Source organism: Solea solea, chromosome 2 (genome assembly GCF_958295425.1).
Source record: "Solea solea chromosome 2, fSolSol10.1, whole genome shotgun sequence".
NCBI classification, from domain to species: domain Eukaryota; kingdom Metazoa; phylum Chordata; class Actinopteri; order Pleuronectiformes; family Soleidae; genus Solea; species Solea solea.
This window is the reverse complement of record NC_081135.1, coordinates 9,781,255-10,069,612: the sequence shown is the minus strand read 5'-3', so window position 1 is coordinate 10,069,612 and position 288,358 is coordinate 9,781,255. Positions and strand designations below refer to the sequence as shown.

The following is a 288,358-nucleotide window of genomic DNA, read 5'->3' as shown; positions in this document are numbered from 1 at the left end:
AAGCTCCAATTAACGCTGCGTTTGTGTGTGTGTATCTGCGTCATTACCTCGTTTATGAAACCCTAAAGTTTCAGAACAACAGTTCAGCCACTGCTGAGAAAATACTGTTGTATTGTTTTCCTGGGCTCTGCGAAGCGGATCGGCACTTCCTTAATTTGATGTCGTCATCAGAAATCCTCACCATTCCTCTCACCACCGTAGCGCCTCCCGGTGCGGGCACTAGTCCGGGCACATCCGGTTGCGTACATTCAACCGCAGAAGAAGAAGAACTACTCTGGTTGTAGCTGCTGAGATGCAGAGCATCCACCATGCCAGAGGGGGAGCTGTGTATCTGAGAGCTGGCCTACCAATTACGTCACTTCCAGGTACCTGGCCAATCACAGGACAGTGGGAAAGCTCTCGTTGGCTGGCCAATCACAACACAGTCCACATTCTGGGGGTGTGGTTTTGGTCTGAAACAGCGCAGCTGACGAGAGCGTCAGTGAGGAGATATTTTGATCGGCTCGTTTGCAGCGATTAGGAGGTTTTTAACCGTGAAAACGAGTTAATATATGTAAGTAGACCTCCATAACTAACATATATGTGTGATACAAGCATTCTATGTCACCTTTAATACTAATAATACTAATTATAATGATTTTAATAAACAACTTGACAATGGACTGAACAAAAATGCAGAAAATTAACAATTTAAACTGAACATAAATGAATAAATAAGTGGATACTCGGTAACATAAATAATATATTGAACATATGTAAATAAAGAAAAGAATGAACACCCTCCCGTGACTATCACACCTCCGTCTCATCCGTGTATGATATGATCTTTACATATTTTATAAGTGTTTTTATGTTTCGACCCATACTATTCCATAGCTTTACACCACAGATTGCAATGCAGAATCTTTAATGTTTGTGTGTATTTTATTCATTCTAAATTATTCTCCCCTCTTAATTGTAACCCCCCCCCCCCCCCCCTCCCTATCCCTGAACATGTTCTGAATATTTTGTGGTAATTGGTTATTATTGGCTTTGAACATGATTTGTGCTGTTTGGAATTGTACTGTGTGTGAATTTTAATAAGTCTGGCTACAAGGGAAGTGAGTGAGCATGATCCAAGTAATCGTCATTATTACATTATGAATTATCCTTATTATAAGATGAGTAATTCATTGATTGTTGTCTTGTAGTCATTGGCCCTGATCTCTATACAGTCATTGAAATATGGTAAAACAAAGGATTGTTATCCAGAACCCGTTTGATAAAGAAATGCTTCTTGATATTTTGGTTTGCCAACAACCATGCCATATTTAAACATATTCAAATCACCTGTCTTCCTCAGGTCGTCTTCACCGTGTCTACATGACTAAATGGAGTTGCTTGTCTGATTTGATATTTGCATTAAGGGGCAGTTGAACAGGTCTACCTAATAAAGTGGCTGGTGGGTAATTGATTTCAATCGTACGTCTTACAAATGCTGGAAATAGTCTGCGGGTGAGCCCTTTTCCTGTATTTAAATGTCATCAATGGGTCTCTGTTGTGCAATCGGCAGCTAATTTGTGATGTCTCCTCATTTATGTCTCCGTTCCTCCATTAACGGATGCATTTTCTGAGCCGTTAATGGCGCACAAAGCCCTTGTTTGCTATAAACTGCAATGATCAGTGTCATCCTGTTGCAGGGGACATACATTTTAGGTAATGGGGAGTATTAAAGATGTTAATGGGTTTAAATCATCATCTTAACCCGGAACCAATTGTCTTTTTCTACATTTTTTTTGATGGGGATATGAAATTGAAGCTTGGGAAGCAACATATGTGGGGCATTATTCATCCCAATTTCCATAGTTCAGTTCCAGCATGAGATTAAAGAGGTGATCTGAGAGGGAAGTGGACTTCTGTGATGAGAGACTTTGTCCAATCACAGGGAACAACAACTGCTTTCCCTGCACTTCAGATTTGGAGGAACTGCCCCGTGTTATATGCCACGTATGAAGTGCGCGAGTCCGCCCGCAATCAACTACTTTTCTTCTCACTCCTTCCGACTCCAGCTTGTTGTTTTATATTCCTGCCGAATGAGCAGCACAATAAGTGCGATAAGAGTTCGACCTCTGCAGCGAGCCCGCAGTATCTGATGTAATATTGCTCCTTCACCACCGCCATTAGGCTGCAGATTTAGCAAGTGATTTCAGTGGCTCCGGCTTTTACAGACAACAGGAGCCCAAAGCTGGTCTCCTTGGCAAGTAAATCAAAGGGCTGTTATCAGGTTTCATATGCAGCTTGAGGATCAGTGGTATGTAATGTAATAAAACAGGTGCTCAGTGGGAGAACGCTGATGGTATTACTGCTGCCGGTGCGCTGGGTCAGGCGCGAGCCTCGCGGGCTCAGATGCATAACTTACTCAGGTATATGCATAAAAAAATAAGAGATTCAGATGTATAAAAAGAGACGGATGCATAGAACACACTGTATATGATGTATTTGTAGCAGTATATGTTACTGCTACAAATGAGTAATTATACATTTAAATGTGAGTTATATAAAATATGTACAACATTTCAGGCAGTGTCAAACATCCCAATTCAGAACATTGCAGAGAAAGTTACTGCACTGCACCCGACTTTACATTGTGTTCATGCACAAACACACACATACAGCAGCAGCAGAATGATCACAATGTGACAATAATGGACTGTAAAAATGTATATATGTTAAATATCCACCAAGAATTTCTATAAGACAGAGGTAGAGAGGAACTATATATTAATGCATCTCCACTATATGCTTGTTTTTTCTCCGTTGGTTGAGATGTTTTTGAGAGCAGTAGTGAGGCTGTTTAGTTTTGGTCACATTCAGCATTTCAAAAGTCAGCTTTATCAAGTACAGGAAGGCGTATTTTAAGTACACCACAGAAGTTATTTGCTTGTGATGAATACAGCTTTCTTTATTGTCTCTAGTTTTGGGCCTGTTTTTCCTTGTTTTAAGGCATATCACAGTCTGACAGTAGATTTACAAGCTAGTTCAAATCCTAGACAAGCAATATTTAATATATAAAGCAAAATTTAAAAACTTGTTTTAAGCAGGGCTGTATCTGCAGTGTGCTCTTATCTTGCTAAAGCATTTTATTTATTTTTTGCTCCGTTCTTACTCTCCTGAGCGACGTGACAAGTCCCCGTGGCTGGAAATCCAATCCCACCTCTGTGTGACCAGGGAGGATCCGTGACGGATAGCTTGTAAGCATCCCACTATGTTTCATCGGACCTCACTCTCTCTTTTGTCAGAGCCGGAGACTGAAGACATCCACGCCGCGTCTCACCTTAGGGACGCCGGGGTGTTCAATAATTCTGAGGTTGCTGCTTCAGTCCGGTGGAGAGCACTCATCAGTGACCTATGAACATCCCGAGGTGGTTCTGGGCCTTTTTTTTGTGTGTGTGACAGTAATCTACCTATATGCGTTCACTTGCAGGAGTGCATTGGCTCATTCTACACATGTTTTCTTGGTACCAAGCTTCTGTCTGACTGTGTTGTCCATTCGACAAACATACACATGGGTCGTATATTCAGTTTCGGGCCACTAAGCCCTCCTAAATGTTGCATACTGGACCTTGTAAATGTCGCACGTCCTTTTTGTTTCGACAGTGGAAAAGTTTAACATCGTTCCGCTTTGACAATTTGCAGCGCTGGCGTGACAACAAAGACGCAAAGTTCATCAGCAAGTTATTGTTTCTGTTTCTGGGACGAATTATGATTGTGAAAGAGGAGGATTTGGTGTTTGTCTGAAGGCATCAAAGACAGCTGGCAAACAGCTCAGAGGACGAGGGGGGTGGGGGGGGCGACTGCAGCACATAGCAGCACGACCAATTAGTCACAACTGGTGAGGTTTGATTCCTCCCGGGGTTTAGGGGTATTTCAAAGAGAGTTGTAGGTTAATGTACGTCTGTGGAGAGCACAACAGATAAAACCTCCACTGCTGGGCACATCCTGAAAATCAATGCCGTTCCCTGCGCTTGATTTTCTTCTCCGATGCTGCCCCACGTCTGGTGAGATGGGCAAACAAATGCTGCCAGAAACATTTCCTACACATTACACATCACCCATCTGAGCAGCGATATTGGATGTGCACTTAGTATGGCATGCTGGCCTCTTTGAGTTTTTTGGTATATGTATATATATATATATATATATATATATATATATATATATATATATATATCTTTGAAATACCCCTATATATCTATACATATACATATATAAGTCTATTGGGTTGTTTTCTGTCCCTTAAGTCCTCAAAATGGCCACAGTGGAAATGAGTTTGCCGCACACAATTTGTGGCCTCGGCAATAAGAAGTTTTTCCCATTCTCCCACTGTCCTGCAGGGAATTCGGACAGCAATATCTTCTGCCACTGCCACATTTATTTGCCATCCCTTTAACAAGGCCAGCGGCCAGGGACACGAGCAGCGAGGGGAAGCTGCCGGGAGTCCTCTGTGACATGCCGCCCGCTCGGCTTCAGGCATCGTTAGCAAAAGTCCAGGTGGAGAGCGAAGGGATGGGAAATGGTAAATAAGGGGGGAGAAATAATGGCGCAAAGGGAGAAGGTGGACGACGTCTACAATGTAATAATATTCCACCTAATAAGCAGTGAATCATTGCTGGGGAGATTCCAATTGCAGCTCGGCGCACGAAAATGTCAACCTCGCCGAGAAAGAGGTGGAGGAGAAATAATTATGCAAAGTGTTGGATATTTTAATGCCTTAGTACTTCATTTAGCTTATTTGGGAAACTGAGATTTAAAAATAACTTGATATAATTGTACAATACATCATATCATGGACTGGACCACAAACACTTTTGGAGACTGGCTGTTTAATTTCTTGTAGAGCCCCTATATAAATGTTGTTCATGTGAAAACGGGCTCTGTCAAGCAATACTATCAGAGGTAGCTCTTGAGTGTATTAGCAAAAGCATTTATCCTGAATGTCCGGTTGTTTTGAGCAGCAGAATATACTTGAAAATCACGTGAAACAAACGGTATTTGACACATTCTGTTCACCTGACATATAAAGATGCACCGTTTCCTTCTTGACAACAGCTCTAACATATAGCATTACACTGGGGGTCAGAAACAAGCTTCACACTGACCCGTGTCAAACAGTGTCAGAAGCCCGCTGTACTGCGTATGATAACCATTCTCTCTGCTTTGTTCTTTCTCAGCTGCCAATCTCTGCAGATCTATAGGAGACAAGCATACACAAGCACACACACACACACACACACGCACACACAGAGAGGCAAGGGAGCTCTTTTCCTCCTCGTCCAGCAGCGTCCTCTCGTCGGAGAGAGCAGAGGAAACAGCATGATCTAAATAGCTCATTAACTTTTGATGACTGGCTCCTTTGGCTGTAGATCTTGAAAGCAAACGGGAGCCAGACTCCTTATGGCTATTGATTCAGCAACAACTCCACCCCCAACAGGAGGGACTCCCAAATTATTCATAGCAGCCGCTGTGCATATATACGTCAATGACTGCCTGGGACAGAGCATAATACATTATTGCTATGGTCAAATTGAGACTAAGATAACCAATTAATGCAAAGTACAACTAGTAAAGGGGTATTTCAGATGTCGTAAATCATTACATTATAAACACTCATTCTGCCAATTAGTTTGCATCTAATTCATTGAAGCGATGACTTTGGAAGACTGCATAGAGTCTTAGTAGTATAGAAGGGTTTTTCTACTAGTTTATCATGGTTTTCTTGTTTCCATTGTTCCAATTTGTCGTTGTTGTTCCTGGTAGGCAATGGAGGGCTTGTACGTTGCATTTATTTGCACAAAAATGTATTTTTAAAACTAAATGCTAGGTGGCACTATGCTATGCTTGTTATAATTGGGTGTTTTCCCAGACCGAAACAACATTAGCTGGGTGGCGAGTTGTTAGCATGTCAAGTGAACATTTGGTGTCTTTCCACCATGCGGTTACACATAAATATTTAATTTTTTTGAGCTGACAGAGCACAAATTCAGTCTCCTTATGGATTTCTCCATGTCGCTCCTCACCGTTTATTTGTTAAATATGATTTTCCATGCAGGATAAAGCTCCAGGCTAGGGACCGTAGTGTCTTGGCCAGTTTGGGTCAAGTACAGTAGCAATTCAACTCCCAACCACATTATTTGGGCACGTTAGTCCAACTCTGAGAAATTCATTTTGGCACTATGTCAGTTAGCCTCACAGGTTTACATGTATTATAATAGTCCAGTTTTAGTCAGACTATGAATACACTTGCTCATTTTTATTTTTATTTTATGAATAATAAAATGTATATTGTATTATGATGAATACAATTCAATTGTATTGATTGTTTTAAACTAACATTTAATATTTTCTTCCTTGGGCCAGGAAGGACATCATCACCAGTCCAGTTTTGGCCATAAAAGGTTTATGTGGTCGATGAAAAAGAAATGTCCTTATTCAAATAAGTAGGGTTGTTTATTGATTGATTTTTTTTAAAATTCCAGACACTTTGCTGCTTTAAGTGGGATTTACTCTTCACGCTAAGGGGGTTGATGGCTGTGTTTTTTTTTTTGTTTGTTTGTTTTTTTTAAAAAACCTTTAATAGAAAGTAGAGCGAGAGAATGTGGGAAGTTCAGGAAACTCTCTTTGCAATATTACCTTCAAATGTCTTTGATATTGTCTTCACTATCAATACTGCCTGCGTTATTCCTGAAGAACCTGTGGTCGTCATCTTTGGAACAACCTTCCTGAAGAATCAAGAATCGTATTATTTTGTACTTTTTACCTGGAATTTTTTGTTATTTTACCCATCATTATGTATCATCCACCTTTTTCATAATTGAAATTTATCAACTCACTACTCATTTTTGTAAATGCCTGTAATTAGGGTAAACTATTTAATGCATTTCAATTATTTATGTATTTTTCTCTTTTATTCGTGCTGGGTTATTACTATTATTGTTATTATTATTGGATTTTTACTCTCTGGAGTTTCCTCATCACTGATTGTGGAGATCTGTGCTGGTGTTTCCTGATGTGAGGCACTCTGAATTGCATTACTTTGTGTGAAAATTGCTTTTTTAAATGAAGTTTGACTGATTAATGACATGTGTAGGGGCTTCCCTGTAGTATTTATTTAGTCTACTGTCTTGAGCCACTGCTGCCGTTTTTATTTCCTGCATCTGTGTTTGACGTTTAGCAGATCCGAGTCCATGAGTCTGAGCGAGTACATAAAAGCCCCACCGTGCAGTCGCAGTTTTGGACAATAACGCTAATGTTGGGGTTATTTGCTCCGGAGAGGGAGGAGAGCTAATGCCTTTGTTGGAATACCAAGCAGAAGTGGTGTATGTAAATTTGGATTACTCCGATAAGCCCCCCTTCAGCTTCAATAAGTATTGTTGCCTTTATGTGTGTGAGTGTGTTTGTGTGCGTGTAAGCCCGTGGCTTTAGGCTGGGGAAAAAAAATGCATATAAATTAGCTCTTTACCTGCAACTATCACTTCAATTAAAAGGCTTTACTTATACAAACTCATAACTGTGTGTGTATGTGCACTTGTGTGCGTGTGTGTGTGTTTTCTGTGAACACATGTCCGTCTATGTTCGCCTGAGGGACGCTGCGGTCCATGATCTGAAATCACCGCTTCATGACTGCGAAGGCCAGTGGGCTCTGTGTCTGAAGCTGATAGTGCCGCTCTGTGATTCAACCTATATGCTGGCATCACGTCCTGTACAGCACCAGCGGGGGGCGGACTGACGGACTGGGGGAAGCGCTGATAAGGAGTGGAGCTATAGCCGTGTAGAGGGTCAGGTCAGGGTGACGCGGAGATAAGGAGCAGCTACACATGGCGAAGAGGAAGCCAAGCATGACAACTTTCTTACACCTTCACTCCTCCGTCTCTCTGCCCCTTTGGTCATCCTCAATATGGTCTCGTTATCTCCGCCAGCGCTGACGACTGCCATGTGTGTCTGTCAGCATGTCTATATGATATTGCTGTGTTAGTGGCCTCACACACCCAGATACTGCATAAGTATGTTCAGTATGTAAATACAGATACCGCCTCTAATGAAACGTCAGATGATTGTGTGTCATCTTGAGCACCGATCTTAAGAATTGGAGGTATGTTCTGTCAGCTTAAAGAACTTAATGGATGGTAGAAAGACACACGATGCCACTTGGCATAATACTAAGAAGCCATATCACCACAGAGTAAAGTGGAGTGGGACACATAAAGTCATTTTTTTCCTAGTGTTTATATATGGCTTTAAACCTCATGTAAAACATGGACGGTTAATGGCCTCGATCGGCTCAGTTTGGGCTCTCCTTCAGTAGGCTAAAGCACGATGTCGAGTTTGTAGCTGATGTTTTCTGTCTTGAGGAAAGCGGACGATAAAGCACGGCGCGTATGGACGGACGCGGCTCCGTCTGTGAATCTCCATTTGCGAAACACAAACACGGCGTGAAACTCGAAGTCACTTGAACAGGACAGTAGTCCAATTAAATGCCGACACAGCGAGAGCTACAAACTTAACTGTGCGTGCAAATGTACTGCGTGTGGCACTCGCTTGCGTCTGCTTGCTCTTATTTGTGTATGAGTGCACGCTCGCCAGCCTGCTGTTTTGTCACCCCGCGTGTTTACTTCCCCTTAAAATCATTTTCGGCTGCTGCTAAGGTCTGCAACAACGAGCTGAGAGCTGTCTTTTCAGCATGGACAAAAAGTAAGGATGAGACGAGGTAAAGCCCCTGCATCGATTTTACACCCACTCCTCGGCTGCAGCTGTCCTTGAATATAAATGACGCTGTTTCAACCCACTCCTCTCTCTGTGAGGCTCCCAGAATTCTTTATGGCTATCATTGCAAGGATCTCCCTCATTTTCGGAGCTTATCCAAACTTGCTCCTCTCATATCCCCACGGCAACCAGAGGATAGAACCCAGCATCTGCCTCATCACTGAAACTCATTTTGACACCCAAGAGGGAGGCAAACTAAGAGAGAATTTGATCTGTGCAAGTCTCTCGCAGTGAGTCTTTAATCTTTCCCTGACCAATTCAGCGGGGCAGGGACACTTACTGTACAACTCGCTCATCTCCAGTCGCGGCTTTGATTCTCTCGCTCGCTCTCAGATGATTTTGCATAATCAGGCAGTAATGAGGTCGGCCACTATGCGCCGGTGTAGCCCCGGTGCACAGCTAGCTGGCGCGCGCATGTTCCGCAGCAGCAAAGGAGGTTTCAGTGAAGGAGAGGAAGTGGGGAAAGGTCTGGAACTCACTCCTTTGCGAACACATTTGTTAGAAATACAATTACACAGGCGCACAGAAGCATACCGGGCCCCACAATGATTTCTCCATTCTCCAGCCGGTGGAGCGGCTAATTTCCTTAGCAGCTAAGTACTTATAGATTGCTGTGAAGCAGAGGCTCTCAACGATGGCGCCCGAGCTCAGCGGACGAGGTCCAAACGCGGAGAAAAAATAGTTTCTGCCTCATATCTGCCACGTTTTAATGCTCGTTCTCTTACAGGCTCTACATCTACACGGAACACACTTAGTGGAACAACGCTCAAGTGGGAGAATCTGATTTTCCCTCTCCATAAACAAAAGCAATGAGAAAACTGGCTTGATTGAAAAAGTCTACAAAGTACATACTTGACACTTTGTAGTTTCTCTTCAGTATCTTAATTAACTGGTTACTAATTACTAGCAGATTACGAATCTACACAATTAAATTACTATAAATACGATGCAGGGGCCTTTTCCGCAACAGCCATTTTGATGTATGTATGTATAAGCAAGAAAAGCACAGGTGTGTCCAATTAACTAACTAATTAACTAAGCGCTGTTCAGTCCGTCAGCAGTGGTGTGCATAGATATTTCAGGGGTGGGACTCAAGTGAAATATGGGCACCCCCCATAATAAGTGATTAAAAAACATAAAGTTACAGTGCCAAATTTTACTTTACTGTTGCTATGGGGTCAGGACAACATTACAATGACCCAGTGTGCATCCAGTAGGTGAGGAAGCAGATTTGCCTTTGACCAAAAAAAAATAAAAAAGTCAATATTTTATCATTTGTATAATGGAAATAACATTTCCATTATACAAATGATAAAATATGATTCAGAATTAAAGTTTAACACTCTAACTAGTGCTTTTTGTTGTAAACATTGTTGAATAATACATACGATGATAAATTTGTACTTTAACATTCAGGAATACACAAATGTTAAATATTAATAGAACATAAATACAATAAATACAACATGAGAATATGCACAGTGTAAATATGAGCCTAGTATTTGTCCTTTCGCTATTGAAGTCTATTTTTTTTTTCTGTTGACTCCATTTATACTGTCAAGTCCATGACCTTTGAACCCCAGGGGCCATTCAATCCTGCTAAAGATGTAGCTCTCCCTCTCTCTCTCTCTCAAAATGGCTCGTAAAAATACACTCAAACATTGTGGCGGCGCAGTTTTTACAACAAGAATAAAAATATAGATTAACCAGCCTGTCTTTTTGGGATTATCAAAAAGGAAGCACATTCATTCATCAAGGGCTAAATTCCATAAAATGTATATCCGCATTTTAAAAACCACAAGTCTGTGTTTTACAGTGTCGTTTCATTACAGTAAGTCACTCTAGGTTTTTCATCCCAGCCTCCATTCACTCAGAGTCCAATTTTCCAGGTGGCGTGGCTCATATTTCATCAATTTAGCTTCAGATCAGTGGGACACGCAGTGCAAGAGTCCGTGTGTGTGTGGGTTTTTGTGTGCGTCAACCATAACATCACGAGTGCCAGACATCACAGTGAGGGAGGGACGCGAGGTGACGGGCCGCTGCGAGCTACTGTCAAACTCAGCAGCGGGTGGTCAGGGGGGGAGGGTCGGCTGCCGTTTACCCATCATGCAGTGCTGTGGAAAGCGAGGCATCACCAGTCGAGTCATTAACCCTTTACGTGCAGAATGTCGAGCTATCGTCTCATTTTGGCCTGTATATAGAAACAGCTGCAACAGCTGCAAACAGCTCAATGATGTTTACAAAGAAACATGATGTGTACTTACGGGTGTTTTAACTTTAACTTAGCTTTCATTAAATCTTTAATTAAGTGATGTCCGGTGTATTAATATTAGATGCTTAATATAGTCCTTAAAAGACAAACTCAGTTTACAATGAAGAATGGCTACGTTACAATGTGTTGTGATCAGCTCCCATCAGATTATAGGGTTTTTTTTAAAAACTTACAAGCGTGAACACATTATTTCAGATAAAAGTCCCTCCCTCTCCGTATCAATATCATTTCTGTAAATAATCTAAACGACAGCCTCCAACATTTCCCTCCAAGGCGTTTAAATCAATCACCATGGCTTGTATTTCACACCATTTGCATCTGAATCGCACAATTCACGTCACCTGACAAAATATCATCATTGTGATTTGCCTCAAAAACACATGCCCGCTGACGCACACGCACACACACACACACACACACACACACACACAGTCTCATCGTGACTTGACAGTTATTTGAAATGAATTAGCCCAGATTCATTCTCTTCATCGCCAGTTCTGCTGTCACAGGACACCGAGGGACTCAGAGCGCCATTGCCTTCTCGTACATGAACCTCGACCATGACTGGCGACTTCCGGTGAAAATGCCTACCTTACCCCACTGACCCGCATTCTCAACACAGCAGCTGCATGGGATGTTTCCCCCCCTACCCTCTTTCTTCATGTTCCATCAGCACACACACACACACACACACACACATTCACAAGTATGTATAAATATATATATATATATATATATATATAAATATATATATATGAACGCACAGATGGGGGTGTGAAGTGTGGAGAGGTCTTGTGGGTGCTCATCACACACACTTGACAGAAGCAGCCCTCTTGGCAAGGAGGAGCTACATGATATATGAAGATGGCCACTTTAAGCCCACCATCACACACACACACACACACAGAGTGCTCATCAGCCCCCTGCCCTCCAACCAGCCCTTGAGATGCTGATGGTGACATATATGGAACACATGGAGACTGAAGCCTTTTAAATATTCATATCTTGTCGTCTGTGTGCCTGTATATTGGTGTGCGCATCACAGACAGCTAGTGTGTGTGTGTGCGTGCATGCGTGTGTGTTCCACAGCAGACGGATGTCAGTCCCCGGCTCGCGTACATGATTGTTCACTGATCGCGCAGCGGTGAATATCCGCCGTCGCCACGTTTGACCCGTCAGCTGTAAATCCACGCTCTGTACCTCAGGAGGGAGGGAATCACATCAGATTGTGCAAACGCACGCAGGCCACAGGTCACCGCACTGGAGTCAAAGGATGCTCCAGTCTAAAGAATACAACAACAGAGCTGGTGTTGTATTTTAGGGGGGGGGGGTATCTGTTGGCCTGCACATATTTCACAATAAAAGCCTTGTTGAACAAAAGAATGTATCCAAGGAGCAGAGACGCTATAGATTGCTTTTAGTTTGAAATAGATAGGGGATATGGACGTCTCACAGAATCTCCAAAGTTTTATTCAAATTTGTATACCAACATTTACACAGCTCCTGAAGATTCAAGCTTGGGATTTTACGTTTTTAATGAAAAGATACACATTTAAATGAAGGGTAAAGCCCCCACAAATGGGTATAGTACTACTGTATATATATTCAGTTCATTTCTTCCCACTGGTCATTGCTGTTGTCCAAGCCGCTATCACTATTCTGAGTCAAAGGTCCAGTGTGTGTGAAATTGAGGTGGCAGGTAGGAAGCAAAGACAAAACAATCCATCCATCCATCTTCTGCCGCTTTATCCTCCACACGAGGGTTGCACACTGTACCTTTAAACACAACGCTGTGACTCTACAGAGGCTGCAGGTGTCAGGATATGAGTATACGCTACAATACAAGTTGAACTTGTCTCGAAAACGACCTCTGGGTAAATCCGGATCTTTACAAGGCGGGCATTTTAATGAAAGCCCTCCCCTCGAGCGCTGTCTTGATGCTGTAATGTATAGTCGAGTATCTGGGCCTATTTGCTGTTATAACACTTGAATCTAATCAGAGGATAGGCCACTTTTTAGAGTGTTTGGAGAAACCACTTGTGCCCACAGGCAATCAACACCTCATCAGAGGCCCCTCTCTCATGTGACGGGAAGGAGGGGATTGAAGTGAAGAGCACCGTTTTACCTCCTTGTCTTTTATCCCCTCTCTGTCCTTTTTACTGTGCCCTTTGTTGTGTTGCTTCTCTCTGCTTCTGCTTTTTGCCCCTCAATCCTGGTCAGAATTCTTTATCTCTAACTGCATGGGAAGAGCTTCGAATAAGAGAAAGCTGCCCAACAATTAGTGCCTCTTCTTTGCAGCAGCATCTTTATTCCCCCTCCATTTCCATGTGTTTTTATCATATGTAGGTAAACTGTTCTCTCCAGATTAGTGGAGTTTTGAGTCTTGAGTTTAAGGTGCAGCTTTCACGCCACATGTCGTCTTCATGCAAAGTGTCCAATTAGGAAAAAAACAGCTGAATTATTGCCGCTATATCGTGGCACAAACACAAGGGATAGACGTCTCCAAATCATTGTTCAATTTATATCACGCGGCCCCAATTAGGGACGTACGGTTGGCATAAAAGCGGAGTCTCAGTTCAGAATCAGCTGCCTTCGTTGGCTGCATTTGGAAGTCGGATCTTGTCGAAAAGCGTCCTAATATGCCGACATTTCCGAATGTAATGGACAGATGTTGTGGCCGTCCTAAGCACTGCAGCCCAAGATATCTCAAAATGCATTGTACAGTTATTATATTTTTTTTTTTCTCCAAATAAATGACTGGGAGAGATTGAGAGATTTTTTACATGAAAGTGAAAGTGGGGACAGTTTGTGACGCAATTTCCATAGACTCCACAGACCTGGCCCCTCCCATTACAACAAGGCCGCCTCCCCATAGGTGGCGTAGGCTGCAGATTTTTCGATTTGACAGACATCCGCAGCCGCACTGAGATGCCTGACCAGCGTCAGACTGACACTGCTTCCCATGAAGAATGCTTTCATATGGGGAAAAAACACAAGTGTACCACCTGAGTGAGACTCAGACTTTTCCTCTACTGAGGGAATCATCAATGCTTCCCTCCCACTGTCACCCAGTGGCAGCGCACATCTCCACCCAGGCACACTGATCTGCCGCTGAGACACATCCTGTGATGTTCGACGTGGAAAAACTCTTCCACCTGTTTCTACGCGGTTTCCATCAAGAGAGAGGCAAACAGAGAGGGAAGAGCGGGAGAGGTTGGGGGGTGGTGGGGGGGGGGTAGTGTAAGAAAGATAAAAAAAATAAATAAAAGAGACATAATACACACAGACAGAGACGCGCTAATGATGTTGTCAGACAGCCTCCCATAGTCTTTGAACACACTCCCGGTCGCGTTTGAGTGTGCGCGCACATGCGCGGACTAACACATTATTCTATTAGACAGGCACTCCATCACTGTCAAGTGGCAAATTTGGAGGAAGAGGCAGCTTCCTGCGGTTGCAACAAATCTCAAAAAGCTCCTTTGAGTCTGTCAGTCTGTCAGTCCGGGAGTCTTTCATTTTGACGGCAGCGAGAACCAACAACATCACACTTAATGGCACGCGTTTCATCTCGGCGAGGATAAAGGAAGACAAACAAAAAAGCTGTTCTCTACGCCCTCTGAGTTGCATGGATCAGATAGTATTATTATCATTATTATTATTTTTCTTTTATGTAAAGATGCAATATTAGGTTTTATCTGGATTACGTGGGATTATCTGGTTTGGAGTTTAGTTATTTATTCATAGTCAAAACTGAAAGATTAGGACTTTAACCTTTAATATTGTGGGGAAAAAACAGGTTTCATAGGAACATTAATAACCACCACTACATGCTGTGGTGTTATTAATGGTCTTAATGGTTTTATAGTTGGAAGTGGGGACACCATGTCCGTTATAGTGATCTCTCTCTCTCACACACACACACACACACAGATATATAAACCTTCTGTGTCCTTTGTATTAGCCCTTAATAAAATACAGTTTTTCACACCAAAAAGTCATTACAGGTGACAAACAGTGGCCATGACCTTTGTGTCTGAAAGGTCATCTCTGCCTCACAATGACTTGATTCCATCAACAAGAGTTATATTTGATATGGGACACACCCCGCCCATTCCCCTTTTTACTGGGCTGAAATGTTTATTATAGGGTCCAAATTAATCGTTTCTTCCTCAAAATCACTTCATTCCATCAACAAAAATCATATTCAATAGATCACGCGCCCCCGTTTACCGTGCTTCACTGGCCAATAACCGAACAAAGCTGCCAAAATGTGAATATAGCCACTTTATTTCATGGCTGAAAGGTGCTTTGCCTCAAAATGAACTAATTTCAGTCACAAGGGTTAAATTTCACAGATTAAATGCCCGATCATGCTTCTTTGCTTGTTGGAATGCCCCCATTACAAACAGTTAAATATCTATCTAATACAGTTTAATCTTTTAGCCCCAAACTTTTAGGCAAAACATTTTCTCCCGAAATCCATTTAATTCCAATTCAATCATGAAAGTGCAGTTTTTCACCTGCCAGAAACTGAAGGCAGCTGCCAGATAGTGACATGTGTGGCTGAAATGAGTCATATTTGACCAGTTATAGCCCAATCTGCAGTTTTTGCTTGTTTAAATTTAGATTATATACGACAGATTATAGCCTAACCCTTCTTATCATGTTGAAGAAAAAAAAGACAAGTGCAGTTTTTTACTTAAATGGAACTCAAAGCACCTGCCAAAAAGTGCTTTCTCCCTCAAGATTGTGCTCATTTCAGATTTCAGCCTAAAAAAAGGATTCATGGTGAGATTTTACAGATTTATAGCACCTTGAAATACCACTAACGAGCCATTGCAACAAGTAAAATGCACTTTTCTCACTTGCCAAAGTGGTTTTAGCTGCTTTATGGCTGTTTTACTTACACTTAGAGGATGCGATGCGTCTTTGCTCACTGACTCATGAGCACACCTCCTACTACCGCGCACTAATTTAAGCAGTGCTGCTGCTGCTGCTGCTGCTGCTGTTACCTCAGCGACTGTGATAATGATAACTGCGGGGGGTACGACTGTAAATAAACCTGGCAGGAGGTAACACGTTATGTAAAAAGTTTACTTTAACAAGCGATTCGGTCGGCGATTGTTAAATTAACGTGGCGCTGTTAGCTAACCAAATGTGAGCAAAGGCAGCAAAATGCAGAGACTGTGATACAAATATGTTGTGTCTTCATGTATAACACACACACACACACACACACACACACACACACACACACACACACACACACACACACTTTTCTCATCTTCCTCATACACCTTGAGAGACTATTCCTCTGTTCCTTAATGATGTCTGTGTGGGAGGGGCCTTTTAAAAAAAGCCAGCATCAAAGACAAGACACTCAAAGGCGAGTCGAGAAAATGACTTAATCATTGCACCAGTGCACAATCACTGTCTCTCAGCCTCTCACTCGCTTTTTTTTTTGTTTCAATTTACTGTCGTACGCACGCACACACGCACACACGCACACACACACTTACACACTCTCCTCTCCTTGTGTGTAACTTTGCTGAAGGCGGCGTCTCAGCACCTTCTCTCGTTCTTAAAAAACGTTCTCGGACTAATCAGTGGAACAGCATCATCACCACACACACACACACACACACACTCACACACACACACACACACAGGGTGACGTGAAGAAGGTGCCATAGCGTCAGCCATGTTTTCTATCCATCACCCCCCACACTAAGAATAGAGAGGGACATTTCAGCCCACCCCCTCTCCTTGTGTCCCTGGGTAAGTCTTTCTGGAGACAGCACCCTCTTTTTGATGTTTGACAACTGAGAGAGAGAGAGGAAGGAAGGGGGGGTTGTGTGGTGGTGGTGATGATGGTGTGTGTGTGTGTGTGTAGGGGGGTGGGGGGTTTGGCGCACCTTTCATCCAGTGGATGTTATCCTAAAGGGAAAAAAGGGATGTGTGTGAGCCTGTGTGGATATTTTGTGCTTGTATCACTGTGGGACGACTTTGATAAAAAAAAAAGATTACCTACTTGTAATCAGCATACATTTCAGTCCTCAGGGTTCAATCCTGATGCCAACCAGGAATAAAGAATATACTGAATAGCCACAAGGGGGGAAAATAACTAAGTTTGAGTAGAAGTCTGTGAGAAAATAAGACCTTCTTTGTACATCTGTATTTGCATTATGTCAAACTCATATTGTATGAGAGACACCTGCCAGAATTACGGTCTCAACTTTGTGGCAGAAAAGTGGTTACAAATTATAGCTCAATGAAGCCTCTTTGCCTACTATTTTTGAACAAAATGTGATTGCAGCCCCTAATTCTGATAGGCAAAGACGTTCTTTCTGCCTCAAAATGACTTACAAAAATGATAGTGAATAATGTTAAATGCAGTGTTTTTACTTGCCAATAACTACACTCAGCTGCGGTGAAAGTAGCCACTTTACTTTTCTGCCTCAAAATGACAAGCTTTTATATTTAACAGATTAAAGCCCTAACTCTTTTTGTTCAAAAATACAGTTGTTTTTCAAACAAAAGATGACTTTTAAGTGAAACATTTCCCCTCTAATTGACATGAAATCATGTCATTTGAAGTAGAAGTTTTAAGTTTTTCTATCCATTCTAATTTCCATTGGTATTAACCTGTATCCTATGTATGCTCTTTATGCTGCACAGTTTGATCTCACTATGACAATAAGGTTTTAATGCATGATGCAGCTTTAGTTACCTAAACGCTATAGACAGTAGAGGACTGCAGAGTGTGTGTGTGTGTGTGTGTGTGTGTCAGAATTGGCGATAATGAGTCCATGTTCTGCTGCGTCTGCTGCACAGCAGGAGTTAAGACACGCAGGCCGTGTCCCTTTACCCACAGAACAGGAGAGAGTTACATGTGTCCTTGTCCCGGCGTGCAGGCTCCTGTCATTGTGCTGCAGTAGGCCTATGATCTCCCTCACTCTCGCACTCTCTCACTAACACAAAGCCCCTCAGGCTCCTCTCTCACCCACCTAAGGTTTCAAGGTTGTCACAGCCCGACTATTCGTTTGTCTTTTCTTTCTTCCTTTCTTTGCTCTGCCGTGAATATTGTGATTTCACCTCCCACTCACTGACTTCACAGTAAGTTTATCATTATAACCACATCAGCCTTTGCTAATGGAGTCTTGAAGTCAATTTATATGAGCAGTGCTTTCTTTTATTGCATGGTTCCCCCAGTTCACATTAGACTATGCCTTCTTTTTTTTTCTTTATTGCTGTGAAAACCATGTGTCATTCTATTTATACTCTTTAATTCATGCATTCCTCCCTCCTTCTGTTTTATACTACATGCCACTGGTCCAAAAATCTTAAATGAAATGGGTTTAAATACATTTTTGCCTGGTGGGAATGTGTATCTCAGGTCATACGACTGTAATGCATGCCATCACACAAATAATGCCACTCTGATGACATATATTATTATTATTCAATAGCACCACTAAATGGCAGTGTTCAAAATCTCACAATATCAGAATACTCAAGATCGAAACAACAAAAACAACAACAACAACGTGACAACAATAAAAACACAATGGACGACTCATGGCGTGAACGGTGCACACCCAATATGCAAAGCCACCACGGCCAAACAACCAGTTACGCATTACAGAAATTCCACTATAATTCAAACAATATGTAAACGACATTATCAATTCCACTTGGAATGAAAATAAATTAGACTCACCGCTCACTTCTTGAAGAGGAATGACGCTCCACGGTCCTCCCGTGTGCGCAAACTTCTCCTCGCTGTTAAAATCCAGCAGTCCATGGATGAGTTCACATTAGCCTAGCTAGCGACTTAGACCTGTGCAGTGCCCGCCCCTTGCTTCAAATCAGCCAATGAGAAGTGCTCCGGGGCCCTGAACTTCAGGCCCCACTGTCGAAAACTGGTGTGCGCTGTATATGCTACTCAACATGGGCGGAGTCATAACCGCACGGCTGCATGAAACTGCTGTGACTTCGTTACACACGCGACACACACAAACGAGTGGCCTGTGACTTGTACGGCAGTTGTTTTCAGTGTAACTGAATCATTAGAATCAGTTCATTCAAACTATTTGTTCAGTAATTCCTCCACGACCGGAGCACAGACTCTGTCTGAAGCTCTGAGCGTAGCATGCTACTAGCACAGGAGGAGCTAGTAGCAGCAAAAGAACAAACAAGTTGCTAACTAAGCACTAGAGAACTGGATATCTTCAAGAGCGCTGTGACACTACCATACAAAGGTCTGTAACACTCTGCCTGGAGAACCAGGAAAAAAGTAGAGGCTTGATGATTAGATTGGGAGCAGGTGTGCTCCCGCCACAGGTGAACTGATTACATGCCAAGGTGAATGCAGGAAGGAGGAGACAAGACAAGACGCTTTACCTCACCTTTATCTCAGTCAACAACACTAGAAAATCACTACATTCATACACACACACACACACACGTATGTATACATATATAATAATATATATAATATATATATATATATATATATATATGTATATATATATATTTCAGTAAACCTTCACTCAGGTTGTGTCATCAGCACTGTGAATAGATGATGATGCAGTGATTTATGAGTGATTAAAAACCCTATTTGTGTCCCCACAACATAATTTGTCAAAATGTCACAAATTTAGCCTTTAGCCCCAAATTTAGCCATTAAAGAGTCGGGGCATTTTCCGTTTTACAACCGGGGTCGAGCGCTTCCACAGTGGGAAATAAAGGAAAATTGGACACATCAAACAATGAGGCTGCAGCATTTAATCACAAACTAACTCCTGTGTGCCTTGAAGATCACAGATTGGTGATTTACTGCGGCGTGAGAGCGTCTGAGGGCATATCTGTCTTTTAAGACGCTGTTAAAATGTCCGTGTATTGCTCCTCACTTAATAAACCCACCGGAAATGGCAAGTGTCACAGCGCTGAATGAATTCAAAAACAGTTTTTAGGAGTTTCACAAGGTCGGCAGCGGAGTTGAGACACTTGTAGTCTTTGCACACACACACACACACACATGCTGTGCACACACGGCCACATCCATAAATCCACGCATGTCGGCCTTGGTGTAGTAAAACCAGCAGTCTCTCCTTCTGTCTCTTTATCATTCCTTACAGAGTCGTCACACACCTCAACACATTCGTCCCCCGTCCTTCTTCCACCTCCGTCTCCGTCTCTCTCTCTCTCTCTCTCTCTCTCGCTCTCTCTCTCTCTCTGTGTCACTGCCCACTCCGTACCCCCCTGCGTCATCCAGCCCCGCTCAGACCTTGAAAAAGCCGTAATTGAAAGCAGTCAGAGCGGCTGAAACAAAGAGAGCGGGCCTCCGAGTGTCTCACAAAACAAGCAGGTGCACTTTCACAAAATTGTGCACAAACATTTTTATGCACCTGTGTTTTTTAGGAGATTTTGGACAAACTTTCCTGCACCTTTTTTTTTAGTTTTCAGGGGGATGATTAAAGCTACCGTGTGTAACTTCTTTTTGGTTGTTGTTGATGTCATTGTTGTACCTCTGTTTGGTTAATTAAAATGAATGTTGGTTTTTGGGTTAGAGTTAGGGTTTATTTATTTATTTATTTATCCTCATTGGTACACACAATCTATCAATTTACATGTTCAAAAAGGAGTGGGAGGAAGTATAATCTTATCTAATCCCACCCCATTTTCCACAACTCAACATAATTTACATAATTTTATTTTTTTTTAGCTTCCTGCTTACCAATCCATTCATTCATTTCTTTATATACTATATCCATGTATGTCCTTTTTTTAAATTAAATTTTATAATCTGTGATTATGGGCTTCCTTCTTCCTCTTTGTACTTTATGAAAACTGTTTGAACTGAATCAAGCTTGTACATTGCCTCAACACTACACTCATATTGTTCCACAGTCTGTGGTATGTGTACCACTGGTGGTACACAAGCTTCCTGTGCTGGTACTTGGAGGAAAATCAGAAATACTGTCCTACTGCCCTACAGTATCTGGGTATGTATAGCTGTTGTTGTTTTTCTTATTTCTGTATAAATAGAAATTAAAATGTCAAAATCAAAGTAACAGCAGCTGTATTTATTTTATCTCTGTTTCCTCTCTATCCTCTCTTGTCCTGTTCCCTTCTTCTCTTCATCTCACCCCATCCCTTTTGCCCACACTTGTATGTTTACAGCCTTATTTTTACAAGGACATATACAGCCAGGATGACTTACCGCCAGCGATCGCCTTTTGACTTGTATCACAGTATTTCCCAACTGCCATTTACCTGTCAGATAAATATGGATTTATGTCGCCATTTGATCATTGGAAACTGTGAAGGTTTTTTATTTTATTTTTTTTTTCCAGTATCAGGTATTGAACTTGAAAAGAAAACACCTTCATGTCCAAAGAGGAAAAAGGACGAGGTGCAAAGGAAAAAGAAGACATGAAAGAAAGAAAAAAGGCTTGAGGAGGAGTTCATCTATGTGTAGAACATGATATTTCCTTCACTTAAAGAGTCTTGAGCTGTACTGCTGTCAACATGACAGATAATGTTTTAGGGCGAGGTCTCCCGGGAGTGATCTGTTGTCTGTATACCATCAAGTGTGGAGCGCTGAGAGGGAATGAGAAAGAGAGGATGAGAGAAACTGACAGAGGGCAGCAGACAGGGAGAGAGAGAGGGAGCAGAACCAGTCCTCATTACAGACAAATCCTGCTGGGGGTTGACCAAACTGGGGCGATTTGAAGTTGAAAGTTGAAAGTATTTCTCTGTCTCTTTCAAGCACTATTTCTCTGTACTTTAATAACAAGAGTAGACACACACACACACACACACACACACACACGTGTGCACCTACAGTCAACACACACACACATGCATCTCTGGCCTATGGGAACTCATTATCTTCCCAGACGAGTGGCGCCACGAGTTGCAGGGTTGGTCTCCTGCCACCGTGTCACTGTGTTACGTTGGCTTTAAATATACAGGTGGTAAAGCCACTTGGGTGAAAAAACAGAGAGTGGCGACGCAGCGACAACAGTCGATGCACTGGGCCAGTATTTAGTTTCTTTACCGCGTCACATGTTGCGTCTGTGGAGGTTTTGATGCTTCACATGCTGGGTCACGTACAGTCAAACGTTGGAAAACAACAATAGTTCAGTCCAGAGGGTGCAGTCACTGGGGGCAGTTTAAAGGTCAAGTGTGTAACATTTAGCAGCGTTAAACATACTACCAATACATATGTCTGTAAAAGTGTATAATTGCTTTAAAGATAGAATATGTAACATTTCTAGAGTAAAATATCTAACAAAACAACCAGTTTTAACTAACTAAGTCCATAGAAATCCACATTTGTGTCATTTGACGAATTGTAACTAAAACCAGGTCCATTTATTTGGCAACTGTGTTTGTTCTGGAGCGTCGATGACAGATATAGACCTTCTATCTCAGGTGCAGCGTCGGGCGTTAATGTGGTGACCCTGGATGGAGGTCAGCAGGTCATCATCCACTCACTGCCACACCGATGATCTACACTCTTGCGCGCAGAAATAGGTCGATGGCATAAACTAAATCCAATAGGAATATTGCTTTTCATTGATTTTTTTTTATCCACCTTGGGATAATACGCGTATTTCAGCGAATGGATGGGCCTGCATTTGTGTGTGTGCGCACATGCATAAACACATGATGGATATAACTGCTGATGATTGGTTGTTACAGTAGGTGTTGACTAATGCTTTCATCATGAGCGCGAATGGGAGCGTAACTCTCATCGGACATATAGGAGACATAGCACAATATAAGACTATAACTTAAAGCCTGTGTGTTATTACTAGTATGCCGGGGCTCACTCGCCCAGCCACTGCTGAGAGAGGGAGAGAGAGAGAGAGAGAGAGAGAGAGAGAGAGAGAGAGAGAGAGAGAGAGAGAGAGAGAGAGAGAGAGGGAACATGAGATGGAGGAGAGTTATTTGTTAAATGCCACCACGACTACCAGGGTCCTAATTGGATTTCTCTCTATCGCTCAACACGTCCACTTTACTTTTTATGGGGAATGACCAGTGAATGTTGGCTGGCAATAATTTGATTGTCTATAATAATGAAATAATTATTATTTATTCATTTAAGTATTTGGGAAGTTCATTCATAATTGACTCAGCCAAATCAGGGCACCACCATGAAAAACCCTGTAACCCAAAAAGGGCGGCGGAACTTGGTACTGGGTACAGCTCAGGAGTCGGCTGGAGGGTAGAAGGTGGTTTGGCTGAGCACAGAAAAGACAAGCCTCTAACTCGACCAGCTAACTTTCACTTTCGATATCTGGCAGTTATTCAGCCGTTTAGGAATTACGGTAACGGAGAAGCTGACGTGCCGGTGATTGGATGGTCGTTCTGCGGGAGAGCTGAGAGCTACCGTAATGACACGTGTATGGACGCAAAGCTCTATTTCTCTGCTTTCTGATATCCATCCATCCATCTTCTACCTCTTTTTCACATGGGGGTCGCGGGGGGTCGCTGTGCCAATCTCAGCTGACATAGGGCGAAAAGGTGGGCACAGATCACCAGTCCATTTTCCATTTTCTGGTGAGCACTTGATGACTATTTGACAGCCTGGCGCACATTAATCAAGTGAGTGAGTACATTAACACTAGTTTATATGATACATTATTTCTTCTTACTAATATTTTCAAGTTTAAGGTTATTGATAAGTGAAGGATGCAGGGTCTTCCCCACAGACTGAAGCACCCAACACTCACTAATATTAAACATTGAAAATGTGTCAAAACAAATACCAATTTCTCAGTATTAAAAATGCTGCATTCAATGAGCTCTGCAAAAATGTTAACTACTATTTTTCATCCAAAAACACCCAAAATTTTGGGTCCTTTAACTTAATTATAACCCTAAAATCAGTGCCACGTGCCTGAATGGACAGTAACGCATAACCCAGCAATTTATAACCTAGTAATGAGTAGTGTATACTAAGCGAGGTGATGCTAAGTCATTGCGTTACTCGTGTGTTTTGTGTCCTTGAAAGACATCTTATGATGATGTGTTCGCACTGCGGGTTGTAAAGGGTCAGAGAAGAAGTAATATTGTGCAGAAAACAATAAACATTGTGTTTTCAAAAGTTATATAGTAATGTAGAGTGGAACTAATTCATTTTGAAGTAACAAGTAATATTATCGCCTTTTTAAAGGAGTATTAAGCAAGGCCCTTGTCTAAAGTACATAAAAATTCTTATTTTAAGGCTATGAGCACCACAACAATTATACACATACTTATGGGTTGCATAGTCAATTAATGACCATCCTTAATGTTACACAGTGGACCTTTAAAGAGTGCGAAGCAGACGTCTGAGCGCTGTTTGATGCTCCATACACGTGGCACTAAAATCCAAGATAGCATCATCACAGGATGAAAATCCACCAATAATCCAGAGTCCAGGATAGAACGATAAAATGAAACTGGTGTTATAGGAAGAAAAAAAATAGATTCAGATGTTAAAAAATACTTAATATTTAGCCTACGTTGCTGTTTAACTGTTTGCTTTCGCAGCAAACGAAGTACGAAAATGAAAATACTATAGGTGAGCATTTAAAGCCTCACATACCACTGTTGCTTTCTGTATAATGCTGCTTAAAGCAGCCTAATGGCAACCCACAGACGCAGAGGCAGAGCCGCCTGTCACAAAAGTTGTGTAAATGGTGCAGCAACAACAGCCTCCCAAGAGCATCACTATTAAACCAGCACATAATGTGATGCATAAGACATTTCCTTCATATTCATATTTCCATTTGGCGGAAGTGTGCAGCCATTAAATTTGAATTTCCGTCGATGCGAACAGCATTTACAAAGTAGTGATAAAAAAAAAGTCCACATGAAACTGTCAGACAGTATGGAATAAGGTGATTATGAGAACCTTAAAGCTGGTTTATATGTGAATAACTATGATTGCTGCAGAAGGGTCGGAACTGTGTGCACAATACTGCATGTGCTTACAAGCTGAAAAGAAAACATTTTATTTGATGGTTTTATTTTAATGGCGTGTTACAATATACAAAAGCTGTTACAGAATTATAGGAATGGGCCTTGGCTGCAGCACGGTGCTGAAGTTCCTGCAGGGCAAAAGTACACTGGATGCATCTTTCTCAGTCACTATGGTAAGTTAAGTTAGAATAAGTCAGACTAAAAACAGACTTTACAGTACAGTTGAACATGTAAATATGCCGTTTTATTTCATTTCCGTGCAGATGACGGTCAAATTTGCATCACGTTTAATGCAAAACTATTCATACACTATCCAATCACTGTTAAACTGTCAAAATGACACTAAGGCATGGATTATATTGTTCTGTCCACCTACTGATACTGGCTCCTTCTGTGACATCCAGCATATTTTAACATTGTGGCTTCCTTTGAAAAATAGAGAATAGATTTTAAAACCCTTTTGTTTGTGTACAAATGTCTTAATTGTCTTGGAAAAAGGCTTTTGAAGTTAATGGAATGGTAGTAAGACAAGAAAATACCTAATATTGACGAGCTGAATGTGACCACATCGCCACCTAGTGTAGCGGAGTCAGACACACTGCATTTAATAGCGTGCGTATACTTGGACAGAGACAATAGTCCAATTAAAGTTGAAGAGAAACATTTCTTTATTCCTTCCTTACTTATAAACCCACAATTTACAGGGATAAAAACTAAACTGCATAAATACAATAATTCTTCTCTAAAGACTGTAACTGTTTACTTATCCCCCCCTTTTTTCTTTTTTTTTTTACTACATCTCATCATTCTGGAAACAAACCTGTCCGCCTGTTTGCAGATGGCAGAGCTCAGAATAATCCTCATCCGCACCCACACACACGTACCTTTTTCATCTTCTTCTTCTTCCCTCTCGCACATTTTCTACTCCCACTTTAATAACTGCTCCCGTATAGAAGAATCCAAGCGCCCACACACACGAACATATAGGTTTTTAATATGCGATATAGACGGTGGAGAATGTGGTGCTGGTGCGGGCAGGATTCCTGGTGCAGATTCTGTATGCACCAAATACAAAGAAAGAAAAAAAACCCACAGGTGTGAAATTGGTTCGTTTTCTAAATTAGAGCTAATTAATGCTAACGAGCCTATCAATGAGGAATCATGTCTGTCGGCAGTGTTTAATTACCGCATGAATAAATAAAGTGAAGCGTTAACACCAAGTCAGCATATTGTTTTCTGTTTGTATTTGGCCAACACGGATCCGGCAAAATGTGTTCATTTACATACATGATAAGAAAATTGCCCTGCACGGGTATTAGCATGTAAATGGCCTCATTCAATGTCCCGTCTGTTGAAGCAACAATCAAGCCTCTCAGAAAGGGGGTGGGGGTGGGGGTGGGGGTGGGGGGCTCAGTAAGTGCAGTAAAAGCATGGTTTCATCATGTGCTATAATTTACAGGTACAGTGTGTCAACTATAGCGACATGTAAATGTCTATGTAGCCTTCAATTAGCATCAAGACTAAAAAGATATAGTTTGTTCATTGTGGGCTATTGTAAAAACATGGTGGTCAAAAATGGGTTCTGAATTTAAAAAGCTTATTCTGGGGTTATGAAATTTTTTATGTAAGTTTAGTTAAAAAAAAATAAAAAAAATAAAAATAAAATGAATGATTTTAGCTAAATACTATACACTGAGCCTTGGCGTTAAACGCTCCGTTTCTGTGTGTTTTGAGCCTCAGATTATGATTTCCCTTTTCTTCTCTCCTCTTGGTGAACGTGAAAGGCGGAATGTCACGTTTAATATGCACAACAAGCTTCTCCCCCAGAGTCCTCTGGCGCCAGATGACGAGCATGCTGTCAGGGGTCACCCGGCAACCCGGTCGCTCTCTAAACACCCATCGGTCCGCCGCGGAAGTGACCTAATAGCTGTGCCAAGGCCCTCGCAGCTCGCCGCTGTCACTGTCGCCTGCTCGGCAGCCATGGATCGCGATCTCGCCTCCGCTACCGCTGACGATTACAACCCCCGCCTCTTCCCTTCGCCTTCTCCCGCCTCAAGGAATCTCTATCCTCAGATTCACTCAACAGTTTTACAAGTTGGGGTTTTATGACCTTCATCTACTTTTTTTGTCCCCGTCTTCCTCTTTTCTTCTTTTTTTTTTCCTTTCCCGTGTAACAGACAATCCTTCAGAAAGCTTTCTCAGCTCATTTCCATCAGATGCCCTACGGGGAGTCGGCAAGCATAAAGTTGTGTCTATCCCCAGCCACCGCTCAACTTCTGCACCCATAAAGCAAAATAAAAATGTGCTTTAGTGATTTGTCAACTTCTGTCCTCGGGGAGATATAATGTGGAGATGGTCTATCCTTGAAATCTATATTGTTTGGACACGCCGCATGAGCCATCTTTCAAAGTGTTCGCGTAACACTGTCGTGTTTGTGTAATGTGCCGGCATGTGTGTGTGTGTGTGTGTCTGCTACATGTCTGTGTGCTTATTTTTCGTGGAGGACAAGAGGCATTTATCCTGTCAAACCGCTGAATGACTGGGATTTCAGAGCAGCAAAATTCACTTTTGAAAATCTCCGCGGGCACTTGCATGAGCTTGATCGCTTTCTGACCACTGTAATCATCACATAAGCTGGGTTCGAGTGACATAGTGAGCCAAACTCACATAAAAGTAGTAAAATCATCTATTCTAACCGTTATTTAAGAGCAAATAATTCAGTTCAAGACATTTACATAACGTAGACAAACAAAAACATGTTTTCCTGTATTGATATAGATTTAAAAGATACACATTGGAGTTTTAAGAAAGTCAGGAGGAGGGGGAAAAGCACAGATCTTTGTGCTTAAATGTACAAAAAGTACAATACAGGGCCACAAAAATATGATTTCCCAAAGTTCCAACACTTCAGTGAAGTTAAACATACAATTCAGCCCAACTAAACCACTTTCTTATGCAGAACAAATCATCATACACTCAAACCTGAGCTTAAATCACCTTGTGTTAATGGAGAGCACGTTAAAAATACCAGAAAAAAGTGGCTCTTACAATTTCCTTATTTCTCGACTCTGGCAGCCGTGTTAGTCCCGCGATGACTATCTCCTGCCCTTTCTTCACGTTCTAAACTCAGGCCCCCACACCCTCAGCTCGCCACTTCATATCTTTTGTCATTTAAACACAACTCAACCCCTGTCCCGCATTGTTCCTCCCCGACTGAATGACAGCTCGTGAACCCCCCCGGTTATCTTCCATCCATCCCTGTTGTCCTGCCCGCCTCACTCGCTCTCTCCTCATTCACACCCACAGCACATTTACCGTCAGACAGAGGGCCACGTGCCGCTCTCGTCCCCTCACCACTCTGACGGCTGACAACAATAGAGACACGAGAGCCAAAATGGCAGCCGCCTGCCCCTGTCTGGCCCGTCCCCTGGGGGGCCCCCCGTCACATATCAGCGCAGCCAATCTTAATGCACGTCTTCCGCAACAAATTGGCCAGTTTACTTAAGAGTCTGCTGTGGCCCATGAATATTTGATGTGGTCAGGGCTGTGGAGTGGCGGGATACAATGACAAGGTCTTATCTTATTTAGCCAGACAGAAGGGGGTCGCTTCCCAGACCCGACCCAGAACACTCCACCGCCCTCCTGAGACGTGGAGGAGCCAAATCTAGAAGAAGTAGATTCTATGAAAACATATTTTTTCCATCCATCTACATCTGGGAAGTGAGGAAAAAAACCCCAGCTCCTGAAATGGCACCAATAACTACAGTTGGATAAAAACCAAATTGAGAACAGAATGCCTGCTTTTTTTTCTTCTTCTGTGATTGACATTTGGGAAATCATAATGGGGTTTTAACAGGTTTAATGGACCCGGGAGTGATATAACACACCCCGGCAGGCTGTGTCCATTCAATAAATACCAATGTAAACTCCAATCCAGATAACAAAGAGAGCACGTGAGGGTAATACCGAGGGACTCAACTTTGCTAAGAGGTGCACTCATGTTACATCTTCTGTATCGCCCAGAATACGTGACGATTTTGATCCCTGCAAAACACGGCGACAAGATGTGAGGAGAAAATGTGCAACGAGGAACGGATGGCAGGGTGAGGATACAAAATAAGGTTAGTTTTGGCAATTATACTCCTCCTCTTTATCTCTCTCTCTCCCTCTCTCTCTCTCTCTCTCTCTCTGGATGTTTCTCTTTCTGTGCCTTCTCTTTGTCCCTCTGGGCTCGGGATAGCTATGTGATTTAAAAAAAAAAGGGCCTCTCATATTGCCCTGTAGCCTCCAAATCAATGGAGCCTGTCCTAGATTTCGCTGCCGTCTCAACTCTCTCTCTATAAAGGGATCTGGAGGCCACTCTATATTTTTATTACCTGCAGAGAGGAATGGAGAGGCCGGGACCTGGATCTCATTTCACACACACACACACACACACACAGATGCACACACGTATGCACACTGTTTGCAGGCAACAAAACCACCATGAGAACATGCACAAACAAATGCAATCATTATTTAAACCTGCGCCTAACATGTACGTCATTTTCACTAATAAAAGAAAATGTTTAAACCTGGGGTTCAAACCATAGACTGTCAATAAAAAATGGTTGTGGTGACATAGGGCGATAGGCGGGGTACACCCTGGGCACATCACCAGTCCATCGCAGGGCCACATAAAGACCAACAACCATTCAGTTTACCTAATCCCCATATTGCATGTTTTTAGACTGGGAGGAAGTCAAATAATAGCGTAATACGCTATTAACAACAAAATGTTTCCCTTTATTTTACATTAAATAAAAGTATCTTTTTACCAAACATATTATGAACAACCTGAGAAAAATAAGATTGGACTCACTGGCGTGGGCCAGTTCTGGCCCGCGGGCCGTACGTTTGACACCCCTGATGTAGAGCATCAGGGGTGGGATTTTGACCAATGGGAATGCATCACTCCTAGCAATGCTAGGGGGTTTTAATCTGCATAAGTGGGAATGTAGACACACATTCAAGAAGGTTTTTAGTAACCCTCAATTTTTACCACTTGGGACTCTGGTCAGTATTTTTCATTTCAAGGACTTAAAGTAAGAGATACATGATAGTAGCCACTGTTTTGTTTTCAGCATGTTTGGGACATAGTGATGCAGTGCAATGGAAATGATGTTAATCACCTTTTTTTCTTTTTGGCCAGGGTCACCCAGGTAAATAAAAAGGTATACTTTTACACACAAACTGTCCAGCTACCTAAAAACCCTAGTGGCTTAAAACAAAAAGTGTGTGGGACCCCAGCAGAGACTGTCTCTCTTCATTAGGAGTTGGAGCACTCCTGCACACACACACACACACACACACACACACAGAAGGGCACGATGCAAATGCCACAGTGGGTTGCGCTGACGACTCTGCTGACTTTGCACATTGAGAGGCTGCAGCAGGAAAAGGTTGCATCCATTTTCTCGAGTGCGGGGAGGAGGATGAGCCAAGAGGAGGCTCGAAAGCAGAAGTGAGATGTGCTGAATGTTGTAGCCGCACAGAAAGTTTCGCAGCGCGCAGCGAGTTGTTTTAAATCTCCCTCACTCATTAAAACACACGTCAACAAGGCTGTTGGCCTGAAGCCTGCCTCTTAAACGCCTGCTGCTTCCCTTTCTGTGGTTTAAGGATCCACATCTATGAGCAATCCAATAAACCACCTCTGCAGCATAATCTACATATCCTAGAAGTGTTTAAGAGTGAATTAAGTTAAAATGCCCTTATTTTACAGTGTTAAAGAAGGTGAAAAGAAACGTATCCATCCCCTTAATCGGATAAATCCTAACTTTCCTGGTATCTAGCGTTCAAGTGCGTACATGGAGACGTTTCATGTGTAGACAGTGTGAAGTGAGGCAAAGGAAACATTTCTGCACCTCCTCACTCCGAAATGCTTCCACACAGAAGAGAAAATGTGAAGCGCTGTCACAGAAACAGGCGAATTCTGCGTCTGTGTGTTTCTGCAAAATGCACTTACTCTCTGGCGGGTTGTTACAGTTTATCACGTCTTTATTATCACGGGGATAGTCAGGCTCGCAGTCATTAATTCAAAGAGTAAATTAAGATTTTTTTGTTGTTGTTGAACTGTTCTTTGTAAAAGCAGTTTCGCTACCATGCCGACGCCTGAAATGGCTTCATTTCACACACTGTTGCAAAATCGGCACCACCTCGACAGCTCCTCGCCTCCTCGACATCAGCAGGTTAAAGGCGAACGCCGCTCTCCCCCCCGCGAGGCCTCTGTGCCCCCATCCACCCGCCCCGACTGCCAGCAAGCCTTACAGCCAACCTTCGTCAGCAGCTAATTAAATCTACCGCTATTCATTTGGCTCTAATGTGCTTTTAATTGGATTACAGGGCCGGGGCGTGGGGAGGGTTCAGGATGGGGTGAGGAGGATGACAAGGGAGCGAGAGTGAGGTGAGGAAGAGACAGGCTGTTTGACACGAGTGCGAGCGAGATAACCTTATTATTCCGTCCAAGCAGAGGGGCAGAAAGAGGGAAGGAAAGAGACGGTGGGAAGTGAAAAGCTTTCATAATGATGTGACGACTGTTTCTTTTTGCAGTCAGCAGGATCCGTGTTTTCAGAGAAAGTTTGCACATCTGTAACCAGCGGGGGGGGGGGGCGACAGCACAGAGACGAGACGGGCGCTTTGATGTGGCGATAAGAAAGTTACCGTATATGCAGGTGTGTTCTGGCATCCGTGAGTAAAATAAGAGCAGCGAAAGAACGACGGCACCCAGTGATAGCCAGAGAGGAAAGAAAAGATCAGAAGAGCAGGAGGAGTGACACGAATATGAATGTTGGGGAGAGGAAGTGAAGTTGTGCCGCCGCAGAGAGAATTGTTTACTGTCAGAAGTAGAAGTCCTAAGGGTTTGGGGGAGACGCCGCGGTTGTGAAGTGCAGAGCGTAATAGTCTCGCGTTTGAATTCTGAAGCGAGGGGGAGGAAGAATGTGGGGAAAAAAAAGCTGCTGTTTCAACGCAACGACTTGTTTGAACTTTCTTTTAGGGAATGAAAAGGCCCCACATTTGACCGCTGGCTTTTGTATTCCAGTCACTATACGTCCAGCAAGATTAAAGGAGGGGATTTTTGAAGAACGAGGTCAATGTTTAATTTTTGGTCGAATTGATACATAAATTACAGGCGGATCGATGGAGGTTTAATCTGCGCCAGGTCTTGACAGGCAGCCAAGTCCTGCTCGCCCTCCCGCCCACTGTGTGGAGCCAGAGCTGGCTGCCTGATTATGAATGAAGCTGGTGTCCAGCAGTCTGACCCTTTATCCCTGCTGCCCGGCCCACTTGATTCTAGATTCTATACTTTTTTTTTTAAGCTGCTATAATAAAGGTTTAAATGAAAATTGGCCATGGGAGGATAATGTTTTCTGTGATGTGGGGTTTTTCTGTAGTGATACAGCCTTAAAAAATATAACAAATGTAATAACAACCGCTTACAAAGGGCTTTCGCAGACCAGATGAATAAAAAAAGAGTCGCCAAGACACAAACAAACGTTACAACAAGGAATTTACAAGTGTGAAATAATAACTGTCAATATAAAGTGGTCAAGGGCAGATAGATTAATGTAGAGATGAATGAATAAATAAATGAATAAATCAAATAAAAAGACAAGGTCACAAGAATGCCAGTGTAACCAGGTAGATATTACAGATTGAGGGGAATTTTATGGATTGGATTTATGTATAGCGAGTAAGCTGCTTCTGGACGTGTCTTGGCGAGGTTTTTGAGATTCCCTGGATTTAGAAAATTCTAATTCTGCTTGGCGAAGGAGAGGGCGAGCCACCTTTGAACCCCTATCACCTCCTTACCTCGAGGAAGTGGATGAAGGGGTAGGACTGTTAAAGAGATATGGAGGTGTCCTTACAAACATGAAGTTATTTTTATGGTCAAAAACCTCCTAGTCGCTGCAAACGAGCCGATGTAAATGTCTGTACGAGAGTAGTTCTTCTTCTACCGTTACAAGTACGTCCCCGGATGTGCCCGGACTCAAGTGGCCGGACTAGGAGACGCTGCTGTTTACAGGAGTGGTGAGATTCGCCAGTGACGTAATTAGTCAACGGAAGTGCCTTGCCGCTTTGTAGAGCTCAGGAAAACAATAAAAACCCTGCGCTCTCAGCAGTGGCTGAACTGATTGTTATGGGTTTACAGAGAATGGTCCAAAAAGAACATCTTGGTGTCCTTCGTACCTAATAAAGTGGCCCGTGAGTTTAAGTGAATGCAAAATGTAATCTCCCGTGTAAATTAGATTGTTTTTATTTGTGTAATGAAACAATGCGGTGGGAAAAGTGGACACTGACTGAATGAGTGCATTATTTAATGTGTTTTGTGTTGTACAGCGGAGCAGCAGAATGTGGCCCAGTGACCCATTACACAAATGCAATGCAGAGGCTGTTAATTGGTCTTATTTGTTTGGCGTAATTAAACGAATGTGTCAATAAATCAATGCAATAATGATTTATTGATTAAGTCACACTGTAATTTGTTTTTTTTCATGCCTACAGTGTACAGTGTCTAATTCCACCAGCAGTTCTGCTTGTCTGGCTCTACTGTGTTTTCCTCTGCAGGTTTGTTTTTTCAGCCACCCATTGTTTTCAAAAAAAAATCCATTAATGGGCACTGTTTTCTTTTCTTTTTCTATTATGGTGCACTGCTTCATACTTCTTCTGGCTGCAATAAAGTGTCAAAACAAACAAAAAAACAACATAAGGCAGAGTGGCAGGCAAATTTAGGTGCAGACTGCGCATTGATTTCCTCACTTGCTAGTTCTGGTAGAATGCAGCCACTTTCAATACAAACGGAATGATTGCGACATTACGGATCTGCATCGCTGTGCTCGGTAAAATTAAAAGGGTCATCATCCATCCAAGTGATGAATCATGTGTGCCAGTGCGGCAGCGACTGCTTTAATTCACTTTTGAAAACAATGGGAGACTGTGACCTCCTCGGTGGGAGGCAAACCTGCAGCAGTGAAAAGCAAAACTTGTTCTAACACACTTTGTATGTAACTTTTGGGTGGCTTTGGTAGGATTGTCTCAGTGTAAAATCGCCTTACAATTATATGTATTTTGGGCAAGGGGCTCGTTCTAGCGAGGCCATCATCTTGTGCCATCGTATTTCTTTTTGTCCTCCTGCCGTCTGATAGTATTGCATGACAAAGCCGGTTATTCACATGAAGGCCACACAGGGAAAATAACATTGAAAAGAAAAAGAAAAGTGACACACTGCAGCTTTGAATAAGAAACTTTCTCATCTTTGACCCAGTGTTAAGCTCGGAGAAGCACAGCTGGCAACTTGATGGCCCTGGAAGCCTGCTGACACAAACAAGGTGACATTTTGGTCACCTTGGTTTAAGACCAAGCCTCTAAGGCGCATCCCGAGCAGATGATGTCAAAATCAATAAGGCAATGGCATCAGTGTTTGCTCCAATGGCTGAGGCCCCTCAACCTGCTCTGAAGTCATACACATGCACACAAACACACCCACAACGCTCCTCCCTCCCGCCCCCACCCCCATTCCTTCATCATATCATCAAGCCCATCGCGAGGCTTAATGGGGAAGAGATCAATACATCGCAGGGGTCGAGGTGAGTGAGGCGAGCGCACTGGCGGCTCGTGACACTCGTACTAATGGCTCCGCGAGGCCGAAACCTTCTCCACCCGTCACTGTCAGAGTAACTGTCCCGCGTAAGCCGCCCATTGTCTTTATCATCACTGTCCCCACCCTTGCTTAAGCCACTCACTGTCTCTCCGTGCCAGCGGCGTGTTGGATGATAACAGGCCGAAGGTCAATCCCTGTTGATACTGCTTGGTCTTTAGTTAAGTGCGGAGAACGACGCCACTCCTGACATCCAAATGAGAGCTTGCGGGATTATAGTCAGGGGTTTTCTGAGACCTCTTTTATTCTAAAGTTAGTGATTGTTTTCAACCCAGGTGATATAACCTAAAAAAAAAAAAAGGGGGGGGGGCGATTAACTCCATTCCAGTTAAAAATAATACAAGTTGGAGGAAGAGGAAAACATCAACACAAGATCACTTATTTGTCACCGGAAATGATTGCATTTTGAGCCACTGGATCAAGCGACGGTCTTTGAAACAGGGGAACAGGCCGATATATGCATACAGAAATAAAAAAAACAATTGAAAACTGAAATGCTATGATAGTGTTGTTGTTTACAGTGTAAAACAAAAACAACACACAACAACCAGCTATTTGTCTTCACATTTCACTCGCAAAATCCACACAGGACTGAGGCAGAAAAGTCTCCAACGTTGTCAATCAAAAACTGGTTCCGCCTTTCAGACTATAAGCGACTGTATCATCTTTTTTAAATACATCTCTTCATATGTTTCCATTATCAGTAAATCTGTGATGGACCTTTACGGTCTACTTTAAACTTCAGGACTTCTCATCCTGGTTTGGCGTTCGTGCAACGGACTAAGCCGGGACGAACTTAGTAACACAGGATAAGGCCATCTTTTTGTCAGATATCCTGGATATCTTAATTCTACCTTCGTGCAACAGGCCCTAGGCATACTGACGGGGGAGTAAACAAACAGAAAGACAAATAACGAGAAGGAGAAAGGGACGGGAAAGACACAGAGACAGGCAGAAGTGCAGGAGCTGACAAGGATCGCAGTGACAGTCAATATGTTTTTCTCATTCTCAAAAGATTGGGAAAAAGAAAATGTGAACGAATATTTGCGTCTTGTATCCAGCATTTCTGCAGGAGGGATGTTTCAGTCACGCAATTTTCTAAACGTCCTCCTTTAATTTAATTTAATTTACTGATTCGCGATACTTATTTTCTGTCATGCGACAGTTGTTACTAATTTGTACCTTTTACTTTTAATTCCTCGTTCAAACACAACCTTGAGTAAATGATTTGAAGCCACTGACAAATGAAGGGGAATGTTCTAAATAAAATAAAATAAATAAATGTCTTTGAGAATTTGCATCAATTTGATTTGATTTTTGCTGCCAAAAATTAAGCAGTTGAAGAGGAAGTGAGTTCACCTGGGCCTTTCACACATTCTCACTAAAGCTGGAGCCAAAACCGATAAAAACCTGTGTGCATTGCAGAGTCATCTGACCCACAGGAGTGAATGCTGATTAAACGCATCCCCACTGGTGAAAAAACCTGTTTAAACCCAGGATTAAACAGGTTTTTGACCAACGGGGAATGGGTTATGAGATTCTTTGGGCCCAGTGTGCTCATTTCGTGGAGTGCAGGTTTATGTTGAGTCTGTCGCCTCACCCTAACCCCTCATTACCGCCAGTTTATCATGCCAGGAAGAGAGTGGCAAAAAACAAATTAGTCCACAGAAGGGGAAAATAGCCGGGGATATCGATTTCGCCTTTTCATGCCAGAGTGGAGCACAGAAAATATTGGGCTATAAAAGGGAAACAAGGATATAAAGCCATTACGGTGCGCACTTAATTGATCCCACTTCCCATAACAAATTAATTGAGCGGAAAATGGCAGATGGCTTTGATGAATGTCATAAAAAAGGCTTGTCAGCAGGCCCATTGTGTGCGACCCTTTCCTGCTCACTCGCTGTATCACACGGAGGAGCCGCACAGGAGCGGAGGACGGCGTGCGGCGCGCGTTTCTTCCAGTAGTTACATCCCAGTGATCCTGATCTTAACCACGTTGACATATTGACATCATTGCTAATTGCATCCTGCTACTTGGTGGTGGATTTTTTTTTTGCTTTTTTCCCTCCTTCTCCCCCCCTTATTGTCTTGTTTCTGTGTGTGTGTGTTCCGTCGCTGCAGTGTGGTGCACAGGTGCAGCTGTGTGTGTGTGTGTGTGTGTGTCAGTGCATGTTTATACTGACAGGCTGCTGCCCCCAGTAGCAGAACAAATGCTAATTTAATCAATTGGCTATAAATCCTACTGGCCGCTGACTCATGCGTCTTCTGCCCAGGGGAGTCCAACAAAAACCCTGCCAGTGCAGTTTGTTCAGCATACACACACACACACACACACACACTCGTGCCCACACACACACACACACACACAGACACACTGGTACACGTACAGTAGAGGCATCCATCTTCCATACTCATTTTGTTTCCTTTCTTGTTTTCAGGGCAACATCAGAATTACAGTTTGAAAGGGCCAGTGAGTACAAACACACATGCAGATGTTGACACACTCTGTGTCCAGCTGTAAACATCCAATTGTGATTTTTCTTGAAGATATTGCAACTGGTATTTGATTTGAAATGATCTTTTCTTTTTTTAAAGTCAAGTTTCATGAGAGAATTTACACGTAAGAAACCACCAAAATGTTAACTTTAATAATAGATGACAAACATGTGGATTTCTACCACAATGTATATTATATATTACCCCTTTAACTGGCATGAAATTAACAACAACACAAAATAGAACCCTTAAATTGCAGCCAATGCAATTTGCTAATTGCCTTATTTCACATTGACATCAATCAAACAAAATGTTCTAATTTGGCGATGTACCTGACAATCTACCGGACATTAGAGTAGAGACTGAAAAGGGGAGTTCACCATTCATCCATTACCAGGACTATAAATACAGATTTCTATCCATCTATTCTAATACCTAGCACTTGTTCTGTCATTTGTAGCTATTCTAATGTATAAAAGCTGTATAGTATACCTTTAAAATGACTCATCTCTGAGGCCTGTTCTGCAGACGCTGCAGGTGATCCAGGTTAGAGCTCATGAACACACACACACATCCATCTCACGTTGACTTTCCTCCTCGCCATCTTCGCCAGAAAATTATTTATTTAGTGCATATACTCCTCCCCACTTTTGCCTTCTCCAACACTCTTGTCCTGTCACACACACACACACACACTCACACACACCTGCAGTGTTGTGACATCCAAGTCTGCAAAAGCTGCTGAGACAGCGCATTGGGAGAGAGAGGCAGGAGGAGAGGGGGTTGTGTGACTGGTTTCGTGGGGCAGCAGAGCACAGGCGGGCATCAGAGTGACAGAGACAGAAAAACAGATATGCAGAAAGCATCAGAGTGACAGAGAAAAGAGGGGGGGAAGAAGCCAAGGCGAGCAATAGAGCGATAAAGAAAAGTTGGACAAAAAAAAAAAAAACCATAGCGAGAGGAGCTGCCGTGTGCCAGAGCAGCATGGCTGGGTGGGAGCCACAGGCACTCTGTTCAGAATTCTGCAGGGCCTCTGTGGCCCCCATATTCCCCATCAATCTCCGCCTGCAGTGGCAGCCGCTAGTGGCTGCATCTTAATCTGCTGGGGCTGGACGTGAGGACAGACAGGTCGCCTGGGCCATGCAGTAAATAACCCCTCTCCTCACTGTCCCCTCCGATTCCCCGATGAATACACAGGCATGGAAACACACACTTGTACACATGCACATACATTTATCCTGACTGCTTGCACACTACACAAATGTTTCCACAACTTCTGATGGCCAAAAAAAAAACAAAAACATTTATCTGTGTCATGTTATAGAAGATTTACCATCATGTGCATGCATATCGACCACATATATGAAAAAACATGTCTTGGAAGCCTCGAAATGTGCAATTTGACAATCGCTGAGTCAGTTAGATGTTCACAGACGTCACCTACAACCAGGCAAATACTAGGTGATACCATGTTTTATCATCAATTTCACATCATTTATAAAATGTACATCATGTTTCTTTGAAGACGAAATAAAAAAATTTTTTTTTAATTTTACATACAGTTCTATATGCAACCAGCATAGTTGCCCCCTGGTCCTGCTTTAATATTCACTGTGTGATTGTTTTCAAAACGTCATTAAGCTCTACCACAAAACACCATTAGAATATGAGCTATAACTACTTTTAAACTTGGCTGCATTCTAATGCGGGAATGGCAATTTAAAAATTTGAAGTATATTTACTATGTGTTATCGATATATATTAAATTATTTCAATTGTCACAAACTGCAGCCAATCACATGGTTTCAAACTGCGATTTTCATACGATAAAAGTAGAGTGTGCAAGAATTAGTGATCGATCTGTGCAGATTGTAACAAACGGAGGACTCCTCCATGCAGAAAGCTACAAAAACCAGTCAGTTTTTATTTCTAAAGCAATTATACACTTATACAAATCTACTTATATTAATTTTCTACCATTAAACCATCCTCAGTGTTACGTTCTGTAAGGAAAAGTAACTACTGTGTGTCTTTTTCCAAGGAATGGTATGAAAACACTGTGCAAAAGCAACTAGTAAATGGTTAAAGGGGTTAAAAGTCAGGGTTTGCTCCTAATCAAACTCGTAATTCATGTAAAAATAAGCAATTTTAGGACTAAGGATGGTTAAAACGAAGAAAGAAAAAAGAATAAAAGCTGACATTTGTATGCTTCTCGTTTAGAATGAATATTTCACATTAATTGTGCGATTTTCCATGTATATCACACACACACACACACACACACACACGCACGCACACAAGTACAGAGCCGGCATCATCCTGACAAGCGGCAGCGGTGACAGCTGCAAAGATCTGACACAATAGATGCACTATCTGAGGAACACGGAGGAGGCAAGGTGAGAGAGCCTCGGCGGATTAAAGGGCGGCTATCTCGCTCGGCCAGGGCCCCTCTGAAATCCAGGAGGCAGCTGGCACGAGTCTCCGGGCTCAGAAGTGACGAGGCCACTCTCCGCCCACGACACTGCGCCTCCTCTCAGCGAGGATCAGTTGAATTTACAACCCCTGCTCCACTGACACCTCCCACCCCCTCCCTCCGCTGCTACTGCCCTCCAATGGTGTAAGACCTTGACGTGTCAAAGGTCAACGTATTCTCCCTCCCTACCCCGCCAAGCACGCTTACTCCGATGGCTCCGGGGCAAGAGCGCATTGTGTTCCCACTGGGACGGCGGTAGCCATGGCAACCTTTGAACTCGGCAGCAAGAGGAGGCGAGGGATGAGAGGCGGGTTGTGAGGTATCAGTGTTGGGCCTGTGTGAGTGACAGCTTCCCGGGCTCTTGCTATATGGTGTGTTACATCCAGAGCTTGTGCATAAGTCACCGCTAACTTTGTTGTTTTATTTATTTTCCACTCTCTTTATTAAGATAGAGGCAGAAAATGCATGAAATATGTATCCATCACTATGTTAAAACATACAGTATATAGAGGCTATAAGAATGTGCAATATAGAGTGTCTTATATCCTTTTTTTCAGCACAACCGAGGCAATCTGATGAAAAAAATACAAGTTTTCACCCACTATATTAGCACACCTGAGCAAAAAGTACTTTAAAATGGGATTGAATTTGTGAAATACGTCACAGCTCAAATTTCACTCGGCTCGTTATTATGAACAAAAAGAAAAGGACAACGGCCTATTTTTGTCACTCCTGCACAATTATTGCTACTAAGACGAAAAAAATGCTTATTTTAAAGCCTGAACATGTGACCTATAAACACACACGCCCCCAGGATGTCCATAAAAGGAGTTGTGTATTATTCCCACAGCAATTTACTCAGGGTTAATAATACTATAATAAATAATCTTCAGAGCAAAATCATCCAATTAGTTGAAGTGTACAACATCTGCATTCAGGCCATTTTCAACACAGGTGTCATCAATGACATTAAGTAAGGACACACTCCGTGGCTGACTGAAAGTATAATCTAATAAAGAGGAAGAAAATGAATTATATAAATCATAGTGCAGCCCAGACAGAGAGTGTATGCGTGGAAAAAAAACACACATTTTCATTCTGTACAGACACACACGACGCACTCGGCTCCCCTGTTTGACGGATGACCTTACGCTCCGTGTCACTGAGCCGCAGCGTCTGCCTCTGTTGGGAGTAATAGTGTCCAGAATGACATGTTATGACGGGAAGGAGCACTGCGGTACATCCGCACAGACACACAACTCCACACACAAGTGTGTGTGTGTGTTTTACCAGAGTCGAGACATTTAAGTGAATCACTGAGAGGGGAAAAAAAAACCGGGAAGATGCCCATATGAATGCATGTCCAGACACCAGTTTGATGTGACTTTGGGTATTTTAACCTGAACTTCCTGAGTGTGCATCAAAGTTGCGCAGAGGTGGGACCACGTGTTTCACCTACAAACGCAAGCACCTGAACAAGCAGTTACTGTATCTCTCAGCGCTGCAGAACCCTAATTAAAGCACAATTAAAGAGCTCTTGCATCCGTCTGCACTTCTACTACATTCACAAATGACCCTCTACAAACACAGGCAAAGAGTCTGTACACTACGGAGACAAAGCTTCAAAGTTGTGACGATCAAAGACGCAGTTGTACAAAAGAAAATGAACCGAGAGTAAGAAGCTGGTGCTAAATTTAAAAAAAAAGAAAAAGACATTGTGTTTGCAGGATTGGTGAGAGCTATTTCCATTTGATTTATTTGATATTGGCTGAGAATGAAGCACAAAGGAATGGGAACAATAAGATTTAGAAATGAGGACATTTTTGTTGCGGGATCTTGATTTCACAGCTTCAGTCGTAAAAAGAATCCGTCAGCTATAGCTACTGTGAACACTGGGATCAACGCTTTTCAAAATAAAAGACAGTTCTGTATTTTTGACACGTGGTTGGATGAGATGGCGATACATTATCAATCCTGGAAATCAGTTCCTCATGCGCCAAAGTCCATAGAGAAAATCAGGGATTTTACATCACAGCACACAGGAGTTCTTAATTCACTGTTTCAAATATGATATATAATATGAATATTTTCTTAATTGGAAACCATGTTGTCTGTGAGAGTGAGTGTCCGGTGCACAGGAAGTCAGTGTTAATAATGTCTCAATAAATCTCTTTTGCGATTTAACAAGCAGCTGGCTCCAGTGCTTCCTCTACTCATTTAGATTGTGTCCATCTACTGAGATTAAACTACTAATTAAAGCAAGTATAAAACAGGTTTTTAGTGTGCGATCAGTTTTTTAGCAGATTGTTTGAAACCGTCACTACTATAACTTTGGCGCACAGCAAACACGAGTTGTCAGTTCCATGCGGTGAGATATACAGATATTTTATTCACAAGAAAGAGAGGAGAAGTGAATGTCAGAGGTTTCTGAATCAGAGTGCAGGGGCTGGGGGAAACACACACACACACACACACACACACACACACACAAGTGGATTGGTGCATTCATAAATTTGACTTGGCACCACAGTGTAAAGAACACCGGTGGAGCCGCTGGTGTTGTTTTAACACACAGTTTTCCATCTGAATGGCCTGTAAAGCAGACTGCTCGCTCTGGCTTAGCTTTATGTAAAAGGAAACTGCAGAATTTATGACTCATCTCTGAAACCAGGAGAGTCACTGACCTGTTGTGTTGAGGTTAATCCTGCGTTTGAATGTGCACGACCTATAGGCGAGGGACTACTTGTGCGTTGACGCTGGAAGTCGGGGAGACCTCACATCAGGTTTCTAACCGTGCTATGTAAAGTACCTTGAGAGAACATATGCTGTGATTTGGTGCCGTACAAATAAAGTTTGATTTGACATACCTCGTAATAGGATTTCAAGATGGCCGCCGTTTGCGTCAACAGTTCAAACACTCCGCTACTTCCGGCGCCTTGTTTGTTTCACGTTGAACTTTTATCAGTGGTACGTGAACTTCCTCCTGAGTCACCTTATCTCCCGCTCCATCTTGATCTAAGAAACAAGAGAAGAAGTTTTAAGGAGCTTTATTGACTCCTTTAACCAGCAAACAAAAGGGGAGCTGGAACAGCTAAAAAAAAACAGCTAACCGCTAAGCTAAACTTGACCTGAACTAACTGAGAAACAAACAAAAACATAAGCTAGACTAACACAACAAAATAGCTCTTTTTTTTGGTTCAGAACCTGAAGTGGCACAGACGCTGACAACACACGTAAGACGCTCTGGCAACAGGAAATGGGAGAAGGGAGTATATATAGGGAGTGAGGGTGAGGGAGCACCAGGTGAAAACAATCAGGTAATCAGGCGAGACAGGAAGTAGAGAAAACCCCCTTACCAAAATAAAACAGGAAGTGACACTGGACTAAAACTAACTAACACAACTGACGGAGCATGACAGAGTCTGGTGTATTTAGCGTCAGCACTGCTGATCGCGAACGAGACCGCACTCCGACCCCGGAGGACGTACTGAGCAAATATTTCTAATGAACTGATTCTAACGATTCAGTTACACTGAAAACAACTGCTTTACAAGTCACTCGTCACGGCAGTTTCATGCAGCCGCGCAGTGATGACTCCGCCCATGTTGAGTATGTGCTATTTTGTCGTGGAAAAACCAGCATAAACAGCGCCACGCCACGCTGTGCCGAGGCGAGCTGGGACCATAGGTGGAAAAGGGGCTTATCAACGTCTTATTTCAGTTTTCTCCCGACTATTTAGACAGACTTACAAAAACCTGTGTCCAAACCTGTGTCCAACTTGTCCAAGAAAGTAAGACAAGTGATTGTTCAGATTAAAGAAGCAGGGGGAGGGGAGTGAGAGGGGGAGAGGAGGGGGAAAAAACGCTTGCAGGAGGAGAGGATACAGAGGGAGGGAGGTGCTGACACCTTGACGGATTGATTGAGATCGCCAATACACGATGTTGCCTGCAGCCTAGATTAGCGAGAGGTCTGGGTCAGCACAATCTCGGTTTGTTAGATAACGCTCCTACCTCGCAGCTGTGGCTTGATACTGCACCTCGGCAGCAAAATATTTCACTGGGTATCTCTGAAACTCACATCTTCAGATTTGAGAAACCTGTGCATGTATGATAGAACAGGAGAGAGAGAGGGAGGGAGAAAGAGAGACTGCAGGGCCTAGTATCCATGGCAACCCCAGCCAGGTGCAATGGTTCATATGCAATTCAGGTAATTCAACCTACAATGAAAAGTATGCATATAAGGTCAGTGGTATTCAAATGCAGCACACATTCTCCCCTGTCTGTATTCATATTTAGCCACCGCTATCTCCCACAATGCCTCGCCTGACTGACAGGTATGATATTTCCATGCGGTTTGATTGAGGACTGCGTTTTAAAATTCAACGACAGCGTTGACAGAATATATCAGGCACGTTATTAATACACTCAATATTGCGACAACATGCGGCTAAGACATGCCCGACACCGTGGTGCGCCGAGTACATGCGCCGCCTCAGGCTGTGATTTAGGTAAGGGTCGTGATTTTTCATGTGACCGTGTGAATTAAAACACACACACACACACACACACACACACACACACACACAGAGAGAGAGACAAGGACAGCTGGACAAATGAAGTTAAACAGAGGGAAAAAAAAGAGGAAGAAAAAGGGTAAAAAAAATTGGGTGGGGGGGAAAGTGTAACAAGGTTTGCTGTCGATAGGGTTTTTGGAGGCTTGTGTTAAGCCAGGAGCTTTGACAGCTGGGTTTAGGAAGAGAGAGGAGAGTGCTATGGATTGGAGTCAGGTCTTTGCTTTCATATTCTGAAGATTAAACTCCTATCCTCCTCCTCCCACACTGCTGTGGACGTCTATGGCATCCTTTTCACTCGGCTGTTTGTGGGTGTTTTTCAGCAGCAATTTACACACACACAGGGGTCGCTGCTGTGGTTGGGGCTTGCTGCAGAGCAGCGCTTGAGAGTAAAAAAGAAAAAAAGAAAAAGTAATCAGACATTCTGCACCAGAAGCTACCAGCATTGGCAGTGAGAAAATTTGCTTTAATCAGTGGGCACACCAAGCCATGTGTTCCAATGCTGTCAGGAAAATGTGATGTGAATGTGATGGAGAGAAGAATAATGAGAGGATATAAGGGGCTGTGTGACTCCATGTGTTTTCAACTATTTAAAATAGTGCTTGTGTGTCCCTAATAGTGCTTGCCTATGCATTGTCTAATAGTAAATTGAGTATCTTTAAGTAGAGATTGACCAATGGGGGTTTTTCTATCTCATCTAGTAAAATTAAAACGGTTTTATAGTAACAAATTATACAAAGAGTTGTTTGAATAAACAATGGTCCGTCTCCCCGATCTGCATTTGTGTCTGCACTACAGTGCGCATTGTAATAATAATAATAATAATATGCATTATTTCAATTAAAAAACAATGTACAGAGTAGATTAAACACATGAAACGGACCATTTAGAAAGTGTGCTTTGTCAAATAAACTTCTACAAGTTGAGCAACGTTTATCAAGTGTTTAAGAAGGAATTTCAACTAAGAATGCCTGTAATTATAAAATCGAAGAAATATTGGCTCAATAAATTGATCTACCTCTATCTTTCCGCTGTGGGCTTTGAGTTGCTAAACTAACTTGTGGGATATTGTATGTTTTAGTAAGTATTTACTAATAATATTCCAATTTTTGTTAGAAAATGGCACAAGCCTGTCTAACTTTGTTTTCCTTTTTCCAGCACATCTGAAGCTTACACTCTCAAAGATTAATCGAGTGATATATACTGTATCATGGAACAATAGCAAATGTCACAATTAAATTGCCACTTTTTCTGTTTGCAAATTGCAATTACAAGTGGTCTCCTCTTGTGTAGGGAAGCAAACGCTAGACAGCGGTTAATATAGAGAGAGATCAATCACTGGTGTAGGCTCAGGAGCAGATGCCTCTCTGAGACTAATATTTATTTTATTTGCTATGTGTCTTTTAACGGATGAAGTAGGTACAGTTCATTATCAGTCTTTTTCTCTGGTGGAGAATGTAAAGGCTTTGTTGCAGAAAGCTATTTGGCGGGTTGTGCTAGTAAAGGCCACTAGATTGGTTGGAGCAGGATAGTGAATATGTTTGCAGCAATAGGAGCAGTCAATCACTCGATAGGTGAAGATGGGTATGTTTGACATCTGCGTGTGTATCGAGAGGGCCTCTGAAATGACCTCGCACATCGAGATGATGGCCATAAATTGGCCTGAAGTCTCATTTTCCCCGCAGGACTCTGACCAGCTGCCACAGCTTGAACCCATTTCACTCGCGCCGCTCCAGTCCTCACACACCGAGTCAAGTGACAGAGTTAATGAGCACATTTTATGGCCGGAGACGATGAGCAAGGAGAAGAAAATGTGAATCACGAGGACTGTAAATAGTGCACAATAATAATAAGTAACACACAGCCAGAGCCCCTCTGGTTTTCTCATTAAACGCAACAATGTGGCTTGGTGGTTCAAAGACAGTACCACGATTACAACTAATCTAATCTAAGTCATCATATCAGACTGGGATAAAAGAAACGTGTCCCTCTTCATGACATAACGGGACACAGTCAGTGCCTGTGCCTGTGGTGGGAAGACATAAAGAAGGATTTTGCTGCCACCAAGCGGAGAGATTGTGAATTTTAAAGACCATCTCAACAATATGACTAATTACTGAAAGAAACTATTTATTTCATTAAAAAAATTATAGGATACCAGTGTTACATTTAAAATGGTGTCCATACAAATACTACTTTTACCAGTTTGTGTGTTTTAGCTTCAGTTTTCTTAAGGTGCACACATTTATTTATTCATTTAATTTTAATGGTACAAAAATCTTGAATATCATTAATATTCTTGTATAAATTTATACAATAAAGACCTTTTAGCCGTCCATTTTGTCAGTGAGCATCCACTGTTGCTTTTTGTCTTTCATCACCCCCACTTATTTTTGGTTTTAGTGTGTCAGTCCTCATTGTTGTTTTACAGTTTCATAGAATAGAGCTTGAATTGTAAAATGAAAATCAGTTGATGACCATTTGAAAAACTGTGTGTGATAATCTTAATAATGAACCATTATTATTTATTAAATGGCCCTTTGTTTACAACAGTAATCCCCACAATATCCTAAATATTACCACTATTTTTAACGTTCTTTTAACATTCTACTATTTTACCGAGTTTATTAACCTTGAAATATTTCCATCGATGATAGATACATAAATATGTTTTTTATTTAACGGATTCGTTAGTTTGCACAGCGCATGCGCAGATAAACGAGGGCCGCAAGTCATCGGCTGTGTCCGTGGTTTTACCTCGTTTCCTCGGCGGACATTCGTGGCTTTCCGGCAGCCTCCGTATCCACTCGGGTCCCGTCGACGGAGCTGATTTTCGCTGTCGTCGTCTGCCTCGTCCTCCTCTCATTGTTGTTGTTCTCGGTGACGCGACGGAGGTGTAGCCTGACGCGGTCTCTTACGTGTCGGTCTGAATAAAAGTGGAGCTCCGTAGACTCGGGAGTGACGAAGCGAGCCTGTGTTGGTAAGAGGATACGCATCCGATGTTTGCTAGAGAGATAGATGGCTGCCCAGAGAAGTTGTTTTCGCCTGCTATCCGCACAAAGCCAACAAAGAGATCATGGCGGCGGTGTTGCAGAGGCTCACAAAATGAGTCAGTCTCTGCAAGCCCCGTTGGCTTCCAACATAGGTATTATTAAGGGAGTGGGCTTGAATTATTTATCCGTATTATTAAACTATTTAGAAATAAGTTACAAAAGCAGCTAATCATGTGCATCTGGCTCACGGCAGCATCGTGTTCTGGTGGTTTGAGTCAATAAAAACTCTCAAGTGAAAGTGGACTGTCTCAGTTAGAAACAAAACTGGCATACAATGCATGCAGACATTTCCCTCCATGTAGGCTCTCAGCTAGCAGCCCAGGGCTAGCACTGTTAGCTAACGCAGAGCCACTAACAACTGTGTTTGAATATCACTATGAAGCGGCAAATTGCAACACGACATGCTAAATGTTAACATGACTAATAACTTTTTTTTCATTTTGAATCGCTGCCCGCTGCCGCTTAAATGCTGTGCAGTCCCAATAGCTTGTTAGCATGCTACATGCTAACTTAAACTTGGTCACCTACAGAGAGACAGGAGGAGCTGCATTTAGCCTTGGGCGTTTATGTGAAATAGAAGCGTGTAGCTGCAAGTCTTAATATTTATTTTGTCTAATATTGAGCATTGCAACTTATACATGTATTTAAATCCATCTGTTTCTACAAGGGAACAGTGTGAACGAATCGTGTACTAGCATGCTAAGCTAAGCCACACCCTCCTTTTAAGGCATCAGCAACCACTGAAGTTGACACTGAACCTACAACACCACCGTATCCAATGCTGCTTTTAAATTTAATAGCCACTTAGCCAGTCTGGAACCTTTTTTCACTGATGTCCGCAAATTTAACTGTCAAAATTTATGTTTCACATATCCATAATGCCATTACAGATATTATTGATTCCACAGTGTGAGCAGATGTCTGTAAATAAATCACTACCACCCATAAATGTAGTATATTATATTCATTCATCCATTTTTTTACCACTTTATCCTCCACACAGTTATGATTCAGTCGTAATTCCAGCTCAATATTCATTCATATGTTATTGTTAATTGTGAATATAAAACAGTTTAAAGTCTAAACAACATTATAGGTAGTCTTAACCGTGTAGCCTTGTAATTGTTACTTGTCAATGTAATGTTATAGATGCGTCTTCCTGTTTATTTCCTGATTTTCAAATTATTATTATTATTTTGATACTGTTAAATAAACATAGAAACATTTTGTACATCTGACACCAAACATCCAAAGCATTTGCATGTGTTCTGTCTCATTGTGTTTTCATTATGTATAAACATTATTTTGATATTGAAGAAAATTATTTTTCAATGAATATTGTATATTAAGACTAGCCAAATTTTAGGTAGCTTTTATTTATGTGTCTGTCATGTATTTCAGATTCTAAATGACCATGGAGGCTGGTGCAGACACACAGCAAAGTGGTGAAACGGGTGTCTCAGAGTCTGAGGTCCAGCAGATTACTCTGACACAGGTAAACCTCATCTTTCCAAATGAGTAACCAGCACATAAATATCACAGATATTAAGTTTGTAGCACTGCATGTCGATAATGAAGGAATGAGGCTTGTCGTCATTGCAGGCGTCCATAGCTGCAGGCCAGGTGACCACCAGTAGTCCCACAGTCACCCTCGTGCAGTTACCCAACGGTCAGACGGTCCAAGTGCACGGGGTTATCCAAGCTGCACAGCCCTCTGTCATCCAGTCCCCACAAGTCCAGACTGTACAGGTGAGAAGAGATAAAAACAACCTTTGTTTTATCATAGCGCAGCACATCAGAAGGTTTTGATATCCTGCATAAACATTGTAATACTACCTGCAAGCTTGTTATTCCTTTTTTTTAGTCCACTATTGAGCTAAAGGTGTTGTGATTTTTTTTTCTCACATGCAGATCTCAACTGTTGCTGAGAGTGAAGACTCGCAGGAGTCTGTCGACAGCGTGATAGACTCTCAGAAAAGGAGAGAGATCCTATCCAGACGACCGTCTTACAGGTCTGCACAACGTCTTGTACACAAAGTTAGGAATGAGTTTTGTCGATTTTATGTATATATAATGTATTCTGTTTTTTACTGCTTTGATCTACCTAGTAAAGTTTGGGAGAAAGATAAATACTTCTCCTCTCTCAGTGAAATTGTTGGCTGTTGGTTTTATATGCAATAGCTGAGAGCTCTCTTTGACTGTTCTCCTCTATAGGAAAATTCTCAACGACTTATCATCAGACGTGCCAGCAGTGCCTAAAATCGAGGAAGAGAAGTCAGAGGACGACACGGCTCCAGCCATCACCACAGTCACAATGCCCACTCCCATCTATCAGACCAGCAGCGGCCAGTACAGTGAGTACTATAAGACTGTGATGGTCCCCCCCCCCCCCGCAACAAACCTATCATATGTGTGTGTTTGGTCTGATGGGCAGTTGTTGAAACATTGACGGAAATGTTAAGATTCCTCCTTTTTTTTGGAGTCAGTGTGTAGCTTCCTACTAATAATTCCAGACATCTGGCCTCATGTCAGTGGGTCTTTGGGGGTAAAGAGATCGCTGTCAAATGAGCAAGAGCAAGTTTCAATGCTGTGCTGTTGGTTTTTTATCCGGTTGCCAAGCAACGAAATTTCGTTGCCAGTTTTCACTGCTGTGTTTTCTGTGCAATGACAATAAAAGGAAGTCTAAGTGTTTAGAAAATAGAAGGACAAAGATGAACAGAAAGAAAGATTACTGGATTTATTAGTAGGATTATGTGTCTACGGAAAACCTGAATTTATATACCGTTGGTCTGCAAAGTCTTGATCATCAGATGTCATATAACACCGTGACACTGATGATTATAAGTTTTGGCCTAGATTACTGTCTTTTTTTTCTTGGACACGTATTAAAGCTCCTGATCATCAATAGACACATTGTTTGATGTTGTCGCACACATATGCTGTTACTGAACACATTACAATGATTTTCTGCTTTGACAGCATAGTGTCTGTGTGCTATGTGCTGTATTTGCAAGGCATTAGTTGACTATTTGTTTTTAACATGTGACAATGTCTTGTGTTTATTTAAGTTGCCATAACCCAGGGCGGGGCCATCCAGCTGGCCAACAACGGCACAGATGCAGTTCAGGGTCTGCAGGCGCTGACCATGGCGAACACTGCGGGCCAGCCTGGCACCACCATCCTGCAGTACGCGCAGACCAGCGACGGGCAGCAAATCCTGGTGCCTAGCAACCAAGTGGTTGTACAAGGTGGGAAATTAATTCTAATTTATGTGAGAGCCAATTTCAGATGTGACTCTTACCGTAAAATAACTCTTTTGTCCGTCAGCCGCCTCTGGTGATGTCCAGGCCTATCAGATCCGCACAGCGCCTACCAGCGCCATGACCCAAGGGGTTGTCATGGCGACGTCACCTGCTATGGGAACAGGAGGAGGAACGGAGGAGGTGACGCGTAAAAGGGAGGTTCGACTTATGAAAAACAGGTATGTGACTTGGGGGCTGGGCAATACATCAATATTGTGACATTATAGGGTCTTTGATTTTGGATGTCGTCAGTTCGTGATAACGTGATCTGTGGTGACTTTTTAAAGGCTGTTGCGCTGATGATAATCATATTATTATTATTATTATTATTATTATTATTATTATTAATATAATTATTATCATTAATCAATTATATATATTGAATAAATGAGTGAAATGCAGTACTTTTTAAAAAGTCTGTAACACTAAATTTCAAGCCTAATTACATGTGTTATAGCAGATATTGGTATCATTGTTTCAAACCTATCGTAATATCCTTCAACAGGTATTATCTGTAATTAATTAACAGTAGTATTTTCGAGTGTATTTGCAGTGTATTGTCACTCTCTTTTGAGAAGTAGAAAACTTTTCATGATCCTAGAGAAACAATCTGTGCAGCTTTTTATCTTGATATATCTTGTATCGCATAGGAGAAGTCAGACGCATGCACTCATTCATTCATTCATTCATTCATTCATTCAGTGAGGCTGCATCAACTTCAGTCATTGCAGCAGCTTTCAGCACCTTAAAAATGCCTCTGGCTGTAAACAGTTGTGTTGTAGCTTTTTAATTTTCTGTTGTAATGCACTGGTAATGATGCAACAACGCCTTGTTTGCCTTTTTGCATCACGCATAATCTGGTGTTTAAGTAGTTAAGAGGATTTGGGGTCAAGGCCTGGGTGAAGCAGTTGCTTCCCAAATCTTGCTTTAATATGTGCTTTAACTGCTGACACACAATCAAGCCCCGCTCTTCATGTCACACAGAGAGGCAGCTCGCGAATGTCGTAGGAAGAAGAAGGAGTACGTCAAGTGTCTGGAGAACCGCGTGGCCGTGCTGGAGAACCAGAACAAAACCCTCATCGAGGAACTCAAAGCCCTCAAAGACTTGTACTGCCACAAATCTGACTAGAACTGTTACCAAATGCCTGCCGGGGGCTCGACAGGTGAACAGAGACTTAGCACAGAGCTGTGCACCTGGATGCTCCTTCCCCCTTTTCTACTCCTTTGCTTTCTTTTTAAAAAAACTGCTGAAAATCTATAAAGTGACTCACCAGGAATACACACAATTCCTCAACTTCACTGGTTTTAAATTTCCCCGCTCCTATCGGTCTCACTTGAACAAGCGAGGCAACGAGAAATGAGGATGCGGAGGAGTTTGTAAACTATACAGGGTCCTTGTGGTGACGTATGATTTTTTTTTTTTTGGCACCACTAAATGGAACCATTCCACTCACTGGTGTGAAGACATACTGGGCAACATCACCAGCAACAGGACGACATCACCGCTAACAACGGACCTTTTTACACTTTCAACTCCCAGAGACGCTCAGATCATCTCGAGGTTATCTTTGCGTTTGTTATCGTACCGAGCTCTTGCATTAACCTCTGTTACTTACTAATGCTTTGACCTGTAGATGGCGCCTGTGTCATGGATATTTTATCTTTTGAGCTGTGTTTTGGTTTATGTATAAGATTATCTGCTCTGTTAATGCCATGTATATTTTTTTTTAGTTAAATTTTATTTACCATCCCGTGATACATGAACAAAAAAGCAGACCATGTAGTCAGGTTGTAAAATTGTGTTAATGTTAATTGCAGCTTCTTTTTTTTTTTTTTTTTTTTTTAAAGGTTAAAAATACTGGAGAATATGGACAAAATATGAAGACACCATGTCTTTTTAGCTATTATTTGTCCCCATTTATGATTTATGGTCTTCAAATGTCAATAATTGGGGGGAAAATAATGAAAACAAACAGGGTTAAAGTTTTTTTTAACTGATTTTGTTTTCATTCATGTTTATGTTTTGTTTTTAACCTGGTTTTTAAAATGTCTGTAAAAAATAATTCCAGAATTATGGACAAAAAAATGAAGCCACATGTGTCACGGTACGGGACACATACTTGTGTAATTATGAACAAATTTGACACCTGTTATATCTGTATTTTCAAAAAAAGATTTAACTCAATGCTGTCTGAATTAATTGTATAACCTAAGAGAAAAGAATCCTGCAGGTAGTTGTTGGTAAAAAAGTGGGAAAGAATTCAAGTCACCGGGACGCCTCTGCGTTGTTGACCCCGCCCCCAGAGGCTGCGTCCACGTTGTTTACACAATTACCGAGTGGCATTCGCACTTTTCTTGCCTTGCATATACAATCCTACTACATTTCACAACAGTAATCTTGCCACTGCAGGGTAAGACGCCCCCTTTAAGATTGTACTTTAAGTAACACAGTACGTGATATAGCGTCAAAGTGTCTACTACTAATAATAATTTCCAGCAGGTGTAAAGCTTCCCTCCACAGTTTGAAGTTTTTAAATCACGTTTCGGTTATTTATCAAGATGTTATCATGTTTTGATCTTAATCGGACATCTTAAATTGCACAAAACCATCAAACGCCCAGGTGAGAGGATGGCAGAGTGCGACAAATACTTCAGTGAGCAAATGAGGATAATTTTAAATAATCATGGACTGTTGTTCAGTATTCTCTTAGGTATTATGTATAGTCATGAAAGTATGCTTTTTTTTATGTTGCTTTTCACTGATTTTATTTTCACAAACTTGTGTTATACAGTGCATTGTCAGAGCAACTCAAATATTACATTTTTTGGCAGCTGGTAATAAATGTGTTTCTGGTAATATTTGAATGAATTTATTAAAAAGAAGGAAAAATCTTCCGAGTAAGGTAAGTGGATTAAAGTAAAACCTTTATGCTCCTTACTCTCTTCTCATTTACCATATTTAACTGTACTTACAGCTCTAAAACAAAATATTTAAACTTTCCAAAACGTATCTATCGCACTTAAATATTTTTAAAAAACTGCCAAATTTATTTATACGAATGTAGTTGTCACCCATAGGGATCAGAACTCCCAATTTTTCAATTGTGTGCTGTGTATTACTCATAAGCATGGACACTCCTCCTTCAATGGTTTTTCTTTATTTTATTACATTGTAGATTAATACTGAAGACATCCAAACTATGAAGGAACACAGACTTGAGTAGTAAACAAAAAAGTGTTAAACCGCCACTCAACTAAGTAAAGAGAAATGACAGTCCATCAGTGCTTGATCGTATCCTCAAGTTACAGTTGCAAAGACCATCAAACGCTGTAATGGAAGTGGCTCTCATGAGGTTCGCCCCAGGTAAGGAAGACCAAGAGTTACCTCTGCTGCAGAGGACAAGTTCATCAGAGTTACCAGCCTCAGAAACTGCAAATTAACAGAACCTCAGATTTGAGCCCCCGTGAATGCTTCAGAGTTCAAGTAGCAGGCACATCTCAACATCAACTGGGATGCAAAGAAGCCACTTCTGAGGAAGAACAACAACAAGAAAACTACCCCATTATCATTACTAATCATCACTTGCACATCTTTGATTTTAAAATGTATTTAATTCCATCTACAACTCTGGGAAATTATTACAAAGTAGTTAGGACACGCAACTCAGTGGTCACAAATCCCTCCTGTGTGGCAGTTTCAGTGCTTTGTAAATATGGATGTCCCTTTCTCTCTCATAGTAGACCTCATCGACCGTGAACCGTTGTCTGAGCATGCTCAAAAAGTCCGTATCCCGCTCATAGCGGATCTTGCAGGCCAGCAGTACCACAGTGGTGTCCGAGCACAGGTGCTCCAGGGTCTGCAGCAGCGCCACAAACGTGTCCTCCAGGTAAACTATGTCCGCTCCCAACACGAGGTCAAATCCTCCTGCTGGGTAAAGGTCAAGCTTCTCGCCCCAGGTCAGCTCAGACACTGTCACTGATTCCTGGGAGTCTGCAGGCAGGTTGGCCTTCACATTGGCAGAGAGGAAGTCCAGTGCAGCCTCTCTATCAGTGATAGTCACTTTGGCACCTGGAAGGGTTTGAAATCAGTTTTAATTTTCCAATTTGTGATTTGTCATGAAAGCAATTGTTGTTAAAGATATTCTCACCCAGTAGAGCTGCAACAATCCCCACTAGTCCAGTTCCAGCTCCCAGTTCGATCACCGCCTTGCCCTTCAGCTCCACCTTCCCCAGCTCCAGGTACATGCACATGACAACTGCCTGGAAAACAAGAATGAATTGGAATTCAAATACGTTTTATTATTTCCTATTTATTTAAATAAAACCAAAAATCAAACATTTAGCTGTTTATTTATGTATCTATTTCACATGTTCTTAGTGTTGCATTTAATATTTTCTTATTGTTTAAGTTGCAATATCTTGTTGACTTTTTAGTTATTTTTTCATCCGCGTTTCACAACCGGAAGTGTTTTACTCATTTGTAAAATGAGCTTGTTTTGTTTGTTGGTAGTACGTATAAATCAAGTCTTTTTATTTTAAATCATTCAAAACTGAAGTACAGAAATGTCTAACTATATAATTATGTTCTCGTTATGGCTAATGTTAATACCGGAAAGACGCATTTATTTAAACACTTGGCATACATCGTATGTTGTTATTGTATACTGAGTAAAATATAGCGAACAGCATTAGACGGCAGGTAAAACTGGATCATATCTCACCGCATCCCACACAACTGCTGCTACTCCAAACTTTTTCCAGTCCTGAGAGAGACGCAGCTGGTGACTGGCGAAATTAAACTGAGCTGAAGAATTGTGGAGCTTCGAAAGCGCAGGTAGCGAATTCTCAACATAAGGAACGAGAGCCATTGTTGAGAAACAACAGTAAGCAGAGTACCCCCCCTTCGTCTGTTACTTCTTTGTGATTAGTTTGGCGGTCGGCAAACACATTGTAGGTGCATTACCGCCACCTACCGGACGAGTGTGGAACATAAGATTGGCGTGATAAAAAAAAAAAACATATTCATTTTTAGGCGTCCACAGGGCTCACTTATTGTATTCAGTGTGTGATTGAGTGCCGTATAAACGATCCTGAGTCGTGTAATGGTTGTTTTAGGGCTATCAGCAACGGTTGTTTTGTGCAAGACTAGTCTCCGACTGGGTGGGCTTGATGAGAGTGTACTCCCCACCGCAGAGAATTCAGAGGCAGGAAGTGTACATTAACACATACAACAGTATATTTTCTTTACTGGAAAAAGTCATAATTTACTGTTTAATGATTTAGTAATACCCCAAGACATGCTTCGTGTGGATAATGGAGTGTATGCACTTATTTTTCCCACTTCACGCATAGTGGTAGGAACCTTGTGTGGGATGTACTGTACAGTACAACATCCCACACAAGGTTCCTACCATGGATGTATTATAAGAACTGGAACTGGACACTTTTAACTACTAAAGTAATTTTACCTCATAATGTTATTTTATTTGTAATTTTTTTAACCTTTGCAAATTAGACCCTCGAAATCGTTCGGTCTAAAATCAATTGTACGTTTGTGACGGTGGGAGCTTTTAATTTGAAACGCTGCGTAACAGGAAGTTTCCTTTAAACTTCTCGGCTTCGGTAGTTTTGACATCCCCGAAGTGTATGCGAAGCTATCGTCGGCGCTGAATTAATCCGGCTCAGGCTGCGTTTCTACTTCTTAGTTTTCTCCGGGGGCGTTCGACACTCAATGAATGTGCGTTTTTGTCTTTTAGGAGGGGGTTTGAGGGGCTACAGAGACAAAAAATGGATTGGTCTATGCTGTTGAAGAAGCAAGCAAGAACAGATTGAGGTGCGGTAGCTAGTGTTAGCCGGCTAGCCATGGAGGCGGGTAGAGGAGCTAGTTGTGAATTTGAAATGTTGGCCTCTGTGCCGTATAATGAGTTTAATAGAAGTTACTCCGCGCTCAGAACCGACCAGTCCACGCATGTAATGGTTATTAAAGTGCGCAAGTGCTGTGTTGCGCACACGCCATGAATGTGACAACTGCAGAAACCTACTGGGCTGTCAGTGCTTAGAGCCCATCCTCCTCAGAAGCTGCTTGTTTTCATTCTACAGCCAAACACACAGGTCTGGCTACTTCCTTATACACTGAATCAAAATATATGAGATCATTCTAAACCCGTGTCCACCACACTAAAGTGAAATTTAACTAGTGCTAGAATTACATTGATCTTGAAGTTTCACTGTGCAAATCAGTGCTATCCCAGTCTGAGTGGTAGTTGTATGGGAAACAGTAGTGGCTGTAGTAGGACTGTTGTAGATCAACAATGGGAGGTTCAGTGTCTTGCTGTATCTCCACTGGAGAGAGTCCCAAGATCTACAGGAGAGAGGTGGAGCTGGAGGAGTGTCCCATCACCACAGCCGAAGACGTGAGTGAAGACACTGGGACCTACCTGCAGCACATCAGTGACAGGGAGCTTCCAGACGGTGGGTTTTTATTGCTCTACTGCTGATCCAAGTTGATCACCTTCGTTAACATACATTTGTAATTTAATATATACTTTTTATTTTACAGAACTGGCCCAAGAAGCCAACCCTTCGGACCACCCCAGAGCCAGCACGCTGTTCCTCAATAAGTCACAGACTGATGGTATCTGAATTACTCTGTTTAAGATGCTTGTGTGTGTGTCTTAGTTTCCCACTCCTCTAGGTCTTCCAATCTAACAATACTTTTTTTTCTCCACTTTTCAGTGCGTGAGAAAAGGAAAAGTAACTACTTGAATCACGTAAGTGACATATAGGGTTCAGGCTTTCTGTGGTGGCTGGAAAACAACAGAAAACAACACCTGGAAATGTTATTTAAAGGTCCAGTGTCTAACATGTAAGGGGCAGAAATATAGCAGTACAGAATATTGTACTGAATATGTGTATAATTCCCTTAAAATAACAATCGTTTGATATTTTTAGCTTTGAATAAGCTTTTTCATGTACTTTAGGTAAAGGGTCATGTTTCGAGGCTGCCATCTTGAGTTTCTAGAGGAGTCCATAAACACAAGTAAAGTTTTTGCAATCAGAAACTAAGTGCTCTAAAACTTTTTTTTTTAAATCCATATCTTGATTTGGCATAGTGTAGGTTTTTAATTCATTGTATTACTCACAGTCGACCTCTAGATGCCACTAATTTATACACACTGGACCTTTTAAGCATTTATCACTGGTCTATTACTTGTATTCAATCAGACTCTCCGATTTGTGCTTCTCCAATGTTTATTTCTGTAAACATCATTATCGTTTCTGTAACAGATGTCCCCAGGTATCCTGACAAAAAAGTACAGCTCCTGCTCAACGATATTTATCGACGATAGCACAGTCAGCCAGCCCAACCTCAAGAGCACGATCAGATGGTAAGAGACTTCACCGCCTTTCCTCGTTTTGCACAGGTGTAGTGCAAAGCAAGCTGAGATACTGTTACAAACGTTCAAAACACTATCTTTTATCCAAACTTGTTCGGAGATGCACTGGAGCGCCTGTTTGCAAAAGAACACAATCACAACTAGTAGTTAATCATCTGTGTTGATTTCTTTCTTTTCCAGTGTCGCACTGGCTATATACTATCATATAAAGAACAGGTAGGAAGAATTTAACATTTTGTCATATAAACATATATATCTTTCCTATACTTGTTATTATTCCCTGCTGAGCTGTTTATTTAGGAACTATGGTAATACTGTCAATGAATTCAGTTATATTCTCTTTGACTTAGGTATACATAAGTGTGTATATATATTTCAGTATTCAACTTCAGGAGTGTAAATTAACACTCAACTAAGCCTGAATTACAGTCGTAAGATCAGAATTTAAAATTGTTAATGGAAGCAACCCAAACCTTTAAAATAAATAAGAATAATAATGTTATACGCATGTTTGACATTTAACAGTGAGTTTGTTCATGTTCTCCTGCAGAGATTCAAACCGCTCTCTGGATATTTTTGATGAAAAGAAGCATCCCCTGTCGGTGAGTCCAGGTGTTATGATTACATGAAGCAGCGTGAGAAAGTGTCCGCAAACTGGTTAGGTCGATGACTCTTATTTATTATTATTTAATTTTCCGACAGCGGGAGAAGGTCCCGGACGACTACTCCGTGATCGACCCAGAGCACAAACTCATCTACCGCTTCATCAGAACGCTCTTCAGCTCGGCACAGCTCACCGCCGAGTGCGCCATCGTCACTCTGGTGAGTTTGCAGTAGTGGATTTGTGTCAAGAGTCTAGAAAATGGAAAGAAATCGGGGGGGGGGAGAAAAAGCTATGTCAGGTTAATTCTGGTGTGTGTGTGTCTGTTTACTAAATAACGCCGTGCCAAAAAATAACAACACAACAGACTAAACACCGTGCTCAGATGTGTCTGAATCAAAATGGCAGCAAATGCTCTGATGGAATGCTGGCTGGAGTAAAGCCAATGGGTGGCGGCTTAGTTCAGTTGATGTGACAAAAACACATGAACAAAGTAGCCATGTATTCTGTGTAGGAAATAGCCGAAGGCTGACAGATTTTTGCTATTGTAATTTTATTTGTAAAAAGCTTTGAGTCAAGGTTCAGTTAAATATTCATTATGTAATAGATTGAGAACATTGCATAAACAAACATTGACTTATGAAGCACTTTGTTTTTACCTCAGATTTGTGAAAACATTGTCTTTCTTGTTATTTGTTATTTCTGGCCATATACAACTTGAAAACCACAATTTACAATAACTAATCATGATAATCATGAATATCATCTGATTTGAAAATAATGATGGCGATAACCGTATCATCCAACTCTCACCTGTCATATGATGAGGTTGTGGTATTAACTCTGTGAATGGATGGTCATGTGCTGCGTTAGGTTTACCTGGAGAGGCTGCTGACTTACGCCGAGATGGACATTTGTCCTTGTAACTGGAAGCGCATCGTCCTCGGTGCCATCCTTCTGGCCTCCAAGGTCTGGGACGACCAGGCCGTGTGGAACGTCGACTACTGCCAGATCCTCAAAGACATCACCGTGGAAGACATGTGAGAGTTGTGCTCCGTCAAATACAGAAACCTACTTTTTTTTATTGTGATAACTAAAATCTACCCCGCTCTGCTCTGTGTAACACAGGAATGAAATGGAGCGCCACTTCCTGGAGCTGCTGCAGTTCAACATCAACGTCCCAGCCAGCGTCTACGCCAAGTATTACTTTGACCTGCGCTCACTGGCTGATGACAATAATCTTAGTTTCCCGCTGGAGCCGCTGAGCAACAAGCGAGCGCAGAAACTGGAAGTAAGTAGATCCGTTCCTGCAGCTGATTGTGTCCAAATTCAGATTCAGTTTTTTGGCACTTTTTTGTGGGTAAATAAAGAGATTTGTGCATATTTGGTTGTCCCCAGGCCATCTCCAGGCTGTGCGAGGATAAGTACAAGGACATGAGTAAATCCAACATGAGGAGATCCGTCAGTGCCGACAACCTGGTTGGTGTCAAGAACTCGCACGCCGTGCTCTCTTAAGCCCCGCAAACAGCTGATTGTAAGCATGCGGAGGAAGTGGAAGAGCGCGATGCTTCACTCAAAAAGTTCATCAAGAGAAATCACCAAAGCCAAAAAGTCACTATATGTCGACTTTGGACTGGAACAATAAAAAGAAAAAAGAAAAAAACAATTTTACCGTTAAGTATCTCTAAAATATTATTAATTCAGCCTCTATATGTCCACTACAGAGACCTTGAGGCGTTAAACTTGTATAGCATGGTAATTTGGTGAAATCCTTTTTATTTCAAATCATGGATGTACCAACTTTGGAAGGACTTGGCACGGAAACACTTCCCCCGGTGCCACAAATTCAGGACCTCGCCATCTTCTTTTTTTTTTTTTTTGCATCATGCAGTCATTTGGGCAGTTTTTTCTCTCTCTCGGGCTTCATGCCTCTCTTCTCTCTCTCTCTCTCTCGCTCTCTCTCCTTCATTCAGATGATGGCAAAATCTTTCTTGAACTACCCTGTGGTGTAGTTAAGCACATGGACAAAGAGTAGACTTTGTTTTGCTTACTATGTAGGCCTCTATAGCTGTGAAATGTACTTCATTTAATTCAAAAAATAAATCTGCGTCGTTGGTTAAAGTGGATGCTGCTCAGGTGGACTTTATTTTTTCAGGAGTAACTTTCAATATCTGGCAGTTATTTACAATTGACTGCATGGTAAAAATAGTGTATTAACAATTTAAAATGAAGAAACCCAAAAAGTTTTATCGGAAAGAAAAAAAAAACACTGTCGTACAGGAACACCAGATTGTGCATGTTTGATCAGTATAAAACAAATTTAAAATGACATTTGTTTGACTTTTTGTCTCGGGTGTTATTCCAACTTTCTCCTCTCTGGCCACAGATGCTGATTCGCCGGCTTCCCGCAACAGTGCAAATTAAATATAAAAAATGTTTTCTTGCGTTGGAATACAGGATCTCCTGGTTTACTGCTGCCTCATCTGTAAGGTCACATGACACTGTAGATTCAATGTGTGCATCATTATTTGCAGGGTAGGGTACATTAGGATACATTTAAGCATTTATAGCAGACTCTTTTATCCAAAGTGACTTACAAAAGAGGAATAAGCTCCATAGAAGTAGTAGAAAGAACTCCACTAGATAGGAACAGTGGCCTGATAGTGGAGAGTGAGACTACTCTTCATACTACACTATACTGGATGCTTAATCTGTGCACCCATGGTAATTTGCCGTGGGAATAATACCCAACTCCTTATATGGACATCCCGGCAGTGTGTGTTCATAGGTCATATATTCAGTCTTTACAAATGTTTTTTTTTTTCGTCTTCTTATGTGTTGTTGAGCCAAAGTTATGTTTAATCTTATATCGCATTTTTAGTAGCAATACTTGTGCAGAAGTCACAAAATAGAGCGTTTTCCTTTTCTTTTCTTTTTGAAAACGAGCCCACTGAACTTTGAACTGAAGTATTTCACATGGCAAATACCACAAATTCAATCCGATTTTAAACATTCTTTTCATCTGATTGCCTAGGTTGTGCTGTAACAAAGGATATAAGAAACTCTATACTGCACATTCTTATAGCCTCTTATAGTGTTCTAAAGGTTAACAGTGATACCGTTCACCCTGTTGCAAGTTGTACCATCAAAATCCTTATGGAGACATTTATGAACGTCCAAATCCTACATGTTGCTTTGCGTGATACTAATCTAAATTATGAGCTCATTGCTGCTTGATTTGTTCTCATTTTGCTTCATTTTGGTTTGTCATTGGAGAAGCTGGGGGCATGCCTATATTTATGTTTTTTATTAAAATAAAGAAAACATTTACTAAATAATAAAAAAGAATAATATTAACATTCAAATGATTTGCTATCAAATCTTGTTTTGATCTAATTCTGTAGCCACAGTACATTCTGATAAAGAACATTGCAGCCTGCGGTTTCGGGGCTAACTAGTTGGAGCGCTTTCATCATCCCGCGCTGGATGACCTTGATGACCTTGGCTCTCATGGCTGTGGAACGCTCCATATTCATCTGTCACAGCATCCACTAGCACAGGATGATCAACAGCGTCTGTGCTCGCATGAGTTTGGGAGTTATTTGGCTGACTAGTGGAGTTTTGAGCATTCAGGGGGGGTTGGTGTTGAACAGGATGAAGAGTGGCCAACACTTTTCCTACTACGAGAACCTGAGCATATTTGGGGGCCCATCTGTCATTGCAATTGTCTGCATATTGTCTGCTATTCTGTTACTGCTACGGCTGCATGTATAAAGCTCTTAAACTCAGTAACCTGCGAGCCAACTGCACCATGGGACTCTACCTGTTGATGTTCTTGCTCCAGATGGTGCCATGCTAATTTTTCATCATCCTCACGTTTGTGAGGATGTCAGCAGTGGTGTGATCGCACCACAGCTGACACCAGTGCTGATAATGATACCTTCAGCCATTCAGGCCATTTTCTTTCTCATCCGCAACCGGCAGATTAGAGCGCTGCTTGGAAAATGTGTAAAATTAGGTAAGCGATGATGACGTGCCGTATACAAAAAATGTAATCCCTTAAAGCTCCAGTGTTGAGCTGTGTCATTTTTGGGTTAATTACCCAGATGTTACCATCAAACAGTTTAGTTTGGTACAGTAAGGTTTGGTTTGCAAAGCCTGGGTCAGGCAACAGCAGACAACAACACAAGTGACATCAATGGAGGACATCCAGCAGCTCTTTTTATTTTCCCAGCTCAGTTTGTGACTAGAATAGACTGCCAGTGTTGAAGAAACACCGGTCGCCAAGTACTGACTTTTATTGTCACCCAATCAGCTGACTCTCGTGGGTGGAGCTAGACCTGTTTAGTGTTTCTGAGAGTGTTGTTCTAATGATAATGCAAACATGTCAATGTTAATATCAAATATCAAATTTGCATATATGTGTATATATATATATATATATATATATATATACTGTATATATGTATAAATATGCGTGTGTGTGTGTGTGTTAAACATTGTCTGAATGCATTTCAAATGTGGAACTTGAAGGGTAAAATGCTTAAAAAATATATACTTTTTTACATGATCAGGTTTAATGCTGCTATAAAACATGAATAAAGTACTTAATAGCAGTTTGAGTATGATACTTTTTTGTGTTAATTGTAAATAACTTGTATGAGATTACACATTTACCTGTTTTCAATGCCAAAATGATCTAATCTGTGCCAAATAAGTCCAATGCACAATAGTGATTGTGTTCAGTGTTGATGATTAATTGTATTTATAGCATTTATTGCATGTTTCTAATGTACTATGTGTAATTGCAATATTATTTAGAGGACAATAATTATGTAACTATGAATTATGAAACAACAGTGAACAAATGTAAATTTTCAAATCCTGGGGCAACATTCAGAGTTTAAAGAAACTGCTTTATATCATATTCTTAATTCTGACCTTTTGTGTTTGAAGTACAAAAATAAGAAAAGAGATAGATAGTAATAAATTATAATTACAAACTATTCAAAGAAAAAGAATGATGCCCACATTTCGCAGGTATACACGGAACACAAATAACTATAAGTACTACATATAAGAATAAAATATTGAAATCAAAAAGTAAGAAACATTCCACAGCTGTGCAAAGAATATAAAGAATAAGTAATAAAATATAAGACTAAAATATTACAAAATATGTATAAGCTAACAATTATACAACAAGTTTTTAATATTAGAATATGACATTTAAGTAAGAAAAATACAGTTTAGAATGTACATGATATTATTAACATGATAAATATATGCATTACATTGAGCAATATGCAATGTCATGAAGGCGTCATGATATAATTTTGTCATTATTATATCAGGGATCACGTATGGGTATAAAACAATAAAAGCCTGAATACTTTTTAATCACAATTATGGTTAAATGTATATATTATTTTTTTTTAAAAAAAGACAGAAATAATAATGGTAAAATCGTATTTTACTTTACTTCAGGACTCCCCTCTAGTCTGGGAAGTGGTACATGCCCTGAGTTTGCAGAGCTGTAGTACACATTCGAAGCCACACGGGGGCAGTGTTGTATTTTTAAAGCGCACAACAGTGACTGCAGGTGTGCGACGATTAGTCCTCGTGTTAATGCGACATTCAGCCGAACTGTGGTGCAGCCTGCTCGTGTCATCGTCAGACGGTGCGGGTGCACGAGACAAACCGACCACTTTAATCCACGGGAGGAAGGTTTGCACATTTGTTATTGATGATGCGTTGTTGTAACTGCCATGTTAGCCTGTAGTACGCCACTGACAGTATCAGTGGCGGAGTGAAAGATTTCACTTGATGCTGACTTCAGTGTGAATGTCCCTGCCTTAGTGTAGTACATACCTGCTCCCTGTAAAAGGAATAGTTCTGGGTTTTTAAAAGTGTGGTAGTATGAGGTTGTCACGACCCCCGGCGCTTTTTTGTTCGACTTTTTATTAATCTGTTTTCTTTATATTGTGCTTTTAGTTCTGTCTGGTTTTCAGTTCTTTCCTGTTTCCTGTTTTATTTTGAAGTTTTTCCCTGTGTGCACCTGTCTTGCTTCCTGTCCTGTCTTCCCTGTTGATTGTCTTCCCTGCCCTAATGTGTTTCACCTGTGTCTCGTTTGTCTCACCTGTGATTGATTGGTTGTATGTGTTCCTCGTTTGCTCCCCGTGTTTCTGCTCAATGTTGTTTTATGTTTTACTTTTTGCCTTTTTGATAGTTTTAGTTAACTGAAGACTCTTTCTGTTCGTTTTTGGCAAACTTCATTTGGGTCCTCCGCATTTTACATCCTTGTTACAGAGGTATGTGTGTATATGTTTACATGAGGTGATGGCACGATATCACAACTTCAGGTCATTAGCTACAGTCATTTTAGACATAATAATGCCATAATTATCCGACTGTGTAGCATATTCTGCTCCTATAAAGATTAAATAAATACCCCTGAACTTGGCTAAAATGCTGGTTTTTATTCAGACTTTTACAGTCTCCATAGAGAAGTATCCAATACAAGCAAAATGGAGCTTGACATGCTAACAAATAGCTGGCAGCTAGCTTAATAGCTTAAGTTGTTTTGCTATCAACAAGCTGAATTGGGGGCACCTAGTGCAGAGGAGACGGGCCGACTTCATTCAATTAAAAGTTTTTTTATAGGACACTTAAGTATAGCACTTAACTGTGCGAGGAAACGTTCTGAATGAAAACATGGCTGCCAGGACAGACGGAATAAAACAAATCAGATTTTAGCCACTTGGCAGAAGGCCCACTTGATAAAATATACACCTGCTTAAGTCTATGACATCCTAATAACGCTGCTCGTTTATCTTGGCGTTTAGATTTCCAACTGGAAAGAAACGTTTTTAAACTGACTGCACTCCTACACCAAAGTCCATGTATAAAATTGGTGTTTTTATTTTGCAGGGGATACAGGAGCTGCTGGTCTACTGCTGTCTCATTTGGTAAGTTTGTGTCACTCAGGTAAATCTAAAAGGATTTTCAAATCTTAAAGTCATGATTTAATACATTTGAACTTGGGGACGGAAGCAACAGTCGGTCATCAACTTATATCTTCTGTGATCTTAAATTGCTAATTTTCCCTATGAGTTTGGTGCTGGAGAGTGAGCAGACTACAAACTTAGTTTCCCTCTTTGTCCCTAGCTGCTGGGAGCCAGGTTATAAGTGAGAGCAAGTGTTCAGGGTCCCAGGCTGCTTGACAAAGTCGGTATTGATGATGTGTCAATACCTCATACTGCCACAGTTCAATAAACCTGAACTATCTCTTTTAAGCTCACATCAGTGCAGGCACATGGTAACTGATCTGAAATGAATGGTGTGTGTATGTGTGTCCTGTAAGGGATCACAGTGCCAGTGCAGCTTCATTAATCTCTCAGCATCCTGGGAGATGTCCGAACTCTAAAAGAGGGCCACAGAGAACAAGCTGCCCCCCCGGGAGTCACTCCGTTTACCCTCCACACACTCGGGTCACCCCTCATATCACACAGTCGTCAACTATACAATGTCAAATCCTCCTGCCGGGCCTGAAAAAACTCATACGCCGCTGCACATCTTCACAGAATGTGTGCAGTGTGCCTGTACTGTGTATTTCGGTTTGTCTGTGCATGACGAGTGATCCAAGGTGAGATTAGACCGTGAGACATTTGTGTGGGTCTTTTCCAGTGTGATGTATGATTTTTCTTTTTTTTCCAAGTAGAAAAGGCTGTGTTACAACTGTATCATTAATATTCATCCTGCCCTTCAATATTGTATAGGACAACATATAATACATAGCAACATTTAACATTTAAACAGTACTAGGTATACAACTGATTTTCTGTGAAACGCACAAGTGCTATTAACGGTGAAATTAGCAGTGTTTATGTGGTGGTGTTGAGGTTGGTTAGGTTGTTTTGAGTATCGGAGTTGGAGAAATTCTGACTTCTGACCGCAAACGGAATGCACCAAGGTGGCGTCTTGGGTTGCCATGTTTCTACTGTACTGAAAGCACAGACCAGGCAGAGATTGCATTTCGTGTTATGAAGCAGAAGGCACACTGAATTTGATATCAGAAAAATAAAATCCAAGACAAACTATGAACCCTTAATCGGTTTCACAGAGACGTTTTTGATACCACGTTCATGTGACAAGGACGAAAGTGAGATGCGTTGCATTTGAGGCATCGTGTTTTTGACGTGGCTGGTTATTGCTAGGTTGTACGTGCATTAACGCAGGTGTCTAATTAACAGTTGTTGTTGGACTGATATTAGTGTCAGTAGAAGTAGAACTCAAATTCCAGTTTGCGATATTGGTATGATATTGGACCAAAAAGTGGTATAGAACCTACTTTCTAGTATATAGTAATCCATTTGTTAGTTTGGTGCCTAAAAAAGCTAACGTTATCTTTCACGCCTCTGAACAAGAGTTGAAATTCAAAGTCTGTTATCATTCATAAGCCCATAATCAAATCCCCTGTTTTCTTCTTAAGATGATCCAACACTCCCACAGATCTGAACAGTCCCCAGTGAATTCACCACATGAAGATTCTGCTTGTGGAGATGGTAGTTTTCCCCGTGTGGAAGATGAATGAGAAAATAAATGGCACTTTTAATTAAATTAGCCTGGAAGGATGTAACACATTTGGCTTCCATGCTGCTCTGATCCACAGGCGAGTCCCTGACACAGCGACTCAGCGGTTTCCTCCTGGTGTGTCATGGTGTGTACATTACGGGTGCTTCTTTCCCAAACAGCAAGATGTCACAGCCTCATGTGGGTGGCATGTAAAATTGTGCTAGTTGTTTTACCTGCTTTATAGAATCGTATCAAAGTGATCAGTTCAGTTTCCCATGGGGAAAATTGTCTTGGCTTTGTGTGGAGATTTATTTTGTATTATTGTGTATCGTATCTAGTTTACTTTCTAGTTTCATTATCTCCCCCTCTCTGTTTCCCTTTTTATGCATTGCCAATTTCTTTCATTTGTTCAATGCATACCATTTGCATAGGAAGTCAGAAACATGGACGCAAGGCCAGGCTAACCACTGCGATTAGCAATACCAGTATAGTATGAGTTATTGTTTTAAACTATTGACGAGTAAGGCAGCCTTTCTTGGAATACTTTTGTCAAGGTTTGTGACGTTGCTCTGACTTTCCAAGTTGGAAATCCGACTTGAGGGTGCATTCCTTCACTGTGACTATTTCACAACCTTGTTTACATTTGTTTCTCACTCTCGAATTGGCTCCCCCTGAGGTTGGTTCTTTGTTTTTGTAAATGATGAAATCATACAGGGGTTGAGGAGGTTTTTCCTACTTGTCTTTATCATATTACCTTCATGTTTTCAGTGGGTTTTCTTCCTTGTGTGAGCTTGGAAATGGTCAAATGCGCATACGTGGTGGAGCAAAATATGCTGGTTGTCCAATCACGGATCTCTAATCCAACCGCTGACCTTGTCATGGATGGGATTTGCCACCCCACTGTTGCTGCTACTGTGCTGGCACACATATGTCTGTCGACTGCTGGTTTGTCTTTCCTCTAATGAGCTTGGCGTACCATTTCAAACTTGTCCTGCACCCCTGGCCTCTGGCATTGGAGAAAACCATTTGTCGGGATAACCAGTTTGTCAGTGTTAAACCAGACATTAGGCAGATGCCAACAGCCAGTTTGGTCCAAAGAATGTCCAAAGGCGCAGAAACCTTATTCCTCACCGCAGGCTTCAACATTAGAATGGTAGACGGAGGACGCCGTGTGAATTATAGTACATGTAGTGGTGACGATACATGCGCTGTGTGATTGCAAATGTCATACATGACTGAGCCGCTGTGTTGTGCTGGCTGGTGGGAGTCGATTTGTCCCTTTACACAACAGCTTTCATCACAAACACAAAAGTGCTTATCCATATGCTGTACATGTTTTCATTTTCACAGCAAATGAGAAAATGTTGGCTGTGCTCTACCAAAATGTGTATTTGCATGATCATATACACTTATGTTTTTGAAAAGAAGAAGGGGTTTTATTTTGGATTCCTATATAAAACGGCGATTGCGAACATTAAAATGTAGGGATTGTCACTGTCAAATTTGACTTTAAAGGTTCACTGTGTAAGAATGAGTGACCTCTAATGATGAGAAGATTGCAAAAAATTACCAAACTGATAAATTGTATTACATTAACCAGTTTGCACAAACAATCGCTCCATTCATCTCTGATCTTGATGTTGCATCAAAAATGCCATCAGGACTCTTTCTTATTCCGCTCCTGAAAATTCTGTTTTGACTGAACGTGTGAAGAGGGAATTACAGAGGAAAGAGTTTTGGGAGGATTGACATACGGCCAAGGCCCCTTGGTCACCTGGCAACTGACGCAGCCTGTGTTTTAATGTTCCTCCATGTGCTGTGATCAGCAGATGCATTAGAATGATGATGACGCGCTGAGTAGAACAAAACTGTGTTTAATGGGAAAGAGGCCTGGCTGCTGTGCAGTGTTGGCACAGTGTAGAGCGGAGAGTGATGGATCAAGCTTGGTTTCCTGCACATGGATGGTACTCATCAGCCTATGGAAATGATTGTAGTCTTTTCTGTTCTCTTATGATGGGAAGTTTAGGATATAGTTATAGTTGACAACCAGGCAACTGTAGTTTAGTTGTTTTCAACAGACATTGAAGACATTTTTGACAGATCACATATTGGAACAGATGTAAGCAATCAAATTAATTGCACTGTATGGACGGTTGAATGGCAGCACTTCAATGTGACGCAGCTCTGATTTGGTGTCAAGAATAGAAAAGTAATATATGTATACACCATTTAGTTGTAGTTTTAGACATGGGTCAAAATGACAGCAGGCTGGTGATGTTCGGTGATAAGTCCATTGATGGTGTTCTTGCACTTTTAGCTCCCTTTGTTGACCTCAGACAGGAGTCACCACTTTAAGTCCATTTATATTTGCACCACTATATCTCACCCTCTAGTAAAAATACGAGTAAATACACTCAATTACCAGGTTTTTTGGGCATATTCTAAGGTGACAATGTAAGGATTCATTGGGCTCTAAATGTGAAAGACTGGTTCAGGGAACATGAGTCACTGTTTTCACATGCGTATTGGCACATATGTATAACCGTATTGAACATTGAAATAAATGTATAGCGTAAGATAATCAGAGCAATGTTGTAGTCAAAGCTCGCTTGACATTTTTGGTCAGGCAGTGTGTCGAGTTCATAATGTCTTCAGAAAAGATTCCCACCCAACTATTTTTTTCCCCCCCCGTCTATATTCCTAATGCTACCCACAAGCTAGCTTGCGTTGCCTAGCAACAGTGTTGTCAAATTTGAATGCAAAGCATGTCGCGCTCAAAATGTCCTTTTGTCTTGAATACAGATTGACAAGTCCCATTTGTAGCTATACCAAAAGCCACAATGACACTATTGTTGGACTTCAAGAGATCAAGTGATCAAGTCACCTCAGCCAAGAAGCTGTAATAAAACCGATGGGGCAAAAGACAATAGAGAAAGTGGGGGAGGAGACAAGGAACCAGGAGACATCCACGCATATATAGGCTCTTCCATGAACTGTATGTACGTGACGTGTCATCATCAATGTCTGCTTTGGCTCAAGCTCTTCTCTTTCATGTCTGTATAATCCTCTTTCGTGTGACTCGTTCATACTGTGTGCTCCTTGATCAGAATAATTAGGCTCAGACTTCTCCCATGTCACTCCTTTCTTGTAGAAGATGGTGGACATAGTGTTCACGTACTGAATAATGCTGCCATTAATAAAAGGATAATCATCAAAAAAAATTATCTAAAGGTTATAATTCACGACAGCAGTGAAGGTTGAAGATAAGGCAGCTAAGGTTGGGGTTTATGGTCCGTGATGCTTTGGATTGTCCCGGACAAAATCCATTTCAGTGACAGGGCCATATACACTTTAGAGATGTGAGGATACAAGGCTGAATCGCAGGATCCTTCTCCGCTTTGTGTGTCTTTTGCCTTCACTTATTGTCTCTCCAGCTGTGCTGACACAAAAGATCTTTGGTCACATGTGATCACGTTTGTGCAGGCATAGAAATTTTTTTTCCTGGTAGAAGGTACGGGATTAGCATCGGCAAGTTTTCATTCATTTTTAAAAATGACCTTGACCTAAAGCTGCAGTGGGTATCTTTTCACAATTTTTGTTTTTATTCTGCCTCCGTTTGCTCTTCATGGACCGAAACGATGCAAGATTGTGTTTGCTGCATCCTTAATGTGAAACAGGCTCTGTCAATCAAAACTATCGGCCCTGAATGAGGGAGCATTTATGTGAATACAGTGGCAGAGCAAAGAAGCATTTGTCCCGTTAAACTGCAGCACAACTGGGTGTTTTTGAGCAGTAGAATTCACCTTTTAATTCAGGTTATAAATAAAATGCTCTTTTGGTCAGAATTGTGAGATTGATGGTTTAAGATGAATTTAAAAATAAAAAAAGCTTTATAACTGCAAATCCTGTATACAAAAAATTTATTAATTAATTTCTATGTGTATGCCCCTTTTAACGAGTCTTCCCCAGGCAAAAGTGGACAATTTTCACTTGTTTCAGATAAAAAAAAGTCAGTATTCCATAAAAGGGCATACAGTAGCAGATAGACATTTTTTGCAATACAGCATTGCCAAGCACTTATGCTGCTCAGCAGCTGCAGTAACCATTAACAGGATTAGACATGGCTTACATAAACATCTCCCATGGCAACAGTGCACCAGAGCCAGGCGAAGGCAGGGAGAGGAAAGCATCGTCGTCGCTCTGGTCAGTCGTTGGCGTTTGCAGCCACGTGTTTCCTGTGCATATAAAACATGTCCATCTCAGCTTATCCTTTTAATCAGTCACCTATATATCTATCAATCATGCCATCAAATTATCACAGCTACCGCCATCAATTTTTAGCCACTAAAAATCAATTTGGTAATTGATGTGTATTTTAATCCATTTCATCATAAATATGTTTTGTGTAGCTCTAACAGTTTCTTGTAGGGTCTGTGTGACAGTGTATCGTGGCCTGCCAGTGTTGTGACACTTTGGCAGCGACGCCTGAAGTTGTGTCCCTTTTGGATATGCAAGGCCTTTAGAGCGGTTCATTTCCCATAATTCCCTCAGGAGAGGGAGAGACGTTGCTCACTGCCTCTCGTGACTTTGGATATGAAGGGGAGTGGAGCTCTCTGTTTCTCTCGCTTTTTCCCCTCTGAAATGTTTGCCATGAGGCATTTTTATTTTCAGACAAAGTTGAAGATTCAACTGTAGTGTTAGTTTGGTGTTTTACCCCTGTAACCACACAATTGTAATAACATACACATAGTTTTATTGGTTTTTAACGTGTTATGAGGTATATTGACACATTTTCATCAAAAGGATAATAAACTCTACACCTGCTTATATGTCCACCGCTATATCTCACCATTCGACACCCTTTTCCTGCTAGAAGCTCAAATTTGTAAATCGCTCACTCTCCCATACCAAATCCCAAAGAGAAAAATCTGCATTTTTAGCACACAGGAATACATGAGATGCGGGTCTATTGCAGCCTTGTTTGATAAGTTTGTCACTTCATTAACTCCAAACAAAGTATTTCAAACTTCAGTGATAAAAACAAAAACACATTTGAACTTACTGATGGAGGCAGAAGTGGATCAACGACTCCCTTTTGCCCTGATGAAAATTTGCTGATTTTCTCTATGGACTTTGGTGCAGGGAGTGAGCGATTTACAAGCTTGAGTTTCTAGATGGTCTAATGTCATAAAACATAGTCTTTAGATGAGAGAGCCTTAAGTAGGTGCAGATTCTATTTTTGGTTAGCCTTTTGTTAAGTGGCTAACATCAGTTTTTCCTTAACCACACTATCTTTTTAAGAGATGGTTGATTTGGCAACAGACATGTTTGTTTTCATAATTTTTACGGGACCATCCTTATTTTCACTCCAAATCCGTTTAATCTCTCCTTGTTATCGTCACCCCATTCAGTCTCCGCTGTAAATTTGACCTCCTCTCTCTCTGTGTTGACGTCCACTTTGCTGTGTCCTTTCCCGTTTGTCCCTTTTTATTTCTTCTCTCAGCTGAGATGAGAAGATTTCCAGAGGAGAATTGCTCCAAGCCCCTCATGTGTTCTGCCTTTGCTTTATTTATAAATTTTTTATGGTCAAGGTCTTTTTTACTCAGAAATAGACGGACGTCAGTGCCATTATGTAAATGTACTGTCACTCGGTGTGCCAGTTAAGTATTGGCTATCCAGTTTGTCCTCTCCCTCTCATGTCTCTATATTTCGCTCTTGTTCAAGGCCACTGGGCACTTGATGTCACATGTGTCCAGAGAAAGGACGCTGGTTTTGAAATCACCCTCATGAAGTGTGCAAAAATAGTTTTTTACACATTAATATTGTATTTAAAATCTGTAGCACAGCATATCTCATAGCAGCCAAACTTAAAAATGTCACAACTTATTTCACAAATATAATTGAACCTAAGCTTTTTTTACGTTATACTTATTTGCCTTTACTAATTTATGAGATAAGTTACACATAGGAAGTAAGGCTGAAATGATTAATCGATTACTAAATTAACTATCAACTATTTTGATAGTCGATTATTCTGTTTGAGTGTTTTCTAAAGAATTAAAACCAGTCTCTGTGACTTCAGCTTCTTAAATGTGAATATTGTCTAGTTTCTTTGCTCCACGTAACAAAGAAATCATTAAAACGCAATCGTTTTGGTTTGTGGACAAAACAAGACATTTGAGAACATCGTCATTTCCAGGTTTGACAAACTCTGATCAATATTATTCAACATTTTATGGACTTAATGATAGAAACTAAAATCGTAAGTTGCAGCCCTAATAGAAATTTTAATATATAGTGTATTGCAAGCATAATTTCACAATAGAAAAACCTTCTTGTGGAAATATCAGGCTGTACACAATTGCGTCTTATCTTTAAATTTCATTTCTATGAACATTTCTATGCTGCGTCACGGCGACCAAATTAAATAACAAACTGTGTAGTTGGTCCATGCCCTCCAGAACGACACATACAGGAGTTTTTCTGATCGGACGCGACAATCAACAGATTGTTACTGTAGGAACGTCGATGAGGGTTTGTGAAACAGAAGGTGTGCACTTGTTTAGTTCATGGAGACGAGGCGTGAGCAATGCGCCTTGCCAAGAACACGGCGTCAGATTGATGACTTCCATTTCTGAAACTCTAAGTCTCCTGCAGATTGGTCCAGACAGTTCTCTGTATCTTTCTGCTGCACTGTAATTGCAGGGATTACTGCATTTTCTCGTGAAAGGCTGGAGGGGCGCGAAGGACCACGCTCTGCCTCCTCTCATGCAGTCTAAAAGGCAATGTTCTGTGAAGACATACCGCCTCGTCCATACTGTGCACCCCTCCTCCCTCTGGTTTCACGGTTATTTTCTCTCATCTTTATCCCCAGCTCTGCAAATCACTTATAACCCCCCCACCCACTTTATATCACATTGCTGAGTCTTGCTTAAACTGTCCGGGACTGGACTATCACTTTGCCTCCACAGTACAGCAAAGTCAAATCCAAGGCTGTGATTGGTGATAAATGCATATAATTAGACTGAGTAAGACCTTGTTGTCTTCCCATTGATTTCATGGCTCATTTAGGGAATTAGGAGGTCTGCGAAATCCTAAGCAAAGCAGACAGAATAAAATTAAGTGGCGCAGGCTCCATCTATCAGGGAAGAAAAGTTGATTCCTTGCACGTGCTTACAGTACTTTGTTTAAATTCTTGTAATTCAGATGCAGTTGTTTTAAAATGTGCCTCGATCGTGTTTATCACAGTGTTTTCTTCCTCCGCTGCCACTTAGAATAAATCAACCACAGCTGAATTATGTGTCTGTGACATTGCTGTTCCTGTCCTATTTGCTGTTGCCGGTCCCCGTGAACAGGGCCGTGTGCGTGATCTGAACACAGTGTTCACCTTGAGATGTCTCCCCAGGCACTAGTGTGTTTTGTCGACCGCAAGGGGGTCTTTAACCTACATAGGTAGCTACATTAGCGGGGCTAAAAGCATGTCAGAGTAGAGCCAAGTCAGCACAAAGATGCGGTCTATGTGTTGGATGGAGGGTTGGTGGTGGGGGGGGGGATCTTCCCTCAGGGTTTTTATTTTTCAATTTTGCACCACATGGACAGTACACTATCCTTCCAGGCTTGTGATGACCAGAAGGAGAATGATTTGAAGCAACTGAGGCATTTTCAGGAAAAAAAATATTAACGCATAGGTCAAGTTATGTAGTAGCTCAACTTTGTATCCTAGTAGCTGTCAATGGTGCTGTGTCCATGCCCTCATAAATTTCAGACATCCCCAACTACCGGGACACACATTTGGTACCGGGGCCCACAGAAAGACTGAATAATAGAAATATTTTATTGATTATCAAAGTCTGAAAGATCTTTTATTTTGAGAAAAAAAAAAAACAATCTTCTCTTTCACGTGATATGGTATGTCAAAAATATAAAATGAGTCTTTGGAGATCTTCTTTGGAAAGGGAAAAAGGCCCAAAGAGGAGACGGAAGAAGACAATTCACTAGACAATATCAGGATTCCTACTTAAAATATGGGTTTATCGCTACAGGTGATTCTCATACACCGAGCCCGCTCTGCATAAGCACATTTCTTAGTTTTTAGTTGTTTCTATACCAGTCCATGAAAATATTGTTTTACATAAAACTATACCGTGACGCAAAAAGGTTGGGGACTGCTGGTCTATTTGACTCTAAATGGGACTTCATTCACAAAACGGATGTCCTACCGATGAAGACCCGAAACTAGGAATTGAGACCGTTTAAAGATGAAGTCGGGAGTTTGGTGTCGAGAGTAAAGTGGTTGAGTGAAACTACGTCTGTCATCCATTGGAAAAAGGAAGGAAGGAAGGGAGGGACGGAGGATCGGCAAAACCTGCCTTGCACGCTTCGTTTCGACGGCAACAGACGCTCGTAGACCGAGAGCAACATGGAACGCACACCGGTAAGCCAACGGTACAGCTAATATAAATCTAAAAATACATTTTAGCATTTTCTGTTGTGAATGTGTGACGTTTCTTCTATTTCTCTAGAGAGTTTTAAGAGGGAAGAGTCTGCTACACGTAGAGGAACGATGGCACCGCGCCGTTGAGGTGCATCACTCCGGGGTCGCGGAGGACCGGAGCAGACGGCCTTGTGTGCCCTCAACCCCCGATGAGTCAAGAGTTTAATTGCAGAGGATTGCATGTGAATGTGTAAGCAGTAGTCTTTGTAAATACAGGGTTTTTAATTCAGACTGTTCTTGACAGTGTTTTTACCAACACTGTTATTAGTATTTATTCATTTACACTGTTATTTGTACGGTTGTTTTTAGCGATTTTGCTGCTACCATAGAGCTGCTTTAAGTTTCTGTTATTCTTAAGAACAGTATTCTAAATTGTTGGGTTTTTTTTTTTAAACGCAAGCTATTGCTTTTGCTTATCAAGTAATATTTATGTCAAGATATATTCAACAAATCTGATACTTTATGGGATCTGCCATTTACCTGATGCCCCCTCCCAGCTGTGTCTGCGGGAGGACTGCCATGGTGCAGGGAGATGCCTACATCGGTGGAGGAAATGCTGTAATCAACAGCCAGCCATGTGCATTTCTTATCTACCTCACATGAGTGCTTAGTATTATAATAAAAATAAAGCATTATACCTTTTTTATGTGCATTATTATGAAATTCAATTAAACAAGTATATTTAATTGCACAGGGTTGCAGCTGCCGGTGCCACTGATGCACGTGGTCTACAAGAGGTTATTGACGGTGTTGTGTGTGTGAATTATTTGACGTTCCGGTAGATTGCCCTCACTGTTCAATCTGTCAACCATGAACCAGTTCCTAGTCCCGATGTGAAATGCAGGTTTCAAGCACTTTTTAGAAACCTAGAAACCTGGAGACTGCATCGTCGTGTCAACGATTTCAAGTTTTTAAAATTGTGATTACACGCTCAATATAGTCTTTGCATTATTTCAGTGACCATTATATATCTCTAAACCTCAACCTCCAGCTTCTAAACTTGAAGAAATGCAGTGGTGAGTCGGAGGTCGATTCTCATTTGGCCCCCAGCCCGCAGCTGATTGAGACGATAACGGTGCTGTTGAGTTGCATTATGCTGCTGTCGTCTGGCTGATACCTGATTGCCGCTTATCGGGAGCTTTTACATCGCACAGTACCTTCAGCCTGCTGCTGCTGCTGTGTCCAGATCCTGTGTCCACTCTATTAGACGGCAAATCTGACAAATCCGTCATCTATTTGTGAAAATGACAATTGGCTCTTTGAAATTTTGCAAGAGTGTCGACAACAATGAAAATAGTTCATAAGTTATTGTGATCTGGGTGGTATAATTCAATTACAATGCTTGTTTATGCTCACCTACTAAAATCTACAATTACTAAAGTTTACTACACCTCAATACCTCAAGGAAGTTGATGTTTTTTATACCCCTCACTCTCCTGCACCAAAGTCCGGACTTGAGGTTTACAATATTCAGTGCTGCAAACTCTCAAGATATCGGAGTAGATCGAAACGGCAGCAGGACCTCCATACAACAAAAACCCTCAACAATCCCTTTTAACATGTTGACAGTCTGGCTAATCTGTCAAAGATACTTGTCCTGTGTGAGTTGTTGGCAAACGTTGCTGCATTTGTAGAACTCAACAAGCGTCCAGATTGCATTAAGCTTCACCTCCACTTTGTCGTAAGTTTTACAAATAAAAGTAAAATCATGAGGTACCAATCATGTTGTCGCACATGTCCCGAGAGAGAAGTGGTCCACTTCTCTGTCAATAGCCTCATTATCTCCCCATTTCCCTGGTGCCCTCCTTTTTCCCTTGGGGTCAAAAACGAAAGGTTGGAAGTCACACGTGTGTGTGTGTGTGTTGGGGGGGAGGGGAGGGGGAGTAGACGTTGCTGGATAAGTGAGTTTCTCTTGGCAGCAGGCCCCAGAAGCGTCAGCACTCATAGCCCTCCACTCTAAGCACATCCAAGCACTTCACTGTCCCGCCACATAATCTGCTCCCTCTAAAGATGAACCTGTCACCTAAGGCGGTGATGTACACCACACACACACACTGTAATCCTAATGAACATCTTCCAGAATAATCTTTACCTTGATTTTCTTTTAAGGAAAAAGGGGAAAATCTCACGAATAATAATAAGTCAAACTCCCGTGATGGCCGGTTCATGTGGAGATCACCGAAGTACAGTGAGCGCTGTCATTGTAGGATTACTGATCAAAGCACCTTCACTTAATAGACTGACTCATTGATCACAGGCCACAGGGGTCACCTCTATCTCTGCAGAGCTTTCTCTTGGATTAAATGAGAGGGAGAGGGATGTTTCTGATACAACACGGTGTTGTCATTATTATGTATTACGATGTGTTGAGTATGGTGCCCTGCACGCAGGAGTCAGGACTAGAATATTCACACGGCCGATGGACGAGCTGTGTTGTGTACATTTTGTTGGAGAGAAGGTAAAAAACACAAATATTGCAACTGTTGGCTCAGGAAATTAAAATAAAATAAAAAAAAAGAGTTACAATGGAGAAGTATGTAAGTGTGAGTGGGAGACAAACGGAAGCCAGATGAATCTGCGTTTTAGTGAATGATGATGTGTGCGATGGGACCTAATCTGCTGTCTGCTCAGTACAGTGCACACTCTGTGCGCTGAATGTGAATGGGATGCTGGTGCAGAAAACTAAACTCTGCACCTCCTGCTGTTGTCTCCTGTTTCTCTTGTAGTGCGTGTGCAGCAGGCTGTTCCAGCTGTCTCATCGCCACCAGCGTGGCTATCCGGTCTCCAATCGTGGACGCCGACAAAATCTCTACGAGTCTGACGGTGAGCTGCTTTTTTACGATTGGCTGATTATTATCCATTATATAATAGTAGGGATGGGCGAGATATATATATCGTTGTTGTACCAGATATGCAAATTGGCATCATGGTGTATTTAAATGACTTGGCAAAAACTGACAAAACGCACACAGTGAAACTCCACACGTTCCCTGAATGCTGCAGCAGAAGCCCTCCCTGCTGCAGCAGTGAGCAGGATTCAGTGTCACAAGACCACTCGTGGGCCAATGTAATCACATGAACTCTCACTACTCGCCAGCATCCTCCCTGCCACACAGGTCAGCCACATGTGGCGATGCTAATAGAGAGAAAACATGACTACACAACTAAGTCTTTGAATTGTTTTAATGTGTTTTTATTATTTTGTTTTTTAATGTTTCTCCTTTTTTTTTTAAATGCTGAAGAAGCTAAGATTTGTTTTCCTGAAACATTGTGTCAATTGATGTAATCTATTATTTTTTGCCCACCCAATTAATCTGCCAATTGTTTTTACAAATTACAAAGCCTCAAGTCTGTGGAGGAGGGAAAACGCTCTCCATTATTTGAAATTTGTCTCGCAGTACCCATTTTAAACAGTGGTGGCTTCAACTTTTACATATAGCTCCTTTTTATACCCTTTGAAATACCATTTGTCAAAAAGATTGAACCTGAAACTGGGTTTTTATTTTAGGATCAAATCCTGCCTTTCTTTTAAATCAAAAAAGAGACTGTTGCTGCCACTTTCATGTCTGTTCTGGAGTACGGTGATGTTGTATATATGCAAGCCTCGTCTCGAAGCTTACATGCTCTTGACACAGTGCGCAGACTCATCACTGTACACTGTATGATCGGGTTGGATGGTCCTCCTTATAAATACATAGACTCAGGCTAATTTAGGTTTACTTCCTTCTTACCTTTTGTCCTTCTTACATTAACCAAAATAATACTGGGACTTATAGTCTTCAGTCTGGGGATTTGTTCTTACTGTCTGTTCCAAAAGTCAAAACTGAACTGGGAAAGAAAGCGTTTAGCTTTGCTGCTCCCTCTGCCTGTAACATGTTACAGAAAACTTTCTAACAAAAGGGGTTGGTCTCATTGAACACTTTTAAAAGGAAATTGGATGACCTGGAGGCAGAAACATCTGGCTGTAGATGTTCTGTAGCTGACCCTGAAGTGTTTGCAGTTTTGGATGATAAGTGATTTTGATGTTTGTGTCCCCCATGTGTTTGTGTGTGACTATGCTGCTGCCTGTTTTGGCCAGGACACTCTTGTAAAAGATGACAATCTGAGATGACAGATTAAATGAAGCAACTAGCTAACTATGGTCCAATCAGTTTTATTTGCACATTAAAGGCACAAAAAAAAACATGAACAAATGAAACGAAAACAAATGAAACGTGAGTTTGTTATACCTCAAAGCGTGTTGCATACATTAATAGTATATCAGTATACAGTATCTCTAAATACATCATCATCTCGTGTGACATCACGTAATTCTAATGGAAGAACACACACACACACACTGAAGTTATTTTTTTGTCGGCTGCACTTTTTCACAGGTTTTCCCGTCAAATGGATAGACAGTGTGACAGGCCAGTCAATAGAAGTCAGCAGTGATTATGCAAGTTGCTTATGCCTAATGAGAAAGGTCAGCGCATTGCCAAGAGAGTGGGACACATGCCCAGTCTCACACTGAGATGTCCAGCACCAGGCTGCACAAAAACATATTCCTGTTTTCATGTGCGCCGCAGAGAGCAAAAATAATCCCACATTACGTTGTTGCTCGGCTGCATACAACTAACAAACACAGCCCAGTTTCAGTGTAAAAGGAGGCAGCTCCACAACATCATTAATATTATTGACATGAAGGGGGGGGTGGGGAAACCGTACTGTCTGCTTTGCATTTCTGGGTCCATTTGCTTTTTTGGAGACACATTTGTCTTATGGCTGCAGACAAGTACTCGGGCATTCTCGTGTGACTTCAGTTTCTTTTGGAATAGTAAAGGGCTCAAACCCTTCATATGTATATATATACGTGTGTGTGTGTGTGTGTATGTACATATATGTGTGTGTGTGTATATATATGTATATACATGAATATATGTGTATATATCTATGTGTATGTATATTTATACACACACATACATATACATATATACTGTATGTATATGTATATATGTATGAATCCTATATTCTGTACATGGTATGTACTGCATGCCATGTTATTATAAACATACTCATTGTGTTGTATCAACAGCTGCAAGTGCGAATTCTATTCTTGCTTCCAGATATCTTTTGTTACATTTTTAACCGTTCATTTGTTGTTCTCACTCACTCACAAACATTGTGAGTAACATTTGCAGCAATAGACTCGAACTGCTGTCTCCCTGTACCAAACCCCATAGAGAAAATCCACAATTTAACATCACTGCACACAGACGTTGTTGTTCCCTGGCTGCTTCCATTAGTACGTTCAAAGTTTGTTATCTTACAACGTCAGTGTCTGAAATCATTTGTTTATTTCAACACAAGTAACACAAGCTTCACAAATGAGGCAGCACTAGACTAGCAGCTCCTATGTCCAAGTGAGCTAAAAGCACCAATTTTCTCTATGGACTTTGGTGCAGGAGAGTGAGCGTAGCTTTGGTGAGGTAAGCGTAAGTACCTCCTACAATCACACTATTTATCCCTTTAAGCAAGTCATTGGCGGATGGTGTTCATTCAGAAACAAAAGGACACATTACGCACCGTATGTACTGTGTATAAAGCAGATATTAGTATAATGTTTTGATCGCACAATTCTCATAGGGCCAAACAATTTTGTGTCATACCCACCACCAACAACACCACCTCCCCCAACCCCTTATACCCATCTCCTCCACCTCAGGCTAATCTAGCTGTGGTTGACAGAACAGCACCCTCTCTCCCTCCACACTTTCTCTCACTCATTGCTTTGATGTGTTGTGATTGTGTTGGTGTGGCAGTTGTGCACAGGCTGGGAGGCGATTTTGTGTGTGTGTGTGCGCGCGTGTGTGTGTGTGTGTGGGGGTTCGGAGTGGGGGGGGATGTACGTAGCAGAGAAAAGCGTTCTGCAGTAAAAATGTGCTCCCACTGAAGCGTAGAGAGACTGCAGCAGAGTGAACGAGCCTGTGCACCACCTGCAGTCGTTTGTGTGTGTGTGTGTGTGTGTGAGTGTGTGTGTGTGTGTGTGAGGGAAATAATCAGCCAGGACACAATGATTCAACACCCAGCTCCTCTCCTCTCCTCTCCTTCCACCCTCCATCCTTTCTCTCTCTCCTCCCTCCTTTGCTGCCTTCGACCCAGTTCCTCACACATTCTACAATCATCTCACCCCGTGCCTGCCTCGTAGCAGCCACTGCACGTCCATTTGTGTGTGCGCGTGTGTTTTCACCAGTCGTCATTATTTAACACACTTTTCCCTCCTCTTCCAACTGACTGTTGTTGTTGCCCCCCCCCCCCCCCTCACTCTCTCCGTCCGTTCTGTCACTCCCGCTCCACCTCTCCTGGCGATCACTACTTGATGCGCACTTTTTCCTCCGTGTCGTTTCCCCTTCTCTCCAGCAAACACCAGGGCTCAACTCTGGAAACATAAAACACAGAATGAATACACGCGATACGTCATTCACAATAGAAACCCCTTTTTTTTGCCCCCACCCCCCTCGTGAACCGTTATGTTCCCAATCATTTCTTTCTCTCTCTCTCTCTCTCTCTCTCTCTCTCTCTCCCCTCACTCTTTTGCTACCCTCCTCCCACACTGGCTGAGTGAGTGCTGCAGCATCGGTGCATGTGTGTATGTGTGAAAGAGCAGCACACGGAGGGAAAGAGAGAGAGAGGAGTGTGTGAGCGTGAAGCACCGGGGATCCTGAGCCTGGAAGAGGGGATCTGTGTGATGGGGAGGGGGGGCTCTTCTCCCTGTGGATGTATGTGCAAGGAGTCAGGACAGCGTCTTTTCATTTTTCATTTTTAAATTCTTCCTTCTTTGCAGACAATTGTACATGTGCATGTGTGTGTGCATTTGCGACTGAGATAACGAGCGCAGGCATGCCAGTGTGTTTATGTGTAACAGTGTCGTCGATCAGTGCCAGGCTCTTCGCATTATGCAGCCGACGGTGCTCGTCTCACTTTGAGGACTGACTCATCTCGACTGGACTGTAGAGACGATTTAAAAAGAAAGAAAAAAAGGGGGGGAGCACGTAGATGGCAGGACAGGAGGACAGCTTTAGGCTCTTGATGCTCTAGTCTGGGTCCTCCTAGACCTTCCAAGGGTCTAGTCCGTTTCTGGGACACCAGTACCCTCACATCATAACCCCCATCCCCCCCCCCATCTCTTGTCCCCCCTTCCCACAAATTGGAATTGCAGACACACAGGCAGACAGCTAGCAAGACCACCAGACCTCATTAAAGGAGAATAAAACCGCACACTTTAAAGGAAGACTTTCAGTTCGGGATCTCGTCCCACTTTGGCATCGTTCTTTTTTCGGGCAGTGGGGGGGGTTTGGGGCTGGTGGGGTTTTCAGGATCCTAACCCGGAGCCAAAAAAAGGGGGCTGGGGGAGATAAGAGGCTGGCAGACGAGACGGGACAGACGCAGGCATGGCTCGCCTCAACTGGTGCCTGGCTGCCGTCATCAGCTGGGGCAAGTTCCTCTTCGCCTGCTTCTTCCCGCTGCGGGGGGCCAAACGAGACAAGGTAAGACTTTCACAGAGGGAGGGAGGGGGAGGGGGGGTGCTGGGAACGAGGGGGAGGGAATCAAAGGACTTAGAGGATGTGCTTCAGCCTGTGCAGGTGACTGTGTTTTGCAATAGAAAATACATAGAGCATTATTGTCCTGCATGAAATATACATCAGGATGGGCCTCAGCTCAGTCATACCACTCAGCAGTGACATGGCGTCACCTCAACTACCAAATGACGTAGCAGCAAAAACGACATGGACCACAGGCTCTGGAAGGCTGGTTGGTGTCCCTCGTAGTTGCTGCTTCAAGGTCAGTGTTACATCTCCAAGTGGTCTCCAGGCAGCAGCTGCTCCACATAAACATGGTGGTGGAGCCATGGAGATCGGATTTTGTTCTTGTTGTTTTTTTTTTGGTTTATTTTTCTGCTTGGCAGCAGCGAGCACCTGGAGGACAATCTGAGTTTCTCCACATACTTCAGGTCACCTTGCTTTCACAACTGCAGAAATGTGATGCACCATTGTTTGGGAGATTTTTTTTTTCTCCTGCTGTACACCCACTCATTTCCCATGCCATGCCGTGTATTTTCTATTTTTTGAGGGGGGGGGGGGGGGGTTGAGTGAGAAAGAAAGGCGAACTTCAGTGAATGTTATCAGCGAAATGCACACCTTTGCGTCTTTGTCCGTGTCTGCAGGAGCCAGCGTTATTAACAAAACCTGCAACTGCAATCTTTGCTTCTTTTGCCCCCCCCCCCCCCCCCCCCCCCCCCCCCCAAAAAAGCAGATAATCATTCATGTGGAACAACTCTAGCTTGTCCTAATGGCACTGTTTCCTGTGACACACTCCAACATGCGCACTTACACATGTGCGAGGACCAGGAACAGAGCCCTAGGTGATCTTCTGATGAATGGTTATATGGTGGGATGCTTTTTGGAGGCTGTTTTTTTTTTTTTCTTTAGCTTCCATATTTTTTTGTATTTTTTTTTAGAGCATAGCAGTGGACCAGGCTTTGGAAAAGCAACCATTGTAATGCACTGCATTCTCAGCAGTTTCTTGGGGAAAAAAATGTCCCATCAATTGAAATGTTGTCGTCGCTGAGTAAAAACATCCCTTCTTCAAACGCTTTCATATCCTCAACTTGGGGTAATTTCACCACTTCATAAGTGGAACTTCAGTGTTGCAGTGCTGTAACTCCCTCAACTGTTCAAGCAGCAGCAGCAGCAGCAGTGGCGGCGGTGGTGTCATAAAATCCGGCGATGGCGGGATTGTGCGTGCGGCGACACCAAATCGCACGGCACTGCTGCAGGCTTCGGCCCATTTTCTTCAAGCCCCAACTCCCCCCCACCAGCACCAGCGCTCCCCACCACCCACCCCTACTGCCGCAGCTCCTTATCTCCACAACCATGCTCAATCCCACCACACACTCCCCGTCTGTCGCACTCTCTTCTGATTGTGTGTGTGTAAATGCGTGCAGAGCTTGTTAGTGCATTTGCGCACACACACACACACACACACACACTACGTGTATATCTCCTTGACCCTACACAACAAATCCCCAGCCCATTATGTTCATTCACTCACTGCTTTGGCTCAGGCGGCGCTTTCGCTTTCGGCACTCCATCTATTTTTCTTCAATCAAGAAAGAGGATTTCCTTTTGTTTGAAAATTCCACACCATCAAGAAGTCGCAAAATGAAAGCTTTAGCACTGTTTTTTTTTGTTTTTTTTTTAAAGCCGACCCTTATGTGGGAGAGAGAGGGAGACGGAGAGAGACAGCGGCAGTGTAGCCTTTTTCAAGCCTTTACCTGTACTGAAAAATGCGCTTCAATAATATACCTTTAGACTACATTCGGACTGTTCCTTTTACATAGGAAGGTAAATGAATGTAATCGCTGCACTGATCAATATTGATTTTAGTGCTAAGTACAATTTCATCTTGATTTAATTTTCTTTATTTATAATCTCTCCATTAAAGTTTTTATTCTTTTTCTTGTAAATTAAGACAGAAAATAGCGGTCAATCCATCTTGGATACCTTTTTATTAGTTTTCTTTCTGCTGATGACTGTGAAATATTACTATCAGGGGGGGCGATGTAAAATTGTGGCCATTACTGTTCAACATGGGGACGGCAGACCGGATTCGAACCCTCCCATTGTATGTTTTGTTCTTATACAGTTCAAACCTGTTTGATTAATTTTTGCCTGTCAGCTAAAAACGGAGATTAAAAGTAAAAGTGTGACTGCTCCGTGCAGCAGCAACCACACATTTTCTTAACCTGAGGCAAGAATATAGTACGGGGCGGGAGGGAGATGGAGCCAGTGACATCGAAGCTCAAATGCGTTACTGGACAGGTAGTGCTACCGGCCAAAGAGACTGTCCATGAAACTGTGAATTCACTGTTGTTATCAGTAAAGCCAGTATTTCAATTTAACATGTTTCCCTAATGCGTGGGTTTCTGCCCACAGTCCAAAAACATGCAGATTTGGGGATTAGGTAAATTGGACACTCTCTAAAAGGTGTGAGTGCACCTATGTCAGCTGAGATTGGCACCCCACGTGACCCTCATGTGGAAGATAATACATTACATTACATTTCTTAACTTTGGCTAAGTAACCCGTAGAATTTCCACCTTTGCAGTCAGATTTTTATATGCTAGCTCTGCAGCTTCCATCTCACTTGACTGGATCTGCGTCTTTTTAAGTCACTTTTTACAGTGCACACGACGGCGGTTCAGTCTGTTGCTGCACTGTCACTCCAGCCCGCAGCACCAGAGTTGCGGCCACGTGACCGACCGCGAGGTGAAAGTGGAGAGGTAAGGCTCTCCGAGCACCACTGCTGTGAGGTGTTCAGTTTCCATGGCAACGGCGCTCACACGGCAGTCCCCACATGACGGGGCCGGGTTACTACAGGAGATGTGCTGGGAATGTGGCTTGTTGATGATGTGTGTGTGTGTGTTTGACTGTGAATGGGGTGGTGCTTTCATAAGAGACGCGGAGAGAGAGGGAGGATGTGCGATGATGATGATGATGGTGTTGGTGCGTTTTCTCCATGTGTGTTACTATGGTGACACTATTGTGGTACTACAGAGGGGTAGCCTCCTCTCCTTGTCTCTCCTCACATCTTCTGCATTTTCTTTTGCTTATCAGATTCTCCCCTTTCATTCATTTGATCCATTCGTCCCCTTCCATCTTCACTTCTCATGTTTCCTCTCCTTTCCCTGTGCACTATTATTTGTATCATCTCTCATCCTCACAATTTATTTTCCTTACTCTTTCTTCTCTTTTCTGTTCATTCAATCCTTTCTTCTTCTTGCCTCTCCATTTCTCATTTCCTTTCCCTTTCATATCCTCCCTCCTCACCTTGCATCTTTCCTTCTTTTCCCCCCAATTCCCTTGTTTTGTCTCATTTCCTTGTACCTTCTCTCCTTGTCTCCTCTCTTCTTGTCTCCTCATTTGTTTTCTTTCAATGTTCCCTTCTCCATATCTTTACTTCCACTGCATCAAATGCCCTTTTGTTTTGTGTGGCTTATTTCCTCCTGCCTCCTTCTCCTCACCCTTTGTTTCCTCTCCTCCATGGTGTTTGGTGTTTACTTGCCTGCCTATTCATTTAACTAATGTCTCCTGGGGCAGTAAATTCACATCAGGCAGCCGTGCAGACAGCCAAAAGAGAAGAGGCTGATGGGAAACCTGTCCACTGAATGGCTTCTTATTCTCTCCCTCCAGATTGCCTCTCCAGCATATACATGAAAACCTCATTTATCGCACATTGTGTTTATCACAAGCTCAACAACAAGTTTACCTCTCCACGGTGAGAAATGTTTGCCGGTTGCAGCGTGTGCAGGTTTCCACGCTCAGAGAATCTTCTGAAGCAGACTTGGGCTCTGACTGGCCTCGCCACGTTCAGGATGATGGATGCTTTGTTATTCTAGCATTAAAGCTTTAATGTGATAGAGGAGGGGACTGCAGAGCTGATGTGGAACACTTATCTTTCAACTTCTTTCTCTTCTCTTCTCGACCAATGTAGGTTTTTAGAAATCAGGGCTCCCAATGGCCGATACATGATGCCAATTTGTTTTGGCCTACAGTATGTTTGACTTATATTTCTTTTAAAAAGTATAACTGTTCAACAGTAACAGTCAAATGGTTCAATAATAACATATGATGCATGCAGTTCAAGTTATAATTTTTTAATAACACCTATGGTCTGGCTCTCCGATCTGCACATCTGCTTCATAAATATCCTGGTTAACCTAAATATTAACCTAAATATTATCATCAAAAACAAACTTTAGGGTGAAAAACATAGGTTTTAACGATTTAGCTGTATCTGAGAACAGAAATGTGATAACTTGCATCACTAAGTAAATAATCAGTAGGGCTGCTTTTTATTTTCTTGATTAATCGATTAGTTATTTGTTGCAGAAAATTACAGAAAATGCAAAAAAAAAACAATGTTTCCCAGACCTGAAATGATGATCGTGATCTTGTTTTGTCCACAAACCAAAGATAACTTATTATCTTTACTTATATAATTATTTAAAAAGCACTTAAAAAGACCAATTCACAGATTAATCAAAGTAGCTTGCGATTCATTTGGTCATCAATTAGTTGTTGCATCCCTAATAATCAGCTGATACCAAGACTGTCTTCCAAGGGAACTTGACTTACTACATTATTAAAATAGGCGCCCCTAGTGGTAGTTATGTGTCAGTTGGAGGACAGGTTGCTGATACCGCATATTTACAAACAATTGTAAAAATCGTCCGGAATATTCTCCCCTCTCTTCTCACTGCGTCTTATATAATGCCCAAAATATTCGGGCATCATACTAGCTGTGGGTCAAATATCGCTACTTTTGTGTATTGCCAGTTTATGTGTGTGCATATTAAATTTCCACCAAGCTGTTAAGTAACTACAGCAGATTGCTAACACCATTAGTCTGAGCTGTAATGGAGAGTTTTAGTTTCCCGTGATGGTCTGAATCCCCCTTTTCTATGAGTGCAATTCTGTAGGAGGCGGAGTGAATGTGTGAGCGCGTGTGTGTGTCCTTGTGGCTGCCTGCTTGTGTGTTTTCACTGAGCTCCAGCATGTTGCATTGGGAATAAGGGAGTAAGAACCTGACCTCACTGTGCAAAAATGTTGTACTGAGAAAATATACCACTCCCAATAGCAGCCCAGAAATCAATGCTTTTTTTGTTTTTTTGCAGGTTGTGAAGTAACACTTAAATGGTTGTTCTAGCATTTAGAAATAAATGGATAAATAAAACACAATCTGCATGCATGAGCTGCTTATGCAGAAATGTATAACATTGCCCAACATCTGCAGTGAGTGTTTAAAGGGTTGGTAAGAGGCCACTAGAGGCTGCTAGCAACCCAGTTTAGACCAGCTGGCAGCAGGAAAGGACTGGCTGTCATGTATCAAACACCAGGCACCAAATCCATTTAAAAACCAGTCCACTTCAGTTAACATGGCTGCTGCTGCTGCTGCCGCTGCTGCTGCTGCTGCTGCTGCTGCCGCTGCTGCTGCTGCTGTACTCCCAACAACATTTCCCCCAATGTGTGCGTACTCTGCTCTTTGCTGACATTATGTTAATAGAGTATACTGTATATACACACACACACACACTCACAGAGATTATGTGTCAGGTTAGCCTATGGATCGAGGCAACAGTTCCAGTGGAAATGATGGAGTGCAGCAGGGATCAATAGAGGGTGTTTTCTCAAAATGAATTGGCTCTTAGCCCTTTATGGATCTGACTGTAGAGTGATGTAATGTGTCCGCACTGCTGATATAATGTTGATTCAGTGCTGTGCGTTATATAGGTGTACACATGCATATAGCAGTCTGTCACACATGTGCTTAGAAAATGCACATAGGTGTATGTTTACTGTATGCACACACACACCTGACACGGACTTATGAAAGACACACACATTATGCAGGGAGGAAGTATTTCAACCCCTTAAAACTCAAACTTTTTATACTAGGACCTACTTATTTCAGATGACAAACTTTAGTGACCCAGTTCACACTGTAAACCATGACAAGAGTTTGTGCACACGCTCAAGGTTTCCCAATGCTTTCTCTGCTATAATGGTAAATTGGTAAACCCAGACTTTAAAAAAAAAAAGACATTTGAAATTCTTCAAATGTATTTGGTCTGGCAATGACGGACCATCCGTTTCATAAAGGTACTTTGCGTGTTCATCAATAAGTAGGTTTCCATCAAGCCTGTTTTTATGCGTATTTTCAAAATGTGTACACTTGAAGGACGTGGAAACGTTGTACCACCAGGTATCCACACTACTGGTGCTAGTTATTTATGTCATCAACTTGCACCTGCTTATCCCTCTTCGGTCCCAACTCTGACTTTTGCCCCAACTTCTGCCTATCGTGATCAAACTCCCAATATTTCATTAAAACACATAAGTTGCGTATTTCCTTTTGCCAGTTTGTGATGCATTTTAACTGAAACCTGGCTATTGCGATTAATTTCAGATCACTTACGCGACTCTGAGTATATGCTTTAAAAACGTTAGTTTAGCAACAGTTGTTTTTTGCCATTGCTGTTTTCTACGTCTTCACCAACTCGCAACAGTCTCAGCAGTGAGGCCCAGACACTACTCTCGCCAGCCTCTTCACCCAGCTCTCCCACAGGGACACTGAGGTGTTCCCAGGCCTGCCGAGAGATGCAATCTCTCCAGCATGTCCTGGGTCTGCCCCAGGGCCTCCTTCCAGTCGGGCATGCCCGAAAAAAACACCTCCCAAGGGAGACGTCCAGGAGGCATCCTGGCTATATGCCCAAACCACCTCAACTGGCTCTTCTCAATGCGGAGGAGCAGCGTCTGGACTATAAGCCTCTCTCAGATTTCCAGGCTCTCTTAGGGTGAGCCTGGAAATCTGAGAGAGGCTTATACCATAGTTGTTACATTGGTTTGGAACGTAGATAGGCTTTCTGCATGGAGTTTGGATGTTCTTCCCGTGTGCATGTGGGTTTTCTCTGGTTTCCTGCCACACTCCAAAAACATGCACAGGTTATTTGAACACCCTAAATTGACAGTAGGTGTGAATGTGAGAGTGAATGGTTGGTTGTCTATGTATGATGGCCCTGTGATGGACTGGCGACCTGTCCAGGGTGTACCCCGCCTTTCGTCCTGTGTCAGCTGGAAGGTGAGCTAAAAATGTGGGCATTTGAGGTGGACGATAGATGCTACACAGTTGAATCATGGGTAGTCCTGAATCGAGGTTACTCATAAGATAAAGTGAAGATAACCTGTCCTTTTTGGCATCCATTCAACCTGTTGTGTTTCATTTTTAACTATAAGGGGAGTCACATTGAATTGTTGAAGTACTGTGAATGTTTTAGGTGAGCTCCAGAGAGACGGAACGATTCTCAGGAGAATTTTTGAACATGCTCACTGATTGTTACACATCATTTAATCTTTGATTTGTGCTTCCTGTTCATTTCCAATGGGACTTTTTTGCTCAAACAGCCAGAGCTTGACATTCTGGACCAACATTTTTAGTTTTATGGCAAAGTTCTAGCAGAAGGGGAAGAAGTAACACAGTAAATATAAGAAGTGACTGCTTTGATCCTCAGTCGCAGACAGCACGGATAGATTTGCACAAAAGAAAAGTGGAATAATTATCTGCTTCTCAGAAGACATCATGTCACTGCTTTCACTCCAGAAACACTAACACCTTTGAGTGTTCGCGTGATTCCACATGTGCAGCAACGATACTGCACATCCGCTACATCCTTGAATCATCCCAACAACAAGTACCTGTTAGTCAGCCGCTGAGGCCTGTGGACGGGACTGAGGAAGGGGTTGGCGATGAAAAATTGAACATTTTCCTTTGACATGAGCAAGCATGCTTGCATAGGAGGGGTGGAGGGAAGGAGAGGTGAGGTATGCGTTGCGCTGAAGCCAAAGGGGTGGAGGGTGGTCAATGAATGGAGCGTGTGTGAGAGGTAAAGAGAGCGAGGGGAAAGGAGGGACTAACGAGGATCATTTGAGGAGAGGGGAGGAATTGGAGGGGAGAAAAATAAAGGCCAAGATTCACCTCCCCCTCCCTTTCACTACATGGAATAAAGTTACCACACTTCCAGAGGAAGGCAGAAGTGAGTGAGCAAACAAAAGGGAGAGTGACGGAGCAGGAGAGGAAGACACAGAGCTAAAGAGAGAGAGAGAGAGAGAGCTCACATGAGGGACTGAGGCCATCAAAAAAAAAAAAAAAAGCAAGAGCAGTGTTGTCTTATCCACCCTCAGTGCACCTCGCATGTTTGGCATGGATCCGTGTCACAAAACCCTGCGTGGAAGAATCACTGGGAATATCTGGGAATACTGTGGATTTCTGCCGTGAACTCAACCCAGGGAGGCTTCGGGTGGCAAAGTCCAATTGACTTTGATCATTTTAAAAGATGCCCTCCGTGTCTCTGTCTCTGCCCTCCACTCTGGCAGGGAGGGTCAGGACGTGGGTTTGTCTCTCCTGCATGTTTTGGGTAAGAAATGATGGATGTGCACACGCGTGAATATGGGTCAATCATCTGCAAACGGTCGGAGATTTTCTTTTACGCTGTGGAGGTAAAAGTGATGAATGACTGCTCATAGGTTTAAACGCTCCATGATACCTGTATGTGAGAGGTCATGTTTATGTGTGTAGTTCAAGGTCAAAGGTTATTTATTTAATTAGTAGCACTATGGCGGCATGTTTGCCTCAAACCTCAGGTTGTATTTATTTGTCTGTAGGATTTAATTATTATTTTTTTATTACTGTGTGTCCACAAACCTCCTCTGTATTTTGGTCACTAAGTGTCAAATACACTTGGTCCTTTCTCTTTCATCCCTCTGTAGCTGCGAGAGCATGATGGACAAATCTCCTGTAGTTGGCTGTGGTCAGTGATCTGTGCAAGACTAATCTAGTTGACTGCTCTGTGGACAACTCACATCGGCGCATTCTTGCATCGGGGTCCGTGTGGCCTCGGCACTGGAGCTATTTCTGTTTTCTCCTGTATAATTTAATCTGCTGCTGCTGCTTGCTTCTCCTATCTGGGACCGAATGAGTGTATCAGGAACCTGGGGGGGGGGGGGGGGGGGGGGGGGTTCTTAGAATCATTTTGGTCCGGAAAAGGAAAGAAAAGTTGTGTTTGGACTTGGAATCATTGGAAAATGATTCATATGAGAGAACATCTGTTTACATGTCGGCTTCAACCACGTGATCATATGCTAATATGAATAAATGGGGGCCTTTTATGTTAGGGTATCGCGACACATGAATTGGGGTTTACACTCTGAACTGCACTGTAGCACCATCTGTGGATTTATCGCATTTTTGTATACGCAGCATTTCATGATTGTACCCAAGTGTTAAATGAAGCATCTGCCCTACTTTTCTCCAGCTTGCAGTGGAGGAGAGGAGGAGAGAGCCATTTAGATACAAGGGGAAAGAGGGGAGGATGGGAGGATGGGAGGATGGGAGGAAGGGAGGAAGGGAGGAAAAGCTCCCACGCAGTTTATATGCAAATTAAGGCACTGAGTTGTCGGCATGCGAGGATCCCGAATCCAACATGATCACCCTTCAGAGTACAATGACAGAGATATGGACGCTGACGAGGAAAGACGGGCAAAGAGTGACGAGTGCCAGCAAGGTGTGACATCAGCAGAGAAGGGCGGAAGAGCAGGGAGCATAAGCTGAGTGACGTGCAAGGAGCCAGGGTTGAGGAACGCTCCTCACATACACACTATTAATAATTTACCAGAGCTACACACTGAGAGAGAATCTTCAAGTTGACATGCAGACAGAAACAGCCACAGATGCAGATTAGTGCCTACATGGCTGGCCAAATACTTCCGTGAGCTCATTACTGCTCCACATTATGCGGAGCATCTCCGCCATGATTAACAACAGCGCCCGCCAATGTGACTTTTAACACATTCACTAAACAAAATTTGCCGCAAATGTTTACAGTCAGGTTGCTCCGTTAAGCTCCGGGATTATGTTCTCCAGTGTCAAGACGAAATCCTCAGATGTTTTTGTTCCCCAAGCCTTTCTCCGTTTCATCTTTTCTGTCGCTTTTTACTGTATAACGTGAGGCAGGCGTGACACACTGCGAGTGAGAGGCTCAGGGTATATTTTTTTTTCAGTTTTTAGAATTTCTGTTGATATGAAACAGGTTATTGAATAAAAATTGTCATTTTGGACCATAAATGCACTACATACATGTTGACAAGGAGACATTTTTGCATTAATGAACTAACATGACATACATTTACACTCTTATCTTTTGTTTTAGGGTATATTAGCTGTTTATTGTCAGAGTTATTGCAGGCTTTGCATTTGTTTGTTTTTTTAATTCTTGCTTCCCTCTAAATTTAATTGATTTTAAGTGTTACACTACTGATTTAAGAAATGTTGACCTGTAAGGGGAGCAATCCTGAAAGAAATTTTAAAAGCAACATTAACTTCTTGTAGCTCTGAGATAACCCTAGTGACACCACCAGCCGTTACTTGGTACTTGGTCTTGAAGATGGCATATTTTTAATGGCAGGGTTGTTTTTAAAGATGTGCGCGCAGATGTGCACCAGTCAGAGTGTGGTGCAACTTGACAGCATGGATAAAATTTATTTCACATTTCAGTGGGGGGTCATTTGCATTTAAAAACTGTATGTACTTACACATGCTCACCATTTTATTAGGTACACAGGACACATTAAGTGGCAGTTGTGGCACATGGCGTGTTCTTCTGCTGCTGCAGCTTTTGCTTCACGGTTGTGAGGTGTAGTGTTGTCAGTGATGGTTTTCATACTTGTAAGAAGTTGTAACCTTTCTATCATTTCCATTGTTTTGGACCATTCTCTTGAGATGGTTACACATGAAAATCCCAGTTTCGAAAACTCTCAGACCAACCCGCCGAGCACCAGCAACTATGCCATGTTCAAAGTTGGTGCCGCCATGTAATTGGCTGATGAGGTATTTACATTAACAAGGAGTTGCAAAGGTGTCATGAATAAAGTGTAGCAAGTGTCACGTTAAAACTGACAGTTGTTTGCCTTGAATAATATCCATTATCACACAGTTTAAAGATAGTATCATTTAATGTTCTGATATAATAATGTGAAGAGAACATGCCATGACATTGAAACAGCTCAAAATACAATTCCTGTTTTATGAGTGCAGCTGAAAGACTGTAAGCTAGGATGTATGGTAGATCCATCATGTCTTCAGGTGTCGAACAGAGTCCCATATTGACTGACCAGAATCCCCCGAGAGCTCTGAAAATCAATCGCACTTTGATTGGACATTATGCCTCTGTGTGTGTCACCTCTCTCTCTCTCTCTCCTCTCTGTACGTGTAGGTGTGTGTGTGCGGCATATGAAGAAATTTCCCTCTGCTAATAAGAGCCCATCTTCTTGCCGTGCCCAGTGATTAGATTCCATTGAGTTAGGCGATCCATCGGAGTAATTAATCCTGGGGTGCGCGTGTGTTACGACATTTTCATCGTCCAGTGCCGTGAGGAAGGTTTATTGGCAGAAATGTTATGTGCTATCCATAAGTATGTATGTATGTATATAATCGCTGTGTCATAAAATGTGTTTGCCTTAGAATAAGCCATATACTTCTACATACTTAAGGTCAGGGCCTTTTTTTTTACATCTTGCCCCACCGTGTTTTTACAACAGACACTTTGAAGCAGAAGCATACGATAGAGTGATATTCCAAAATTATGCAAACAAATCTGGAAAGATAAAGTCTGCAATTAAGTTATCCATCCATCCATTTTCTGCTTTATCCTCCACATGAGGGTCGTGGGGGGGTGCAAACAACCATCCACTCTCACACTCACACCTACGGTCAATTTAGAGTGTCCAATTAACCTAATCCCCAAATCTCCATGTTTTTGGACTGTGGGAGGAAACCGGAGAACCCGGAGAAAGCCCCCACACACACACACAGGGAGAACATGCTAACTCTATGCAGAAAGTCCTGAAATTTAGTTATGATCATACTATTTGTTTGGTTTTACAATAATAATTAGATTTTAAAAAGCAGTACATCATTGATCTTTATATTATTACATATCATCATTCATATTTTTATTGTTTTTTAATATGTAGTGTAACAAACAAGTTCAGTTTATTTCTGTAGCTTCACAGTATAACCCTTTTTGCATAGTTCTGTTTTTATTTTATTATTTTTTTAGATTCTTTGGGGTATTTTATTGTGCCAAATAAATGAAATGAAATCAAAAAACAGAGCACATGAGGAGAATTTACTGTGGGACAAAAAAAACAAGGTGATATTGTGGTTGCAATGATGATGTCCACTTACAATTGACATGAAACTGCACTCAGGCCTCGTTTTGGCTTACAGCCTCCATTGGGACCTCACGTCCTCTTCCATTGGCACACAGGCCATCTTTCTTCAGCCACAGCTCCCTTCAACTCTCACTGCAGCGTCCACCATGCTCTCCCCCTTTTTCTAACCAGTGCACTTTATGTCACCGTGTGTGCATGCAAAGCACGTGTTACTGTATCTGTGAGAATCAGAGTGTCCACCGAGAGTGGACAGCCATCGCTCGAGCAAAGCCATGTATCTGTGACCTGGTGATTTATAAGTGATGTGACCGAGCGCCTCCCTCCAGACCCCCCAGGCCACCACCAGTGTGACCCAGCTTTAGAGCACTTCCCCTGGGTACTGTGCACTACTCCGCCCACATAGTCTGGATCTCAGCTCTCAAAGTTTCTTCGATGTATGTAGTCCAACTCAAACCACACAAAACCTTCCAGATCTTTACACTTGAATGGATCAGTGGTTATCCAGGCTGTAGAGTTTCAGCTCAGAGGAGGAAAAAAAAATATATAGGTCTGTCCACCGTTACTCACTTTTAGGCATTTGCAGTTTGTGTGTTTGAAAATCCATACATTCTTTTTCAGATATACTTGCTGTTCATTTACCCCAAAATGGAGATACTTAAAAGCTTTGCTGACTGTGCCAAAGGGAATTACTCGAGTTCATATGTCAAGCAATACTATCAGACCTGACGGAAGGAGTGTTTGTGTGTATACAGCTGCAGCAGAGGGGCGAGTGGAGACACTAAGTTGTTTTTTGTTGACATTTGTTTGTGTTTTCATGAGTTATAGTCAGCCGTCTTGCTTTACTTGCGCAGTGTTGTTGTTGCCTGTCTGTCTGGACATAAAACAAAACACTTCCTGTGTGCAGTACTGGATTTTCGCCAGGTGGCATGAGCCGTGAATTTTATATAGTTATTGCAGTTCATATTTGTTTTTATGATGTATCTCGTCTGAGATCACCGTCCACAAGTGGGATGATGATGAAGTTTGATGGGTGGTGATGATGAAAGTAAGGATGCAGACGTATGACAACATAATGAACTGCTCACTGCAGGGACATCAGAGAAGGTGCAAACAAGTTCCGCGTCAACACAAAGACGTGTCACTGGGGAACACACACCTGCTCACAACGGTCTACATCTCATAGCTGCTTCTCTGTTGTGATGTGTCACCGTTTGAGAGCTAATTAGCTAAATGTGACACGCTCAAAGTTCATTAGCGGATGACTAATGATCATATGAGCAGCCTAGACTTCATGATCACAGCCCATCGATCTTTACATCCGCAGCTGGTATTGATAGTATCACACGACACCGTGACAGCTGTAGTCCCCGTGCGGACGCTCACAAACGTACGTGTTTACGGCTTAATTTGATGCATTCACATGACAAAGTGAGGCAGTTACTGTACAAACACACACACACACATATACACAGTGTTTCTCTGTTTGCATCAGCAAACTGAAGGAATCCACTACAATCTGGCAACTGGCCCACAGTGTCAGACCTCAGGGATCAGCTGCACACAGATCTGTAAATAAAACATCCTGCACTCAGACGTATGTTCTTGTACGGCGATCCACGCTCCCATGATGTACAGACGTAGAAACGAAATGTGCGGTTTGGTTTCTTGGTTTGCGCCGCGCTTTATGTTTGTATTCTTAAAGCTGCGGCTTGAGTTGAAATCAATGAGCGTATTTACGGTCGAGCGATCAGCCCGCTCGACATGATTGACTGTGATTGTGGGTACTTCTGTTCTGCCAATCACCGATGTGCCCGTAATCACAGTGGAGGAAACTCCTCGGGGGTTGAAATCAGAATAACGACCTATATTCCTCGAACACTGTAGAAAAGGGTCACGGGACAGTTTCCTGTAAAACAGGTTGGTAAATAAATATAGAGTAAAGATTACTCATAAATATAAACTTGTCAGAGTATTCTGTTGTACACAAGTAAACAAGTACAATCTGAAATCTAATGCAAAAAACGTCAATATTACAATATATACCACTAGAAACCACACAGCCTGAGATGATTTGGTGCAGAAGTGGAAAATAACAAATTAAATTTACATGTGTTATGCAGTTTTCTGTGTAAATGAGACATTATACCCCTCTAAAATGTTTTAGATGTGTGACTTATTTTGTTGTTACTCTTTAATATGTAATTAAAACAAATAGTGTTTCTAATCTTTCACTGTAGCAGTACTTGTCCAGACTGCATCCTGGAAGCAATCACGTTTATGAGAAGCTAAAATCATGATTGTGATAAAAACAAACACACACAAAAAAAATACCTCCACTGTGAACATCTGTTAAAGATGCAGGTTTATTTATAGCTGTAGAATCCACTTCTGAATGTTTTAATGGGAGCTTCTGCTGTATGAAGCTGTCTCACTCGCTGTGTGCTTCCTCGCATGCAAAAACTGCTTAATCAGCATTGTGTGAACTTATTACATTTATACCCCTTTTTTTGCACAAAACAGGAGAGAGTGCCCTCCTGCTGCTAAAAAAGTAACTTATTACTTGGTATACATTTTTGGTACATACATACCAAAGTCACAGCCAGGTGTTCAGATGTGGACAAAAATCGTTTGTGTCGGCTGCACTGGAAGGGAGATAGGATGTGAACAAAAAGGTGCGATTACAGTGCATTATGGGAAATGTAGCATTCAAATTTGTCTTGGTTTGACATTAACTAGGGGCCAACATTTCAAGGGGTGTCAGCTTCTGCTGCTCTGAGTCACCGCTTGTGTCCTTTTCAAATTCAAATTCAAATTCAAAATTTTTTAAGCCCCATTTCCCCTTTAGATCAAATGTAAGTCTGCCAGTGTGCCATAGAAACACAAAGGCGCATAAATATGGTGAATATCACATCCTGGACCGCGTTTCCTTTTCTTTTTTTTGTGTGCGTTTCTCAATCTCATTTTCTCTCAGTGTGTGTCTCACAAAGGCGGTCATTGTTCCTGACAGAATTTCAATTTGGTGGAAATTGAAAGCAGGTGTGGCTTGGCGTTTTCGGCGGGTGGAGGGGGGGGGATGGTTGAGAGTGGGGGCAGTGGCTGCAGGACTTTTCTGTTTTTTCCCCCTCGTTTGTTACTTTCTTTCTCACATCATCCAGTGTTTAGGTCAGTGCTCGTCCATCTTTTCTTCCCCCCTGTGTGACTCATGCGCTCTCTTTCTTCATCACCTCCCCTAACCTCCTCATTAGCCAGCTGTAATCACCCACTCACTTTCTTAAAGAGGGAGGCATTTACAGGTGAATGAATACATGTTTATTTATATTCATTTGCTGCTAAATGTTTTTAAGAAAGAAAACAACACTCACAAAAGAGAAAGTAGTTCATAGAGCATGTGATCCCTCCACTAAGTTTGATACAGACCTTTAATCCCCAAAGGTCTGCATTTACTGCTCTATGGTTCCTTTTCGACAGTTATTGCACATTATGGGACAGAACGATAAATGCTCTGCAGGGACTGTGTCAAATTACATCATTATGCAAAGCGATACTGTACATCTTTACTAGAACATTGCCCTCTCCTCTGTGTTTATAAACCATTCTTTCCAGTCCATGCAGAAAAACTCTCCTCTGACTAAATGGAACCACATGTGGAGTTAAAACATTAGAGGAGGCATGTTGGACATGCATATGGGGATGAAGCCGGGGATTTGTGTTCATATGAGATTGTGAGACGGTGGATTTTGAACCTCTGGGTCCTAAATATGCACATGGAGGTTACTGCAGGTTAATGTGTTGTTCTGGATTGGATAATCTGTAAATTGAAGACCATGGTGTATTTTAATTGAAATTTCATCTTTGGATAATATCCAAGCCAATTTTACAACAACAGAACACCATTATTTAATTAAAAGCTTATGTTAAATATCAAATTGCAATGTTTTTTATACACTGGACTTTACTTATTATCCTTTTATTTATTTAAACATAAACATAAGGGTTTTCTAATCCAGATTTTTGTCCTATACACTCTCAAGCTATTAAGTACTGTTAACAGAACAGACCACTGGCTAAATAGAATTTAAAAACAACAAAAAATGGCCAGAATAATAAATGTGGGCTGCATTTTTGGCCGAAAAATGTTGACAAACTGGACCAACCCCGAATCACTCACCGACACATCAGTGCAATGTAACACTACATGACAATAAAAAAGAGTGAATCCTTAAATGAAGGATGATGTATGCCAAATTAAATGATTATCAGCCAAGTTAAGTATATTTTTAAAAGTGCAACTACTCCATTCTGAGCTTGGCCAACATTACCAACGTCATGGACAAAAAACATTAACATTGTCTTCCAGTTTCCTCTTGAAGACACATAGAACATATTACATCGTTATTGTCACTGTTGCAGCACCAATGGAAAACAGTTTAGCAGCTCTATGTTTAGCAGCATCTTAATTAAAAAAGTGCAGCAAGCAGCCAGGCTATATAGAATATATGGTGCAATATGGTCAGTGACATCACGACTGGTTTCCACTTGGTCTGAACATAAATCATAACTAACTAATAACTGAAATTGGCGTGACCCATCATGTGTAGCTATCAGTTCCTGATGACCTTGGGTTGGTTATCCACACTTTAGTTAGTTCATAGCCTTTGTCTTTGTCCACGTAGTGATTCAATGTCCAAATTTCACTCCCCTTTTTGCTCTGTATTTGGTCTCCACCAGCTGTCAACAGCCATATGATCACATGCTAATATATCGACACAGGCCTTTTTGGATCATTTTAACTCAGAAAGTTAAAGTTTTGACACTTACTACATATATATTTTATTTAAAAACATCAACTTAGAGCTTGCAAAATTGCTTACAGTCGTAGTTTAAGGCTACATAATCCACAAAATAATGGCTACCATTGGACTAAACGCTGTTTACAAATCATATTTCACATTAACTTCTCTTTCGTCTTCCAGATACCTTTTATGTTTTGCTGTTCCTTTTCATTGCTTTATATTTTAAAGAATATTATGTGTGTTTCGACTGAACTTTTGACCTTAGATGATATTTGTCCATGTATGTCCTCAGTGCTCACACACACGACTCCATACATTTTTGTATGTGCCAGGACTGATCTGTGTTTGGGCGTCATCTCTGCGCAGAGAAGGACAGAGTGGTGCCTTTGAGAGAGAGAGAGAGACGCTCCCACTTACACCCCGCAAAACCCACTCACCCTCCATTCCTTTCACTTTCCTCCTGCTCCCACAGCTTGGCTGTAAGTGGGGCTTGTGGTCGAGGTAGCGTAGTGAGGCTTTTCATTAGCTAAGTGCAACTAGGGGAGAGGAGCACAGTGACTTGATTTACTGGGCCTGCTGTCTTTGTGCCTGACCACACACACACACACACACACACCTTCTCTTCTTGTCCTCCATCCTTGCCTTAGACTGTGCACTCTATCCCCTTTTTCCTCCATATACATCCATTTCCATTCCCCTCTCTCACTGCCCTTCTCTCCCTCGTCTCTCGAGGGAGTTGCCTTCCAACTCGACACTGAGGATGAGGCTTTCTCTATTTTTTCTCTATATGCTTGTTGTGTGGAAGACTGTTCTCAGAAATGCACCATGGTTGAGAAATCTCAAAGCCTAGGACCGTGACACTGACAACATGGCTGCCTTTAGTGAGAGAAAAAAATCTTAGCCACTTAACAAATTTGCTCAAAAGCTACACCTTAACAATAATGTTTGCCCCTTTATCTCACCATGGGACAGCCATTTCTGGCCGGAAAATAAAGATTTTAAATTGCTCACTCTCTTGCACCAAACTCCATAGAGAAAATCTTGCAGTTACACAGGAGCTGCTGGTCTACTGCTCTTTTGTTTAGTAAATTTGTACTCCCAAACAAAGTATTTCATACATAGAATTCACAAGATAATACATTTAAACTTACGGATGTTTTGGTGTGTGTGTGTGAGTTAACTGACTGCTTTACAGTTTCCACCAGCTTTAGTTGGTTTCCACTAGTAAAATCCACTCGCTCTCCTCTCACGGCATTCACACTCACATTGCCCTGTCTCTAATAGTCTGGCTTTCTCCAAACACCGTCCATACGCAACCTTACCCCCTTGTGTATAGAGTTGAGGAAGCCAATGATGGTTGTGTCATCTGCATATTGAAGGTTGGCGGTGGTATGTGAAGGTTCTTCAATCAAACACAATCAGACCACAAAGACCACAGCTTAATTAAACACTTCACAGAACGTTTGTTGGCTTCTTTTTCACTTGAACAGTCAACAGTGTTCATGTCACTTGAGTTGTGTGTAGCGGTGGTGGGAAGTAACTTAATCCAGTTCAAGGGTAAATTAGTAGCGCCAGCTAATAGTCACGGACGGAGACGGGAGAGAGCTGCTCATCAACTAGCCGAGCAGCGGTGTCTTCTTCTCTAGTACGTAGTGTCCCGATGTGATGACACACATGAACCAATGCAATTCCGGTTGCAGCTCTACTGTTTGTGAATAAACATAAATATAAACTTTAAATTCACATTCACTGTGTCCTCCCATTGTTCCAAAATCAGTCAGTCTTGTGAGCTCATCACACTATCCTGAATAGGCTTTTTTTTTCTTGATATAAACATTAATGGACAAAATGTCCTGCACCAGATAATAAAACCTGCCACAGATGGTAGAGAAAGTGATGACATAGTACTGAATAAGTTTTACACTTCCCAAATCAAGTCTCATTTCCACTGTGGAAGACAGAGACTGAGTGTAATCTCTCTGTCTTTTGTCGATTACCTGTTATTTCAACTGCTGAGGCCCTTTTTTACTCCCGTTGTGTGAAAAACAGTCAAATCCCAGATGCTACATGGCAGCAGTCCAAAAACCATTTGCACTCTTGCTGTGGTGATACTCGCTGTGGGCCCGTGTGCCGGCGTGTGCATGCATGTTCCTGTGTGTGTACACTTGAAGTTATATGTTTTTTTTCATACATTCTACCTCATCCATCATTGTTTGACAGGACACGTTGACCCAAGTTGCCGTGGCAGCCAGGTAACCATGGCGCCTGCCTGTGACACAGCTGGTTGCATCTCATTGGTTTAACCGGTGGCTTTCTGCCGGGTCATTTTTGACATCGAGGCTGTCGAGTGGCTGTAAGCACTATTTATAAAACAGGGCAAGCGTGACCCTTAGCTCTTCATTCTGGAAATCACCTTCTTTCAGTTTCTCCTGTTTTTCCCTGGCGTAGATTGTTTATTGAGATTGAGAGTGGAGAAAGACACTTGACTGTGGCAAATGGAGAGACAAATAAAATGGGTGCTTCAGAGAGTTAATAGAGAAAGGATTTGTTTAACCAGTGAGATTCAAACATGCAAATAGTCGGCCTGTGCAGCTGTGGAGTGTGTGTGTGACAGGGTGAGTGGGACAATATGAAGCTTTGGGTAAGATCAGTCAACAGTGAAAGATTTTCTCTGGTTATCGTGGCAACGAGAACCCAAACATGAGTTTGACAACTCATGACGAAGGGCATAACTTTCCTATTTTAGTCAAATGGGGGAGAGACGTTTGAGAAATACAAATGATGGAGAAGGTAGCTCACAAAATAAGCAATGTGAATTTAGAATACTGCTTTTTATCTACAAGGAACTGGCTTATTGGGATCCTTAAAACTCAATTTTTGTTTGTTTTTGTTTTTCTTTTATGAATGAAAATGTGAACATTTTGCTGTGGATAAGGCTGTTATCTCTTATATTTCACTTCTTTTGTTTATATTTCATTGTATTTTGGTTTATTTTTTATGGAGACCCGTGAATACTAACTGGACAGCAGTATGTATGCAAAGATCTTGAGAAATTTCATTTAAAAAGGAACAAAAAAAACAATCCCTGATAAAACCAAATTAAAAAAAGTTGGATCAATACGAAAGCTATCACAAAGGACTCCATGAAGTAGATTGTTCCTTGGCTAGTTTTGCAAATGACTTATGCTAAATCATCACAAGAGAACTGGTTCAACAATTGTAATGAGAAACTTTGCAGTTGGATTTAAATGACTTTTCACTCATTTTCATTCTTTAATTCAACAATCCAGGTAGTTAGGAATGTAGCAGAACATTAAGATTATTAGAACGTGTCAATAACACAGTCAATGTAAGTATTCATTCATCAATCACAATTTACTGTCTTCACCGCAAGATTCACCAATGTTATTGCATGTTATCCCTAATATTGTGAAACCCTCATAATATTTAAATGTTTTCTCTTTCGTTCATGCTCAACAGTGGATTCTAATGGAAGTGGATGGGAAAGTGCCGTTTTCAAGCAACTCTCTGTATTTAGCACAACAGTTTGGCAGAAAGGGAACACAGCTCAAGGCTCTCACTGATCATTTCTTTCATGGAAATGTTAGCCTTCATTATTCTTCAAGGAACACTTAGGTGATGGAACAAGGTGAAGATGGGGGGAAAAAAAACAAACGCTTTTCTTTAAAGATTTACAATCCGGCGGTGAACCACCCAGACTGACCCAGCTGCACAAATACACAAGGGAAATGACGTCATCACTATGACTCACTGAGGGTGTTCAGATAGAAGGGTGGTGGGTGAAGACAGCCCAGGAGAGGAGTAGAGGGAATTCCAAGAGGTTGGGTGATCTCTCCGCTCGGCCTTTGGCACCAAGATGGCTTGTACTATAGCATTAACATTATGAGCATTAGTTAGCTATAAGTTAAAGGAATGGTTTATTGACACAGACTTGGATGAGCATAAGTCAAATTCTAGCTTGTAAATGAAGTTTGTAAACTTCTTACTCTTTGTACCAAACTCCATAGATTTTACAACATGGCACACAGGAGTTCATCCCTTGCTGCCTCCATTACTAAGTTCAAATTTATTGTCTTGTGACTTTGAGGTTTGAAAACCATTGTTCGGATTTAACTCAAGGGCGCATTCACACCAGCCCTTCTTAATTGAACCCTAGTTCGTTTGCTCGGAAAGTCCGGTTCCTTTGTGGAGGTCTGGTCTGCCTTAAAACCTAGGTCTCGGTTGGCTTCAAGTGAACCAAACGCAGGTAGAATATCGTTGTGAAAACCACTCAAGTCACACAAACTTACTAAATGTAGCAGCAGTAGACCAGAAGCTCCTGTGTTACCACAGGGTAAAAACACTGGTTTTGTGTTTGAACATTGGTGTGGGAGAGTAAGCGGTTTACAATAATAATTTCTGGCTGCCTAACATTGAGATTAAGATGTTCTTGATGATATTGTAGACTTAAGCACGTGTAGTAGACTTTCTGTCCCTGCTGGCAGCCGTGTTATCAGTGAGTGTGTCGATGTCCTGGGCTGGTTCACACTGTCAATCAATAACATGCAGCCACACTCCATACAAAAAGTGAAATATCCCTTTGAGGCGCCTTCAAATAACAAAGTCAGTGAAGCAGTTAGTGAAGCGGAGTCTGTCCAGGTCTGACTAATGAAATCAGCAATGAGTCATGTTCAGCTGTTTGGTCACGTGACGTGAACACGTCAGGGAGACATGAGATAAGTTTTGGACGCAGGTTTTGCAGTGGGATCACCAGTGGGAACCCACCTTCATCTTTGTCATTTCTGCCGTCATCCTCATCCCCCTGTGTATTCCTGTATGTCTTTGTTGATGTGGAAATTAAAAAAAAGTTGGGTGTGCCCTTTGCTTCAGTCTCTGGAGCTGCCATGTCCTCGGGCTGCTCCAGAAAACTCGCACCGTCTCCCTCACGCTCCATATCATGTGCGCAGTACAGTGCATCTACTCACTCTAGAGTTTTTGAGGATGTCTGCTCTGAGGCTTACTCCTCCTCCCCCCTGCTTTTCATCATTAATTAGTCATTCAATGAGAGAACTTCAAAGTGAAAACATCCTCTGCTGCTGGGTGGATCGCGTTGGTGTGTGTGCATGTGTTTGCAATATTGTCACGCCTAGCAGTATCAGTATTTTTTGTTTTTTTTTGTTTGTGGAAAGTTTATTGGCATAAATCAAACATATTACCCATAAGTATGTTTGTGTCAGTCTATAACTGCAAATTTAAAATAAATATCCTTTGGTATTTGGAACTTTGGGACAGGTTCACAGCAGCTCAAATGGATTTGTTTTGGGTTTTCAGGAGGAAACTTAGCATGTAAACAAAGAAGAGCAGAGCTCCACCCACGTAAATATGACACAAAGTGATTTGTAAAGTATGTTTCTGGTGTGTGAGGGCCACCTTAGTTCCCTGACGTGCTTGGGAAACGTTAGGAAGTCTTACACACTGGACTTTAAATGGCAGAAAATAGTCTTATGTGGCGCACAGCACTTCCCTAAGTGTGCCCTGTGGCCCACTGGTGGATGCTGGAAGTATTGCAGGTGGGCATCAGAGAGTGGTATAGAAATTTTCCCATTTATCAAATGACCAATAAGTTATTGATAATGTCTTACTTCACCTCTCAATGTGGCCCTTAAGGGAATCACAATTATTTTTAACATTATTATTTATTGGAAATTGAGACTAAGAATGTTTGTTTACTTTGTTGCTGTTTGTTGCTCCAAAATCTATAATTCATTTTGGAAAGGTTTGGCTCAGCAGAGCAAAACTGAGTGTTACGAATGAGCGAATGTATACATTTTGTGTGGACACAACGCTGAAACTTTACTTTTGTTGGTTTCGTTGGTGGCTTCAGTTCGTGATGATCCTTTTTTATATCATATTTTTATAACCCATAAAAGCAAATGAGAATTATTGGTTTGCCGTCTCAGAAAAAAAAAAAAAAAAACAGTCAGTCTGCACCAAACGCCAGAGAAAGCTGAGATCAGATGTGCAGGCACAGACCAATATATCATCGCTGATTATCAAGTGTGTTTCCATTGGCTGCCAATCCAACCAACTCACTCTCTGTCTGTCTCCCTCTCTTCCTTCCTCTGCTTCCCTTCAGCCCGACGAGCTGGAGGGCGTCCACACACACGCCTTCAAGCTGAAGCCGTTCAAGAAGGCCAAGAGCTGCGATATATGCAAGCAGGCGATCACCAAGGAGGGCCTCATCTGCAAAGGTGAGCACCCGTTCACGTGTCGGATCCGTGTCCAGACGGGAGATCAGACAGTGTGATTCGCAGCCAGACGGCAGCCAGCCGGGTTAAATTCCTGCACTGGCTGAGGCAGAGTTTCATTCACAAATAATATGTTCTTTTGAAGGAATGAAGCAGAAAAACATCCATTAAAAAAACAGGGATTAGCAGCAGAAAAACGGTCCACAGCTGCTTCCAGCATTAGGTTGTGATTTCAAGACCTGAGTACTTTTTTTCTTTAAAATTTAGATCAGCAGAAATTATAAAATCTCTATGAACTGCAGCAAAGCTGCATCCATGTTTTTGGCACGTGTAGAAATGAAATGAGATGATTAAATATTATATAATTATACAAAAATTAGCATGTATTATTAATTTTATTGGCCATTTACAGATAAATAAACTGGTAAAACAAATTTATAGGACAAAGATACACATGATGCCTCAGATTAAAATGATTGTAAGGGAAAACGTGATACATATAGTGAACGTAGTTGTTGAGTTCTTAGTTTCATTTGTGAAATGGCTTTTTTGTATTAGGTTAAAGCCTATTTTAAGTGTTTTTAATCACTGTATTTATATAAAAAAAAAAACATGTTTATGTAAACACTTGTATACATACCGTCATGATATGAAACATATTGTGCCTCTTCAACCTAAGCAAAAACTATTAGGAGACCATCTGAAAACTGTAGTTAGATAAAAAAAAAAAAGAGATTCCAATAATTCTGAATCAATAAAAAACTAATATGATTTGTAACAGTTCTCTTAAGGTTTTTCAAACTCTAGACGTAAATCTGAGGAAACGCTTTATTGAGCTGCTGTTGCTTGAAAAATCATCAATATTTCTTTCAGATAAATTACACAATTCAAGCCTTCCCTGTCAAACCTGTTGTGTGTGTATGTGTGTGTGTGTGTGTGTGTACAGTATGAGATCCTCCTTTTGTTTGTACTTTGCTGCGTCTCTCCTGTTGAGGGTTTTTACAATCCAGTCACACATTTTCGAGTCTAATTTTAGACAAAACAAAGGTTTTATTGTCACTGCAAGAGAAGTCTGAGGGGAATTATCATCAGACCTTTTTTTCCCTCTCCCCCCCTCTTTCTCTTTCTTCCTTTTTGAACTCCAAACACGTCGTCTTTAGCACAAGCAGAGCTGGCCTGTATCAGGCTTTGGCTGAGGATTTACTGTGAAAATTAGCATTGCTGCTGCTGCTGCATTAGCCTAGATAAGACATTGGGAAAAGGGTAAGGGATAAAGGCAGGCACAGAAAAGAGAGAGAGAAATCAGTGTTTAGGGAGGAGACCAGTCCAGAATTATTATCTTTTCTGTCCTTTATTTTATAATCCTTTGTCTTAGAATTCACTGGTATTCAATTCCTAAATATCGAAAGCCGCAGTGCGCAATGTTTGGTCATTTTTCTTTTATTTATCTGCCTCTTTTTGTTCTTTGTGAACATAAACACGGCTGCGACCTTCATCTACAAACAGGCTCTGTCAGACAAAACTATCAGACCTGACTGAGGGAGCGTTTGTGCGTGTATATAGCAGCAGCGCAGGGATGGGCGGGGACAAGAAGTGTCTTTAACAGTAGAATTCACACACAAAACTTTTCATGGGTTTTCAATCATGCTCCAACTCCTCTCGCTTTACTAGCACCAGGTTTTTGTTGCCTCCATCGGCCTTGACTTACACTTGTTTATGAAGGCACAGTGACTTTGCAACCTTATTCCTGTCCCCTATGATACCTTGCGTGCATTATGGGCATCCTGTCACTACAGCAGTAACTGGCGTTCTCAATGGTAACTAGTCAATTTATTAATTTTAGTGTCAAATCTATTTAGGAAAAGGACCGGGACCATGTAGACTCAAAGCGGCATTAGTGTCCCACATCACCAAGCCTGGGTTTTAGTTTCAATATGAGGTGATTTGCAAACACCCACAGCAGTCAGCTTTTGTCTTACTCACACACACCTGTAGACCACCTAAGTTGACAGGTGAGCAGGAGTCAATGGGTCACACACACACATACCCCCCCCCCCCCCCCTCCTCCCCCCAACATTAAAACACACTAATTTTCATGCCTTAAGCCTGACGTAGTGTCACTCTTTGTCTGTTCATTCATGTCAGTTCACATCTGAAACCTTATGTAGGCAGCAGCTGCTCATGTCTGCATTTTGTTGGCTTCATGAAGCTGATGTTTCTTAGTTAATGTTGTTCAATTTTTATGCCTCGAACAAAAGCTCCTGCGTGACTTTTGCTTGCATTTATTTCACAATGAAATACCAAAACATTTCAAGTAAATAAATTGAGTGTAGGAAAAGGCAACTATTTAAATGAAAAAGGATATTTTAATGTAATAATAATAATAGACTAATATGTGTTTGCTCTATGTGGCCACATGGGAGCAGCATCACAGCATGTTAACATCAGGACTGACTGAGCAGCAGTGTGTGTGTGTGTCGCTTGTATTTGTTTACTTTTTAGGACCTTTCCTGACATAAACACTGACCTTGTCAGGACCAGTAGTCCTCATGGAGACCAAACCTGGTCCTAATGAGGCAAAACATAATTTCTGAGGAACTGGTTAATTTCATGGCTAATTTTATTACTGGTCATTGGCATTAACTGGTTATGGTTAAGGTTAGGTGATGATGCTTTGTTTAGCCTGTCACTGCATAGTTGTGGGACTCATCGTCTGCTCTTGTCTCTGTCCTTGCAGCTTGTCGATTGTCCTGCCATAAAAAATGTGAAGTGAAGGTAAGACACGGAACGTCTTTTACTGCTTATGATTGGTGGCTTTGTATGATTTGTTTCCATGCACGCGTCCAAATGCAATTCTCACATACAACACAGAGAGACAATAATACATGTTTTTACTACATTAGATTGGATTCTTGTCATTTTCTACTTTTCTGTTTCCCCAAGCAGAACAAAGCAAAGTCTATGTATGTTTAACATTATTTTACTGATCTTTAAAACTCCTAAAAGTCTTTCATATTTATCAAATTTGAACCTTGACCCCTAGGAGCAAAAACCCCATGTTGTGGCCTCCTTTCATTATTATTTCAACTGGGTTTTAACTGAATTTTATTCCTTTATTTGTCTCTTTACTTTAATTTGTTTGACTCCCTGAATTCTACAACCTTTAGTTTATTTGTAACTAAATGATATGTTATCATATTCATACTCAATTATCATATTTTATCACTGTCTACTGTGTTATTTTATCATTTTAACTTTTGTTCTGACTCTGAACTTGTATTTACTCTCTGTTGCGACTAATGATGGCGTTTCCTCTGTCCTGTTTCTGTTGCTTTTGTTTTATTTGCTTTATATGTTGGTAGAAGTGGACGATGCCTTTGTTTAGTGTGAGGGGAATTGAGTCTGATAGCCATATTTCTATATATTCAGACTGATGCACGTCCATTTTGACATATTTTTTTTAAATCAGGAAGCCCAGTTGTGTCTCCATGAATGATGCAGGTGTTTACCTAAGCATGTTCATACTGGGGGAGTGACTCATTGGCCGTGTAGAGGCAAACATCAGGGTTGTTTGTTAAAATACCTCCCTCACATTCAATTTCATTGAGGACACAGTGTTTGCACAGTGGCATTAAAAAAAAAATGTGACTCACAGAATGAGGGTCTCATCCCACCTCAACACATAGACAAATAGTATATAAAATGTGGACGTAACAATTGTCTTACCAGGAAATAACAGTTGATTAACTAGCCACCAGGTGGTTACCAGAAGTTTGAATTCTCATTTTCTGTATATACCTCACTCTTTAGGAACTTTCCTGACATAAACACTGACCTTGTCAGGACCAGTAGTCCTCGTTGGAGACCAGAACCTGGTCTTACTGAGGCGGACCCTAACCCCAGAAGATTATCATAAAACAATCAATCTAGTAATTATTTTACAATTATTTTACTGACTTATCGAGTAATTACTCGATTAATTAAACAACTAATTAATGAATTACCAGTTAGTTTACTTTTTTTTTCATGGCAGACAATTAAAGCAACACTGCCCCCTAGCACCTCCTGTAGTACTTACACATGAACATGTTCACATTTAAAAAAAATAAAATAAAAATATTAATGTGTTAAAATTAAAATGTTCATGATTATAAAATTGTTGATGATGTCCAAACCCACCCGTGTAGCCAAGTTTCCAGCTTTAGATTTGATACAACAAACCCAGTCTAGTGGCTTTACCTGGACCACAAACACATTCGTAGGCTACATTTATGCTACATTCAGATCCTGATCCCAAGATAATGTGAGCAAAATAATCTGAATTGCTAATTTTCCACCCTGACGCGTTGACACTCACCACATTCGATCCCAGTCGGCAGTCGAAAGGCGAGAGTTAATGAAAAGGAAGGAAGGGAGGAAAAGGGCGGAGGGGAAGAGCATAGCAAGACTGTTCTTAGTGGTTTTAGTCGGGACTGGTTTTGGAGAAATGTTCCTCTTCTCTTCCCCTCTCCTTCCCCAGAAAGCCGTCACTCTTCCCAGATATTAGTGTAGAAACAAAAGCTGCGTATTCCCAAAAAAAAAAATCTGCCACATACCTCGAAGACCAGGCAAAACCATTTTGTGGTGATCATGAGCACAGCCAGAATTATGAGTCATCCATGATTTCGTTGGTGATGGACACCGGAGAGGAGATGTGTCAGTGTCCGAGATGAGGGGATGGTGGGAATGTTGAAAGTAAAACGTTGGGTTAAAAGAATCTCAAATCTTTATCCCCTTATTAGCTAATCCTGAAGTTGGGACCTAACATTTACATTGGCTTCATCCACTCAAATGACTCGTGAATTAAATCTAGTTTCAGGCTGTAAAAGTGCACAGGAGTATGGACTCGGGCTCTCTGGGCTGACTCCACGGTGACCTCTAGCTGTTAATGTTTCATGACGCACGATGAGGTTGTCGCAGGTGGCGTGCACTGAAATTACTTAATGTGTTTGTCATTCGCCGCTGCTGCAACTTCCCTCCTTACGCCGCACGTGTGCATTCACCAGGACAGTAAAAGACATTTGAATATATATTAACCGTCCTCATGCTGCGTCTTTGTGTTTTTATGGCATTTCATTGCATTGAGTCAACATTCACAGCTTGAAGCCTTTAACCAAATTTGTTGCAAATTACAGTCCGGGCCAACAGCTGTCACTAAACACACAGGAGTCATGTAACGTTGTTATACATTTAAATATAACGGAAGAATGGCATAATAACAATTTCACGTGAATTTTCCAATGCACATTTTAATATAAATAGTGTCTTTCACAAAGCCTCAAAATGTCTGTCTTGACTTTTTTGCTTATTTTAACCATAAAAGGGCCAGAAAATGTCCTGTGAACAACTTTCAATATCTGGCAGTGATTTACAATGTACTGCATGTTAAAATAGTGTATTGAAGGCCACATAGACCGGAAGCTCCAATTAACGCTGCGTTTGTGTGTGTATCTGCGTCATTACCTCGTTTATGAAACCCCAAAGTTTCAGAACAACAGTTCAGCCACTGCTGAGAAAATAGTGTTGTATTGTTTTCCTGGGCTCTGCGAAGCGGATCGGCACTTCCTTAATTTGATGTCGTCATCAGAAATCCTCACCGCTCCTCTCACCACCGTAGCGCCTCCCGGTGCGGGCACTAGTCCGGGCACATCCGGTTGCGTACATTCAACCGCAGAAGAAGAAGAACTACTCTGGTTGTAGCTGCTGAGATGCAGAGCATCCACCGTGCCAGAGGGGGAGCTGTGTATCTGAGAGCTGGCCTATCTATTACGTTACGTCCAGGTACCTGGCCAATCACAGGACAGTAGGAAAGCTCTCGTTGGCTGGCCGATCACAACACAGTCCACATTCTGGGGGTGTGGTTTTGGTCTGAAACAGCGCGGCTGACGAGAGCGTCAGTGAGGAGATATTTTGATCGGCTCGTTTGCAGCGATTAGGAGGTTTTTAATCATGAAAACAAGTTAATATATGTAAGTAGACCTCAATAACTAACATATATGTGTGATACAAGCATTCTATGTCACCTTTAACAATTTAAAAAAGGAAGAAAACAAACTGCAGTTGTACATGAACACCAGATTTTGCATGTTAAATTTGAACAGTATAAAACATGTTTAAAAATAACATTTGTTTGTATCAATGTGCAAAAACAGGTTGCTGTGATGTTAAATCAATGATTTTCTCTATGGACTTTAGTTCAAGAGAGCGAGCGGAACAGAAAGAAGCATTTTACGTTTGACGTAATCTGTAGATGTACAAAGATGTCTTTGGTATCATGAGGTGACGTCAGGGAATATCTTCAGTGCAAGAACCTCTACACTCTTGTGATTCGTTTCCTTTTCCCAGTCTGATTTCGGGGATCTTTAACCACACACGGTTTCCGTCATGAACTTTTAGAGCTCATGAAAACGTCTTTGCAGATCATCCAGAACAAAAGCGTCTGCTGATGTGGCTGACCGAAGAAAGGCTTCTCATCTCTGGCTGCGCTCGATGTTGTGTTTTTGTCCGGCTGCAGCCTCGTCTCTGTGAGCGTCTGTTATTGGAACCCCCGAGAACGCTCCAGCTCGCCCCCGGCACATACGCTCTTGCTGCGCGGTGTAAAGACGACACACATTGGCGAGCGTCTCTGTAGCCTGTTCTGGGTGTCTGTGTTGAGGGGAAGGCTTGTCGGGACAGTGTTGTGGCTTGGATGCTGCTGGCCGGACACCCAAGATGCGGGTTGGAGACAGAAGCTCCTCTGTCAGATGTTCATACCTGACTCCCCAGGCTGTGGGTTCTTCTCGGGTGTTTTCAGTCATGTTGGGAAATTTTGGAGTAATAAATCAGATGAAGAGGATTTTTTTTTCTTTTGCTGACTGGAGTTTTATAAAATATCTGACCCAGCAGTTTAAATGACTTTGACTGCCCTTATTCTGTCTTGTAGTAGAAGAAACACACACTTATTATCAATATACCCACCAGCCAGCAGCTAATTGGATCTATTTTTTGCTGGGAAAGTAACACAGCTGTAAATGCAAAACAGTCTAACAGTCTAAAAGGGTATTTTTGTGGCAATGTGACATCTTTCAAAAAATTTAATCTCTTTATTTTGTGAATGACTTATTTTATATTCACAAAGAAGGCCATATTTTTACTCAGACAAAATCATCTAATTAGAATAAATTAGATTTTATAATGGGGGAATTCAGCAACAATTACAGCAAGAAAAAAACAGTCAAAGGTCAACAAATACAAAGAAAGTTATGGACTAAATTGGAAAATAAGCAATAAAACAAGATAGGACCTGGTTATATATTGTATCATGTATACAATGGATACTTTTTTAATATGTAAGTAAATGAATATGAGAACGTGCAGTAGCACAGAATTACAATGACAGGTGAATTTGAATAATGCAAATTACAAGTATTTGACAGCCTAATAGTGTTATAACGCCATGCTGGAGTAGTTTACAGGTTGCTACAGCGTTTTACAGCAATGAAGAAGAAAATGGAAGCAGAACACTAGACGACTGTGCCACTTGATAATCCTTGTGATTTTTACCATTAAACTTGAAAGAACAGTTAAATAATTCATGGTTATTACACAGAACAAGTCCCTGCATTAAAATTAATATGCAGAGTTCATTGATCATAGTCCCCCATTTTGTCCCCTGTTTAATTTACAGGGCAATAAAACACCAATTAGTTTGTTGTATTGAGTAAGTAGCTGTGTTTGTATTTGAACCCAATTTTAAGTATTTTTGTTCCTGCTGCACATCATACTATTACCTCCCCCATTATGGGATTATTATTGTACTATTACCTCAGAGTTATGGGATTATTATCATACTATTACCTCCCTATTATGGAATTATTATCATATTATTACTTCAGAATCATGGGATTACTATCATACTATTACTTCATAATTATGGGATTATTATCATAGTATTACCTCCCTATTTTGAAATATCATCATACTATTACCAAGCCTCTGAGTTGTTGACTACTGTGTGTGCGTGCTTTCATCACCATGGAAACCTGTCTTGAATTTCACAGATTTTATGAGTGAACTCCTTTCAGGTCAAGCCACTGTCTGGAGTCAGTTTTTTGGCACAGTTGCCTAAAACAATATGCAAACAGATCCACCCAATCACATACCATTAGTGTCTGTGTATGTGTGTGCGTGTGTGTGAACTGAACTGCTCAGCGTCTATAAGCTCTGTGTTCTTGAAAGAAGCCCTCATTATTCCCCATGATTTATCCCTGCCATGTCTTGGAGGAGCCTCCTGGAATGCTGCCGCAGTGGTTTCTGCGCCGCTCGGGTTGGAAGACGTAGGCGGAGGTTTGGCAGAGGAAAGGCAGGGCCAGAGGGGGATGATGGGAAGTGGTTGGACAAGGCAGGCAAGAGCGCAAGAAGTTTGAATATTCCTCATGTAAACAGTGTTGTTGGAGAGCTTCATTTCTCCCCCTGCCTGTGCTTTATGAAACCCCCGTGTGCATGTTTGTTCTATTTACTCAATTCACTGTGGTCCTGTTTGACATGCCACATGTGTTGATGCTGCAGCTCGACCTCTGCCACAAGATAAATACATGCAAGTTTAGATTTGACTCCGCTTTTAAGGTATTTCAGCTTAGTGTGCAACACATCAATCTGCATGTTTGGTTGTGTAGTACTAACAAGCAACCAGCGAGGAATCAAAAGACCTTTACCAGACTAAGTGTTTCCCTAAAACTTGAAAAGCCATGCCACTTACGTACGTTTCCATACATAGTTAAGCATCCATCATTCCATCAGTGGCGATTGCTCTAAGACGGCAGGTGAAGCTCGACTTCCTCTGAAATGTCAACAAATATGTCCTGTGTTGTATTTACATTTCAATACTTAACCTGCGCTAGAACAGTGTTCTGTTTATCACGGATGATGGATTGTCTTACGTGATTTTCGGATTCCCGTAGCAGCTTCCGCATTTAAATCACTTGAAGCTCAGCTTAAACCGTTCTCTATGGGGTTTTTTTCCACTGCGATGAGCTCGACGGTGATTGGACAAATGATGCACAAAACAAAATGTCACTTCTACGGAAGCTCAGCTTCTCTGCGGGTCAATGAAGCAGTGGGCGGGTACAGGTGCTGGGCTTCTGCATGACAATTGGAGGAACTGTCTGAAAGGGCGGAACCAGTTTTTGATTGACAGCGTTGCAGAAACATACACGATAGCAGAGCCTTTTCTGCCTCAGTATATACAGTATCTTGCCGTAGCGTTATTGTCTCGATGATATAGCCCATTTTCGTTTGTACATATACACTGTAAATTGTGCAATCTAAATGTGGAAGTGCTACAGCATGTACAGTAGTAATTCAACTCCCAGTTGCATTATCTGGGTGTGTCAGTGCTTCAGACTTTAAGAACTTAGTTTTTGTACAATTTCAGTCATACTGACATGTTTAAATGTATTTTAGAAGTCCAGTTTTAATCGTTTGTATTTTTTTGTAAAAGTATGAGTCAGCTGTTTCTAGTCAAAGTCCAACCCCCTTGTCTTATACAGATTCTTCAATGGTTTTGTGAAATATTTGTGTATGAATGGGGGCAACATCATTCATATGCTAATTTGATGAAGGTCTAGTACTGAAATGTTGCATTTAATATAATATTTCAAGTTAGACAGTGTGCAGGACTCTGTTTTATTTTGCTCTGACCATCACAGTGAAGGTCAGCAGGTGAGAACCCAGGAGGGAATCACTGACCCTCCCCTTGTTTCCAGCTGGTGCCACTCCATGTTTTTAACACTGTTTTTTTGGTTCAGCGTGGGTATATGTACCACTCACTGTGTGTGTGTGTGTGTGTGTGTGTGTGTGTGTGTGTGTATATCCCACGGCTCAGTCACTTATTACTGCAGTCAGCCGGAGCTGAACAAAGCCCTCTCGTAATCAGGCTTCCCCACTTCCTTTGGTCATAGATGTTCACAGATCTTGGAGAGTGACAGGGAACGAAATGGTGCAACTGGGGAGTGAGTGGTGCAAGAATAGCACAAGAGAGGGTGTGAGAAAAGAGCATATTTCTGTTGACACTGATGTCATGATTGTCATGTTTTTCAGCTAGAATAACCCCTTATGCCTTATATGTAGAGGTCGACCCATATGAGTTTTTCCTATTTAAATTAATTTTCAAATTAAACACTGATTATTTTATGTGTGCACTGCAGTGCAATTGTATCCAGTATTTTCAATCAACAAAATGCATAACATAAACATTAAAGGCATGTAACAGATCATCAACAAACAATCAAAGTTAAGTCTTTGTGACTCAGCAACATATATTAAGTTTCTGGGAATAACAAATGTATCATTTGTAATAGTTTGCCAATCAAACAATAATAATCAGCCTATGCCAATCATTTAAGAGTGGCTTATATTGTTTGGTATACTCATATTTATTCTTCAAAGTGATTGTTGTGTGTCAAACTGTGGGAGAACAAGGCAACAAGATAGAACAAGATTACACCCCAGTTTTAAAACTTCTATCTAGCAGATATTTTGTCACACAAAAGAAAAATCCTGTGCATATTACTGTTAAGACCACACTTTGATGCTCCCGTTTCATCTCCATCTGCCCCACAATCCCTCTCTCTCTCAGTCTCTGCTCATTCGCTTCTTACGTAATAGAAGCTATGGTGCGGAGCAGGCACTTAGAGGCAGGAATGGAGGCCGTGTCCGACTTTAAACTCACAGTCCACGTTGATGACATTCGTAAACTGTTTTTATTGTCGCTAACTGATGAGTCCATTCATGCACATTCCAAACTGAGTCGGGCCTCTTCCAGCGCAGGAACTTTGAGGTCGAGGGCTTTAATCCTGGCATCCTCGCATTTGAATCCACATCCTAACATGTATACATGTGTGAAAACTGGGAAAGGACTTTAATTAGACCTCTGGCAAATTACATGCCCTATAAACTGTAACCTATAAGCTCTTTAATAAACAAGAAGCACAGTTGCAATGCATTGTTATCACCCACTGTAAAAGCCAAAATGCTAAATTTACCTTTTCCTCAGCATGCTTCCTTGACTCCATTTATAAAAGTATTTTCGAGGCTGTTTTCCTCCTAATGTTCTTCCCCCTTTTTTTATCTTCCAAAGGGAGAAAGTGCATGGAGCAAAAACCACAAACACAGTAAGACGTGCTTAAAGGCAGGGATGAGGAGTGTAGAAGAATGTTGGCACTGAAAAGAGAGCGAGCATCCAAGCATGAAAGTGAAAAAGGTAGAACAAGGGAGGGAGAAGTAGAGGGTGAGGCAAAATCACACACATTTGTAAGAGCCAAGCATCCTCATTCCTCAGCAGCCCCTTCACAGAGGCCGAGTCTGTTTCCCCCAATGCGAGCATAGCACATCAAAGAGCCACAGCAGCGGGTCTCCATAGCGACGCCCTTCAGCCGCCGCAGATGCAGCAGCACCGTCGTCGGGAGATAGCGCTGGCAGCCAAACTGTGCAGGCAGCCTAATAACTGGGTGCTAGCAGATGACTGATGAGCCAATTTACCTCCGTCCTCGTCTGGAGGTCAAGAGCTAAGTTCACCCAAATGTGGCCAAAACGCACAAGGGGGTGTAAATATTTTCACCAACAGGTGAAGCTGAACTAAAAGTCGTGCAACTTGACAATTTGCTCATGAGAACTAGTTCTTTCATTTGTCACCTATTGAACGGTAATTGATCAAAACACTAACTCCTCTATATTATTTTCTATTCCAAGGACCAAAACTTCAAGTTATGAACTTGTCCAACATGTATTTATTACACTTTTTTTAAATTTCCTCTGAGGATAGAAGTGTCAAAATAACTTAATTGCAAGTATTACGATTGTGTTGTTTCTAATTGCAATTTCAATCAATTAAACGGCCCGAGGATACAATGTGTTTTCATGCATAGACCACATAAAACATTAAATATGTCATGTCTGGACTGCTTTTACCTGGGGTTTATAACTGTTGTAGAAGATTTAAGATGTACCCTTTAAGGTATTTTATTCCTTTATTTATGCATTTCAATAAACCAGGTAGTAAAAAAGGTGCATGTAGGCTGCTCACTGTCTGGCTCTGTGTGAGCAGTGATCCCCCCCCCAGCAGAAAAACATGAAAACCTTACACTAAAGTATTTACCTATTTGTCGCAACTCAACATTTTCAAGCTTTGATACGTGGAACAGTGCGGTGTGTGTGTGGGAACCTGAACACACAGAGTCTGCGTTATTTAATTATTGACAAATATGAGCTGAAGAATTTGTGGCAGAGAACCAAAAACCAGCAAAAAAAGTCATTTTTTTCTCTTTCACTCTCTCCGTCAAGCGTGTGTCAACAGCTCCAGGGAAAGGCATATGAGGAAAAGAGAAAGGGAGCGAGAGAGAGAGAGAGGGAGGGATACAGAGAGATACAGTTACTGTCTGCCCCCGCATGGCTTTTGCTCGCTCTCTCGTTTTGGGTACCGGAATCGTAAGGAGCCCCAAGCCACTGTGTTGGCCTTATATAGCATGTTTCAAAACTTCTTGGCGGTTGACAGGAGGAACCGGAGCCAGCAGTGCAAAAAGTCTTATGTATCGGCAATGCAGTGCAGAGACTGAGCAGACATCCACGCACATATGCGAGGAATGGCGTGTAGCAGGAGCTGTCTGGCACACGTTTGCGATCCCTGCTGTTGTTTTGAGTGAGAGGAGGAGGAGGAGGAGGAGAGCGGCTGTATTTGGTGCTCCCTCTCTTGCCCTCTTTCTCTCCCAGAGGAGGAGAGAACGGAGAGGTAGGAACAAGGAGAGTGTGAGGAAATAGTGGCACTGATTTGCAGGTAAGAGTGTTTTTTGCATATTATTCTACCTGTAGTTTAGGTGGTGCATTAGAAAAAGCATTTTTTAATTCATGTCTAATTTTTTGCAAATCGATGTACTCTGAGTGACTGTTTTAAGGCAATAATAAAGGGCTGCAGGTGTATGAGGTCGAATAGGAGCGTTTCTGTGGATGACACTGAGGCTGAAAGTGCTTCTCTCTGCATGTTGTGAATGTAGGCGAGTCTGCCACACTCTCACGGGGAAAGCCGTTCCCACGGGAAGCAGAGCAGACACTGCTCCTTTTAGAGTTGCTCGTTTGAGGCTCGGGAGTTGTGATTTGTGGCGGGGCAGGGTCGTGGAGGAGGCGCGCGGCAACTGGTCAACACAGCCCCCGACACGTGTTTTCTCTCTCAGCATAAACTTGCATCTGCTGTGGCATCACAGGAGGTGAAGGGGAGTGTTTGAGAAAAGTCTGCCTCTCTTCAGAGAGAAGATGCAGACAGACGATGGCGAGCCTTCACCTCTGACCTTGTGCTCACACAAGGATGGCAGTGAAACATGGATGGTCAAGAGGTCACAGAGGCTTGGATGTCCTGTGTCACGCTGCGGTGTCAGAACAGCAGAAAGGAATGTAGTTTACTTACCATAAAACCCAAACGCTTGTGTTGACATTACATAACTTTGAACTCAGTGCCCTCACCCTGGCATCACACATTTCAAACTGCTCATAAGTGTCACAGGAAAGTGCTCTGCCACCTTGTCAGAAACCCACTCTTTAACCGCCTCCCTGGTGTGTCATTAACATTAGGACTGATGCTCTGGAGCCGCCACTGAGCTGTCCCTCTTGAACTATTCTCTCACTTCTGTCTGTCTTCTTCTATTCCTCAATAACAAACCGATTTATCCTCCGATACGTCAGAGAAGTGAAACCTCGGCAACCTTGAGAAAAATGGAATAAATCACATTGAAAAAGGCCTACCTTGTACAAAAATGGTGACATCTAATGGTGGGACCGCAGATTTCACACACACCTCTTTTTATTGTAGCGCACATCAGGGAACTACGGTGGCCTTTGCATACCAGAAAGGATTCTCTTTGATTGCGGAGTAATCTTCCACTTTATAAAGATGTTTTGTCCATACGAGTTGAAGAATTGTGTCGTTCAAATAGCTTTAAATGGCTGTAGGTAGTAAACGCATCAGCACAAATGTGTTGCTCAGCGTCATATTTTAAAAGATTGGCTGCTGGCTGCTATTGGTATCAGTTTATATCAATTATCTGACATAAAAAAGTGATATCATGTCTTTTTATTGCATAAAATACAGCTTGAACTGCAAAAACCTGCTACTTTTTGCATTATTCAATATGGTGGCCTAGCACAATAGCTTTGGTTTATTTAAACATTTCAGGTAGAAGGATATATGTGATATACACGCACACACGGGATAGTATGTTCCGTTTCTCACAATAAACACACAGAGATCTCGGTCAAACATGAACCCCTCTGGCTGCGTCAGCTCCAAAGTATGTGCTGCGACGTGTTATAAAAGCAATAGTGACCAGGGAGGATGGCATTTAGTGCGCAACCACGAGTGACCAAGCTGGAATTAGTAGACGGGGGGCCAACGCGCTAACTTATTCCTGTCAATGAGTGACCGGCTGAGGAGGATAAAAAGCAAGCGTTTAGATTCTTTTTAAAGGACTTGAAGCACAAGCCAAAGCAAGCAATCTGTTTTCAGATTTACACTTGTAAGAAAAGTGCAGACAAAAACAAAAAAAAGCTTTTGCAGAGGTAATTGCTAGAAAACCAGCCTCCACGAATCCGTGTGTTCTAGAAAGCCTATATTTTCTTGGACTTCTCGGAGTGTGTGTATATACCATTGATTTTGGTTTGGCGCTATTTCTTTATTCTCGCTTCACTGTGCCATTTGTGGTCGAATGAGAGTAAGCATCCTGTAGCCACCCCCTAATTAAACAGGAACTGATAGGCAAACGCCGCCCCTGCACAGACCCATCGGTAGTGTCCAACGTTGGCTCCATCCAGTAATGATGAAAACATGCTTGATTTCGGCTTCCACGGCAGTGCTGCCCTTTTTTTTAAGTGTTAGAAAAAATGAGATCCTGCACGTCAGGTGAGCTTTGGTTGTGAACTAGTGCCAAATGTTAAACCTCTCTCCCAGCATTCCAACTCCAGTAAAAATGACTTCACATCTAGGATAGTCGGTCATGCTCCACGCAGAAGGCTTGTTATATTCGAGGTTTTCAACCTGTGTCCAAAGCGAGCCACAAACACACATCTGATATTCATCATGTCTTTGTTTAATGGGCTGTTTTGTCGTCTGTAGCTCGCAGCGATTTGGTCGTAACCGTACGAGGGTTGAGGCAGCCAAGCCAGAGTCCACTTACCACTCAATGTGGCCTGACCGTGATCAAATAGCTGCTCCCTCAGTGATACATTAGCTTTGGCCTTGTGCTCGTCCACTTGATGAAGTTTCCCCGGGCCTCAAACCCGACATCGGCATGTCGGTTTTGAGGTGAAATAATGTTAATGGCAGTCAAAATTGTTGAAATAAGAAGGCCGTTCAAGGTGATGAATCTCACTGTAAATAACCTCCTTTATGTTGTGGTACATTCTGTCTGAAGCATTTATGGTGGAAGCAAATGTGTTTGCCTTTTGCTGGACGATGTGTTCGGTGCCCATTTATAGTGTGTTAACCATGGTGAAGTGTAAAGAAAATATAGCCCCCTCTCGTGTTATCCACAAGATTTATGGTGAATTCTTCACCAGGAGACGAGGAACTCGCCGCGTATGTTGATATCCCGACGCCAAAAAAAGCCTCCAAAGAGCTTCAAAGCATTTTTTTTCCCTTTTTTGTCCGGTCTCTGTTTTGTCATTCGTACACAACCATCACAGGGGGGTTTTCATGCTGTGAGAAAAAAAGCACTGCTTGTGTTGCGATAGCGAGTGTTGATGGACGTCAGTGGAAACAGCTGGTGGGCAGCGTGTTCTACCTCTGCAAAAACAACTATTTAGGCTTTCTGTTTATACACCCAGACCCTTTTCATCCTGTTTGGGTCCAGCAGCTTCTGAAACAGCAGTGAGACGTTCACTGTCCAGCCCGTGACTCACCGTGAGCGTGGTTCTGCGTAGATATTCACCAATAACATGTTGACAGAGCTTATCCGTTGTTTTAAAGGGCCAGTGTGTAAGAATTAGAGACACCTAATGGTGAGATTGTGGATTGCAGATTAAATGGAAGGACTCCTCGGCTCACTCCTCCCTTTTTTAAGACCGCCTCGTCATCTGAACATTAATCTATTTGTAGCCAGAGCCACAATATTGACGTTTCTAATAGTTGAAATCTCATTTCATATTATAGCAGCGCGAGTAGAGCTTTGATTCACCGGTAAACACGCTGACAACAGACACATCTTTACAGTCAGTGTGTGGAGCTTGTTGCTCTTAACTCATGCGGTTGGATCACTGATGACAGATGTCAACATCAGGTCTGAACAGGACCTCAATTTTTTCGTTCACGCCACTTTCGCTTTAAAATGGGATGTAGAAATCACCTATAAATGCAATATTTAATGTGATATACACGCACACACGGGGTAGTATGTTCCGTTTCTCACAATAAACCCTCCTAAATGTTACTCACTGGACATTTAATTAACAATGAAACATGGGACTCTTGTATAAATGACTGATCGCATTCTAGTGGTAAATCTTTCCCATTTCCAGTTCTTGTGTTTTGGCAGGACGCTGCCAAGTTTTTATTTTGCCAATCTCTTACTCCTCCTCCATTTAACTCTCGCTGGCTGTTTGAGCTTCGGTCCTTATTTGGCCCCTGTTTGGAAAGTTAAGAATTTACATTCTCCGGCTCGCTGCCATCATTGCAGCAGTGGCTCTCGTGTGGGCAGGAGCGAGTGCTTGAGAAAGTGTGGTCGAACCCATGGCAGGCTCATTCACCGAAGCTAGAGGCATGATTTATGCTCAGTGGCAAACACTTTAGGTTGAAGTAGATGAACTAGGATCAGACCGATTACTGCTGCTGAGACCTCAACGGGGAAAGATTTGTTCTGCTTTTTCTGCTGCAAAACTGACACTTTTTGCCACGCTGGATATCAAAAAGATTTTTTGTTTGTTTGTTTTAAAAAGCACAGAAGAAGGGTGTGAGCCAGGTATATTTTGAGGTCCAAGGATGCAGTTATTATACAGTGATTTAATGATGTAATATGTAACATTTCTGCATTAAAAGATCTAAAAATGATGGGTTTCCATACCAGCTTCCTGCCTTTATACTTACGAGTGTTGGCTAGGGCCCACATGTGCGTCCAACCCAAACATTGCGATAAATATAAACTAATAAAAAACTAAACATTTTAGGCAAAGAAATAACCGTAATGTAAACAAAACAAGCTATACTAAAAAACTATTCTATTAACTACTGAAATGACCACAAAGAACAAAAACTAATAAATAACAACAAAAAGACCACAATTCCAATGATCCCATCCTGCTTCCTGAGTTGTTGTTTTGATTGAGAGACACCTTGAGAGCAGAACTTCCATGCTGCGCAGGTGTTAACTCAGCGGACCAGACTGCTGAGTCATGCTTCATTATCATTCACTCTCCATTCAAATGAGAATAAAGAAATCGTTAAATCTATTCCTAATCAGCGCTGTCAGTGTAAGAACAGCGAATGTGAATAAGACGAGGGCAGTTGAGTGAACTCCCTGAGTCTCACCTTAGCCCCTTGACCCTTGTTGTGGCTAATTCGCCCCTGTCCCACCTCAGGGGACCTCTGTTTGCCCCTTAATGAGGCCTCTTGGCTGGGTTGAGATTGTGTAGGCCTCCCTCCCGGTGACTCGCTTGACTCCTTTTTATGTCTCAGTAGCTTCCCAGACGCCCCTCGTGACTCAGTGAGATTATAAACTTGCTGTTTTTAAATGCTTAAACCCACTATGACTCTCTCTCTTTCTCTCACTGTTGGAGACGTTGCGGTGATGTGATTAGGGAGACGTGTGTGGATATTCAAGAAAAGGTCAGCATTCGCTTTATTTCAAAACATTTTTTTAAAGAAAATCTCATATTTTAGCATTTCTCTGCAATATTTTGTATATTTTTAGTGCTGAGGAAGTGAGGAATTGGCTGATACAGACAATGACCACATACAGACCAGGTACACATGCTGCTGTAGCTCATCTGCTTCAAGGTTCGATGTACAGTATTGTGCGTTCGTCTTCACACCTTGGTTGTACTTATTTGAGTTACTGTTCCTTTGTCATTTACACACCTGTCTTTGCAATGTTTTTGCAATGGCTGGTTATAGAGAGGTGGTAAATGCATCAGGACACATAACTGGTTAACAGCTAAGCTGAATTCAGAAGGCTCTATCAGGCTGATATTTGTTTCTGTAGATGCTCAAGGTTGGGCCGCACGGTTGGTGTAGTGGTCAGCACTCTTGCCTTTGCAGCAAGAAGACCCAGGGTTTGCGACCCGGTCAGAACAAGGACCTTTCTGCATGGAGTTTGCATGTTTTCCCCATGTGGAGGATAAAGCGGTAGAATTTGGATGGATGGATGAATGGATACTCAAGGTTATGATGTCGGAATCATGAACATGCAGTTGTAGCAGGTTTACCTAATTAAGGGACCAGTATGGTGAGTTTAAAACAAATAACCGTGAAGAAAAACTGAGCTGGATTCTTTCACAGACTGTGACGTATAGCAGAGATGAAGCTGCACAAACAGTAAGTGATGGATGAATGTCAGGTGTTAGTCTGGTCTGAAGATGATCACTTCTCACACTATCTGTCTGAGCAGCTTCAAACCAACTGAAGCGTGAGTCAGTCTCTCTCTCCCGCCTTATATGGATGAAGTCCATCGTGGCTGTAGCTGATGTCCTGTGACGTGGTGAGGATGTTATGTTACAGTGGAACACTGTATTTGTGTTAGATTACTCATAAACAAAATAGTTTTGAAATGCTTAATTGTGTATTTACATACATGTATACATTTTAAATTGCATGCAACATAACCCAAAAATAGTGGAAAAGGCGAAATATAATTATGAACATAAAGAATATAAAGAAAAAATGTGTTTCCTTAAGTTAATCACTTCCATTTCTGCCAATTTTCTCATTTAAAAAATTCTCATTTATCCTATAAATCACCTTTGCTGTGGTGTAAACATCCTTTAGTGTCTCGTGTCTCGAAAATCTTTTTGGACACGTTCCCAGCGGTATGTTGTGGTGTTCAAAAGAACCCTGCTTTAAATATCTCTTTCTTCCTTTTTTCTTTTTCCATGGGAAGAAAAAGCATGTGTGCGGTCTGCATTGTCTTCTCAACATTCCCTCCAAAAACTGAAATAAATAAGCACTTTGATATGTATATGGCCAAATGTTCTGGATTCTCGAGAGTGATGCATGTGTTTACAACAGCAACCATTCTGTCAGCTGTGAATAAAGGCAGATTCTCTTCAGGGCCACCAGGTCCACCAGCGCTGATGTATGAATGTCAGCCGCGGCTCCAGGTTGGTGCAGGAACAGTGAAGAACAAGCATGAGCTGACTCGCCTCTGGCTCCACTGATAGCAGAAACGTCACGTTACCTCAGGAAAGCTGCAGTGCAGCAGCAGCAGTAGTGGAGTTGTTATTTCAGACGTAGCAGCTGACAAAGAGAATTATGTTCATGAATAACCTGGGAAAATGCTGCACAGGCGTATTCTTCAATTTAATTTTAAAAATTAATGAATTATGCTGGAGTGTTTGAGGCTCTGTTTTTGTTAAAAAAAAAAACTCCAGGGTGGCATTTTATTTTATCCTGGACGTGCAGAAATCAAGACGTCTGGAAACCATGACGACAACTTACCTGCATTCACATCATGACTGCTTCTCACTTGTCGCAAACTCGACTATCAGCTGAGAATGGAAAGTTCCATTTAAACTTTGAATTCCTGGTCCACCTCGTTGTTCATCTCACAGCAGAGAATCTTACTCTTACCCATGGCGTGGAAGTGAAGTAACATATAATACGTGGTTTGACCCTTGATTGACAGACAGTGATTTTTTTAACATCCTCTCAGACTGTATTGTAAAACTGACCTAACAGAAGATATAAACCACATTGTCTAAGATAAACACATGTACATAAATCAGCATCTCTGGGTTGAAAATGTACAACTACTGTATTGTATTACATTTGTTTTAATGCGTACCAAATAAACTGGCAACCGCCATGTACATGCATGAATCTGGACTGCACTTTCCCCTGAAGCTGTTTCACCGTAGCACCTGCAGCAACAGCAGTTAAACCCTTTTTATTACAAAACCTGACCAGACGCACAATGACTCACAAGTTGTGGTGGTGCAAACTCCATATATGCACTAGCACTGTGCACTTGTAAACGTTGGCCTATAAATTCTGATTTTATGGTATTAAAAATGGCACGGAACAGCAACGACTGGCTGACCTCATGGTGCAGATCATGTTGCAGCAAAGCAGAACATTAAGCCACAAAATAGCCGCAACATGTATGCGCTCTTAAAGGAGGCTACGTTTTAGATATATCAGACAAATCATGAGTCGTTTTGTCATAGCATCTCCCCATATTTGACCTTCTTTAAATGTTTCATTAAGTTAATACATGTAAAACTCTGGCTACTAGTGTTTAAAATGGGTACTGCACAGTTGTACAGTGTCTAATATGTGATTATCTGGAGAGCTTGGACCGATAATTGAGACTGATATTTATATAAACTGCAGAGATCATTTAGTCTGTTCTGTAGTGAAATTCAGGATGCTCGCAATGCTAATCCATTTGAAAAACCAATATCAGCCAATACAGATATTGTGCCGCTAATATCGTGCATAATAATATAATGCTTCCCTAAATGGTAAATGGTCTCTATTTATGTTGTGTTTTCCTCATCTTGATGACCACTCAAAGCAGCTTTACACACTACATTCACCCATTCATACCTATTCACTCGCACTTTCTTACAGCTCAACTAATGTGCAGTGCATTTTCATTCACAGCAACAAGGGGTTAAGTGTCAAAGTGTCCAAGGATACATCAACATGTAGACTTGCAGGGGGGGGGGAATCATTTTCTTGATCACATCATATTAAATGAGGTGGGACTTGCTCTGCTGTGATTGTTATCCAGCTACTGTATTCTGATACACTTGATAGTGGAATTACAAAGTCAACAAGTCTTTTGTTTTCCCACAGCAAAGTAATCACAGTCGCTTCCTTCCCTGCCTGCGTCTGCCGTCCGGCGATAAAATGTGCTCCCAAAACATCCAGCGGTTTCACTGCAAACACATTTGCAGCTTCGCCTTAATTTAACCATGCACACATTCCCCTGCATGCATGCACGCTAATGCTAAAGTAAATGGAAGGCGCCCTATTTGCGTTTGTTTATTCCTCGCAATCAGTGATGTGTGGTGCAGAGGGCAACGCAGACTATTAGGAGCCTGTCACGGACATGATCTGCAAAGTGTTTTGGGAACTAAATTAGCCTGAGATACCCTAACGGCTATTTAAAGATGCTACATGCAGCATTGCAACATCAGGAAATCAAAGCTGCTCTTATTTTGAGGCGATATTATAATTAGGGGACAAGTGATACTGTTGCTGGGAGGTCTGGCAACAGGTACTGGCTCTGGACTCTGCATTTTCTAGTGCTGCTGTGCCACCCAGCTGCATCTGATGGCAAACCTACTGTTGAGTTGCTGACAAAAAAAAAGGTAAACATGTGGAGACGGGATGCTGTTTGGAGCTGAGCATTATAGTTCCTCACTGTGAAGCTGCTCTGCAAAGAGAGATGTCAACAACAATACAATATAGTTTGTTGCCCTATGTCAGTTTCAGCTGACATAGGGCGATAGGCGGGGCATCGCACGGTCACATACATAGACAAACAATTATTATCCTGTGATGCAGACCTAAAACTATCAACAAGACAACAAGAAAACCACCTCACCCACGACCTATCCCAATTCCAAAGTGAGGCTTTTCATACACATCTGATGACAAGGTTCAGTCAATATCCTTAAATGACAGTAAAGAGACACAGTAAGAACATAAATATATAATGTGCAGAAAAAAGTTAATAAGTTACTTGAGTTATTGTTGTCCTGTGAATTTCTGCCACCTAATTACCTAATTGACTATGGGTGAGTGGACAATGCTGTCTGCCTTGTCCTTCAGCCAAAGGACTGCATCTCTGACTCTCGGATGACCTAATCCGACACAGTGACCATGTGAAAAGGCAAAAATATTATTTGTGTGTGTTTGAGGTACATGAGTCATCATTGTGTCCTCTCAGAATAACATGCAAAATGTGAGTGAATGTGTGTCCTGAAAGTGAACTGTGCAATTCAATCGTGAATTGTTTTCTGACGCTGACATGACTTTCTGTTTTAGTGCAAAGTCAGCACCGACTGTGTTGTTGCCTGGAAAGGCCCTGAAATGTTTCCCACACAGAGGAGCAGTCTGGTTTTTGGGGGCAGTGGCTATTTCTGTGCTGCTGAATGGGAGTTTGGGAATATTCAGGCATTTAGAGAAAAGATTCTTAGGAGTCTCTCCCTCCCTCGTGAAACACGGGCCTAAAATATCTTCAGATTTTACCAAGAGCCACTAGTTTATATCCCTCAATCATGGTTGGACTTCACTTCTGTCCCCTTTCGCTCCTCAGCTCTGACATAAAAGCTGTCACATTGTGTTTCTCCGCTCGTCTCACATCTGTTTGTTTCTTTTCCTTTAACAGGTCACCACATCATGTCAAACAACGACCAGCTATGAGGTGGTGAGTAAACAACGTGCATGTTTGTGTGCTTGTGTCGCATGTGTGTGAGTTTGGCCGCCGATACGGTCATAAAGGAAACACTTAAAGATCTTGTTGACCTCTGAAATCCCTGTCGTTACGCTGCTAAATCCTTCCTGGAACTGTTTCACACACACACACAGGAAACACTATGAGGCCACTGTGGAAGGTTTAAAGGTCAGACTCTGTAACCATAAGAGCTTCCGCCATCTCTTCAAAGAAAAATCAGTCCAGACACCGTGTGAGCATGTGTTTTCAGCTGAAGAGGTGATAAGACATTTTGATAATGATGACGTTTAATGTAGGAGCTGACTTGTTGACTTAAACCCTAATACTAAAATAAAATAAAAAATATATAAAATATAAAATAATAATGATGAGAAAATACTTCATTAATTTGTGTAATGAAACAAGTACAAATTCAGGAAAACTGTGTGTTTAAATCCAAGACCTGTTCACATCTCACACGTACGCAAATGCAACTCTGAAAGTAGCAGTGTCGCACCATGTGTCGCCGAATTGCATTATGGGTCTGTTGCTTCTCTTTGTGTGTGTCAGAAGTTGAGAAATATTGAACATAGCAAGTTAGCTGTGTGAGTTTTAACATTATTGTTATCAACAACAAAGGTGCTAGCCAACCAAACCACATTTAAGAATTAGCTTAAACTCTACACAGCTTTTCCACTCTTTCAATGAGGGACATCAATTTAGCGACGCTAGCAAATCTTGCTATGCAGTTAGCCGTGACGGACACTGCTGTGCTAACCTCCGATGCTCGTCCACCGTCAAGTGTAGCTCATATGTAGTAGTTTTTGTCCTCCATGTTTAAAGGGATTGTTTACATTTGCAAAACATTTACCTCTGCAGTCAGGTAAACATTTTAGGGCAGAAGAAAAAAATTATTTACTAATTTAATTGACAATAAGCCCACAGCCTTTAAAAAACAACTCAACTTTATTTATTTTATTTATTTGAATTTCAGATAATTGATTTCACTGCATCACTTCGTGATCATTAAAGAGTGACTTACAATGATGTTTCCCCACACACACACAGACACAGTCTGTGATATTTTAAAATGCAAAGATTACTCACAGTGATGTTATGACCAAATTAGGAGCACTCTGAGCTCCAGTGGTTTTTTTAAATGACCACGGCAGCTTGTTTAACAGTCCTTCCCACTTTTGTTTACAGAGCTCACATCAGCCTGAGACGCTGCACTTAAACTCTGCGATGAGATTTTCCTCAACACATTGATCACTGTCAGGGTGTGTGTGTGTGTGTGTGTGTGTGTATGCGTGTACTTCCTTTACGTTCTCTTCATCCTTGCCGCCTTCTGCAACTACACTAGCCAGGAAACAGTAATTTAATAGTTCACTTTAAAGTTCATCCCTCTGATTTAATGTGGTATTTGTGTGCATGTGTGAGAAAACACCACACAGACAGAAAGAGAGCTTCTCTGGGTCTCTTTCTCACCCTTCCTCTCACCGTATTGTTTCTTCCTCGCTGTGAGGGAAACAATGAGTAACCCACTGTCTCTGTGTTAATTCTCTCTCCAGCCTCCCACTCCTCAGCTGCCATTAAAGCATGTAGATACCCCGGTAAGTGCCGCCTCTTATTTATCAGTGTTACCTTTGAGGAGACATGCTTTAAAATCATAGTTATTGCAACAAAGAGCTGGAATAACAATCCCTCTCTGCATTATATACATCAGTGTACATTTGCGTACATTGTTCATGGTTTGTACCAACCGTCTTTTTTGGCCATTGACATTGTTACTCAAGTGTTACTCAAGGATTCCTCTTGCGGTAACTAGTACACCCTCGCATGATTCAAGCATTCGTTGTTTATCGCTTTATCCTCCACATGAGGGTCTCTGGGGCCACTGGAGCTAATCCCAGTTTAGGGTTGGGGTTAATAAGAGCAAGACCAATAGCATTTTAAAAGAAGAGGCTGGTTTTGAACAGCATTTGTATTTCCAGTGTGTTTTTGTGTAATTTCAGTGTTTTCTATCTTTTCAATAAAAGTAATACTTTAAAAAACTAAGGCTTGACTTTGTATTGTAGGCATACAAATCACAAACCACCTATTATAGACTACGTTTAAATTCATATCGAGTTGAGCAATTTATAACTGTTGCGACATTACAGAGGAACGAACCATGAAAAATGCAAAAAGAAAACTTATTCATGCCAGCAGTTTGTTGTATGTTGGCTTATATATATTTTTTTAGATTTAAAAGATGCTCCCATATCTTTATTTAGCCCCTCACGAAACCAAGAGATCCCATGTTTCTCTCTCTCTCTCTCGTAAGTCACGATAACGAGTCAGTGTTTGCGTCACTCGTCATCTGGATGTTTAGTTTGGAGATGACTCAAGAGTCAGATTATAAACACCAGATCTGTTTGTGTCCAGCAGCTCGTGTGCAGAGTTAGTTCACAGAATTCACACACACGCACGGAAAGCAAGAAATGAGAGTCCTGTAGAGAAATGAAGAGAAATGTAAAAGTGTGATTGCTCTATTTATCATTTTAAATAAGCAGACTATAAGTATAATACAGACGAGGAGTCGAGATTAGAGAAAAGAAAAGGGGAGTTTGAGGGCGGAGTCAGACATAATGGGATGATGAAAGTGATGGAGGACAATCTCCAGAGAACACAAGTGCCTGGGAGGAGAGACGTCAGGGAGAAAAAAAAGGTCCAGAGCGAAAGGAGATACATAATGTTAAATGATATAAATGCTCAAGCAGGAATGGCAGGGAAGCACGGTACCTTTTTATTGGGAACTATGTTTGTGATCTTTTTTTAAAAAAAATAGTTTTTGCAAAAACAATGCAGAGGAGTTTTTCACATGTGTGCTCAGCATGGAGGTGGAGCACTGGCTACCTGTTCGGGAAGGTAGGATCCACCCACACAGGAAGTACTGATCCTAACTTCCTTAACTTATTCATCAATGGTCCCACTACTTTTCATTTTTCCATAGAGTAGTAAAAATCCTGTTTTTAGTTCTATTGGTGCATTCTGGAACCCGTCATGAGTCGTATGGAGTGTCCCTGACGTAGAAACGCGCCCTGTTGTTGTGTGCTATTGCTAACAGTGGCTAGCCCGAGCTACGTTTACTGACTCCTCAACTGGAACGTGGTGAACTCTATGTGAACTCTGTCTCCAACCTCCGAGTTTTGATGAAAATGGAAGGCGGCATATTTCTTATGATTCTATTTTCTTGTTGTCAAAAAAACTTGAGTACCACAACTAACAAAGCAGAGGCATACTGTATTTTTTATGTCCTTTCCACCACTCATGACATACTGGGAATAGTAGCAAAATAACTAAACTGAAAAAAAAACAGAGAATAGAGCAACAACAATATTGCGTATCGTTTTTTTCTCGTTTACTACTACATTCTCTTCTTCCCTTTGTTTTACTCTTATTTAAGTGTTGCAGTTCATGACTGAGTGCAGACTTTTCCTGAACTTCATCGTCATACCACATTGAGTATATACTCTCCTTGAATATGTATATTTGTTTATGTGCATGTGTGTTGTCACTAGGGATCTACGAGGTCCTGCAAGAGTGTGGAGATAAGGCGAAAGCAGTCCGGGTAAGACACGCATCATCAACCTACACATATGTTTGCATAGATTAATTAAGTTAAAAAAATTTCCTTTTTCAAAACTCATTACTATAACTTGAGACTAACTTGTACTATAAAATTAAAGTTAAATGATTTTTGGGTCAAAACTTCCTTCAGTATTTAGACCTGAAATGATCCATTTTGCTCACACACAGACATTTGTCTTCACTGGTTATTCCGCCCACAAATGTGTTATCGCAGTCTCCACTCACTGTTGCCTGCTGTTTTTCAAACATGGAAGTTTCTCATGCAGGACTTTACTGTCTGCTCACCACCTGACTGCTGCTTGGCCAGAGGAACAGATTGCATAATAGCAGCAGAGGTCATGTAAACAGTCGTCGAGGGATTGTAAATCTGTCCACCTCCGAGAAACACAGAATAAGAGTGAACAGCGGGGGTTTATGTTTGATCGAGTGGATGTTTGCGATGAACTTTGTGGGTTGCTTCCCGAGAGACAGTGGAGGGAGTTTTCGACGTGTTCTCAAATGGGGGAAAAAATGCAACTGCAGTCCTAAAAATGATCATGTCTGGAAATGAAATACAACAAGGCTGAGGGTTATGACTGTAAAAGGTCAAAGCCTCTTCTCCTGTGTCCTGCAAAAATCATCAAAATTCACACAAAATCCAAACTTCTAACAGAGCTGATTGTCCACCAAGTAAATCAAGTATTTTTAATGATTCATTATCATATAATTGTCATTATACAAAAAGTACAAGAGCTAACCGTCTAACTTGCTTCAAAACATGAAATGCACACTTTGGCCGGTTGCTGTAGAAACAAGGCGGTGCAACATTGTGGCCTCTGTGAAGCAAGGCCTTGCCTAAAGTTTATATACAGTAGAAAGCGAACCGTTTTTATTGTAGAGCAATTACACACTTTGTATAGATGCATGATGTATGCAAAGAGAATTATTCTTTATATCTTTATATCTTGGGCAATTTAATAACCTTTTAATTGCTCAAGGCTTATTTGGCCAATCCGGTTACCTCGGATGTTTTATTTTTTGAAAGTATTCAGCAAATCAGGACTCTAGTATCTGGTTCAAGGAGAGCGAGAGAGACTAGATGGACCTCAGGCATTTTCTGCCTCCGACCATGACACCGTCTTCCCTCTGCCTCTGCAGGAGTCAAAGTGTGGTTCAGGCCATGGAGGAGAGCTATGAGGTGGACCTGGTCTACATCACAGAGAGGATCATCTCTCTCTCTTTCCCTGCCGGCGCCGAGGAGCAGAGCTATATCACCAACCTCAAGGAGGTGGCGACTATGCTGCACTCCAAACACGGCGAACATTATCTGGTGAGGAAGACCTCTTGACAACGAGCACCTCTCAGTGTTTCCTGTATTTGCTCCTATATGTATTTTCATGTTTGTTCTCTTTACAATTTAAGATGCTCAACCTGAGCGAGACAAGGACTGACATATCAAAGTTAAACCACAAGGTACACACACACACACACACACACGTATTTCTCATTTAACCTCATGTATAAAGAGAAATGAAACCACAAAAATCAAACTTCCCATTTGCTCTCATTGCTCCTGCCCAGGTTCTGGAGTTCGGCTGGCCAGACCATCATGCACCAGCGCTGGACAAAATCTGCAGCATGTGCAAGGCCATCGACACATGGCTCAATGGTGACCCACGCAACGTTGTTGTGTTACACAACAAGGTAACGCAGAAATTGTGAAACAAATGTCCAGGAGGCACATGGAAAAAAAAAAAGCAAAAGTGTGGAATGTTTGGTTATGTTTTATCTCGTCCGCTCTGAGGCAGCTGATCTCATAAAATTCCATACTAAATCACGCAGTTATTGAATTCTTATCGTCAAACAATCCATTATGTCCTGTTCAAACATACAGTAACTGCAAAGTGTTAGTTCACCTTTTCCAGATGGAGCAGGAAAAAACGCCGGCATTTTCCCCCGACTTGACAGATTTGTGGCTTTTCAACAAACAAAGTGATCAAATATTATTAGGTGATTTGTATTATTCCAGCAAATGTAATTCCTGCAGCTTGCTGACCAGTCTATCACTTCTGAAGCTGTACAGTATTTGTTCTTCTGTCTTAACATGTATAACAAATATCTTCGAATAATTTCGCATGCACAGTCCAACTTTAAATCACCTGACTTGACAAAAGTTTGTATTTTCTTCTGCTTCTGTGTCACAGGGGAATCGAGGTCAAACTGGGGTTGTGGTGGCGGCGTACATGCACTACAGCAACATATCCGCCAGGTATCAGTTTCATTTTTTCATGTCATGTTTTTAAAAAGATGGGATATTTACAGGGAAAGTTGAGGTTTTAAAAAGTTGCATGAGGTTATGACGTCAACGCCGACTGACCACTGCTTCGTGCCACTGTTTGAGTGGACATGCCAGGGACAACAGGAAAACCAGGTTTTAGCCAGTTATCAAAAGGCTCACCTAGTAAAATCTACACCTGCTTAAGCCTGCGATAGCTTTTTCAGCAGGAAATTAAAGTTTACCTGCTCCCAACTGCTTTTTTTGACTTGGCTGTTGGATTTACCTTGGATTTACCTTGGATTTACCTTAGTGGCACAAACTTATTGAACAGCTCCCATTCCCTCTGGAGCTAAAAATGTACATTTTCTAGATGCACTTTGGTGTGCTCGAGTGAGCCGTTTACAAACTTCAGTTTCCAGCTGTGAAAGTTTAGCGTTATAATGAATTCTGTCTCTGCTGGCAGCCATGTAATCAGTGAAAGTGATTGTCCGGCTCTCAGGTAAGTCCCTGGAAAGCATGGTGCATGCAGCACTGAGGCAAAGCCAGTGTTGATAACACGTCAATACCTTATACAACCACACTTCAAAAAACTGAACTATCCCTTTATAGCTCCCCCTAATCTCTGAGGTTTTGTGCCTGCACATTTAGGCCCCCGGGGTCTGAGACCTGAGCGGTCTTGACTGAAAATTGAAAACTGATATGATTATTATGGCAAAACACTGAATCCAGTCAGCTTATTTTCCTGGCTTTGAGGGAAGAAGAGCTTTAATCTGTTGTTGCTCTTTAATGCGGGCAGATGTTACCAGGTGGGATGGAGCCAGGAGGATTTAAACTGTTTTAGTGATGGTCAGTCAGTCAGTCATCATCTACCGCTTTATCCTCTGCTAGAGGGTCGCGGGGGGTGCTGTGCCAATCTCAGCTACATCGGGCGATAGGCGGGGTACACCCTGGACAGTGTTTTAGTGATGGTGAAGACTGGAATATTTTTCAGTCTCAATCTCTTTATATTTTTTGCTTACAAAAGACAAGCAGTTGTTGCTCATTTTTAGACCGTTAAACGCAGCCTAGTTTGAAAGTTTAAAGCTCTAATATCTAACTGTGTGTCATTCAGTGCTGACCAGGCGTTGGACAGGTTCGCCATGAGGCGCTTCTACGAGGACAAAGCACTTCCTGTGGGTCAGCCATCGCAGAGGAGGTTAGTAATTACCTCACTTCCTGTTTGGGTTCACTGCTCTGCTACTGTTGTTTCTCTGCACCCGAGGATGAAAACTATGGTAATTATTCTCAGAAAAGTGAACAACTGAAGCAAAATGTTGCAAATAAGTTGGAACTGAAGTGGCGTCACCTCCGAGTTGAGTAGAGAACATGAGCACGAACATAATTCAGGTTAGCCATTGTTAGCATTAGCAGTCAGAATGCTCTACATGCTATTTTGCACACACAAACATTTGTAACATCGATTAAGAAATTGTATGACTGAATAATTATGAAATGAAAAGGACATAAGTGCAATTAACAGTAAAAACAGCATGTTTTTATGATTGAGATACTAACTTTCTGAGTGAGTAGTTGTGTAGGAAGTGACAGTTTGCTAGGTCCTGACATCTCTTGCTATGGTTGCTACACCATAAAAATTACAGCTCAAATTGAATCAAAACAGATTGTTTCTTGTTTATTATGTTGCAATATCGCTGACACTTCTTCAGTGAATATTACGTGACACACCATAAGATACACCAGCATAAATACGATTTTTGCTTACAAGTTAGAGAGGCACTGTGGGGTCATGAAATTATTTCCAGAAATTAGATTCAAAATGTTTGCAAACTACCACAAGTCAGTAGTCGCTGCCATATTTTGTTGTGTTTTTTGGGGTCAGGAGCTGAAATGTTTGGTAAACCAAACCACAAAATAACAAAAACAACCGAACTCCATCAGTCTAATTTAGTTTCAGAAGCATTTTGAGGAGGAAATGCTTTCCTTTTTTTCCTCCTGTTTATCTGCAGTTTCATTTTAATTGGGATAATTGTTAGTAAATGTCACGGCACGGACAAAGGCCATCCGTCTTGTCTGTCTGAGGGATTCCACTGGTGTCTCTTGGGGAAGCTGCCCAGGGTTTAGTGGCAGTTCATTCCTGTCTTCTAAGGATATCGGAGCATATTTTCACCCAATTCTTTTCCATTTTTAGCAGTGAGTGTGTTGAGATAATGCCCTTTCCATGAACAGAGAGAAAAGCAGCCTCAAACCAGAGCAAGTCAAGCCAAGCAGAAGTGGTTTTAATGGGTATTTAAACTATTTTTTTTAAGTCATAAATCTGCTCCTGACATTGTATTAGTCCCCACTGCATTATTAGACAGTCAGCTGCTGAAAGGCTTAACCCACACAGTGTCTCTCTCCTTCACCTGCTGTGAGAGGATTCTTGACATGACAGTCTCGGAAAGAGCAGGGGAAAAAAAGAAGAAAAAACAAGGAAAACGCCAAGCAACTCAACACCACTTCATTTTGTGAATTAGGCAGCCAGCCAATTTCTAACAGGTCTATAGGCTTGCCCTCTGCCCTGCTGCTATTTCCTGCTTTGGATATAATTACCTCTGCCCCCTGGAGTCTGCTAGTATTATGGTCTGGAATGTGTGACATTATCATCAAGAGTAAAAGATGAGCTCAGTTCGAGCTATGAGAGCTTGTAAAAAGTTTGGATAATCAAATTGACAGTAAATACACACAAATCTGCATAAGAGCAACAACATAACAAGACTGTCTAACAATACGATCAAGTTAATACTTGACCCATGTACAAAAAGCTATGTGTGATATGGCCAGTGGTATTATTATGGTGGATTATGGAGAAGTAAATGAGCTTCAGCTATAAATTAAAACAGGAAATTGATGTTGCTGTACATTCACAGGTTTGATTGCCATCCAAGTATTAAAGAAATAGACAAAATTATTCTTGCAGGGTCTGTAGCCACTGTTTTATATCATGCATTAGCTTTGTGTGATCTTACCATATTTAAGTGTGTCGTTATAGCTCAATGATTTCTGGTTTAGGTTTAAGGTGCAATATGGGTTACAGCCACTACTCCTGCTACTTTTGGAGTGTGAAATAAATGCTCAGTCGAGGTCTCGATCACAATCCTGAACCCAAAACGCAATGCAGAGTCCAGGGGGAAGTATAGAGGGACTGGTAGCAGATGTGCAGAGCTGTGTGGGTTACATAAACACAACACACCAAAGTCCATGGAGAATATTGTCATTTTTACATAGCAGCACACAGGAGTTGTTGATCCACCACTGCCCCTATAAATGTGTTATTATGTGACTGGTTACCTAAGTAACACAAACTTACCATACAAGGAAGTAAGTAGACCAGCAACTCTGTGTTCCTGTGAGCTAAAACGTGGGTTTTATCTATGGGATTTGGTGCAGGAGAATGAGTTGTTAACAAACTTGAGTTTTCTAGCAGGAAATACTGATTTACAGGCATAATATCTTTAACTTGTCGACCCTTTTGTTAAGTAGTGTCCTAGTCTGAGTCTGCATCACAGAAACAAAATACCTTAACCTTAACTATTGCTTTAATATCAGCTCATTACTTAATAAAAGACAGAACATCTGCACGGCTTGTGATTACAAGCCCCTTCCTCCTCTCAGCACTGCTCTTGTGGTGTTCCCTGCTCTGTCTAATTGAATTTCAGAGGTGAAACCATATGGCGACAGACAGCAGAGCAAGAGGGGGGCGGGGGGTGGGGGGGGTGGACTGCATGTGTCGACCCGACGGTCAGGGTCACGTTCGGTAGCATCGTCATTATCATCACTTACAAGCAGACCACACTGACTCCAAATGTGCACCCCTCCAATGTCGCCTTTCTACTGTGACATTTGCCATGAAGGCTAGGGTTAGTGGTTAGTGGGATTAGCTGTGTGGTTGTGAGCTTATTAAAATTATGTGTGTGGATATTAAATTTAGTAAATCCCAATTGTCTATTGGATAAACACAACTCGGTATCACCCAAATTAAAACCACATCAAAACTTATTAAACTATAACCTATAGCTTATAACACCTTTGTGACCTCTGAACTAGTGTACTGTGTAAGCAAGTATCATTAGGTCCGTTAGCATTACACCTGATCGCGTTCCTTTTGTCAGCACCTATGCAACAAGATATCACGTCTTACTCACATAAAAGTAAACTGTAGTGCTTCATTTTAGGGAATAATATAATAAGTGTAAATTAATTGGATCAATTTAATTCAGGTTTATTATGTTTTTCATCTTGTTAAACCTGATAACATGATAAACCTGACAAATAAAACTCGATACATTTTTGCCCTCATGTAGTATTGAGGTGTAGTTGCAAGATTGCAATTCAGTTTAACAAGCAATGCAACTTTTTGTGACTTTTTAATTGGTATTTTGTCACAAGGTTCCATAACCATTAAGATTTGTAGTGTAGGCACTCAGCATCAACAGAAAAACAAAGTTTAGTCAAACACAAGACATAATTGTATTACTATTTATTTGAAAAATACAATTTAGAAGTGATTCACTTCTCTTATATGAGCTTAGATGACATACTTTTACTTTTTTTACTTCTATTTCATATTTATGGAACCAACTGCAAATGCGAGAAAGAATTAAGATTCTAGAGTTTTATATTCCATGTCATGTGATTAGTGACTTTAAACCAATGCACAATTATTTTAAAGCCAGAGAAAGAAAAACAAGATGCAGCACTTTGTATCGGAATTGACCACCTTTTGTATTTTATATGATTTTTTTCTTTATAAATGACAAAAAAAACCTGAAAAACCTGCACAATATACCTATGACCCAACTTGATGTTTGCGGCATGAACAGTCTTTGACAACATCTTTACGACTCTGCCTGCTCTTCCTCTGTCTCCAGGTACGTGCGCTACTTCAACGGCCTTTTGTCGGGACACATAAAAATCAACAACAAGCCTCTGTTCCTGCATCACGTCATCATGCACGGCATACCTAACTTTGAGTCCAAAGGAGGTGAGTATCTCCCTCTTCCACAATCCGCAGTCACAACTGTGTTCCTGCTGCTTTTTTCTTTTCTTAGACCATCTCCTTGTTTTACTTCCCTTCACAGGCTGCCGTCCTTTCTTGAAGATCTACCAGGCAATGCAACCAGTCTACACATCAGGAATATAGTATGACAACTCTTATTCCAGTTTAAAGTGGTTTGTTTTAGTTTTAATTCAGGGGAATGAGAGAATCAATACATTATTATTTTTTTTTATTATTATTAACACAGTAATGTACAAGGAGACAGCAACACCAGTATCTGCATCACAATTGAACCAGGCCTGCTACTGAAGGGAGACATCTTGGTAAGAGCTCAGTCGCAAAACACTGAACTTTCTCCAGTTTCAATGTTCTTTTCAAGTGTGGTTGTATGAGGTATTTCTGCTTAGGCCTGTGTATCGCCACCAGTTTCCTGAATCAATTTGATTCCGGTTCACAAGGTCTTAATTCGGTTCGATCCACGATTCGATTCTGATTAAATTTGGAATATTTCACTAAACATTTTTACAGAATTTAATACTATCGATAATTTTTTTTCTTTTACATTAACAACCGAATCCAAAGCAGTTACATGAATGTACTTTTTATTCAACATGACCAGCACGCTGATCACATTTTTTACATACATAATAGCGGCGCTCTAAAACATGCATTTTATACAATTTTGAGTGTGTGTGTTCAGCACTTTTCTCATCTTTCTCATCTAGATTGTATTGTTGTGGATGTACGTGTTGTTTTTTGTATTATTTGTGTTGTACCAAGGGACTGCGGATGCAATTTAGCAGTTATGCTAACTCTGGCGTATTTACATTTGTATTCCACACTGATGTTCACTAAATGTGCAAAAACATACTCAAGTTTCCATTCCATTTAATCAGTTTTTCCTTGTGTTCTTGCTGGCAACCATGTTGTCAGTGAGAGCAAGGTTGTCAAGGTTGATTGATTGACTGATTGATTGATATACTATGTCAATACCTCACATAACCACACTTGAACAATACCTTTAACATGATTTCTACTGAAAGAAAACATGCATTATTGCTTGCAATCTTCATAAATACTTGAAAATGATCAATAGAAAAACAACTAAACTATCAATTATCAGAATCAGAGTGCAGAGATATGGGCTGGTTGATAGACAAATTAATATATTGCTGATTTTTTTTCACCGCAGCTGAAGTGTTACCACAAGAGGTACAGGAACCCGACCAGAGACGTGGTGTTCAGGGTTCAGTTCCACACCTGTGCCATCCACGACCTCGGTGTGGTCTTTGGAAAGAGCGAGCTGGACGAAACCTTCAAAGGTAAGCGCTCTCTGGGTGTTCTCCACATGTTTGTGTTTGTTCCACCATCACTTTGTAAATCAAAAATCAGAATTTTCACTTGAGAGCAGAAGTGTATTATCAAAAGAAATGAAGAAATATCTGAAAACAACTCAAAGGCATCACGATCGCAGCAATAACTGTTGACTAACTAAACAATAAGTGACCTCAGGGCGTAATAGACTCCAGAGCTGATCAAGGGTTTATTTGAATTCCCACGTGGAACAGTAGGATTTCAAAAGCTATTTAGTTGTTCTCTGTAACCAATGGGATCTGAAAAATGTGGATATTTTTCAACATTCCCTATTTTCTATATCAAGACATTTGTGCTTTGCTGCAGCACAAATTCCTTCCTCACATTTTAGGACTGAATAGGGTCCTCTGGTGGTGAAAGCTGCATTTACTTACAGAGGCATAACATCCAATATGAAGATTTAGAATAATAATTTAACCTTTAGATTTAATCCACATCCAGATTTAGGTTTAAAGTTAAGTTGACCATTTAGACTTAACCTTTAATAGTTATATTTAGATTAAACCTTCAGGTGTAAACGTTATATTTAACCAACTTATACATTAAAAATTTGCTTTAAAACATTGCCGCTTTCAGCAGCCACTTACAGAATCTTGAATAAAACGAATGAAACTAATTAATCTAAACATATTTATTATTAAATGTGTATTTGTGAGCACGTATCATAAAACAACAATAAAAAAGGCCCTACTGTGTGCCTGTGCAGATGAGAGGTTTCCAGAATATGGGAAGGTGGAGTTTGTCTTCTCGTATGGCCCGGAGAAAATCAAAGGTAAAGGTAAATCTTCAACTTTCTTACTGAAATATCACTTCTAATACTTTTTTTTAAATTTATCGTGGCCTCTTTCTGTGTTGAGCGTCTATTACCCATCACCTCTCGTGTTCCGCAGGATTGGGCCACCTGGAGAACGGGCCAAGCGTCTCGGTGGACTACAACACCCAGGATCCTCTGATCCGCTGGGACTCGTACGAGAGCTTCAACCAACAATGTGAGGACACTGCGGACGGCGACCAGGGTACGTGCAAACGCACACACAAAAACACACCCGCACTGGCCACTTTATTAGGTACAGAATGAGGCAAAGGGTGATTTAGGTGTCTTTGAATGTGGCATGGTTTTTGGTCGGAGTATTTCGGATTCAATGAGATTTTCACGCATAGAGAAGGGTTCGAAAAAGAGGAGATATCTAGTGAGTTGCAGTTCTAGACAAAGCTAAAAACAGATGATACACCAAGTGCCAACCACTTTATAAGTTGTCCTCTGTACCTAATAAAGTGGCTGATGTAGAAGAAAACACCTAGAGGATAAGTTTTGTGGTTGGAACGTTTGTGTTTTAATACTTGTACATTAATAATTGAGATATAAAGCAGATCAATATAGATTAATTACCAAACTGGAGAAGATAGATTTTAATTTAAGGAGGTTCGACATTTAATTGCTTTGCTATTGATTCAGTGACTTTAAAGTGATGAGTACATGGAAAGCCTTGTATGAATGGCTACAAAAAAACAAAAATTGTTTTAATTTTGAAGCCACATTACATTACAAACACACCTTTGGGTAGTTTATAAGACTCCTAATGTTACACACTTAACCTTTAAAAGGAAACTGCTGCCGTTTGTATTGCATGATGGGAACGTGTCACTAATGCAGTTGCCACAGTTGAAATCCATGCCGTGATGCTTCCTCCTCAGGAGGAAGCATCATGGCTCCCCGTTTTCACCCACCTTTACTCCCCACCCTTACCCTCACCCACACACACCCTCCCCCGACCTGTCAATGAGGCCTTTAAATAGCTGCTGCAGAAATAGGGTCGCGTCAGTCGCCCTGCTACTGGCTGCAGACCCCCCCCCCCCCAAGCGGGGGTTGTAACTTGAAACACCAGCGACCCTACTCAGTGTCCCATAAAGTGCTTAAACCCACCCCCATCCGCTCACCTGCTTTTGCTTCTGTGCAAAAAGTTTAACACGCTGTCACATTCAGGGATTTGGGACTCATACAATAACAAAAAATCTCTGTTAAGAGAAAAGTGTGTACATTCAATCCATTGTCAAAGGATTAAGTCGCAGCTCCACACGGACTCTCCCTGTGTTTCTACGTATAGCAGCGTATAGATCTCGTGTCACCTGGTGACATTCTCGCACTGCACACAGGAATTGATTTGTCAGTTCAAGTGGGGCAGAGGCAGTGGCAACATTAAACTCTTTATAGGTCACATCTTCAGGCTTCTTACAGTATTTGTTGTTGGGTCAAAGTCATATTCATTCATTTAATATCGCAAAAATCTACAGATTTTCCTTCTTTTTTTTCTCTCCGATGTTTCTATAGTTGGTGAAAATAAAAAACCTCATCAGATTGCCTAGGTTGTGCTGGGAAAAAAAGGATATAAGACATTATATTGCACATCCTTATAGCCTCTTTATATACGTTTTAACAGAGTAATGTAAAAAAGCAGCCTAAATGCTCTGTGTTCTAAATAGTGATAACTAAAACACAAAGAAGTGCCCACAAAAAATTAACTCCACTTAACTCTAAAAATGACTCAACAAACCTGCTCATTCAGCTGTTTGATGTCCTCACCTGCTGCTGTATACACACAAACGCTCCCTTACTAGGGTCTGATAGTACTGCTTGACAGAGCCCATTTTCAGATGAATAACATAGCACGCACAAAAAAGACATCATTTATGTTCACAAAGAACAAACACAGGCAGAATAGTGACAAGAATTAAGCAAAAATGTCCAAACGTTACTTGCAGTGCAGCTTTAAAACCAGTTTAAAGACAAATAGAATATGATAGCATAGTGGATTTAAGAATCTTTTTCTTTTTTCTGCTGACCTAAATGTCATGCATACTTGCAGACACCGGCTAACTCAGGCGTTTACACAAATGCTGAGTTAACACAGTTTTGATCGTTTGGTTTTTGGCTAAATATAGACGATAAAAACATTTTCTTTACGTCCTCAAACGTCAGCAGTAAATTGTCAAGTGTTGGTGTCGGACACCGAATAAAGAGAGTTGCTTCTGTTCAAGGAGATTTCCAATGACGTGATCAAATTTAGCTTTTGAAAAATGAGTTTCTTCTGTGTTTATATTCATCTGGCTTTGTTCTTATAGTTAATGAGTGCATGCAGTTTATGAATGGATAAAGGAAAGTCTCTCAGTGGGATTGTCTTCATTACAGGATAATTCCTGCAATAAAGTGAAACCATTGACAGCATCATAAAATATCCCATCTTTGCTCCATTCAGGACATAGTGTTGCTACTTAAGGAGACTGACAGTCTTGCAAGGTCCCTTGGAAACTCTTAGGGTTGATGAGATTCATGATCACTGTTGTTAATCTGAGAAATTTGCACAAACAGTTGAGTCAGGCCTTGGCAGCCATTGTGTTGCTGCATCCACTTTTATATATGGGATTTTTTTTATAGCTTTGCAAAGACCCATTTCATTTTTATGAACATCCCTAGAGAACTGTTGCGGTAATTGCTGTGTTGGAAGAAGGTCATTGGGAATCGCCAGGATTGCAAGTTTGATCCTAATTGAATGGGCAGCAGTGTTCTCAGCACTCAGCAGAAAAAAGCTCTCCGCCAGTTTATTCATTTGTCTAATTGCAGCGTTCGCTCTTGCTCTCTAGACGTGAGAATCTCGGCGGTTCAGAGGGAGATGGTGCAGGAGTCAGGTGGCTATTCTTTACAAGGACTGGGCAGAGAGTACCTCAGAAAAGGTCACACTTGTGACATCAATGACATAATAACAAGCAGCTTATGCTGCCGGGATATTTTGCTGCAAAATCACTTGGTTTCATGTTGTTTCATTTAAATATTAAATGCCCTGGTATACTTACGCACACATGCTGTGTGCCGAAGTGTGTCGCAAATCTCGGACCCTGGTATACTCGCGTGTCAGAGTCCTGTAGTATCCGACTTCACCATCGGGTGGTGGTACACGTCTGGATGCAGGGAAAAGGACGAATAAGGGCACTTTTTGGCAACTGGAATACTGGCACTGCTCTTTACAGGGCATAAAAGGGGCTGCTAATGTTTACAGTATGTCACACACAAATGAAACCAAGTGACACACTACTCAGTGATTATGAGAAAAGAAAAACACATTTTTGGCAACTGAAATGCTGCATATTACTGTTTGTACTAGCCATTTACAGGCATTTCAACAGGTGAACAATTACTCACTCCATTAGGATACTTTCTTTATTGAAAAACAAAAAAAAACATCCTTTATTGATTTTAATTACAGTGGACATCAGACATACCAACCTGAGTCGTATCTTTGCTTTTACCACAGACAGAACATACTGTGTGTTTGCACTGTACGACAGGTTTAATCCAGAGAAAAGCAGCTGTGATAGTTATTTGAATTCCAAGATACGGCTTAAATCAGTTTCTGGCAGAAAATCACTCTTTGGCACGATGCTGTCTTTCCAAAGTGGAGTCCCCATTAATCATCTCTTGGTGTGAACACAGACATTTCGGTCCATAGGTGCAGGAACTCGTTTAAACATCTCGTCGTAGTAAATGATACTTTATGCTTTATGTTTTAAAAATAACTAATAACGTAACCGTTCTATCAACAGCATTTAAACAATGACCAAAACGACTTTGGAGTATATTTCGGTCACACATATCCACAAGGGAAATAAGTGTATTTATAAGAAGGTTGTAAGTCGGCATAGAGAGAATGTTAATCAGGTGTAAAATACATGTTTGAGTAAGAGAACTGAGATGACCACACACTGATGCCACATGAATAATGCTGATACTATAAGTCCCATGACAGAATGGCCTATTTTAGTACATGGTGTACACACAAAGATAGACTCTGTCCAATCCAGACTTGTTTATTAGTGCCTCTGTGAAACGACTGTTTTCGTCCTGCAGTCTGAACGCATCCGGGGCGCCACTAACTAAGTCCAGTGACCTTGAAAAAATCCCGTTGAGAGGACTCAACGAAAGACGGCAGTCTTAAAGGGGGTCGGCGGGATTAGTCAGCTTAGAGTTGTGTGTATTTCACGGTGATGCACACGCTCAGTGTAGAGAGGTGACTTTAGTTTTCTTCCACTGAAGGAATTTGTTGTGTGTTGCACTAAAGCAGTTGTCTGCATGTGGTTATTGTTTCTGTGTGTGTGTGTGTGTGACTCATGCAGTATTTATAGGCTTGTATATTCTTCCGTGCAGGCTTGTAAGTTTCTGTGCATTCGTGTAGGTCTTTTGCAGCGCACCTTGTGTTTGTCAACTTGCCTTTGCTCCACTAATAGCCCTGTGCTCTGGGGCAGCTGTCGACCTGGAGGTCAAAGCCGTCAAAGACGGCACTGTTTAGGCTACCGTGCAGCTTCTCCTGCAGCTCCTGCGGTGCTTTATGGAGGAGACACGTGAAAAGTGTTAAAATACCAATCCAAATGTGTGTCTGTTTCATTTAAAGATACAAACAGAATCTTTTATAAAATTACAAAATTAGCCTTTAGCTCAACTCTAAACAAAGCAATTTCCCGGGAAATTAAGCAGGAATTAGGCAAGAAATTTGCAGTTTGGTCTTAAAAAAATGTTATTTTTTAAATGAACTCTGGACTGATATTTATATTTGTATATTTATAATGGAATTATTATTATATATTCTGGTGTTGCTGGTATACTAAATTTATACTGGAGTAGCATTCATACAACACTAAGTAGATTTTAAAATCCTTCAATCTGGATAATCTGTACCTCGGTCATGTCTCATTTTTGAAACTGAAGCTGCTACAGGTCATTTTGGCCACAAGTAAAAAAAAAATGTACGTGAAAATCCAGGGATTAACATGACTGCAAAGTCTGATTTTGCAGTGTATTTGACAGAGGGTGACAAAGGGAGATTGGCTAATGCTGTATATCTGCATAAATAGGGTTTTTTCTTCCAGGTCAGTCACAATATGTGCCCTAATAGAGCTACGGATGTCAGGTGACTTGGTTTCTATGAACGTAAGATGCAGCATAAAAAGAACAGTGCTGGGTTCAACTTGTGATTGTTCACTGTGCACTTTGAATCCACAGAGATCAACTTGTATATCGCAAAACTTGACAGACTGAATATGTCTGATCTTTATAATGCCCCCTGGTGTGCTTTTTACCAGTTTGGAAACAGTCAGTGAGGACTTACTCAAGAGAGTCACTGAAAGTTTACAAGCGCCTGGAGAGAAATAAATGGACTGGAAATCTGACTTTATGACAGTAGCGTTGTTGTCCCTGGAAATCTAATCCCATAGATACCACTTTTTGGTGGGTGTTTGATACCAATACCAATACTGATATTGATATTTTACACAACTTTCTGTGCTGATGCCTTTTCTACCTAGCTACGCACAAAAAGTTTTGAGTTTAAAATAAATCCACACCGCTGACATGTTGACAGCAACCTGGCTTACATGTGTGCAGCCCTCTCACATTCTGGTTAGTAGACATTGATGGTGCGTGTCTCTCTACACAATCTGTACTTAGTGAGGTATTTATGTGAGTGATATTCAGGGGTTTTAGTCTGCCAGTATCATACAGACACTCGTCTGTGCATTTACATGCATGTTGAAAGTTGATGTTATGTCATGGAAACAAGTTAGTTTGACAAAAATAGACCTAGTCTTAGTCGGACTATCAGACCTAGATAATGCGATTCATAGTCAGAGTACTCTGGCATGTATATGTTTAACCGGACTGGAGTTGGACTTGCCGTTCAGCACCAACATTTCCTCCACGGTCTTTGAAGCGGAAGTAGAATTGGACGACGTACAAAACTGCAGTACTGTCCCACCTTTCGGACAACACCGCAACCACACAAACCGTGCTCCATCTCATTTGTGTCACGATTAGCATATGCAAGAGGTACAAAACACACAGAACCACACACAACACGATCCATTTCTGCGTGTTTTTCTGTGACGTAAAGGTCAACAGGAAACTGATTCAATAAACCCACTAGCTTATAGTGAAATACAGCGCCACCTACGGAGACGGAGTCAGACATACACGGCATGTATACTCCAACTCTGCAAGTTGTCCGATTACCTGTCTTAGTTGGACTACGGCCTTACAAAAAAACGGATTTAACTTTTAATATCTGATATTTGAAGTGTTGCCACAGCAGAATAAGAGTTAGTTTGTGTGTGTGTGTGTGTGTGTGGTGTACAGTATGGCCCCGTGACAGCGCCCAGCCGTCTCCCTTGTTCACCGCCCTCCTTCCATATTTGGCTGGGGCCGAGCCCTGAAACATGTCTGGAATAGCTGGATGGAGACAGACAGAGACACTTAGTGATAGTGAGACACACTATCACTATCACAGAGACACAGAGGGCCAGCGAATTCCAGACCTCTGCAAATTTTTGACGACAAATTATTAACATTTCTCTGTCTTCGTTTTTGCTGAAACGTATATAAAGAACAAAAGGAGGGAAGAATAAGGAATGAAGTAATATAAACAAGAGCAGCTGACTGGTGAGTAGCTCTGTGAAGCCTGTAGGCCCTAAACTCTGAGGTCACATCACCTGCCTGTGAATGTAAAATTTTATCAAATGACACGTTGAATGTCTTCAGCATGCATAATGCTTTGCATTATTTTTAAAACACAATTTTTCACACTGTTAAAGCAGACAACTTTACAACACCCTTTTGAATGGCAGGTCTGTTTGTCTGTTTATTGCGTTTCCATGTCAACGCGGTGGCATTCGTGGGGCGTTTGGCTTCTATATGGCTTAAAATGAGTCATGGAGCCAAGCAATTTGTGTGTGGAACATTTTATGAGCAGGCTGCAATTTGGGTGCACCAAAACTATGAGGGACCCTGGTTGGTGATTTTGCACAAGGATGCAACTTCGTTTTTACAGTCTGTTGCTGTGTCGCTGTTTCTAAGTGTTAATATTTAAATTTCCATCCTATTTTACAATTACCTTGATATATGGATCAAGGGTCAGTGTATCACCACTGTAATTTAGGAACAAGTGACTTTTTTAAGGTTAAATAAACACAATTCCAGAGTGTATTTAACTTGTTTAGTGTTAACGGAACTATAGCATAGTTAAATGTAGCATGATTTCTGTGTATTTAACTCTTTTAATGTGAAAGGAACACTAAAAATATTAAATATAACACATTTCCAGACTGTGTTTAACTTTTTTAGTGTTTAAGGGGAAAAACAGACACAAGAACAGTTTAGCATACTTTATTTAAGTATACTATTTACCTCTATTAAATACACAGTGTGTTTGGTCCTAATCAGATTTAGTGGTAAAATGAATCTGTTACTTTATTCATTGTGTATAAATGAACTATCTTTGCCATGTAGATTATTTCTTAAATCAACCCTTAAAAAATGACTCAAAGACATAAATGGGGGAAGTAGAGGAACCAAGAAAAGCAAACGGAGCAAAATTATAATGAAGACTTTTTCTATTTTTTCATTAGTTAAGTTCTTGTAGTTCCTTACTGTTGTCTTAATGATACATTTTTCTGTATGTGCATGAGTGTGTGTTCACAGTGGTTCCAGTTAGAACGCTTGCTGACAGCAAGGTGAGCTGCAGCAGCAGGTTCAAATCCCAGCACTGGGACCCAGCTGAGCCGGTCCTCATCTCTTAATGCCTCCTCTCTCCTCCCGTCTGTCTTGAATTTCCTTCATGTGGCTTTGTCTTTCTCATTTCTCTGGCCATCTTTCCGTCTCTTCCTCCACCTTTATCTTTTTGCATTTTTTGTAGATTATTGCTTTTGGTACATTCTCTGTCTCTGGATTTGAACCGCTGTATTTGTGCATCAGAGCAGGATCAGAAAGTGTCTCTGAGAGTCCAGCAAGGCACATTTAAAGCTTCTATAAGCGCAGAGACACATCTTTAGCGAGACAGCCGGCAGATGATCCTCATGAGTGAAAGACCGATGGTGGTGTCGGCTGTTGAAGTGATGTCAGATGAATATTTCGGCGGCTGAGGTGGCTTCAGGTCAAATACAGGATTTAGCTGTGATCGTTTTGTGTGGTTAGTTGTTTCACGTGGTCACATGAAATGAGTCGAAATGGAGCGGATCATCTAGCCTCCATCTTGCCCTATCATTATTATGGGATTAATTGTATTTATGTCATCTCTGGTGAAACTTAGAAAAGTACTTATTCGACACATTTTGCTCCAGGTCTTCACCATTTAGATTCCATAAATGTAAGACTGTTACCACACTGCGTCAATCCACATTGATAAAGTTGTTTTTCAGAACAACACTGAATGTTGACCTCCATTGAATTGTCTGACTTTGAGAGACGCAGACTTGGAGACATTGCTCTGAAGCGCTACCTGTCATCTGCCTGCCATATACTCTCAATCACTGCAAACATGGCTGCCAACAGGAACAGACGGATAAACCAATTTTAGCCACTTTAACAGAAGTCTCACCCTATAAATTATATTCCGGCTTATGTCTAAAGTATCTTATTGGTATTATCTTGTCATTAGGCAAGTTAGTCTGCTTACTCAGCTTAACAAACTGAGAAGAAAAGTAGTGATTTTACACCACGGCACACAGGAGTTTTTAAATCAACTGTTGCCTCCACAAAGAAAACTCTTTCTTTGTGCCTTTGAAATCTTTTATTCAGCTTTACCTCAGTGACACAAACACACCAAACACAGCAGCTCCAGTGTCCCATGAGTGAAAAATTTTGAATTTTGGAGCAATGACATGAAGTGCAAATTTAAAACTGGATGACATGGATCAGCTGTGGAGTGTCGCTGGCCGTCAGTCAGATATACTGACAGGTAGTTTTTTTTATGACAGCCACTCCGATGGCAGCCAGGCACACAGATGACATCAGCCTGAAAGCAGTCTTGGAGACAGACACAGATATGGTCACGCCACGTTACCTCAAACTGTGACAGCTGGACACTGAGAGATAGATGGACAGAGAGGCAGACACGGTAAATATAAAACTGCGACAGTTTTCCTTGTGCCAGACACTGATATACCAACCATGACACCTTTTTCCCCAACTGACTGTCATGTCAGCACTCATGAGGATGTCTCTGTTTCTCGTTCATGTCCGGCTGTAAGGAAATGACCAAATTTTAAGTGTTAATATCTCTTTTGAATTCTGACTAATTATGATTACAGTAGGGATTTACAGTCTGCTGTGCCAGTCGCACACACGTGGATCTTGTTGGCGTTCAGACTATGAAAGCTGTGAAGGTGGATGTCACATGGTTCACTGACATCACCGCACGTGCACATATCGACCTCTGCACGTCAATAGTGTATAAATGTGCACTTGAAATGTTTGCGCCAAGTGTTGAAAGGTGCAGGTTGGACTCAAATCCATGTGGCAAAATAAATCATGTACACTTTCTAATGGAAAGAACTCATGTGCACTGATTATAGATCTCACTTGCAAAAGACATTCTAATCTCGGCGTGACATCTTAGTAAAATAAAGATGAAATAAATACATTTAAAGAAAAAAATATCAGCATGAGCTAAAACATGCATTTAAGGGTTTAGTTAAAGTCAAAACAGAATAGAAAATGCAAACACGATTTTCATTTTACAGCATCATATATATATATGTATATTAAATCACTTTGAAAATGAGACATTTCTCTACTTTCTATGTCTTCAGTCAAAATATTCTTTCTATCATTGACGCATTGAGTTTAGGCTCTGCATAGTTTTGGTTTGTCTCTAATAAGATTTAGACAACATGTGGATCTTGTTTCCCCCATCATCAGCGTCTTCCTCTTTGGAGAAATGTACTTTTCCAACCTCCCTCTTTAACCACTCTTCCATACACACCCAAGTTCCTCCTATAACCTGACAGAGACCGAGCAGAGTTCACCGTAAAATTGCCTCTCGTTGTAAATGCTTGTCTGAGTGTGTGTGTGCGCATATGAGTCCATAGATACATTTATAAACATACAGTGTATGAAATCATACACCCTATGCAGTAAAACCATGATTGCAGAGCTCATTCCTACAAGTTCGTGAGGAGACCCACGAGAGGAGCCTTTAATGTTGCACGTAAACATTAGGTGTGTTTCTATATTTATGTGTGTCTGCATTTCATAAAAATGGGTTTGGCACATTTTATAAGGTCATAATGTCCCACATTAAAGTGTCAAGCTTGTATTTAAGTTTCCACCACCACTTGGGAACTTTGTAGAGAAGGTGATGGGAGACGATGCAGGACAAATTCACTCCCAGAAACACATTTAGATCAGTTTCTGATCATAAACGATGCATATCGTGAAAAAAATTAAGTGGTCCTAGAGCAGAGCCAAGAGGAACCTCAGGTGTTACACAGAATGTAAAATAATGAAGACTACTGTATATAGAGTAAAATCTGTAAGTCTTTCTTGCTAAAATGACTCATTCTATCATTTTTGAGGTATAAATAAAACAGCTGCACCGTGTAGCCCCAGAATGATACGAAAACCACGTTCCCATTTCTCTACGTTTATTTGATAAACCTGCATTTGTAATTTAATCTCAAAAGTCTTAGCTGTGCTAACTTGTGCATCCACAACATCCCCGCTGATCTATTTTAATACAGCAATAACAGTGGTTGACGTGCACATGGTCTATATTTAATAAACCATTGGCCACAGGTGTTTAAATGTTTGTTTTATGGCTGTTAAGTCTGCGATATGGCAACGAGACACTGAAGGGAGCGCTTAAGAGAGCACAGCCAACGCGTGTGTGTGTGTGTAGTGATGTATGCGCAATGACCTGAGCACTTTCATGAGAGACAGCACCTGTCACATGATAAAATACAGAGAGTGGACATGTGTGTGTGTGTGGTGATAGATTGTCATTTCATGAGTTAATTACTGATTTAAAAAAAGCCTGATATACTGTATGTAATGAGCATTGCTGAAAGTGTCTTTGAATCATATGTACCACAGTAGGAAAAGAAGTTGTTAGCTATTTTTGGCAGCCAAGCCTCGCTGACACAACCGGACTAAACTGAGGTCTGGTGCAGGTATTGACTGCCTCTTTGTTACATTCATAGTCGTGGCGGGTGGAATTAATACTCAACTGTAGACACTGTTACATTTGGTGCCGGTATCTGTCTATAAATGCAGGGAATGTCTGTTTCTCTGTCTGTTCATCTCATATAACTGTTCATCAGTTCACTTGACAGGTTTCAAACATGGCAGGTGACTTACTAAGAGCACCATCAGTCATTCAATCAATGAATCGTTATTTATATAGCACTTTTCATACATATGAAGTGATTTAAGCCTACGACGATTGTCGGGTAAATGTAAAGGATGTGTCCCACCCACCCACACCACCACTTCCATCTCCTGCTGGTGAGAAAGCACAAATAGCAAAGAAAGACGACTCATTGCGGAAACTTTCATACTTCACTTGTGAGTCAGAGCCGTGATAAAATGTCATTTCTTAGCATATTTAAAGTAGGAGGTAGATTTGATTTGGAAAATCCAAAAACGTTTCTATATATGCTTACTTTTTTGTTGAATAATATTTCCTGAAACCATCTGGGAGTGCCTTGATTTGGATTTTTCTCAATTTTTGGATTGCCTGAAACGCTGTTGACACTGGCACTGACCACTCCCCCGATTTAACCTCAGGATGGAGGTAACTTACAGCTGGAAAACGTGTCATCCTTTAGTTGTTTTTGCCACAGATTGTCTTTCATGCGCTAGAACAAGAGCATTCCCTTTTCTGTTCAAGGTCAGGGGTTAAACGGAGACAGAAAGCGCACTGCTGGTGGGAAATGTGTACGACTGTTCCCTGAGAAAAGGAAAGCGAAACTCATGAATATTTAAAGCGGCAGTGCGTAATCCGTCTACATTTATGTATGCTGCGTTTATCATTTGAAAACGGGCTCTGTCAAGCAAAACTATCAGGCCCAACTGAGGACTGACAAACGACCAGGTTTTTGAGCAGTCCACACAACAACAGAAACTTTTATCATAGATGCTTCTTTGTTGTCAGGCGTACTCCAATCTGTTTGTAGCCGTGACAGTTTACTACTGCAATGTTGTTGTTGTTGCCTCCCTGTTTGCACCAGGTGACACAAAATCCAAACACTGTTATACTGGCAAACAGGGACAGAGTCATGTGGAGCTGATTGATTTAAACCAGCATTTTGTGAACTCATTTGACTAGTAGTTTGACTGCAGTTTTAAGGCCTTTAAATATACCAGAATGCAACATCTTCTTCTTACGGCTACTAAGAAAAGTTGACATTTGCCTTGTAAGAGCTGTAGCTGGCAACTGCAGGGGAGTGAGGGTGATCCCCCCCCCCAATGATGTCAGCTGCAGTGCGAGTCAGACAGATGGCATGGGAGTTGTAGTTTATTTGAAATGACGTGTCTTCCCTGGTAGCAGACAGTTGGGTGTAGGTGGTGTGGTGGTGGTGTACTACTCACTCCCCCCCCGAGTGCCGGGAACAGTCAAGAGATCTTCCCCAGAGTGCCAGCTCACCCCTTCCAGCCGCTCTCAGTGGTTATAGCCCCACCTCACCCCAGTGTAGAGCACATGTTGGGTGACAGGAGGATATGAATCAGAGAGAGGGACGGACGAAGCCCAGAAGCAGAAAACTCGCACAGAGGCTACTGAAACACTCTGTGTATAGACAGATACCTGGACGTGTGGGTTTTTGACGATCTAACTGAAAAAGAGGATCTATTTCATTGTTTTGGGGGATTTTTGATGAAAAGAGAAAACAAGGAGGAGGGTTTTTCACACAGGTAATGATGTTTTGACTGAATTTGAGATATATAATTTTAATAGCTTTTTAAAGTCTGATTCTAGAACGTTGTGGTGCTCTAATCATTATTGCTTGCTTTTGAAATTAAAACCTTCAAACTATAAAGTTTTCTTTGCAGAACGTGTGTGTTTAACAATTCTAACAAATCATGTTACTGGGCCATCAAATTGTTAATCTATGTGACATGATCAGAAACAAGCGCAGGGACACACAGTGTTTACATGTCGCTCGCCCACTCTCTCCCGCTTGTCTTTGCTGTGCCAGGGAGCTGTTGTTGACAAGGGTTTTTAAATAGCCACGGTCAGAGTGATCCACCATCTGTCCCCCGAGGGGTCGCTCGATTTGGAACATCCCACCGTCATCGCATAATAATATGTATAATTTTGAAAATGATGCTGGATACAGGACACTTTCTTTCTTACTCGTGTGACCACAGAATGAGGTGGTGCACGTGTGATTGTTGTGTTTGGTGGAAGTCAGCCGAGTCCGAAATGTGCTCTGGTGTTTAATTGCAGTACGTGTTGTATTTCAGCTGCAGGAGTTGCACTGTACAGGATTATATTTTCATGCGCCACAAATGAGTATCTTTAATCCCTTTATGTGACTTTCCATCATGGCTGCTCTTTGCTGTGGGAATAAGCAAAACGTTTCTTGTGGTTACTTGATTTTATGGTGAGGCTCTTTCCCAAACTGTTTAGATTTTGTTCTGTAACTACTGTTTCTCTTCTTGCTGACACTTTACATTAAAGTACCCTAACAATATGTTACAATATATTAATAATATTGTTTGTTTAAAAAATTAAAAAATTAAAGTAATTTACTCAGTAATGTGTTTTATCTATGGTGACAAGTAATGTGTTACAAGTAATAGCTTAGTAATAACAATGGAAAATGTGTGTGTGTGGGACATAATCACTTTTGCCTGGATATTACTTTGGAAATGACGTAATTCTGGCCTTTTTACGACACTATTACATTGGTATTAGCAACCTGGATGCTGGATCAGAAATAAGGTGGGATAACTAAAATATGACCTCCCTTTTCCAAAATTATTAGCATACTGCGAGTTCTAATTATAAGGATTATGCAATATGTATGTAACCTGTCTAATTTGGCAGTCAGAATTATAATCCAACAGCCAGAAATCAACTTTAGGAAGACAGTTTTCCCTCTTTCACATGCACTGCTGCTCTACTCTCTGGCTCCCACTCCGTGCTTCAGTCTCTTGGACAGGACCCACCCTGGTTCACAACAGAACATGTGGGCCTGCACTGACGCAACGTGACAGGGGCTTCCAGCTATTAATAGAGCTGGAGAGGCTGTGTTACTGGTGGCAGGGCTAAATGCTGAACCTCAGGTCAAACATGACGGGTGCAGAGGGGGGTCACTGTGTGTGTGGTGTGAATGAATCTGCCCTATGCAAAAGTGACGTCATTATCAGTACCAATGTAAACTTACTCCTTTTTATCATCTACAGAGAGTAAAAGGCTAATATGTGTTTTAATTGTTTTCATATTCTTTTCATCTCTTTCAGATGTTGATCATACCCAAGGTCCACTTGATGGAAGCCTATATGCTCGGGTCCGCAAGAAAGACTCCCTGGAGGGAGTTGTCACCATCAATGGCCTCCCTGTCCATGAAAACTCCTTGACCAATGCCAAGAACTCTTTGCAGCACACCAACCATCCTCTTCAAACCACTGACAAAACACTTCCTGTGACAGGCCACGCCTCACTCCCCGCTGTTGACCACACCCTCTCTGTGAGTAGTGATTCGGGCAACTCTACTGCCTCTGTAAAAACTGATCGTACAGATGAGCACAGCCAGTCTACGCAGATTACCGCCAATCACAACAACCCAACAGCAACTCACCCACCACTCAGTCCACAGGAAAAGAGAGAACTTGATCAGCTTCTGAGTGGTCTTGAGGCGCCAACTCACCTACGGCAAGCTTACCTGTCCACATCCACCAGTCCAGGAGGAGGAGTACGGCACCTGGTCCCAGCGCAGGTACACGTCAACGGCAGCCACACCAAGCCAGCTGGTGCCCCTTCTACAGAGGAGCGTGAAACAGATATTCTTGACGACGAGCTGCCCAACAGCCAAGAGGGCAACAGTGTTGACAGCTTGGGCACAATTTCTTCCCTTGAGGGGCAGGCGACACCAGCTGACCTCTACTACCAATCTGAAACGCCTGTCAGTGTGAAGAACGACGGGCCATATCTTGAGAGAGGCGTTCTGGGGGAAAAGTTGAGCGAAATGCCTGTGCATGGAGTACGAACTCCCACGGCGATGCAAGAGAGGTCTGTGGACTTGGCCTCACCACAGGGGGGATACGACAGCTACCAGAATGGAGGAGGGATGTACAGTTCGCAATCCTTTGGCAATCCGACTCCTGGCAGTCCTGAAACCAATCCTAAACTTATGCCTAGGGCCCCTGAGAGGAGCACCAGTAGCCGAGAGGCAGTTCAAAGAGGTCTCAATACTTGGCATCAGTATAGCCTTCCAGATGATCCCTTTGGCCCTCCACTTCAGTCAACCCACAGCTTGCCCCACTTCCCCACCCCAGCTTCACAACGGGACATAGAACAGTCCATCGAGGCACTCAACATGCTCATGCTCGACCTTGATCCAATCAACTCCCACATGTCTAAGTCTCACAGTGCGCCCCCTGGGGAGAACAACCTGAATTCATCGCAGGTGACCTTCTGTCAGACCCTTGCTAGACCCTCTTACCAAGCGGACTCTGCTATCCAAGGCTACAACAACTCTGGGTCGCTGAACAACTCCTTCCATCAGCCCGCAAGATCAGCTGGGAGAGTGTCAACAAACCAGAGCCCAGTTATGGATTCTCCGGTGTATTCTCCCCAGAAGCCGAATGCCAACTATCAACACCAAAACACCACCCAAACACATACCCCAGAGCCCTACCTCCAATCACGCCAAGCAACCCACCACTACGCTGCAGATCCCTCTTTGAATTTCAACCAGCAGGCACCAGTGAAGCCTGTGAACTCGCACCCAAGCAGCGGGGTTTCCCACTCCCCGGAACTGCAGGGTTCATCTCCTTATCCAGGCTACAGTGCCTCCTCTTCACCTGTCCCAGCTGCCACGCCCCTGCCCAAGGATACCTCCTCTACCTCCTTGGTCCGAGAACAAGATAATACCGAGGAGGAAAACTTAAACTTGGAAGGCCTAGTGGCTCATCGCATTGCTGGTAAGACTATAAAAGTGGTGTCTTGCATCAATAATTAATATGGATATTTTCATCAGTTGTATATCCTGCATCCTTGGAATTAGGTATGGCTCGATACCACTTTTTGTGTCCGGGACAATACCATTATCCATCCTCAAGTATCAACCAAAACACTATCAGTCAAACAACTTTCTTTCTATATTGGACTGGTATTGGTAGATACTGTGAAATTGGTATCGATGTCCGTATGCAAAAGTGGAATTAGTGCTTTATTCCATGGTGTGAGAACATATTTTTAGTGCACCTCACATGTTTTTCAACCAAACAGCATGTGAACAGAGCAGCTTTCAACAGTTTCTGTTACAGTTCATAAAATAAGCCCTGCTGCTGAAATATACCAATGCTGGTGAGAGGGGACACAGGAGTAGAGTAAGAATAGCCAAGCATTTTTAAGCTTCCATGCATTGTCTGCATTCACATGTAGCCTTTATTTGAAACTGTGTGCAAGCTCACATGCGCCACCCAGTGGAATAAAGTTTTGAATTCCTCCTTTTCATGTTGTATACGGTAAAACTGATCATACTAGAGAATTTTAAACTATAATCTAGGTTTCATCCCATTTGAGTACACTTATTTCCATTCATTTCTCCTCTGATTTTTCTTTCTCCTCTCCTGTGCAATCCATCTCTCTGTTGTATATGTGCTTCCTCCCCTCTACCTCTCTCACCTTCATCCACCTCTGAACGCCCAACACCCCAACCCCACCCCCCCTCCATCCACCACCCTGACCTCCCTCCCCGGGAAAAGAGTACAACGCTCGCATACGGGGCATCAGTGAAAGCATGTCACCGCAACAATCTGACCGCCATCGCTCCTATTCCTTCTCTGGTTTGTCCACTTTCCCTCGCTTTGATTTTCTTTCCCAAACATTTTATTGCAATGAATTTATACATTTTATTTAGTTTCTTTTCCTTCATGAATTTTCCTCACTTCCTCTTTCTGTCACTTTTCACTGCTTTTTTTTTTTATTTTATTCCCTACACATTACTTCTTTTATTCCTTGTCCAGCTTTCCTGTTAAAGGCCAAAGTTATATAGACAAGAAAACATGTCTATACTGTAAGAGTTTTGAGTTGTACTGTATGTAATGAAAACTACAGAAAGACCGTTGCTCATACTGACCATTTTGGGGCTGTCACAGGAGTTCGCTCTCGAGGTATGACCCCAGAAGTGACTCAAGAGACAGGCCGACGTCGAACCACCAGTGAGGGTCAGTACCAGGGCAGCCATGAAGACACGACGGTGGTCCATTCTCCAGACTTTGCCAACAATCTGGCCCTCAATGCTGGAGGACATCCCAGAGAGGTACAGCATTCAGCCATATGGTCCAATTGTTTCACAACGAACACCTTACCATACCCGCAGTAACCCTTTAACACTGAGCGTGTCACAGAAGACATGTTTGCACAAGTGTACTTTGCATTACTGCATTTTCAATCTCTTACTCTGTTGTATGAAGCCGGCGAATCGACGTCTTTGTCACCAGAGAGGAGAGAGTTGGAAAAACGCCTGTGTATGGTTTCCATTTTTTGGCCTATTTTTGCACATTGAAACAAAGACTCAAACAAATGTTATTTTAAATATGTTTTATACAGTTCAAATTTCAAATTTAACATGCAAAATCTGGCGATCGTGTACAACTACTTTACTTTTAAAAACCTTTAAATTGTTAATACACTATTTTAACATGCAGTAAATTGTCAATAACTAACTGCCAGATATTGAAAGTTATTCTGGAAAAATTAGCAAAAGCACTTAGTTACAGAACATTCTCTGGTCCTTTTATGGTTAAAATAAGAAAAAATGTCCTGGACAAATTGGACATTTTGAGGCCTAGGTTTTAAAGGGTTAAGCATAAAGTCTGCACTTGTTCTCTATGTAATTATGCTTTATTATTATATATTATATTATAAAGTGCAAATGTTTTTGACAAATAACTATTTCATATGAAAATCAACATCAAGTGCGAATATTCAGTGCTGGTATAACTTGCATCCTCGGCTATCCAATCCCAACAGAGTTTAGTATGACTGCTCACACCTGGTATTAAAATGTGTCGCAATGCATCCTGGTACCAAAATGTGATCAGATCTGGCCTCAACCAGCCTGTATTCAATTCACTGACGTCACAAACTTGTGTCTGCATGCATATGTGCGAGGGAAGGAGAGCAAGAGACGGGAGGACTAATCTAGTCCGACTAATTAAGTAATTTAATCGTGTGACAATGACTGTTATGATTGTCGTGTTAGTGAAGAGGTGGTCTCCAACACATATTGAGGGCAGGAATGTGGTCACACAGGTCTTCAAACCACTTCTGAATGTGGCTTTTGTGACCTGAGGACATATTCAGATTGGATTGTGTTTAGATCTTAGTATTTAGCACGATCCAATTGCTCAAGACCAACAGTAATACCAGGTCTGAACAGGGTTATATGAATTGTGGAAAGACACCAAACAGGTTTTTTTTTTTAATGTCACTGACATAGGTTTTACTGACAGTTTTTTAATGATTTCTTAGTGTGGGAGAAATGAATGAAGATTTGTATTTAATGTCCTTTTTTCCCCACAAGCCTTCTGTTTGAATTGAGATTGTTACATTTTGTTTTAGTTTGTTCTTGTTATAGTTTGTCTGACTTTACAGCCCCACTTCAATGTGAAACCGCTTCTATCAGGTTCTCTTTATTCATCATCGTCATCATTATTATTATTAGTATTGAATCTTCATGTAACTAGAACATTCCCTGAGAACTTTGTCAGTCAGCTTTAATGTGTTCTGAAGGTTATTCCATGAGCACACACAGAGCAGTTCAGAGAAAATCATAAGAACTGGGTACAGTAGCCAACTATTGAAGTGGTATACTTAGAGTTAGAATTTGATTTTCCTTTGTGTTTCCTTCAAGGGTCTGATGCACAGCTACCGGGAGGCGTTTGAGGACGACAGGGCACATGGTTTTGCTAACAGTCCCACCTTTGGAGGCAGTGGTGAGAATTCTCCACAGAGCCCTCACCTCCACATGTGTAGGGGTGCTCTTAAATCGTTTTTTCCTTTTGAAATGTTTAAAAAAAAACATCAACACACCATCATTTTATCAGTGGGATTTGCTGTGCAAAGAATTCTTTATTAATCTTTTGATTATTTTGCAAGATATTCAAACCATTCAAACTTCAAAACATTCAGCTCAGTTATTATCACATTGTATTCAGCTATTGAAAAATGTTCTGTGCATCGTTCCATTCCTTCAAACTTATTCATGCTTTCATAGTCACACCACTGAGATTTCAAAACGTTCACAAGATTCTTCAAGATTATTTGGCGTATTCAGCTTTTCAATTCAATACTTTTTTCACAAACAGAGTTTAACAGTAGTGTGTATGACGTGAGCCAGAGTAGAGAGAGGCTGAAGAAATTCTTCAACTTCAACTTCAACTCTCAAATTTCACTCTTCATCAATGATTTTCTGCCAGAATGTTGACACATTTGTCAAGTATATCATTAAGCTATTATTCGTTGTTTTTTTCCTTGTTTAGTTTTTTTAATCAGCACTAGACACACAAAAAATACTACATAATGCTGGATTAAATTGTAAAATCAGCAACATTGAAACACCACTTCAGAAAAACCTTAAAAACTGCATATTAGGTTGGAGTTGGAGCCGGGTCGAACTTGTTATCTTCATAGCAAACAAAAGAGTGCCGCTCCTCACAGTCAACCGCCTGTGTTCCTCCTGTCTGTAACACAGCACAATCCTTGTAGACACTTAGAGGACATGGTGGCTTGTAGTCATCAACCCAGGACTCGTAAACCAGCGGCTGCCTGTCCACCCACAGCCAGTCACCAGAGAGGAAATGCAGACCGACCCAGGCGTCTGTGATGCCGTGCTTTTGTAACGCTCCCTGTATGAGAAGCATCTCTGTCTCTGATGCAGTGCTGGCCAGTTCACGGTGATGCTGTCTGCAGTATTCCATGGCTTCAACCCATGTCATTTTCTCCCCCACCACAATCGCATTGTAGCACACAAACTTATTTGGCTTGTTGTTATTAGTATCATACCAACCTAGCTTGTTAATCGAACCGTATATATCCCCGGCATACACATTATTGTCTGATGCCCAGGTCAAACTGGGCACCTGACCGCCTCCTGACCACATCCATTCCTCAGTTTCAGGGGATTTTGTCAGTCCTATCCACAAAAACAAACTTTCACGTACAGCAAGTTGCCTAAGCAGGTTATCGTCCTGACCGTTACTGATCGGAGCCAGGTCTATATATTTATTCCGACAGAAGTCCCGAGCATTGAGCCAAGTCGTAACTTGGTCGACGAACACATACTTGCCAAATGCTGCGGGCAAGCTCAGTAGGAGCAGGATGCAGGTGAAGGTTGGAGACATTGCTGTGTTGTGTCAGGGATCAAGAGAGTCTCGCTGGACAGTGTGGATGGAAACAGATTTTGAACATATTTATGCGGCATGTTTGCAAGTATTTGCATAAGGTGACACCAGAAGGCAAAGCCACGGACTCCTTCAGCACGACACCATAGAAAAACAAAACATAATGTCACACTTTTCATCATGTCAGTAGAGCTCCAACAATGTGCTGATAAAATTAATAGTTTCCTCAACAATTGCCTGCAAATTATTATTATTTGGTGGCCATCCGGTGTGTAACATTTAGGAGGGTTAATTGGCAGAAATTGATTATACTACTTCTATACTACTAAAAATATTGTTTAAGTGTATAGAAACCCTTCCGGAGCCATCATTTAAACCACCATGATGCGACATCAGAGATTAAGTAAATACGTTGAATGGAAATACTGCCTTCTGCATACTGCAATAAACCGGCTAGTATCGCTTCAACACACTGGATGCCAGCAGAGCGAGCACAGGGAGCAGCTAGCTGAAAAGCATCAGAAATTCTAATTCAACTAATTAATTAGACAGTTGAAAGCGGAGAGGACGTTTGTTGACAAACATGTCAGTGTTTTTCCCGGGACTGGGAAAGCAACTCAGGGAGTAGGGTCGCCAACCGTTCTGTAAAAGATAAAAGACGTTTTTCTTTTTCTGTATTTTTGATTATCAAGTCAGTGTAAAACCATGACAGAAAAAGTTAGTCCACTAAATGAAGATTGCACGATTTCTTTGAGGCAAAATAAATCTTGCCTCCCGCTGTCAGGCTCTCTCCATCTCTCTGTCATTCCTTATGATAAACAGAAAATGAGCACTTTTAATTCACAATTCACTGTGCTTCCTGTGTATCGTAGCAACGGAGATGCGGCGATATTTACAGGTAAACTGGCGACACGTGATACTGCTGCTCACACGGTCATCTCATGTCATTTTGTGTCCATTTAAACAGTGGAATGTAAATTCCAATAGTGTTTTTTTGGAATGGAGAGTGTAACACCAGGTGTAAATGGAGAATTTGTTAACAAAGCATATGCAGTTTGCAGTAGGATTGCAGTGATTGTTATGAATGGTAAAGGTCACTGTTGTACGTACAGTATATGTTACATGTCATCTTTAATATGTGCATCCTTTATGTGTGTTTGCATCTTGAGTTTAATCTAGTCATATATGAAAGTGTATCAAAAATAATAATAATACTAATAAGTGCACCCTTCTGGGAGAAACTTGATATATAATTACAATTATAAGTGAGAGTTTTTTTTTTCAGTCGTCAAAACGAAATACTTTTTGCTTCAGGCAAAACACGACCATGGAAAACAGGGCCGTGAAGGACAAAGAGGACACAGAGCAGAGGCAAATCACGTATTTGAATGACAAGGAGATGCCTTGTCACAGTGTTGGGTTTTTCCTGGAACACAAATGTCGAAATGTAAAGAGGGGTGGATGTGAGAGGAAATGCAAAATAAAAAACAAACAAAGAAGGACTATGAAGGACGCAGTAAAACAACACTGCAAGTACCAACTGCTATTAACTAACTAACTAAAAAAGTGCAATCAATTTATGATGATTGATTGATTTTATATTGCATTTTAGTAGTGATATAAAGTAGCAATTATTGTGCAGAAGTCACAAAATAGATTTTTTTTTTTCCTTTTCTTTTTGTTCTTAAAAACGACCCAAGTGAACTTTGAACTGTGACATATTTCCAATTTTCACAAATTCAATCCGATTTTAAACAACAGTACATTTTGCTCAGGTGTGTTTACATAGTTGGTGAAAATAAAAAACCTTTCATCAGATTGCCTAGGTTGTGCTGAAAAAAAGGATGTAAGACACTCTATATTGCACAGGTGTTAGCACAATATTACATTGTTAAGTACCTGGATATTACACAAAAAATACAATATTACAAGAATATTACTTACCTATTATCTGACTACTACTGTGTAATTGGGAAGTTGACCTAAAATATTTAAATCCATAAAGGGAAGTTTTTTGTTTTACTGTTGTCATCGTGGTATGTTGTTATGTATGATTTTGCTAGTTTATTTTCATTAAATCGTACTTTTTCCCTGTGTGTGTGTGTGTGTGTGTGTGTGTGTAGCTCGCTCTCCTCCAGGTTTGATCAAGACTCCTCTGTCGCCCCTGGGCCTGCAGCCACATCATCAAGGTGGTTCAGGTGAGTTTTACACAGCATAACAACACACAACAGAGAACACAGTGGTTGTTTTACACGCACACACACATGGAGTAGATATTGGATCATTTGTCCAACTCACGATCATACGGTGTCATCTCAGGCTTCTCAGAAAAGTGGTTAAGCTCTTTGATTTCAAGCTTACAGTCAGTATGCTTGGGAATGTTGTTCCTGTATTATTATATATATTATATATATTTCCTTCTGTTAGCTTCTAATCTATTCTACTTTTTATTACGTTGTATTCCGTTCTGTTCTTTTCTGTCCTATTCTATTCTTGTATGACCTATTATTTTCTGTTCTGTTCTATTCTGTTATGTGCTATTCAGCTCTATTCTACTCTGTTCTATTATGTCCTGCACTATTATATTTTCTTCTATTCTTTTCCGTCCTATTTTCTATTACGTTTGTTCTATTCTATTCTGCTCATTAATATTTTATATTCTATTCTATTCCATTCTATTTTGTTCTATTCTATTCAATTTTTTCAGTTCTATTTTGTGATATTCAGTTGTGTTTTATTCTATTTTGTTCTTTTCTCTTATGCTCTGTACTATTCTATTTTCTTATATTCTATTCTATTCAGTTGTGTTCTTTTCTATTTTGTTCTGTTCTATTCTGCTCTGTACTATTCTATTTTCTTATATTCTATTTGGTTCAGTTCTATTTTGTAAGACATATTTCAGAGTCCTGAAGCACTGTAAAAATATATATAAAAAAATATATTATCATTATTATTATTATTATTATTATTTTTGTTATTATGATTGGTCATTTATACTACGTCCTGGTCTAGAAGTGGAATTTCCCTTATCATAGGTAACTGTAACATTTTAAAGGTGCAGTGCCCTTGAACTAACCTTTCTCTCGTAGCGAGCCCATAGATACAGAGTCATGTCCAGCCCGCGTCTCATCTAGGTCATATAGAAGCTTTGATACTTAGCACCACTGCATTATGTAATTTTGCAACAGAGTGAGCAGACCATGGCTCCAACCCTGCACGTGTTAGTCTCTGCTGCCCCCTGGTGTTCACATCTTTTTCTACACCTGGAAACAGTCACACACTTTAGCACCTTCTGCTTTGCACTCAAGTTTCTCCTCCTTGTCTTCCCCTTCTCCTCCACACATCTACTCCATCTTCCTCTTCCCTCGCTGTCTGTCTTTTTCGGGGCTGCTAGACTCTGAGTCTAATGACGGAGAGCAAGGTAAGGGCATTTCTGAGATGGCATACTGTGAGCATCTTCACCAGCACAGCCTCCTCAAAAAAAAAAATGTTTTATTTAAATTCTCTGTGTTTTTTACTGCCAGAAATATTATCTTTTTCAGTTGTGCATCACAGCGTTCCACTAAATATTTGCCGTATTGTGAATTTGTTCACTCGGATGCCTGATAAATGCATCCCATTATCCTGGACAAAAGAAGTATGAGACTTACAAAACAGAGACTCATGAATGTTGTCATTTCTTTGCTTGTTTTTTTGTAGATAATCACAGTTTTGGGGAGTCAAGAGCACAACCGTTCAACACTCTCCAGTCGTCCAGCAGTCCTGTTCACAGTGTTGATGGGTGAGTATTCAGATTCAGTTACAGATATGAAGCACAGATGTGAATTATATGATACCTACCATAGTCTGTATAGGAAAAATGGACACCTAGGGGTTTGAAAAATGAAGCCAAGGAAGTAGGAGGAGCAGTTAGCCACCACATGGGTGAAAATAGATTGAAGTCATGGGAAAAGTAGTCCCTACTTCATTGAATTGATGGTCTCAATCACTAGTTTCAACTCTTCTTCAATAGAATATGATTGAATTTTGTAAAGGATGTTCCCATTTAGAGGAAAGCACGACACATGTGAGTGGGCAGTGCGATTGACAGCTGGTATCGTCCAATAGGAACCTGGTTGCAGGTGATGTCTGTGAATTACCAGTATGAAAAACTGAGCATTAGTTAATGCTATCGGATACTGATAGTAATAGGGTTTTCATCAAACACAAAGACATCCATAATGCCTTGTTTTTTGACCACAGGAGGAGGATTGGGTCTTCAGATGGCGGCCCTCACTTCCCCGCCTCCCCCCACCCCTACAGCCCTGCTTCCCCCCACCCCTACAGCGCTGCCGCCTCCCCCCACCCCTACAGCCCTGCTTCCCCCCACCCCTACAGCCCTGCTTCCCCCCACCCCTACGGCAATGCCTCCCCCTACCCCTACAGACCTGCCTCTCCTGAGGGCTCCCAGGTCAACATCATGGGCGTCCACACAGTCCCCGGGAGCCCCAACACCCTCCACCGCACAGTGGCCACAAACACGCCACCAAGCCCTGCCCTCCAGAGACGTCTGGGTCAGGCCAGCCCTTCACTGGGCAGACACCCGCCTCCGACAGGCGTCCCCTCCAGCCCTCTGATTGGCCGCAAGTCAGCGGCCTCCGGTGTGCCCCCCAGCCCCCTGATGGGGCGGCGCACAGCAGCAAGTGGCCACAGCACACCTGACGAGCTGGGGGCTGCCTCTCGCCAGGGCAGCGCCCAACCGCCCCCCACGCCTGCCTTCCCCGTCTCCCCACAGCTGCCAGAGAAAAGGCACATGTCCAGCGGGGACGCAGAGAGGATGGACAACAATAACCTGACACCGGCCAGTGGTGGAAGCACGCCAAACCTATCTGGCACTCACACACTCCCGGATATCCCCAAGTCCATATATGGTGAGATGCTAAAAAAGAAATTACCTTACCCTGAACTAACCCTAACCCTGCACATTTATGTGAACTTGTACTGTGTTAAGGTAGGCTGAATTTAAAGGGCCAATTAGTAATTTAAAGCAAAGGATAGGATATTCACAGATACATTTCAAACTTACTTACTTTTTATCAGAAAAACTGAATCTGAGGAAGCTAATGTTACTGTCATAAAGCTAAAACTGGTTAGCATATTGTGTAGCAAGGCTCAATACAACAAAACTTGGCTTGGTCATGCCATAAACTGGTCCACAAGTTTTTACAGGCATTGAGGATGTCTCTGCTTAAGCACAAAATATCTTACATTAACGATTCTCAATATAAAAAGCCATTAGCAGCTTGTTGACCAACCCCTTACGAATCAGTTTGAAGGGGCAAAAGGTAGGAATTAGAAATGGGATTGGACCATGTGTATTCAGATTTCTTATCCACCCTCGTCCGCACAGACGGTTGTCCAGACATCAAGATGAACGTCAAGTTCGTCCAGGATACGTCCAAGTACTGGTACAAACCGGACATCTCCAGAGAGCAAGGTGAGAGTCCAACACTTTATGAATCATTTCCTCTGGATTATATTGGTTTCTAATCCTATCTCCTCATCTCTCTTGACATCCAGCCATCAATCTGTTGAAGGAGAGGGAGCCCGGGGCGTTCATCATAAGGGACAGCCACTCCTTCCGCGGGGCGTATGGTCTCGCCATGAAGGTGGCCTGCCCCCCACCAACTGTCCAGCAAAGCAAAAAAAGTAAAAACAGAAGTAGTTTTGAGAGAATAAAGGGAAAAATAACCCTTTGTGTCCTCACATTTGCATTCACCTCGTTGTTTTTTCTTTTTCCCAGTGGGCGACATGACCAACGAGCTGGTGAGACACTTCCTGATTGAGACAAGCCCTAAAGGCGTCCGTCTGAAGGGTTGTCCCAACGAACCCTACTTTGGTGAGTGTATTGCTCTGGTTGAGAGAATCAGGCTGAGCAGTGGCTGACGTGCGTTAACGGCGGACAATACTTTGTGTTTGAAGGTTGTCTGTCTGCTCTCGTCTATCAACACTCCATGACTCCACTGGCTCTGCCCTGCAAACTGATGATCCCCACCAAAGGTTAGGCCCCGCCCTCTTATTTCACTGAAACCCATTATAACAAACCTATCCAGTAGTGATTTGTATAAACTTGGACTAATGTAGTCAAATGTATCAGACTGATCACGATATGCTTTCTTTTCCTTTAATTCCAAGTTTGTTGTTATTTGCTCACAGACCCAAATGAGGAAGCGCTGGAACTTGTAACACCTACTGATCCAGTTGTTGAGCTCATTAAGCAAGGAGCAGGTAAGCATTAAAGTCACTAGTTGTTTTCAGTGTTTTTTTTTTGTTTTTTTTTTAATAAAAGTACTGCCATAATCCCAACGTGAAAGAATTAGCGTGTCAGGAAGCAGAAATGTTTGTTGGAAAAAATGTATAAATTTAAATTATACACTTAAACAAACATGCTTATGGGAAACATATTCAATTTTAGCCATTAAATCATCCTACATCCAAAGAAACATTTGAAATGTTCAATGCTGGACCTTTTAATCCTAAATGTCGAACATGTTTGGTTATAATCTGATGATTCTGGGCAGTCTGGGAAGTTAAAAACTGGCCATGTTATAATAACACAACCAGGTAATCTGGGCTGAACACAGTTTTCTTACCAGAATATTCTGGAAACCATCATTCCTGTAATATGAGGACAACTGTTCCTGTTCTACAACTGCTCTACACAAACCAGCTCACTTTCACACACACTGTCCCCTTTACCTTGCAGTTCAGAAGGTTCCTGAGGAAGCCCATGGTAAATACTCGTCTGCTGTATTCTGCTCTGCCATGCACTCTGCTGATCATAAAAAGCTCTCACAGAAACAAGCAGTTTTGTTTGGCATGTACAGTGTATTGCCTTCTAAAAATGCACTATTATAAATGCCGCAAATTTAATCCCACTTTTACCATATCATTTTGTTGTATTTTGCCACTTTTTATACATATCATATTGTCAATCTTACACACGTTTTGCTATAATTTATTTGATGTACATTCAGGGGAATGGGTTGCATGACTTTTGGCATGTTTCTACTTATAATTTTACAATTTTTTAGCCCTATTTTTAAGCTTGTTTACATAATGGCCACTCTAGAAGTGAAGGCTCATGTTGTGTATGCTTGCAACGTTGCATGACAAAGCGAACTAAACAACAGCAACGGTGAACTGCATGGGCACCACCCACCTCTTCCATTTAAAAAAAAATAAAATAATATAAATGTGTATATATATATATATATATATATATATATATATATACATATTATTATTTACTAGCGGCTCTGTTTGACTTTTAGCGTGCAATGTTCTATACATCAACTCTGTCGACATGGAGTCTCTCACGGGGCCTCAGGCCATCTCCAAGGCAATCAGTCAAACGCTGGAGACCAACCCTCTGCCGGCGGCGACGACCGTCCACTTCAAGGTGTCCACACAGGGCATCACGCTCACTGACAGTCAGAGGAAGTGAGTAAACACACACTCCATCTTTAAAGTGGATGAGTTATTATAAATAACAAATAGGATACTCCTATTATTAGTATTTTAATGTTAATAAGACACAGTTTGAAGACTGCACGAGTTGTAGTTATTGTAGCTCTGTTGTTAAATCCCAGATTTGGCCCTCTGTTTTTTATTCAGTGGCTCATGTGTTGTTTAGCACAGAATTAAAAAAAAAAACATAGCGTTGGACAGCAATACTAAATCTAGCTGTGTGGCGTATGTGAGGACTGACCTGACCACTGAATGTTCACACACATACAAAGGAATTCTCTCCATAATATGATAACTTGTTCGTGTTCTTTGTGCCACTGCAGGATTTTCTTCAGGCGACATTATCCCCTCAACACAGTAACTTTCTGTGACACTGATCCCCAGGACAGAAAGTAAGACTTTATTCCATGTAAAATCTTGAAAATGCCACATGTGGTCGTCATTTAAGGCATGTTTCTTTATTTTCTTTGCATAGATGGGGCAAAGAAGGTGGCGGCTCAGTGAGGTAAGTGTAAAATAGTGGTTGAGGGTCACAGAGCCAATGAAATGGACACTTTCTTTTGTTTCTCTGCCAGTTAAATAGCTTTTTCCAACTGGAAATGGAAGTTTGGAAAGTGCTCACTCTCCCACACCAAAGTCCATAGAGAAAATCACTGTTTTAGATCACCGGGACACAAGAGATGCTGGTTGACTTGCCACCCTTTTTGTTGTTTGTGTCACTTAGTTAAAGCTGAGTGAAGGATTTCAAACACTGAAGTCACAATAAAAAAGAATGTGAACTTCCCGATGGAGACAACAGTGGAGACAACTTCTGTGCGGCAATGTAAAATCGCTGATTTTCTGTATGGACTTTGGTGTGGGGCGTGTGCTGATAATAAACTTCAATTATTTATCAGTGGGAGTCAACACTTCATATAACCACACTTTAACGAGAATAGAAAATGAAAATGAATAGAAAATGAAATAAGAAAGCAAACACAGATGTTTTCTTGTTCTTCCAGGCTTTTTGGATTTGTTGCAAGGAAACAAGGAAGCACAACAGACAATGTGAGCCACCTGTTTGCCGAGCTGGACATAGATCAGCCCGCCTCTGCCATCGTCAGCTTTGTCTCCAAAATGATGAAACGGTGAAACCCCCGAAATTGAAATGGCAGCGGTCATTTTGAAAGCTTCCCTCTTCATCGGTGTGTTTTTTCACAAGGACACGATGATATCCTCGGTTTCCTGTTGGTTTGTTTCCATCTCCCTTCTCTCTTTGTTTCTTTCTCTCTGCCTTGCTGATTTGACTTTGGTCTTTTTTGGAAAGAAAGCCTATTTTGAAGGATTTGGTGCCGGATCAGAGGTGGGATTAGAGGATGTGTGGCATGGAGCTGAGAACGTGACAAAAGTGGAGGCAACGGAAGGGAGAAAAGAAAATCACAGGGTAACCTGTTCATGAGGAAAATGCTCCCCAAAGACTTGAGGAACAATGCTACGTTTAGTTGGGGGGCAAATGCGTAAGGACTTGTATGTTTCAGGGTTTTCTGTTTCTGTTTTTGTTGATTGATTTACCAAAGGTTGTTTGCAATACAAGTGCAAGAATGATGTAGCTTTTAAGCCATTGTAATTATTTCCTCTTTTCAAAAGATTAAGTGTTGAACAGAACAAAACAAAAAAAAAGAGAGAGAAAATAACTTCAGTTTCTTCTCGAACTTGTCTTCAGGAAAAAAGTTGGCCTTCGTGGCTTTTAGCAAAACAGTGTCTGAAGACCTTATGCATGTTAGCTTGATCATTAAGCTTGGTTCTTCGACCTTCCACAAAAAAAGTCATAGTGAAATCCTTAGAGTGGGTTTTTCCTCCAGGTCTGTTTTGTGTTGGAAAGGGCTCTGCAGTGAAACCATGACTGATCTAAACTGCGCTTAACAGACCAGACTCAAGAAGAAACAAAAAAAACAAAAAAAAAAAAGAAATGAAAAGGAAAACTCACATTAATGTCCACCACACACTCTGCTTCAAGTCCAAGCCTGAACTCTGTCTCTTTTCTGTCTTTCAAACCGTATTGGATTTACTCAAATCAGCATCCTCCTGATTGCATGGCAGACAGAGCGAGGGCAAACTGTCCACAAGATGGCGCCACTCATTTAGGCTTGGACCCTGCACCCCAGCAGTCCTATAGACTTGCCCATCCGTGACTGCTTGCTTTAGTGGATCTGTTGATAGACGCTGCCACTGAAACACACTGGAGAAGACCAGGAAGTGGCTCAACGACCTGGACCTATGCACTGTTCTTTATGCATGTTTTTGTCCGTAAATGCAACCTCTCCCCATTCAGTAGCTCCATTCACCATCACTGAAAACATTCTTCTTCTTCTTCTTCTTCTTCTTCTTCTACTTCTATGCTGTGTGCTTAAGAAAACAACTTTAAAAGAAAAAAAAACCTTCAGACACTGAGGCTGTATGACTTGTCAAAGACTGCATGAAATAGACAACATCTTTTGTACTCCTCTCAAGAGTCCTGAAAAGAAGTAGACAACCCATTGTTGAATTAGTCACATGATGGTGAGATGCTATATTTTTACTTCTCTCTCTCTCTCTCTCTCTCTTTAATTTTCATTTAAGCCAGGGTTACCTTTTCGCTTGATCGGGGACAAGTTTGTTTTTCCACAGTGTCGTCAAAATTTTACATTTCGATACAACGTAGAGCAAAAGAGGAAAAAACGAACAAAAAAAACAACGGAACACAAGGAGTTTCCACACTGTGCGTAAATGCCTGCTTGTCGAACACACTCAACCATTCACAATAAGCTAAGGAAAATTGATATTGAAAATAAATGTACATAGATATACTACTTTGAAAGGTGACATAGCGAAAAGTATTTATTTTTGTTGCTTTGGTCCCTCATGATTACTCATATATACATATATTGTACAGTCTAGATAAAGAAGATTACCTAATGGGTTGAGAAAAAAAATATATACTTATTTTGGCTAATGATTTCAAAGTCTGACGATTTTGAAATGTGTTTGAATATATGGTGTACATTACTTTGTACATGTATATGTTTGTTTTCAGCTCATCATTGTTTTGTCCCCCCCCCCCTTTTTCTTTTGGTTTGCATTCTCTCAGAATGAGGTAGGGCATGAGTGAGGTAGAAGCCGAGAGTCTGAATTGCATGGATAAAAGCGTGTGAGCGTGTATTTTTTTCTTTCTTTTTTTTTTTAGAAAAAAAAAGGACAGCAGAAACACGCTCGTAGAAGTCAAAGCTGGTAGTTATTAAGATTGAAAAATAATAAAACACGCAAATTTTAGACAAAGGGGAAAAAAAAAACGTTTAGAAGAATCCCCCCTCAAATGCAATATGAAAACAGCTGTATGCAGCCATGACGGTTCTAATTATCATTTGCCAAAGATTCAAACATGTCTCGTGTGTTCTGACTGGATGCATGTCGCTTACATATATATATATATATGTATATATGTATATATACATATACATATATATATATGCACATATACATGTATATATATATTCAAATGCTCTTCAGTCGCCATGTTTTTTTACATTTCACATTTTAAAATAACACATTTTGCTCAACTTTAGCAGCAAGGGTGCATTTGAATGAGGCAAACGTGTGCTTGTCTGTCGTTTTTGTGGCAGACAACAGGCTGGGAAAAAAGGTGAAAACAAAGCACTTACACTCACAATACCAAAAGAGGGGTGACATGAATTCCATATGGGTTTCAATTGCTGGATGGTAAATAAACACAAAGCGCTGCAGCTGTAGCTTTTGTCAGACTGCCAAAGGCATTTTTCTCCTGCTCCCCTCAAAAGTCAATCGATTTATTTATTCTTATTTATTCTTTTATTTCTCCTGACATGTTTTTTTTTTTTTTTTTTTTTTCATTTTGTTGTTGACATTTTGATGGTCAGTGTTAATGGATGCAGGAATGTGCGGTGGCACCTAAATTGAAAGCAAAGAGGTACAGTGCTCTTAAAATCGACTACTAACTGGCTCCATTTCACTTTTCATTTGGAGAAGGAAATAATATTTAAAAAAAAATGTTGAAATTGAAAAAAAAAAATTTGCATTGTACCTTTTGGCTTTGAGTCAAGAGTCACCTTAATTTCAATGATTTTGTTTTTTCTGTGACCCCTGTGTACAGATGGGACTTGTTTGAATGTGCTATGTACAAAAGGGTCTCAGATTTTGTTTGCGCATAATTATCATTTACATTATATTGTCATGGCTTACCTGTTCCTAAGGAGAAAAAAGAACATTAAAGCAATAGAAGTCAGTTACAGTCAAGATATGTGTGCTGTTTTTTTATGGCCAATGTTTTTTGTTTGTGTTTGTTTTAGTTCATTTAAAATGTCCGCCCTTTTTTCTGGTTCACATCAGTCTCAGGCCTAGTCCACACATAGATGGTTATTTTTATTTGAAACATTTGGTTTTCCTCTCTTTGATTTTTGAAATAATCCTGTCCACACATATAGAGACATGAGTCCAGTTAGCAACACAAACACTAGCACAGCATTGGCTACATCTGATACACAACTCTGTATGTTAAAACTCTTGTTAACATAGCTAACAATAGCACAGCATTGGCTACATCTGATACACAACTTTGTATGTGTAAGTATGTTAAAAGTCCAGTTAGCATAGCTATCACTAGCACAACATTGGCTACATCTGATACACAACTCTGTATGTTAAAACTCTTGTTAACATAGCTAACAATAGCACAACATTGGCTACATCTGATACACAACTCTGTATGTGTAAGTATGTTAAAAGTCCAGTTAGCATAGCTATCACTAGCACAACATTGGCTACATCTGATACACAACTCTGTATGTTAAAACTCTTGTTAACATAGCTAACAATAGCACAACATTGGCTACATCTGATACACAACTCTGTATGTGTAAGTATGTTAAAAGTCCAGTTAGCATAGCTATCACTAGCACAACAGTGGCTGTGTTTAGCACCATTATAAAACTCTGCATGCATAAATGTTAAAAGTCCAGTTAGCAAAGCTAACAGAAGCACTACATTGGCTACATTTGTATGTGTAAGTATGTTAAAATTCCAGTAAGCATCGCTAACACTAGCACAACACATGTTTTAAGCCATTACAAAAATCTGTATGTCATTGTGTATTATAGTGTCACGTTTGTTGAACATTCAGTTAGCATCAATAACACAAGCACCAATTTCTGACACCGTTACACAACTTTTTGTCTAAACAAACAGGACACAGGAGGCACCAGCGAGTTTCAAGCCAAAAGCGCTCATGGTTTGTGGGTTAAATCTCTTTGTGTGGACTAGGACTCGGTGTCATCACTCAGAATCTGTGTCAGCTGCAGCCCTCGTTAGGCTGAACGCACAACACCTGGAGGGTGTTGGTAAAAATAACTGCTGCGTTTCTTACGTCGGTGAATAAAAAGAAGCTTAAATCATAGAAAATATAAAACAAATCTTCCCAATCTTGAAACATTAGACTTTGCATTGGAGTTGAAGTCACATGTGACTGGTGGTTCACCGTCTGCCCTCCTCACCTTCACTTCCTGCCACTTAATTTTACTGTCAAACGACTGCCCTGTTTTTCCTCAACACTCATCTCTATATAATCCTTTTGTGACAGTGAAGCTTATTTATCGCTTTAATTATTTGCATTTTAATGACATATAGCTCAATAAAGCCTGGTTGCAGGTCAGAGCACACACACACACACACACACACACACGTAACAGGTGTGAATAAAATTAACAATGGCTCCACAGTCACAAGAATAATTAAAAGCAACAGTCAGCTCTGGAAAAACCAAAGGGAATATAAACCTGGTCAGAAAATGACCAATTATTTTTTGTTTAAATGTGAAAACATTTATAACAACAATTTATTACCTGTTCTGTTTCATTGCAAGATATTTTTATGTGTACACCTGTAATGTTGCGGGTTTTGTGGAACAAAGAGCCATCGTTGCTGGGACTAACTTATTTTTTCACAATTTTATACACAGAAAAGTGAAAGTGCACACAAGTCTGAACCCAAACTGCTAAATTCTGAGGACATTTGCTTTGGTATCACTTAAATATCATTCTAAATCACAGTTCTAAACACCAAAACTAAAAATGCTCCAGCCTGATTATCAATTATACTGACTCAGGAGGCCTCAAGTGACTTAGACTTAAGACTGTAGTGATTCTCTTTCTACTTATATTAGTTAAATTAGTGAGTTTAGCTACAAAAACACTTACTTCGCCGAAAGAAATAAAAGGAAACTTTCAATATACAAAATGTCCTCCTGAATTAAAAACAAATGATTTTTATTTGACCACCTGACATCAGAAATAAGCATTGAATTGCTGTGTAATGTTTTGTTGGAAGGAATCAGTTTTATGAAGAGCTAGAACACAGTGTTATATTTTGAAGGCTTTTTGTAGGAGCGGATTGAAAGAGCAGTATGTAATTTTCTGTCACTAGAGGTTTCACTATCAAAACAATAACAAAAGATTTCGTTTTTAATGTCACAAAGCGGCGTGGGAACATGGGAATTGTTGTCCTGTTTGGTTTCCATGTGCATGCACACGTTTTAGAAGGGACCAATAGGTAATAGCTTTTCCCAAACATTCCATAAACTGTTTTTCACCACTTTAAGTGTGAAATATTTAACATTTCTGCTTTAAAATATGTAAAAAGTAGATTTATGTCATATATTTTGTTACTTACATTAGCCAAAAACTCCACAAAGTCAAGGTTCTTTCTTACAAAATGTTCACTGAAAAAGTTATTTCAAATAAAAAATAAAAGCTACAAATAAAAGCAAGGTCAAAAATTGACATTGTCTTTGAGTTCCATAGCTTCAGTTAAAAACTTGGAACAAACACAGGAAACATGACACACCATCCAACCAATCAGGAGCCAGTGCTGGCTGCAGTCATTGTTGGCGCTAGTTACAATACAGCTATGGAACTGCTTATCCTTAAGTCAGAAGAGTAGAACATGTATTTATAACTGGTAATAAACTCTATTAAAAATGTAATGCGATAGCAAACAAATTTAACAGCAACAGTTAATTCTCTATTTGCTGTTTTGCACCTGCGTGCAAGTGGTGGAAGCAGTGTCGTGCTTCGTTTTCAAACATTTCTGGATCCGCGGCCAAATATTCGCTGCCTCTTGCCTCCAAATGTCATATTTAATGAAGTCACAGAGCAGACGAGTCAAAGTGGAGCCACACAATCCTCCACTCCTGTCCAAGTTTGACGTCTACAAATCTGTTTTTTATCTTGAGTTTTTCTTTTATTGCTTTTATGGATATTGGTTGTTGTTATCTTTCTGCTGTAGCTTTCAACCACAACCAGAGAGTGCAACACTCCCGGAGCTTCAGTGTCGCACAAGTGCAAACGAATTGATAGCAGGTGTGTGTTTGTGGCTAAGCCACTGCAGAGTCAACACGGCAGCAGCAGCAGCAGCAGCAGCAGCAGCAGTGAGCGTGTTTGTTTCTACGTTCCAGGCAAAGCGAGCGTCCAAGCCACGAGAGACGGAGACGGGCAATAAAGAAATATATAATCAAAAGTGCGTGAGGTTCCCACAGCTGCAGACGCTGTTCATACTCGCAAGTATGCATGACACACTTCCCCCCTGACACATTACACACGCGCTGTCGCTCTCCACCGCTTTGCTGCAGCACATTACGGGCTGTGAGGGAGGCACACACCCGCAGAACCAAGTGCATCATGGGTCCGCGTTCACAGACACGACATATTGCAGCAGTCATTCGCCAAAAATGTGGATGTAAGAGTCACAGGCCGCACTCTCGTCTCATGCCGGCGATTGCCGTGATTGGATTTGACACCTTTAGGGATGCTGTTACACGAGATCCTGTGTGCACAGAGTTCATTTAACGCTTCAAACACAAAAGGGAAAAAACGGGAACAAACGTGAAACAAGGAATCTGTCAAAGCAATGAAAATACACAGACGGAGATGAGGCCATCAGATCTGCGGCGCGGCGGTTAGCATCCACCCAGATACCGGGGTGACTCTGGGTTCAACCCAGAGCCGAGTCATTGAATTAAGAAATCGGGACCACATGTTTTTCCTGCTTTAAAAGAATTTGACTGTGGAGGAGCTGCTGTGATGGAATGACGTCCAGTCTGAAGGTAAAGAGCAAGGAAAGCGAGAAAGAGAAGTTGGACTTGAGCTGAGGTTCGAATACACCTGATGGAGCATTTTTACCGAGGCAGGACAGATCATGTGCTGGCATGACGACGAGTGCGTCTCACAAGCTTAAATTGTGGAATAATTAAGCCATTTCGCAGCATTCGTGATAAACTGCAGTAATCACAAGTTCAGGTCATGACGGGACACAGTGGCTCCTTAGATCTTCTTCTTGGCGACAGCAAGATCATCTGCTTCCGTCTTGTCCTCTCTCTTGTGTCCTCCTGTGGTTACACCAACTGTCCTCCTGTCACAACATCCATGAACCTCCTCCGTGGTCTTCTACTTTTCCTCCTACCCTGCAGCTCCATCTTCAACATCCTTTGTCCAACATTCCATCCATCTTCTACCGCTTTATCCTCCACATGAGGGTCGTGGGGGGGGAGCTGGACCCTGGACACATGAGATCATTGACACCATGGTCTATTGAGTGTCCATTAATCCCCATATTGCATGTTTTTGGGCATGCAGAAAGGCCCTCGTTCTGACCAGGTCGCGAAAACCCAGGTCCTCTTGCTGCAAAAGCTGCTAACCACTACGCCAACACAAAATACAAAATGATGTTCTGTTGAAAGAGAGCTGAAACTAGCAATTATAGACCATTATAAGTGAGAAGTAGAGGCAAACTGTTGGTTTTTAATAAATGTTAGTAAGAGGTTTAATTATCCTAAAGGTTTAAAGGTTTAATGACTAAAGTATATTCTAAGGCTTTTTTAATTTGAAAATGATTGGACATTTACACTAACTTATTAAGCGGTCTTATATGTTGAATTCTGCCAGTGAACTTTAAATTCTGACATTTACTAAGTGTGCAGTGAGTGAGAGACCTCTCACCCAGGTATGACCTTCCCACACAGAGACTGGGTCGCTTTGGAAAAACCTGACCCGCGCACATGCAGACGCCACTGGACTGTAAATACTCAAACAAGGGAAAATTGCCACTGCGCTTTTATCAAGTGGAAAAATCAACCTGCTTGTTTTGGTTTGCACTCCACCTCATCAGTGTTCTACTCGTTCTCTTCCTTTTTCTTTTTTTTTGAACTCCCCCTGAAGACGACAGGCTCGTCTTTTCTAAAGAAAACGGATGAAATGAGAATGATAGGTTTAATGTTCTGTGGCCGAGCAGCAGCTGCTTATTAAAAGTGACACTAAATGAGTCATTTCTTTTTTTTTACCACCTTCACGCATCCATGAACGTGACGATAGCGTCAGTAGCAAGAAAGATGATGGACAGAAATGTTTCAGGAAATTAGCGTAAGCTTTTCGGTGACGTAGGTGCAGCGGTGATAATCTTCCCTGCAGAAACACTCCTGACTCCTGTCATATCCGCAGCCGCACTGATCCACAGCTCCTGAGGGTTTCCTTAAGATAACACTGCGAAGTTCGGGTTAATTAGGGGTAGGAAACGGTACACTGGGCTTCTCCTCGCATCCACATGTTGGTTCAGGAAGAGAGTTGGGCTCTGACACGGGCCAGCTGTTCTCCCGCCAAAGCAGCCCCCAACCGGCCCTGACCCCAGCATGCATCTCATTCAAGCTTTCACGCTCGTGTGAAATCGTCTCCGCAACGACGACTGTGCATGAGAGGGCCCGTCACACTCGTCCTATCTGCCACGTCGGAGTGCGAGTGAAGATTCAAATCCAAGAGTGTGCAGCCTCTCAGTCAAGCGTAGAGTTATGAAGAAGGGAGGACAATGTCTCCTCTGGTCTCTGACACACAGGAGAAGAGACATGTGGAAATGTGATTTGCGCATTTTGAGATTCTTAATGACTCTTTCGACTGGTTAGTGAGGTGTCTGTCCGTCCGTGACACGAAATATAACTTGTGGTGTCGTCAAATCTATCAAACTGACATAAAAACTAATGTGAAGTCGTAACTAACGTAAATTCCTCCCATTGCACATATTTGTTTTCAACTATAAAATTAGCCGTGAAAACATGTATTCCCATTTCTAAAGACATAAAAATGGAAAATTGGGTTCACTCCAAGTGGATATCAAAAATCTAGTATGTTAATGAGTTTCCTCTCCCCTGGTTCTTTATTACAAGAAAGTAAAGATATGTTCTGACTCTTCGTGAAGTCAGCGTTTTTTACGATGTGGCCTTTGGAGAGGCTTGGGGCTTTTGGGAAGGACCTGTCTTCAGTCCAAACTCTCCCCGAGAATCCATGACACAGACTTTTAATGTCTTTCATCTGCTTTTATTAAAAAACTCCTCGAAAGTCGTGTTGTACGTGTGGTGCGTATAAAAAAAGGCGCCGTCTTGTCTTCGCTTCATATTCCGAGATACCGTTCGTTGGTTTGTTCTTGAGCAAAGAAGGAAAAGAAACCTTTATCTTGGAAGATTCCTCTGGCTGGAAACTGGCGTTTGAGGTGGACACGTGAGTGATTTCTCCGCACTGGTTGCCCAGTATCAAAATGTTGAATGTACCACAACAGGCACACATGAGCGCTTCAGACTTTTGGATCAGTGTAGCCCAGTCAGTGTCTTTCCAAAGTTAATAATTTCTTTGCTTTGAGGGGGTTTTGCCTTCCTTTTTTCTTGAAAAGGCAACGATAATTACCAGCATGAATGAACATGACCACCACCATTTATTTCCATTGCACAGCCATTATTTAGTCTATAAAATCTGCCAATGGCAATAAAAAATCGAGACAATCTCTTCCATGGTAGAAGTTACACTCCTCTTATTGAGAGGAAACTGTGTGCCAGAAAACTGCAAAAAAAATGTCTTCAGTCTTAAAACATCACATTTTTATTCATCTCTTTTTCCATTCCAGATAAATTTGTTTGAGGAGTCAAGAGGCAAATATGCAGTCACACACCCTGCACGCTGGATATGTTGTAAATTCCGCCGTCTCCAAACAGCAATCGTCCACTGCCTTGTAAATCTGTCCGACATAGCAGGGATTCTTTGAGTGCAGCAGGAGTTCTGCGTTTATAGGACGTTGCTGTATATTTTCATTAAGGTTTTGGCCTTTTCTTTGGTTGTTGTCTCTGGAGATAGTTCATCCTCCACTTAGAGTCTGACCACGTCAAAATGAGACGAGGTAAATCTGCTTAAGTTTTTTGTTTTATTGTATCGTCGTTGCAATCGGATTCTTCTAAAACATGTCACTTCTGCAGGGGTAGAGGACATTAGCTTGCATTAGGTCCTTCCTGGACAACTGCGTAGGTGGCATGAGTCTGCAGGTAACAGTGTGTCAATAAAAGATTTGGATTTTGAGAGCTGTATGTGATTCATACATTTTTAGTGCTGTGTTGCCCTTTTCAGATCTGACACCAGGGGATTGAGTGCCTGCTCCTCTGCATGCTATGCCAAACTATGGCTTGATGGAGGCTAAGTTTGCCATCAGTGTCCGTCCTGTGTGTTGTGTGTTTTGTTCTGGAGATCAGGTTCTTTCTCTGTTGCCTTAGGTTGTGTGAAAGTCAGAGTATGAGGTTAGGGTTAGGGACCAGAATAGGATGTAAGTGCAGGAAGCAGACTACAATGTAGTGCATTGTGGGTAAACACAACCAAAACATACGCGTGTGTAGAACGACAGCTGGGAGAAATGGTTGAGCCCATTGTTGCAGCGTGCATGTGTTGTATGTTTGCATAAAACTAAATAATAAACCGAAGACCAACAGGATTTGATGCAGCTCCATGTTTTGCTCTTATGTGGAGGAAACAAAGGTTTTCCTGCATTAACCAACAGATGAGGGAGTTCTCTTGTTCATTGTGATCTTGTCTTCACCTTCGGTAATTCTTGATGCAGCGCCGCCCTCAGGCAAGGAGAGGAAAACGTTATTCAAAAGGTTTGGTGAACTGAACCAACTATCCGGGGTGAGGCTGAGTGGATTTCACTGTCGCCTCACACTCAGACAGACTTTTATTTCTTCAGACTTGTTTAGACAAAGGATAGTGATTATATTAGACAAAGGATGTTGAAGATGGAGCTGCCGGGCAGAAGGAAAAGCAGAAGCCCACAGAGAAAGGTTCATGGATGGTGTGAAGGAGGGCATGAGGACAGTTGGTGTAACACAGGAGGACACAAGAGAGTACCAATAAATCATTTTAATCTCTCCTCAAACAATTAGCACTTTCTCTGAGGCAAAACCTACCTCTACCTTCCCTGCTTTATGTAGCTGGATGGTTTATGAAGGCCTGAGGTCGTAAACGTAACCACTCATTTACAAGAAATACAAAGAAGGGAGCCACAAAACCAAAATGATCATCTGTAAGAATGACTGCAATACTGCTAAATCTAATTCTCAAAGATCCAGTCTTTCTCTGCTTTACTTTTTAGTCCCTCAGTTTGTCACGTAGGTAGACAGATAAAGCTATTTTTAGCATTTTAAATATTTTAAGGGCATTGTCAGAGGAATGTCTGAGAGTCCAGTGAGCGTTGTGTGAGGCGGAGGGAGGCAGACAATCACCGGCCTCCGTACAACAGCGCCATGATGACATGAGCATGCTGTGGCTGAGCCTCTAGTGGGAAGAAGCTGATGATGGAGTCTTTGATGACAGTGTTGTGGCCCACACATGCAAATACACTCACATCTTGGGAGGCCCTTCTTTGACTTAGAGGGATATTTCAGGGTCTTAATGGTGGTCCCATGAGTTACTGACATACCTACACCTGCTTAAGTCTATGACATCTCAAGAATATGTTTGGAATGTTATTATCTCTCCTGCACCAAAGTCCATAAATAAAATCAGTGTTTTCAGCTCACATGGACACAAGACAGTGTCAAATTAAGGATTTTTAAACATGTAAATCACAAAATAACACACTCAAACCAACTCCCTCGCTGATTCTCTCCATGGACTTTGGTATCCTGACTGTGTCATGGTACTTTCCAAATGCCACCTGATCCGATAACTGTTATCCTCGCATCGACTCTGCTTCTTGACAATGGAAATAACTTATCTGGGAACAAAATGTCGAAAACACTCGCACCCTCCGTCTTCCTGCACGGCTGAAATGGTGTTAGGCATACTTATAAACTCACAACCCTCCCACACGACCATCTGCTATCACACTGCATGATGGAAAGTATTCATCTCGCAGGCAGCTTCCTCTGCGCCGAGAGATTGTCAGATATGTCGTTGATAATGCGACGCGCAATCTTAATCGGGGAATGCGGTGGAACCACCTCTGCATGCGGTTTCCCAGTCAGCCGAGAAAGTGTGGATGAAATGGGAATTATGATGCTGCTGCGTGCACGATAACGAACCCTCCCCTCCTGCCTGTCTGTGATCTGCTGTAAGAGGATCTGTGGGCCTGGGTTTGGCATGGCAGCTGTACAAGGCACCAAGCTTCCAAACAAAGTGTATCTGTTTGCTTTGGATACTGGTGTTGTTACGAACCTCCTGCAAGAGGATAAGATTTCTTTGTAATTAATAGCAGCCTGTTCTGCCTTTTGGCCGGGGAAGTCAGCTGGTTTGCGAAACACAGGGAGACGGAAACTTTTACTTCCTCGCTGGTCGTGGTTAAATTGGATCGTCCTTTGACTGTGAAAACTAAAGTTCAGGGCCTGGCGGTGCAGGCAAGGATTTGCCCTGCTGCAACACACTTGTGTGAAGGTCTGAGTCCCTGCCATCTCACTTACTGTACCTGTAGAAAAGGCATGAACATAATTCATCATTTTGCAGTTCCTACAAACAATCTTTCAACAATTGAGACGAGGTCTAAGGTTGACTTTGCCGCATGAGTTTGCACGTCTGCAGCTTTAATGCAATGTCACTGGGTTCATTGACTCGTTTTAAGCCTTTCATGAATTGGCAAGAAGAGTACAAGCAGTACATGCAGTGTAATCCCTGAGAAATGCCAGTGTCTAAAGCTATAATCCCGGGAGGCTGCAAGACTCTCGCTTTGCAAATACCAAAAAAAGCTCTCATGAGATATTATTTTTGGTTGTTTCATCTCTGCATCCCTTTATTGCTCCCTGCAATGGAGAGACATTAGTGCCATTTAAAGCTTGTAGAAAGAATACACCCAGCAGACAAGGGGGGAAAAACTTGTGAATGTATGTATGTGTTGTGAGGACAGAAGTAGATCCCCCCCCCCGACAGGTTTCCATCAACTCCTGCATGTGATTGTAAGAGGCTCGTCTCTGCCAAGAAGGAGTGACTGAGGCCGCACTTGTGACGTGTCATTAAATCACTGTATTGGGTATTAAGACGTGTCAGTGACGGCTCAGTGAAAGGTTTGTTTTGCGTTGTTTTTCTTTTCGCACCAGCACAAGCCGCTGCAGCTCAACTCCTGACGAAGATGATGATGGAGAGAGGTGTGGGAGATGTAAAGTTATGGAAGTTATGTGATTTTAAACACAAATCTACCTAAAATAAAAGTTTCATTTTAATGTTACAATCAGTAACATTGTTGACAGAACCTGAAAACAAGAATGTGAAAATGACGGTGCCAGATTACTCTTTGACCAGGAGTGATTGAGTAGGTTGGTCTGCATCCCGTGATTTTTAGGCCTAGTCCACGTGTAGTGGGGTATTTTTGAAAACTGAGGTTTTCCTCCTCAATCCTGTCCCCATATGCTAATTTCTCAAAAACATCTTTGAAAAAAACAAAAATCCACTGTAAAGACACACACACACGGAGAGAGACACACACAGGGAGAGAGAGACATGCACAGGGAGAGAGAGACATGCACAGGGAGAGAGTGGCACACACACACAGGGAGAGAGAGACACACACAAAAACACACACAGGGAGAGAGAGACACACACAGGGAGAGAGAGACATGCACAGGGAGAGAGTGGCACACACACACAGGGAGAGAGAGACACACACAAAAACACATGCAGAGAGACACACACACACAGGGAGAGAGAGAGACACACAAAAACACACACAGGGAGAGAGAGACACAAGCACACACAAAGAGAGACACACACACAGGGAGAGAGTGGCACACACACAGAGAAAGACACACACAAGGAGAGAGAGACACACACACAGGGAGAGAGAGACACACAAAAACACATGCGGAGAGACATACACACAGGGAGAGAGAGACGCAAGCACACACACAGGGAGAGAGAGACACAAGCACACACAAAGAGAGACACACACACAGGGAGAGAGTGGCACACACACAGAGAAAGACACACACAAGGAGAGAGAGACACACACACAGGGAGAGAGAGACACACAAAAACACATGCGGAGAGACATACACACAGGGAGAGAGAGACGCAAGCACACACACGAAGAGAGACACACACAGGGAGAGAGACACACACACTGGGAGAGAGACACACACACTGGGAGAGAGAGACGCAAGCACACACAAAGAGAGACACACACAGGGAGAGAGTGGCACACACACAGAGAAAGACACACACAAGGAAAGAGAGACACACGCACAGAGAGACACACACACAGGGAGAGAGACACACACACAGGGAGAGAGACGCAAGCACACACAAAGAGAGACACAGACACAGGGAGAGAGTGGCACACACACAGAGAAAGACACACACAAGGAGAGTGAGACACACACACAGGGAGAGAGAGACACACAAAAACACATGCGGAGAGACACACACACAGGGAGAGAGAGACGCAAGCACACACACGAAGAGAGACACACACAGGGAGAGAGAGACACAAAAAACACATGCGGAGAGACACACACAGGGAGAGAGAGACGCAAGCACACACTAAGAGAGACACACACAGGGAGAGAGAGACACGCACAAGGAGAGAGGGGCACACACACAGAGACACACACACGGATAGAGACACACTCAGGTAGAGAGAGACACAAACACATACAGGGAGTGAGAGGCACACACACAGAGAGAGAGACACACACACACACACATAGGGAGAGACATGCTAGCAATGCTAGCACTAGCAAATGTGTGGCTATATGTTCAATGCCATATGTTTGTGTATGTGTATGCATAATAAAAGTCCATATAGCGTCACTAACACGTGCATGTTTGGCTACATCCAGTCAGTGCCATTACACAACTATGTTTGTATGTAAAAATTACAGTTAGCATTGCTAACAGTAGCACGTTTACATTGCCCAAGTATGATATTTTTTGCAAGAAAGGAAATATTTATTTCATTTTTTTAAATAACTTGGTTAATGGTTCCAAACGTTCTATGCTTTACCATTAGTCACCATTTTCACCTGCAGAACCACCTTTTTTTGTATTTAAATCACGTTAGCAGCCCAGTGAGTTTGTGTCTGCTCTAAATCTAAAGAGCCTGACAATGCCCTCATGTTACGGTATCACTTGTCCTGCACAGAGACGTGGCTCTGGCTCGACCCACACGTTGCCAAACATGAGAACAAGAGCTTCAGCCGGGCTGGTTTTTTTGGACGCTGCCCCCACTGCACGTATCCGATACTTGACAGATTTGGAGGAGGACAATGTTTGTTTATTTGTTTTTGCTTGTGTTCAGTTGGTGTACAATCTCAGAATGCAGAACTAGCAAGCTCAGCGTGTCTGATAAAAATCTGCAACGCTCGTGGAAAAAAAATGTGTGGGTTTTTTTTTCCTCTCTCTCTCTCTCTCTCTCTTCCTCTGTCTCTTATCATGCTGGTCTCCTTGGCTGCTCACGTTGCTGCCATGATACGTAAGATCCCCAAGGACACCGATGAAAGCAGGATTTCTTGAACTCGAGACGACTGTACCTGCGTGCTGTGCCAGCATCATAAAACAAACTCCTGCATTGTCCTCCCACTGCAGAGTCACCACATATCTACACATTATTATACACGGGGCATAATTGTTGAACAATTTTCCTCTGAGGGTGGTGAACCACGGTGTTTACCCAAGCCCATGATCAGGTTTCTAACTTGGAACATTAAAAATCAAGGAAAAAACTCTTTTAAAAGATTCTTTTACCATGAAAGTGAATAGTTTTTTATGGGAAACATGTATTTTCTCCTCTGAATACACAAAAAAAGGTCTTGTTTGTGAGTTGAATTGTGCGTGTAGTCATGTGAACGAGTATATCCCACGGCAGTGAGATCAGCATTCTTCTCCTTTCAATGCAACTGTGGAATATGTTCTCCTCATAATACCCCACTATCATCAAACAATATTATTAAATTAGGGGTGTTGCTTTATGAGCGTTCATGCCTGACATATTTACTATGTGACTGAAGGTTGCAGTGAGTCGTGCGATTGTTCCCTTGTCAGCAGATTTCTGGACAAGTGATTCAGCCATTTTGCAGCAAATTGCTCGAGACAGGAACCAACGTGATCAACCTGCACACGCAGTGTTGTGAAGACACAGTGAAGGGTTGTTCATGACCTATTATTCAGGTTTTAAGGAAATGTAGAACATGAAGGAAGGGGATACATAAACATGCCCACGCGGGCTTTACAAGACACTGTTATTTAAACATACAGATCAGCAACAAACCAAAGTAGAACATAAATCACAGGCAACACTCCAAAAATAAACCTTCCTGACATTTTGTTTTTCCAGCCTTTAGAAACAAAAGTCACCAACTTGTTTACATTCAACTTAAACATCCATTCCATTCGGTTGTTTTTGGATCGTCATAGTGACACACGCACATAAGGACCGCTAACTTTTTGAGAAACTCAATTTAACGTAACATTAATTTAGCCATTTATTTGATGCTGAGTATAATTTATACTCATTACTCAATCTGAATAATGTAAATTACTATATTTTAAGATGAAGACGTGTTCGGATTAGTTATGGTTAAAGTCAGAGTACAGTTAAGTGTGCAGGAAATGAACGTAAGTCAGTGAAATGTCCTCTGAAGTCACGGAAACCAGTCTGTCCTAAAAGCAGGACGTTAATGAGAGGAAGCACTTCTCTGGCAGTTGTCGTGTGGACGCGCCGACACACACATGATCTATGACAAACACAGCGGAGACCAGATGAAGTTATTTTAGCCTCTCCGAGTCACAGTGACCCCGAAAAACACCAGCAGGACTTATTCTGGGAAAGACCCTCTCACACAAACCTAACCATCACTCACTGCATCGCGCACGGACGCCAGCGGAGCGGAGGACAGCACGACCGCAGATTGAGAGAGCGCGGTCCCACAACAAGGGCTGAGGCCACAGAGCAGTAAATCAGAACGATTCCTCGGAGAGCCTCCTCCTGCCAAGGTCATCCATATTTTTCGGGAGATTGTCTGCATAACACTGAAGACAAGAAGGAGCCACTAATTCGGAGAAAACATTTTCGGGTGAATGATGGCTGTATAATGAGGCCGCCAACTTGTATTTTCCAAGAAGTGTTTTTGCGAGTTTTCTACTTAGAGCTTTTGCAGGTGCTATCGTGTGGTCACAGTGTCCCATGTCTTTGAATGGACTTCCCCCTAAGTGAGTCACCTTTATAAAAGGAAGGCTCCGCACCACGTTTTTCACCTATTTTCCAAAATGTGTGTCCTCTCGTGTCTTAAAATAAGTGCGTGTAGCAAACAAGATTACTGCAGCTCAACCGCATTCATGGTCACATGGTCTCGCTTTATAGCCTGCGCTTAGTGAGGCATTTTTGTGATATTTAACCCTAACCCTATCCAGTGCAATTACTATGACTTGAATCAGACCCAATTCCGAGAATAATATAATAATAGATCATATCGGGTCGTCCCTCCTTTTATCTCGATGTAGACAATAAATCAGTGACTGAGCACAGCTTGATAAATACTGCAAAGTGCACTAAAATGTGATTATTTTATCCAAAAGTTCATGTATACACGTTTCATTGAATCAATGAGCCAAAGATGTCAGCCAAAAAAATATCCGTATCTTCAGCTGCTCTGATTTCTAAAGATTAAAGAAGAAGAAATCCATATGAGTTGACTTTCCTATTCAATGTTGTGTCTATGTAGGTGAGTTATTGGAAAAACAGGCATCTGCTCGCCACGTGTCGCACTTTTCACAGGTAGATTTCGTATCAATCCTGATCCGTCTCCCTCTGAGAGGAACAGCACCTGACACGGTTTGTCCTCACTCTCTTTGCCAGCACATTTTACGCTGCAGGTTCCAATGAATCACAGGGGGAGGGGGGCGGGGAGCACTTTCTTTCTGAATAGAATCAGCGAGCCACAGAGACACCAAAGCTTTCCCAACATCTGGATCCAATGATCCACCTTTGTCCGAGCCACAGTTGCCAGGGCCACACAGATGTGCTGACAGGGTTTTAGCCAATCTGCCATCTCACGTACTGCTTCCTATAATCCATCACCAGACCCTGCAGACGCCTTCACTTCTCTCTGCCTCTCTCCTCCTCTTACCTAGTTCCTCGTAATTTGAGGTTGAAGTTTCCCAAACATGCACCACTCACGGTGATGTGTAATCCCGCGTTGGTGGCTGCGTTTGCTGTGTCATGGAAATAAAAGTGTACTCTCATCTTAACAAGTTTGTGAATCACAGCGACCGCAGGCAGACAGTTTACCGGAAAGAGCTTCTTTCTCTTTTTTTTTGCTGTGTTTTCGATCATGCCTGCAGCATGTAAACAACACATGTCGTTGTTGTTGTTGTTTATCGCGGTTGTTGTTGTTTTTCAGACGCTGATGTGGTAGCGCTGCTTTTCACATCCCACACATAAAATAGAAATCAGATTTTCTGGGGGTTTTTTTTTCTCCTTTGGTTTGTTTTGGTAAAGCTTTCTGCAGTCCTGTATCTAATTACACTCAGCAGCCACTTTATTAGGTACAGATGACACCTCATGATGTAGGAGTGTAGGAGTGGCACCTCTTGACAGATGGTGTTGGTTACCTTGGTTGTAACGAGCAGTTGTTTGGGTTACTGTTATCATTTTGTACCAGTCTGGTCATTCTCCTCTGACCTCTGGCAACAACGAGACATTTTCCTCCAAGAGAAATGCTTCTCCCTGGATGTTTTCTCCTTTTTGGACCGTTCTCTGTAAACCATAGAGATGGTTTATTGGGAAAAAATCAGCAAATCCCTCTAAATCAGCCGTTTCTGAATGGTTTCCAACAACGTCAAAGTCACTGAAATCACCTTTGTCATTCATTCCATGGCGATTGGCTCATTAGATAGTTGCGCAGTTAAACAAGTGTACCCAAGGACGTAGTAGTGTCATATTCTAGTGTGAACAAATTGGCACCTGAAGGCCACTGGACTTTCAAACATACACTTAATTCCCGGTAGTCAAATAAACTTGACAATGTTTCACTCCCGGTCAAATAACTGCAACGCACACGTGTTTTTATCTGCTTTGGCGCCGATCGGCGTTAGCGAGGATGCAAGATTTCCAGCACGGCGCTACGGCCCGCATTTATCTTCCAGCTGTTATCATGTCCTAGCTGTTTGGCATCAACAAGGCATTTTCTCCCAGAGAACTGCTTGCTCGGTGGATTTTTACTTTCTGTCTTTCTTTCTTTGGACCATTCTCTGATTGGTTTTAGGTGAAAATCCCAGTTTCTGATCAACACGTTCAAAATCTCTTAAAAGACCTTTGTTGTTCATGCTGATTTTTGAGTTGGAGCATGTCGTCTTGACCGTGTCTACATACCTAAATGCATTCACATGCCACCACGTCATTGGCTGCTTAGATAATTTGCATTATCCAGCGGTTAAACAAGCATATACCTCATATTTGTACAATAGTCTAGCGCGGCCAAATTAAGCTTTTCAGACACATGCCAGACTCATGAAGTATATGGCTTCCTGTGCAGCGGCGGATCATTCTGCATCGAGTGTTTTAAACGAGTGGACAGCTACTCCCATGAAAATGTCACTTTGTTTGACTTAAGCTGCCATTAGACAAGAAAAACAGTCTGCTCACTTTATTAGGCTTTTTCTCAGCAGCTCGCTCTCGAGCGCGAGTCGTGGGAAATGTACAGAAGTCGCCGTTTATGAGCTCCACCTGTTTGTCACACACACACACACACACACACACACACACTGCTCAGTTTATCTACTCGTCCTTGCAATTCAGAAAACCTTACTGTATTCTGGGAAAGAGACATGATCTGTGCGTGTGCGTGTGTGTGTGTGGGGAGAGAGAGAGAGACTTGCTGCCTCAGCACATTTTCAGCGGTTTACTCCGCTTTGTCGCTTACAGTAAGCTCTGAGTGCAGTGTCATATGGCACTCATCAGTCACACAAAACCATAGTAGAAAGGCAGTCTGAATGAATCGTTTCATCGCTCGGTATCTTTAAAAACATGTCGCCTACCCCGTCTTTAAATCTAAATCTAAATCTAATTAAGATATTAATCAAGTCGGGACTCCACGGGAGAATGTGGGTGCAAATAGAAAAATCGAACCAAATATGATTTATAATTTACACAAACGTGTCGAGAAATGAAATCCAAATAGCACAGTCAAAATTCTTGTTTGGTGCTGCTGACATATTATAATCATAGGTTTTCACTTAAGGGGTTTTGGATATCTGTTTTAATTGCTCTATAAATCAGTAAAATACTGTCAACAACCACAAAAAAAAGTATTTTTCCCCTCTGAATCAGCCTGTGACTGACACATGAACAAAGTCCATGTGTAAGTTCTTCAGACTGGCGACAGAAATAAAAGTGGATGGTTTTTAAGTTATAGTGAAGGAGAGATTTCTGATTCTTTGGCTCATTTGGGAACACTTTGGAGAGACAGTGTGCATCGTCATGTACTTCGAGCCACGTTGGAAACAGAGGGTCGAGAGTGTTGTTTTCCGAAAATCATCTACGACTGCAGTGATTGTAGAACATTTTAAAGGTCCGGTATGTAGGATTTATGGAGAATTGGACTCTTCCTTGTGTAGTTGTAATGTCACATGCCACAACAAAACACACCTTTTTCTGTGGGTCCACCTGTGTTCAAAGATCCTGCATATACCTGCTAGTTTTAGTGTGAAAGAGGACTTAAGGCCCTGGTATACTCGCACATCAGGGTCCCGTAGTATCCCAATTCGTGGCGGTACATGTCTGGACGCAGGGAATAGGACGCATTCCTACTAAATAAGAAGAGAGCGATGCTACGGCGTCCTCGGACACGTCTGGTTGGAGCGGCTCACAGCTGAAAGGCCGTCGGTTCGAGGGTGACTATCCTTGGCGACTTCTTCTTCTGCTTGGTAAGCGGAGTTTATACTCCAATACTTATTACTCCAAAAAATACTTGGGGGGAGGCGAGGAAATATACCAGGGCCTTTAGATATAAAGTGGGACGCAATATACAATTTCATCCCTAAATCATACACATTTAAAGTTAAAGATCATCAGATACAATCCTATATGTAAATGTACATAAATAAGTGGTAGGTTTTTTGGGGGGTTTTCATACTAAACTGATTCAGATGTTGGAGGCAGAAAAGCAGCACAGGCTTTGATGGTATCACTTTCAACAGGATTACTCCACTGTCTTTCCTCCATTTCCCCCCGTCTACTCTGTCCTGTAACGCAGCACGTTAGCCTGAGGTGCTGGAGCTGGAGGGAAACGTGACGTCGCGTCTCTGTTTCCCATCGATTATATGCTGAGGCGGCGTCTTTCCCCCCTCCGCTTCTTGATCATTCCCTCGGCTCGAACGTTCTCCTTTCTCGTTATTTTCCTCCTAATAAGAACGAGGGCGGCGAAAGTAGGTCAGGACATGAAAGCCAAGCTGCAGCCAGAAGCACACGGGAACAATGGCAGTGAAGGAAAAGGAGGGAAATACAGATGATAGGGCAAGTAATCTGTCCAACACTATAGTGTATATTAAAGACATTAAAGGTGTCTTTATTTCATCTTTTAATATTCTATTTTACCTTGTTAGTGTATTTTTAATCACCATAGTGACCGAAGTAAACACTACTTCAATTCCTCTGTACTGTATGTCATGTATGTAGGGCAAAAAACTTAAACTCTACTTAATCTATTGTATTAAGGGCTCTTTATAAAGTATACAACAATTTCTACTTACTAAAGTTTGTTTTATCGATATGTACTGTGTATATCATATCATATATATATACATATATATGATCCAATGATTTATTTTGAGCAATTATGATGTCCTGTCTTACAGAATGACCTATTCTTTGGACGACAGCTCGTGTTGCGTGAAGGAAGGAAGGACAGACAGGCAAAGGCTGGTTGGAGCAGGAGAAGATGAGTGGCTGATAAGATTTGTGTGTCTGTCTCTCTGTCTACTGTATATAGTTTCTCTTTCTTCTCCCCCAAGACTCTACTGAAGCCCCGAGGCCCAGGTTCCAGTGGGTGGTATTCTGTCACGAGCCTCTTGACATGAACAGGTGGGCCATGAAATGCATTCATGTCTGTTTCCTCCTCACACGGACAAAAAGAGTGGTTCAAAGTTAGGGTTGAAGATACTGGAAAAAACGGTTGGAGCAGGCTACATTTTGTATTCCCTCCCTCAGACTTCCCTGCGAAGCTCCGCCTCCAGAGCACCGATCCAGAACCGGTCCATTAGAAGCAGAGTCACCATGGCATCACTTTGCAGCCACTTTCTGGACATTCAGTCGTCGCCACCGTTCAAACGCAGCACTGAGGTTCACTCTGGTCTTGGATCTGGTCTCGGGCCGCCCTACCTTTAAGCCCCATCCCTCCACTCTCAGGTTGAGGAAGATGGAGTCAAGATATGATTCCTGTATAAACAATAACACCAAGAGAGAGTTAAAGAGAAAGTTTGGTTGTATTAGATAATAATAAATTATCAACAGTAACCCTACCAATACACCACCATTTCCATAAACCTGCCTGGGAACAAGATAGTTGTTCTCACTGATGAGCATGGCTGCCAGAAGGGCCAAAGGGAAAACAGATTTTAGCTATTTAACAAAAGGCTCACCTATGTCTTTCTGAACAACGTGGAAACTGCTTTCTCCCACTGCAAAGACCATTGAGAAAATCAGCAATTTTACATCACGGCACACAACAATTTGTTGATCCACTGCTGCCTCCATCACTGGGTGAAACTTACCAAAGGTGGCAGCAGTAGAACAGCAGGTCAACAGTAAGTTGAGTTTCTGTATGGAGTTTGGTTCAGGAAAGTGAAAGGTTCACAAAAATTGGTTACCAGCCACAAGAAACTGTAAGATTACGCAACAAACGTATTCTTAAGATATTGTCGACTTGAACAGGTGTAGATTTTATTTGGTGAGGTGTTTGTTTAACGGATAAAATGTCCTTCCTCCTGTCCCTGCTGTCAGTCCTGTTGTCAGTTGTCATCTCCCGGGCGGATCCATACAAACAAAGGCCCTTTGTGAAGTCAGTGTTGAAAATTTGTCAATACCTCACTTCCAAAAAAAACCTGAACCATCTCTTAAAAGGTCAAATTTGACTCAGCTGCGGCAAAGCCAACAGCATTAACTAGTGACTCAGACGTTACAGGAACACGTGAGGGAAAACCAAGCTAAGCTGGATGAGCACAGGTGTAATGGATCAAAGTTGTGTGCCAGCATTACTTCTCCAGAGTGGAACATACCCAACTGCTTCAGTGAAGTGTGTAGCATTACAGCCTGAGCCGCTAATGTTGCTAAAGGGATCAACACTCGCTAATGTGGCTAAAACCCTCCCACTGATCTGACATGGAAACCTCAGCATGTATTTAGTTCCTGTTTAAGTGGTGCTAAGGAAATCCCCTAAACGTGCATGTGTATGCAGACCAGCCAACATCCACCATCTGTGCATCACATGACCCTCACACACTGACAGACCCGGGCCCAAACTACACAGGAAACCCGACCATGACGGGCCTAACTGCAGGTTTATGAACTCTAGCAAGACTTTGACCACAGTTCCTCTGTCTCCCATCTGGAGGAAACAAAACAAGTGTTGACACACTAGCTTCGCCAATATGCATATGGGTCGTAAATCATCATTTTATGAATCATGATTGTGCAGGAGAGTCTCAGGACGATCTCTCAGATGCACGTCTGTTCGTGCTTTGTTGACATTTTGCGAAAGACAGATGTCTTGGACCGCTTTCAGTCTGAATGGCCTTCTTTCTTCCACTCTTGACAGGTAGGCGACGGAATGAAAGGGGTGAGAGGCTGACACGGAGCTGACCTTTCCGCCACGCGTGACATCATAGGGCACCTGATACGGCAAAAGGGGCAAAGGCAAATGTGGGGGGAAGGTGATGTCAACAGAGCGTGTCGACAAAGTTTCACAAAGAGGGGAAGGTGGAAAACGGAAGTGAAACTCGATAAAGTGACGGACCCAATGCTTTGGTGCGTGTGGGTTTTCAAAGGTCAGTTTCAGTGCTCGCCCTCTGTTATTGAATCCATGCACTTGGAGGGAGAGTTTGCATCAGTTTAGACTGATAAAAAAACACAGAGTGAAGGGAGAAAATAAAAATAAAAAAAAGAGCAGTGAGATGGAGCGCGGTCCATGGGAATGAACACGACCTAGGTCAAAAGCATTAAAATTCATTTATCTTGGACTCAGCGAGGGTTCTGTTTACAAAAAAACAAAAGCACGCTGCTCATCTGTTATCCTCACTTGCATATCGCTATGTGCCAAAATACTTCCAAGTGAGTTATGGACATTTAGTACATGTACACCATGAGAGTTGACCATTTATCTCTCTGGCCGCTGAACTCTCCCAAGTTATAAAATCAGGTCACTGTGAGTGCAGTTTGCCCTGATCTGGACCATCTCTGCGTCTTTGGAGAGAATACATTTGTTATGGTTAAGACAGCATCACACAAATATTTAAAGCTACAGACTTTTGGCCAAAGATGTCAGAGGGGAATTGTAAAAGCTTTCTTGTTTCACATGCGTGAACTTTGGATGAGTCTTTCTGTTTTTTTCTTTTCTACACTGAGCATGTTTGGTGCCATGATGCAGTCAGATTTCACCATCAGGGCTTTGGTGCACGGGATCCATTTGGCAGCTCCGCGGGGGAACAATGAAACCCCTTAACTGTGGTTTACATGATCTATGTGAATGCTCTCATTACATCTGAACAAGTGTTTAGATGTTGGTGGAGATCAAGACCCCGAGGTTTTGTACTTTCTCCAGAATAATTATAAGCAGAGATCCACCGCGTCCAAACCTTAACATTTCTGGAGTCAAGAAATCGAACGCGGAAGCAAAGTAATTGTTCACTGGTGCACAGAAAAGTGGAGTATCAGCAAGTCCTGCTCCTGTCCAGTGATGGATACGATGATTTGAGATCTAGTAATGCAGAGTTGAACCACAGAAGCCTCATCAGTACGTGGGTCAACATCGTCTGAGTAAGACTATAGGAAGTGAAGTGAGGCTGTATTTATTTTTGTGGTTTGACCACAGGAAGTGGCATCTCACCACTGCTGCCTCCATCAGGAAGTTCAAATACACTTTCTTGTGACTTCATTGTTTGAAATTCTTGCTTCAGATTGACACTCACAGAAGTGACACAAACCTTCTTAACAAGGCAGCAAGAGACCAACCAAGCAGTTCACGAACTTTGAGGTGACGAGTCCTGTGTTCCATTTGCATCGGAACTCGGAACTGTGAGTTTCCGAGTTCATCGCCTTCCTGTTCATGAGTCGCACAAACAACGCAGCGACATGTCTGTGGTTAAAAAAGTGTGCGACTGATTTATGTGTGAAACAAATAAGACAGACAAGTGCTATTGACAGTTAAAAGTAAAAATCTTGGTTGGTGCAGGTTGTCAGGTGGCGTTTCTTATGACCTCAGTGATAGTGTCTGTTCATCAAGGGATTGTCGTCTGGCGGTGCCAACACCCTGCTCAAGACAATCCAGACTCTTTTTGTGTGTTGTTCCACGCTGGTGGAATGACCTACTGAGCGCTACCAGAACAGAGGCGTCCCTGTCTATCTGTAGACCCAGCTCTTCCAAGAGCATCTTCTGTCCAAGTGCGTTTGGATCCACCTCTGCACTCCACGGTTCCTACCTATTCCTCTTTTGTAAGCTGCTTTGGATAAAAGCGTCCGCTAAATGCTTATATTTAAATGTCCGGGTTCTGGGCTGGTTCATGGAAATGGCAGTGTGCTTAAAATATGTGTGTATACACAACATACTTCAACAAAAAAAAAAAACTTTAACGCTATTTTAACATGCACTAAAGATTTCTGTTAAATTGAGACTTTTTTCTTTAACCAATGAGGTCTGTAAACTTTCAAAACAGCAGCATGTTGTGCCAAGAAGATGAGAATATTTGAGGTTGTGGACATTAAGTGTTCACTGTGCAGAGAGAGAGAGAGAGAGAGAGAGAGAGTAGTGAACGGGTTTTATTCCGTCGCCTTCAGGAGCATCGTCTCCTATCAGGCAGATCTGGAGACATGCCAGCACCCGCCCTGCGAAATCACCATCTCAGTGCACAGAGTTGACAAGTGCGCCTCCCCCTCCGAACGCTGTTTGACACATACCCATCGTTGTAGGCTTCGCCTCTGGCAGTTTCTTTTTTTTAAAAAGGCAAGCTCAAAGCCACTGATTACACATTCTGCTCACACAAGCCTCTGTCTCGCTGCAGTTTGCGCGTAAACGGCACCGGGCACCAGTGCGGAGAGAGACACATATACGCGCGCGGCGTTTGGATGTTTGATGGTGTTTTGTGAATGTAGTGGAGCAGCAGCAGCAGCAGCAGCAGCAGCAGGATCTCTGTGGATTTCAAGCATCGGATGCTGTGATTTATTTTTTTATTTGTTGATTTCCTTTGGAGGGGGGAGACTTGTGCAATAACGCACCTGTGGATGCACCAGCGTCAAACGCTCCCCTGATGTTTGGACTCAAACCTTTTGGAAAGAAATCATCCACCACAACATTTAGCTGATATACACTGCAGCTTTTTGCTTCTTCTTCTTTTGCTCAAACGCGGTGCTTCTTCTTCTTCTTCTTCTTTAAAAAAAAAAAAAAACAAATTCAGGAGAGAAGCGCGACATGCTGGCGAGCGTCTCCATCCTGGTGCTTCTTCCCCTGCTGAGCATCAGCATCGGCGGCTGCGGCGCGTCGTACGTGCCGTGCGAGCCGTGCGACCAGAAGGCCCGGTCCATGTGTCCGCCGGTGCCGGTGGGCTGCCAGCTGGTCAAGGAGCCCGGCTGTGGCTGCTGCCTGACGTGCGCGCTCGAGGAGGGCCAGCCGTGCGGCGTGTACACCGGGCCGTGCACGCGCGGGCTCCGCTGCCTGCCCAAGAACGGCGAGGAGAAGCCGCTGCACGCGCTGCTGCACGGCCGCGGAGTGTGCAGGAATGAGAAGTTGTACAAACTGCTGCATCCAAAAGGTATTGTTAGTATAATTAGTATAAAAGCGTGTACTTTTTTACAGTGTAAACCTTTATTTAGAGCTAAATAACAGCAGTGCATGAAGAGTAATCATTTTAAATGACGTTAGGGATGAGTGTATATGATTCTCTTGACTGGTATTGGTGTCAGTCAGGTCCAATACTAATATCGATACTTGTACATGATGCAATAACTTGATTAATTCATTCATTGTACAGTGCTGCAGCCTAAAATTACATCCTATTTGACAAAAACACTTGCCATGATTTGGATATATCTTTTGACTGATGCAGAAATGACCAATCATACGGTTTTTAAATCAATAATAATCTGCTTTTTGTGACCGATACTCTCAACCGATTGTCATTTACAACTGTCTTTTGAACATCAGCAGGCCTGTGCTGTATCATTTTTACATCTGTTTTTATATATTTTAATATTTCACTCATGTTGTTATCAGAATGTCAGTTTAATGACCTTTAAATTATACAAAAAAAATGATACTCAGTATTGATATCAGTCTAAAACTGGATTGGATGTTGCAAAAAAGCAAATGATGGAGCAGTATTATTAAAAAGAAGAACTGTTGATAGGGGTGTAAGTAAATATTGTGTTATTTCATGGCGTGACACAGTATGGATTCTTTGAAACTCTTTACTGATATTTTTGTGTTGAATTGAAGCCTCTGGCCACTAGTTGGCAGCAGACATTTGTCCATTTGACTCTCTCATCCCCCTCCTTCCAGACCTCTAATTAGACAAAGCAAACTGTCTATTGTTTATGCACACAGTGTAATTATAGTATCCTTTTATAACGCAGTGTATTGTATAGTGTAATCGATATGTCGTCGTATTCGTGTTGCATTTGCGGCACAGAAATAAAACGTGTGAGCCTCAGATATAAACGGCTCTTGTACAAAGAAATAGCAAACAGCTGGACAAAGACGTTAGTCCTCCGCTGTCAGCAGAGGAATTTTAATGGAGCCCGCAAGTAACACACACACACACACACACACACACACACACACTTGCAGAGTCAGCTAGTGATACACAATTGAAAGCAACAGCCTCCAGACTGTTAGAAGCCATTAGTGTTCCACAACCGGTCATAAGTCTCGACGCCATCAGGTGTGAAGGCGTTTTTTTGAGGCCGATCTGTGGCGACTCAAAGCTGTCTTTGAAAGACGAACTGACACCTGTCATTACCGAGGCACACGACGCAACCCCCCCCCCCCCCCCCCCCCCCATGTGCCTTGACCTTGTGAACTCTGTCAACAATTGGCGCAGAGCGATAATGGGCCTGTCATCTCACCTGGTAGGCCTTTTTGGGGCGTCGAGCCATAAATGAGTAGGTTTCCGTGTGAGTGGCCTATCGCCCTCAGGGCCACCTCCCCCTCTAAGCTGACACTAAAGTGGGGAGAAGATTACAGGTGGTGTTCTGTGAGGCTCCATGTTGGCTCCTGTGAATGGCAGTTCAGGGACAGTCCCTGTGTCTGAGCACTGAGGAGAGCTTTGTGGGGAATCTTGGCTTGTGGCCCTTGAACTCTCTGTCTTCAAGGTGTGAAATCATACTTCACAATCTCTTCCTTTGTCTACAGTTTCTTTTCTGCTTTTGTCGTCTAGCCTTTTGTCCTTTCCACCTTCACTTGCCCACCACCTGCGTCCTTTTTTTCCCACACCTAACCCACCTTTTTTTGTCCCCTGTTCTCTGCTTCTTCTCTCCTTTCCCTGGCTGGCGACTGCCCCGCCTCATCTTTTCCAACCTATTCTTCTCTGCAGCCTCTGCCGCCGCCACTCCATCCCTTGATCGTTTCCATTCTGCCTTCATTACCCTGCATATTGGGAGTTTTTAGTGTTGCAGTGGAGCAGCTCTGGAAACACAAATAATCTCTGTGACTGTATTAAACCTCAGAAGGTCAGGCCAGTGAACTGCGGTTTCTCTGGCTGAGTCACATTAGCATGGAGTCCTGAAAGGAACAGATAAGAAAGTAGGAGAGCATTTATCAGTGTCAGGCTCAAATTAGCACAGAATTTGTCACCGTTAGATGCGATTCTGACATTTTTAGTGCACTTCTTTAATGTTATTCTCATCGCATTCCTTTTTTTTGCATGGCATGTTGCAGAAAATTCAACTGTGCTATGATTATTCCAACCCTGAGAGCAGCTCAGCATCTGAGAAATCATTGTATAAAAACCCTCCACTCTTCTATTCATCTCCCCTTCCCTTTTTTTTCTCCCTTTCCCACACTATCCTCTGCTCCCTCCCTCTACTCTTTGTCGGTCCCACCCTGGTCTCTTCATCGCTCTGTCTCTCCCCACTCCTCCGCCTGCTCTCCCTCCCCCGCTCCCTCTCTCCGTCTCAGTGCTGCAGGCTCAGGCTGTGCAGTGATTCAGCAGAATACAGGCTGAGGGTGGGTTACCGATCCCTCCGCTCTCCGCACCCCCCTCCCTCCTTCTCCTCCTGTCAGCTACAGCCTCTCCATTAACTCCACATCTCCTGCTGAACGCTCACCCGACACACAAATTAAACAGAGCCCACGCGCTCACTGATAAGCACACGCCTCATATAAAATCCAGGCTGAGAAGATCCACCGATGAAGCCAGCTGGTGTACAGTACGTATACATGCTGTATAATCACTGGAGTGTTTAATTGCCCTTGCATTCTTGCAAGTAGGGATGGAGCAATATTACCTTTTTAAAGTCTGATAATGATACCGATATTAGTTCAAAATAGTATTTTTCTTTTATTTTGCATATCCATTAGCAAAGACTGATATGGATATCAGTAGAAAGTCAAGAATACTATTTGTATCAGGCACAAAGAAGTTGTATTGAGCCTCCCCAGCCCTGACATAGGCAGCCCTCACTCACAGCATGTTGTGTCAAGTGAAGCATTTATGTCATATTTAGGGGTTTTACGGATCGTATGCCATTACTTTTTTATTTTCCTGATGTACGATCCAATGATTTGGGCCAGTATTAAATTAATATCGATACTGAGTTTTGCAGTCATATCGTAGTCATATAGTACAGTATAGATAATGATACTGAGTATCGTATTGATATCAATACTGAGTATAGTATCCGTAGTGATACTGAGTATCATATTGATATCAATACTGAGTAAATCATCAACAGTGTTACTGAGTATAGTGTCAGTAGTGATACTGAGTATCATATTGATATCAATACTGAGTAAATCATCAACAGTGTTACTGAGTATAGTATCAGTAGTGATATTGAGTATCTTTTTGTTATCAATACTGAGTATAGTATCAGTAGTGATACTGAGTATCGTATTGATATCAATACTGACTATAGTATCAGTAGTGGTACCAAGTATCTTATTGCTATCAATACTGAGTATAGTATCAGTAGTGATACTGAGTATAGTATCATTAGTGGTACTGAGAATCAGATAGGTAGCCTACTGAGTATTGTATGATACCGTATTGGTACGAAAACTGAGCATCGTATTTATACATACTAAGTATGATAACATATCAATACCGTTAGTATCAAATCGTATGGATATCAACCACATTTATACCAATACTGAGTATCATATTAGCTCATTCGTAGCATTTTGGACTATTCCTTTGCCTCTGCATGCTCGCAGTGAGACTGTTAGTCACAGCTGAGAGCAAATGAGGCAAGGAGAGAAGCAAGGATTTGTTGTTTTCTGTCACTGGTGACTTTTCAGGTCTCACAATTCAAACATGAGAGAGGGAAAGAGAGATGGGAAGAAAGAAAAAGAAATGAAAGATGTGATCCATCAGCACTGGTCAGATTAGACGTGCTGGAGGATTAGCAAGTGAAGACTTGATTGGATTTAAGGGAAAAAAGAAACGGTGTCAGTTGTAAGTAAGCAGGAGGGGATAACTCTTGGCTTTTCCACGAACCTGTCATTATGGGCATCGATGACATCATTATGATCTTCATCATCATCGTGGAGGATGGGGGGGTTGCAGGAGGAAGAGGTTTTAAGCATAATTTGCGACAAGGCGGTGACCTTGTTCGACAAGCAGGTTTGCACAGTAGCTTAGCGATCACGTCAGTGCAGGGGCAGAGGGGGTTTATGTGAATGCACAAGTTTTTCAAATCTTACAAAATGAAACGGTAACAAGAGCTTGACTTGGCAGTGGAAGTGGGCCAAAAGCTGCTTGGGACACTTGTGAGGCCGGTGCACACTCACAGATGCAAATGTAACAGATGCAAAAGCTCCCTCTGCCCTCGACATGCTCGCCGTGGTCGCATGAATAGAGGGTGGGATGAGGGCTGAGTCCAACTGTGTGCAACTGTCCCCCAGGTTTCAGTCCAGCGCTCTATTTTTTTGCACAGATGAAAGGCCCATGTGGGCAGCTGTGGGGGGTTGGGACCCAAAATGGGCTGTGGTTGTTTCTGGTGGCTCACCACATGACAAGTGTAATAGCATGTTTTCATGGGTCTGGGTGCCAGGCTGAGGCTAAATATCTCATTTAGGTCACTGGCTATAAACGTTTTAAAACCCCTGGTCCACATATATACCCCAAACTGGCAACCCGACTTGCCATAAATGTAGGCTCTGTTGTCCAGTATGTCAACACGTCCCAACTGAAACTGGCCGCTAGCCACTAACTGTGCTTAATATGAGCTGAGCTGGTGCAGGGAAACCGTCACGTTGTGCTGTGACGTTTCTCAATCGGTGCTCTCGTCTGCTCTCAGTACTTTAGGCTTTGCCGCTTTTTTATTTTAGCCTCTCAAATCAGTGCGTTTCCAGGTGGGAGTCATCACTGTGTTTTGATTGTGAACCCTGAACAGAAAAATGCTTTGAAGCCCTAATCTTACACCTGTTGACATCAAGTTGTTTGTGATTGTAATTTCAATCCCACCTTGTCTGTAATTTGTAACGTGTTGGTGTAAATGACTGTCTGTTCGGACAGAAGTAATCCTGCATAAGTCAAGAATCAGCCTGCACTCTCCAGTGTGTAACAAACTCCTCCACTCACCGTCCCTTTCCATGCAAGAACTTTAGGCAACTACAGTCACCTTCGTATTCTCATTCTTCTTTGCTTGTTTTTTGTAAGTTTCTGCTTCAAAACACAATCAAAACCCACGCGCTGTCTGGTTTGTCCCTTCAGGCTACTGTAGAAACATGTCGGCACAAGATGGAAGCCTCCATAAAACAAGGCCCTTCCCTTAAGTACATATAAAAGGCTTGTTTTCAGGCTACAAAAACAAATAATTGTTATTTTAAAGCAATTACACAAACATTTGCAGGCTTGTGGCAAAATACCCTAGAAATATTTGAAATTGAGACTTGCATAGTGGGGCTTTTAATGCCCCTGTGAAATCAATAGCCAGCTTTCGTAAAGCCTGAGTTAAAAGTGGTCAGATAGGTAACCACATCTCCTAACCCTATAATCCTACAAATGTGTTGAAGGATTACATATAACAGACAAGCGGCACAGATTTAATATCTCTAAAAATAATTGTGTAATATGTACTTAAAGAAAACAGAAATATAAGAGGTCATTATGCAGCTAACTCATAACTTGGTAAATAATGAGTTTCTAGGCTCTGAATCCATAATAACCCTACATGGTAGGGTAGTAATTAAATTTAATTCTAAATGGGATTAAAAGAGGTCTTAAAAAGTCGTAAATATGACTTAAATGTTGGTACATGGAGGAGAAACATTGACCAAACTTTGATAAAATTATCCAAAAAGGCATTGAAACATATAAAAATGTTAATTTCATACCATTAAGGATAGTATATTTAATTTCTACCAATAAACTGTCCTCAATGTTGCACACTGGACCTTTAAGAAAACACGTTTCATTATGCTTTTCTCCTTTTTGATTATAATGTTTTAAAAAATGAAAGCCCACATTTAGCATAATCTTAATTTATGAAATGTTAGTGCAGTGCTGGGAGTTTAGTGTGTGCATGCACAAGCTTGTGTGTGATACACGCGTCTGCCAGATGCATGACAGGGCTACAATCAAGGCCTGTTATTAGGCCTCAGGTAAAACCGCAATGTCTAAACAATGAGTGTAGAAACAAGAAAACCTGAACCATGTCATCCGCTCTCTCTCTCTCTCTCTGTTAGACGACAGTCAGGACGGCGCCCTGCTCCCCGTCCCTGAGTCAGTGCTGCCCCAAACCAAGGTGCCCTTATTTGGAAGGGACCACATCAGCAGTCGCAAGGCCAAAGCCATGAAGCAAGCCAAGGACCGGAAGAAGCAGCTGGCCCGACTGGGACCTGCCAGCAACCTGGACTTCTCCCCACTAAGCCTGGATAAACTGGACCCTGAGTTCGTAAGTGGAATTGGGAATTATTTTGCTTCCCCGATCAGGATTTAGAATGATTTCCCGAACCATATTTGATTTTGAATGAGCGCTGCATCACATACTGCCTCAGGCGTTATAAGACGAGTTCTGACAAATCAGCAGCTGAGATGCCCCACCGGCCCTCGTTCACACATGTGACAACAAGGCGTGAACAGAGTGAAGTTACTAACATTCTCATTTGTAGGAGTTTTTTTTTTTCCACCTGCGTTATTTGTCATTGCCACTCGTCAAAAAAAACCCAAAACAATTTAATCACAGGTTTTAATGGTTTTTTTAACTAATGGGAATGTTTCTGATAAACAAACTAGGGCTGTCAACGATTTGAATTAAATTAAAAGTACAATTCCATTGGCATATATAAGTGTAGATTTAAAATAACATGTAGCAATGCAGCACGAGATACCGTTCAAATATGAACTACCATAACATAAGATGGCAGCTTGATGATATTGTACTGTATTGTTAAAATTTGAATGTGTTTTAGCTGTGTTTTAAATTTCAGGGCAATTCAAAAATTGTTGTTCTCTTTCTCCTCTGACTCATTTTGCTGGTGTTAATTGCCTATTTTTAGTTATACCTGCCAATTGTTGTGCGTAAGAAGCTTTATTGCTCATTTCTACAGCTTCTCTTAAACGTTTAGGGCATTTTACGCTGTGTAACACTTAACCCATGTACATGTAAAAACTGTAATCACACAAACTCTAACACTTTTGTCTGTGTGTGTGTGTAGGGACCCTGCAGAAGGAGGTTGGATAATCTCATTCAGAGCATGAAAGACTCGTCTCGTGTCCTGGCGCTCTCTCTGTACATTCCCAACTGTGACAAGAAGGGCTTTTTCAAGCGCAAACAGGTATGGGTGCATTTATTTATTCAGGCTACATCTGTACGACTACTTTTCTCCTCTTGAATGCTCCCCTGGATATGCCTGTCGTCCACATTACCCCAGCGCTTCAGTCCCTCCCCCTCCCAAAACGCAGACGTTTAAAAGTTGCTGCTGTCTCTGTTTACATTTGAAAACTCCCAGGCTGCGTTTTAGCATAAACAGAGACCGTTGTAAACAATGACGCAGTTGCCCACATTCACTTCCTGGTTGGTTCTTTCCAGCCGCAACGCGACTATCTATGATAGTCTGTCTTAATGTCAGTGTCAGTTTTTTACGTCGGAACTTAAAGGAACACTTTACCGATTTGCATTTAGCTTTGTATTACTAGAATAGGGGTAGTGTTTATGAAGAATTGGGCTTCCCAACCTCAGTTTCCCCTGAGTCAAGAAATATCTTCATTCTATTTTTTTTGTTACATGCCCACCAGTGACACTTGGTCCAAGGTTTGAAACTGCAACGCTAAGTGCGCACTTTTTAGACCCACTCGTAGGGGGGCGGGACCTCATTCCCAGAATGTAAAGAGTGTCCGCCATCTTTGCTAACAGTTACGCTGACAGGACCAAGTGTCACTGGTGGGCACGTAACAAAGAAAAGAATGAATATATTTCTCAAATCAGGGGAAACTGAGGTTAGGAAGCACATTTTTTAAAAAATACTACCCCTATGCTAGTAATACAAAGCTAAATGTAAATCGGTGAAGTATTCCTTTAAGGGTTTGTGAGGTTGCTCTGAGTTTGTGAGTTAAAAATCCAAAGTTCTTGAAGAGGCAATGCCCTGATAAATTCCAAGTCCCGACTACAAATGGAACGCAGCCTTAGCAGAGGAGAGAATTAGCTTCCTGTTCACACCAGCATGCACATGCACAGTGTACCTGATTGCTGGTTTTTAGGTAAAAACAGAGCTAAAACACTTGCCTGAACACAGATTTTCATTTAAAATATGACCTCAGGTTTGGACACTGAAAGATAACATCTCTCTAACCACATTCTGCCCACAGTGTAAGCCTTCTCGTGGCCGTAAGCGGGGTATCTGCTGGTGCGTGGACCGGTTCGGCGTGAAAATCCCTGGCATCAACTACACTGGAGGAGACCTGCAGTGCAAAGACCTCGACAGCAGCAGCAACAGCAACCAATGAGCCAGTCCAGCCCGCTGTGCTCGCCGAGCCCCGTTCTGCTAAAAAGAAGAAACCTGCCAATCAAGCTATAGCACACTTTATGACTGCCAGTCAGGAGAATACGGCACAAATGCTCTTCTATGGTCAGGTGTAATGGACTGGGTTACTGTGTTTTGTTTTGTTTTGTTTTTCCCGATGGGAGCCAAACTGACAAGCTTAGATAAAAGTCTGCACATCCCCACTGACCGTGTACTATGTTTGAGGTTAGCTAACACCTCTTCTCTTTATATCTATAGATAATAGAGAATATTATATATATGTATGTATATATATATATATATATATATATATATTTATATATATACATATATGTATTGTAATGATATATGATGTTGTGAGTCCGAGTCAGACGTGGCAAGATCACGAGACAAAACATTTTAAATGTGGCTAAGAATCTCTTTTTTGTTTGGTTTTAGTGATAAAAAAACAACAATTGGACAATTTCAAGACACATTTGATGGGTGAGTTCTCATTTAAATGTAGTGATTATTAATCTTGTGAATTTTTTAATATATTCTGCCTTTGAATCGTCCCACTGACTCACACTATTCTGATTTACCTGGGGGGGTAAATTAGCTAATTTACTGTACCTGTGGGGTTCATGCATTGTGGGTGAAGAGAAGCAGAATCAGGTCATGTCATTGCAACTTCAGCACAATGGCTATAAAAACATTGTCCTATATTTACCACTTTTTGAGCCAAATCAGTGGACACAGAGCTGACAGAAGCTTTACGGAATAGTTTGAAAGTGTAGGCAATGATACAATCCATTAAACATTTGGCCAAACTTACTTTATTTAAGCTTTGCATCAGTCTGTGCTCACAAGTGGAGAAATTCAGCATTAAAATATGAAAAATCCAATGAGCAATTCATTAAAAAAAAGAGCATACTTGTGATTTAAGAAAATGTTTTATTTTCACAGCTAGACATGTATTTTTGTTGTTGTTATTGTTGTTGTTCTGATTTTTAAAAAAGTTGTCCTCACAGTGCACTAAGCTCATTTCTGCGCCACTATTTAAGTCCTCTTCCACTCTTGCTCGTCCGCCTGGACGTTCACGAGTGAGAGCGCGTCGTAGTCGGGCAACTTGAAAACCCAAGTTTCAATGAAAACCTTAGTCTGTATATGGAAATGGTCGTTAGCCACAAGGGGGCGACTCCACTGGTTGCAAAAAAAAGAGTTAATACTGTCAATTGACATCAATTTTGTAAATGATGTTCCCATTTAGAGGAAAATAAAAGATAAATCATGGCACTTATGAGTGGAGGCTTCAGAATGAGAGATTGTTTTGCAACCCTGAGTTTGACGTCCATTTTTATTTGCAGTCTTGCCAACAAACTGTACTGTGACAGTCCTGACAACTGTGTCCACACTTTGTAAATGTAATCGAGTGTGTGTGTGTGTTTTCCTGAATGTGTACGTATGTGTGTGTGTGTGTGTGTGTGTGTGTGGTGTGTGCCATGCCCTTCTAGTTCTCAACATCCAAAAGCCTCTGGTTGAAATTCTCACTGACACTCAGTCAAGTTACAAGGCCCGGCGAACGCGGCGCCGTGCATTTCCCTCCACGGCCGGCACACAAATCGTATGCAAAGGCTGCGCGCGCCCTTTTAGTTTTTCCATGCGTCGGGGGCCTTCACTGCCACCACACAGGCAAATGGCGACATGCTCTCAGGGTTCATCGGGTCCTTTTTCAATCCCATAAAGAGCAACGTCGCCAGGTTTGTATGTAAATTCAAGTGCCTTCTGCCCCATGCCACTTTGAATTTGGATTTGCATGATTAGATCCTCTGGGTCTTTCGGATGCGGCACAAAAACAAGACTTTTTTTGGGGAGGGGGGGGTTGTTTATATTGTCATAGGTCAAATATCTTTAGATACAGATCATATTTATGTTCAGTTATCAGTCCATATGATCAGAATCATTAGATCGTGGTACTAGGAGAGCTTACTCCTCTTTGCACGCCGGCCATTTTGACCGGTCACAGTCGGAAAAGCACAAGTGTAAATGATTCAATGAACGATGGCCGAGTTTCGCCTCCTCAGCTTCAGGCTGGGGACTCGTTCACACGCCGTCCGTGAACCCAACACAACCCATAATTCAGCAGCTCTTGTCAAACGTGTCAAAATGGCCACTGTGCAAAAATAAAGGCCCCGCAGAGCAATTCTGTCACGTTTCAGATTCTCACTTTAAGAACGAAAAATAAGATTAATGTGAACATTATGGTAAAAATATTTATCAGGCGTGTAACTGATGTACTCGTTTCATTTTTTTTTTTCTAATAACAAATCACTATTTAAATAAAGTTCCTGTACTCTCAAAAAAAACTGCTCATGTGCACTTTTGTCAGGTGTTATCTCTGTGACCTTGATGCGACATGCAGGTGATTTCTTTTCTTTTGTTTGTTTTTGTTTTGCTGTGAAAGCAAAACACGCTCAGGTGTTTCCACTCAGTGTGCTTCATTAACTGCAGCTGCAGAGCAACGTTTGTGTGCATCGTGTGTATGTAAGTCCATTTTCACTCTTTTAGCCGTGCTTTTATCAATTTCTAGGCACTTTAGCCGCTTTAGTAAAATCTCTACTGTGCAGAGGCCAAATCAGCTGACCTTCATTATAGATCATTAATGTAATGCCTCCTATTTCACATATCACAGTAGGACTCAGTATGTTTGCACACACACTTTTCATAACTCTCACACAAAGAAAGAACAATAAACACACAATATACAGCTTGTTTAATGAGAATGTAAAGAGTGTACATGAATTAGGGCTGGATGATGAATAGTTTTCATTTAAAATCACTATTTGAGACAGTGCAGTTCGCAAATTGCAAAGGACCTCAATTTATTGTTCTATGAGCTTTTCAACTAAAAAAAAAAAAAAAAATCTAATGTGTACACACTGGACACAAGACGTGTCTTTCAGTTACCCTTATGTAGGTTAAAACTTATATTGCAAATCAACCGGCAATCGCAATATCTGTCAGGAAAAGTCACAATTAGACATTTACCCCAAATTGGGGTCATATTTGGGTACATATTTTCCAAATTTCACAAATTCAATCCAGTTTTAAACATTTTGTGTACTCTTTGCTCAAGTGTGTTTATATAGTTGAAAATGAAATAATTTTTTTCATCAAATTGCCTAGGAAAAAAAGGATATAAGACACTATATTGCATATTCTTATACCCTCATAGTGTATGTTTAAACATAGTAATGGAAAACGCAGCCAAAATGATCTGTGTTCTAAGGGTTAATGCACTTTTTCATGTACTTTTTAAATGTGTCCTCACCTGCTGCCTACAGGCTGCAGGAAATATCTGGCCCAGCTCAATTTCTTGGTTTGAAAATGCAGCTCATCTGAGTTTGTAATTAAATAGTCCTGTCCTAGACCTTTAAAATTGTAATGTTGTAGTTCCTTCTTAAAAAACACAGACACAAAGTCAATTCATCACCATTTTAATTGTGTTTTAAAGTTGTTAATCACTAGGCAGCCTAGAGTCAGGTCCTCCCTATTGAACATTCAATGCACTAATACAGCTCACGCCAACATGTCTTCCATTTCCTGTTCAACTGTGTATTAAAAGTGAGGTGAAGTCAAAGGCTACAGTACAGCATGTTGTGGAACGGTACAGTCCGCAAGCCATAGGACCAAAAACAAACAAACAAAAAATAAAAATGAGCCTAAAAAAAACAGCAAATGATGTCGAAGGTCTTCTCATCTTTCAACACGTTACAGTACAAAACATTTATAAAAGAGCAAACTCTGAGCTAAGTCACAATTAGTAAAGCGGAGACACGGACACTCTCAGCTGACGTCGTTGAACATCTACAAGGAAAAAAAAACGCAGCCTTATCTGTTTCCTACTTGTGTCGTTTTCATCCTTTCTGGCCGATGTTAAGATTCCAAATGTCACTGTCATCAAAAGAACCAGAGAAACAGATAATATAATAGCTTACTCGGATGTTCTTTGTTCCCAGGTTGTTGTTGTTGTTGTTGTTGTTTTTTTAAGTTTCATGCCACACTTATATCTGGGTCATGTCGGTGAGCTCCAGCTCCAGCTCTCTCACGTACTGGCTGCAGTTGGGGTCGCCTCGCACAGTGGGGGCTGCCGGGATGGGTCGGCCGGTGTGGGGGTTCACGCACCAGCACTCGCCTCTCTGACCGTGCAGAGACATTTTGCACTGAAACACAAATAGTTATTTGTTTTTGTCAGAAAATGAAGCTCAAAAATATTTTTTCTCCCCCTCATTTCTTTGTTTAAACTGGTGGTTGTGACATTTTACCCACCTTTTAACCACATGAGACACATTATGCCACCCACTTCCCCCATGCATCACCTGTTTGAGGTTATACTGCCCCCTCTTGTCACAGTTGGGGATGTGCAGGGCGTACAGGTCTTCCAGAGGACCTCGGTTATCTCTGAAGGGCATCTTAGATATCCGCTCCAGCACCTGGTCTAGCTCCTGCTGACACTGAGTCTTTAAGAAAAAGGAAGACAATCATGTTTACAGTCATATCTGTGTGTGTGTGTGTGTCGAAGCAGCAAATTGCTGTCAATCTTGTGATTTAAGAACTTTTTACTAAAGTTCCACCATAAAATACAGGAAGTATATGCCATGAAATAAAAAAACTATGAAAAAATCCGAATAAAATGGGACATTTCATTAGCACATATTACACTCTCATGGATAACCCTTTAACACCAAGAACATAAAAGAGTCCTGTGAGTAAGTGCTTTTAATTAGTTGTGCTATGTGTTCTCTGTTTTTGTGACTTATAGATTAATTTTGCATCATAAACATGTTTATATTGGGAACTATATATCAGTCCTTCCCCCCCATGCTGTGAAATGTCATCATGCAATATCATTAGGGAATATTATGATATCATTTTAAGACTAAATGTGTTTTTTTTTGCCTTCCCAAACTGTCACATTGTTAATAGCCTTAAAATAATGATTTGGTCTTTACTGCATTGGAGCCTAGATTCATTTAAAGGGCACTGCTATACTGTATGTGCCAGCACATTTTCTTCAAATAGGGAAACAAAAGAAACGGACAAACAGCTGCTGCACCAGAGGGAGGCGACACTGCACCTTTTAAAAGAAGCTTCCCAGTACATACCTGCACTGCTTTCAAAGCCATGATATTTCTTTAGGTCGTTTTTTTTTTTTAAAAAGTGCAAGAAAATTGACTGCAGCAACTCGGATGTGACTGCAACTCAATCAGTTTACAGACAAACTAACAAGTAATCAGCAAAATAGTGTGCAGTCTGTTATGAGAGCTAAAATGTTATGTTCCATTACAAATTTGGATGGGTTTTTATATTTGCGCATTTGACAAACGATTTTCTTACATACATTTTTTTAAATTCTCCTTTATTCATTGATTTTATTTACCATCTTATTTTAATGGTTTGTTTTATCCTGGCTGCTTTTTAATACTTTATCAACCGCTCTACAAATTAAAGTATTATTTTCATTATTGTTGTTGTAATGACATTCACTTCATTGTTTATTGCTCCAGTGTGTAAAATGGAAGTGAGATTATTTTCATTATTTGAAAATGAAATAATTATAATAATGTTTTTATAAATAAACATTTGTTATTTATCACTACATAAAGAGTTTTTTTATATTTATATCAAGAGTTGGATCAGCTATGGAGGCTACTATTTTTAACCACCATGTTTTTACAGTAACCCACATTGGACAAACTAAATATCTTTTGAGTTTTAATGCTAACTGAAGGCTTCATAGATTGTCTAGCACACAGCTGCAAAATGCAACTTCACCTTAAATTATGTGATAACTGATTATGGAATAAAAAAGGAGCAATAACACATATTTCCCTGTTGAAATTCAGCTCCACTCATGCCTCACCTGCTTTGGTCGAGTTGGTTTTACCTCCTCCACTTTGTTGGTCTTCATCTTGGTCTTCATCTCCTGCCTATGTTGGCGTACAGCGCTCTCCTTGGGTCCCAGCCACGCCGCCTCTTTGCTCGGCTTGCGTACGAACGGGATTTCGCTCACCCCCTGCTCAGGCAGCGGCTCCACAGCCTCACCTGCACAGAGAGAAGATCCCACATTTTTACCACATAATACTACTAAGTTCTCCATAGAAGCTGGATTTTTGGCAGGAGAGGACTTCTGTTCTTGTTCAAGGACACTTCAGCTTTTGAAAGCACTTAACCTGTGACTTTCAGGGGGCCCCCTCCCAGCACTGAGCCTCCGCTGCCCTGCTGCCGTCACTTTGGTAATGGATTGGGCTTTTTAGAGGCTGGAAGTGGAGCGAGATAAGCGCTGATCATTTTTCAGAGTGACAAACACAGTGTACCGCTGGGCTAAAAGGAGGTTTGAGGAAAAGTACAGGGGTAAACTTGGACCGTGAAGGTGCAGGAGAATAAACTGCTTATTTTTTGATAAACTACACAGATAATAAGTAAATAGAGAATGATTCATAGACTAAATACCACCTTTGCTTTTCTGATTAGAGGCAGATGAATTACTCAATCAGGCCAAGTATTATTCACGCAAATGTACAAATTTTTTGTTCTCAGAAACTTGATAAACGTCGCTAAGCAGAGCCGTTGCAATGGCATAGGCAAACAAGACGATAGCCTCGGGCCCTGACTTTAAACTTTTGTCCATTGGGGCCCCAAATGGACAGCTAATAGATCCATGAAAGCAGCGACACCAGTATCATCGGGATACCACGTAAAGGTGACCCCCACTAGCTTCTTGTCCGAGTCAAGAGTCTGTGCAACATGGCATATCTCTTGCTATTATTTGCTATTACTTTACCGATAACTGAGTGTTGGTTGTGTGGTATGGTTCTGAATAACATTTATGTTTTAAGTGTTGTTAAATTGGTTAGGGGGGGTTCAGAGAGGGCCCCCAGAGACAGCTCTGCTGCTAAGTCACTGAAATTGTATTTTTATTTCATCCAAAAGTTATTTTTATATTGTTTTGTGCTCAGTTATTTGTATAAAAAAACTTGATTTGATCAAAAACGCACTAATTGACCATCGGCTGCTCTGATTTCTAAAAACAGAAAAACTTAAAGTCCATGTTGTAACTGTTTAGCAACTTTCTGTTCATGAAATAATGCTTTAACTAAACTTAGCACAAAAAAGTAAGGACATCGATTATTATTTGTTGTAATAATGCTTCTTGGCAATACAACTTATACCGTTAGAAAGCTTGTTTATTTCTCTTTTTAATGGTGACACAACCTGCATATGTGGCTTGAGCAGCAGAGTTGAGTCTGTGGGTTGCACCCATGGAAAAACATGTCAAATAGCTTATTCTGCTAGTGACTCTTGTTGAGCTTCTGGTCGTCCAGGTGCTGACAATCCTGAACCTGTGGAGGAACGTTATGTTCAGCCACAAGTCCAGATTGTTGGATCGTACGGTCAAAGTGTGGAGAAGATGTGATGGTGTGGGACTGCATAATGAGATGCCATCCCACAGCAGTGTGTGACCAAGGTGGTGACCAGCACAAGGTCTTGTGGATTGTTCAATGAATAAATTGTTAAATTGCCAATATTGTTTCTTCAGACTTCAATCATCCAATCAATGACACCATTTCTAAACAGGCTTTCCAGCACTATAAGATTTTTTGCCAAGAAGCATTGTTTCAACAAAGAAATAATCAACCAAACACAAATTTCACAAATCAGATTTATTTACTTAACTAATTTTGTAGGTGATAGACATGTGGAAAAAATATTTGAATTCATTACAATCCATGATTATATTCACATGAACAAAAACTATCGTTGTTGCCAAAGCATTTCACAGTTACATTTTGATACTAATGATTATTTTCATTATTGAGTATTGTGAGTTGTGTCGGCCGTAAAATCAGAATCAGAATCAGAATCAGAATCAGAAAAGGCAAAAATGTTGTAAAGTGTTGCCCAAACTTTCATAAAAACAAAAATATATTCACATTTAAGTAGCTAAAATATTACACAGCTGGTTTTTATGTTGTAAAAGTAACCAATTAAACCAAATAATCCACTACCAAAGTACTCTATAGTTAAGTTTATAATCAATTATTTAAGCCCTGATTTAAAAAAAGGTCATTTTGATTTGAAAACAAATGAACTGAACTTACATTGATATGCCTTTATTTTAATCCAGGTCACTTTTTGTGTGAGTACAATACTTGGTTCACTATGGTGAGAGTGGAGTGAGCTATGATGTGTCCAGACCAGCACTGAGGTGAGTCACTTTTTCATACAGTGAAGAAACCACATGCTTGTGGTCTGAGGGAAAAGTTGGAACTTTCGTCACAGGCAGGTTTCCACGGCTGCCTTTTGCCCCCAATTACGTGATTCAAGTAGCATTAAAAAGTGTTAATAAATGAACACAGCAGTTGATATCATTTTAATACAAAACAAAGAAAGGGAACTTTGCAACTATTAATTGTCTGTCTTGGTCTTTCTAATGTATTTTAATGGGATTTTTAGTTATATACTGTAGGGTTTATGTTAGCTCTTGTTTTATTTTCTGCATCTAATCCATCGTACTTCCTGTTTTACTTTGTGGCATTTCCTTTCCTTTTTTTTTTGTTCTCCCTAATTAGCCACACCTGTTCCTGAGTGTTTTCACCTGTGTCTCGTTATCTCACATCCAGCTCCTCTTCTCCGTTAAACTCACGAGGCCATTTTGACAAGTTTTAACAGAGAAGGCGCAGGAATTACTGATCACATTAGTGACGGCTTAGTTCAGTTCATGTTAGTCAGGACAGCTAGTGTGCCAGTGAAGCGGCATGCACCCGTAACCTAAGGCTTGCTAAATGCAACTCAGCCATCAGTAATTTGATTGTTTTAACCCTGCAGTTTTCCTAATGTGATGTGACCTATCAAAATGGCTGCAAAGAGCACATTGGTAAGTGTTTCTCTGTGTACAACTCCACTTTTTTGTTACCTTATAAACATTTGCCTTCACTTTCTACACTTCTGTTCAAAGAAGCTGTTTTAGACCAATAAAATAACAATTTTTTTTGCTAAAACAGACATTTTGGATTTCTATAGTTAAAGGTGCAGTAGATAACATTTAATTTTTTGTTGTTTGGGGGGTGGGGTGTTAAAGTGTATAACTGATTTAAAATAGAACCAAAATTAGCCGTTGCTACTTTTCCTTTAGCCGCTTTTTGCTTTTTGAAGCTTAACAACCAATATAATGGTATGTGGCTTTGCTAAACCTGATGCATTCATCGAAAAGAGAAATGAGAAAATGGCAGAGAGAGTGGATAGATTTGTGAAAGTGTATTTACCGCCTTTCTGGTATTCACAGGCCACCGTAGGTACCTCACATGCTTGGGAAAGAATGGGTGAGGAGGGGTCCTCTCTTAATCGCAATGTGCAGTTTTGCCATTAGATGTCACAAAATCTTACACACTGGCCGGGGTACCTACTATATTTTTTATGGCTCAATTTTGTCTATAATAACCTTTCAGCATAATACGATCCGATGTACAACCATAGACTTCAGCACCTCCTCTAAACTCCCACTACTAAAACTACATCGAGACACAACCACCAACAATTAAGAATGCCTTTCATTCGTTAAAAATGTATGGAATAAACAATAAGAAATTCAGATTTCTTATCAGTGGCAAAAAAAATCCATCATCTCTTCTCATAAAACTAAAGATAGACTGAAGCCATCTGTGTTGTTTCTGACAACAGAACATACTCTGGAGTTCACAGAGGAGTGGAAGAGGAGTGTCACGCCAAACCAACATGACTTAAGGCGAAAAAACACAAATCAAAATGATGTAAAATTCCATAGAAAACAACGGGACCACATCTCGGCTCAGTTGAGCGGCTGAGAATATCGTTTCAGACGTGCTGAAAGGCCTTTTTTTTATTGACACAAAGTTTTTTCCGCAGGAAAGTTTGTGTTTCACCTATGCACGGCTTCACTTGACACCTGAAGGAAAAGAAGGGGAAATAAGCAGAGACAGTAGAGAAGGTCGGACAGTGGGTAGTTCACAGTTATGCAACGGTCAAGCTGTAATGTGCAGACTTGTGGAAAGGCATTTGTAATCCAGAGAATGAAAGCAAGAGTGTGTGTGTGTTAGAGGAGAGGGATTATCTGCGCTCTGCAAGAGGTCAATTTGACACCCGCTTATAGAATATGATTACAAAAGGCCTAAGAGAGAGAACGGGAGAAGGGAAATTCCAAAAAAAGAAGCAAAAACAAGGAGCTGGTGCCTTCTGCCATCAGATGGATGAGGTGTTGTTGGACTTGAGTTCCCACCTGCTCCAACCGTGTTCTCTCCGTTTCTGCCTTTGATGACTGAGATTCTCCAAAAAAAAGGGGGGCAAAAGTCAACTGAAATCAGTTGTGTGTGTGTGTGTGTGTGTGTGTGTGTGTGTGTGCGCACTTGTGCAAGTTGTGCTGATAAACACATACAGGACTATTGGCAGCAGGGGTGACTTTTGTTTTGCTGGATTACATAATCCGTGCAAGCCATCCCACTCTCTCTGAAGAAACCTGAGACGATCGCTCCAGAGTCAGAGCTGCGCAGTTAATCACAAAATAATTCAAATTGCCATACAACCAAGTGCAATATCCAAATAAAAATTATTTAAACACTTTTTTTTGTGAAACCTACAGTTAAGACGCTTAAAAAACGATTAATAGTACCAACTATGAGCCATATCACAGACGTAACATCTTTCAAAATGATTACAGTGTGATTATTTAAACATATTGTGTAGGTCAAGTTGTTTCCATTAACTGTTAAGTCTACTAATTCTACGCCATTTGTTTTTGTTACTTTTATTTATTAAAGACTCTTATCTTCATTTTTTTTAAACTGCATTTGGGTCCTCAACTTTTTATCGATTATTTTGTCAAATAATTGAGTAATTGGTCCATAAAATGGGTGGATAAGTATTAGTGATGTGTAATGATGAGAATCAGATCGCAACAGAAAGTCAGCGGGGAGCACAACTCGGTTATATTAGCCGAGATGTGCAAGTTAGGTGGTCAGACTTGGAGTCAAGGATAAGACGTAACAACATGAGAATACACTAGTCAGCAGAGGGCACTGTGCGTATAACTGTAGGTCAACAATAGCAGACGCCAGTCACAGGTAGAGTGAGACATCGCAGCAGAAGAACGGTGATGTAGTGCGACACAGATGCAGAGGACTGACATTAGTGTTTTCTAATACTGTTAACGCAGGGACGATACTTGGGAGTCATAAACAGAGTTAAATATAAATGTAGTATGTGAAAGGAGAGCGGGTGCACACAGCAATTACTTCTATTGTGTGATGTAGAACGTTTCAAAAGCTTTAACGCTCTGTGAATAAGCCAAGGCTGAAAAGATGGTAACTGGAATTTCAAAATAAGAGCACAAAAAAGGGAACACATGATTATTAAATGTTTCCATTGTTTCGGTGAAGACTGATCAAGACATCATCAGTTAGGTTAAAAAGAGGTGAATGTGAGAATAAATATAGATTATGAAGAAGTGATTGTAGATAAATACTTCCGGTTGAAAATGTGTTCATTACATGATAACATTATTTTAAGTTGATGTTTTTGATTGATTTTGAAATGGCAAGGAGATGAGTAGCAGTGTGATTTAGAGTACATCTCCATGTGTGTTATAGGTTTATGCAATAAAGGCAAAGTTTAAAAAAATATATGAAACAAAGAGAGAGTAAATATTTACTTTTAAGAAGCAGAAAAATCAGACCACTTTAGACCGTTCAAACTTGTGTAAGCCAATTTAAGCTGTTTCAAAGACATCATTTTCCAAAACTGTCACAAATATTCCTCTCCCACAAAGAAGAAATAAACAGCCCACAAAATGACTCGGCTAAAATGCTGTTGCAGATTTTTTTTTTTTTTTTGGCATTTCCACAGTCTGTACATAGCTATCTGTCCAATATCCGATCCTTTAAGGGGGCACTAGGCTCCTGCAGTACAGGCCATCCCACAGCGGTGGGCTGTGGATCAGCAGAATCAACAGAGCAGCAGGCCGACTGTCCAGTCTACTGCTCGAATTAATCCCCACACAATGACCCCCGAGAGCCTTTCTTTCTATTTCTGATCCACGCTGAATTCCCAGATGGCACGTAACCCAAGAGTGTCATGTCTGATCATCTGAATTCTGGTCAGCTGAGCAAACGGCAGACTTCAGCCAAGTCGTGAAGAATGCACGCCATGGGCTGAAAAAGTTCCATCATGTTTCCGCAGATTGTTTGGCTGTCAGGCAAAACCCGTTGGTGTGATGTCTTTCTTATAGTTTTACAGCTGGTTGGGCTTTCAGTCATTTTCTTAGCTTTAAATGTGTGGTTTATGATGAGCTTTGAATGGTGGAGTTGACCACACATATATATTTAATTTTGGCGAAAGTGGAAACAGCAACCAAATGAATGTAAATTGCCGTTTGTGGTGGTCTCTGTTTTTTTTTCTAGTTGAACAGTTTAAATGTAAATTGCATTTGAGATCGTAGAGCCTTCTAAGCATCAAGCAACACTTCAATAACTTTTGTCGCCTTAAAGACCTTAAAAAGTGCTTGATACGGTATTTAAGATCATGTCGTGATTATGTGAACCCAAGTTTAGCAGTTTCACACAGGCTGGAAATGTACTAGTGTAGGTGTAGCGGAAAAACAATTGATTGGAACCAAAGATTCACAACCTCAACAGATGTAAAACTGACACCTACTGTCAAAGGCCACAGAAATATGAATTTCTATATACAATTTCGATAAACAACTCATCACAAACGGCATCAGAGGCTGGTGGTTCCGGCTATTTGGACCCAATTCAGGCTCCGGTTCTCAATTCTGTTCCCTGACTGCACACAATAACATCGAAAAAGACTTTTCTGGATTTCTTGGACTCTTTGTAAATAAGAGGAGAAGTCAGCCAAACCCAAACTATGCCTTTTCACTTTTTCCCCATTTTGTACACACACACACACACACACACACACACACACACACACACACACACACAAATGAAAACCCTAGGCTGGCGTATCAAAAGCACACAACCTCACTACTAAACCCTGAGCACAATTCCATTTTTCTCCCAGATATTAGTCTCAATCTCTAAATACAAAGTGCATTCAACTGGAAATGACCTTGAGAACAAAGAGTCATCCTTTTATCCTACTCTAATCAAGAGTTGAAAAGAGGCTTCAAATGACTTTTTGACACCTTTTTGAATTAGAAATAAGTTATTTTTGCACACACACCAACATTAGTCACAGTGAATTCGACCTAACGTCCTTATTACGCACCAGTAGTGAACACATGCACAAGCCCGTGGGCAGTGGTCAGCACTTATCTCTGGAGGGATTGGGTGTCTTGCTCAGCTCAGGGACAACCCAGCCCTTGACCCATTTTAGGATATCAACTGGCGACCCTCCGGTTACAAGCCCGATTCCATGCCTCTTGGCCATGAGCTGCCCATAAACCTTATACTTCACTAAAACAAGAAAATAACACACATTTAAATATCTACTATAACTTCATGAAGCCAAAACTTGGTTCTTCATGTTTTGAATTGGATCATATCAATGTTTATTGTTGATTTATTGGAGGGGGATCACTTTTGTGAAAAGAGAACTTGAGCCGTGTTTCACTTTGTAAGAGAATTGTGGATCTTTTCTGTAAAAAATAAAAAGTGAACGTGTTGAGGGTTTGGAGAAATTGAGCCACGGTTTCTGGAAATGTGTTCAAAAAGTTTGGAGGGAAAAACTGTAACTGCAGGAATGTAGTAATAGGTAAAAATGAAAGGGTGAAAAGCACATCTCTCCAACATAAAACGCTTCACAAACTGTGAAACAGGTCAACTGCCACTTAAGAAATTTTCTTAAAAGGCACTCCGCCGAATAGCTGCAGTCCATCATCCATTACAAGGCCTTGTGGGACTGTTTTCCTAGAAACACAAATTCGGCAGAGTGCAGATGTGTTTACCTTCCAGGCTTTCTGGCTCACAGGAGTCATCTACAAGCGCTGATTTGGACAGGCTCTGGCACGTATATGCACACACATACTGCGGCATCCAAGACCGAGCAACTCGCTCACTACCGGCACCACTGGGTGAACTCTGGGGCGACTGTTCCAGACCTGAACTAGGACATGAGCCGAGGCATGCTGGGACACATTGGACGTGCGGGGCATCGCACGCAGCTATGCTGAAAATTAGCCTGAAAAGAAACATTCAGACTCCCCTCTACGTAACAACTCTTCATAACAAAATAGATATTTCTATCCCCCGTCACCATGACGTTCCCATTTTTGTTTTGTCAAAAAATAGCTTGATCAATAATAATAAGTTAATTTATAGAGCACTGTTCAAGCAAATAAGCACTCAATGTGTTCCAGGGATAAAATAAAAGATACAATATTAATCAATGATGATACCTGGTCAGATTTCCCTCACCTTCAATTCAGAATGTAACACTTTCAGACATAAATAATTGCATTATCATGTTAAATAACACTGTCAGTGTGATGCAATTGCAAATTAGTATCTGATTACAAATTGTTAGTATTGATTTGTATCTGAGAGACACTAATAAGATTACATTTGTATTCTTTTCTACATTTTAATTAAGGTGTATAAAATATTGTGATTCATGTATCAAACATATATTATGTCTAATGGCAGGTTAACCTATTCAAAATAACATTAGGTGGCAATAAAACATTATATAATGGAACATTTGCTTGTGCTTTATATTGTAAATTGGGGCTCAGTGGTGTGGCATCATTTGTATCATGTAAAACAAGTTTGGGAAACACTGCTCTGTACTTGCTGAAGACAAAAGTGGCATTTAACTTAGTATAGTATAATTGGCACACAGTTTACCATGTTTCCTTCAAGACGGATAAAATAAATCTCGATGAATCTTGCCCGTCTCTTGACAAAATTCCCTTCATCCGCGTCCCCTCTACTTTCACTTCACACAGTGTTTGTATTCTCTTCATTCACCCTTGACCATAGAGGAAGGCAGGGAGTTATTCTGGGTCCAGATAGGCACGAGGTGGTTCTTGGCACGGCTACATATGAAGTTGACTTGGGGGGGGGGGGGGATGGCACAAATGTCCCTGTTTTTGGAAAAGCCTTGGGCGGGTCAGTGTGGGGATTATCTCCGAGCTATTTCAGTCCTGCGGGCTCCGTCTGGACAGACACCCCCGCAGGTACACAGGAATGCCCCTTCTTAGCTAATAATGTTATATCAGCAGCCAGATGGCATGAGAGGATTTTTTTAACCCCTCCTTGTACTTTCCACCTCATTTTTCCTTTTATAACTACAACTTTTATAACAGTTACCGAGGCAACAAACATTATTATTGTGAACATACAAACCTCCCTTTGGAATGGGTTGAATTTATGTACTGCAGATTTTTCTAAACTCAGGTTGGAGTCCAGCTACCAAATATGCAATCTGGACTTTGATAGTCAAAACAGTTAAAGGTCCAGTTTGTCACATTTATAAACAGTTTTATTCATAAAAAAAAAAACATATGCTACCTTTATGTATGTTTGCATAAATGTATAATCACTTAAAAACATAAATGCACAAATGTTTCTACAGCCTTGAGATACCCAAATGTGACGCAGTTGAGATGAAGATCAGCACTTCCAAATCATAATTCAGGCCATAATTCTCAGCCGGAAAAGTGTGAATTACCCACCACTTGGTCATGAGCTTTGGGTAATTTCCGAAACAACAAGATTGTGAATTCACGTGGCCAAAATGAGTTTCCCCCACAGAGTGGCAGGGCTCAGTCTATACCCTCGAACCGGCTGACACACCGACTCCGCTCCCTAACAGACTTTTCAGCTGTCCGAGGGAGATGAAGCTTCATTCTATTCTATTCTATTCTTTGGTCGGAATGCGCCCTATGCCCTGCGTTCAGACTTGTACCGCCACCCGATGGTGATGTACGGATACTACAGGACCCTGACGCGCAAGTATACCAGGGTACGCGACGACATCCTGGAAGGATTATATGTCTCTGGACTTGGGTGGGTGAATAAACTCTGTAAAATAATTACCAATCACCAACATGCTGCAATTAGGTGCCTCCAAAACCATACCAAGTCAAAATGAAGCCACAAAAGAGCCAGTGCATTCTAACCAATCACCACACATACAAAAAGCTCAGTGGGTTCATTTCCCCCCATTTCAATAACACAACACTGTTTGCTTAGTTTAACTTTGATTTCCCTGTATTATTATTATTATTATTGTTATTATAACACATGTTAGAGCACAATCGTATGATTGGGGTTCAAATTCGAACAATAAAATGTGTGTCCACCTCACATTTTGTGATTTACTCATCAACATACTTTGCTGTAACCTCTTATCTCTCAGTCTCTTGTATAATTGTTCCAGGGGTTCAAAGGAATAGTGGCGCTAACCTTTGACCCTTCAGACATTAGTAGACGAAAGATTGCAGTGAGTGCAGCTCAGGATGATCCGGATCAAATCAATCTTTCTTCTGTAAACATTGGCTAATTTATGTGACATTTCTTTGGTGTGTATTGGGCTGCAAAAAAACCACTCCCTCAGACAGGTCTGATAGTATTGCTTGACAGGGCCTGTTACATCGTTTCTGTTCACAAAGGCCGAACAGAGACACAAAAAGAAACGCACTGCGGCTTTAAAAGTCACTGACACTCCATCCATTAATTCTACCTCTTCATTAAATAGTAGTTCCCCCCACCCTCTAATTTAAAGATTTATTTCAGGAGGAAAGGAGATGTAGCGACAGTAGGATCTCAATCCTTCAGATTATCCTGTCTTTTTCCCCCTGCTGTGTATCTAAGAAGAATTTATTGCAGGGAATCAAATCAGTGGATTCTCAACCTCGGCCAAACAAAAGCAGGAGCCTGACAAGACCCTGTTATGCTCCACCAGCAGTCACTTTATCATTTTTTTTTTCAAGCAAAGAAGAGTATAAACAGTGATGAATTGTGAAGGTGATAAATGCAGTGAATTATGAACATGGTTCTGTGCCTTCTCAGCCTCACTTTGATTTCCTGTCTTTTTTTTTGTACTCCCCTGTCTTTGTCAGAAATCACTCTTCCTTCTGCGGTAGCGAGGCTTTTATCCAAAACTACTCCGCAGTCAGAGCCCATTTCTAAGCTTTCACTGTTTTTTTGGGGAGGGGGGGGTGGGGTTTGGACGCACGTCGCTGCATCTCAAACCTTTCAGCTTGCAAAAGCCTGGCCCACACTCGAGGGGGTAAAAGAAAAAAGAAAAGTCAACGACAACCTTCAAATTTCCTCCTTGCAGGCAAACCTTTACATGATGCATACACAAACTCGCCTCTCTTGTTTTGCTCTTACGTAACAATCCATGTCTGTTTGATTACTTGTCTGTTATTGTTTGCGGAGGGCTGGAGAGACAGACTCTGCGGCACGAGGTTGCGTAAAAAGTGGAAGTAAGTCATGATCGTGGGCTGATTATTGAATCATTCATGTGTCTTGAGGCGTTCTCTGACCTTTTGTCAGCACGCTCCGAGAACAGAACGGCTCTGAACGCCGTCTCCGGTAGTTTCTCTATGTTCCAGGGCTTCGGTGCCAAAATAAACACGTGTCAGTCTGGAGGTAAACTTTGACAAAGCGTGGATTTGGGACTGAGTAAGAAATCAACACTGTTCGTGACTAGTGCTGCTCGACTTTCTCACTGACTGGAGTGTGTTTGAAAACCGGCCAGTTAATGAGGCTGTGTGCTTTGCTGCTCCACTGTCACCTTTCTTTGTTTTAAAACCAAAACCACATCCTTCCACGTCCAACTAATTTTCCACACAGTCACTCACTGTCAACAATTACTCCCTGTCAAAGCTTAAAGTCCACCTTTTCCAATCAATGTGACATTCTTGCTGCTGCTGTCTCTCTCTCTCTCTCTCTGTCCGTCTGTCTCACGCAGCCCCCTGTGGAAATGTCAACATCAATACTGTGATGTTTTTCTGTATCCATCGCAGAGAATCAGTGCAACTTCTGGGAATTGTGCAGGACACTACCTTGGCTTTCTGTTATACTGCGTGTTCGAGAGAGGCCGATTCTGTTTTTGGAGGAGGGTGGAAAGAGTGGGAAAGACTGTAGGGGCCAGATGTGTTCAGATCATAGCTGAGGTTAACTTGTTCCTTTTGTTTTCTCACATCCACCCCCTTGTGCACACCAGGATGCCTCGCAACACTTTGAAACAGGTCTGTGCAGCACAGAGTTTGACAGGAGTGTAAGAATGCATCACACTGCACAAACTTCTACAGCGTTGAAGGATTGTGATTTTTGTCACATATATAACCTTTTTAAGTCAGGCTTCACTTCCATGTTTGCTGTGTCGTTCATTTAAAACGAGATGAAGTGGTGCAACGTGAGATATCGTCATAAAATTAAAGCTGCAGTGTGTACATTTCCTGTTGTTGTTATTGTTATTCTGCCTCTTTGTGAAGAGAAATGGGATCACATCATATATATGCTGCCTCCTCCATCTTAAAACAGGCTCGATCAAGCAATACTATCAGACCTCAGTGAGAAAGTGATCAACCCAGCTGAATGACTGGGTTTTTGAGCAGTACAATTCACTGGTGAAACTTTTCGTGTGCTCTTCTTTGTGCTGTCAATCAAATGCCAACCTGTTTGATTGGCAACTTGGTATAGAACAAAAAAAACAATGAAAAACAGGACAATTAAATCACAATCAGTTGTGTGATTCTGATTAGTGAGTTATTTCCTAGTGTTGGGCAGTAACATGTTAATCTGTGTATATATAACTGTACTCTAGCCAGTAGTTACTTGACTCATTACAATTACTTTAAGTAAAGTAAACGCTGAATTATTGCATTACTAGATTGTGAACGGTCAACAGTAAAAGTTGTGGAAAACAGGCTTTTTTCCTTTGAGAGGCAGCCATATTTACTGTTCTGCAGCGGATTTGGAATAGAGCCACAACTAACCTTATTGTTTTTATATTCAAATAATCCGTCAATTGTTTTCTCTATTGATCGATTGATCGTTTAATTCCGTAAAATGTCAGAAAATGTTGAACAATGATGGTCAGTATTTCCTAGTCATCGGAATGACGGCGTTCTCAAGCGTCTTGTTTTGTCCACAAACCAAAACAATTCAGTTTTTAATGATTTCTTTGTTATATGGCGCAAAGAAACCGGAATATTAATGTGCACATTTAAGAACCTGAAAAATCAGAGGGCTTGCTTTACATATAGAGAGGGAAAAAAACACTCAAATCAGTTAAAATAGTAAGGATTAATTGTTGCAGCTCCAATTCAGTTCCCCCCCTATAATAGTGGTACATCTCTTTTAGATTATTCTTAAAAAACATACTATGGTATTATGACGAGTAAGTTATCACTTATAACACAAAGATATAACAAAATAACAAGGAGCAATACACTACAGTAACTTGCCCAACACTGGCTATTTCTAGAATGTATAAACTCTTTGAATATATCATACAATAGAGAGTAAAGTAAGGGTCACTGTAGACCTGACAGCCACAACCTTTATGACCATGCACTATTCCTCAGCCTGCAGTCTAGACACTCTCATTAAAAATTGATAGAGGGAGAAAAACAGGTTTCCAGTGAAGTGACTGACCGCTGGTTTGCTCCCGGTGCTCCAGGCTGGGGGTGCTGGTCTCGGTGTCCACTTTGCGCCGGCACTGGCCCTGGCCCTGCACCAGTTGCTCCAGAGGAAGCTCCGAGTCGGGCGTCGGGTAGCAGCGCAGAGCGCTGGCGCACCTCGGGGTGTACACGCCGCATGTCTCGCCCTCTTGCCGGGCGCACACGGGGCAGCACCCGCAGCCCGGCTCACGCACGATCTCTTCGCAGGTCTCGGTGAGCTTCGGGCACAGCGCCTGTCGCTCCGCGGTGCAGCCCGGGCAGCGGAACACCATCTCGGCCAGGGAGGCGACGGCGAGACACGCGGAGAGGATGAGAAAGCTGCAGCCCACGTACGACCGCATTGTTGCAGGCTGGAGGTTTTAGGTTATTGTCGTGGGGAGATGGTAGTCATGAACATAAGTGAAAAAAGGGGAAGAAATGTGAAAGCGAACAGGTGAAGCCGGAGGCTGAGAACTCTGCTGGGTCCTACAAATTCCCAGGTTTGCTCTCTTGGACCACAAACTCTATGATGGGAAAATGAATTAAAGTCACTTTTTTTTTGGCTCTATTGGAGCAAATTGTATGAGAGAAAATTACCCACAGCTGCTACAGAAAGGACGCAGAGTGAGAACCTTTAAAAGGTTAATGTCTATCACACTCTTATCTTCACCTTTATCACAATTCAACTCGATTAAGATTAAAGGTGGGATATTTTTCCTTCTTTTTTTTCATAATCAGGATCAGTGATTATTTTGAATGAATCATCTGATTTGTACTTGTATGTAGGTTTACACGTCCATAAAACTTAATAAAAGATACAAATAATCTTTTTAGTCTATAGCTGATGCAGACTGTGGAGACAGACAAAAGTGTCAATAGCTATCTTTTTTTTTACATTAAGCAATTTTTGGTCTATTTTGTAATTATTAAACAAAAATTGAGACCAGCCATATCAACCCAAAATTCTCCATGTCCATATTAACAGCCTGACTGCATATCGTAGAGCTTAAGTGTTGGTGGTGACCTTTAAACCTTATTTTAACAAACAAATAAGGTAACTACTGCTCATATATCCTCATATAAAAGTCCAGTTTTTTAATTAAATCCATCAGCCTGGGATAAAATATTAGTCATTCTCACAACGTTGCCTCTGAAGGGACATTTCTAGAAGTAGTTGACATTAACAGACTTGTGCACTTTATTTCTTTATTTTAAAAATTTTAAAGGTCTAGTGCGGAACTTTTAGGAGGGTTTATTGATAAGTATATTTGTATAATAACATTTTTTTCTCCGTATTAGTTGGCTTAGAATAAGACATTTTTATATGTACTCAGGGTAAGGGCTTTGCTTTAGTCGCCATGCTGCAAAGGGCATACTGCAAAAATGAGTTGTGAAAGAGTGTTTGCATCCTTTCTGGTACGCTAAGGCCACCGTAGTTCCCTGACCCACTTCGGGAAACTGAGAGTCGAGCGTAGTTTCCTTCATTTGTTGCTGTCTCTTTGCAGTGTCGCCATTAGACGCCACACATTTTTACACACTCCACCTTTAACCATCCATTTATCTGTCATCATGACCGCACACAAAGCCATGTTTCATATTAACGGTAAAACATACAAAACTTTAGCAGCATTTACTGGTGCATGTTGCAGCAAAATGTCCCTCGCCTCATCCTTCCCGTCCAAGTGTGTTGGAGAACCTATGTAGCCTTCAGTTAGCATCAAAACTAAAAAAGTTAGTCCATTGTGTTCAGAATGGCGGCCTCCATAGAACAAGTGAATATTACACACTGGACCTTTTAAGTGTAGCTTAGTTTTTAGGTATTATTTATTCACAAAAAATATAAAAGGACATGAAACCTGAATTTGTACAGCACAGTGAGTCGTAGTCCTTGAGCTGGAAGACTCTGCATTACGATACATACCGTGTCCTGTTTGTTTCAATCAACACAGCCTTGCCCCCAGCTCCCAGAATTCATAAATAAACAAACAAAGTAAAGGACTATGTGCCGAGCATTCCTCACATGGAAAGACCTCCCCTGCTGTGGCTGACATGTCCATTGACACTCAATTAAAAGTCACCAGCTGCTACCAATTTATATGGCTGTGTACAGTAAACGCCACAGTGAACCTACTGTATGGACTGTATGTTTCCTATCGATTGGTGAGGCCGAGCCTTCAGGTGCCAAGCTCGTCCAACCCCGTCCAGTGTGGTAAGCTAATCGGTGTTTATCCAAGGGCCCAGAAATAGAAGCGGCATGTGTAACCTTACTCCGCAGATATAAATGCAGATTGTTTTGTTTTGCGGGTGACACCTGATTTAATTCTATTTGGCGCTATTCACGATCGTCCTCCTGGCTCAGCTTACGGGTGCAGGGAGGGAGAAAGGGCACATTTGAAGCCGTCTCGTTTCTAAGGGGTGTGAGTCAGAAAGATGCCCAGAGGGCTGTTTGCACATAGAACCTCATATGTCATTTCATGAAACCATGGATGGAAAAGCAGCGCGGGAGAAAGCCTGGCATTTTATAAATATGAGCCTGGGGTTGAGGATTTGTGTCTGGGACGGCCACTAGCTAATTAGGCCTAACAGGCCACAGTATCTGCCCATGTGTGCAAAGTAATCCCCACCAAGGTCAGTTACTTAAATTCCATCCCATGGAATTGTTAAGCAAACACAAACTCTGGATAAACTCCACATTGATAGAGGAAGGCTTGGGATCAGTGATGGGCCGAGGACACATCCAGCACATGTGCCACAGCACAGAGAGAGTTCTGTGTGCAAGAGGTCAAATCCTTAATTACAGTACAGCACAGTACGTCCCCCAAAACTCCCCGTGTCCTCGTACCAATATCACAACACCTCATTTTATCCCATATTTAGCATTATTTTTTCTGGTGCAAATCAACACATGGACATGGATTTTGTTAACAAAATAAGGTCATTTAAGTTGATTATGAACAATTTTTACTCCTTTTAATGAAACATCCATAGTAGATATGCACATTGGTATTAGAATACAAGAGAGAAGACGTTTGGCCTTATACTATTATCATAGCGCCTCGTTTTAACACTTATTTAGAATTTCTATGGAGCGAGTGAATGCATGAACATGGATTTGTAAACAAATAAGTGCTTATGAACAACTATTGATTTAATAAGCAATAACTGAACACAGATTTAACATATAATGAATGAGTCAGTATAACAATGATGTAATTAAGCACATCCGTATTAGATTACAGTGAATAGGTGGGTAGATATCCTCATACCAATACTATAACATTCATTTTAACCCATTTTTCGAAGCATGGCGCCAAATGAACACATGGAAATGAATGTGTAAACAAACTGAGGTCATTTTAGGTGCTTATAAACAATTATTTCTTACATTTATTAAGCATGTACAAGGATTTGATAATTAACCACTCAGTGTAACATGATGTCATGTAATTATAGTATTAGATCACATACTAATAGATACAGTATGTATATATACAGTATATATATATCTATATATATCTATATAGATATATATATACATACAAACTTCATATCACTCCATTTTATCCTTTCTAAGGCAAATCAGTATTGGATTACATGATGACTAGATTGTTAGGAAGGCACTTGTGTCCTCATACCAATATAAGACTTCATTTTCATTCCCAGTTAAGCTTTTTTATGGATTATAGTGCCAAATGAACACATAAATGTGAATTTGTAAATAAAATAAGGTCATTTTAAGTGCTTTTGAGTCATTATTAAGCATCAATAACAAATAATTAGACAGTAGTATTAGATTACATAATAGATAGATAGGTAGGTCAATGCTTAGTTACTGTATTGTCATTGTCAACAACAAAACTGCACATGTATGTCTCAGTGAGAGAGGTTCAGTGGTTCAGAGGTTCAGCAGTGTATCGAGGGCCTTAGAGGAAAAGCTGTGTTGTAATCTATTTGTTTTTGTGTGCATGACCTTATGCCTGCCTGAGGGGAGAGTGGTAAACACAGAGGGTGAAGGGTCACTCCCGACGGTTAAAATAATAAAGCTTTTATTAAGCATTTATTAACTATATTTGCGCAAATAAATCACAGGTGGGACTGAATGTGTGTGTGTGTGTGTGTGTGTGTTTAGAATGGTTGCTGAACCAGTTTTGAGCAGTTAGGACTCATTTGGATGTGTCATGTAAATATGAGCGACAATGAGGGATTGACGCTAAACGTGTATGAAACACTTTAAATAGAAACATGCTCGATTTCACTCGGCCCAAAATAAAAGCATGGAATGAGCCAAATATTTTGGTTTTAATCTACGCGGCGGTGATGCAAACTGTTAACTATGCAATTAATCCTTGCACTTCATCCAGCTAACTCTGAGCTGCTCGGCCTCACAGCAGGCTTTCGGAAAGACTGATGCAACACAAAATCCTACTTTATTTTGTGCAATTATTTCAAAGCTGTCCCTAAATTAAAAATACAGATTCCTAAGCAGACTTAAATACGGCACTTATGGATGGAAACAAGCGTGTAAATACATCCTTGTGGTAATTTTTCAGTCTTTGATAAAGAATGTGTTCACTGCTCAGTCTTTGGTTTTGATTATACTTAATTAAGGCTCAATTATGTATTTGTTCCAGAACTAAAAATGTTGCAAATTTCTAAAAAAAAAGGATTGTTCAAAACATGGCACGCTTTTGGGGAATTTGAGTTTCAGTGATGCATATGAACAATAATCACCATAAAAGCGGCTGAGATGTTTACTTTTGATTTCAGATTTCGTACTCCTTGCGAAAGGAGGTCCTGAAAAAGTCAGAAAAATGTCAAAAATAGCCTTCATGAACAAAACTTTCTCCCCTCTGCATCTCTCTGAATGGAAATGTTTACCAAATTACAGTACATAGATCCTTACATGGGAAAGTTTGCATCACAAGTCCCAAATGGAAAAAATGCTTATGTGTGCATGTGTGTGTTTTTTTTAATGTGTGTGTTGGTACCTAGCAACGAGTGATGGGCAAATTAGGAAAGTTCCTGCTTTATTTGCTCATGCAAATGTTGAAGTGTCTGTTATGGAACTGCAATGTTATGTATTCCCCAATGAATCCAATTAAGTAGTTATACCTTTACTGATGTCAGTATTACACGATTGTAGACCCCCCCCCCCCCCTTTTTTTGTCCCTGTTACAATATTGAGATCATGACAGCAAGCCAAATCAAATTCAGAAGTAGTTTGTTTTGCTTTTGGCTCAGAAAACTGTACAGTTTCCACAGCTGTGCACAAATAACACTGGCACTTCTCAGCCAACCATCTGCCAAGCTCTGTTTTTACACTGATGCCATGACTCGGATATGGACCAACATCTGCCCAGCAGGCAGATACTGTATGGTGTGAATCTCCGTTGGTAAGTTTGACAGCTGGTATCTATTAAAACCCTCTGGCACCACAAGCACCGTCCTCACTGCACAATTCTAAAAACTGTGAAGAACAAAAGGTGAAGTCTTGAAACTTCAAATGGGCCATGCATGACAATTTTGAAATATTGAGTCTGGATTCATGGATGGATCTTTGTTCTTGTGTTTGCTTCCAGCTAAAGATCTTGTATCATACATAGATTAGTGATTGTGATGCGTTTATATTAGTTGGGAAACACAGACTAGAGGTTAATTTTCACAATCATGCACAAAAGCCTGCATGTGTGCACTTGTGTCCTGCACTTTTGACTCCTTACTAAAGTGCGCCACTTAGTGGCTTCCTGCAGTACCACCAACCTATAATGGGAAGAAAAGAGCATCACTGAAATTATTTAGTTTCGAGGAACTTCATTTGTCCCCGAAGTGCAATTTGATAAAAGCCTTTTTTTTTTTAAAAAAAACAAAAAAAAACAATACAACTTTATTGGGTAATGTGCAATTAATGAGCGTCAATTTTTGGTCTGCTGGGGCCACCGTAGCAGCTCTGTGCCGCTTGTCATGTGATGTCAAAAATGTCAACATCACCATCACCGTGCGTGCACTGCACTATGACATCAACTATTTGCTGCTGACAGTTGTTTTTCTTCATTCACAAAAATACTTAGCTTCATTCTTTCATTTCCTTAGTGGTAACTTGATGTTCGGCATCTTTTTTCGTGGCTGTCTCTGCAAAGGTATGTCGTTTTATCATAGCTTAGCTTAGCTACCAGGAAGTTGTTTTGCTAGTTACTATTAGCGGAGATAACGTTGGCTACCTGCTGGCTGCAGTAATAGACTTTTAAATGTTTAGTAACACAACGTGCACTATCTTAATAACTCGTTTTACAGCAGTTACACGAAGCACTACTGGAAATGTGTGTTGACATGTAGTTTTGCTAACGCAGAGCTTTGTGTGAAACGTTGCAGGATGGCAGTATCTCACAGCGGCCAGTCCTCCCTTGTACACAGCTTAGCCAGACTGCTCCGAAATGATGGTAATGTTCCACTTTCTGTACCTTCAAGTGAATAACATACATAAACGTTTAAAAGCTGGGCCCTCTCATAAATAATGACGTGCTTCTGTCCTGACTCCTGGGCATTCCGTGCGGTCAAGCCAGCCTACGCTACAGAATGTGTGTTAAAGCAGACACAAAGGACGAAAACAGTGTTTACAGTCTTAACACAGTTTCAGTTTATCAATGAAATACTGTCTAACTAACACTAAAACACTAAAAAAGTGTATAAGCTGCACACTTTCATTCAGAGGGGGAAGTCAGCTATATTTTCTGTGGCTTTATTCATGTCAAATTTCAAGCAATTTTAATGTGGAAAGTTTGAGAAGAGGCCAGCTCAACCTTCACTAATAATCTAGGTCAGGGTTGTCAAACGTACGGCCCGTGGGCCGGAACCAGCCCACAAGAGGGTCCAATCCGGCCCGCAGGATGAATTTGTGAAAGTTTCATACTATATACAATACTACATTTTTCAGTTCCAGATACATGTGACTAAATGTTGTGTGCCTTTATAAATCCACTGTGATCTGTGATTTGTAATTAACATGTGTAAATGGCATAATATTGCTGAAATTGCAATTATTTATCTTAAGAAATGTCAGGTTTTTCATAATATGAAAAATTAGGGGTTCTTGTTCATAGGTTATTATGCTATTATTTTACTGCTCCGGCCGACTTGAGATCAAATTGTGCTGTATGTGGCCCCTGAACTAAAATAAGTTTGACACCCCTGATCTAGGTAATTATCTATTTGAAAATATTAAAAGATCCATAAAAAATGATAAAGAACTTTCACTGTATTCTCGTTCCTGAGCTTCCACTGACTTAATGTCACTGTTTCAAGCTATTTTAATTCTCATTATATTTCTACCGTACAGTGGTTCATCACTTTTCAAGGAATTAATATTTTTCATTAGCAAGTGATGGATATCGTTGATGCAAATATAGCTGTAAACGTCTTAGAAACTGTACAGTTTAACCACTTCAAACTGGAAATTAACACATGGAAAATGTGTTAAAAATATCCGTATGTGCACATATTTTCAAGTGTAGGCTAGCTTGATTCTTTTTTCACTGTTAAAGGCTCATTTGACTACAGTCAAACTTCTAATATAAATTGTATAATATAAAATAAATTGTGATTCATTTTATTTATTTTTTTACTGACTGGAAAGGCATACCTTAGAGTAGTTTGATCATGTAATTTATGTTCATTCTTGTTGGAGTTAAATATAACCTTGTGTATATTCCTTGGATTTTAACTGTGTTGTCTTTTCTACGCTCCAGGTGACTTGGTGCTGGACGGCAGCAGCACGCTGACCTTGCCAGCCTCCAGCTTGCAGCACCTCACCCGGCTGTTTGAACAGTATTTGCTGTCCAGGAGCCAGCAGCATGGCTTCCTGGCGCTGCCTTCCCACCCTGCTGACACTGCTTCCCTGCTGCAGCTGCAGTTCCTGTTTGACATTTTGCAGAAAACTGTCTCACTCAAGGTGGGCTTTTGACAACAGGTCAGCTGTTCTGTATTGGTCAGAATGTCTCACGGAATCTGTTGGAGCAGGAGGCCTTAATAAACTCTCCAGTCCAAGAACAAAACCCCAAAAAATGTCTGTCATCATCTTCAGTCTCTTAAAATCTATTTGTATTACGGAGGCATGAATTAGTGATGTTGTTTAGAGCATGTTATGTATTAATTATTATTGTGAAAATGTAAATATCTGGCCTCAGTGTACCAATTGAATCTGATCAGTCAGGACAAGGATGTATTGCTGTATCGATGTGTTTTCCTCTTCTCTGAGTCCTTTCTCATTTTATCTTTGAGGTGTGTTTGTTTGGCAGGTATGAACCTTGGGTGACTTAATATGTAAATTTTCTCATTCAGCTCATCAACCCACCAGATTTGAGACTTCAGTCTATGGTGAAAATCTTCCCGTTCAAGTCACTGAAGTGTTTGGAGGTATAAAACTCTTTTATCACGGCCCATTGGTCACATCTCTATGTACTGATTCTATGAGAATATATATTATATTTGACTTCAATACTCATTCCTGAATGATACTTTCCTTCCATACCAATTTAATGAAATTGGTCGGCTTGATCAAGTTGTTCTTGATGTCCAGCTCTAATGACCACAAATTGTGTTTCTTCTTCTCCCTCCGCCTCACCAGCTCAAGCGAATCCCCCCACACTGTCTAGAGGGACTCAGAGGAGTTTACTCCCAGTTAGAGGTGTTCACCTGCTCAAAGAGCCTGTGCTCCCTGGAGGTACTGCCATGTACTGTCAGCTGCACTACATTTACCTTATGGCAGCAAAAGTCAAATGTGTGTTTGTTTGGTTTGCTTTCTAGGAGCTGCTTTCTCTATGTGGAGGAGACCTGAGCTCTGCACTGCCTTGGCTTGAACTACATACCCTGAACTTCAGCTACAACTCAATCACCTGCCTTGACCAGTCAATTGTGAGACACACACATGCACAGGCATGCTCCGTTAGTGGCTTATTAGCTGACTTTGTCGTCCTCTGACTCCAGCTTTCTCCGCTCTGTCTTTTGTAGAGCTTACTGAATGTCCTTAAATCTCTGGATCTTAGCCATAACAAGATCCAAGAATGTGCTGAATTTCTAAAGGTATGCTTGGTACCACAAGTTGTGAAAATGTAATTTAACTGACATTTTATCCTTGTTTTTATCCATTCTTCTGCCCTTTTGGCCTTTCTTTTATTACCACGTTGCTTTCTTCCAGCCCCTGAGTGAGCTGGAACACTTGAACCTTGGCTACAATTGCCTGCAGAGGGCGCCAATGCTGGCCCTGAGTGCCAGGACCAAACTGCTCACACTCATCCTCAGGAACAATGAACTTGAGACTATAAATGGTAACTAATTTTATGGCTTTTTTTTTAGACAATCAGGGCCTAGTCAGATCTGATAGTCTGATATTATAGTCTTTCTGATAGAAATATTCAAAAGAAGAAAGTAAAACAGGATGGTAATCACTCCCACTGTTGCATCCTTCCATTTCTCTTACATGTTGTTTGTCTTGATAGAAGGAACATTAAACATCCCTATAGCTGCTTATTTATTTTGTCTAAAGGAAGAAACACGTCAGACTGAAATTTGATATTTTAGCTGAAGGTTCCCGTTGGCTATATTTTTTGTATGTCTCACCCAAATTGTGTTTCTCTCTATAATTAAACAGGTGTAGAGCAGTTGTCTTCACTCCAGCACTTAGACCTCGCCTACAACCTCCTGTTAGAGCACTCTCAGCTGGCTCCTCTCTCCTTGCTGCACTGCCTCAACACAGTATGAAATCACTTGTTTTATCCTCTAAATTCCCACTGTCGTAGTGGGTGCAATGATGTCACGTGCTTCATGTGAGACAGAGTGCTGGAAAATGTCTTTTTTTTTTTCTTCTTGCAGCTTCATCTGGAAGGCAACCCACTGTACTTCCAGAAACTGCACCGCACCTGCACCGTCCGACATCTCTCCCCAAAGGCCGCCAATCTTAGTGTGAGTAACGGTTCTAGTTAAAGATTGAAGCAGATTGTAGTCTTTAGTCTTATTAGATTGGAAAAACATCAATCTGAGTCAATGGTGATAATTGACAGAGAAACAAGGCATGTCATTGTTGTCATGCTTTGTTTTAGTTTTGCCGCATAACTAATGTTTTGGTTTCTTTCCAGCTGAAACTCGATGGTATCCAACTTTCACCGTCGGAGACATCAGTAAGTTTTTCACTCCTCGTATGGGCAAGCTCACTTGTTCACCTCTAAAATGGCAACTACACACATGTACATAATCGTTTAATCTGTCAATTATTTACTCAATTCGGTTAGTTTGGTAATGTTGAAAAATGTTGATCAGTGTTTCCCAAACCTTGAAATAATGCTGTTCTCAAAATAACCTAAAATATTCACATTTAAGAAGCTAAAAACTCAGAACTTGTTTAGATTATTCATATAAAACACTTAAACTGATAAATTATTCATCCAAATAGTTAGGGTTATAAATTAATAATCAATTATCTGTTGCAGCCCTAATGGCAACTCACAAATCTCATTCACCTCTAGATCATGTATCAGTTTTTTTGACCCCCTGTGATTTGAGCTTAAGGACATGCTCCCTCCCATCCTCCCACTGTTTATTTTCTCATATTAGAGTGTGGTACTCGTAATATAATTACCTATTTATTCCAAAACACGCAGCCTCAGTATTGATATCTTTCTGTCTGAGTCTCTGAATTTGATATTGGAAAACAAGAACACCTGATACCATCCAAAAATCCCAAATATCACGTTTCACTCGGTAGAGTCTATAAAAAATGTAAATAAAGAGCAGCTACAGCATTTTAACTGGGTCATGTTGTGAGGTGTTCATTTCTTCTGACATGGGAGCAGAATCATTTTGTTACACAGTTGGATCATTACTGATCGTTGCTGTAGTGGCTAGGTGGTAAATGCATGTGCACAAAATGTGTTGTTGAGAGGTTAGTAGTTTAAAGATGTAAAAGCGGTATTGAGCCCATTCTACCGTTCAAACTTTGTTTTGCAGGTGCTGCCTAAACCAGGTCAGCTAATTGTCCAGGCCCAGAAGTCTCTACCAGCTGCCATGCCACCAGAACGGGGAATCCAAGAAGTGTCCAGTGGAGCCGGGGAACTCACTGACAGCCTGGCAGTTGGTGGCGTGGCGGTGTCATGCTTTCGCAAAAAGAAATCCAGGGTAAGAAATCTGCCCCAGAGTGTATAAAGATGCGTGTTACTTGTTAAGTTTAATTAATGAAAGCTGTGATATCATTTTGTTTTAATTGTGTTCCAGAGTAAGGTCAGAGTGCGCAAGGCCAGCATATCGGAGCCCAGTGATACAGATTACGTGCCTCGACATCTTCCCGCCTCACAGAGTAGGTTTTCAATTAACTTTTACCCAAGTTTTCTACTTGTAGCTTCAAGTGTTTGCATGTAAACATGTTCCTCCTCTTCTAGGTCTTGTTCTTCCTCACCAGGAGGAGATTGAGCGGATGTCCAGCTTCAGAGAGCAGCTCGGGGAGGATTGGCTGAGGTACCATCACCATTTAGATGGAGGTTCCCCCTCTGTGACAACTATCATCGCAAACCAGTTTAACTCTCAACATCAAAATCTCCACAACGGCTTCAGTACTTCCACACCACGTCCGTCTGCCAGTGCGCCATCCCTGGTCGTCCCTGTGGTTCTCCCCCCTCCGCTTCTCTCGTCTGAGACCATGCTGAGTACTTCTGACGTGGATGGAGACCAGGATACAGAGTCCACGCTACAGTGGCCCATTGAGAGCACTCAGCACATGGAGTCCACTTTGGAGGACAGCACGGTTGACGGTCAGATTAGTCAGGGAGTTCCAAGCTCTCTTGGGCCAAGTCCAGATTCCCAGAGGTCAGCACGAACAGGAAGTGGAGACACTAAGGAGGAAGAAGAAGAGGACTTGGGAGGTAGGACTCGCCAGTTTTTTTGTTTATCGAAATTCAGGTTTTACCTCCCCAGTGTGTAAATTGTAGGAATTTAAATCATCTAAATAGAAATAGGTAGAAATTGAGTCAAACAGAAGATGCCAGAAGAAATCTTAAGTAATAGAGCATTCTAGAACATCATTAAATGGGCCTCTTGAGCCACCTGAACTATTTTTTAACCCTTTTTTTTCATTGATTTAGTGTTTGGAAGCAAAGAAAAAAAATACAAACATAAACACAAGACATAAAAAAAACAATGTAACATGGCAAAAAGAAGAGAAATACCAAATAAGACCAATAAACCACACCAGACAAGCAGATCATTAAGCCAAGAACAAGAAAAAAAGGGTGCAATTCAGGTGTGGAAGGTCAATGCATTAAACACAGTTGCAGCATTGATTTATATTTGATTTTATCTATTTACATTCATATTTCTGGCATAAACTCACCCGAAATAGTGGACATCTAGATACGTTAAACAAGGTAAAGGATAAGCGATTACTCAATTACACTTATACGTTTAAATGGACCCTGCACATCCTTTTTTAAGACAAACTGTTTTTGTTCTCCATTTTTCTCTCTGACTTTCTTTCTTTCTTTTTTTTACCTCAGTGGACCTGTGTCACCCACTTCTTGTGGGGGTCCTGTCTGAAAAAGAGGAGGAAGACAGCAGCAGTGGCGGCAGCGAGGAGAAAGACAGGAGGAGAAGTGAGGTGTTTCTGCGTGTCAAACAGGGTCTGGTGCTGGAGGTGGACATGCAGCGTGGTCAGGAGAGATGCCGCCTGGAGCTGAACAGCCTGGCCCGGGTTGAGACCACCGAGGCTGCGTGGAATCGTTTAGTAAGAGCATGAAAGGAAACTAATGTATGGTTTATGATATGAGTAAGAAAGTTGGAAAGCAGTTTTTAGATGAATTTTTTCTCCTTTCACATGGGTATTAAACCTGCGTTTTCAAGTATTATGCATCATCATATTGTTGCCACTAATTTTCCAGTAAATATTTGAACCATAGTAAATCTCCTCTTCTGTCTTTGGGTAAGGACACGGAAGAGATGCTTCCAGCTGTGGAGCTGCATTTCGACTACATCAGCAGGGAGAAGAGGAGGCGGCGCTATGTTCTGCTGGATGATCACCCAGATCAGGCACTACAGGTTAACAACACACACACACACACACATTGTGTGCAAAGGTCACACATAGACTTTTAGAAGAATAACCCTCATTTAACGAACATGAAAATAGAAATAGGAAATGTAAACAGAGAAAGCTTTCATATAGTGTTTAAAAAACTTGTGTAGATTGTCTTCATTGGTAATTAGAGGAGAAACAAGTGGGTAGTTTAAGTTAATACATTTTTAACAATGAGGTTTATGTTTTCGTTTAACTCATTGAGTTTAAGACTCTCCTTTACAGCAGTGGCAGCAGTACATACAGGTTATGACACGGATGCAACCAATTCAATCATACACCAAACTCAAGTGCGATGTGAAAATAATAAAATATACATAAAATCTACTTAAAATAATATACTCAGCAGTTTATCAATAAGATAAATTAAAGTGACTTCAGGTGAAACATCTAGAGCCAATCATGGTGGAGCCAACTCTGTTGCTGTGGCATGTTTTTCCATGTCATGAATCATAGTCACTGTGTTCATGATGTAAGCGCAGAGGTTGCACACCTTACTCTTAAACAACAGATTATATCTCTGATCCTTTTCATTGAGAGTTGCTCCCTGTGTCTTTAACACTGTGTAAATATCTTCTGTCAGTACACTCTGTACCAGGTTTACTGTACCTCATTTTTAATGATGTCTCCTTATATTGTGCAACATCATCTCAGTGCCAAACGACACATTAAGTAACTCTGATTCCAATATGTTAAGAGTTTATTCAGTGTTCATCACCCTGCAGAAGTGATGAGCTTGCTGACTGTTATGTTACTGTTTTTTCTGACTAGGCTCTAACTGATGTGCTGACTCGTGTGGTGGAGGAAAACCGGCGGCGAGACTCCGAGCTCCGCCCCAGCTGCATTCACCTGCAGTGCCTCCGCTGCAGGTCAGAGTTTGTGCTTCAGCATCCGGGCAGCGACGAGGAGGGTGGAGAGACGTTGCGGTGGAGGGGGTCTGCGATGCTGCCAGAGAGTGGGGACAAGCTGGAGGGGGAGGAGCTGATGGTGGCAGAACATGATGGTGGCGGCAAAGGTGAGAGTGACATTGCAGTGCATTTGGAGAATTATTCTCTCTTTTCTCCATATTCAGTTTGTATTTGTTTTATACAAGGACAATACCGAGCAATCAGCATACAAACTGCAAGTTTTAAATTTATCTACATCTCTAGTGATTGCCAAGTACATTTACCCATATAAGGAATTGTGCTTGATGTTGTAGTGCATTTAAATAGAATAAGATACAATCAGAAAATAAAAATAATAACCATAAAATATAAAAAATGTATACAGTAACACAAACACAAAATATTTACATAAGGTGCAGTGGGTTAAAAGGAATTATTGTCATTATTTTTTTATATAGGTTTGCGTTAATGTGACGCATACATTTACATGTGTTAATATTAATATAATGTTGGCTGTATTGTCGGCTGGCTGTTCATGAGACTGACAGCAGAAGGGAAGAAGCTGTTCTTGTGACGTGAGGTTTTAGTCTGGATGGACCGCGGCGTCTTGCCAGAGGGGAAGGGTCTCAAAGAGAAGATGTCTGGGGTGAGGGGGTCAGCCATGATGTGATCTGCACCTCCGTTTGAGGTCATGGATGATGATGATCCCCAGGAAGTGGAGAGAGTCCATGGTTGACTGCACCAGCTCAACGCTCTAAAAACGAGATAGTTGTGGACAATAGAAAAGATGCTGTCAGCCCTGCCTCCAACACTCTCTGCAACTAATGTTAAAGGGATGTTTTTTTTGGAAGTTTGGTTGTATGTAGTATTGCCACCAGCCTTATCAAAGCACAAAGCCAAGCACAATCTATGCTTGCTAAAGAATATATTTGTCACTTTTTCTCTCAATTAAATAGTCTTTTCTGTCTTGGAACTCAAGTTTGTCATCCGCTTGCTCTCCTGCACCGAAGTCCATAGAGAAAGTCAGCAATTTGACAATCACAGCACACAGGAGTTGCTGATCCACTGCTGCCTCCATAAAGTGGCTCAAATGTGTTCTCTTGTGATTTCGGTGTTTGAAATCCTTTGTTCGGATTTAACTCAGTGACACAAACGTACCCGATGAGGCAGCAGCAGACCAGTAAGTCCTGTGTCCCTGTGAGCAACAAAATGCTTATTTTCTCTATGGAATTTGGTGTGGGGAGAAAATGGCTTACAAACCTGAATTTCCTGCCAGAAAAGGCCGTCTAATGGTGAAGTAAAATGGCAAACATATTCTTATGATATCATAGACTTAAGCACGCTTAGATTTTATCATATGAGCCTTTTGTTAATTGACTGAAATCTGTTTTTAATTCTGTCCCTCCTGGCAGCCGTTTAATCAGGAGAGTGAATGTCCGCATCTCAGGCTGGTTCCGTGAAACGGTATCTTTCTCTGCGAAGTTAATACCTCATACAACCACACTTTTAAAAACTCAACTATCCCTGTAGGCATCCTCACAGCTTTCATAGTTAAAATGGACACAGTCACGGTCAAACAAATTCAGCTTTCGCATGAAAACACTTGCTCAAGCAATGTGGTGTTTGGTTTAGTTTATACCGTGTGCGGATCTGTCATCCTCGGATGTCAAAGCATCACACACCATGGCCTTGAATCTGAAAAACCTTCTTGTGATTCATCCCCTCAAACTGAATCACACACAGTTTCAGAATGAGTCACGATCAGCTCCACATCTTTAAAAAATGAAGCACAAGATGGTAAGGCCTTAAAAAATGATCACTTCATTGCTATCGACAGCTGGCTTTGTGGCCGAACACTGAAGATAAGAAGGATAATACACAAAAAAAGGTCAAACAGTTCACCAGTAGAGTTCACTCTGAAGATGTTTATCATTTGACGTCAAAGCATTTCTTCTCAGTCTGGCTCCCATTGATAGTCTGTGCACAGGACTGTGAATTTTCCCAAAACAAACTTTGCTTTCCACTGGACTTGAGTGAAACATCCCGTGAGTTGTCTCTTTTATTGCCAAGCTACCCATTTTGCTCAGTTCCCGTCTCTATAATCAACTGGAGACAGATAATACCCCTCGCCCTCGCAGACACTTCCCAGCAATTCGTCCAAATCTGACATTTGGACGCGCTGAGGCACGCACAGGCAGCGTGCAGGCTTTGTTCGACACATGTTTTAGGGATGTCTTGGAGTAATGCTGTGTTTTGTTGGTGTGCTAAGTCTGCTGCTCTGTGGATGTTTCTGGCAACAAATGACCTTTTCATTAGCGCGTGTCTGAACTTCGACATTGTTTGTCTGTAGGTTACAGAAATACATGCCCTGCAGGAAGAGAAAAATGTGGTGTCTCGCACATATGATACTTGTTAGGAATTAAAGGGGCCATGTTTTCATGCGTTACGGGTCATTTGGCTGTCATCAATCAGCTCTCGAGATGTTGAATGGATGTGGTCGCCAGTAGACAGTATACTTTAAATCAGAAGAGTTCTACATAAATTAGGAATCACTTTTAATAAAGTAATAACTCGTCTACTTTTATTAAAACTGGCATCTAACTCTTCATAGCATGTTTTCATAGCAAAGTTTGAACAAAACACAGCTTAAGACTGGGCGTTGAAAAGCCATTATTATCCAACTATGTATCATGTTTTAAGGGCTGGTTCAGTGTTTTAAGTGTGGTTGTCTGAAGTATTGACACATTATCATCACTGTCTTCACCAATGGCACACTTGCTTTCATGGGATAATAGGGCTGCCAGCAGGGACAAACGAGGAATACACATTCAGTCACTGAACAGAATGGTCACCTATTAAGATCTGTGCCACTTTTTAATGCCATTAAATGACCTTTTCTGGCTGGAAACTGAAGTGTTTGATCTACTCACTCCCCCACACCAAAGTCCATTGGGAAATTCAGTGGCTGCACATAGTTTTGTGGCTTCGAAGTTTGAAATCCTTTGTTTGGATATATTTTAGTGACACACACTTTGCAAATGAGGCAGCAGGAGATCAGTAGCTCCTGTATTCCTGACAGCTAAAAATGCTCTATGTACTTTGGTGCTGGAAATTGAGTAATTCACACACTTTCTAATGGTGACATGAAGTGGCAGACATACACTGAAGATGTCATAGACTTAAGCAGACATGGATTTTACGAGTTGAGCCTTTTGTGAAGTGTCTAAAATCTGTTTCTACTTCTGTCCCCATGCTAGTGTTTAAAGTTAGTGTTGAAAATGTATGAATGTCTATTACAATTATCGCAGGTCGTTTCTCCCTGCAGCTGTTAGACTGTACAACAAGCACCGCTCTCAGTAGACCACACATAATCAGGCTCCTCATTCCTCCCTACCATGTGCAATGTACTGTAAATTTTCTTGTGCAGTATACTTATACTTTCCCATGTTTAACCTTTGTTTATTTATACTCTAATTATCAAGTCCATACTGTGTATATTCCGCAACTGTCTATAATGTACTTTTTTTGGGTAATGCATGTTTATTATTTATTATCTTTTATCTTTACTGTCTTTGCTGCTGTAACAATGTAAATTTCCCCTTATCTTAGAACACAATTGAGCTAACCGTTAAAGATACAGACGTACATTTGTATTGCTGATATACATAGCTTCCATTATATGCATCTTTTCCCCTCAGGACACAGTCATATTTGCCCACAGTGTGGTAGTGATCATGTGGTCGAGAGGACTGGTCAACCAACACCCTACAGCAGTACGCCTATCAATTATTCACCATTGCCTGAGAGTGAAGACGATCACCTACACATAAGCCAGAGCAGTCGCAGTGTCCACAAGGTCTGTCTGCAGGTTTTCTCCACCACTGAAAAGCCACCGCGTATTTCTTTACACATTTTCTCCATAATCACAGGTGGACGGCGACACAGACGCCAGTGTCAGCAGCAGTCCCATCCTGGGCACTGGCAATGCCACTGAAGACCTGACCGCCTTCATCACGGCCAAGGGGGGCTCTTTCTTTATTGGAGAAAGTCCTGGTGATACCTACAGCATCTCCTCCAGCCAAAAGTGCTACAGTAAAGAGGAGTTAGCCGGGAGCTACCACTACACAGCTATCGGTGCGACACCCCCTCAAGTCCATGACGTTCCTGTGGAAAGATCCACTCCAGAAGGTGGGTTTCTCCTCACTTGCTGTATTAAGGCTGCAAATAATGATCATTACCTTCACCTAGGAGGTAATGTTTTTGGCAGGTTTTGTCTATTTGTGAGCAGCACAACTCAAAACAAAAATAAAGGGAGGATTTGGATGAGAATTTCTATGGATGGTTTTGGTCCAAGGTAGAAATGATTAGATTTTGGTGGTGATATATATTTGGATTCAGGAGTGTATCGATACTGTGGGAAACTGACCAACCTTGGCAGAGATTTGTAAGACATGGCCAAGACAGAAAGCAGCACAAATAAAACAGGAAGTGGCAGAAATAAGTCACAAACGCAAAACAAAACAAAAAAAGCAACCCCTCGACAACAGTAGCAAAGGACAAGAACTTGCATCGCTGCTATAAATGTATCTCAACTGAAATTATAAAAATGTTTATTTATTTGCTTAGTGGCTACATTTCCAATACGAAACATTAGAAAACACAAAAAATGTAGGTACAACTACAATACGATACCATATTGTGATACAAAATATGATAAATGTAGTTCTAAAAATGGCATAACATGAATCAAAATGCTGACAATGTACCTGACTTTGCAAAAACATGACCATGATGTCAGTCAAAATATTAAAAATGATGTGATAATTAATGTTTCACTCACTAATTCCTTTGCATTTTTGAGAAAAGTGTGGAATAAGATGACCAGGGTAGCATCACAGCAGCGCTGCTTGTTTTTGTTCTCCCATAATAACCCACTAAAGTTGGATTCCTGCTACATTTTCGGACTACTTGGAAACCGCTGATTTAGTGAATAAAATGTTGCAACCTACATAGAAGTCTTCAAGTTTGACCAACACTCCAAAACCCAAAGGATTTTAATTTATAGTGATATAAAAAAGCGTTTTAGAAGCTGGAACCAACAACCTGAAACAGTTAAAATTAAATTGAGATGTTGGCAAAGGGCAGCACTGTTTGTTGGAGGAAATCCCAAACAGCAGTAAAACACTGAATAAATGAATACTTGAATCAAAACCTACATTTCATATGGGCATTGTAAAACACATCGACTGTGGCGTGTGGTACAAACTGTTTACGTCAGCTGCGTTGCTTTTTCGGAGGTTATAGTTGAGTCTTAATTGAAAGTGAACAGAGAAGGTGAGGAATTTGTGCGTCGTGTGGCACAGAAATCCTTCCAAGAGCTCCGCACCTCTGTAACAGCATCCGATCTCCCATCACATCTGTCTGCCAATTGCAGACGAACCACAAGGTAATAGACAGACAGATTGGAGTCATTACTGGATGAGATGGGAGAGGAATGGAAGCCTTAGACAGGGAAGGCTTGGGAGTCATAATAACAGCCTTCCTTGTCTTCTTTTTTATAATACTGTAGTTGTGATGCCAAAACCACATAATCCATCCTGAAACCACAGTCTCACACTGGAGACAAAGTTATACTCATCTTAAACCACCAACTAACACTGAGTATTAGTGATGCATGGCTTTTTTTATTACCCGCACTCATCTGAGCTGCAAAAAACATTCCTTAATCTACGGCCTGACCATGACCCCAACCGTGACCCTCTGACCCCTGCTTTAAATTCCTATTTCTGTTATAAACTAAACTATTCTCTCATTAAACTATCATTCGAACATATCTACATATAGTACCTTATAGGGGCGCAGGGATCATTGGTAGAGCGAGTTGTCTTTCAAGTGGAAGCTCGTGGGTTTGATTCACTGCTGTGAAAGACACTTAAACCCACGTGTGAATGGGTATGAAAGATTTGTGATGGAAAATGCGCTACACAGCGATGGGCTGTGTGATTGTGTGAGTTAATGGGTGTGGAAGGGTGAATTGCAAAAACTGTAGTGTAAAGCAGCTTTGAATGGTTTATATAAAAACAGAAAAAAAAGTTTGTGATGCACTATTCCATTGAAGATTTTGTGATTCCCAGACCCATCTGCCCATACACACACATAAATGTGAGGACATTATTTGTCATGACTGGTGTAATGACAAATAATTCCCATGTGGCACCTGCAACCACGTTCTAATTGGACGATACCAGCTGCCAATCATAATTTACAAAATTGACATGTGCTCCTGGAGAAGTCATGAAACTAATGTTTAAGACCATTAACTCGTAAAGAAAATGACTTTAAATAAATCAAGTGACAAGTAGAAGCTCATTTTCCCTTAGGCTTCCATTCCCTTAGGTTTACTTGCTGCACTTACTTACTACACCATCTGCTGTGTAGAACCCGAAAAACGTCTGCATGCTGTTTTTCAGATGCTTTGGTGCTAGCTAGCTTGAGTCCCACATGTATGTACAAAACAATACAACATCAGTGGGTTATTTTTTTTTGACCTAGAAATCATTCAAAGTGGATATAAGATGTAGCTTCCCTGAGGACGCCCTCTGCTGGACCATGTGGTAATTACTTCAGATGGTCAAATGCACCTCTAGGCTGCATCGTGTTAAATAGCCTCAGGGATGAAAGCTGTTAATAAATGGGGTGCATTAACATTTTGATGATGTGCACACGCATACATACTTTAGATAAAGCAGATTATTAACAGTGAGGACCCTGCGTGTGCGCGTGTGTGTGTGTTCATGGGAAGATGACTGAGATGAGGGGGACTGAACGAGTAATAACAGCTTAGTATTTGGTTCAGTTCAGCCTAAACTCAAAACCACTGCCTCTGTGAGTTATTTATAACATAGTTGGAATGCTGCTTTTTCACTTTGTGACCTGACCCGCCTTCAACCTAAAAATATTTTCTCGAAAATCTCACCCACACACACGTCGCTCCTGAGTATAGTGTCTCTTCTTGGTGACACAGAGCACTCCGTTGTTGTGGAGCACAGGCTTGAAATCACTTCTGACGGTTCAAATACCTTTTTTTACGGTGTTCTCTGTTTACGCTGCTTTAAATTTAAGGCGCAGTTGTCTTGACCTCTCCAGGGCAGTGCCTTGTCATTTTTCATCAGCTGTAACCGTTCATTAGCATTTGAATAGCCTCCGGTTCTCTTCATTGGTGGGTTTATTGCTCTTAAATGCCTCTCTGCTTGAGGGCTGTTGGCTGATACTGCAGTCTGCTGTAGTAAAATCTGGCGTAAGTTTCATAAAGTTTCACTTTGCTGCCAGGAAATTATGGCTTAACGGTCAATGTGCACTATCATTTGAGGACATAGGGAAGTAGCTAAGACAATTTTCTGACAATTTTTAAGACAGTTTTTTTTTTTTTTGTATTTTCGGCCTACTTCATTAAGATATGCTATGGTTTTAGCTCACAGGTCTGGTTTTTACTTCTGAGCGTCTGTCCCCACGTGTCTGTAGATGCTGTGGACTTACTGTCTGAGGACTTTGAAGCGGTTGACCATCGACTCAAGCTTTTCCTGGATGTGGAGGTTTTTGAGGAAGAGGAGGAGCTTCACTCTTTCCTCAAGGTATGGAATTACATTGTGTGACATCATTTTTTACCCCCACTTGATTCCTGTTAAATTTAAAGGGGCTATATGTAAGATTAGTCATGCAGTAGTTGTTGTTTTTTTAATGCCAATGAATTAACCGGTTTAAACATGACTTAGTTTCAAGACATACGTGCTATTTAAAGCATACTCATAAACATAAAGCGAGCAGCTCCTACGATCATTCTAGTTAACAATTATTCATTAATTACTAAGTTAATTGTTTAATTAATTCATGAATTAATGGGTTTGAATGTTTTACAAATAATTTAAACAAGTTTCCAGATGTTTCAGCTTCTTAAATGTGAATACTTGATGAGGTCCCGTCCCCCTACGAGTGGGTTTAAAAAGTGCGGAATTAGCATTGCAGTTTCAAGCTTCGGACCAAGTGTTACTGGTGGTCATATAACAAAAAAGAATGAAGATATTTTTCGACTCAGAGGTTGGGAAACACAATTTTTCAAAAATACTACCCCTATTCTAGTAATACAAAGCTAAATGCAAATCAGTGAAGTATTCCATTAATGATTAAACTGCTGACAACATGTGCAAGGGTTTTTTATAGCAATATATAAGAGGAGTGATGCTTACTATAGCCCTGGTTTGTCACTGAGCCATATTTTTTTATGGACCTAAAAAAAAAACCTGAACAGAAGACTGGAGAGAAGCCATTTTCAGTCTTTTCTCCATAGTTGTAATATTTATCACATGTTTTCAGCCATTATTTTCTCACATTATGTAATGTGTGAAGAGGAGAAACTGTGTTTGCAGATATTAAATGGAGCTACTGTTAAAGGACGAAACCGTATAAATCCTGAACATAAACTCTTCATGACTGCCTAATCATTGCTCAAAATCAGCAGTGAAGCCTTTTTTTACATGGCTGTGGTTTGCTCCCTAATGGACCAAAGATTCTATCTTAATGGGCGGCGACAATTTTAGGACCTCGCGGTTTCATCTCAGTCGGCCAAGATGAACATAGTCAGTAAATCCCCCAGGAGCCCATTGAACCTCACACTCGTCCTCCACCCCTCCCGCCTCCTGCTGTCACTCAACGTTCTCAGAAACTGCATATGCATCCAGGGAGCTTCTCACATCAGTGGGCGAGTGCTTTTCTCTGTTGGACACCTGGAAGATGAGCGGAGAGCGGAAGAGGGCAGAGCAAACCGCAGCTGGGAACAGGAGGTCCCCGCTCTATTCATTTTAACTGTGTTTGTTTACACAGGGACGAAGACCGCTCGCTGTCTCACATGTGCTGTTGTTCTGGAGGAAATGAAGTTAGATCCTTTTCCACATGTCTGAATATTAAACCTGTGAATAGAATATCGGGGGAAAGCTGGGGTCAAATGAGAATAGGGTCGCCAATGGCATACAGATACAGATACAGAAAGAAACTAATTATTTCATAATGCAAGAAATAAAATAAATCAAAGGACTCTGTTTATGTTGATTATGAAATCATTTTAAATGCCTATTCATTTCACTGATGTGTGCTTTTAGATGTCAGCTGTCAAATTTGGCGAGCCTGGTGAGGTTCCGTCTCTGCTCGTGGTGTCAAACCAGCGGATCTATTTCCTGGAGATGACGTCAGAGATGCAGTAAGTAGAGCAGCTTCACAGGATTGGATGAGAGCATCTCAGCCAGCTTCTTGTTTTGTTTTTTAATATACTTAGCACAAATTCATTTAAAGTTCCTGAAGAGATTATTGAATGGAAAATGAGTAAACGCCCTTGAGTGCAGGGTGAGTCATCAAAATGAGCCAACAAAAAAGGACAGATATGTTAAATGATCCGTTGACTCAAGAACACGGAATAAAAAGTGAGAACATGTACTTTTCATTTCATGGGGCCTTAAAATTTAAGCCGCCTTCATAAAAGTTACTTGTAAATGTTGTCCCCCAGCAAGACAAGATGTGCTCCTTTTCCTTTCAGTTGTATGTGCAGCTGCTTAGATGAACAGCCAGTGGTAGTGTGCCTCTCTTTCTCTGAACTGCCCTGTGATTGGTTAGCGTCTCCTGTCATGGGCTAGAAACGATGCCTGGAGGATGTGCAGAAAGGCTGTTATTGGAATTATTGATCAATAATGCCAGAAATATTACCTAGCTCATCTTTAATCTTTTATGGTATTTGAAAAATAGCCAAAGGTTATACATGAGCACATCCTGTATTTTCATGGTGAACATGTAAGATATTGACAAAGCATTATTATAATTTTCTCCAAAAAGAGTTTAATCGGGTCCTGCTGGTGTTGCGAGCGATTCAAAAGAGGGCACCACACTGCAGTTTGAAATAATGTCTTGCTCCACACCCTGTATTAAAGATGCAGATAATATTGCAAAACCTGTGCAGGGTTTCTGGGTCACATCTTGAAAACACATTGACCTCAAAGTGTCTGTGTTTTTTCCCCCCTCCTGCCAGTTCTAGCCAGATTCTTGTGTTTTGTTTTGTTTTGTTTTGTTTTCTCGTCTCATTATGTCACAAACTGTATTTCCTCCAGGTTTGCAGCCCCATGCTATCATGCTTTCCCCTGTGACCTTACTCCTGAGTTGATCAAAAGTGACTTCTCTTGTTGTTTTGCACTGTGTGTGACCCTTTGTTTTGAATTGAAAGTAAACCTTTAATTCCATTTCATTGTGACGCTGCATTTCTTTCCTGTTAAACACCTCACGCCTTTTCATTCCAGCACAGGCCAGCTCTCTGACTGGTTGCAGAAGCGGGACAGCCACCCAATCGTGGAGCTCAGCTACCTGGAAGTGGGCTTGGGCTCCCAGTGCATCCACATGGAGTTCGGAAACGGGGGCATGGCCTACACTCTGCTCGTGAGGGACAGTTTGCGCTGCAAACGCTTCTTTGGCTTGTTGACAGGTAAAAACAAAACAAAACACTGCCAAATAAGAGCAAAGTGGAAAATTCTGTTAACGTATGGAAAAACACATAAAAGGAATCGGAGAGAGAAACTCATCGACCCCGTTTACTCGCTGGCTATGCTATTCTCACCACCACAAAATAAACCGTGAATCAAAATTTTTGAGAAGTTGTGGAGCACTGTTGAATCCCTGAGGCTGGTATTGAAACAGCATGTTCCACTCACAGGAACTGTGCCACAGACTGAGAAACCCAACCTTCTCCCTTTCTGTAGCTAATACTATACCATATGTGTGCTATGTGACGCACATTTCTGCCCCGTTTCCCCCTCCGCGTTGGGTTCACACAGACTAGCGCACATCCTGCCCGGTCCAACTCGTCTGCGAGGCAGGAGCAGAGGCTGAGAGGAAAACCTTTTATTAGATGGGGGCTCCTGCGCGGGTAAGGAATGTCTGGAAAAATATGGAAAATTGATTTGACAATTTCCAGCCCCTTAAAACGTTTGGAGAAAACAGGAACTTGGCATGCATGGAAAAGTGTTTGTCGCTCAACTCTCGTGCACAGTATTCCGAGCTTTTTTGTGATATTTTCTATCGTGATATCCCATAATTACTGGTTTATTATCACCGTGCTACAGAAAGTTAGAATTTGAGCAGTAAGGCAGTGCAGATTTTTTGCTTTCACTCTCACGACAACATGATTATTATTAATCTAAGTGTGTGGAATAACTCTGCTCGTATACGCTTTTCTTTTCTCTTTGCTTTTTAAAATTCTTTGTCATGTTTGCTTCATAATCCTTTATATACTGAGTTGAGCAGTATGAAAGCAGAGATACCTGTGATTTCATGGTAGTTGTGTCCTTATATCATCTCATGTCAGTTTAAAATCACCTCTACACTGATGTAGGAAAAGTTCTATAAAGTCATTTAAATCTGAATCTGTATTCAAAGTAAATGAATGAACTGGAAACATGGGTTTTCCTTGAACTTGTCCTTCGAGCAATTATTTTTTCTTTGGGTGCCTTTCTCACATTTTCCATCACATACTTTGCTTTTCGTACTTTTCATCGCTATCCCTTTTTTTGTCTCTCGTTCTCCTCCACCGCCACCCACTGTGTCTGTGAAGTCCGAGAGCCTTCCTCTGTCTCCTTCTCCGCTCATTTACTGTTGCGTTCCTCACGGCTGGAAATGATTCCAGATTTCTTTCAGCGAGCCCACAGGGCTTTGTCCAAAACAGAGCAGGCAAAGTGAAAAACACGCATGATAGTTTGGTGAAACCGTCAACGTGCGTCCTAAAGACAGATGCTTTCAAACCCGTGCCAAATCCTATACCTTCACATTAAGCATGTGATGCTTTCATTCCCTCTCCTCCTTCCCAATGAAGGACAATAACACGCTTTGTTTTCTGAAAGCCAAATTAACCACAAAGCAGCTGGTTTCACATTTTGTCCGAAAAAATACAGTGAGGTTTAACCATAACAAACTCCGCCTGTTGCCCAAGCTGGCTCCCATCACACGGACAAAAGTTGAAAACCACAACTGGAATGGAGGACGGAGGACTCGCTGGCTCAAAGAAAGAGAGAGGATGTGGTTATAACGTCTATGGCGTTCTAAGCTCCTTGTTGTGAATGAGTCTGAAACATGTTTATTGAAACATGAGAGGTGACACATGACCGCTGTCATCTGCAGGCCAGAGGTACAAAAATATAGTCTTTGTGTCCCTTCATTGTTGTTTTCCCTCAGTTTTTTTTTCAATATTACTCAATCAGTGTTATAGGAGATGATGGTCTGTAGTTTTCAGTATTGGAGCTGAAATGCACCTGTAGCTGTGGCCTTTGAAGTGTAGCTTTCACCTATTCAGTGGCTCAGTATATGATTTCATGTGAAAACCATCAGGTGCACTGGCAGCCAAAGAGTCTGGCCCTGGAAACAGGAGTATGCAGGGATCCAGACATAGACCAGAGCCCAGAGTCACAGTCTCCCCATGCTCGGTTTGTAACTCACACATCACCTTTCGCTGACTCACAACTTCACTCCTGGATGGCATCTCTGTTTCTCATCGGAGCACAGTGAAGTGTCCTGCCAAGGAGTGTGGGAGGCTGCAGCTCCAGCCCGCTGATTAATCTGCCATATTTTTTCCAAAATAAAACGGAAAGTCGACATTTAATCCCTATAAATGATCAAATATTACACTTTTTTTTCTCTTTTAAGGGTCCAGTGTGTAAAATTTAAGAAAAAAAACCCAAAACGGCTCATATTCACTCGCCTCACCTTGGCATGGGACGGTTAAGTTGTGTTTCCACTAGCATAGTACCTGTTAACTGATTGGTCTGAGTGCCGTCACGTCTGACACAAGAATCAAGCTGAACAATGCCGAACTGTAGATCAGTCAAAAATACTTCCAAAAACGTGGGTTAATCTCCAAAAATTACCAAGGAAATGTCTAAAATCTCAATATTTAACAGAGGTTTATTTAGCGACAGCACTGCTGATCGCAAATTAACTGATTCTAATGATTCAGTTACACTGAAAGCAACTGCTTTACAAGTCACTAGTTTGTGTGTCGCATGCAAAACAAGGTCACGGCAGTTTCATGCAGCCGTGCAGCGATGACTCCGCCTGTTGAGTAGGTCCTTTTTTTGTGGTGGAAAACCAACTTAAACCGTGCTGTGCCAAGGCGAGGCGAGCTGGGACCATAGTGGAAAAGGGCCATAATTCTCACACACTGGACCTTTAAAACGTCAAAGATGTGACAACAGGAAGAGGATTTTACCTTTTTCATGCGACCACAACACTGTAGAATGATTTCCAGATTGCACATGCTTTGAACAGATCAGTAATTAATATTCTAACAACCTCACAATGTTTTTAGAAAACAACAACGTTTCCAGTATCCACCACTGAGTGAAAGTCTCGGATTTCGTCGCTATTAGATACTAATTCCATCCAGAATGTATCGTCATTGTTGAAATAAACAATTGAAAAACAAAACACAAAATTTGTACAATTTCAACAGTTACTCAGGGAGTCGGCCTGAGCAAACTCTTAATGTGAAGCAATATCTGTTTGGTGCATGTTTATGACTCATTTTCCTTCTCATATGAGGCTGGTTATTCGACCGCAAATCATTTCTGGGTCCTTGTGTCCTCGATATGTGAGAATAAAAAAAAAAAAACATTGTCACGAGAAAAGATGAAAAAAAAAAAACCCCAGCTTGTTTCACTTATTTGCTTATTCTTAGAAAAGATAGCTCCCATTAAAATCAGATTTTCTATGCAGATTTAATCAGGGGAAAAAGGTCCTCGTGTGACTTTGTCAGGCAGTTTGAAGACCATTAAGAAGTAAATATGTCTAATGTTTGCTGGGGGAAAAAAGAAAGGCACTTTATTTTTGCATACTGAAACTAAAATGAAACTCTGTGGCCCTTTTGTTCTCGTGATCTGTGCCTAGTTTAACTACCTTCTGAGTGTGAGCTACTAACCCACAGGTAGACAAAAATGTGTTTTAGATTAGATTAGACTAAGGATTGTAATCCTGCAGGGTTGATTCATGGACAGCAGAAACATATTCACTAACATACTCACTGATAAAATTCTAGGCAAACCTGTGTGTAACTGGAGAATTGACACTGAATAGCCTCCCTTTTCTTAAGAAAGGTGGAGATGAGGCCGGGATTGTTTTGTAATAATAATCTTATTTTCTCCACCTTTAGTGTCCATTTAAATCTTTCAGCTTTCCTTTCTTTCATTTTTTTGGAGTGCCATTCATTCATTCTATTCAGAGTTGACTGCTAAGCCACCTCGGTTATCCTCACCCTCCGTTTGCTGGTGTCACACTCGGTGACACGCCACTGTCCAAGACTGCGAGCGTGACCCAGCGCTTTGTGTCCCCGGCACATTTTCTCATCCACTGATTTCTATGGGGCTGAAATTGTACACCTGCAACCAGAGAGCTGTTTGCTTTCTTATGACAGTCAGTGGAAGTAGAAGAATCGGTTTCAGACTTTTGTGTGTGGACCTCTTTGCCTGAATGTCTGGGTGTGACATTTTGAGGCTACTGTGTCTTCCCCCGCTTCTTTACAAGTTCAGGGGCGGGGCGTTGGCTTCCTGCCACTGCTGGAGAAGTCACATAGTGCACTTAATCGCCGCCTTCACCGCAAAATTTTTTACAACGCCTAAAGTCTTGAACTGTGACAGTGTTTCATCTGTGAGCGACGCCTCTATTCAGCTTCCACACAGCTGTTCGCCTTCCCCAGCTGTTCCAAAGTGCTGCTCACATGTGATGCATCATTTTCTCCGTTTTATTTACATTATGTCATCATCAAAATAGTCTCATTTTTTTCAAACTGCAGTAAAACATGTGTATTACAATTGATGTTTAGGAATCATGAAGTGTTACTAACGTGTGCTAAAAAGGTGTAGTGCATCATTTCTTTGGAAATTGTGAGGGAAAAAATTGACGTAAACCCAAACAGAGGGTTAAAAATGACATTTTCCAAGCACAAAAATAAAAATCACTGGGGTTTCAACTTGCAATTATTTTCATAATCGATTCATCTGTTGATTATTTTCTGGATTAATCAAGTAATCGTTTGATGCAAAAAATGTGTTTTTCAAATCTGGGAAAATGATGACGTTCTCAAATGTCTTGTTATGGCGACGAAACCAAAACTATCTGAGAATGTGTTTCAATTATTAAAAATACATTAAAAAAAGATGAATCGGTTGTAAAGTGAGTTGATACTAATTTAGTAATCCATTAATAATCCATTAATCATTGCAGCCCTAATGTCGACAACCCACTTTAGACACAAAACAAGATATTCATTGAACTCATGAAATAGCCCATATGGAAAGAATGGGAAAAGGCGTTTATGTACTATAAAGGATGAAAACAGACTTTCACATCTCTCTCTCTCTCTCCTGTTTTATCCTCCTTTGTTGGTTTATGCATCAGGTTTGTGGGCGTATGGAGACACAAGATGGCGGGCTCCATAAAACAAGGCCCTTACTTACCTAAAGGACATATAAGAAAACCAGACAGTGTTTATTTTAGGGCGCACAAGTCGGATTGGATACTCGTAAAAGTTCTGTAGTTCTGTTTAGGTTGATGTTAAGTTTTCACACAAGGCTGATTTGAAGATTCCCAATATCTTACAGTGGAGAGAGGGAAGCGAGTATTTAGCGTGCAAACTAGGCCGCAGAGCTGGAGTAGATGAAGATCCACCCTTATTTTATTATTTATTTATTGAGTATGTTTTCAGCAAGAAAAATTCAGTTGAAAAGTTGGATATGGCTGAAGGCAGAAAAAAACAATGCAAAAAATGCAAGTAGTTTCTACGTCCTGCTCCATCGGTGGCTCAGATGGAAGTCACAGTGTTTTTTTTAAAGCAAATATACACTCATACAAACAAACTTATGGGTCATATTATGTTCAATTTCTGCAAAATAAAATCCATGTCTTCGACCCCCAAAGACAGAGATTCAGTTGCAGACTGTTTACATTCAATAAGTGACACAATGACATGACATAGTTATACCTACACAGAAACGGTATAATAGTATACCATAGAAGTTTAGATGATTAATATTTGAGTAAAACTGACATAATAACAGGATAATTAAGCATGATTATTCAGGAAAGGGGCAGATTGTTCCATTGACCAATTTCTTTGGAAAGAGCCGTCAGAAACGTCACCTGACTGCTGTGTTATTTTTTTCTCTCCCCCTCTCTTTTGTCACTTCTTCAAGGAATCGTGCGGGAGATGGCTCACAAATCGGACAGCATGCTGAATTCCATCTCCACGACGAGACTCAACCCTCAGCACCACCTCTGGTACACGCGTCATTTGCTGTGATTTGTGAACATGACCCCTCGCATGGATCGTGTGGACCGAGAGGCGCAAGTTACAGGGAGCTTTGGCTGCTCCAGTTTTCTAACACAGCTTTACTTTATTACAATGAGTGTTTTCTTTCCCCCCCCCCCCTTCTAAATTAGCTGGTAAACCACATCTTAATTTCTAACACATGTCGTGCTACAAATCCTGAAAGCACGGGTATGATGTGGTGCATTTTATTAGCACCTCGTGCAGCTTCTTTTTTTTTTTCTTACACTTTTATGTGTATGTTTTTCTCTCTTTCACAAAAGACGGCGGCTTTCTCAAAATAATTGTTCTTTTAAATGTGCGGTGCTTTTTAAAGCGAGTTTACGAAGTGCTGTCACGGACGAGGTACCGAAATTGGGCTACAAATAGTTATAAAACATCATTTAAATTCAACTTTGTTTGCTTTTATTATCAATTTGTTTTCATACAACCAAATTAAAATGGCCACTCTATGTTGCAAAGAACACAGAACACTGAATGAATGAATAAATAAAATGAGATAAAAAATTAAGAGAAACAAGTGCAGATAATAAAAATCCATGACATAATCTGTATTTGCCTATAAAACAAAAGCAAAAAAGTAAGAGCAAATAAAAAAAGTTATCTTCAGAAAAATCGGGGGAGCAAAATAGCAAAAAGGGGCAAAACAAACACCCTTGGATTTATCTTGTGTTTCGTTTACGGAAGCCCCGCGTTAACCCGATCAGCCAAAGTCCATTTAGTGTCAGCTTTCCTGCAGCTCTAACCAGCAACAGCCTCCATCATGAAGAACAGATTAGTGTATCCAAGCATTAAGTGTCACTAATACCTCAACACTGACACTGGCCAAAATAAAAACAAATCAGAGCGGCGCCTTCATGTGTCGCGAGGCACCTAACCACAGTCTCACAGCTCACTACCAGTGGTTCCGCAACCCGAGTCCTGTTGGCTATTATTATGTCAATTATCCCCTTTGCCTCACAGTTTGCTGTGAAATTCACTGTGTGATGCCGAAGTGATTCCATGTGAGACGGCAGTGGCAGCGGCACCTGCCTCGCCGCAAAACCGCCGCCCGCCAGCATTCTGTTATCTTTGCGGAGGCTCGGAGCAGATACTTTAGCAATTAGAGATTTGTCTGCACACGAGTGTGATAATATATATAATCCACGTAAACTGCTCTATACCACAACATCTGCAGTTAAAAGGACACATTTTCTTACTGGTGTGGCTCAGGTTTTACAGAATAGCACCCATTTCCACTAACCAGCCACTTTATTAGGTACAAGGGACTCCTGTGTTCAGAGATGGTCTTCTTCATACCGTTCTCTGTAACACCAGGATTGTTTGTGTGTGGAAAATCCCGGTAGCTCAGTAGTTCGACCAAAAGTCACTTAAACAATCTTTCATCCTCGTTCTGATGTTCAGTTTGAACTTCAGCAGGTCGTGTTGACGTGTCTACATCAGCCATGTCCAAAGTCCGGCCCGCAGCTTTGGATTTATGATGTATTTATTTATTTATTTATTTAGTTGTGGCCTAGGACGGACTGTGACAGAAAATCAGCTCCAGTCACATATCCATTCCCATTAGTTCATTTGTTGAGGACTTAAGATATTAAAAAAGAAAGGCAGATATGTTTCATTTGTTCACTCCTGCGTGGCTTAGATTTGGTTACATTGTCATTTAAAAATGATAATTGTGAATTGTAATAAAACAGTGCATTTGTATATAAATTATTTTTGACTGCCACTGACTGGCGACCTATCCAGGGTGTACACTGCCTTTTTGCCCCTCCCCCCATTACCCTCATGTGGAAGATGAAGTGGTAGAAGATGAATGCATGAATGCTATTTGAATTGCACTTACAGTACATTACAAAAAGCTTTTAAACTTTCCGTATGTTTATACAGTATCATCCTTATCCTTATCATAATCTACAAACAATTAATCATTCCCTAGAGCATCAGAAAAAAACTTTTTTTTGCATTTATCAGAATTTTCAGCACTAAAGCCTTTTTTTTGAAGAAAGTGTTGAGTAAAACTTATCCGGCTTAGTTTAAATCATTTAAATAAAATGTAAAAAAAAAAAAAAAGACCATAAGATAAATTGTTAAAAGTAGGAATACATCATGTATGGCACCGTGGTATATCTGTAAAACTATTTTGTAACATAAAGTAAATCAACCGGTCCTGCACCTCAAAGAAAAACAGAGATAGTGTGCGTATAATCTACCACTGACTGATAATACAGTTCTGTGTCAACACATTTCTTCTTCTTTATGTGTCAGGTCTCTCGTGTGCGATGACATCCAGGCAGACGTGGAGGACGGGCAGCTGCAGTTTTTCTACATCCTGGCTTTTATTTTGCAAGGTGACAACTCCTTTATCGCTCAGAGCCACGTCAGTGTTTTTTATTTTTATATGTTCTTTTCGAGAACGTCGATAAGAACCTTTTATTGGAGCACACAGATGAGATTTCAAGACCCAGCACGTCGACTGCAATTGCTACTGAAGATGCGAAGATAAACGCTGGTTGGCGTCACTGTGTCCTCCTTTGTGAGATTTATGCTAAGTGTGGTTTGCCTGGCTGCATCTAAAGCGACTTGTACTTGATTATTGCGAAGCTCAGATGAAATACTGGGAAAGTATGTTAAAGGGAGGAAATAAGAATGAAAACTGTTTGATTTCCTCCTCGATAAAAGCAGATCATTGCAGGAAGGGGGATGTGGTGTTTGTGAGCAGCCGCTGACGTGAGGCGCCTACTGACCAGTTTTGCTCTAAAATCAGGCACAACATCTCGCGTTTTTGACTGTACTGGCATGCGCTGGGATGCCTCCCTTCTCTGTGTATGTTCATAGCCAAGGTACTGTAGCTGCAGGCTTCGCACAGCTGTGCACGTATGAGGAATTTCAAGTGCCGTGATTCCAGCGTGCCTGGATTTGCCTCTTTCCTCTTTTTTCTGATCTGAAATCTGACACTTGTGTCATCTTTGATTGTAGCAGAAAGAGCAGCGACCCGTCACTGTTTGACTATGAAGTCTCTGCTTGACATGAACCCTGTTTGTTAAAGCTCTATTTTGTAAAAGCAGCAGTACATTTCTCCCTCTCATTTCGATTTTTTATTTTTTTCCCCTCAGAGGACATTTGGACACCACTGACTGTCCTGGCAACGCGGGAAACCCTCTATCTTCTCAAAGAGGATCACCAGTGGACAAAAAGCGCCAACGTCTCCACGGAGAACGGAAGTGCAGAACCGTGCAGTGGAAACTTTGCCATATTAGAAACTCTGCCAATCAGCTGTGTGAGCTCGGTCCACCTGTGGCCTTCAGATCAACACAGACTAGATATCAAGCTTTATGACGAGGTTGGTATTCATTTGCCCAGGAAATTACAAGAAATACGTAGTTTATTTACAAAAACACTGACAGTGCCTCTATGATTCAATCTTTTTCTTTTTGTTCTTTGAACAAAGTTTTCCACTTTAATAGTTTTCCATAAACACGGCATCATTTCAAGTCTTCATACACACAAGAACCCCCAAAATGTCGAAAATCTTGTTGGGGTCTCACGGAGCGTAGCACTTGCTTAATCTCTGTTCTCCTACACTCCAACACACACTGTGACACACTTTCTTTCAATTGGCAATAATAATGTTTCAACCATCACCTTTTGCTAGCACGCTGCTGATATCTGTGGAGCTGATCATCGTCACGGCAATGGCTAGATTCATTTAAATGATGCACTACAGCTTTAAGAGAACAGGAATCAAACTGCACCTCTCAGTCATGGACAAACTGGCAATGGTTATATGCCATGGTGTCTTATTCCTCCATGTTGAACCGTGAGCTAATGCTAACAGACCAAATTTAAACAATCAAAAGCATGACTTCAGTCTTTTCCCCAGTCCTGGTGTTTGAGTCTTCTTCTCCATGCTGTTTTGCTTTAAAAGCAGACCGGGATGTTTGTATCATCCCGTCGCACCTTTTTCTTAACCTTGAGCTCACAAATAAAAAGAAAAGAGCGAGTGTTTATGCAGCCAGGTTTGTTTGTTGACGTGTCCCACATGTGCTCAAAGTGTTCATTTATCTTTACGCCATGAGCCGAATGCAGGTTGTTGACATAATGTGTGAGAACATTTTCTGTCGCAGCTGTGATGACATTTTTAAACACTTTGCCAAGCACTTCTTATTCCTATTTTTCGGATGTTGTTTTCTTGGAACAAAACTGAGTTATAATGTTTTGTTTTGGTTTTTTTTTCCTCTGGCAGACTGTGAAACAGGAGAAGACGTGGTGTGTGCGCTCGGAGAGCGAGGAGCACCTCCAGGGTCTGCTGGCCTGGGTCAGAGCACAGTGGGAGGCCATGTTCGGAGTCAAGCTGCACACAAGTCTCCAAGAGGAAGCTGCGGGTCCGGGGAGAGCTTCAGAAGGAGAATAAAGTCAGAGACTGTGTGTGTGTGTGTGTATGACTGGGTGTTTTGTGAGCTTAATTCTTCATTTGCACTGGGAATTTGGTTTGTGAGCAGGAGCAAAGGTGTCTTTGTGCTCTTCACAATCCACACTCAGTATCTTACTGTCTTTGTCTTCTGGCTGCTTCCATACTACTAAATTTTTGCGTTAAAAAAAAAAGATTCATACTACTATAATTCAGCTATATCTGCCATCGACATTAACCTGGTATTTTAGAGTGGTATAGTCTGGAAATTTGCAGTTTGATTCGTTTCAAACTGGAAGTTAACAGATATTTTCCGATAAATGTGAAAATATTAATATAATGTTGTATTGATGAAGACCTGAAACTAGCGGTTGAGACCGCTAACTCCTCAGGAAAATGTTTACGGATGTTATAAATAAAGCGAGAATTAGATGGCTGATTTTCTCAAAGACGTTCACGGAATGAAGCAGAGTCGCCCCCTAGTGGCTAACTACTACGTCCATCCTACTTTTCAGTCCTGACAGTCACAACTAATGGTGCACTCCAGTTGTGGTTGGAATTTCGAAATTTCAGAGTGAGATTTCCACCTTGAAACATTGGAGTCGTGTCATGCACCACAAAACATGGGATACTAAGATGGCTGCTGTTTGCAGAAATAGTAAAAACACCCTGCGACTTTTACTGTTAATTGCACTTCTGTCGTATTTGTTTCACATTAAGTCAGTCGTATTTTTATACATGGACACGTTGCTACACTGTTCATGTGGGCGAAATAACATGCAGTGTTTTTTTTCCAACTTTTCAACCGGAACCAGTTATTACCAGTTACTGGGACGCACTATAAATCTTATGTCCGATGTTACTTTTGAAAAAGATCGAGGCTGTGTTTTAGAGAAGCAAAAAAACGCAGACTTTTGGAAACGATGACGCAGTTTCCCCCACATTCACTTCCTGTTTGGGTCTTATCAGCTTTCAGTTTCACCTCGTTCACGTCAGAAAAGAAAATCCTAGACTATATCCCTCTAGGCCGGACTATATCCCTCTAGGCCAGTTTCTTCTTTATGGTTTCTTGGTAGTAATACTCTCTGAAACGAAGCTTCCCGTTTGGACCAGCACACACATGCCCAGTGTACATGAATGGTCAGCTTTATTAAGGCCTCCAATTTGAGTCCACAATGGGGGAAAACTAAACATCTTTTGAGTTTTGGCGTTAACTGGAGGCTACGTTGGTTACTGGGAGGGAGGGGTGAGGGATGTCCACCTGCCACATGCAATTTCACCAATACAATGCAGTACACACTGCACCTTTAAATAAAAATATAGTAGTATGGATGTAGCCAGTTAAAGAGCCTTCAGTAGCAGTATAGTCATCCAGATATCATCTCATTGAGCCTCTCAAAATGGAGTATGCCTTGTTTCTTTTTCGTAGCCGCCATGTTTGTCATTAAAATGCACCTTAATCAAGCTGATAGAGAGCAGGTGTGTGAACCCGAGAGAAGATGAAATCATGTGTTTAATGCTGGGCCTTAAATATGTCACCACTCCCTCCCTCCCTCTCGCACCGAGTGCACTGAGTCTGGTTGTCACCGGCTTAGCACGGGGCCAGACCTCAGAGGAGGAGGGGTCACCATCGAGGGTCACTTCAAGCACTCTCCCCATATTAGGGTCTTGTGATGTGGGTCTGGCGAGAAGCCGAAAGCATGAGAGTTGTTACGTTTTTAAATCCAAGTGTGATTAAAAAGAAATATCTTGTGTGTCCACTCAGTTTGTATATTATATCAGTTTCAGATGTGAGACAAGAACCACTGTGATGTGTAACTTCATTGTTTTCATTGTTTTCTTGTCATTACAGGAACAAAAAAAGTCTTTATTTTTTTATAAATGTAAAAGGGAAAAAAAAAACACCTGGTGTACGATGTGAATAATTCATTAGAATAAGTCATTGTGTTGTTGAGAGACAAACCATCAGTGTTTGTTTGGCGTTTACGCAACTGAGCGACACCACAGATTCTCCTCCATGTCAATGAGAGTGTGTGTGAGTGTGTGTGTGTGTGGTCCACTGTGGCATAAACAACCAAAAAGTTAGGGGACGTGACAGAGCTCCGTTTTTTTTCACTTTCACCTGCTCGATGCTCACGTCTCGTTGTGTTTTTCGTAATCATTTGTGGAGACAGATGTTTGATGAGCAGAAAGATCACTTGCGGGAACTTGTCAGTGATTCACCAGCGCCGTAGGTGATGCTTTTACTCAGAATCTGCTCCAGACAAGGATTTGTTTTGGTCGACTGGTGCGAAAACGAAGCAAGTGGAGTAAAGATTTAAAAAGACTTGATGAAATCAGATTAAATTGGCAAAAGAGAAGTGATTCGCGTGCAGTAAATATATTATTTCGTATCATTTTAACATGCGGCCAGTTGTAAATAACTGCCAGATATTGAAAGTTATTCTGGAAAAATGGGCAAAAGCACTTAGTCACAGGACATTTTCTGGGTCTTTTATGGTTAAAATAACCAAAAACAAGTCCAGACAGACATTTTGAGGCTCAGGTGTTAAAGGGTTATATATATACATATAAAGTAGTGTTCACAATACCTAATATGAACATTGTACAAGTACTTGTGTGTGTATATTTGTATGTACATGCTCATATAGTGTAAGCATGTCTCGCTGCACATTTCCATATTACGCATTATGTCATTCTTAGGTGTTTTCTTATAACAATACATTCAAATTTGAATTTAAGTCGTTTCCTCGTGTACTAATTGTTTGAATAAGAAAAAAAGTTTGGCCTTGTGAACTTCATTTCCACTTCAGTGGATTATTCATGGCTTGTCTTGTGGCTGCAGCAGAGGAGGAATGCCGAGAAAAGCTGCAGAAGAAGTCGGGAATGTTTGTTTATTGGATCGCTCTACGTACTTGACACCAAAGTGCCAGTTCCACTCCTCGAATGCAGCGCGGTCTGAGTCCAGGCTCAGCTATGTGTGTCAGAGGTATGTTAAGCAATTTGACTGTGTAAATATTTCTCCAGCCATCAGTGCTGGACATGTGGTGTGCACATGCTTGTTTTCAGACCTGGATCACCTTCAGCTGCTCCCATATGGCCGACAAACCCTCCATCCCAGAACCGGAAGTAGGTTCAACTCGGCGGCGGCGACAAGAAGCCTGGTTTTAATGTTCTTCACACACGCACACAAACAAATATGAAGAACTCTACATCCCGTTTCTTTAAGTCGATTTGAGACAAAGAGTCAAAAAGATCAGGTGCCGGTGCCGAATAGCAGTTTTTTCACAGCCGGCGGTGCACAAATCCCGGAGAATCCGAGGCATTAAAGGATACAAGCGGGGAAAAATTCTGACAAAGCTTTTAATAAGAAACTCATCTGTTACAGCTGTGTTTCAAACTGCTGGGGATTTTAGAACTCACAATAACACACGTGTCAACTCTTTGAACAGGCCTAGAAAAGTAGCACTCTTCTCTCAGAGATTTGTGACATTTTTAATCCGATACATAAGTCTGAATGAGTCATTAAAAGTGAAAAATAGATTTAGATTTTTTCTTTTGTCATAATGTGAATCATTTATTAACATTTTTTGGCAGAAATCTAATATACTACTATCTATAAGTACATTTGAGTAAGTGAATAATCCCTTTTGAAGTAGAAATAGTTTAGAATAAGCATTTCTAGGCCAGACTATAAACCTCTAGCCCAGACTATACCCCTCTAGGCCAGAATATACCCCTGTAGGCCAGAATATACCCCTGTAGACTAGAATATATCACTCTCTAGGCCAGAATATACCCCTCTACGCCAGACTATACCACTATAGGCCAGAATATACCCCTGTAGGCTAGAATATATCCCTCTAGGCCAGACTATACCTTTTAGGTCAGAATATACGCCTCTAGGCCAGACTATAAACCTCTAAACCGGACTATATCCCTCTAGGCCAGACTATACCCCTCTAGGCCAGACTATATCTCTCTATGCCAGACTATACCCCTCTAGGCCAGGATATACCCCCTTGTGTAATGAGGTTGTGCTTATATTTACACAAGAATTACTTGTGTCATGTAAGAAAATGTGAAATGTCAAAAGTTTGAAACTTGAACTATGAAACCTAATCAATTCTATGTCCTAAACAATCATTGTAAAGCGTGAAACTGTGTGACATTATTATTTAGTTTTCGAGCACATTGTGATGATTATATCTGCTAATGTTAGCAGTGTGAAGGCTGGAGGCCAGGGCCTTGCTTAATGGCGGCAGCCATCTTGTAGCGTAATGGACAATTAAGCCAGAGCATTTGTTTGGTAGCAGAAGCTTAGTACACAAATAAAACTGAAGGACGTCCCGTCTGTGAAGTACATCGTAGTTCTCAGACTCGTCGCTAATTTTTACCCACTGGACCTTTTATTGAAAGCTAGAAAAGACAATGCGATGCCTTATTAAGGACACATTTGGACACTCGAGTCTCCTTTTCATGTGTAATTTGTGCCACTTTGTGACATATTAGTGTCTTTCTGTTGATTACAAATGCTTTTCTGTTTATTTGTTGGCAGCTTTAAAACACTTCTGATTAATGGATAATGAAATGGCATCTGAGACCAGTTTCCACACTCTCGCTGGCCCATGTGTTATTTATTAATGTTGTTGGTGTTTTTTTTGTTGAAATGTGGAGCTCTTTAACGGGAACGTCTTTAATACGACGTTTATTTACATTTGAGTGCCGGAATCCTCGAGTCATAACAACTAAACGCGATGAGTTCATGTCACAGGTTTGTGTTTTGGCAGAGAAGGACTGGAGAAGTCGGGACGCAGTGCTGGCCTTTTGGCTGTGAGGCGGACATCTGGCCTGACTCCACTTCTCACATGCCTCCTCCACAACATCTCACGTCCTCCTTATGAAGCCGGAGCGCCACAGCTGCACATGTGCATGACAGCGCGGAATTTTCTCCTCCCCTCTCAACGCCATGCAGTGCTGTCCACACTTGAATTCTGGGATTGCGGGCCACCTTGTGCTGCAGCTGCAGTCACGCAAGTTTTGGCACATTCACTGTCCTTTTGTTTTTAAAACAAAATCATTTTGAAATTGTATCCCAGTGATGTCAGCAGGGTTATCGCAGTTTTCCATGTAGGCCCAGTTGAATGAAAGTTGCATTATGGGATGTGAATTGTTGCGATTTTTAATTGAAGGTAGCCATTTTTGTTGAACCTGCAGCCACAAAAGTGTGAAAGCAACAGAAATGCATTGTTTTCTGTGCTGATTCTTTACTTTTTTGGTCATTGCATCTCTTTTCTCCGAGATTTTTATCTTGGATTCAACAAACATCACAGTTTGAGTCACATTTTAAGGATTAAATTGAATTTTAGTTTATTAGTATAATAATAAAAGTGTGTTTTCATTTATGAAACTTCACTTTTATGGATAACATTTCCTTTGCTTGGGGCTAATTTTACGTTATTTCATATTTTTCTTTATTGAACCTACATGTCTTTTTCTCTTCGCATAAAGTATGGGTATTATTACAGAAACATGTATTTTTATATTCATTTACATGTATCTGAACACACATTAATCATAAAAACTCACATTTACACTTCATAATTTAGCGGTTAGAGCTGCTCTTCCTGTGAAATCTTAGTTTTACTGAGCCAGTGTGTCTCTTACTTCACAACATTTGCCAGGTGCCATATAAATATATTTATTAGTAATATTATTACAGATGAAACCCAGATATTTTATTGGTTATGGCTATTTTCTATCATCTGTCATCTTAAGTCTTATTTTATTGAACCCACGTCATTCTTACTTTGCAACAGGTGCCATAAATTATATGTATTATTACAGAAACATTTGTTTTTCTATTTATTTATACACATTATAAAAACGGTGGTAAATGTAGTAAATCTCGTTGTGTTGTCTGTTTTATTGAGCCAGTGTGCCTTTGTTACTTGACAACAGTTGCCATATAAGTACATGATTTTTCAAAGTGAAACTCACTTTTATGGCTGATGTTTTTATTAGTTATGGCTCTTTTTTATATATATATGTGAAAACTCATCTTTTTCTCTTGTTTTATGGAGCCTATGTGTCTATTTCTCGTTGACGAGCAGCTGCCAGGTGCCAGGGACGTGGCTCAAGAGTGGACTGAAATTCCTCCCGCCGTCTCCATGGGAACTTGAGGTTCCACATTGTCACACTGAGCATCATCATACAATAAAAAAGGAATAAAAGGATCCCCGCGCTGCTTTGTCGTAGAGGCCGAACGGTAGTCGGCGTCGTGGGTCTCAGGTTTCAGGAGTGGGGCCTCCTTCTCTGTGAATGAGGCCGACTTACGTGGAGGAGGAGGAGGAGAAGCAGGAGCAGTCAGTCAGTCTACTCAGGTCCGTCCTTTGTCCTCTTCTCCTGGACCCCGACACATGCATGGGGTCATCGCGGGCTGTGACGGCTGCCTCGGACGCGGACGCACGCACAGCCGGTGAAGGAGCGCGCGCGCACCCGCCCGCGCGTTAATTAGGAAAACCTGGTTGAGCAATTAAAGCACGAGGAGGAGAGGAGACGCGCGCCGCGGAGCGCAGAAGGTGTGCGTGTGTGTGTGTCTGCGTTGACACCGGAGTTCTCGAGACTAAGTTCAGTGTCTTTACATTTTTTATTTTTTTTTTATTTTTTTAAGATAAAGCGGTTCGAGTTAGTTTGGGAAAACTTCACGAAAGATTCACGAGCTGAGACGAAGGCTGGATTCCGCTCCTGACGCATGAGAGGTGAGTGAGTTTTGACCTGTTTTCACACATTCTGATCCCCGAACAGAGAAACTTGAAACGGCAAAAACACTCTCGTGAAGGTACTGTGAGTTATGTGAGGTCACGTGGCGTCATGAAAGCCCCTTTAAAATTGCGCGTTTTAACGCGACAAGACAAAACAAAAAAAAAGAAAAGGAAAGAAACCCACACTGGTAAAAAAGAAAAAAGTCTGTCAGTGATTTTCCTTTGTTTGTTTAATGACTAACTCAAACAGTTAATGTTGCTCCTCGTGTGTCTGTGATGGTTCCATCTCTTTCTGTTCTTTCTTTCTTTTTTGTTTTGTTAGTTGTTGCCGCAGCTTGGCAGCGCTTTGTTTTCCTGCAGGAATGCCACACTTTCCAAAACAGCCAGTCTGACTCAGCAGAGCTTGTTGAGGATCATTTTTGCTCCTTTTCTTTTCTTTTTTTTTAAAATGAGAAATAGAAACATGTCCTAGTGGATTAGAAGTGTGAATGTGACAGTGGAGTGATGCTCAGGGCCCTGTATGTTGATTCCATCATGTGCCCTCTGTCTGCTCCCTGAACCCTAAAAATCCAGCTCTCCTGCTCCTGGTTAGTCCAGGAATGTTAACTCTCCTATTGCTTTGTCCAGAAAAAAACAAAAAAAACATCTCCATCCCTCCTCCTCCTCCTCCTCCTGCAGCAGCGAAGGGTCATTAACTGAGTTGAGCTGGGTTTTAGTCTGCATGCGAGTCAATAAGCTACTGTGTTACAGCAAGCTCACTCTGCTCAGCTGTTTGGAGGAGGATGGCACTGTAAGGATTTGTCCAAGTCAAATACTCTTTACTGAGGTAAAAGTACACTTAGATGCTCTCAAAATAGTCAAATGTACTGCAATAACTTCTCAAAAGTAATAGCTGGTGTTTTAAATTGACTTAAAGGGCAAGTCTGTAACATTTAAATTGCATTTGCTGCCCATAAATAGGTTTTAAATTGGTGTTTTATAGCCTCAGATTAAGGTTTTTGTATGTACTTTGAGGCCGTCTTGTGATGCCAGTTTGCCACATGAAGTAAAAACATCCCTTTTGGGTCATGAAGGACACCGTAGTTGTGAGAAGAGGCGTCTGTCACTGTTTTTTTGGGGGGTTTTTTACACACTGGACAGTGGGTGAGCAGTGGTGGTGGAAGTATTCATGCATTTTACTTAAGTAAATGTACATATGAATATGCAAATATATTAAGTAAAAGTACAATGTACTTTTCCCTTTTAATTAAGTTAAATAACAGGAAAAAATTAGCTTGATGTCTTTTCAATGTGATTATAACGCTTTAAATGAGTCATTTTATTAGCATAAATGTGTATCATCATGGCTTTAAAATAAAAATGGACTAAGCCTTTTTCTGTGTACTTGACGGAAGCAACCACGTTTCTATGGGAGCCTGGACAGGCGAAAGACAAAAAACCCAAACCATAGCTTGCACTTTAACCTCACGGAGCAGAAGCTCACTTGTAAACGAAGAATATCATCGTTTCTTGTATGTGAAGGCCACGTAGTTGCTTAGAAAAGGGAGGATTGAGTGGAGGAGAATCTGCAGTTTGGTAAAAAAGGAAAAGGTGGTCTACAACGTCATTAACTGTCCTGACAGGAAATGGTTACCTTTGAGTACAAGAACAGTAAAGAATGCTATAAATTACGGCAGTGAAATCATTTGAAAGGCCATTGTTGTGGTTACCGTCAGATACAGAAATATCAATCTGTATTGGTCTTAAGTGTTGTGAAATGTTGAATTCTGGAACTTGACATGTTTGTTTTAAGTCTTAAGCGTTTCTTTACCGAGTGCTGCAGATTTACTGTGCGTGTGGTTGCGCTGTAACCTGGATCAACAATCACTGTTTTCCTTTTTTTGAATATGTAGAAACAGTGTGAACATGTTGTAGCCTCAAATTACAGATATTTTCTCACTGTAAAAGTCCCAAGTTTCCAAAAATGCACTTAAGTAATGAAGTGAATGCCCTTTAATTTCTTTCTTCTTTTTTTTAACATTCCATCACAGCAGTTGGGTGACGAGCCAACTCCTTTTTTTGTTTAGTTTCCCTTTGTGCCTTTATCCAGAACAGCAGCACAAAGCAGTGAGGGTGTTTTTTAACGGTGTGTTGACAGTGTCTGCTGCTGTAAAGGTACTTTTAGTGTATCTGCTGCTGTGGGTGGAGAGAAAGAGGAGATCTTTAGAGAAGAGTCTTTAATGTTTCCCCTTTAGCCCGTGCACCACTGGAGGCCTTTCATTAAGCCTTAGTGGGAACTTTGAACCAGCAGCACCTGCTGCACTGAGTTAATACCAACAACAGCCAAACAGTTTCTGCCTATCTGCCCATAGGATTAGTTTAATAATCAGTTTAGTTTAGTGTTGCAGAGGAGCAAAGAAACCACATTAAATAAGCAAATTAACACAAACTGCTGCAAAAAAACAATGTAATGATCAATAAATTGGTTTGAGTTGTGTGATTTCAACAGGAATGCAAAATATCTTCTGGCTTGCTTCTTTCCATCTTAGTTTTTCACCACATTTTGTGAACCAAATATATGATTTATTGAGTATTGCGGTCTCCAGAGACTCAGTGATTTGAGACGCACACACTGAATGACGCAGGCCCATTGCTACCTCTCTTTATATCGCCAATATACACGTTTGATTACATGTACACACATGCTGATGTTCCACAGTCTGTCTAATACATTTCATGAATGCATCTAGTCTTTCTGAGCGGCTGTAAATGCGCAGGGTGAGGCAGAAAGTACCGCACCGCACTGATAGGGGGCAGTGCTGAGCCCCCATAGGCACAATGGGGTGTCAGGTGCACGTCGCTGTGAGGGCAGTTTTTAGAACAGTGATGGTGATATTAATATAAAAATAAAGGTAAGACCATACACGATTTTCAATTTTAATTTAAAAAAAAAAAAAATCAGCGAAAAGAAACATTCCAATTTAAAATAAATTATAATTTGACCTTATATTAAATATTCTTGTTTCTTCTTGCTATTGTATTTTTGAACAGTATGGAATTGATTAAAGCATAATAAACAACTATGTGTTTCAATTAAGGTCAAAATTGAAATGTAAGCTTCTATTTTGGGTTTGTATATTTGTTTATTTGTGCGCCCGACTCCAGAGGAGTCAGCGGCTCACCAGTCATGAACCTCACTGCACGTCACTGGGCAAACTGCTGCATGTTTGTCTTTTTTAGTTGCAGTAAACTTAGTTCCAGATAAAGCGAGCGCTCCGAGTTCCCAGCTTCTGTGAATGTTTCTGGTTTATCTGCTCCATATAACAAAGTAGTCATTAAAACAGATTCATGTCGGTTTGTGGACAAAATAAGGACAATTTTAAGGACATCATCATTCTGAGGTTTGGGAACACTAAACAAAGTACTGGATTAAACGAGCAAATAATCCACAGACGGATCGGTGGAAAGAAAATAATTGTTAGTTGCCGACCTCTTCCAGATGCAGGTAACGTGGGCCTCAGCACTCATTTACGAGTGCAGCCAAAAGTGTTGAGCTGTTCAAATATGCTGACCAGCACTGACTTGGCACTTTTTCTGAACACCAGTGGCTCCACAAACCAAAATGTAACCATTTAATTGTTTCCAACTTGTGTTTTGGGAAATAAGGAGAAGGATACATTTTTGTCACGTCACCCCGCAGCTGCAAACTCGGGGTCAAGAAGTCCTTTTTTTTTTAGTTTGTCGAGCGCTTTAAAAACGTTGTTGACGTGACTGCAGATCAAACGCAGGATTGTTCCACAGATAGCGATGGCGTCTCTCTCTTTTTAAGAAGCTGGCTTCTTCAAAGTTGAGTGCCTGAAACGTGACATTCTTTGGGTCTGAGTTGTTCCAAGGTCCATAATTTTTGACTCTGGTGAGGCTGATGACGGTCCAAACTTCTTCTTTTTTTTCCGCCTTTTCTTTTTTTGGCAAAATATGCACTTTCTGGTCAGGCTTGGGCAAGTCGCACTCACCCTGTGTCAGCATCTTGAGCGTGCTGGTGTGGAGGAAGGATTTTGCAAAGGGATTGATGAGTAACGCGGCGTGTGAGGGCCTGAGTATCACACAGGCGTGTCTAGATTCTTCCACTGCCCTAAGACTCCTAAGTCCTGTTGTCATTAGTCATGAAATCCTCATTATTCTCTCTGCCACAGCCTGTTTTTATGAAATCTAACATGCTTTCGTGTGTGTGTGGAACACATACATTCCGATATTAAACCAAACCAATGTTGCTTAGCGCCTGGATCCAGTGCTGCCATTCAATTTTAAGGCTTTAGAGACTTGTTTTTTGAGAGGAAAAACTATTAATTCTATTATTAAAATTGTCTTATTGACACAAATGTTGTTTTAATTTGTGGTAAATCAAGAAGGGATGCACATTATGTGTTTTTATGGACCTACATTTGACCTGTAGTTTATTCTCAAAAATGAAAAAATTGCATGGTTCTTACTCAATAATTAAAAACTGTTGTCTGACATTAAAGCAACATTCAAGTTGATCATGGAACTATGAATGTGTGTGACAGGTAGGGAAACATCTGAGAAGTAATGGTTTCTTTTTTTTCTTCTCAAGCTCCACAAAAGTCTAACTTTCTTATTGCTCATTTTAGCCTTTTGATCATTTGAAATGCGTGTTGAATGAATCGTATCTGCCCAGCTTCCTTGTTTCTAGTTTCTTCAGCAAAAAAGTTTGTTTTCCTCATATTCCCTCAGTGCAGCAAAGACCTTTCAGGTCACCTGACTTTAAGCTTGAAGCTTGCAGGCTCTTTTTTTCCTCCTGAATCACTGAGGGAAAACGAGCAGACTGGCAAAGACGTGTTGTGTTCTCCCATTAGCTCTGACGTGGCTCCTACATTGTCTAATGACAGTCATTAGGACCGTCATTAGACAATGTAAGAGCCACGTCTAAACTACATTAACATCATAAATAAAAATGTACTTTTTCCCCCAATAAGGTCCAACAAATCAAGCTTTTCTGAACACTGTTTGCTGCCCTATCGTAATGAATTTAGAGGGATCATTTTCTGGCTTCTCGACAGGTGATAAATCCGTAGCCCCCAGTCACACTGGTTTAGCATCCGAACACAAAGCCACAGCAGAGTCTCCTCGGTGACTCTTTGATGTTTTGATTAAGCGGCTCGAGCTTGGCGCGGCTGAGCGCTGGAAGAATGCGAGTCCGACCCCAAACTGCCGCCGGGATTAGCGCGCCGCGGCCGGCAGGGGGTCAGTCGGTCGGTGCTCTGTGTCGCTGACACACGTCTGATTAAACCCAAGCATGTGGCCGCGTGTTATTGCTCAGTCCTGTGAGGTTGAGGTTCACCCACCAAATTCCAGCCTGCTGCATTTTAATTTGGAGAAAGTGTGAACTTGTCTAGTTTGCACATGTTCATTTCGGTTCATCCAGGAATGAGTGTTTCAATAATATAACACCTGTGGGGTTTTGCAGAACCTTGAAGACATAGTTGAGGATTTTCAGACTGATGGTATTTAGTCACAAACGACAAAGCCTTTAGTTTTGTCACTAGGTTAAATCTGAACACAGGATCACTCACTTTTCCCACAATGTCCCATATTTTGTTCTTTTCTCGCCCTATCTAGAGCTGATTTAGCTCCCCGATCACCTTTTGCATCATGAGCTGGAGTTTCCTAACCCGTCTGCTGGACGAGATCTCCAACCACTCCACCTTCGTGGGGAAGATCTGGCTCACAGTGCTCATCATCTTCCGCATCGTGCTGACTGCCGTCGGGGGTGAAACCATCTACTACGATGAACAGAGCAAATTCATCTGCAACACCAATCAGCCCGGGTGTGAGAACGTGTGCTACGATGCCTTCGCGCCGCTCTCACACGTCCGATTCTGGATCTTTCAGGTGAGCAGCACATCAGGTTATAGGCAAATACTGTTGAGAGAAATGATATTATTATATTATGAGCTATTATAAATTATATATTATAAATATATAAATATATTATAAATATAAATATTATGAGTATTTTTTTTCCTGTGTGTCCAGGTAATCATGATCACGACACCAACGATCATGTACCTGGGCTTCGCCATGCACAAGATCGCCCGCATGGAAGACACGGAGTACAGGCCGAGTCGGAACCTGAAGAAGAGGAGGATGCCCATCGTGAGCCGTGGGGCGGTTCGGGACTACGAGGAGGCAGAGGACAATGGAGAGGAAGACCCAATGATCGCCGAGGAAATTGAACAAGAGAAGCCTGACAAAGCAGAAAAAGGTAAAGTCACAAAACGGTTCATCTTGGTGTTTGTTCCGAGGAAATAAATCTAATTAGAGTTTTTTGTTTTTGGGTTTTGTTTTTTTTTAAGGCGCAGAGAAAAAACATGACGGTCGTCGGCGGATCATGCGCGACGGCTTGATGAAAGTCTACGTGTGCCAGCTGATGTGGCGCTCTGCCTTTGAGATCGCCTTCCTCTTTGGCCAGTACGTCCTCTATGGCTTCGAGGTGATGCCCTCCTACATCTGCACTCGCTCCCCGTGCCCACACACCGTGGACTGCTTTGTCTCCCGCCCCACGGAGAAGTCCATCTTCCTGCTGGTCATGTATGTGGTGTCCTTCCTCTGCCTTCTCCTCACCGTCCTGGAAATCCTCCACCTGGGCATCGGCGGCATCCGCGACGCCTTCCGCAACAGGCGCGCCGCCCTCGGCCAGCGCGGCGCCAGGCCGCTCGCGTCGGGCGCCCTGCCGACTGCCCCACCGGGCTACCACGCCACCATGAAGAAGGAGAAACTAAAAGGAGACCTGAGGGATTCGCCCATGGCCGACTCCGGGAGGGAGAGTTTTGGGGAAGAGGTGGAGCGGTTGAGGAGGCACCTGAAGTTGGCACACCAGCACCTTGAACTGGCCTACCAGAGGGACGAGGAGAGCCCGTCACGAAGCAGCAGCCCGGAGGTCAACACCTCCGCACAGACGGCTGCCGAGCAGAACCGCCTCAACTTCGCCCAGGAGAAGCAGGGAGAGGCGACCGAGAAAGGTAACGCTGACACAGTTGACGCAGTATGCTCTTGACTTTTAAGAAATCTAAACAAGAAGATTTATGCTTCAAAGGGGGGGGAAAAAAAATGTTTGGAGATGCATTCCTCTGGTGCTAAGGTAATTGTTAGTCTTTTGGCAGATTAACAAACAGTCGCAATCTAATAATAGTTGGAGTCTTTCATTGAAGAAAAAGATGCCAGACTTTCCATGGAACAGTTTCTCAAAAGCTCAGGGTTGACCACTTTCCTCTGCTCTATACAGCTGAGGCTCAATGATGATGATTTTGAAAACAACAACAAAAAAAAGCTATTTAAAGTCTTAATTAGTGTAAAACAAACACAAGTTTCTTCTGTGATTTTCAGAGCTTAAGTTCACAGCTTAAAAGTGAAGTGGGCTAAATGTCATGTTATCCAATGCAGAGTCTTTAAAAACTCCACGTTACAGTGAACATAACATGCTGAACAGTCATGTGTTGTCTCCTCTTCTCCCAGGAATACATGCCTGAGCGTGCTTCCTGCCCCCAAACGTCTGTTCTTCCATTCCTACTGGCCTTAAACACATGGGGGAAGCACATATGGGAATGCAGTCAGACCACTGAGGGGAGACCAACGTGTGTGTGTGTGTGCGCGCGCGCATGCGTGTTTGTGTGTGTGTGTGTGTGTGAGTGTGTGTGTGTATGCGGGGCATGAGAGAAATGAGCCTTTCAGTATTAGGGGTCCGTTTAAAAAGAAAAAAAGAGGAAAAATGCAGACTGAGCCGTGTTGTGACGCACGGTTCATCTCCACGTCTGTAAACTTGAAAGCCTGCCACATCTCATTTCCGTTTCACCAGCCTACGTCCAAACTCAGACGTGGTCTACACCCTGCTCTTTCACCCGCTCCTGTATTTTTTTTTTTTGTTGCCATAAAGTAATCCCGGGCCGTTTTCAGCGCTGCCTTCAGATTCAAACTCGTCCAGCTTCAGAGAGGCTTCTCTAGATAATAATGTCAATGTGTCGAGGCTTGTTTAGCCTCGGAGGGAAATCTCAAACAACACAGCCGTGGGTCATGTCATTTCTGGAGTGTTTGCAGCAGGCCTAACCTGCACCAGATGAGTCATGTTTAATTTAAACCGATTTGATGTTTGGAAGTTATTGTTTCTTTTGTCAGAAGCCACACATTTCACAATTGTTTGACAGGTATTTGGACTTGTGTGTTTATTCCAATCGGCCAAAAATGTTTACCTGGGGAATGCTTGAATTCTTAATGAGCAACAAATGTTCCAAGAACTTTCCAAGAATAAGTTTTTGTACCATCAGTTTTCTTTTTTACCAGTGCCTTTTTTTTTCTTTATTATGATGATGATAATAATAATAATAATAATAATAATAATAATAATGATCACCCCCATTTATAGACGAGTTGCTTATGTCTAGAAAGAGTGGGCATCACAAACGCCACATGTTCCACAGGACTGCTGAGAAGTAGGCACTTAACTGTTAGCAATCTTCTTTTTTTTTTTTTTCCTTCCTCTCAATTGTGTTCTATAAAGCTGGTTCATATTGTTTTCCTTTGCAGAATAATAAGTTCAATGTCAGTTTCTTGTTAGGTTTTTTTTTTTGTTTTTTCTTTCTGTTAACCGGCTGGAATCATCTGTCTTCTAGGCTCCTGTCAACAGTGAAAACTTTTGAAAATTTACATTCTTCTTTGGTGAGCCATATTTTCCATCCCTGTCATACACCACTGCTCCTCCTCTGTTCTCAAACACGGATGCTTTCTTTCAACAACAAAAAAACAAAAGAAAAGCCCAGCTGAGGAGAGGATGACAGCTGGCTGCTGACACAGCCTGGCGCCATGTAAACACCCACCATCTTCACTTCATTGTGAGACTTTGATCAGTAGCTTTTACTCGTGTGTGCAGAGTTCATACTCTTTCGTCGCCTGTCAGTTGGTTTTATGATCCGTCGCTGGAAAAACTCCCGACTTCACGTTGCCAAAGGAGCTGTTTTGATGCCGCGCTCTCATGTAATCATCTCACTTCCAGTTCTGCGACTTGTCGCAAGGTACAGCGGTTCGTCTTGAACGTGGTTACTTCAGTGGTTTATCCTTGTTTTTTTTTCTATTGCAAGTTTTGTAGTTTTTGTAACTGTAGAGATTATTTTGTCTTCAGAGTAAATAAATATATTTGAACAATATCTGCTTTGTCTCTCTGCTTTCCTTTGTATCTTCACTTGATTTGTAAATCTTGAGCTTAAAGGTCTGACATGTTTACACATCAAAAGAGTCACATTTTTCTTTTTTACACAAAGGTTTTATACACAATCCAAAATCTGGTTACATGTGTGAAATGTTTAAATGTAGGCCAACACTGCCCTCTAAAGGTTATGCATAACAAAAGCTTGGATTATAGCTAAATATGGTAAAATAATGGGTGTTGTGTTCCTCAATTACAATAACAGTCTTTAACAAGTCTCTGGCCATATACAAAGAGATCCTTGGTTGTTGTTTTTTAAATGTGCTGTTAATGGACATTTTTCATTGGATGATCTGATCTTGAGTGTATTACTGGTCCAAAAGTGATGGATACAATTTGTCTGTAATGTGAGAGACTGGGTTTTTCACGGGTCACCAAATAACACAATAAATGTGTCAAATGAAATTGTAATTTAACCAAAAATGGCTGTTTTACTTGTTAAAAATAATAGGTGTTTGAGGGATTTTCAGGAACAGGGTTACAATAGTGTAATCTTCACATACAAGTGCACTCCTCGGGTATGATGTTGGGCAAAGTCTCGTACTTGAACGAGTGTCCGCCATCCGATGTGGTGGTGACCCTCAGTGACCTCATGCTGCCCGGAGCTGGCGCGCAGCACTGAGTGATGCCCAGTGCTGCCGTGCTGCGGTCGGGGGCCGAGCAGTTCCCGTGGCAGTAGAAGAAGTTCAGCACCGCCGGGTGGACGATCCAGTTGTCCCAGCCCAGCTCCTCGAAGCTGATCTCGACCTTTGCCCTTTGGCAGTCGCTGTGCTCCGGTCTCTCTTGCGAGGGCCGCTGGAGCAGGTTGATGGCGAGAGGAGACCAGGGAATGTTGAGTGAGGCGTGCCGTGCTGAGCGAGCAGACCGAGGCCTGGTGCGGAGGTCAAAGAAGGGCATTTTGTCCGGATCGTTGGCGTGACACTGACAGGCCAGGCAGCGGACCTGGAGGAGGAAAGGTCCCTCCGCTACAGAGGTCAGCATCGTCTCCTCCAGGTGGTACGTACTCCAACCATCTGAGCTCCTCTCAGCTGCTGGAACAAGCTGCCACGTCGAGGTGAGAATGAAGAGCGGGGCTGAATTGTTGACTGTGGCCTCTTTGCCCGTGTAGAACCAGAAGTCGGCCGACGTGACGACCGTCTCCTGCACGTTCCTGGAAGGCTGGAAGTAGTACGTGAAGAGTCCTTTGGTGGTTTCTTCACGAGATGAATCGGATCTGGCACAATTTGAGTCTGTCAAAGTGAGGTCAGAGAGAAGTTAGAGAAGCTCATTGTCATTAACCCACTTCTGCGTGTGTGTGTGTGTGTGTTTGTGCGTGCTTGTATTTGTTTCCTCTTTAGGACCTGTTCTGACCTCATTAGGACCAGCTGGAGACCAAACCCCGGTACTCATGAGGCAGAACCTCATTTCTAAGGAATTGGGTAAGTTTAGGACTAAGATTTGAATTGTGGATAGGTAAGGGTTAGTCATTAACAGGTTATGATTAAGGTCAGGGGTAAGGGGTGTGTGTGTATTGATATCATCGTGACATCAACTTTAAAGGTCTTTTTCAGGGTTAAGACTTGGTTTAAGCATTAGGATTAGTATCAGATTTCCCTTAGGGTTAGGGTTAGGGTTAGTCACATATTTGTGATGGTTAAGGATAGGTTAAGGATAGGGTAAGGGGCTAGGCATTGTGTCTTCGAATCTAACTAACATATAAAAACAAGTTTGTTTCTTTCACTGCCATGTATCTCGTAGTAGTCCATGTCTTCTCACTGTTTTTTATGCACTGGTCCTTTAAAACTGTTTTAATCACATACATGACACACACAAATCAAATTATGTGCATACTAAAAATGATGTAAAATTCCATTTCAAAACACAAAACAAACACTCATATCTTTGTCTGTCATGCTGCATAGGGAAACATGGCGAAGCAAAATGGCAGCCTCATTAAAGCAAGGCCCTTGCCTAAAGTGCATACTGTTTACAAGCCTTGTTCTAAGGCTCTAAAATCCAAACTATCTTTATATTAAAGCAATTATAAACGTATAACAACAATTCTGCCAATAGAAGTACTGTATACAGGTCATTCCAACAAGATCCTTAATCTGAACCCCTCAAAAAAAAGCTTTGTTTGAAACAACATGCTTGTTTCATGACATTCCATAACACCGTCTTTGAATGTGTTTAAAGAAGACAGCGTCTGCAGTGGAATGATGTTTTGCCATTGTTCAACCATAATCTAACACAGATAAGAATGAAAACACTGTACAATTCTCTTTCTTGCCTCTAGGGGGAAAACAACATTGCTTCAAACTATAAAAGAAACCCAGCTTTGGTTTCAGGGTTTGTTTTTTTTCAACAAGCTGTCAATATGTACTTTAAAAAAGCCAACTTCTCATCAAGGCATGTGTCTCGATATTTGTAGGAGGTGAATTTTCTATACATAAAAAATGAATTAACCTTTGAGTAAAGGTCTTTCCTTCCTCACTCCTATTGATTATAAATGGATGTAAATCTACAGTAGTTTGAACCTGCAACATGCTGCAACAACTCTCATGTTAAAAATTTGGTTATATCAACCTGACAATAAGAAAAGGATATTAAATAGCTGATTCAAATAAAAAGTGTCTTGTATATGTTGAAAAAAGAATGTTTAAAAGCCTCTCACCAAAACTGGGAAAGAGAATAATCTGAGTCTTTTCCTGGTTTGGACCGGTTTGACAATTCCCCCGCGTTGTCCTGCTCGCCCTGTCGGCCCTGTCGGCCCTCCGGCGCACGTGTCTCGCCACGTCCACGTTGGGACCCCGCAAAGGGGTCAAAGGTGGCTCGTCCAGGCCGAGGCCCTCCAGCACCCTGCCTTTGAACCAGACCAGAGCTTCTTCTCTGCTCAGCTCTTGCCCGCTGCAGGCCAGAGTCAGAGCCAGGCTGAGGAGGAGAACGCGGCACATCATGACTGCAGTGTGAACGGTGACTTCTCTGATTCTCACTTAAATGTTTGTGTCCATTCTAAAGTTATCTGGGTGTGAGTGAAGTCTGCAAGAAAGGGCCTGTTGTTGCCAACACACCAGTGGAAGATAGGAAAGTATGACCTTGGTTTGGGATGTTGCATTATCTGTTTTTGTAGCCGTTTCACACAGTATCGCACCCTGTGTGTGTGTGTGTGTGTGTGTGTTTAATTCTTCGTTTTTGTTTTGCAGCAACACTTGGTGCACGCACATCAACACAAAGCACTGAAGTTGGTTCCTGGTTTGGCTCTGGATTCTGCGTAAGTACCATAAACATTCTAACAGAATTGGGATGTCACTGTACAAACATTTATCTGCAGTTTAGTGACAATTCCTTCACATTACGAATCCATCTGTTTAGTTTGTGTAGCTGATAAGATTCCAGCATAATTCACACACACACACACACAACCCTCATGCACCTGTTTTCCCACTGTACAAAACCCTTTTTGTCTGCTGTTAGGGGGGGAGACTACTTTATCTGACTGACCTTGAATGATTGAAAATCTGTCTCTGGAAATTAAAAAAAAGAAAAAAATCATCATCATAATAATAATAATGTCTGTGCACAAGGACATTTTACTCAGTGATTTATTATTTAGAGCAGATTTACTTTGGTACTTGTGCTCCTAAACAACATGAAAGATATTTATTTAGTATTAAAAAGACAAATTGTGTGCGTTCTTTTTAATTAATTTAATTAATTGGAAATTAATTTATGTAAGCGCTACACTGTATTTACCAGTAGAGGGCTCTACCCACGTGACCTCTCTGTTCTGTTTCAAGCGACTCAGACAATAAATTAAACAGTAAGGCTATTTGTGTGATATTTGTCTATTATATGTATTGTAGTAATATTAATACTAGCGTGATTTTAACTGTAACTTCCTTTTAACTACTGTCGCGTTGTCATGTTGTTAGATGGCTCTAATTAAACATAAAACTTTAATTATGTCTTCTGCAATCGTTCTAACCATCTGTTTTATTTCAGTGTATCACAGCTCTATAACTGACTGAATCACAATGTCATTATTGCCAGACGCTCTTTTTATAGCAACTGCAACTGTCTCTCTGTCTCACAGACACACACACACACAGGTTGTGTAGCTATTCTTCTCAGGACGCAGCATTGACTTCCATCCGTTTGGACAGACTAAACAAGGCCTTGTCCCCAACCTTAACCGTCACCGCTATTCAAATGTTTGCCCTCAACTGAACCAGTCCCTCAGAAATGAAGGTTCTGCCAGGTTCTGGCCTCCATGAGGACGACTGGTCCCGACAAGGTCAGTGTCTAGAACAAGAACACACACACACACGCGCGCACCTTTTAAGGTCTCTGCACTGACATTAGAATTAGCCTACACACACACACACACACACACACATTTAGATAAGGCTATCAACCAAACTATCTCTCTCTCTCTCTCTCTGTGTGTGTGACAGAAGACAAGTCATCACCATGGAGACCAAATCTGGTCCTAATTTGCTTAAGTATAGGGCTCAGTTTTCAATTGTGGTTAGGTTAAGCTTAAGGTTAAAGGAACACTTTTCCGATTTTGAATTTAGCTTTGTATTACTAGAATAGGGGTAGTATTTTTGTAATATAAATATCTTCAAAGAATTTTGAAATATCTTCATCTTCATATCTTCCAAATTTTTTTGTTACGTGCTGCTACGCTAATTCCGAGAACGTAAACAGTGTCCGCCATCTTTGCTAGCAGATATGCTAACAGCTAACCAAGTGTCACTGGTGGGCACAAAGAAAAGAATGAAGATATTTCTCAACTCATTGGAAACTGAGGTTGGGAAGCACAGTTTTTCAAAAATACTACCCCTATTCTAGTAATACAACGTTAATGCAAATCGTTGAAGTATTATTTTAAGATTAAGCATTAACTGGTAATGGATAACGATGGTTTTGTTTAGGCTGTCCAAATGAATGGAAGTCAATGCAGTGTCCTCAGAAGAATAGCTGTGCAACGTGTGTGTGTCTGTGTGTGTAGGTCATACATGGCCTCAGAAATGTGACCTATCTGTGTCTGTGGTGGTGCAGCTGTCGTTCCTAACCTGAGTGAGTCGGGGCTGAAGCAGTGAGACGGGGGGGGAGACTGGCGAGAGAGAAAGAACACATACAGTACAACATGAGCTGATTTACAGTAAGTACTTCAAAGCCTAATATTGTTTGTATTTGTGAAAACCTTCAAGGCTTAAAGGTCCTGAGAACCCCCTGGAGCAGAAAGGCCTGAACCCTTCTGTCTCTGTCACTTCTCCACTGAGCCGTCGAAGCCGTTGAAAGGAGCCACGGCCGTGGCCGCTAATGCTCCGTGATCTCTGGTGGACTTACACCTCCAGTCCAGCGCTCACAGAAGGACACACACAGAGAGACGTGGCCTTCAGCGCATGATTTGAGATGAAATAGTTTGCTCCATGGATCTCGTTACGTTAACTCGGACTTTGCAGGGATGTCCAAAGGGATTCCTGAGGTAATGAGCATGTCTTTCTATTTCTGGATAAACTCTCTTTGAGGCAACGCTTATATATTGTGGATATTATTGTGGATTAGCATAGGAAGCAAATCCAGATGTTGCACATGTTCTTTGATCAGTCTGCTAATTTCCATTTTAAACGCCAAAAAAGTCCTAAACACATGGAGATTATTAGCTAAACTAAAACACCCGTCAGTTTAAGCTGTTTATTATTACATATTATTGTATTTGTAGTATATTTTGTGACAATAATAATATTTTTTTTGCATTAAATGTAGTGAATGTATTTCCTGCAGTAGGATTCTATATTTAGATGAAGGCTTCAAAGAGGTCAAATGGACTTTTCGGTTTTTACCTACCTTTATTTAATCTTTGTCATCTCTGTGTATCTTCTTGTGCCAGATAAATCAAATCAGGAATAACCATTTAGTACTGTTTTACTTTTAGAAAAAAGGTCAACATTCAAAAGAGAGCACAAATCCCATTACAGCTCTTTCTTAGGCTTCCTGAATCATACTCATGTCTGCGTTGTGTCTGGAATCAAAAGGACACACAGTCTTTATTATAGAATACTTTACTCATATCTGTCTTTCCAAAGCAATTTATTGGCCTACATTGTTTTTTCTAGCTCTTGCAAATTAAATAAAAGAGGCAGAGATCTTTATAATGGGTCGTACTCCAAACCCCTGGATCCTACCCTTCCAAAAATGCAATTTAATAGCGTCTGTATTTGAGCTGCAGCTCTTTTTTTTTTTTTAAACTCCATGGCCCCACTTTGAAAACCAGCATTATATTTACAACTGTTTCTTGTTGTAATAAATGTTTTTTGTGGCTATTTTATGACTAAATTGAGCACATTTGTTAGGAAAACGGCCAAAGTGCAAAAATGACTTAATATGTGATTCATGTATTCCGCTTGTTGCAGTCCCTGGAGCAAAAGCACAGGTCAACAGCTTCTCTACTCGCCATGAGCTCAGAGACATGATGGAGAACTGATGGAGTCTTCCAGAAGAAACCTTCAATAACTTAAACTTGTTCTTTCGCCACAAATAATTGCCAAAGGCAAAGTAAAGGAAATCACTGTGAAAGAAACCAAGATGGCAGAAGTCCCTGGATATGTTCGCAGTCTGGAGATCCCGTCAAAGAGGCCAAAAGTCACAGATGACCCCGTCTTTCCAGATACTGGGGCTGCATCGCAGAAACCCACGCTGCCGGTTTTCAACCGTAAACTTCGCAAAGCAGCAGTAGGAACAGGCTGCGACATCCGACTCAGAGTATCGGTGGCAGGATTTCCCAAACCCGCGCTCACCTGGTACCACAACGACGAGCCCGTCCCTCCTTCAGCGGCCCAGGACTCGGGGGGTCTGTGGATCCGAGACTGCCGCACCAGCGATGCCGGCTTGTATACCTGCGTGGCGACCAATGAGCTGGGAGAGGCAACATGCAGTGCTGTGCTGGCCATCATGGACCTTGGTGAAGGTAGGGACAAAAACAACTGACATGGTAATGGTTGTCTGTGATTGTGCAGCTATTTGCATTTCTGCAGGCTTAATCGTAATTATTTATCTCTATCGGGGCAGCCTGTGCCCTGGTGGAAATGGAACTTAGCCTGTAACCGGAAGGTTGCCACAGTGTACTCCTTTTGCCGGTCCCAAGCTCGGATAAATGGTAGAGTTGTGTCAAGAATGGTATACGGCATAACATCTCTGTCAAACCCTAGAGAGGGAGAAGCCAAAAGGAAAGGGGGTAAAAAAGTAGCTCTTAATCGCTTAATTCCATGATTCACATGGCTCAGGTCAAGGGTTCAATTCCCAGCTTGTACATGCCTATTTGGCTCTGGACAAGACACTTAACCCCCAAGTTGCTTCTGACGGCTGTGCATATGAAAGATGTAAGATAGCATGTAGATGAATGGGTGAATGGGAAATGTTAAGGCAGCTTTGAGTGGTCACCAAGACTATAAAAGTACTATATAAATACGGACCATTTACAACACTAATAGTCATTCAGTTTATTCGTTGGTCACTGGGTTTTTGTTATGGAGGTCTGTGGTTGTTCTTCTGATTGTCCCGTTTTCCCGTCCCTTTTTATCCATGGACATGTTGCCAAGCTGTTTGCCGAGCATTTACTGAGGTAAACTTTTACTAACCTCAAACTCAGTCTTTTCTGTTTTCTACAATTCCAAAATTAGACTTTGTCGGCCGAGTTTTGCTCGAGGCGGTCGCTCCGTCAGCGTATATTCACACAGCAAACCGTGTAAGACATAAATTATCTCGGCGAAAGGCCTCAATAGGAGCAGAATCACGTCTCACGTTCCTCTCTTACATTCTCCACGTATCATTTTCTCCCTGTTATAGACATAAGTTACCAATGGATGTAGTGCTTGTTATGAGATCAACTAAAAGTGTGAAGGCATCCGTGTTCACAGCTGATGAGCAATTATAGTGGATTTGAATGGCTTGTCTTCCCCCCCCCCCCTTCCCAGTTTATCCCTTCACCTCTGCCTTGCAGGGATAAGATATATACATATACTAGACTCTAACAGAGAAAACCATACAGGTCATATAAGTATCCTTTATCAGCCCCAGCACTTTTTTTTTTTTCAATTTATATTGCATATCGGATATATCGACAAAAAGTCCAATATCATGCATCCCTAGTTCTTTTGTTAGTCCATACTAGAGTGGGTTTGTACTGCATGTCTGATAAAACCACAGCAACAACCATATGGAATTAGATTTGTGTCTCAACACTTTTTTTAAGAAGCAAATAAAATATTGATTTAATCATTCAAAAATGTTGTATTTTATGGTTTGAAAATACACTTGCTCTTTGGTTTTTTGTTTGCAGGCGGGCCTTAGGAAGCTGCCTGCTGATTGGCTACTGAGTTTTGGATTGACAGCAGCCTTTGCAAAACAGAAATAATTTAGATTTTCTTTGTTTGCTGATGCTTCAAAACGCAAAATGCCCTGCTCTGGCTGGGTTACTTATGGGTAGTATTTTTCATTTCTGTCATTTCATAAACGCTCCCTACATGTTGCACACTAGACCTTTAAAATCAGTTTTTGTGCATTTTCTGAACACAATGTTGACTGGAAATGAGAATTGTAAGGGTGTAGTTTCTCAACATACAGTAGATCTATGTGGACACAATGCGTCATCCATCTAAGTGTGAGTGATGAGCGTAGAATGGTGTCTTATAGTTTGCAGTGAGAGGATTGCGCCGTTGCGTGTTCCTGAACATGCTCTTGTTGCTCGGGCCTGTGGAGAAAGTTGACAGTTGAGCTCTCACACGATGACCTGGCACGTACAGAGCAGCTGCCGTATCACTCTGCACCTCTCTGTCTCGCACTTCTGATCTTCTCATATCTTCCAGCTCCACTTAGACGCCACATTTTATCCCGATAATTATTTCTTCACTTTGCTCTTTTGCCTCTCCTTGGTTATTGCAGAACAACAACATGGTATTGTGAATTGTGCACTAGTGTTACTTTTACTTACAGAAAAATATTAAAATAAAATATAAAAGTATGCTTTCTTGTTTTTAGCATTTGAAAGTAACTTCTTAAACAGACCTGTTGGCCAGGGATGTTTCAAGGGAATTTGGGGGCTCCAGGCGAAAGGTGACCTGGGGGCCTGACATCAAATCAAGTCTATCTCATTTCTTTCTTTTCATACTTTAAAATACTTAAATATACTATATTCTGTTTTAGTAGAAATATATATATATATATATATATATAATGTTTGGTATCTTTGCAGTTTCCTTAGTCATTTAAGTTTAATGTGCCCCTTTTTAGATTTGAATCTGAACGGCTTTACTTTAAAACTTTATTTATCTTATCCCTAAACTTTTTTTTATTTACATAGTTTTTATTCAAGACTTAACAATCCACGTTTTTAAATTTTATTTTTTGAGTCCACTTCAAGCGGCCACACTATCTCTCTGACCCCCTGCATCCCTCTTACGTTGTCTCTGCGCTCTCTCTCTCTCCTTGTGGTTATTTATGGCGTGGTATGTGCTGCACCGGCCACAGGGCTCGTGCTCCAGTGATGTGTGGACGCCGCCGCGCTCCCCTTCTCCGATTGCACTGGCAGACATCACAGATAATAATAGCATCGCCACGGTCAAGACGCAGTGCTGTCACACTCAATCACGCTCAGCGTGATGAAAGAGACTGGTGTGCTGCAGTGAGGGTGGCGGCTTCTGTGTGTGTGTGTGTGGGGGGGGGTCCCTTTGTGTTGGCGCACATGTTCATTTTAAAGGCTGCTTTTGAGTCGGTGAGTCACACGGTCGACCGCGTGCGTCACTTTTTAAGTTCTCACCCCCCGAGAAATCCAACCAACCAGTGACCAAAGTGTAGTGCTGTGTCACCAGTCCCGGTGACCTCGCTGACATCACCCTCCTTGGACTAACACTGTGTCTGTGACATCGAAAGGCTGGATAAGCACTTTGATGGAAGCTCTGGAAAAATCAGCACCTGCGATATTTTAAGCCGCATTTACGATAGAGATCATGCTCGTACGGCGTGACGCAGGAGCATAAACCTCTCACATAGCATTTAAAAAGGTCATTGTTGCACCTTTTAGAAACAGGAGTCCATGGGCTCGCAGGATAAATCACTAGATTTACAACCGATGTCACAGGAGAGTATGATTTAAAGTTATATTACATGAGGTTTGTGGCACAAAAGTTGCGTTCACACAGTGCAGTTCAGCTCGCCAAAGGTTAGGTTTGGAATGGTAAACTGTGGCCTGGCTTGTGTTTTCACTGCGGGGTGTGTAGGCTACGTAAATAGCATGACATCACACCATTGCAATAGTAAGGTCAGCCAATAAATTCGACAGAGAAGAAGAACATGACACAGAATCTGCAGATCTGCTGTTTATTAAATTATTAGTTTAAAAAGAAGCCTTGAATCATCTCTCGCCGTGTCGTAATGTACGATATATATATTTAACCCTTTAACACATAAGCCTCAAAATGTCCTGCTTATTTTAACAGAAAAATGTCCTCCGAATAAGTGATTTTTGACCATTTTTCCAGGATAACTTTGAATATCTGGCAGTTATTTACAATTTACTGCATTTCACGTTTCATTAGTAAAAACTAAAAAATGGACTTTGATTTTAGAGAAAAAACACTGCAGTTGTACATGTGCAACATATATTGCTATATATTGGAATTATGAACAGTATAAAACATATTTACAGTAACTCAATGTCCAAAAACAGGCCAAAGGCGCTGATTCGCCGGCTTCCTGCAGGTGAAATTACCGT

At 41.5% G+C, this 288,358-nt stretch overlaps 10 protein-coding genes across 29 annotated transcripts in view; 7 read left to right on the top strand and 3 right to left on the bottom strand.

Annotated features, from left to right (window-relative positions):
• The first annotated feature begins 47,131 nt into the window (after positions 1–47,131).
• LOC131446234 (cyclic AMP-responsive element-binding protein 1-like) lies at positions 47,132–53,496 on the top strand. Its single transcript, XM_058617357.1, has 8 exons — positions 47,132–47,264; positions 48,739–48,832; positions 48,940–49,086; positions 49,249–49,349; positions 49,552–49,691; positions 50,406–50,585; positions 50,665–50,818; positions 51,624–53,496. The coding sequence occupies exons 2-8, from the start codon at positions 48,746–48,748 to the stop codon at positions 51,766–51,768; spliced, it is 954 nt and encodes a 317-aa protein (XP_058473340.1). The 5' UTR covers positions 47,132–47,264; positions 48,739–48,745; the 3' UTR covers positions 51,769–53,496.
• Positions 53,497–53,781: 285 nt separating this feature from the next.
• mettl21a (methyltransferase 21A, HSPA lysine) lies at positions 53,782–55,566 on the bottom strand. Its single transcript, XM_058617368.1, has 3 exons — positions 55,361–55,566; positions 54,788–54,899; positions 53,782–54,708 (listed from the first exon to the last, which is right to left on the bottom strand). The coding sequence occupies exons 1-3, from the start codon at positions 55,505–55,507 to the stop codon at positions 54,311–54,313; spliced, it is 657 nt and encodes a 218-aa protein (XP_058473351.1). The 5' UTR covers positions 55,508–55,566; the 3' UTR covers positions 53,782–54,310.
• A 685-nt stretch (positions 55,567–56,251) lies between these two features.
• On the top strand, positions 56,252–60,763 carry LOC131446225 (cyclin-Y-like protein 1). Its single transcript, XM_058617345.1, has 10 exons — positions 56,252–57,110; positions 57,199–57,273; positions 57,375–57,409; positions 57,927–58,027; positions 58,217–58,252; positions 58,587–58,638; positions 58,739–58,858; positions 59,511–59,677; positions 59,766–59,928; positions 60,036–60,763. Exons 1-10 carry the CDS (start codon positions 56,951–56,953, stop codon positions 60,150–60,152), a joined length of 1,026 nt encoding a protein of 341 aa, XP_058473328.1. The 5' UTR covers positions 56,252–56,950; the 3' UTR covers positions 60,153–60,763.
• A 3,523-nt stretch (positions 60,764–64,286) lies between these two features.
• On the top strand, positions 64,287–174,707 carry tns1a (tensin 1a). Of its 13 annotated transcripts, XM_058612346.1 has the most exons (37): positions 64,287–64,364; positions 65,568–65,605; positions 78,432–78,528; positions 106,461–106,575; positions 109,310–109,347; positions 129,177–129,215; positions 130,793–130,834; positions 132,785–132,834; positions 133,992–134,163; positions 134,256–134,306; positions 134,415–134,537; positions 135,038–135,102; positions 136,223–136,306; positions 140,019–140,131; positions 140,229–140,289; positions 140,394–140,469; positions 141,339–141,468; positions 142,227–142,298; positions 142,411–142,536; positions 156,801–158,483; positions 159,270–159,350; positions 159,663–159,826; positions 161,423–161,540; positions 165,035–165,109; positions 166,306–166,332; positions 166,611–166,692; positions 167,154–167,821; positions 168,301–168,387; positions 168,471–168,599; positions 168,694–168,789; positions 168,873–168,950; positions 169,107–169,178; positions 169,657–169,683; positions 170,225–170,393; positions 170,744–170,812; positions 170,896–170,925; positions 171,422–174,707. In XM_058612346.1, exons 9-37 carry the CDS (start codon positions 134,014–134,016, stop codon positions 171,549–171,551), a joined length of 4,836 nt encoding a protein of 1,611 aa, XP_058468329.1. In that variant the 5' UTR covers positions 64,287–64,364; positions 65,568–65,605; positions 78,432–78,528; positions 106,461–106,575; positions 109,310–109,347; positions 129,177–129,215; positions 130,793–130,834; positions 132,785–132,834; positions 133,992–134,013; the 3' UTR covers positions 171,552–174,707. The 13 variants fall into 13 exon arrangements, with proteins under 13 accessions (XP_058468329.1, XP_058468323.1, XP_058468331.1 ...); XM_058612340.1 differs by lacking the exons at positions 64,287–64,364; positions 65,568–65,605; positions 78,432–78,528 and adding an exon at positions 83,070–83,231; XM_058612348.1 differs by lacking the exons at positions 64,287–64,364; positions 65,568–65,605; positions 78,432–78,528 and adding an exon at positions 83,071–83,231 and having other exon boundaries at positions 142,227–142,292; positions 161,423–161,504.
• Positions 174,708–197,867: 23,160 nt separating this feature from the next.
• igfbp5a (insulin-like growth factor binding protein 5a) lies at positions 197,868–208,411 on the top strand. Its single transcript, XM_058622065.1, has 4 exons — positions 197,868–198,760; positions 204,856–205,064; positions 205,828–205,947; positions 206,978–208,411. Exons 1-4 carry the CDS (start codon positions 198,421–198,423, stop codon positions 207,113–207,115), a joined length of 807 nt encoding a protein of 268 aa, XP_058478048.1. The 5' UTR covers positions 197,868–198,420; the 3' UTR covers positions 207,116–208,411.
• Positions 208,412–210,592: 2,181 nt separating this feature from the next.
• igfbp2a (insulin-like growth factor binding protein 2a) lies at positions 210,593–227,267 on the bottom strand. The gene is made up of 4 exons (XM_058622064.1): positions 226,779–227,267; positions 213,035–213,216; positions 211,491–211,631; positions 210,593–211,334 (listed from the first exon to the last, which is right to left on the bottom strand). The coding sequence occupies exons 1-4, from the start codon at positions 227,143–227,145 to the stop codon at positions 211,176–211,178; spliced, it is 849 nt and encodes a 282-aa protein (XP_058478047.1). The 5' UTR covers positions 227,146–227,267; the 3' UTR covers positions 210,593–211,175.
• Positions 227,268–232,740: 5,473 nt separating this feature from the next.
• On the top strand, positions 232,741–263,342 carry stk11ip (serine/threonine kinase 11 interacting protein). The gene is made up of 26 exons (XM_058622520.1): positions 232,741–232,920; positions 233,153–233,220; positions 234,526–234,728; positions 235,118–235,192; positions 235,404–235,499; positions 235,583–235,690; positions 235,787–235,858; positions 235,974–236,103; positions 236,427–236,530; positions 236,648–236,737; positions 236,911–236,952; positions 237,779–237,946; positions 238,043–238,124; positions 238,207–238,686; positions 239,317–239,543; positions 239,744–239,854; positions 240,663–240,906; positions 244,477–244,634; positions 244,708–244,966; positions 248,300–248,409; positions 249,931–250,028; positions 251,113–251,294; positions 257,044–257,128; positions 259,443–259,525; positions 260,291–260,517; positions 261,421–263,342. The coding sequence occupies exons 2-26, from the start codon at positions 233,154–233,156 to the stop codon at positions 261,586–261,588; spliced, it is 3,669 nt and encodes a 1,222-aa protein (XP_058478503.1). The 5' UTR covers positions 232,741–232,920; position 233,153; the 3' UTR covers positions 261,589–263,342.
• A 4,568-nt stretch (positions 263,343–267,910) lies between these two features.
• Positions 267,911–277,543, top strand: LOC131455226 (gap junction gamma-1 protein-like). 2 transcript variants are annotated; one of them, XM_058622734.1, is made up of 6 exons: positions 267,911–268,166; positions 268,259–268,346; positions 273,966–274,238; positions 274,383–274,611; positions 274,703–275,368; positions 275,862–277,543. In XM_058622734.1, the coding sequence occupies exons 3-6, from the start codon at positions 273,999–274,001 to the stop codon at positions 275,873–275,875; spliced, it is 1,149 nt and encodes a 382-aa protein (XP_058478717.1). In that variant the 5' UTR covers positions 267,911–268,166; positions 268,259–268,346; positions 273,966–273,998; the 3' UTR covers positions 275,876–277,543. The 2 variants fall into 2 exon arrangements, with proteins under 2 accessions (XP_058478717.1, XP_058478718.1); XM_058622735.1 differs by lacking the exons at positions 267,911–268,166; positions 268,259–268,346 and adding an exon at positions 269,053–269,175.
• Positions 277,544–278,067: 524 nt separating this feature from the next.
• inha (inhibin subunit alpha) lies at positions 278,068–280,649 on the bottom strand. The gene is made up of 2 exons (XM_058622708.1): positions 280,256–280,649; positions 278,068–278,831 (listed from the first exon to the last, which is right to left on the bottom strand). The coding sequence occupies exons 1-2, from the start codon at positions 280,536–280,538 to the stop codon at positions 278,098–278,100; spliced, it is 1,017 nt and encodes a 338-aa protein (XP_058478691.1). The 5' UTR covers positions 280,539–280,649; the 3' UTR covers positions 278,068–278,097.
• Positions 280,650–282,646: 1,997 nt separating this feature from the next.
• Positions 282,647–288,358, top strand: part of LOC131442838 (striated muscle preferentially expressed protein kinase-like) — a 54,305-nt gene continuing 48,593 nt past the window's right edge. For 4 of the 7 annotated variants that reach the window (XM_058612466.1, XM_058612465.1, XM_058612464.1 and 1 more), the window contains exons 1-2: positions 282,692–283,075; positions 284,004–284,557. In XM_058612466.1, coding sequence (XP_058468449.1) covers positions 284,176–284,557 — 382 coding nt within the window. In that variant the 5' untranslated portion in view covers positions 282,692–283,075; positions 284,004–284,175. Of the gene's footprint in view, positions 282,664–282,691; positions 283,076–284,003; positions 284,558–288,358 lie in introns of those variants that run through there. The other 3 variants (XM_058612469.1, XM_058612468.1, XM_058612462.1) reach the window with 2 other exon arrangements.

Coding starts and splice junctions, on each gene's coding strand:
- LOC131446234 (XM_058617357.1), top strand. CDS start 48,746: ATGACCATGGAGGCTGGTGCAGACACACAGCAAAGTGGTGAAACGGGT. Junction 49,087..49,248: donor CACAAGTCCAGACTGTACAG/GTGAGAAGAGAT, acceptor TCTCACATGCAG/ATCTCAACTGTTGCTGAGAG. Junction 49,350..49,551: donor TCCAGACGACCGTCTTACAG/GTCTGCACAACG, acceptor TCTCCTCTATAG/GAAAATTCTCAACGACTTAT.
- LOC131446225 (XM_058617345.1), top strand. CDS start 56,951: ATGGGAGGTTCAGTGTCTTGCTGTATCTCCACTGGAGAGAGTCCCAAG. Junction 57,111..57,198: donor TGACAGGGAGCTTCCAGACG/GTGGGTTTTTAT, acceptor TTTATTTTACAG/AACTGGCCCAAGAAGCCAAC. Junction 57,274..57,374: donor CAATAAGTCACAGACTGATG/GTATCTGAATTA, acceptor TCCACTTTTCAG/TGCGTGAGAAAAGGAAAAGT.
- inha (XM_058622708.1), bottom strand. CDS start 280,538: ATGATGTGCCGCGTTCTCCTCCTCAGCCTGGCTCTGACTCTGGCCTGC. Junction 278,832..280,255: donor TATTCTCTTTCCCAGTTTTG/GTGAGAGGCTTT, acceptor TCACTTTGACAG/ACTCAAATTGTGCCAGATCC.
- stk11ip (XM_058622520.1), top strand. CDS start 233,154: ATGGCAGTATCTCACAGCGGCCAGTCCTCCCTTGTACACAGCTTAGCC. Junction 236,738..236,910: donor CAAAGGCCGCCAATCTTAGT/GTGAGTAACGGT, acceptor GTTTCTTTCCAG/CTGAAACTCGATGGTATCCA. Junction 238,125..238,206: donor ACATCTTCCCGCCTCACAGA/GTAGGTTTTCAA, acceptor CTCCTCTTCTAG/GTCTTGTTCTTCCTCACCAG.
- tns1a (XM_058612336.1), top strand. CDS start 83,392: ATGGGCCTCAGCTCAGTCATACCACTCAGCAGTGACATGGCGTCACCT. Junction 168,790..168,872: donor TCCCAACGAACCCTACTTTG/GTGAGTGTATTG, acceptor TTGTGTTTGAAG/GTTGTCTGTCTGCTCTCGTC. Junction 170,394..170,743: donor CTCACTGACAGTCAGAGGAA/GTGAGTAAACAC, acceptor GTGCCACTGCAG/GATTTTCTTCAGGCGACATT.
- LOC131455226 (XM_058622734.1), top strand. CDS start 273,999: ATGAGCTGGAGTTTCCTAACCCGTCTGCTGGACGAGATCTCCAACCAC. Junction 274,239..274,382: donor TCCGATTCTGGATCTTTCAG/GTGAGCAGCACA, acceptor CTGTGTGTCCAG/GTAATCATGATCACGACACC. Junction 274,612..274,702: donor GCCTGACAAAGCAGAAAAAG/GTAAAGTCACAA, acceptor TTTTTTTTTAAG/GCGCAGAGAAAAAACATGAC.
- igfbp2a (XM_058622064.1), bottom strand. CDS start 227,145: ATGCGGTCGTACGTGGGCTGCAGCTTTCTCATCCTCTCCGCGTGTCTC. Junction 213,217..226,778: donor GCACCGGGAGCAAACCAGCG/GTCAGTCACTTC, acceptor CTCTCTGTGCAG/GTGAGGCTGTGGAGCCGCTG. Junction 211,632..213,034: donor AACCAACTCGACCAAAGCAG/GTGAGGCATGAG, acceptor TTTTTCTTAAAG/ACTCAGTGTCAGCAGGAGCT.
- igfbp5a (XM_058622065.1), top strand. CDS start 198,421: ATGCTGGCGAGCGTCTCCATCCTGGTGCTTCTTCCCCTGCTGAGCATC. Junction 205,065..205,827: donor ATAAACTGGACCCTGAGTTC/GTAAGTGGAATT, acceptor GTGTGTGTGTAG/GGACCCTGCAGAAGGAGGTT. Junction 205,948..206,977: donor GCTTTTTCAAGCGCAAACAG/GTATGGGTGCAT, acceptor TTCTGCCCACAG/TGTAAGCCTTCTCGTGGCCG.
- mettl21a (XM_058617368.1), bottom strand. CDS start 55,507: ATGGCTCTCGTTCCTTATGTTGAGAATTCGCTACCTGCGCTTTCGAAG. Junction 54,900..55,360: donor CAGCAGTTGTGTGGGATGCG/GTGAGATATGAT, acceptor CTTGTTTTCCAG/GCAGTTGTCATGTGCATGTA. Junction 54,709..54,787: donor GATTGTTGCAGCTCTACTGG/GTGAGAATATCT, acceptor AAACCCTTCCAG/GTGCCAAAGTGACTATCACT.